This window comes from Heliconius melpomene, chromosome 6, assembly GCF_056956725.1.
Source record: "Heliconius melpomene rosina isolate 202511_hmr_F chromosome 6, ASM5695672v1, whole genome shotgun sequence".
Lineage (NCBI taxonomy): Eukaryota > Metazoa > Arthropoda > Insecta > Lepidoptera > Nymphalidae > Heliconius > Heliconius melpomene.
The window spans coordinates 8988830-9234398 of record NC_140394.1 but is presented as its reverse complement, the minus strand read 5'-3'; the positions used below and the strand labels follow the sequence as shown (position 1 = coordinate 9234398).

The window sequence follows — 245569 nt, the reverse complement described above, 5'->3', positions numbered from 1 at the left end:
CGTAAAAGCCTACCCGCCTATATTACATTAAAATATCACCAAATATCAGGGTCATATCTATTTAAAATTCTCAACCGAAACATTACCCTCGAGGCTGCTATCTAATTATCAAACATAAAAGAGTACAATATACCAACCCTTGTTTATTATATTATACGTATTTAGCTCACTCACCCTTCTTAGTAATTAAATTTGGTGCAAAATTAATAAGATTTGACCCCTAACGCGTATACGCGATTGAATTACATATGTATGAAACGTAGGAAGAAAAACCTATTTGAGGTGGAAGCCTGTGATGATTATATAATTATATAATGTCGACCTAATGGATGTTTTTCAGTATGGAGTAAGAAAATTATATATGATATCTTAATAGTAATAACTGTAATACTTGGAGCGGTCGTGGCGGTCGCCTGCCTGAAATTGTGACGGTTATGAGTTCGGATACCGGTCGGAGGAGTGACTAATTGTTATTTCTTTGCTCTGGTATAACGATACGATATTAATATCGATACCCAACACCGCCCAATATTCGAGACATTACCTTGAAAATTGGGCGGTGTGTGGAGAATAAAGTGTCTTAACAGGTTCTTAACACTAGGTTCCCTCTGCCTACTCTGCCAGTGTGCGAGATATAGCGTGAAGCCGAAAAAAAGTCAGTGTTTTTACATAAACATTTATAAAATAACATAACTTAGAAACCACATAAAAAAAAGAACAAAAATCAGTTTCACGCGGTACTCCGCACACAGCAGGGTAGGTAGAGGGACACTTTCTCCCGAATTTTGAAGACGTTGCGTGTTGAGTGGCGGAACTCAACACCGAGTTTATACAACAGAGTTTATACGAGTTTTTACATAAGAATAAATATTACATTTCCTCGATTGGGGATCGAATCCACAACTAGTCGATTTTGCAACATACCTTGGCCCTGCGCCACGACTGGCCTCTAGAAAATTGACTGGGAAAAAAAGAACAAATAATAAAAAAAGAAAAAAAATCTAATCGTCGTTTAATTGAATAGTATTGCCTCAGCTTAGTTTCCATTGGAGTGCGGCGGACGCGGAATCAAATTAGAGCACTAATAAAGCAAAGGTTTTACGGGACGTTGTGTTATTGCATTGCGGCGGGCACTTGCTAGATTGTGGTTTATTTGTCATTTTGTAGGGTAAAAATGTTGTTCTTTTGTTAATAAATGAAATTATTAATATATACTCGTAAATATGGAATGAGTGGGACGTTTTCTGGCGCAATGGTTAAACATTCGATTCTTGCTTAGACAATTTTTTTCAGAACTCTGGCAAGGCAATGCCTGGCGTTGAGTAGCGTTGGCACACTAGGTTCCCATTGACGACTCTGCGATTTGAGTTAAAAACATAAGTGGAGGTATTGGTTTAATTAATATTCATTCGGGAAGATGTTTGTATTTTTGTTACTATTCTTCATCTTATAAAATGTTTATTATTTTAAAATAATAGAATTGAATTTAATAACAAGTACGTGTCAAGATTATTTTTAATTATACTCCAAAAAATAATATATTTTATAAAATATCTACTGTCGTTGCTCCAAGACTACACTTTTAACAAAAAGTATTTATAATATATTTTCTAAATAAAGTATGTTCCTATATATTTCAATTATATTTCGTATTTTCCTAAGATCTCAGTTAACAATTTATTAAAATCTAATTAGCAAAACATTTTCAAACACAAGATTGCATTTGAAGTCACTGGACTGAAAATAGAAAAAAAATAATGATCGCTGAAATTTAAATCTCTCAAGAAAAATCCTTTCTTTTTCACTGATCAAAGGCAGAAGTACCGAGAAGGTCGGTGAAAGAATGTTTTTATATTATTAAATATTTATCTTAAGTGGAAGCTTTTTTTAATTGAATATTTACAGCAGAGAGTTTCTCTTTAAATGCGACAGTTGTAAGTTCGATTACTACTCAGGCAAAATTAATTATTTGCATTTCCTTACTCTAATAACAAGTCTAAGCGGGGTATTGGGTTTCGCCAATAACTCGCAATGTCTCGAAAATTGGGAGGTGCGTGGAGAACGGAGTGTCTTATTACTCTTTCTGTTTGCAAAAAAAATTAACCAACTAAAGAATTGGTTTCTTGTCATTTAATAAATTTTTAATTTTCTATTGTCCAGGCCATTTTCACTTTAACAAAAAAAAACATTTTTATATTTCATTTATTTTTTCTTATAAATCTGTTTAAAGTTATTTATTACAGTTTAAATTTCTAAGAACTGATTTTAATTTATAGCTTTTAAATAAAACTTACAGATCAACTAAGTAAATATTTGTTTAGCAACACACAAGACGTCGTCGAGATGCGGGAACTGAGTAAACAGTGGCTTACAGCGAAACTTGACTTGGGGCGACCTCTTGACTTAAGCTACTATTCTAAGTATTTTTTAGCTTATTTTTTTAAGGATTATAGTCAGAAAAAACCTAGTGCCAAAATACTCCATTTTCTTCTTTTCGTCTAACCGTTACGTGTTGAGCGATGGGATTAAATGTCACACTTAGTCTCGTTACCAGAGCAAGAAAATGAAAATATTAAATATTCGAAAGAGAATCAAACCTACAACTTTGCTTTTTATTCTCTAAAAACAGCAAAAATACCATTTAGTTATATTTATTACATTCAAAGTGGTCAACATGACATAGTGATGAGCGTACATAATAAGATTAAATAAATATTCTGTTATACACACGTTGATCAAACGAATACCCACCAATAAGCCAATTTAAATAATATATGCTAAATACATGACTAATATTATACCAACAAATGTACACTATCGAAATTTGTAACAATACTCATTGTACAACATTAGTCCTTATAGACTATAAAATAGAGGTGAAAATTATAAATCAAATGACAAAAATGCTGTCAAAACCAGGGATAATGTAATGTTTCTATAACAAAACGAGATAATAACATAATTAGGGCGATACAGGAATTGTACAGGAATTTATAGTGCGTTATGAGTGGCCTAAAATTGTTTGACCGCAATGAAAACCAACTTATTTATTATTCCGGATGTTACTTGACTTATCTGATGATATAATAATGATTTTTTTAGAAGCCAGTCATGGCGAAGCCAGAGACACGCGCGACTGTAATCACGACAGGCTGTGAGTTTGATTTTCAATCGAGGAAATTTAAAATTATATTTTGGTTTCTTCGGTGACGAAGCAAATCTTAACACGTGATGCCTCCAGAATCAATACAAGGTACAACACTAACACATCTGCTGAAAACTGAAGCAATTTTTTTTTCTATTATATAATTTTAACTATTTTAGATATCTTAACTTTGTCTCTTTGAAATTTTAATGATAAAAATCTAATAAAATTCAATTTTAAACAAAAACACATTTATTTCCTTAAAAGATCGAACCTATAACCTCTATCCAATTGCATCACGACAGCGTCAATATATTTTTAATTAACATACTTCTCTATATTTTCTACTTAGTAAAGAAATAACTTAATCCCAGTATGTAGCATGCAAGTAAAATAACAAATACTACTTGTTTACGTCAGACTTAAGAGTGGAGTTACCAACTTTCTAGAGTCGAAGAAAAGTTAGGGACTTTGAACACAGCTTATTAGTTTATCGTTTACAACGATTAAGAATATTTTATAGAGTTAACTTGTTTATTTTATAGTTAAATGTCAATGGATTTCCAATCGCTGGCATAAATTAAAAATGTAAGATTCTTATTTTAGCTAAATTTCCAAATGCTTATTAAGGCTGTCTTTTAACAAGGATGTTTTTGATTTGAGAACCAGTTTTTTAAGCTTTGAAAATTTAGGTATTCTTAGTGGCTCTACGAATACGCTTCACTCGCGTAGATTACACAACTAACCGCACTAAAATATTTTTTTACGACATCTCATTACAAATCTGTAATAATCTCGGCCTTATGTTATATGCTCTCTATAAATAAAAATCGTATTAATGAAGATTGAGAGGTACATAGGATCTTCTTTATAAATAGATATAGATATTATATACAGGGTGGAATTATCAGCACCGCTTTAAATGAAACCACAGTTTTAACTCTATAAAGGCCTAATATAATTCAGAAAAAAAAATAATTCTCAAAAATTAAAAAGTTATTTTTTCAAACAAAATAAATAATAATATTATCGTTTTAAACTAAAAGGCCATTTGTAAAGTATAACATAAGCACGCACACACTTACCTGTCAAAGCGGCAACGTCGCACACGTATGTGTGCGTCACACTAAATATAGGTATGGATAAAAATCGTGAAAGGAAAAAAATCCTACGTTCAAACGGTTGAGGTACCTTGATTAATTTCTTTAGTTCTGGGATTCAAATATTATACCCTATTGCAGTTTCAGTAAAAGGCTCTGTATATAAATAGATATAGATATTTATATATATCATTTATCTACATTATATGTTACTTCTATTATATATATCATAACATTAACATAAATGTTTACACAGGCCAGTTAACTTAGCCCCACTATAATTAGATATGTTGATAAGCGATAGATCATTTAATCCCCATTCAGCTGATATAATCGTTCTTTGTTTGTCACGAATATGTTGTTTGTAAACAAAACGATTAATATGGTATTATAATATCATTTAGTAAATATTAATTATAATAATAATATATTAATATTTAGTAACAATAATTTAGTATAATAGTTAATATTATTTGTTTTATTAATATCGTAATGCGAAAATAATGATGACAAAGCCAAGAAGGCAATTATTTTAAATTTCTCACAACGTTATGTATTAAAAACTTAAAATTACCAAATTTCAAAATCTCATTCAAATCACTCTAGAAATATTTTGTATGATTGTCGATTATAATTTTGAAGTCTGTGTCAAGTAAAACAAACAGACTTAGTCGACTTCAAAATTATAAAATGTTTGTGAAATTATTTTTTTAGTAGTTCGTTGTTAGAAATCGTTTTTTTCTGTTTGTTAAAAATAAATTTATTATAGAAGTTTAAATTACATTGCAGCAAGGTCCACCGCAAAAATCTTATACAAGAGAAAAACTTAAAAAACGGTTATTCTATTTCAAATTTTACTAAACTATAAATGTGTGGGTAGTTGTATAACTACCCTATAGCAATATAGCGCTGTAACATAGTAAGCCTGTACCATTATCTCGTCATCCCAATCCAGGCTACATTATAATCGGAATATTAATGCGGTGGACAACATTAAATGGGACGTACTCGTTCATCAAACTCCCTCTACTTTATTATTAAAACTGAATATCGATCGTTAATATTCATATTTTATTTATATGAAATGAGGTTTATGTGATAAATAGTTTTCATATGTAAATTTTTAATAATATCCAATGATTAATTACATTGTGTATGAAAAGTATATATATTTTCGAGAACCTGTCGCGTTTTGTAAGAATAACTTATGAGATGATGATTCTAAATGGTCTATCTAAAAATTTGTAGCTCTTATATTTTATTGAATATCTATAATAGGCTAATAATACAATTATAATAATATCTATAACAAATGGCGAACGGAGTGTATCAACTCTAGGTTCCTTCTGCCTACTGCTGTATTCAGAATTTAGGGTAAAACTGATAAAAAAAGTAGAGCGATTACTAGTTGCAAAATTCACTTTACTTAAAACGCAAGGCAAATCGCACCCTCGAGTAAAAGAAAAAAAAGAATATGATTCATATTCAATGAAAACGTCTCAAAATTTCTATGAAGGAAACATTTTCCAAGCAATTTATTATGAAGTGAAATATTATGGGACAAGTATCGTTTACAATTTGAGGAGGGGTCGTAAAGGGGCGGTTATTCATGTTTGCTACGCTTTTGTACGCTTCATTATCTTAGGTGTTCTACTTAAGGATGTAGAAGGAAATTATATGTGCATTACAATTGTGGATATAATTTTTGTTCTTGCAAATAAGAGGGTAGGCAGAGAAAACGTAGTGTATTGAAGGCGCTCTATTATAAATGTTCGAGACATGACAGGATGAACAGCGGAATTCAACTCCCCCCTTTGTCCTGTGAGCGATAACATATATTCGAAAACACATGTATGAAGAGGTTGATGGCAGTGGACGAGGCGAAAGAGGTATGTAGAGACCGTAACGTTTGGTGTTCCGTTCTCTCTGACTACCTCCGTAGGGGTACAGTATGAAGCTAGTGTAGTTTAAGTTTTTTATTGCTTTGTCTTATTACGAGACTAAGAAAGAGAAAAGACGTTAACTTCTAAAATAAATTAACTTAATAAATTAAGTACTTAAGCGCTCAAATTTTGTATATGATAATTTTCTCTCATTCATTCATTCTAACAACCAGTAATAATCATTTAAAACCAAGTCATTCTAACATTTGTATATCACGTGACAAACGTTGCTGTTAAGAAGGTAACTTAACTAGCAAAGCCGCAAGCTAAACTCAAGATTTAAAGCAGACGGATACTATGGAATTTTATCTGATGGCGGTTGTTTTATATAAATTTTAAGTAAGAAATGTAGCTATCTGGAAATATTCAAGAAAACAATTATAATATAAATGAAAGATTAAATACACTAACAGAAATATTAAATTATTTTGGGTTACAAGATCAAATTCCAGAACCCAAGCTATCATTATTTATCGAAGATTATTTTTATAAAAAACTTGTCACAATTCCCCACAAAGATGATTGATGAATTGACAGCCGATCTTGGCTATTCGAAATACAATGAGAAACACCGTTTCCACTATCTTAACATGGAGTATTGTGTCGTCACCTCGTCACAAAAAAGGTATGGAAGTACGAGGAGATGTGCGAAGATTATACAGTATCGACGGTGGTCTGTTGATAAGCCTCAGTTTCATCCATACCATAAAAGTATTTAATTGAACAGCGATTTTCAGTGGTTCAGCAGATAGATGCAGCGGTCAGCCTTTCGACTTTTTAAGCATTTCTTAAAGTATTTTTGTTTCCTAAGTGAGAATTAAAAAAAAAAAAAACATTATAAAATTTTACACAAAAATCTACAATACCCGGTTAAAACTACACTTGTTAATATATTTATTTAAACCTCACTCAATGGTGGTATCACGCTTCAATGGTAGGAGTATGAGCAACGTAGGGACGACGAGATCGTTAGCAATGAAACAATAGTCAAGTAATTATATTGTTATATTTGTATGTAAACACTGCCTTTGTTATCATGAATATTATGTAAGACTGTCTTATGCGAGTCCTTCCTATTAATATTGTAAATGTGAAAGAAACTACTGAACGGATTTTGATGAAACTATACACAAACATAGCTTATACATCTTCTTCACAAATTTTCTAATCTATATATATAAAAGGGCTTGTCCTCACTGACTGAGGTAAGACGCACGCACAGCCGTAACCGCTGATGGTAGAAACGTGAAATTTGGACAGATATTTACTTTCGTAATCTGGATATCCACTAAGAAGGGATTTTGAAAAATTTTAACCCTAAAGGGGTAAAATAGGGGTTGAAAGTTTGTATGGAAAAAAAATTAAATCGGCACCGATTTTTATAAAATTTTAAATTTAGATTTTTGAAAGTATTTAATTGAACACGTGTTTCATCGTTTTCTAGAATTCTCCCCCTAAGGGTGCAAATAAGGGGTTGAAAGTTTGTATGGAAAAATCTTTAAATCGCAACCGATTTTTATAAAATTTGAAATTTAGACTCAAAAATATTTCATCGAACACATGTTTCATGGGTTATTAAAATTCACCCCTAAAAACGCAAGTGAAGCTGCGCGCCTCCGCTAGTTTATAATATTAGTAAGATAAAGTGCAGTGGTGACTTCAACAACAACTGGGCGAAAAGTAGGGAAAGGAGTGTCTTAACTCTAGGTTTCCTCTGCCTACCCTGCTACGTGCATAAACAGCATAACGAAGAAATTATGGCAAGTATGTATTCAAAAAGGAAGATTTAAAGTTACTTACTTTCTATTGTACATTTACTAATGCTGATTAGATTTTAATGCTAATTTCCGTGTACATATATACATATTGTTTTACTTTAAGAACATAATACGATTAATTTTAAAAGAATTTTCATTTTACATTTTTAAGTTTTTTCGTCATTTATTTTTTTTTAAAAACTAAACAAAATAACTAACTAAAACTAAAAGTGTAGAAGTATTTTAACATTAGTGTTAACATACTTTATAGTGACATATAAATGATCTACAACTAAATAACTTCCAAAAGTACCATAAAGCCAAGTAAGAGAAAACAAATGACAGTTCTCGAGCAGGAAACATCGACGCTGTCAAGGCACAGACATTACTATGGGATAGCAAAAAGAAGTAAATTACAATGTCAAACAAACACATAATTTTATCTAAAGACGCAATCATTTCAACGGGATCACGGCGTAATAGCGCCGAGTTACGCACATATTGTGGGACATACGGACGTATAGTTTGTCGTATACAAGATGGAAGAGGCAGCGCTCCTTTCACTGAAACTGCATATAGAGTAAAATATTAACAAACCCAGAACTAAAAAAAATAACCAAGGTACCTCAACAGTTTGGACGTAGGATTTTTTTTTCATTTCACGATTTTTATCCATACCTGTATTTCGTGTTGCGCACACATACGTATGCGTCGTTGCCGCTTTGACAGGTAAGTGTGTGCGTGTTTATGTTATACTTTACAAATGGCGTTTTATTTTAAAACGATATTTTTATTATTTATTTTGTTTGAAAAAATAACTTTTTCATTTTTAGGAATTAATTTTTTTCTGTATTATATTAAGTTTTTATAGAGTAGTTAAAACTGTGGTTTTATTTAAAGTGGTGCTGACAATTCCATCCTGTATATTGCTATTATTAAAAGTCTTTAATTTTGTTTGTTTTTATTTATATAGATGGCGTCGTGACGCATCGGCCTAGTGTCTGGTTGTAAGCGCGACTTTTATGGGTTTGATTTCTACTCAGATAACAGAATTATTTTCAATTCTTCACTCTGGTAAGAAGACAAAACGCGGAACTGAGTTCCAATACTCATCACCAATCACTTAAGTTTGGCAGTGAGTAGGAAAGAGAAAGCATAAATACTTTCCTGTATATTATATTTTTAAAATTTTCTAAATTCTCCAAGTATCGAATCGAACCTACTACGTGCTTGGGTCCAACTTTGATATTTAATAATCTTTATTAATAGTTATCCATTTAACGATTAATAAAGATTATAAAATATTATTAAATAATCTAATAAAAGCTCAACCACCCACCAGTACGTGAGTAACAACAATCGTCACAACGTCTCCTCTCGATGTTAATGGCCGCTATTTGACGTCAGACATTGACAAATATATGTCTTTCACACTCGCAGTTGATTGGTTAACCCTCTAACTACAGTGTCAGTATCCTGTTAAAAATCTGTTATATTATATCAAAAGGAAATCACTGCATGAAATATATTGGAAACTGATGAGTGTTTCTTCATATAATTTTTCATTATACAAGTAGTGAGTATAGGGTAAATGTATTTTTATTTTGTACGTATTATGGCGATACTCTGTTCTCAATTGAATGTGAATTTGAGACCTTATATCTCACTGCTGCGAAGAGAACTTGGCTAAAACATTTTTAATATAGCAAATAATTGTAATAATTTGATATTAATCGTTTTACCGAACGATAATTGTACTTACAACTATCGCATTTAAATTGAAACGTCTACTGCTCCATTATATGAAAATTCCGCTCCGCTTTGTTGGTTACCAGAACAAGGCAATGAAAATTATTCATTCCCACGAAGAAGCTGTTCTGCTAAGCCACCATGGCCTCGCGTAGCAACCAGAATATATTAAAAAAAACCCCTATATAAATGTAGATAGTAAATATATCTCAAATACTCGTAATTAATCTAAAACAAAGATTACCTTACACGGGAAACAAACCCGCAACATTCACGTTAAACTTCTAATTCGATCTATCGCTTCAAACAGTTTAACAGTGAAGTCAATTAAGTAGAAACTGGAAGCGACAATTGCCTCCTTTGTAACTCGTTAGTTTAGAAGTTAAAATGTACGTGGGTTTTTCACCTGCAATTATCTAGTTATATATTTACGAAGTATATCTTTGTTGGCAGAGTATTATGTATCATAGGAGAAAGTTGTGAGATATCATAAGTCTCGGTATACGGTACGCCACGATGAACGTGACGGCTGTGGGTTCTATTCCCACTCGAAGAAATGAAATATGTAATATTTAAATTTCTTCATCACTCTGTCAACGAGGCGAAGCGGGGCGTTGAGTTCCATCACTTAATAATGCCTTCAAAATTCGGCGGAAAGTGGGGAATGGCGCTTCTTAACACTGAGGTCCCTTCTCCTACTCTGCTCTAAGTGGAATACAGCGTGAATAAAAAAAAAACAAAATAATTTTTATATGAAGAAAGTTTTGGGGTACGTCTTTCGTAAACTTACGTTTGACTATTTTACGCTATGTAATCTTGCAAATTTGTTGTTATTATTTCTATTTTTCACATTTACAATTTTTCTATTCATTTTTCTTCTTTTTCCATTCATTCATTCAACGCAACGTAAATTAAAATGGAAAGTGGAAAACAGAGTGTCCTGACCTAAAATCATTTTTTTTCTATTTCACTTATTCTATTACAAATATTATGAATATAGAAAAATATAAAATTTTTATTGAAGCGCTGCACTGAACTGAACGTAAATCAAATTACAGAGTTAATAAAGCGAACAATTGCCCTTTAAACTTGCGTTTTGCTGCGTGCACAATGTGAAATAACTGTCTCTTTATATATAAATATTTCTTTTATTTTCACGCATTATCCCGCATATAGCGTAATAGATATAGATATCCAAGTATTTAGATACTCTGTTCTACTCCTACCATTCACATACCTGTGTGTGCGAAATTCAACTATGGGTTTTGTCATGACAGAGCGAAGATAGGAAAAAAAAACTTTCCCCCGTTTGGAAATCGAATCCATAACCATCCATTCATTTACAGCCAGTCACTGTTCCACTGCGCCATAGCGGCCTCAAACAATACAAAAATATTATAAAATTTCAACTTTTCCTTTTAGCATCACTAACTATAGATGAATTCGTCGCAAAAAATCTTTAAAAGCACGTAGAACGGGTATCATAACTTCGTTTGACCAAAAAAATCACCACACTTTGTGGGCAAGTTAAAATCTGTCAGTTCGAACCGCGTTACGCTGTTCTGGTTCCATTTTTTCCATTTATTATGACCGCCAATATTTTGCGGCCAAAATTGAGATTTAAAATTCTGTGTCAACTATGAAAAATGGATGATGTTAGTTTTCGTTTACTAAATAAACTTTTGAACGAATTGTTACGTTACATAGCTTCGTGAATCACTTTTTATCCGATTGTGCGACGTAAATGAGGGTATTGTGTTTATCAGCCTTTATATATGTATAATATGTATTATATACATAGCGCTCTTCAATTAATGAAATTAGAATTGTACTGAAAAAATTAAATGGCTCCTGAAAATATTTTGCTTATATTTTTAGCATTCACGCGATCGAGTGTTTTATATTTCAAATTATTTTAACCGTACCGCACACAGCAGGGTAGATGGAGGAAACATAGTGTTAAGACACTCCGTTCCCGTTTCCACCGAATTCTGTAGCCATTACGTGTTGAGTGGCGGAACTTAACGCCGCGCTATTGCCAGACCAGAGCGAAGAAAAGAAAATATAAATTTAAGTAACTATTTCGTTTTCTCAAGTAGAAATCGAACCCGCAACCATCGCGTTACAGTTACACCCTTGTGCCCCTACGCCACGACATCCTCCAAAATATTTTTCAAAACATATAATATGAAAATTATATTTCCTTGAAATATAAAATATTATATATTTTAAAGAAAACATAGCAAATTGTTTTGCACAAATATTACACGTTATGAGTGGACTATAATTGCATAACCGCGAACTGACGGACGCCTTATTAATCATTCTGAACCATATTTATTAAACACATTTATTATTTATTCTACAGTTAGTGTTTCATTTTCATACAATTTCAAGAGAGCGTAAAGTGGTATTTAATATTCATATGATTTTTATATTTTTTATTTTATGTTCTTTTTTTTAGGTTTACGCTTAGCGGAGTAGGCAGAGGGAACCTGAGAATATAATGTTAAAATGCTCTCTTCCCATTAAGGCACTTTGTTAATGACTTTTCGGTGAATTTTCCAGGTATTGCGTGTTGAATGGCGGACCTCAAACTCACACTTTGCCTACTTCCAGAGCAAGAAAATGAAAATATTAAGTATTTCAATCCCTCGGGTAGTAATCGAATCCACAACCGTCGCGTTCACAGACCAATTGGACCAATGAAAAAGAAAAAAATACCATTACTTAATTTACCATATTTTATGAGTGCGATATGAGATAGTACGAGAATGTCTGATTATATATGCGATGTTTACAGGTTCTATTCTAAGATTAGTCAAAGTAAGCATAGTGTTTGGGAACCTTCATTCCCTGTTACCTGGTTGACCTATTTTTAGATACTCTCTGAATATCACAGTATATTTACAATACATTAAAATTTTCTTATTGAATTTCATTAAGTAAAACAATGTACGCTAAACAAGTAAAGCCCGCACCAACATTTGCTCGCTCAAAAGGAATATTTAATATTTAATACCTTACTCCTTCCTAAACTACACTTGCACAATGAATCTGAGTACACCCTGAAGTAAACATGGAACTTAAATAGCCAAAACAAACAACAAACACTGTTGTTTTACTCGTATAGTGACTTTGTGATAAAAAATTACTATTTCTTGCTTTTAGAGTTGGTATAAATGAACTATGAAATAACTATGTAAGTATAAAATATAGCGTGTATAGAATCAAGAATTCTAATTCTAATTCTAAGATATGATGCTGCGTTAAGTTCCGCCGCGATATTCAATGTCTAAATATTTTGTGGAAAATAAGGAACTGAGTATATATACGTTAGATTATTTGTCTCCTCTGTAATATGCAAATCAAAAAAATCTCTCTATATATATATACTAGTGGACCCGGACGCGGCTACGCCTGCTTGAACTATAAGAATATTTTCGCGTCGGACATACTCATATTATGCCGCCCGAAGGCTAGGTCATTTCGAATCAGTGACATCTCCTTAATTATTTATCAAACTTCATAAGGATGAATATCAAAATGTCGCGGTAATGGTTGCGTAGCGACGCGACGGTTGTTATTAACATGGCAGAATAAATTGCATGTCAAATTAGAAAGTACTTTAAAATATATTAGTATATATGAGTAATGTAATGTTATATAGCCTATAGCACTTCTGAAGAATGCAGCTTTCATACAAAACAAAAACAATGTAAATCGGACCAGTAGATCCAGAGATCTTAGCGTTCAAACAAACAAACAAACAAACAAACAAACAAACAAACAAACAAACAAACAAACAAACAAACAAACAAACAAACAAACAAACAAACAAACAAACTCTTCCGCTTTATTATATTAGTATAGATAATAGATATATATAATTTAGAAAACGTATAAAAAATTGGACTAGCACGTGTTAGAACACAATCCCGCTACGTTGGAAAACAGTAAATATACCGGAAAAATATGGAAACTTACTATTGGGCTTGTGCTGGTGATTTCATTTCATGCAACAATTTAAAAAATCATCACCTTTTTTATACTGAAATATATCAATCACAATTATAAAAGTCAAAATAGCATAGAAACAAAATGTTATTCTATCAAAAATTAAACGTAAACAATAAAATTCAGTATCTATTGGGGAGAATACTGGCGATTTTTTTCTAAAAAGTTTTCATATTTTCAATTTAGTGGCTTATGTTTTCATTTTGGTATGTAACTGTGTCACAATTATTTCAAATATACAAAGAAAATATATTTAAAATGTTTAATCAATTAGCATCGGTATAACCAATGAAATTATTTTCAATAATAACTAAATACATACATTTACGTTTATTTCACATAAGGAATATTAAATCACATGTTACAACCATCCATTGATTGTAATGAGGCATAAATAATATATAGAAATAGTGAAATTTATCAATAACACAGTAGGAATTTGATGGGCACGTACCATTAAATGCTGGTCACTCACTGTGTTGCAGTTGAAATTGTTAATCAGCCAAAGTTTAAAAAAGAATAAATGATAGTCCAACGCCTATATTTTTTAAAATATTTGTGATTTTTTTTCTGTTATTTGTTAACGTTCCTCAATTTCCGTAAAATTTTCCAAACTTTTTATGGGTGTCAGAGCCAGAAATGAAAATTATTTATTCCTGTGTGTAGGAATCAAACCCACAACCGTTTACAGCCGGACCCTGCGCTTCTGTGTCACAACAGCACATGTGCAACGATGTCTAAAATTAGTTTACTGAAAACAGGCAGAATTTTGTTTAAAAATAATTCCAAGTAAACGATATGTCCATAAATATACATACTCGTATGTAAATACTTTTATTTATCGTCCTTTAACAGTTTGATACGTAAATTCTTTTTACAAGCCTTTATTTAACTTCGATACGTTCAATATGTTCATTATGTGTAACACATTATTTAAAACCTTGCAATCAAACATCGATTGAGCGCTGAATCTACGCATTTAGTTTCGATGTATGATTACCTAAGTCCTTAAAATAAGTAATATGGGCGACTGACCAAAATTGCAACCAGTTTTTTTTATGAGCCCCCATTAAACAAGAAGAAAATAAAAAAAAAGAAGAAAATAAATAAAAAAAATGTTGTTTTTCAGTTAAATTACTTTTGGCTAACAAAACACTTTAACTGTAACCAGTACATTAATATTCCTGTTATAATGAAGGCTGCAACGAGCGGATGGGATAATGACTTTGGTTTACAACATTACGTCACTAGTTTGGTATAAACTGTAAATTGTAATAATATAAAGCAAACTGAAATATCTGTATAAACTATTATAGATTTTTTGTTGTTTTAGTATTGGTAAGAGCATTTGGTTATGGGTGAAAAAATCATCGGGAGTAAATACTGGTAATTTTTCTGGTGTCCTAGGGGCTATTCTTGAATAATTCTTTCTTTTAGATGAAGCTTCAAAGGAAGTAGTCCTGGCTGAGCTCCAATGGCTTATTAAAAGAATAGATTATCTACATTATGTGTAATAAGCGCAAAATATTCAGAAATGTTCCGTTGACCTGTCCAGACCAGACTTAGACGCTGACCTGTCGTCCTGATCTATCAAATGAGTTTCCTGACATAGACCTAAGACCTACACGTCTTAGAGTCGTCGTCTTTAGGCAGTAGCGTAGTGTACGAATCTCGGCAGCACTATAGACAGACTATTTAAAGAAAGTAGCCAGCAGCATATAGACGCTAGCTGTCCAAGACAAGACCGGAATAATTGGCGCTCTATGATGGAGAACATTCAGCAGTGATAAATAAACGACAAACATAAAAGATTTTTTCAATTCAGACCAGCAGTTTCAGTGTAGCGAATTAAACTAAACCGACTCTAGCTTTATAATATTAAAAATATATAAAAATTACAATTTGTATTGAAATTCATATTCACAAAGAAAAAATCTTAATACATAGCAAACTAAAGCAGAGACTGTCAAAAGGTCTAATAACAAGAGCAGTAATTACCTCCCTTGTAGATAAACTAAGTGGTACTAACAATTTGCACACTGGCATGGTAATAATACCTCGTATTAGACCTACCTTTGCTCATTTGCGAATTAGCTAGCTTTAAGTTGATTAGGTGAATTTTAGTAATTTTCTAGTTGTCTAAAAAGAGAAAAGTGGAGAATTAAGAAAATATTATCCTCGAAAATTAATTTAGTTTATTTAATTATTTAGATCAACGAATCGACGATAAAAGCTGTTTATTCAAGTTTTATCCCCATCATTTTAGCCAACGAGAACGGAGCTAAACGCTTTAGCAATCAACTTAGTAATGAAGAACTATAAACTACTAAAGAAATTATAGAAAAATATAGAATTATTTTTTTTTATATTTTCAATCGAAGAATAAAATATCACCTTTTCCCGCATAGCAGAGTAGAGAGCCACTCTGTCCTTTGTCTACCACAGCGAGTATATAAAAATTGATCATTTAAAATAAATTAAAACTATCTCAAATGAAATAAATAATTATCAATAATACAAATTAATTTGTGGTAGAAATGATTAGAGAGGGATGGCGTATCGAAGCTTTTGCTCTGTTGAAGACAGGCCAAGATTGACAAGGGTATTGTTCCCTTTATAGTTCTAATTATAAGAACAGTGACGAAACACATCACTTCTAAATTAAAGACGACTGCGCTAAAATCATTATTTAACACTGCTTCGAGGTAAATTTAACTTATTAAAAACATTGAATAATATTGCCTATATCTCCAGAAATTCATGGAAAGTGGGAAACGGAAGTGTCTTCTTGAGAACGGAGTGTCTTAACATTAGATTCCAAGGTTCCCTCTAGAAATATGCCTACCTCTTGTATGTGCGTAGTATAGTCAAACCAAAATAAATGACACTAAGCAACTAATCATTAATGATTGCTACCAAAAATAACTTCCATCACCTAAATAAAAAAGTACGATTATACTTAATATTAATAATAATTTTTATCATCTTGGGAAATCTCAATTCAATAGGCATGCCATTTTACAATGTTCCCACAGCTCGTTCTGTTCTTTTCATCAGGTTTTACAAGCCATGAATCCGATACCGCTATCTCATTGGCAAATTTAGCGTAAACCGTCTATGAGGCGGCGGTGACTTCGTGTAATGTAGTTAGATTTGAACTACAAAGGTATTTTCTTTTTATTTTGCGTTTTATATCCCGTTTTCTCTAGAGATCCTAGTGACAGATTATTCCCTCCCTGACAGATTAGCCGTCGAATTACAGCCGCACTATTCAAGTGATAAAAAAATACAATTTTATACGTTTTGTAAAGCACAGTATATTAAGATATAAGCAGGATAGGATACAGATATAAGCAGAGTAGGCAGAGAGTTAACACGCTCCGCTCTCTGCTTTACTCCTGAGTTGAATGGCGGCAAGAGAAAATTTGTAGAAACTATAAATGATGGTAGTGAGTTTGATTTCAACAGGGAAACGTATTAGTTTCATTTCATTTCAACGCAGTGTCTTGACACTTACTTTACTTTTCCTACTCTGCTGTATATAGGATAAAGCGTAAAGCAGTATACATGTAAAAAAATACTTATTTTTTAACATTCACTATCGAATGCGTAGACCAAAACGCGACTCCCCATCTTTTCCTAACGACATCGCCTAATGGCTGAATAACGACAAATAATCCGCAACGATCAATGTTTTATCTCTCGCTCTCATCTCATAAATTATTCATTTTACACAACAAAATAATGAATTAACAGACTCTTTGAACGCAGATGGTTAAAGTGAATGACTTAATTGAAAATATTTCTATATTCCATATAATATAACATTCAGACATAAATTCAATATTTATCCTCCAAAAAAGAGCCGTGAGATATATTTATAAACTAAGAGCGCGAGATTCTCTGCGAGATGTTTTCAAAGATGCAGGTATTCTTACAGTTGCTTCCCAATTTATATACTATAATATTCTCTTTGTCCGACAAAATATACATTGTCATAGTAAACATAGTGACAATCATACGATAGAAACGAGAAATAAAGATAAGATTGTTACTCCAAGTTTTCGCCTCCAAAAAGTTAATAAATCTTTTATGGGTCTAGCATACATGTATATAATAAAATTCCACAGTGTATTCTAGATTTGCCACTTCCAAAATTTTAAATATCAGTAAAAAAAATTCTAACAAGTAAAGCTTATTACACTGTTCAAGAATACTTAGAGGACAAACATGTATGGAATTAATGTCTATTGAATGTAATGCAGGATAGCTGCCAACTAATGTAATAGATTGTACCATTGATTTTGAAAAGAGCAACTGTTGAGTTTCGTGCCGGCTCTTCTCAGCAGAACTGCCTTCTGAACCGGTGGTAGCTTTTTGTTCATATGTTCATTCGACGATTCAAAAGTGCTTATTATAAGTTTATTTGAATAAAGAATATTTTGAATTTGAATAATTGGATGGCAAATCTGAATCTTGTAATTATTTGTATTGTATTTCACCCTATATCCTTCATTTATATGCGAGAGTAGGGAGAAAGAGGTTTCCACTTTTGTCATATTACCAGAACAAAAAAACAGTTGGAAATCTTCGGGAATCTGTTTGGGAATTGGGAATGGAAGCCACAATCTTTGCATTATTATCAAACGGCGTTTTACTTCGCCATAAAGGCTTCTACCTCCTCCACTAGTAAAATATCCTGTAAAAACATCGTTGAGACAGCGAAGCAGTCTGAACACATCCAAGTTTACAAGAGCTTAACTATTATTTGCATTTAATTTCGCGTACGACGATGAACTAACTGGCAAAGAGATTGTTACGTGGAAAAGTTAAAAGAGACCAAATATCTTACGAGTTGAATTATATAGTTGTTATTGCAAAGTTGCAATATGCTTGATTGACATTTGTTAATCGTAGATTCGATTTGTACCTAAGTAATAATATGTAATAAGTCTTTAGCTTCACGCTTATAATTATTTTAATTTCATTAACTTTAATGATACTCTCCAAAAACGTGAGTTCCCCTAGTCGAGCTGAGGATATCAGCATACGCCGGTAACAATAATACTCTGGTTATCCTCTACTTTAAACGAACTTAAAGCAACCATGGGTTAATTGCATTGTATTCTAGCTCGCCGAGTCTCTGGTACGCCGGCCCAGAAAGTCCAGTCATGTCACTCGCTTTTCGCTTGGTTTTAGTCACATATACGACACCAAGATCTCTGTCATACACCACATCTAATATAATTATCCATCTTCTGTTATCCCCCCTCTTACCTACCACGTAGCTTTTTGTATCTCCGTCCTCTACTTCCCGCCGTTCCGGACATAGCGTGTTGGGTGGCAATTCCCAACGCCATATTATAAGCGATGTAATTTTCAAGTTATTTTTGGGTGCCAAAATCAACGCCGATTGATGAAAACAATAAATTATTTCCCCAAATAGAAATCGAATCCACAACAGTCGCGTTTACATTGAAATTCTGGGCTGATTCCAACAAAGTAATAATAACCAAACAACAATAAAGTCAACCATTACCAATTTAACATAGAACACAACATTACCGCTCTATCTTCAGCTATTAAAGCGTCTATAAATAATGAAATCACTATTATATACACTACTCTTATCACAAAATCCTGCATAGCCTGAGGTAAGGGGTAAAATGACGTAAATTACATTTATTTGACAATGAAAATGTACCCCCGTTGCGGAATATCCACGTGGTGTAAGCTAGACAAATTTAACATTTATTCCTGTTATAATAAGGCGTATATTTCCATATTGTTATATTCAATGGTTGTAAACTCTTCAATCTGCCTGACATCTTTTTGTATGTCGTAAACTCAGTGTATAATGTTTTACGTTTATAAACTGTCGAATGTGTTTTTTTTTACAAGCTTTTTACATATGGTGCTGGTTTTGTGGAAAAGTTATTGTTAGTTGTGAGAAGTAAATATTATATCTTGTAGCTTATTTTAATTCTATTATTGAATAAATAATAAATATGTTAGGTTGTACTCGCTAGCCAAATTTTGAGAAGAATTAGATATGATTTTAAACAAAGACTATAGTAAAATATTTTTTTCATTCCGCACTTTCTGCCAAATTCTGGAGGCATTGTGTATTTAGTGGCAAAACTCAACACCGCTTTACCTCGACACCAGAGCGAAGAAATGAAAATAGAAAGTATACTAATATATTTAATTTCTTCTACTGTGGATCGAACCCAGAACCGGTGACATACTTCCTGCCTAGCCTGAGTAGGTATCAGGCATAAAGTATATAGTTAAAAACTTCACATTCAAATGATAATAGCGTTTTATCGTATAACGTGTAGAATAAACCAATTCAGTGTTAGATATGTGTATGAACATCCGCGCTAAGTCCATATGCTTCATGAACGGATGTGGCGTAAATCTTCGTTCAGGGCCATGAAAACTGTTATTAAAAAAAATTTAATAAATTAAAATATACCTATTATTAATATGATTTATTTCTTATTATAATTTGAAAACTGTATCAATTAATCTATGATTTTATTTCATTTTCGTAGTTTTATAGAATCAGCATTAACTTAGTTTTAAAAACAAAAACAACGTGGTATATTAATATAACAATAATAACTTCACCATTTGCTTCTACATGCTTTTATAAGCACAATCAGCTTCACGCTGTATCCCGCACACAGTAGGCCAGGCAAAAGGAACCTAGTGCTAAGACACTCCATCCCCTATTTTCCGCCGAATTCTGGGGGAATTGCGTGTTGAGTGACGGAACTCAAAAACATTTCGTTTTCTCAACTGGGAATCGAACCCATAACCGTCGCGTTGCATCACGACTGGCCTCAATTAAACTACTATATTCATACCGCTATTCGTATAGCTCAATGATCTCAACCGAACAATAAATAGCACAGCATCCCTCGTGCTCGTACGTCGCGTGCCGCGGCAACTTAATCGACTATTAACCATAACCATTCAGCAAATCTAGAACTCATCTATCTTGTTATTGACGTGGAGTATAGGAATGATATAGTGTCTCTGAATATATTGAATTATTTTTTTCCTTAAAATTTGGGAGGGGGGGGATTTTGAGTTGAGCTTTTGATAGCTTAGATTCGTTTTATCAATGTTTAAAATATTTGTCTTTGAATTCGTTTTCTCCCTATATTTTACACTTCTCCTATATATTTGTCCGATATAAATACAATTTGGTCGATTATACACAATATTATTATAACATTTAATACATAATATGGCTATGAATAAATTTTGGAAAATTCACGCACCACCCTTGACTATCAAATGTATGTTAAGCAATTATATTTGGATAATGAAAAATTGTGAAACATGACCTACAGAGATGCTACAATATAATTAAATTAATAATTAAAAACATTTTATTTTTCAACACAAACAACACATTAATAAGACGAATAAAATGAGCACTCGATATGTTTCAGGCATTCCACCAGCCATCTTCCAGTTTCCAATTGCGATCGAATGGTACTAAAGTATTGTATTGTCATTTAATCTTCATATAATTGCCACTCGACTGCTCGACCTAATAAAACCATTTTAATAAATTGTAACAAGCCTTTTAAGAATTTAATACCTATACATTGGAATCTTATACTTGGCGATTATTATAGAGAACGGAGAATAATATCACAATATTCTCTGTTAATGACAAAAATGTTTTTTTTTAGTAAATTTTCTACAGATACAAAGGTTTTTATAACCACTATTATATGGTAACAAAGAGTTTAACTAGTTACAAGGCTACATCATTGTTATGTACGCTAAAGAAAAAGCGAGTTGGTCTTTATGTTTATGGTTTTAAGGTGAGTGTTACACTAAATGCATTATAAAATGCATATATAATATATGAAAAGTCTGAGAAAACCTAATAGTGTAAGTATATAAATCATACTTTTGATGTATGAAGTATATGAAAATGACAAAAATGGTTTTTTTTTTGTAAATTTTCTATTTAATTAATTTTCTTGAGTTATACCACTTTTTTTTCTGAAAAAAATATTCGTATAGTATATTTAGTATTCAGCACCGGAGTTTCCACAACCGGAAATACACTAGCGTCAAATAGGCCACGATGGCATTAACAAAAAAATAAAATTTTGACACGATAATTTGACAATTTTGACAAGAAAAGTTTGTAAATTTTGACATAATTATCCATACATCCATACCTATATTATAAATTCGAAAGTAACTTTGTCTGTCTGTCTGTCTTTTACGCAATCAGGGCCAAACTGCTTATTTAATTGTGATAAAATACTCATATAGAGATACTTGAGGGTCTCGGGATGAACATAGGATACTTTTTTTCTCATATTTGTAATATTTTCGATATATACCCATATATTAAAAAACTTATTATTTGACATGCAATTTATTCCGCCATATTAATAACAACCGTCGCGTTGCTAAGCAACGATTTGCAAAGTTTGTTGTTAGAAAACGTCACTCAAAATGAGCTTGCTAACGCATCTCTCTATTGAAAACTGAAAATAATTTCATAAATATATTTAATAAATATTCGTATAACCGGACTGCTAGCCGCCGTTGAGTAAGCATCTGCTATCTCCAGTGGTACGAGCCTTCCTTACTACCTCTGATATTGCAAATATTTTCCCGTAAACTATTTGTGGATATCACCTGCGCCCTGAGGCGCTGCGACGAGACCGCGACGCCAGTCGTCGCTCACACCGAGCTTGCGATAGACGTCAAACTCTATCGATGGCTACCACAGGCGGACTTTGACGTGACACCGCTGCATCATGACCGGCCGTAGCGGCTTGAGGCGAGATCGCTCGCGCTCTCGCATTCGAGCATCGCTGCAACGCCCGACGACACCAGCCAGCAGAGACAAAACGCCGCCAGGAGGATTCTCCTCCCCCGAGGACAAGCAGAGGACGCAGGACCGCGCCGGGACTACCGCGCATCCGCCCACTGCCACCACCACCACAGCCGAGGGAAGAGCTAGCTCTCCCTCGAGATCTACAGAGAGGACCACAACCAGGGAGCGGCCGCCAACGCCGCGCCCCGCTGCAACACAGAACCCCGACGAGATGTCGGTATTAAACGCCGACTTGGCTGCAGTAGCCATGATACAAGGCTCCATATCCCAGGCACTCTTGGCGCACATTGCCACGTTCCTGCACGATAGGAGCCAGAGAATAGACACCACAGGACAGGACACCGAGATGACGGACCAGTCAGACAAGACACACACACCTAAGAGGGTCTGCAATCCCCGCGACCCACGCATTCGCCCGGACACTCAACCGGGCCCAAGCACAGCCGGACCTACTTTCGCCGGCGCACTAGCCGCGGGAGCCAGCAACACCACGCCGGCCACGCCTACACCAACCACGACCGCCACACCGACTCCTCCTACTCCAGTCAAACCGAGGCTTCCACCGCTTATCGTGGAGGACCTCCCAAACTGGACTATGCATTTTAAGAAGCTGAAGGACCTACTAGGCCATGCGCCCAACGCACGCCCTCTCGGAAAGGGCATCAAATTCACCCCGGGCTCCACAGACGAGTACAGGACGGTGCAGAGATACCTACACGACCTGGAAAAGGAGGTAAATCTGTCATGGTTCTCCTACGCCCTCCCTTCGGACCTGAACAAAAAGGTCGCAATCAGAGGGCTCCCGGCATCTACAACTCCCGAGGAAATCATCGAGGCCCTGGCAGAGAAGGGTTTCCAGGCCGAATTTGTGAGGCCTATCAGAGCCAGGATGGGGCGGCCTGGCTGCATCTTCTACGCTATCCTAACAAACTCGCCCAACCTGCTGCCAGCCATCTACGAGGTGAAGGAGCTCTTATACATGTCGGGCATAACCATTGAGGCCTGGCGTGGAAAGAAAGGCCCCGCCCAATGCCACAGATGTCAAGCGTTCCGGCACTCCAGCCACGGGTGCCATCGGCGTAAGGCCTGCGTGAGGTGCGGGGAGGAGCACTTCGCGCGGGACTGTACTCGCCCCAAAGAGGAACCCGCGACATGCGCAAACTGCGGCGGGCCACACCCCGCCAACCACACCGCATGCCCGCAATTCAAGAAGGAGGCCAGAAACAAGAGGGCCGGCACCGTCGCCCTGACTGCCGCTAACACGAGGCCAACTAGGCCCCCCCCGGTTACAATGAACACAGTAGCCGCCGAAGCCACCGCTGCCTCTCTCATGGCGCCCGCCAACCCGCCGACAGAGAGAGGCGCCAGACACAAGAAGCGAGGGAAAGGGAATAGATCTCGCAGAGATGACCCTCTTCCCTCCGCTGGGAAACCGACACCTTCGGCGGCCTCAGGACCAGCCACGACTAGCCACGCCAACACCACCGGCGCGGCTACAACACTGGACACCGGACGTGACAGCATCGTCTTAGGCCGAGCCATCGACACCCTCCAGGAGGTACTAATCGCCCTGAGGGAAGGTCGAGACCCGGTCAAGACGGTCATAGAGGGCATGATGAAACTCATCAATGGATAAGCTTCGACTCATCTTCTGGAACGCCGCGGGAATCAAAAACAAAATCCAACTCCTGCGCACGACACTGAGGGACCAGAACATTGACCTGGCCCTCATCAGCGAAACCCATCTCCGCCCAGCGGACAACGTCAATCTGCCGGGCTATCACATCATACGCTTAGACGCACAACATCAAGACAGCATTCATCGCAGCCTGTTGGTAGCTGTGAGAAGAACCATTGTACACACACCGATCACTGGACCTAACACGACGTCATTCCTGTCTCTCGGCGTAGAGCTACAACTGGGAGGCAAAACTCTGCACGTCTACGCCATTTACCGCCCATGTCACCTCTCTCTGGTGACAGACGAGGTCAGAGCATTGCTTCATCAAGTGCACCCTACCATCGCCGCCGGAGACTGGAATGCCAAACACCCGGCTTGGCACGGTCGCGTTGCCTGCACCGCCGGTCGACAACTCTACTCAGACGCCAATCAACACGGTTACTACATATCTGCACCGGACGAACCGACTCACTACTGGGGGCGAACACACACTCAAGTCTCCACGATCGACTTTGCTGTACACAAGGGCGTGGACGCTCTAACGCTGGAGACGCTGCAAGACTCGCACGGCTCGGACCACCTACCGGTCTTAGCCACTATTGCGGGCACTCTAGCGCTAGCGCGGCGCCCTCCGACACGACCACACATCTGTTGGCCCAAATACACGGCCATACTTCAAGCAAACACACCGCCCAGAATGGAGGCGCTCGACACTCCAGCCAGCATTGATCGCCTGGAGGCTACATTGGCTAAAACCATCGCCAAGGCTATGGAAGAAGCCGCAGACACACCGCATTCCCACCGACTTGCCCGCACTCCACACCACATCACCAAAATGCTGGAAGAGAAACGGAAAGTTCGGAAGGAATGGCAGAGGACCCGCGAGCCAGCAAAAAAGACCCGACTCAATCACCTTATTGAAGCCATCCGCGCGGCCCTCGACAACACCTCGGCCGAAACATGGGAGGCGCGAATTATGGCCGCCAGCGAGGACCAGACTTCCCTCCATAAACTGTGAAGGCAAATAACCAAAAGGCCTGCACCAGTGAGACCGCTACTACACCAAGATGGTACTCTCCGCTATGCAGCGGCGGAGAGAGCGGAGATTATGGCCACCTATCTGGCTACACAATTCGCGCCCAACCCTAGCATGAAGCCCGAACACCACAAGCGCCTCGAAGAGGAGGTAGAGAGACGCTTGCAGCCTGACACCACATCAACCACTTCAACACCACACTTCTTCTCGCCGACTGCAGTGAAGAAGGCCGCCGTACGCCTCAACGCCAGGAAAGCGCCGGGCGGCGATGGTATTACCAACGGAGCCCTGCGCCACGCACCTGTTCGCACCATTGCAGCCATAACTAGGCTCTTCAACGCCATTCTGCGACTGGGTTACTTCCCTCAGTCGTGGAAGGAGGGCCTAGTTATAATGCTCGCCAAGCCTGGGAAGAGCACGCGAAGTCCTGAGGGGTACCGGCCGATTACACTTCTGAGCGCGCTCTCGAAACTTTTCGAGAAGCTCGCAATGCCGCTGATCCAGGCCAACTTCACGCCCCGCGTAGAGCAGTTTGGATTCAGAAGCGGCCATTCCACTACACTGCAGCTTGCGAGGACGATTCACCACATCACCACTGCAACAAATAAGAAGGAGAGTGCAACAGCAGCCTTCTTGGACGTAGCTCGGGCATTCGACCGGGTTTGGCACCCCGGGCTAGTGGCCAAGCTCCTCCGACTCGACACACCACTGCACACCTGCCGCTTAGTCGCGGCCTTCCTCACCAACAGAAGCTTCCGCGTTAGGGTGGAGAGTGCGATTTCCAGCAGCCACCCTATCTCCGCCGGAGTACCGCAGGGGAGCATCTGGTCGCCTCTGGTATACTCCATCTACACAGACGACATCCCAGTCTCCGCTGATGCCACACTAGCGCTATATGCAGATGACATAGCGCTAGTAACCACGTCATTCAACGCCACACACGCCGCAGGGAAGTTGCAGCGAGCCCTCGACCTCCTGCCACCATGGTTGGCCGAATGGAGGCTCACACTGAACACAACTAAAACACAGAACATCATTTTCAACGCCAGATCCCGCAAACCGCCGCCGATAGTCATCTCAGGACAGCAAATCCCGTGGCTTAGAGAGGTCACGTATCTGGGGGTCAAACTCGACTCCAGATTAACGATGAAACCTCAAGTCACCAAAGCTTCGAATGCAGCAAAGGCGGCCCTTCACATCATCGGGCCGCTTCTCCGATCCCGCCTCCCGCTGCGCGTCAAAACACAGATGTACAAAGCATACGTTAGGCCTCACCTAACGTATGCCGCGCCGGCGTGGTACGCGCTGGCCCGCACAGGACTCCGCAAGAAGTTGCAAGTCGTGCAAAACATCGCACTTCGCCGCGTCACTCAGGCTCCATTCTGCGTGAGGAATGCAACTCTGCATAGAGACCTCCGCATCGAGAGCCTGGAGGAACACGTGAGCCGACTCGCAACCAATGCGTTCCGCCGAGCCGACACCTCCAGCCACACACATCTCATAGACATAGCACCACTACACACACGCCCTCCAGATGCCCGCAACACTCCCCGAGACCTAATCCCCATTTCCGACTCCTGAGCGCCGACAGTGGTCGCTGGTCGCCTAGCCGGGCCTCCCTTGGGGCAACCAAGGGTCTCACCTGGCTGGGTTGACCGCCCCTTCGGCACACGCTCATCCCTCCAATACCTTTCCTTCTCCTCCAACATTATATAATCCCCCGGAGTTCGCTCCAATTCTAAAGCCGTGCCCATATTAATGGGCATCGTCAGATACCAACGGTCAAAGGGCCCAGCCTTGTTACCGTCACCCCACTCCCTCCCCAAGTGGTAGAGAGAGTGAGAAGAAAACCCCGGCCGTTCGTATAACCCGCGTTCGGGTCCACTAGTTTCGTATATGTAAATTATCAATATGTATATACCTATACGCATTCAGTGTCCCGACGCCTTAATAAAGTCTCAACGGTAGCGACCTAAATTTCTAGTTATTAATGAGACAAGTTTTAATTGTGCCGGCATACTACGGTTTTGTTGCGTGGTTTATTAGCACTTTGGATTATTTAAGTTGAAGGAACTTGCTGTTGATACAATATTTATGGCTTATGGTGTTTGAAATTTCTTTTGGAAATTCAATATTAGGTCGCCGGGGCACAACTTCTGGCTGGTAAATTTATGGGTGTGGGTTCGATTCTCACTTGAGGAAAATAATTTAATTAATTATTTCATGCCAGATGGGTCGACGACATAAAGAGGTTGGCGGGAAGTGGATGGGTCCGAAGAGCTGAGGATCGAGTGTGGTGGCGAGAATTGGAGAAGGCCTATGTCCAGCAATGGACAAAAGATGGCTGTTGATGATGATGATGATGATGATGAATTATTTCATTTGAGTACATCCACCGTTTGGACGGGAAATCTTGAAAAATGTTGCGCGAATAAACAAGGTCTCGAAGATTTCCTATTGTTTTGAACATTTATCATAATTTATTATTATTTTATTTATTTTTATTTTTTTATATATTTGCATAATAAAATTATAAGTTTTTCTATAGTGTTTTTATGCTAGGTTTTCGCTGTAATAAACATGACATAATATGTAGTAAATTATTATTTTTAAACGCTAACGCTAATCGCAAAGACGTTTTAACCGATTTAAATGTGATTTTCAATGCTGTATTTTGGTCAACTTCCCTGAATATTTAGTGTTTGTCTTATTTCAATAAATAAAGTTAAAATTAAATTTCAATTTTCTTTACCACGCAGACGAAGTCATAAGCATCACTAGTTTTTTTTAATCAAAAATGTATATACAATATCACAATTAAAATATTAAATGAACGCAATTTTCAGTCACGGACATTCTACGACCACAAATTACTGTAAATTGTTCGAATCGTTCATTCAAAAATGTAAACAACAAAAATACATGGTGAAATTTTCGCAAAGTAGTTTTATTTCAAAATTTTACATAGATAAAAATTTGGAATTACGTAGGTATATAAAAATCTATAATAGATCTGTAAAAGTCCTATTGGTTGAATTTATAATTTCATTTTTAATTTCTATTATGTAAACTGATATTTTACTATATTTTTAATATATAAACTGGACGACCAAAACATGACTTATCTTAGCTTCACGCTGTATCTCTAGAGACTGGAGCGCCAAACGCTACGGACTCTACATATGTACCTCTTTCGCCTCGGCCACTGTCATCAACCTCTTCATACATGCCCTCTGAGGGACCCTTATTACGTGACGTTCTTCCAGCATCTTTTATACTGTATTTTCAAAAGTCAACCAAAGTCTCGAAGGAAGAGAGCGGTAAGAGAAGTAGGTAGCTCTTTTACCGCTCTTACCTTAACGACGAGGATAACAAATTAATATTTAAGGTACAAACAATACGCTTTACCTCGTATTTATTGTCTCAATTGGGGATCGAACCGAACTCTTGTACTCTTACGCCACGACAGGCCGCAATTATATATTAACTTTCCCCATTACATAGTTGACACTATTTATGCGCATTTTTAACCGACTTCTGTAAGAAAAGGAGGTTATCAATTCGACTGTATTTTTTTTTAATTTTTTTTTTATTATATGCAGTAAAGCAAATAAAAGAATCGTATCTAAAACTAATGATATATAAACACTTTAGCTAAATTATTATAGCGCAAAGTAGATTTCAATTAAACGAATAAAACGTAAGGCAATCAAATTAAAAACCAAAAGAAACACAACCAATAAATAAAGCCTGACATTCAGCTCCCATAAAAAGTAATCGAAATAAAGTAAGTGCGAGTCTGATTAAGAAGATTAGGGTTACGTAGGACTAGTATATATTTTAAAAAAGAAATAGTCACTTTAATATTACTTAGTAATATTATTATTTAATGGTAAAATATATATGACTATACAATTAAAAAGAAGTATATTTATTATTTCCCATTCTTTCAAATTGTGTTAGGTGGTGAAAATCGACAATGCGCTTTCCATCTTCACCAAATTGAGAAAATGAAAATATTATTTTTTAATCTCCCATGTACAAATCGAATCCACAACCGTCGCGTACACGCTTGTACCCTTGCTCCACTACAACCTCCACAACATAGTACTCGTATATACGGAACCAAAAATAATAAAACCATTTCTTACCTACCACCTTTCCAAATATTACGTGAAGCAAAAAAAAAATAAATAAATAACGGGTGACAAGTAAACATAATTTCATATAAACTCACTCATTTCGCCGGGATTACAAATAACATTGAGTTACACGAATAATGGTCCGCCGTGGATTGTTGATACGAAAATGTTTGTTCGCATCTCTTATTATGATTAAATGAAATATATTTTTTGTTGTTGTTATGTATTTGTATATATTTTCTTTTTATATAAATAGGAATAGAAAATGTGATTATGTACGCGACAGGTTGTGAGTTCGATTCCTACTAGAGAAAATTATTTTTTTAATATGTTTATTTTCTTTACTCTGGTGTCGAGCCTGTCGAGCTGAGTCGAGCGTTGAATTCCGCCACTCAACACACAATGCCTCCAGAATCCAGTGGAAAGTGGGGAACGGAGTTAACACATGGTTCCCTCTGCCTACCCTGGTGTGTGCGGGATACAGCGGGAATTAAGTGAACTTAAGTTTTTTAACAATTTTATTTTCTACAAACTATTTGTCGTATAAAAAGATTAAACGCAATCGTAATTGCTTAAAGCATTCTTGGTTTTTTATTAGCTTTTAAAAAAACATTTACTTTAAAATTGACTAGACGGAAATAGAAGGCAATTAGACCGGAAATAAGGATTGCAGGGAGGATATTGGAGATATTTTGCCTGTGTTTTTTATTTATGGTTAATACCCTTTTTGCATATCTATTATTAGTTTTTGTTAAAAAGATGTTCTTTATTATGTGTTGCCATATTATTATTTCGTGTGATACAAAGTCGCTGAAAAACATTCAATTAAACAAAAATAAAATCCAAATGTAATTATTTCCGTAAAAAGATAATAAGGTAAATTATTCTAATGACGATTGAAAATAAGAAAATGCGAAAAAAAAAAAAAACAAAATCTCTTAGAAAAAAATCTTTAAATTATCAATTAAAAAGACATCTTGTAAGCTGGACAGCTTTCTAAATCGTTAATATCTTTTAATTTTATTATTTTGACGTGATTTTGTGACAGTAAAGGACGTTCGTGGATACATTTAGTCAATATGTACATTTTTTAGCTTTACGCAGGTTAGTGGGAACCTAGGGAACCTAAAACGTTGCGCCATTGAGTTAAATAGCTCCATGTCTTTTTACCAGAGCGTGGAAGTGAAATTAATTTATTGTCCCGAGTGAGAACCGAACCCACAACTATCAAATTTGCAGTTACTGTGCACCACTACACCAAAAAGGTTTCATTATTATTCCCAACATGTTTGAACTAAAAAAAAATCCATCACTTACAAATCTTTTACATATTTCACTTAAGATATCTATTACGAAAACGTAGTTTAGCAAAACATGTTGCCACCAGACCGTGAAATCGAATCAAGCTCTGTCTACTCGAGATCATTACGCTATGTCATGTATTATGAAGAAATGATATTTTTTTGTCATAAGAGAAAAATAATGTCGAGAAAACGCTAGGATAGGCAATTTGGTTGGGTAGTATATGATTTTTAGGGTTCCGTATCTTAAAAGGTAAAAACGGAACCCTACTAGGATCACTTTGTCTATCCGTCTGTCATTCATTATCCTGCCATTTATTTCGAAATTTTGAGGATACATCAAGTTTAATTTTATATCGAAATTCAGGTCTATGGTTACTTACCATGTCGCACTTAGAATATGTCACATGTCATACATCCTTTTTAATCACTTCCATTTCACAAGTGAAGCCACAGGTAAAAACTAGTCATTAAAAACCTCTAAACCTAGACGGTGCTACAATTAAAAAACTACATACTTCAAACTACTTTTAATAAATTACTGTAAGCAAATATTAATGTAGTCGACCTCAATTGTTTACTCTTGTACAGTTTGAAAAAAATTAAAATTGTTGAACGAGTAATTTTTCAAAACACCGTTTACGTAATGAAGTGCAGTGAAGTGCTGTGAAGCTATTCAGTGAAGTGCCCTGACACTCCACCGGCACCAGTGTAGTATTTACGTAAGTGTCAGCCGCCTCGTTCCAGGCGGAGAGTGCAGTCCTCGTGAATGGCGCACCAGTCTCAAAACAAGCACTAAATGTTGTTATCGTTGTAAATGTGAAATTGAATGAAGGAATTTAAATTTGAAAAGGAAATGTGTTGTTTGTTTTGTTTAGATCTTAGTGCCGAAATTGAAATGCTAGTTGTGTTAAAGTTTGTATGTATATGCAAAACGAAATTTCTAAGTAGTGAAATTAGCAAATATTGTTATAGAACAGCTTCACGCCTTTTCTCATTTAGTAGAGTAGACAAAAGACACACACACTTTTCCGTAATTTCCAAGATAGTGTGATAAATAGCGGAACTCAACGCCACACTTTGTTTTGATACCAGAGCAAGAGATTAGAAAGTGTAAGTACATTCTGTTCTCTCATCGGAATTAAATATTGAGTGTAAGTAGGTTACTTTGGGAACAGCTTTGTCTGTAAGAGTTGGGAAATGTAAATAATTTATCCCCGGAATTCGGATTGAACCCGCAGCCAACTCATAAACAATCAAACGTTGTATCAATGCGTCACAGTGACCTTTATATATTATCATTTATTTATTTTTAGCTTCACGTTTGTATCCTTTATATATAAATTTTAAACAAAATCGAAATATTTCAAGTAAAAGTGTTTCAAAGTTTCAAGTCAGCTGAAGTAAAAGTGTAAAGCAAAAGATTTTTTGAAAGTGTTAAGGAAAATGTGATCAAATTCCATCCCTATCAAGAAAAGGAAGGCAACGGTAAACTAAATTAATAAATATAAAACATTAAAAGAACATCTGTTTAAATTACACGAAGAAAGATCAAAGAAAGTAAGCTTTACAGTCCTAAACGACAGCCATCAAAGGGAGGCCGTATTAATTTTTCCATACGGCTAACTTCTAAACGTTTGGTTAATTTAATTCAGTTTATTTTTATATGAATAATTTTTTCTGTAGATTCTATTAGCAGTGTTTTATGAATTTTAGGGTTCCGTACGTGAAAAGGTAAAAACGGTAAAACGGGTAAAATACCCTATAGAATTACTTTGTTATTCGTCAGTGGGTCTGCCAAGATCGTTTTATCTTGGAGTAAAGACTAACCGCTAAGCCATTGTAATCAGAAGATACCAGAATTTATGCATCGTTTTGCCGCATTTATATATGAAAATCGCCATTTAATTAAAAACCTATAGGGTACTTCCCGTGGGTGGACCGGCAGTTATGAAATTTGCCAAGAAACTTGCCATGTTCTCGACATTACGAAGAGAATCAAAATTAATATAATTCTAGGTCAACCAGAAGTACCCTATGAATTTTGATTCACACAACCATGGCCTTGAAGAACATTAACTTGCTATCTTCTCCATATACCCACCATATAAGAAGGTTAATAAGTATATATGAACTATTATATCTCAACATCTATCGATCCAACGATGTTGAAATGTAAACAACGACGCCATTTGCATAACTCGTTAGGGCTGCGTGCGGTTAATTTAATTTTATTTGTTTATATTTAATACATAATTAATGTTACTATACACCCTGTATACTACACGTACATACTTGCTCTAGTATCATAAATAATTCACGAGCTCACCTCGTTTAAGTACCACGCTAATTGAAAAGCTTTATAATATCATATGTGATTGTATGGCTAGCTGGGTATTGTTATATTAATAATATTATTAATAGTATTCTCGAAAATATTTTCAAATTGATTGTATTGTGGTGTATTGTATGATAATATTGCATACTTATAATAAAAGATAGATAGGGGCGCAATGGGACAGTGCCTGACTGTAAACACGATGGATGTGAGTTTGATCCCCACTTGGAGGTACATATTTAATTTACAAGCAAAGTACTTCCGGCTTTGCCAGCTTAATTTGTTTGTTATATTATATCCAAATTATAAAAAATCTCGACATGAATTGCGCCTATTTCTTAGTCTGGTGTATGAGCTGTATTACTATAAAGTTTAATCTAAACGTGTTCAGTAAATTTTTGTGAAAGTGAAACAAATATCTAGTTTATAATATTAGTAAGATTTTTATTTCTTCGCTCTCGTAAAAAAGTGCTTTGCTTTGCTTAGCGGGAAAAATTGTAAAGCTACTAGAAAATATTATAGAGCAATAATATTTTAAAAGTTTCTGACTGAGATATATTTCAGCGCTGATCGTCTACATTTAATATTTAACGCATTTAAAACACAAAATAAGAAGCAAGCATTTCAAAGTGGTTGTAATATAACATATATATATAAATTATCACATAAAATCCATCACATATTGCTTATAATAACTAAACTTTTTTCTTTAGTTAAGACAAGAGAAACTCCAATAAGATAGAAACAGACAAACATACACAAATAAAAAAATATATTTATTTTTCTTTAAATATAAAAATAAAAATACCTATTAAATAAAAAATCTATTCTTCACAATTTTTTAATTAATATTAGTTTATTATTTACTATAATCTAATAAATATAGACAGCCCTATATATATGCATAGATGTATATTTTAATATAGATGCTTGGTCTCTAAATCCTTTCCGCTACGGATTAAGGATGGATCCTCATTGCAGGCTAATCTGTTATGTTGTTATTATTATAATATATATATAGATAAGAACTAGCATAAAAAACACATTTTTAGCTTTCTTAAATATTTTTTTAATTGGTTGAACACTTTTTAATGGCATTTGCATTTTTTTTCCCTGGATATATTTAATTTTTTTTATAAATTAAAATGTCATTAAATCAGCTTCACACTGTATCCCGCACACAGCAAGTTAGACAGAGGGAACCTGAACACCCTGTTCTCCACTTTCCGCCGAATTCTGCGTTCGCTCTGATTTGACACGAGAGCGAAGTAATGAAATGAAATTAAATAAATATTTAATTTCCTCGAATGGGGATCGAACCCACAACCAATCGCATCTACAGTCACAGTTTTGTCCATAACTAATGCTTAATTAGCACGTTCTAAGCGTCATGTTCAAATAACAGAACAAAACATAAAAGTATTGAATACACGATGTACCGATGTACATCTCGTGTCAGATAACGTAACACAAAATACGTCAGTTGAAAAATGGAAAAATAACTAGTTTTACATTTTTGTAAAGACACTCTGTTACCGTTAAGACACTTCCACTTCCATTCTGGAGGCGGATTGCGTGTTGATTGGCGTACCTCCAATGCAAATCTGAAGAGTTTGGTAACGTATTTCATAGTTTATTTATCGAGCTAGTATATATGCTATATTTAATAATAAAATTTCGATATGACCCACTGTACCCGCGGTTACTCACAGCTCTTAGTTATTGTCATTTAAACAAGCGGGCGAAGCCGCAAAATTAAAACTAGTATTACAAAATCTATACAATCAATAGTAAATAGAAATAATAAACCAAATAGTTAAATTAGAACAAATAACACACACACTATCAATTTCACTCACTCCAACGTTTTACATAAACCAAAACTAAATGTGGTTAAAAGGAAACTTGGAACGTATAATTACTATAATTATAATAAAGCTACAATTTCATAGTGAATGGTCATTGCTGGTTTAAATTTGCGGGCGGTGGTCAGCTACCGCGTCATTTGTACCTACGCTACGGCGTATTTACGCATGGTGGTTGATTGTGGTCTGCTAATATGCAGGTCAAACCTACTCCATTTACAATTATGTTGTGTTTGTTCGAAGGTACTGACTTGTAAGTCATCATTAATTAATTAATTTACATGGAATTTTGGAGTTTTAATTTGGTTTTACTTTTTTTTTTATTGATAAATTTATTTTTCATTTCATTTTGGAACTATGGGGGTTACTTTAATTGTCGATTATAATTAGATTAAAATTAAAAAATAATATCAAACTTATCTAAAAAAAATATTTTAAGATAAGATAAACTCATGATAAGTCCATGGAACTAAATATATGATAGCTAAAAAAGATTTAAATACCTACAATAAAAATTTAAATAATGATTTTGGATAGATTTTCGCTAATAATATTATAACGAAAATTTACTAAAAGTTTAATTAAGGTAATCCATACCTGCGATTATTATAAAAATACTCTCACAGAAATTTTGATTCTGTAGCATTTAACATTCTAATTATAATTGTTTTTTTAGTTCTCAGAGCAATAAGAATATTTGCAGTTGGTTGAGAAGTTATAAAATTTGTTATTATCGGGCTTCGCAATGAGCTGTGTGATATTAAAGTTCGACCAACTTTTACAATGAAAAGTGAAGACGTAAAAGTTCATTAATTAATATCAAAAAAAAGTTCCTTTGTAAGCCAAAGCTGTTTAAAAATATTAATATTTTCTTACGAGACCCCTTAATTACTGTTTGTATAGTTCTGATTCTCTTTACGCTGTCTACAGTTTGCTGGGTAAAAAGAGGGAACCTGAAATTCAGGTATTCAGTTCCCATTAAGACTTTCCTTTCCTACATTCCACCGAATTCGATGAGTTGTATGTTGAATAGCGGAACACAACCCCGCGTTTTGCCTCATAACAAGAGCGAGGATAAATATATTAAATATTTCATTCCTCCAAATAGGAATCGCAATCACAACCGTCGCGTATACAGTCGCAACCTTGTGCCCCTGCGCCCTTATGGTTTCAATTTCTTTTAGTACACCGATCCATAATATAAGTTAACACTATAAGTTACATTTAAATTTTTAAATTATCATTATTCGTAACACTAGGTTCATTCTGCCTACCCTGCTATGTGCGGGATACACCGTGAAACTGATCCAAACTCTCTATGCATATTAGATTAGATATAGGCATAGCCCATACAAAAATATATAAACTAAAACAATTGCACAAAATTCATTTCAGTAGAACAAAAGACAGACGAAGCGGCAAATCGATAGTGAGTTATCAAAGAGGATTCGGATGCAATAACTAACATGTCAGCTCAGAGCTTAGCTTGTAAATATTTTACTTTTCAATCAAGATGGATTGAGGGCGTGTCTAGATTCCATTGTTCTTTTTAGTATTGGCGGTTGCATTACAAAGATGTATTGGGGTAATAAATAGATTGCTATTTCATTCGATTTTTTATGTTTTTATAGGATTAATACTTGTAGGATAGTAATCTATATATATAAAAGGACTTGTCCTCACTGACTGAGGTAAGACGCACGCACAGCCATAACCGCTGTGCGTAGAAACGTTAAATTTAGACAAAAGTTTACTTTCGTAATCTGGACATCCACTAAGAAGGGATTTTGAAAAATTTTAACCCTAATAGGGTGAAATAGGGGTTCAAAGTTTGTATGGAAAAATATTTAAATCGGCACCGACTTTTATAAAATTTGAAATTTAGATTTTTAAAAGTATTTAATTGAACACGTGTTTCATCATTTTCTAGAATTCTCCCCCTAAGGGTGCAAATAAGGGGTTGAAAATTTGTATAGGCTTTTTTAAAATCGTCACCAATTTTTATAAAATTTGAAATTAAGACTCTTAAACGTATATAATTAAACACATGTTTCATGGTTTTCTAGAATTCACCCCCTAAGGGTGCAAATAAGGGGTTGAAAGTTTGTATGGAAAAATCTTTAAATCGCCACCGATTTTTATAAAATTTGAAAGTTAGACTCTTAAAAATATTTCATTGAACACATGTTTCATGGGTTATTAGAATTCACTCCTAAATACGCAAGCGAAGCTGCGCGCGTCCGCTAGTAAAGAAATATATTCGTTCGTTATAAGAATTGAAGGTTGTGTTAAAATTTTAGGATTAAAGAATGTAGGTATACAAATTCGTATTATGATTATTGTAGGTTTTACGGTTGTTCCATTTAGGTGCTATTATTATTAAATAGATAGAATAAATGAGTGTAAATACAAATAGAATTAGTTTATTGCTTATGCTACCTGGCTTCGAGATATACAAGAAGTTAGACTTTGAATAATAGTACTATATGTTATTACTACATGAGTTATTAGGAAGGGATATAAATACTACATTAGACAGACGGGAACTGCCCAAAAAAGAAGAATAATGTAATAATTTCTTAATTATAATTGATTTATCAGTACACATTGATTGCTGCGTCATCTACCTTCCAATTATATAAGTTAAAAACCATCCAAAGTCCCATTTAAATTCACAATATCGTATCGAATTTCTCCAGTTCAAAAGAAATAAGGCGACAAACATACATACAAAAGATAACATAAAATTTAAAATTACATATTCTTAAACAGTTTGAATTAAGTAAAATTTCACATAACATAAATCTTAAAAACAACTCATCTTTCCATATATAAACTTGCGAATCCCTTACAAATGTGTTTATTAGACCCACAATATGGTCGGTACAGCCTTATATAGGGTGTTTATAAACTTAATGTCACTTAAACAACGATAATCCCGATTTAATATTCTCCGATAGGACCGCGGCCGTCACGCGCCAACTATGCCTCTGTTAATTCTGGGACGTGATAACCTTTGCCCGTTTTACTATATTATTAAATATTAAAGTTTAAAGTTTTAATTTGTTTTGAGTTTTGACATTTTCGGACTTTATGGGAGCTTAGTGGGGGTGTGAGGTGTAAAGTAGTAGGTGTTATGTTAATGCTCTTATTAGTTTTTCAAATTATTATGGATTTAATATCTTTCTTTTTTTCTGCTTTGGTCGAAAGGACATACGATCTTTTTATAAATATAATAAATACATTTCTGAAAGTCTTTTAAAACTGATAGGCGATTTACAAATCTTTTACTGAGTACTTGAAAAGTTCATTATAATGAAAGATTATATAAATTTTAAATTTTAAAATGCTATAACTTACCTATTTAAACTACGAAGTATAAAAACTTTAAGTTACCTATACATACTAAAATAAAGGTACTAACAGGTACGATATTTTGAATGGAACAAAATGCCCTGAACTCTACTTTAGCTCTTAGGCTTTTTGTGAATACGTATACGTATTTACCCACCATTACACAAAGGTAAGTGACAAATATCAAACCCTTTCCTTCGCCAATACTTAAGCTAAAAGATTCGTGTGAACCGCCGCCATGATGAGTGTATTCACAGCGATCCTTCAGATCATAGTGCCCTTTTATCATAAGTGCGATATGTTTGACCTAAGTTGGTAGCTCTGGCGGTACACGGATACGCACATATACATTATTTATTCTACTTATTATTATATTTATATATATTTTTTTCAGTTTCATCCTGTATGCCACACACGCAGCAGTTTAGGCAGAGGAAACTTGGTGTTCACACTATGACTCTTCCATTACCAACTTTCCACCAAATTCTGGAAATACGAAACGCTTATAAGATTACTGCATTGTCCATCTGTCAAGATAATTGTCCTCAAGATCGCTCGGGGGGTATTAAATTACAATTAATATTAAATATTTAGGTCTATGATCCCATGAAGCAAAAAAAATGAAGCATTAAGTGCAAATTTACTATACATATAAAGGGAAAAATCCGCAAAATAAATTTATAGATATTTCAACTTTTATAAGTTATACTTCCCGTTAACCTATAATCCTGAAATTGGTAAGTCGGCTTGTGGAAGCCTCGGTTAAAAAAGAAACATCCCACATAACAAAATAATCTAATCTTTTGTAACATATATCACTAGTTTTTCATATGATCCTCACATAAAAATATATTAATATTTTTTTCTCACATTCACGCGGTATCTCGCATGTACAAGGATAGATAAAGAGCATAGTGTTAAGAAGCTTTGTTCCCTTCTTTCCGCCGGATTCTGGAGCAATTTTACTTTTAGATATAATTTTTTTATCGAAATCAATAAAAATCGCTACCCTCTCATAACTTAGACTACTATAAAATACATACACTAACACGATATTGCTTTTTCCCTCATAGATCGTTCCTTTTTCATGTAAAACACTATACACGTACTGGACTCATGTGGAGCTCGTGCGGGCGTATGGAGATGAGATGGTCCGAGTTAAATGACTATTGTCAATATATAAGGGATGGGGGGTGAAAGAATAATATGGGGATATGGGTGAATGGTTCAGCTTAATGGTTGGGAGTTCGAATCATAATGGAAATATCTATATTTACAATGTAAATAGTATGTGAATGTTTTTGGCCTTAGTGGCGCAGTCAGCGTCTTAGTTAGGGCAATGGTTGTGGGTTCGTTCTCTACTTGGAAGAATGATTATGTTTAATTATTTTGATTTCCCCGTTTCAGAAAAAGCGCGGAGTTAAGCGTCGGCACTCACTATGTGAAAAACGGAATGTTGTTTGTTTATGTTGTGCCTACCTTACTCTATACGAATCTATGTGAATCTATATGAATCTGTAAAAGAGTGAGACTATTTTCTAACTTTCTGATAATAACTAGAATCTCTACATATTCACATTATCACCTTTCTTAAAGAACAAAAGTTATGTAACTTTTGTATACATAGATTGATTGATTTCTCGATATATGGCGTTTCGAGCGTGCCAGTTGAGCACAATTCATTTCGCCAATGTCACGTTGTATGGAAAACACACGAAGGAAATTGACCGGTAATAAAAAAGATAACATATACACAATTATAGAATACATGTAAAAAAAGAGATCCTGTGTAAGTACAGCCTTCACCTAAAACAAAACAAACACAAATTTACAATATAAACACAACACATTAGATTAGTAATAAATAATATTTTACATGGGTGTTAATTTAAAGTTTTATTTTGTTAAGTTTAATATATTTACATAAAAAAATACGTAAAGGACTAAACACAAACATTAACAAACATTTAAAGGACGAGAGACTTTATGAGGAAGCACATCATATAAGGGACGAGTTAACTTAGGACAAGAGAAAAGGATGTGGGAAGGGGAGCCGTCGCCCAGGCCACATTCACACAGAGAGTGGTCCCTGACCCTGATATTAGCTAGATGTACAGGAGTAGAAGCATGCCCAAGACGTAAGCGACAGATTTAATAATCCTCCGTTCAATAAACCTTTGAGAATAAAACCAAGGTCGCCTAGGAATATCAGGTTGAATAAAGGCGTAATACGTACGTAGGCGTTTATGGGATTTTGACTCACTCCAGAAATTATTCCAGGACTTATGCGGATGAATATCCGCAAGGGAAATCAGATCTTGGGCGGAATTGGAGAAATGGTCTAATGTGCCACACTGAATTGCTGATTTAGCGCAGGAGTCTGCAGATTCATTCCCACCGATTCCAGAATGTCCTGGAATCCACACCAAAGTAACATCCAAACCCTTTAGATGACAAGAGTACAATTCTTTACGAATCCTTAAAACAATTGAAGATCTCAATCTACTATAAAATGGGCTTCCCATTAAGCAGCTTAGTGAGTCAGTAAAAATAACCGTCTGTTTAAAATTGTGGGAATGTGTAAACAGGACTGCTTCTAACAAAGCAACAGCCTCGCCTGTGAACACAGATGATTCGGGAGGGCATTTAAATTGTAGAAGAATTTTGAATTTTGGTATCCAACAGGCTGCACCAACACAGCTCTCCTTCGAGAGCTTTGATGCATCAGTGAAGATGAGAAGGTGATTTGACCAATTGAATTGAACTATTTCTTTAAATTTTGTGTTGGTGCCAGGATCTCCCTTGGTTAGGCCAAGATTTGCCATATACATACCCTAATAAATGATAAGTCAACTTTCTTCTTAAGTCAAGTTGTCGTCGTCAAGTCTTAGTGTATGGGAAATCTTGCAAGCTCAATTTGACTCATTTCTGATAGGCATAAAAGTCGTTCTGATGAGTACAAAATTATATATAATTAATGTTGTTGTTAATCAAAATGGCCGCCGCAACAAAATGGCGGATTACAAATTTCCGCAACCTACCTAATATGGCATTCAATGAAAGGGCTTAAAATAAAATACTATAACCACCATGAAAAAATCGAAAATGTATACTTTTGAAAAGCTTTTTTAATAAATATTATATTTCTATACTAAAACAATAAATAAATGTTTCATAGCTCACGTAAAAATCACAACCTATGAGTATACCTAAATATTTGTCTTCCTCCATACACTTTCAGCACAAAATATGTTCTTTGCTACAGTCCGGTCACTTAATCCTATCTAACAGACACTTATTAAGATACGAGCGATATATTAGCGCCAGCACTTAAACTCAAGAGCTTCTGTCAACACAATAAGCTTGTTAAAGGAGTCATATTATTCCTTTTAATGTATTTTATTTTTTTGGCTATAATAATTATACCTAATTAGTACAAATATTTCTTTATAGTTGATACTTTAATGTTACGTAGTTTTTATAACGAACGTAATTATAATATTTTCAAAAATTGCGGCGTTTAGTTCCGCCACTCAACATGGAGAATTCGGGTAAATAAGTGTTGACGAGAACGGGATATCTCAATACCAAAGTCCCAGCTTTCCTCTGCCTGTTATGCTATATGGGATACAACGTAAAACTAAATGTTGGAAAATATTTTTAGAGAAACGTTCGCTTGGTTGAACTTTTTGTATGAACCCACGATCCTCGAAAACTGTCCAAGAGCAATGACCATTAAACCATACAATCTAATATTGTTACGACTTGTTTATTTATGCTTTTATCATCTCTGTAGGTATACAAAAAATTTACAAAATACATAGTTTGTAAGAATTTTACATATAAACTAAATTAGCATTGCACTTTTCAATAAAATATGTGTCTCTGGAAGCGTCAACTTATTGTTAACGTCAACCTATGGTTATGACAACCAATCTGTCAGTATTTTCTTCGTTTCACTTGTATGTTTTATTTTATTGAAATCTTTCTAGTTTATCACTAACCAAAGATAACGTTAACCAGAGAACATTCTCTTCATTGGATAGTTTTTACAATTTTAAAGTGTTTATCCAAATATAGAGTAGGTATGGTTTAGGAGTCAGAAGGCTTGGCCGATTTCCAAGAAGCACGGCTTCAAATCCAGCAGGTACGCAGAGGGAACTTACACTCCACTCCCCATTTCCCGATTAATTCTGAAGGCATGGCAGTTTCATAATATTATTAATTTTGTTCAATAATTATGAACATGGTTGAACTCGACTTTCACCTGCTTTTGAACCGCATTTAGAAAATGGTTCGTACGAATAATATTTACATTACTTTCTAAGCCTCATACAGCGCTGTATTACGCTATGCATAAATCATTTATAGTAAGCTTAAATAGTATAACAAAGTTAAAAATACGTAGTCCAATAACAGTGGAAGAAGAAAAGAAAAAGAAGTCTTAAAAATAAAGGCGTAATGGTTTGTATGTTTTAAAAAAAATCAAAAGTTTTTAGCATAATTTGAATACTTTCATGAACACGTGGAAAATATTTATATTATACTCATTTTATAGGGTCTTTTGAAATATTTTCTTATTCATAGAAAAGTATTAAATTATAAGACGGCAAAGTTTCTTATTTGTTTAGGATAATCTTTGTAAATTTCACAGAAAGGTATAAATCGTGTATTCGTGGAAATGGAAAGAATGGTTCGGCTTAATATGATTTTAGTAACAGCCTATTTACTAGCTTATTCTTAGAAAAAAATATGATTAAGATTAAATTCTAAATCATTTTATTTAGAAACTTTGCCTTTCTTTATACTTATTTTTTTGTTAGCCCCACTTCCCGCCGAGTTCTAAAGACATTACGTCTTGAATTGTGAAACTTAACGACGCGCTTTGCCTTTTTATCATAGCGACAAAAAATTAAATATTTTATTTCCCCGAGTGGGAATCGAACCCACATCCATCGAGTCATATATATTTTTTACATAACTTTTTACCTTTATGTAATTCCACCATTATATATATAGCTAGAGATTTTACTGTATTTTATTCCTATAACTTATAAATAAATAATACTATACAACGGCCCCATACTATATCTTAGTAAATATGATTTAATCCAGTTTGATACCAACAAAATTTCATCCAATGAATGCCTAATCAAAAATGTTTTCGTAGTCTTTAATTTAGACGGGAGTTTCATTAAAATATTTTAACTTCGATGAACCGTGAGGAAACAAAATTACAAGCCACACTCCCCCAACCTAAACAGTTTATTACAGTTTAAGATCGTTTATAAAAAGTTTTTTATACAGAAAAAAAAGTTAAAGCTTCAAATTCTATGTCAGTACCTTACGCCTCGCCTAATTACATTTTCGACTAGACTGTTTCAATTAAAAGAATTTAATTAAAAGCCGTCATTGTATTACGTTTTAATTTAAATAATTAATTTAAACATTTTTTCTTAAATTTAATGTTCATTTAAATCGTTTTTTAGCTTTACGCTGTACCCCGCTTATAACAAGGTGGCCAGAAGGAACCTAGGTTGAGACATTTCGTTGCCTATTTTAAGCCAATCTTTCTAAAAATTACATTAATAAAATATTTGATATTTTCAATTTCAATTAAATTCAATTTCAATTAAAAGTGGGTAAACTGTTTAACCTGCTGTGTGCGGGATACGGCGTGAAGCTGATATTTTCATTTCTTCGCACTAGCAATGAGACAAGAGCGCTCGTTGAGATCTACCACTCAACACGTACTCTAGAATTCAGCGAAAAGTGGAGAGTGGAGTATCTTAATACTAGCCCCTCTCTGCCTACTCTGCTACATTAGGAATACAATGTGAAGCTGAAAAAATATACTAAAAACTCTGTGACAAGATCACTCCTTCATTTACGTCAACCGCGATAAATGTGCCAAATGTTAAAAGATAACTAAATTGCCAACAAATGTTTCGTTAAATTAAATAAGGAAGCCACTGCCAATAAACTCCACTCACGTACAGGGTGATAAATTTCAGAAATTGTCCTCGTCGCCTGCTCTCTTAATTTATACAAGTTCCCATGTGACTGTTTAACTAGGGTTCACACTGTGCCAGTTTTGAACCAAAAAAGTAATAGATTTTATGAAAACAAAATAGTAGTTACTGTAGTTTGAGAATTTGTATTATAATAACATTAAATTAACATTAGATTTTCTATTGAGGATGGGTGGATCCCCTGGGGATTGAGTTCGATCCCCATTCGTGGGTTTAATTTTTATTCTTTAATAAATTCATTTCTTCGCTCTGGCACCAAGGCAAAAAGCCTAGTGTGCAGTTCCACTACTCAACACGCCATGCTTCAAAAAAATCGACAGAAACTGGGGAACAAAGTGTTTTAACACTAGGTCGCCTCTGCCTGCCCTGCTGTGTGTGGGATATAGCGTAAAGCTTATTACATTTTCTAAATGTGGTCATTAAAATCTCAGATGCTTCACGCATTAAAACATATATGGGTACTTATTATTAGATATAATCGGAAATGAAGGACAGAGTGATGTGTAACTTTTCCACTGTATATTGGGTGGCGAAACTCAACTCCGTGCTTTGGTAAATGTCTCAAATCTCAATGTCTCAAAAATTGATCGGAAAGTGGAAAATGGAGTGACTTAACACTAGGTTCCTTCTGCCGCGAAGCTAAAGTCTTAATTGGTAATTTTCATTATTTCACAATAGATGCCTTAAAAGTAATGAAAAATTATATTTGTAGTAACAATATTCTCTCAAGCCCCTTAATGAAATATTCTAAAAGTAGAATCTTAAGGTATTGTGGGATTTCCACAAAGCTATTGTTTAACCAATACGTAGGTTTTCAATATTGTTGAACATTATGAGATATTTTTATAACTTAGAAGATATCTTTATAATTTTTAGTAATATCTTTTTATATTTTTTAAGCTAAACTTTAATTATATGTAATATTTTATGTTTAAAAATGCTTCAAATGTCGATAATAAATTATAAATCGAACGTGAACATTTTCTTTGCCCGCCTTTTTTGAAATTATGAAAGATTATATATTATCTATTTTTCTAAATAAAAAACCATATACGTGTAATAATGGAGACATTGAGTGTTGAGTGACATAACATAACGCCGAACTTTGACTACAAGAGCATAGAAATGTAAATAAATCAAATGTAATCATTCCCCCAAATTAGGATCGAACCCTTCGAAATCTTGCCCTAACCTGCCTTCGTAAGAAATAAACATGAAGCTCATTCAGTTATAATTGCTGTTGAACTATATCCGATAAGAGATACAAATATTATTATTCTTATACAAAATGACAACATAGCCCTATTTCCTAAAGCACTTAACTTTTAAATGTTACTCAGTACATTAAATAAGACCTGTACCCACTAGTACGTATATAGTACACTAACCAATAACAAAGCTCGGTTGTTAATCTTGCTTCGACTGTGACCACTTTATTAGACATCGAGAGTCGTATGGAGAAATATACGCCTTCTGGGTACAGTTTTCTGTAGACTGTGTTTATATTGAAAAGACGATCGCACCTTAGTTTATATTGGAAATAACAATTTATATGTGTTTAGAGATTTGTTCGGTTGTAAATGTGTAAATTAATTCCTTTGATAATAATTGTTTTTATTTGTAATAGTTTATAGTGGTACGAGTATTTGTACACTTAAGATTTTAAATATATAGAAATTAAATATAATATATTTATATAAAAAATATTTTATAAATTATAAAAAAACTAGCGACCCTATTGCGGCTTCGCCCGCTTTTACTACTGGATTATTCATATAATGTATGTTTGCAAAGCACTTAAGATAATGTGAAAATTAAGTAAACCCTAATGCAACCCGCATTTTCGTAGTTTCAATAAGAATTTTCCAATTGTTTTACACAGCAAGGATTTTTTTGTAGGTACCGTAATTTTATATCTGTGATACTAATCTTTTCAAGTACTTATTAAAATATATTTAAATTACTATTTTTAGATAGTTAAATGACATTAAATAATACATTCAACTCGAATTATCCAATACGTGCAAACGCATCTAAATCTTCGTTGCTATAAAGGCAGGCGGGTTTTTTTTTTTTGAGCTTGTGGTTAATGCTGAAGAGGGTATTCTGTTCCTGATGAAAAGCAAGCACTACGTGGCTGCCTGTGACGAAAATTAAATAGAATGCATCGGCCGGGAATTGAACCCGGGCTGCCCGCGTGGCAGGCGAGCATTCTACCACTGAACCACCGATGCGTGTAAGGCAGGCGGGCGCGGCGGACTCGCTTGTATAAGCATAACGTCGCGAGGCGCGTTTCGCAGCAAGGATTTTTTGATATTGTAACAACTTCTAAAATACTTATTAAAATGAAAAACAGAAAAGACAGTTTTGATCAACATTAAATGGCCAACGTAACTAATATACTTATTTATATGCTGAGAGTACGGGATAAGTGAAACTTGACTCGATACAGTTGATGTGTGAACGGCGTGATGTGTCATTAATTAAATGCGTTTTTCTCTAAAACTATACGCAATTTCGAAATAGTTTAAAAAGCAAATTTTATCTTCGTTTAACGTAGAAATTTAATAAAGTATTTTAAAGGATAAGGATTAATACCATTATGGAAAAATATCCCTCACAATAAAAAATATATTGAAATTACTATTTTTAGACAGAAATATGATCACTACACGTTATTCTTAAAAGATACGAATATGCCATCGCGGACTTTTTTGTAGATCTTATTAAGAGGAACAATACTCCAGTACATTTTTTTCATGTAGTATTTACCATTAAAGCAGCGCATGCGCCAAAGTGTCTCAGCGGGTAGGACTTTATACACATTTATCGTATTTATGTTAATTTACATAAGAATGTACGAATAATAAACTATATATAAACCTTCCCTGAGAAACACTCGACCTAATGGTGAAAACCGCACCCAAATCTGTTGGGTAGTTTAGAAGAAGAAGAGTTAGAAAGTTCAGACAGACACAAAAAGCGACTTTGTTTTATAAGATATAGGATATATTATAGTTTAAGAATGCATAATATTTTTCGAAATTATTAGTCTATGTTCCTTAATGAAAAGTGTACACACATATATTGTCAAACATAATGGCAGTGTGTGTTTCAATAATTTTATTATTTTTAAATTAAAAAAAACTAAAATGGAAGATGGAGAAGTATAAAATATTCTTGTTTCTTCCCTCTTGCAGTAGGACAAATCAAAGCCTTGAGTTTCACTTAAGACGAAATGACATCGAAAATTAGACGCAAATTGGTGAACGGAGGCGTGGTTCCCTCAGCCTAAGCCGTTTTCTGTGGGATACAAAAAAAATATGTCAAATAAAAAATATAACGAATGATGAAAAATAAAAATAATATTTTGCATTTGATAAACAATCTTCTCTTAATTACTTTTCACATAGTGTATATAATTCGGCCACTTAAGCTACGTACTGAATTTATGAGAGTGCTTCAGTTCACTCTATACAAACACGAAGGTGAGATACCACAGAGTAAAGTTTACCTTGGCTTGTTAATGCATTATACACTAAAATTTGTGAGGATGGATGTCTGTGCTACTTTCACGCAAAAAATACTGAACGGATTTTGATGAAGCTCTACAGTAATATAGGTTATACATCAGAATAATAAATAGGCTACAATTAGCGTAATTTTTTTTTTTATTTTTATTAATTTGACTATAAATATAACAATAATTTATGCAAAGTCGAGTTTGGGTCACTAGTATGTTATAAATCAATTCAATGTATCTATCTTTGTTTAACTTAGTATCTACTAAAATAATATTTTTTTGGCATAATTTTAAAATAAAACATATTTTTTAACTTTAACGATGTGTCCAACAACTCCAAGACATAGCAGGCTAGGCAGAGTAAACCTGGGAACCTAATGTTAAGGCACTTCGTTCCCAGAACAATAATTTTAATATAACAATATTTTATTTACAATCCCCTAACCACTAGTCGTTGTAAATCGCTTCAAAGCTAAGCAAAAGCAAGGCAATTTTATTAAAATATATCAAAATCAGTTTCTATTCTATCTAAGTTAGCACTCCACGGGAACGGTTAAACTTACACGGGTGAATTTATAGGGGCACTTCGGTACACTCCATGCATACGTGATGCCGTTGAATCGACGTATCTAAACTTTCACTGCGCTATTTGCAATCTTTGTTTCTTTAGATATACCCTATTGTGATTTAAATCTTGTGTTAGTTTTTGTGAAACATAGATTAGGGAAAATAGTATTTGAAGAAATACGAAAAAAAACCTAAAGCATTCATCATTTGGTCGTTGTGGTAACGAGCTAAAGGGTAACGCCACTCAAATCAGAAAGCCTCCAGAATTCAGTGGAAAGTGGGAAACGGAGAGTGTTTACACAAAATTTTCAGGTTCTGTCTACCTATTATGCTGTATGCGTGAAGCTGTAAAAAAAACATTAATCATTTTTTTATTAAATGGTATTAAATAATGCTTTTCGTTATTATTCTATTCGCATTATACATAATATAACTTACTATTCCGTGCGGTCACTTAAATCAAACGGGCGAATTTATTAGGTTACTTAGTTCATTCTACGCGTAAGCGACGCTCTGAGGAACGAAATATCTAACTTTCAATTAATATTTGTGGCTGAAATATTCAAAGGCTTCAAATACCTGTAGTATTTTTTTTTATTTTTTTTATGGTAAAAGGGCAAGGCAAACGAGCGTTAGGGTCACCTGATGGTGATCACCGCCACCCACGACCCCGTGCAGCACCAGAGGAGCTAAGAAGTAGTGAAGACAAGAAGAAATACAATTGTAGGTGAATATTATGTTTCTTTTCATATATGTACTCCAAAATTCGATTTCAGCTGTATTTCTGAGGAAATCAAATATTTAATACTTTTATGTTCGTTGTTGTAGTAACTTTGGGGTAAGCGCGATGTTGAATCCTTCTATTCAACACGGCAGAGTAAGCAGAGGAAACCCAGTATTAAGACCGTTCCGTTCCACACGTTATCCCGAATTCTGGAGGCATTGCATGTTGAGTGGCGGAACTTAACGCCGCGCTTTGCCTTGACAACAGAGCGAAGAAATTATAATATAAACTTAAATATATATTTCATTTCCCCGAGTGGGGATCGAACCCACAACCAGTCACGTTTAGTCTGGCCTCGACACGATATTACAGACTAATTTTTTATGTCTAATCATTCTCTTGAGACTGAATCAACAACAACAAAACAAGAGCCATAACTTTCAGCCATATTTCTAAAGACATTTAAACTTGAGACATTTGACACTAACTCCTCTTTCCTATTTTCAGCCCATTTTAAAAGTATTGATCTAAATAAACTGTAAAACAAAAATGTTTTATATTTTACTTTATAATGGATTAAACTTCCAAAAATAGTTAATTCTCTAAAGCTCATGTGGTTACAGCTAGCTAAAAGTTAAATTTAAAATCGACTCGTCTGGGTGCTTGGCGTATGTATTGACATATCGTTCTTTTTTGTTTCCATATTTAGATACTTTGGAAAAGTAAAGGATAAACGATATACGCTATATTTACCGATATACGACTTTTTTCTAATAAAAACTTACATAAATGTTGATTGAAGACAAAAATTTAGTTTTTTGAAATTTTTTAGCGACTTTTTAAGTAAGTAAGATACAAAAATAAACATGATGGCGGTGGAATCGATCTCTACTCACAGAATGTTTACATTTCATTTATCCTCATTTCCCTATGGTAAATGTTAGGCGAAAACTGAAAAATTCGGCGATGCATCAAAAACGTAGTTTCTTAACCTTTAAGTATGGACGTCGGGTCTGACAGACCAGACAGTTCTACGAATTCTACAAATCGGCCACTTCTCAGTGACCTCCGCCACTGAGTCTATCAGTACCTTTCGTATTAGTGACAAAATGAATGTAGATAGCAGTGGTTGTGCCTCTGAGTTCAAAACACGTGAGTATTTAACTTTCTAAACGCGGCCTGGGTCTGTCAGACCCGACGTCCATGTTTCCCATACATGAATGATTTCAAAACGCCATATATTTTTATAATATTACAAAATATACTTTAATATTTTAATTATATTATTTGTATTCAAATGCTTTTATTGTTATATAACATATATTATTTTGCATTGTTTGTTATATATTTTAGTAATATAAATATTATTTACCTAAAAAAGATTCAATTTTTTTAGTTTTTATGATAAAATGGAAAAAAATGATCGACCTAGCACGTCAGGGACGTAAATATCGGTACTTTATAATCAACATCAAACAAAAGAATTGGACGACGACATTTTATAAAGAAAATAGCACTTTATCAAATAAAAAGACGCGTTTCGTGTACTAAACTACTCTAAGAATTGAAAATGACTTTGACTCGCGTTTCGCGATCTGATCTATCATTTATTGAACATGAAGTTAAAAAAATAGTTTTGGGTTCTTGAAAAACATGTACACTTTGCCCCCAAAAGATATATAGAAAGACAACACATACTTATGTTGACTGCAATCGTACTGTTAGCCTACAATATTGAAAGCCATTGTGTATAGATGTTCAATTGTACCTTATCTTGAGGTGTTGTCAAAATTTTTATTTTATACCATAAGATTTAATTTCTGTATTTTTTTAAATTATTAGACTTTATATTTTGTTAAAAAAATATTTATTTTATTATCTGTCTTTTTTTTATAGTATTATTTTCTTAAGAGTCATCCCATGTGGCCAAAGACTGAAATTGTGACTTTAAGTTACTTAAATCGTTGTGATGCGTAAACTTTAATAAAAAGCGATTTTATTTATATTGATTTTGTTTGATTTGAGGCTATTCATGTAAACTAAAACATAAAATTGTCTTCTTCCTTTAAAAAACAGCCGGAATATGACCAATAAATACACTGGTCTGACAGACCCGACGTCCATATGTATGTTATAAAAAAATCACGTCCATAGTTAAAGGTTAACACTGAATACCTAAATACTTTGCGAGAAAAACACAAACATGAAGATATTTCTTTTTATTTAAAAAATAACGTTTCGCCATTCAACGCGCAATCCCTTAAGAATTCGGTAAAATGTAACCAAATGTCCTAATTGTATAAGACGTGTTCTAACACTAGGTTCCCAGGTTCCCTCTGCCTACCCCGCTATGTATCATTAGTTCGCTGCGGAATGCAAGATGAAACTACTATATAACTAATGCATATTCTATACACATCAATTCATTTGCGGACCCAAGGCAATGAAATCTAATACAAGCACAAAGTTGAGCATCTATATAGACATCTCGCAAACAAGTCAACGAGCTCTAAGCTAAAGATCTTGGATCGTAAACTCCTTTACTCTTTAGTTTATTTAGGAGTGTGTTACAGTTAAGATTACATTATATTTTTTATTTCTATTAAGTGTCCTTCATTTTCATGATTTATTTTCACGTCCCTGATCTGGTAGATAAAATGCGGCGTTCAGTTCCGTTACTCAATACGCAATAAATCTTCAAATTTTATACAGAAAGTGAGGAACAGAGTGTCTAACACTAGTTTCCCTTTGCGTTAAATACTGCACGAGGAAGTCACAATGGTGTTTTTTTTTTCGTTGCAATGAAACCATCATCTTATTACTATCGAAAGTAGCATTTTGAAGAAAACCTTAGAAGAAAAGTAAATTTTATTTTTTTTTAATTTTAAGTTATAAATTTTATTAAATGTATAGCCACAGTTCAAGTTTTTGTTATTAAATTACTATAAAATAAGCAAAAACCGAAAATAATATTTGCAAAATAGCGCTATAGATTTGATGGACAAGAATCCTATACGATTTCTGGCTCTATGCGATATGAGTTGAGCTTCTATGAATATGATATTGGATAAATTTTTAAAGCATTTTCAAATAAAGTTACTTTAGTATCAACTTATTGTCAATCGCTTAAGCTAAGTGCTTGTACTAAATTGAACATTTAACTAAAGTGGTTGAAATTGCTGACTTAATAACTTGAATTTTTAAAAGAAAATAAAATAAAAGTTCTGAAAATAATTTCAAATAGGTATAATTTTATTCAAATTTACGTGGAACTATAACTAGTATGCATATTTGTTTTACTGTTAAAGAAAATTAACCAGTCAGAGGCGCAGAGGCACAAAGTGTGACTCTAAACCGATTGGTTGTGGGTTCAATCCCCATTGGAGCAAATTAAATATTTATTGAAGCTACGCTCTAGTGTCAAGGCAAAGCGCTGCGTTGAATTTTGCCACTCAACATGCAACGCCTCCAGAAGTGGAGAACGGAGTGTTAACACACACTAGGTTCCCTCTGCCTACCCTACTGTGTGCGCGTCACAATCAGCGTGAAGCTGATTTTTTTAAATATTATAATAAAAACCACGATTTTAATCCTAAAATTACAAGTACAACTACCAGTAGATAATTTTACAATACCAAAATATATTCAGTATTCCCTTCTCAGAAAGCCTTAATTATTAATACTACTTAATAAAGCAGCAATATCGAGCATCTTCCATAAACAAGGCCTTCATCTACACTCATTAAGTAAAACTATATAGTGCGATAGGCCTTTGCGGAAAATTAAATTACTATAGGCCCAAGACCATCAACGAAGTTATCTTAGGGGCAAGCTACATTTGATATCATGCTAAAGAGAAATGAGAGGGTAATGCTTAGGCTGAACCGACTTCTTTTAAATAAAATACAAATAAAATAGGTTTTCATTTCAAAACCAAAGAGTTCTATGTTTTGTCATTAGTTCGCTCCGGACCCTAGAACTGAACGATTTAATTTCCACTCTTTCTGCTCTTTCCTTATTAAATGGTCTCTTAGTTTCTCATATTAGCGCATTCAACCAAAGAAACTCTTACAGCTTTATATCATTATAATAAATATAGATATTATACCCAGCATAAATGGTAACAACTTTAATAAATGTGAGAAGACCCATTTCCCTAACTATAATATAGGAAGGGACGTTCCCAGGGTCACCAGCACAGTTATCGTATACTTAAACCGCATTACGGCTTACATGACAATATACTTAAATGGCTAAAGTAAATGCATGTTCCATACATACCTTCATTAGTTATGATTAAATTGATATCAGCCTTTTTAAAGTAGTAGGTACTATATATAAATGAAAATGAGGCCAGTCGTGGCGCAAGGGCAAGGGCGTGCGACTGTAAACACGACAGGTTGTGAGTTCGAATTTTACTCGAGGAAATAAAATATATATATTTTTTTCATTTCATCGCTCTGGTAAAGAGGCAGGTACGGAGTTGAGTTCTGCCACACAACATAAAATTCCTCAAGGATTCAGCGGGAAGTAGGAAACGAAAGTGTCTGAATCAAAAGAGAGTGACATAAAGCTAGGGTCCCACGTATCCCACGTACAGTGTGAAGGTAAAAAAACATGTAAAAGTGCATAGTTATATATCTCAGATCTCAAATCTCAAAAGATCTCAAATCATAAAATTCTATTGCGAAATTTATTATTCAGTAATATTATGTATGACATAGTAAAAATTGTAAATATAAAAATTATATATAAAAATATAGTTCTTATATCTATACGACGCCCTCAAAACAAAAAAAGACTGGATCAAATTCAGTTCATTCGTTTAAGGGCTACGATTCCACAGATAGACCTTGCTACATATATATGTATATACATATATACGTACACGAACAAACTTATAGTACCCTCAGCTTTGTATATTAAGATAACAAAAAAATATATAAACATGAGCAATATTATGCCGCTACCCACATACTTCACTAAAAACCGATAATAATATTACTGCAACATTTTTCATTTCTATTCTATCTAAGTTAGCACTCCACGGGAACGGTTAAACTTACACGGGTGAATTTATAGGGGCACTTCGGTACACTCCATGCATACGTGATGCCGTTGAATCGACGTATCTAAACTTTCACTGCGCTATTTGCAATCTTTGTTTCTTTAGATATACCCTATTGTGATTTAAATCTTGTGTTAGTTTTTGTGAAACATAGATTAGGGAAAATAGTATTTGAAGAAATACGAAAAAAAACCTAAAGCATTCATCATTTGGTCGTTGTGGTAACGAGCTAAAGGGTAACGCCACTCAAATCAGAAAGCCTCCAGAATTCAGTGGAAAGTGGGAAACGGAGAGTGTTTACACAAAATTTTCAGGTTCTGTCTACCTATTATGCTGTATGCGTGAAGCTGTAAAAAAAACATTAATCATTTTTTTATTAAATGGTATTAAATAATGCTTTTCGTTATTATTCTATTCGCATTATACATAATATAACTTACTATTCCGTGCGGTCACTTAAATCAAACGGGCGAATTTATTAGGTTACTTAGTTCATTCTACGCGTAAGCGACGCTCTGAGGAACGAAATATCTAACTTTCAATTAATATTTGTGGCTGAAATATTCAAAGGCTTCAAATACCTGTAGTATTTTTTTTTATTTTTTTTATGGTAAAAGGGCAAGGCAAACGAGCGTTAGGGTCACCTGATGGTGATCACCGCCACCCACGACCCCGTGCAGCACCAGAGGAGCTAAGAAGTAGTGAAGACAAGAAGAAATACAATTGTAGGTGAATATTATGTTTCTTTTCATATATGTACTCCAAAATTCGATTTCAGCTGTATTTCTGAGGAAATCAAATATTTAATACTTTTATGTTCGTTGTTGTAGTAACTTTGGGGTAAGCGCGATGTTGAATCCTTCTATTCAACACGGCAGAGTAAGCAGAGGAAACCCAGTATTAAGACCGTTCCGTTCCACACGTTATCCCGAATTCTGGAGGCATTGCATGTTGAGTGGCGGAACTTAACGCCGCGCTTTGCCTTGACAACAGAGCGAAGAAATTATAATATAAACTTAAATATATATTTCATTTCCCCGAGTGGGGATCGAACCCACAACCAGTCACGTTTAGTCTGGCCTCGACACGATATTACAGACTAATTTTTTATGTCTAATCATTCTCTTGAGACTGAATCAACAACAACAAAACAAGAGCCATAACTTTCAGCCATATTTCTAAAGACATTTAAACTTGAGACATTTGACACTAACTCCTCTTTCCTATTTTCAGCCCATTTTAAAAGTATTGATCTAAATAAACTGTAAAACAAAAATGTTTTATATTTTACTTTATAATGGATTAAACTTCCAAAAATAGTTAATTCTCTAAAGCTCATGTGGTTACAGCTAGCTAAAAGTTAAATTTAAAATCGACTCGTCTGGGTGCTTGGCGTATGTATTGACATATCGTTCTTTTTTGTTTCCATATTTAGATACTTTGGAAAAGTAAAGGATAAACGATATACGCTATATTTACCGATATACGACTTTTTTCTAATAAAAACTTACATAAATGTTGATTGAAGACAAAAATTTAGTTTTTTGAAATTTTTTAGCGACTTTTTAAGTAAGTAAGATACAAAAATAAACATGATGGCGGTGGAATCGATCTCTACTCACAGAATGTTTACATTTCATTTATCCTCATTTCCCTATGGTAAATGTTAGGCGAAAACTGAAAAATTCGGCGATGCATCAAAAACGTAGTTTCTTAACCTTTAAGTATGGACGTCGGGTCTGACAGACCAGACAGTTCTACGAATTCTACAAATCGGCCACTTCTCAGTGACCTCCGCCACTGAGTCTATCAGTACCTTTCGTATTAGTGACAAAATGAATGTAGATAGCAGTGGTTGTGCCTCTGAGTTCAAAACACGTGAGTATTTAACTTTCTAAACGCGGCCTGGGTCTGTCAGACCCGACGTCCATGTTTCCCATACATGAATGATTTCAAAACGCCATATATTTTTATAATATTACAAAATATACTTTAATATTTTAATTATATTATTTGTATTCAAATGCTTTTATTGTTATATAACATATATTATTTTGCATTGTTTGTTATATATTTTAGTAATATAAATATTATTTACCTAAAAAAGATTCAATTTTTTTAGTTTTTATGATAAAATGGAAAAAAATGATCGACCTAGCACGTCAGGGACGTAAATATCGGTACTTTATAATCAACATCAAACAAAAGAATTGGACGACGACATTTTATAAAGAAAATAGCACTTTATCAAATAAAAAGACGCGTTTCGTGTACTAAACTACTCTAAGAATTGAAAATGACTTTGACTCGCGTTTCGCGATCTGATCTATCATTTATTGAACATGAAGTTAAAAAAATAGTTTTGGGTTCTTGAAAAACATGTACACTTTGCCCCCAAAAGATATATAGAAAGACAACACATACTTATGTTGACTGCAATCGTACTGTTAGCCTACAATATTGAAAGCCATTGTGTATAGATGTTCAATTGTACCTTATCTTGAGGTGTTGTCAAAATTTTTATTTTATACCATAAGATTTAATTTCTGTATTTTTTTAAATTATTAGACTTTATATTTTGTTAAAAAAATATTTATTTTATTATCTGTCTTTTTTTTATAGTATTATTTTCTTAAGAGTCATCCCATGTGGCCAAAGACTGAAATTGTGACTTTAAGTTACTTAAATCGTTGTGATGCGTAAACTTTAATAAAAAGCGATTTTATTTATATTGATTTTGTTTGATTTGAGGCTATTCATGTAAACTAAAACATAAAATTGTCTTCTTCCTTTAAAAAACAGCCGGAATATGACCAATAAATACACTGGTCTGACAGACCCGACGTCCATATGTATGTTATAAAAAAATCACGTCCATAGTTAAAGGTTAACACTGAATACCTAAATACTTTGCGAGAAAAACACAAACATGAAGATATTTCTTTTTATTTAAAAAATAACGTTTCGCCATTCAACGCGCAATCCCTTAAGAATTCGGTAAAATGTAACCAAATGTCCTAATTGTATAAGACGTGTTCTAACACTAGGTTCCCAGGTTCCCTCTGCCTACCCCGCTATGTATCATTAGTTCGCTGCGGAATGCAAGATGAAACTACTATATAACTAATGCATATTCTATACACATCAATTCATTTGCGGACCCAAGGCAATGAAATCTAATACAAGCACAAAGTTGAGCATCTATATAGACATCTCGCAAACAAGTCAACGAGCTCTAAGCTAAAGATCTTGGATCGTAAACTCCTTTACTCTTTAGTTTATTTAGGAGTGTGTTACAGTTAAGATTACATTATATTTTTTATTTCTATTAAGTGTCCTTCATTTTCATGATTTATTTTCACGTCCCTGATCTGGTAGATAAAATGCGGCGTTCAGTTCCGTTACTCAATACGCAATAAATCTTCAAATTTTATACAGAAAGTGAGGAACAGAGTGTCTAACACTAGTTTCCCTTTGCGTTAAATACTGCACGAGGAAGTCACAATGGTGTTTTTTTTTTCGTTGCAATGAAACCATCATCTTATTACTATCGAAAGTAGCATTTTGAAGAAAACCTTAGAAGAAAAGTAAATTTTATTTTTTTTTAATTTTAAGTTATAAATTTTATTAAATGTATAGCCACAGTTCAAGTTTTTGTTATTAAATTACTATAAAATAAGCAAAAACCGAAAATAATATTTGCAAAATAGCGCTATAGATTTGATGGACAAGAATCCTATACGATTTCTGGCTCTATGCGATATGAGTTGAGCTTCTATGAATATGATATTGGATAAATTTTTAAAGCATTTTCAAATAAAGTTACTTTAGTATCAACTTATTGTCAATCGCTTAAGCTAAGTGCTTGTACTAAATTGAACATTTAACTAAAGTGGTTGAAATTGCTGACTTAATAACTTGAATTTTTAAAAGAAAATAAAATAAAAGTTCTGAAAATAATTTCAAATAGGTATAATTTTATTCAAATTTACGTGGAACTATAACTAGTATGCATATTTGTTTTACTGTTAAAGAAAATTAACCAGTCAGAGGCGCAGAGGCACAAAGTGTGACTCTAAACCGATTGGTTGTGGGTTCAATCCCCATTGGAGCAAATTAAATATTTATTGAAGCTACGCTCTAGTGTCAAGGCAAAGCGCTGCGTTGAATTTTGCCACTCAACATGCAACGCCTCCAGAAGTGGAGAACGGAGTGTTAACACACACTAGGTTCCCTCTGCCTACCCTACTGTGTGCGCGTCACAATCAGCGTGAAGCTGATTTTTTTAAATATTATAATAAAAACCACGATTTTAATCCTAAAATTACAAGTACAACTACCAGTAGATAATTTTACAATACCAAAATATATTCAGTATTCCCTTCTCAGAAAGCCTTAATTATTAATACTACTTAATAAAGCAGCAATATCGAGCATCTTCCATAAACAAGGCCTTCATCTACACTCATTAAGTAAAACTATATAGTGCGATAGGCCTTTGCGGAAAATTAAATTACTATAGGCCCAAGACCATCAACGAAGTTATCTTAGGGGCAAGCTACATTTGATATCATGCTAAAGAGAAATGAGAGGGTAATGCTTAGGCTGAACCGACTTCTTTTAAATAAAATACAAATAAAATAGGTTTTCATTTCAAAACCAAAGAGTTCTATGTTTTGTCATTAGTTCGCTCCGGACCCTAGAACTGAACGATTTAATTTCCACTCTTTCTGCTCTTTCCTTATTAAATGGTCTCTTAGTTTCTCATATTAGCGCATTCAACCAAAGAAACTCTTACAGCTTTATATCATTATAATAAATATAGATATTATACCCAGCATAAATGGTAACAACTTTAATAAATGTGAGAAGACCCATTTCCCTAACTATAATATAGGAAGGGACGTTCCCAGGGTCACCAGCACAGTTATCGTATACTTAAACCGCATTACGGCTTACATGACAATATACTTAAATGGCTAAAGTAAATGCATGTTCCATACATACCTTCATTAGTTATGATTAAATTGATATCAGCCTTTTTAAAGTAGTAGGTACTATATATAAATGAAAATGAGGCCAGTCGTGGCGCAAGGGCAAGGGCGTGCGACTGTAAACACGACAGGTTGTGAGTTCGAATTTTACTCGAGGAAATAAAATATATATATTTTTTTCATTTCATCGCTCTGGTAAAGAGGCAGGTACGGAGTTGAGTTCTGCCACACAACATAAAATTCCTCAAGGATTCAGCGGGAAGTAGGAAACGAAAGTGTCTGAATCAAAAGAGAGTGACATAAAGCTAGGGTCCCACGTATCCCACGTACAGTGTGAAGGTAAAAAAACATGTAAAAGTGCATAGTTATATATCTCAGATCTCAAATCTCAAAAGATCTCAAATCATAAAATTCTATTGCGAAATTTATTATTCAGTAATATTATGTATGACATAGTAAAAATTGTAAATATAAAAATTATATATAAAAATATAGTTCTTATATCTATACGACGCCCTCAAAACAAAAAAAGACTGGATCAAATTCAGTTCATTCGTTTAAGGGCTACGATTCCACAGATAGACCTTGCTACATATATATGTATATACATATATACGTACACGAACAAACTTATAGTACCCTCAGCTTTGTATATTAAGATAACAAAAAAATATATAAACATGAGCAATATTATGCCGCTACCCACATACTTCACTAAAAACCGATAATAATATTACTGCAACATTTTTCAAATGCAAACATCAAATAGCGAATATTTGTACTGATATTCTATTAATCAATTTAGATTTGTTTGATTTTGTTATTATTAATTTTAGATACAGTTAAAAATAACATAGCTCGTAGCTTGTAAATAATATTTTTATGTTGAAATAAAAGTTGTCTATTTACTTAATATGTAAGTAAATATCTAACATATTATTTTGTATATATTGTTGTGTGAATTATTCAAGTGTTACAACACTTCTTTTTACCAGAGCGAGGAAATGAAATAAAAAAATATTTCACTTCCCGAGTGGGAATCGAACCCATAGCCCTGCGCCTCGACGGCTTCAAAACATATAAGATAATGCTTACTATTCTATTGACATTTCTATGTAAGTTAACACTCTAAAAGTCATTATAATGGCCTTATTGGCCTTATTAAATGATGGTGATTTTGAACGGAATCTGTCACTCAACGATTCTTCGATTTTCACGATTATTACACATTTTAATATGAAACTATTTTAACCGGATTAATCGCGTATATTTAAGACTTGAAAACCCGACGTTTCGAACACTTTGCAGTAGTCCGTGGTCACGAGTAGACTGAGGTGGCATTCATCTGTCAGTTGACATATTTATTATTTCAAACTACCGCCAATGATTTCTTAATTGTCTCGCGTACTGTCCTGGATTCCTGCAGAATGAGCTGACTGTATCTTGCCTTCTGGTACGGTGGATTTGAGACCTTGAAGATTTTATGGGTGGGTCACAGGTGGTAGAAAGCTTCCGGCTGTCCTTAAAAATTGAAATTTAAAATTTAAATAAAAAAAAAAAAAACAAAAAATATTGTCTAGCGCCATATTGAAATATTCATCAAAGGATGAAATCTCATTTAAATTTGAACAAGTAAAAATGGACTGGACTATCCAGACTCGATCTAATGAAGCTTTAGTCTGACTTTTGATTAAATTACGTATAAATTTATTTTCTTTGAGAAGTATTTGTGATGTTTCATCTATAAAACCGCTGAAAACATTATTTATTTATTTTTATTCATTTACATTTACTTCTTTTAGAAGACAATGAAAATAATTCTATTTTATCTTTAGAATAACTTTTTTAAACGTACATTTTTTTCCGTTGCACAGACGACATACACGAAATTACTAGACTTAACAACATTGGCATACCTTGCAGTCGAGTGAAAAAGTAATACACCAAAAGAAATATAAAAAGAAAGAAAAAAAATCGAAATAAATTTCTAAATACCCACAAAATATTAAAATATTCCATTCCCATAAATTAAAGATTACTTGATTATTCAGTTAGCGTTATAGAAACATTCACATTCAAAATAGATGGCAACTTCTTAACTCTAAAGTTTAGGCCAACCATTTTCAGGGCACGCTTCTACGGCGCCGGCGTTCGATGGCCAGGTACTTACTGCTGGATTTTTAATGAACTTTTCTGTGGTAAATCGTTTATTCAACTATATTTATCAATGTTCATAAGAAATGTAGTTTTGAATGGGACTTGAACCCGCTACGACTTCATTTATTAATTTTCTAATAAAATATTTTTCTTTCTTAAATGTGAAGTAACTCTTTTAATTTATGACAATAACAATAATAAAACATGGTTATTAGAGATGATTAACAGTATAAAATTAAATGATATTAACAATGATGAATGTATTAGCACTTTTTTAATAAATTAATTTTTAACAAAAACAAGTTAGGTGTCAAGCTAATGCTACAACAACCTTACTACAATATCTAATTACTAAATTCAATCAAAATTATAAAATGTTTGTATAATTATTTTTAACTTTTTAGTTCGTTGTTAGAAGTCGATTTTTGTTGTTGTTAAAAATTAATTTATTTTACGATTTTAAGTGATGGGTAGATCTTAAAATGATGCTTCTTGAACGAGTGGTGATGGTGGTGGTAGTGGTTGTCAACGAGTGGTTGTGGTTGTCCCATGTTAAACTTCATTTATTAGGTATTATTTTTGTGCAAAGGTACATTTTGGTATATTGACAAGAACATACATAAAAAGTATTCGAATTGGGAATCTCCCTTTATTGAAGTTGGTTGAAAATGAGAACATCCTCTTTTTTGAGGCTGGTTGAAAAGAAATGTAACGATCAGGAATCTCACTTCTGACATCGAGTTAAAAAGTTTTTGCTTGTAACTATTACAGTATAATCAATTTTTTACCAAAAAAAAACAAACTTTCTCAATTTTCACCGGATTCCACAATCGGAACGTAACCAAACTTTCACCAAATTATCCTTGAAAAATAAAAAAAGAATCATCAAAATCGGTTGGATATCTAATGGATACCATTGTCAGACATGGACAAAAAAAAAATGGGACCATTCGGGAAGCTTCACCTTTCAAATAAAAAAAAAATATCAAAATCGGTTCACCCAGTCCAAAAGTTATGAGGTAACAAACATAAAAAATTTTTTTAAAAAAATACAAGCGAATTGATAACCTCCTTTTCTTACAGAAGTCGGTTAAAAATAGCAGGAGATTCAATCAAAGTTTTTAAAGCCAATTGAAGTTTTTTTCATCTTCACGCTGTATTCGCATACAGTAGGGTAGACAGAGGAAACATAGTAATGAGACACTCTGTTCTTCACTTTCCACCGCCACTCAGGGGAGTAAATAATAATTTACTAGATGTAGATCTAAAAATATTTTCCAAGTTCTCTCTGGTCGATAATAAAACACTTAATATCAAATTATAAAACGCAAAGTTCTCATTGAATTGACATCGGAAAAGAGTTAATTAAATTTACTTTTTACTTCCATCCTTGTTTAAGAAAATCATTATCATAAAACATAAAGTTACGGACCGAGTTAAAAGTTAGCGTTTTCTTTTTGAAGTAATTTAATTTTTCGCCCGCGGCTAAGAGGTGTACCGGCTTTATAAGACGTGCCCTGACTTCATTTTCCGAATAAACCGATTCATTTCCATATGTTAGAATTATAAAGATCATCGCAGTGGAACAACATATTACTGTTGAGGCGATGGTTGTGCGTTCGATGTGGACTGATGGAGAGGGAATGATTCTTTTAGCTTCAAGCTGTATCCAGTGTATGGTAGGACAGGTAGAGGAAACTTGGAAACTTAGTGTTAAGACACTCCGTTCCTATTAAGACACTTCAGTTCCTCCCGTAAGAGGCGGAAATTAACGCCGCGCTTTGTATTAGACAACCAGAACCATCTCTCATATCTCATTCCCCCAAGTGAGAATCGAACTAACAACCGTCGCGATTAAAATCGTACACTTATACCCCTGCGCCATAACGACTTCGTTTTAATTAAAGTTATATTTTACTATACAAAGAATAATATATAGCTACGAAATAATTTCCCGCCTTACCCTATCACGGACGTCTGTATACGGCGGTAGTAGAAAGGGCAAGTATACATCTTTAATCATCTATTTCTATTAATAGTATGCTAGCTTAGTTCGATTTAAGCTTCGACTTTAATTTTTAATAAATTATAGTTTTATTTATATTGATAGCTGCTAGATAGATTTATACAATTTTTTTTTTAATTTTAGCGAAGAAATGAAAATATTTTATTTCCTCGACTGGTAATCAAACCCACAACCTGTAACATTTAGAATCATACGCTTGCCATTGCGCCATAACTGAAACTAGAATACAAACACCGACAATGAGCTCCATTCTCTCGTTGTGCGAATGAAGAATGTAATCTCAAAGCGTTTCTTCCATATAGAATTGTATAGTATTTGAGTGTGACATTAATTTAAACTTCCAGGCATGTGTACGTATTTCTGTATGTTTGTCCATTAATTTATATAAGTCATATCTCCAATAATCTTTTTTGATATAAATTAAGTACCTCTATAATCAAACTTAGAACAATGCAAGTTTCATCAAAATCGGTTTGATAGCTTTTGAGATACGCATTTGTGAACGGGACATGTCCAAAATAGTATTTGTACAGTATGCAAAGAACTCAATATTACGTGTTGAGTACAGGAACTCAACGCAGCCTTTGCCTTGTTAAGGCAACCTTAAGTTCCCTAAACTAAGACCAAACTTAATTTAGAGAACTCTAAATATTGTTGTTTTCGTTTTTTTTTTATACGTATTTATTGCAATGGTGGTCAAATTAGCGACTATAATATTTTCCACGCCATTGTTGATACGTATGCTATATTCAGTTTTACATAATAAATTTCTAAAAATCACTATTCCGTCGAGCATTTATTTATATAAAATCTATGAATATCTATATATATAAAAGGACTTGTCCTCACTGACTGAGGTAAGACGCACGCACAGCCGTAACCGCTGTGCGTAGAAACGTGAAATTTCGACAGATGTTTACTTTCGTAATCTGGACATCCACTAAAAAGGGATTTTGAAAAATGTTTACCCTAAAGGGGTGAAATAGGGGTTCAAAGTTTGTATGGAAAAAAAATTAAATCGGCGCCGATTTTTATAAAATTTTAAGTTTAGATTTTTAAAAGTATTTAATTAAATACGTATTTCATGGTTTTCTGGAATTCTCCCCCTAAGGGTGCAAATAAGGGGTTGAAAGTTTGTATAAATTTTTTTTTAAATCGGCACCAATTTTTATAAAATTTGAAATTTAGACTCTTAAAAGTATTTAATTGAACACATGTTTCATGGTTTTCTAGAATTCTTCTCGTAAGGGTGCAAATAAGGGGTTGAAAGTTTGTATTGAAAAATCTCTAAAACGCCACCATGTCTGTGAACTTAGCAGAGCATTGTCCAGCAGATCAAAAAAAAAATGGAGTTCTCTTCGCATGCACCTGAGTTCTATAGTTCCTGATAGGTTTTATAAATAGTTCTGTCGTTTTTACCCCTGAAAAAGTTATGTAAAAAAATGATCTGCTAACTTCCCTTGGCAGATCATTTCTTTGCAAATAAAAATCGGGGCGAGATCTGCACTCATAGGGATGAATAAAATAGTTCCTGATAATTTTTAACAATAGTTCTGTTAATTTCACGAAGAAAAAATTTTTTAAACAGAAAAAAAGAACGTTCGTTTCGAAAATAGTTCGAAAGGTAAAGTAATTTTTAAAATTAATAAAATGATACTCAGACGCGAGAACTCTTTATTTTACAATAGAATATAAGTAGTACTACGATATTAAGCCTGAAAGAAAACCAGAACTCTGAAAAAACTGCCAGCAGAGCATAGTTTAATGTATGAAATATTGAAAAATGTCTATTTTAAGTCTTCATATGTAAAAGTAATAAATAATTTATTTATGAACTTGCTCAGACACGGGAACTCTTGGATTTCTAACAGAATATGAGTTGTTCTATTATACAATGCCAATTATAAAACTAGAACTCCTGTAAAAATGCCAGCAGAGCATACCTGATTATTCAATTTGTCGAAAAATATCAAATTTACTTGTAGCGACGAAAAATATTTTTTAAAAATATTCATATCTTGCTCAGAACCGAAAACTCTTCATTTTTCAGTAGAATATAAGTAGTTCTACGACATTTAGCCTGAAAGAAAACCAGAACTCTGAAAAAACTGCCAGCAGAGCATAGTTGTTTGTATGAAATATTGAAAAATGTCCATTTCAACTCTTCATATGTGAAAGTACTAAATAATTTTCTATTTTAATGTGCTCAGACTCGGGAACTCTTTGATTTCTAACAGAATATGAGTAGTTCTATTATAAAAAACCAATTATAAAACTAGAACTCCTGTAAAAATGCCAGCAGAGCATAGTTGATAATTCAATTTGTTGAAAAATATCAAATTTACTTGTAGCGACGAAAAGTATTTTTTAAAAATATTAATATCTTGCTCAGAATCGAGAACTCTTCATTTTTCAGTAGAATACAAGTAGTTCTATGACATTTAGCCTGAAAGAAAACCAGAACTCTGAAAAAACTGCCAGCAGAGCATAGTTGTTTGTATGAAATATTGAAAAATGTCCATTTCAACTCTTCATATGTGAAAGTACTAAATAATTTTCTATTTTAATGTGCTCAGACTCGGGAACTCTTTGATTTCTAACAGAATATGAGTAGTTCTATCATAAAAAGCCAATTATAAAACTAGAACTCCTGTAAAAATGCCAGCAGAGCATAGTTGAAAATTCGATTTGTTGAAAAATATCAAATTAACTTGTTGCGACGAAAAATATTACTTAAATATATTAATATCAATCTCAGAAGCAAGAATTTATTTTACAATAAAATACAGGTAGTTCTACGATATTTAGCCTGAAAAAAAACTAGAAATCTGAAATAACTGCCAGCAGAGCATAGTTGAACATATGAAATGTAGAAAAATTACAAATTTAACTCTTCATATGTAAAAGTACTAAATGCTTTTTTTCAGAGTTCTGGTTTTCTTTCAGGCTAAATATCATAGAACTACTTATATTTTATTGAAATATGAAGATTTCTTGCTTCTGAGCAAGATATGAATATTTTTAAAAAATATTTTTCGTCGCAACAAGTTAATTTGATATTTTTCAACAAATCGAATTTTCTACTATGCTCTGCTGGCATTTTTACAGGAGTTCTGGTTTTGTAGTTAGCTTTGTATGATAGAACTGCTCATATTCTAGTAGAAATCAAAGAGTTCCCGTGTCTGTGCACATTAAAATAGAAAATTATTTAGTACTTTCACATATGAAGAGTTGAAATGGACATTTTTCAATATTTCATACAAACAACTATGCTCTGCTGGCAGTTTTTTCAGAGTTCTGGTTTTCTTTCAGGCTAAATGTCGTAGAACTACTTATATTCTATTCAAAAATTAAGAGCTCCCGGTTCTAAAAAAGATATTAATATTTTTAAAAAATATTTTTCGTCGCAACAAGTTAATTTCCAACAAATCCAATTTTCGACTATGCTCTGCTGGCATTTTTACAGGAGTTCCGGTTTTATAATTAGCATTTTATAATAGAACATTTCATATTCTAATAGAAACTTAAGAGTTCCCGTAACTGAACACTTTCAAAAAAAATAATTTAGTACTTTTACATATGTAGAGTTAAAAATGTCATTTTTCTATACTTCGTATGTTCAACTATGCTCTGCTGGCAGTTTTTTCAGAGTTCTAGTTTTCTTTCAGGCTAGGTATCGTAGAACTACCTATATTCTATTGTAAAATAAAGAGTTCTTGCTTCTGAGAATGATATTAATATTTTTAAGAAATATTTTTCGTCGCAACAAGTTAATTTGATATTTTTCAACAAATCGAATTTTCTACTATGCTCTGCTGGCATTTTTACAGGAGTTCTGGTTTTGTAGTTAGCTTTGTATGATAGAACTGCTCATATTCTAGTAGAAATCAAAGAGTTCCCGTGTCTGTGCACATTAAAATAGAAAATTATTTAGTACTGTATCATATAAAGAGTTGAAATGGACATTTTTCAATATTTCATACAATCAACTATGCTCTGCTGGCAGTTTTTTCAGAGTTCTGGTTTTCTTTCAGGCTTAATATCGTAGAACTACTTATATTCTATTGTAAAATAAAGAGTTCTCGCGTCTGAGTATCATTTTATTAATTTTAAAAATACTTTACCTTTCGAACTATTTTCGAAACGAACGTTCTTTTTTTCTGTTTAAAAATTTTTTTCTTCGTGAAATTAACAGAACTATTGTTAAAAATTATCAGGAACTATTTTATTCATCCCTATGAGTGCAGATCTCGCCCCGATTTTTATTTGCAAAGAAATGATCTGCCAAGGGAAGTTAGCAGATCATTTTTTTACATAACTTTTTCAGGGGTAAAAACGACAGAACTATTTATAAAACCTATCAGGAACTATAGAACTCAGGTGCATGCGAAGAGAACTCCATTTTTTTTTTGATCTGCTGGACAATGCTCTGCTAAGTTCACAGACATAACGCCACCGATTATTATAAAATTTGAAATTTAGACTCTTAAAAATATTTCATTCAACACATGTTTCGTGGTTTATTAGAAGTTACCCCTAATTACGCAAGCGAAGCTGCGCGCGTCCGCTAGTAATAAATATTTTAATAATACTAGGCACTGAAAATGTAATTTTCTTTTAAGATGTCTCCAAAGAATATTTCATTGGCAATAGAAAAATTTAAATGTTATAGCTTTATTAGAATTGTAGAATAAAAAACGTTTTACAATAAAGTTAAAAGTCGTAATAGTTTTCATTTTATGGATGAAATAAACTACAGACGTAGTAAAGAATACAAAAAATGTATTATATTACATCTATTATTGCTCTATAATAATTTTATTTGAAATATGATCTTTGAAAAAAATAATTATTTATGCTATTGACTAAAGGCAGTCGTGGCGCAGCGGCACAAGCGTGCTTGTAGGTGGTGGGTTCATATCTTGCTCAGAAGCGAGAAAAAGTGTTATAATGAAAATATACGTAAGTACATTTACATTTTAAACGTAACTTAACCTGCTAAAACGAAATGAAAAACAATTGCAGGGATCGAACCCACTCCCATCACATTTACAGTTAGACCCTGTGCCGCAATCACGTTAACGTTATAATAAAAACAAATATATACATAAAGTTACATAATAAATACAATACTTTTAGTGACGATGGCCGGCGGCCTCAGATGTCCCTTATAATGGCGTCGCCACCGAACGTCTCGTAAAATTAATGTTTCACACAACTTTCCTCATAAATATCCCTTAAATTATTATACTGTACTGCGTTATACAAGGAGAAAGTAAAATGCTATTTAGTATAGAAATATAATGTTTGTTTTAGGTTATAGCTGTATGCTTTATGGAAAGTGAGTGTAATTTATTAACACTTGGACCATAGTTTTAATTAAAAAAGAAGAAGCTTGAAGTATCTTACCTCAATTTTCCTCTGCCTACTCTACGTAAAGGAAATCTAGTGATAAGATACTCCGGGTTTCACTTTTCACCTAATCTTGGAGATATTGCAGGTTTAAATCTATCTATATATAATATATCGAATTCAACTTGGTATATTTAATTCCTAAAACGAAAAAATGCAAATACTTCATTCCTCTGAGTGAAAACGGAACCTGCAACCCCGTCAAAGGTCTCAATTTTCTATATAATATATTTCGATATTTTAGAATAATATATTTAAATCTTCACAAAAAAAATATATAGGTACTTAACTAACATAATATATACAAGTATTATCATTTTACAAGATCCTGTAATGTAAAACGGCGACCTATTTACAAAGGAACGAGAAATATCCACTTCAGTAAAACTATTACAAATTGCGTTTCAATAGAAACTTCCATTAGAATCATTGTTTCAACGTTAATAGAAGTAAGGGACTGTCTTTACAGCTTTAGAAAATTGTAATTAGAATAAAATTAAGTATTACTTTTTAATCTGTTATTGAATTTTAATCTATTGATTACTTAACCTGTATTATTTTTTTTAATCTTAATTAATATATGTATGACCGTGCAAAGGCACAGCGTACTCGGGAAATGAATGAAATGATATTTTCATTTCCTCGCCCTCGTAACTAGACAAAGCGCGACGTTGGGTTTCGCCACTAAAAACATGTGTTGCAAATATCTCGGAAATTCGGCGGAAAATTCGGAACGAAGTGTCAAAGCACTAGGCTGCAGCTAAAAAAAGTAGTGTACATAATAAAGTATTATAACAATAATAAATATATCAAATTTGTTTTATTTCCATATTAGGTGATATTCCATATTTTTTTTGTCAGCTTCACGCTGTATCCCGCACACGGCAGGGTAGGCAGAGGGAACCTAGTGGCAAGACACTCCGTTCTCCACTTTGTGCTGAATTACTATAACTATTCTATAAGTTTTAGAACCACTGAACTCCTCAACACAAACAATTATCTCAACGAATATTAAATGAACAGCTACAATGGAATTGGTATTTCGGGAGCGCTAGTCCGAAGGCGATATTACTAATATTGCACATAAGGCTTGTAATAACGAGGGTTGAATGCGGCGTATATACCGTAAGTGGAGCCTCGTGTATTATGTACGGGCTGGTTTAGTCCTGCTGTCCAGTGAAGACTGAAGAAAACCCTTTCTCTCTCTCTCTCTCTCTTTTACATGTGTTTCCTTTCTAATGTCATGCTTTTGGTACATTTTTTAGCCTCCCCCCCCCAATCTGTTCCGTCCTCAGTCTTCTCTTTCAACATCAAATTATACATATGTATATTCCATATTATATAGTTAAGTAATCAATAGTTTGTTTGATTAAGCGCGCTAATCACAGGAACTACTTTTTTAAATAGAAAAAATATTTTTGTTTTAGGTATTTATACGTTATTTATAGAGAAAGACTACAGGCTATCTTATATCACGGTAATCTAATAATTTTAATGTTATTTGATTATAACCTTTTTTAGATGCGAAGTCAAATCTAGTTACAATAAACCAGAAGACAGTAGAAACTTCAGAATATTTTAGTAAAATACTATAACATATGCATATAAGCCTTATATTTATAGTATACTGTTTGTTTAGTGGAAGGATATCTTACTTAGGGGTAGCTTATGGCACACCCGCACAATTTAACTTGCCCGTCCCCGTGACGTCACTCCCTCTTAGTGTACGAACATGTCTCAAATTGACCGTGAAGATACGTACTGTTGGTTTTAACTAAGTTTCTTGATGGACTTCCCTTCTTACTCCGAGATCTAAGATCTTGGATATGATTTGGTTAGTATGCTATATTAGTTTGGTCATCATGTTATAAGGATTTAAGAGATTTAAATGAATGAATGAATCTTAATTTTTTCTTCGAATTCTACCAATAGTAATGCTGACATCATAAATATTTATAAAAGTAGGTACATTTGACACTAAAATTTAAAATTTTATTATCTTCGGCATTGAGTTTTGCCCCATAGTGCGAAATGTCCCGATTTAAGGTGTATTTAGAACGGATTGAGTCTAGGTCTAATCCGTCTACAATACCTAAATAGTATAATATTTTTTAGCGTCACGAAGCTAGTGTTCAGACACTCCGTTCCTCATTTTTCTGGAATTCTTGAGGCATATTGAATATTTCGTTCCTCGAGTGGGAATCGAACTTACTACCTGTCACGTTTAGAGTCACACTTTGTGCCCCAACGCCACGACTTGACCATATTTTAATTATTGTACAAATCTGTTTTCTGTAATTGAATTTTAATTTGAATCAATTCTATGAAACTCTCAACTTGGTATATTATCTAAAACAACAGCAACTATTGTAAATATTTGAACGTGCTCTGTTAGTTTTGTTTCTGTACATTACAAATGCGATTAAATACAGCACTGAATTTCAGAAGAACTTTGCGTTGGCGTCTACACTTCTTGCCAAAGTAAATGTGGCGGTGTATCGAAATTTTATTTTCGAACTAAAAGCAATTTTTAATTCCAAGCATAAATAAAGGAACATTTCAAATAAATTGTACTCAATTATTTTGCAAAATTGCTATAGAAAATATATTTATAATCAATAATACTATATTTTTTAGGGCATTATTAATAATTATTTTATGGCAGTATGCAAAATTCTTATACAACAATGAATAAATGTAAAATTATACTTTTTATTATCTACTGATTGTGGTCCCTTAATTTGCGATTGAGTGTACGCATAGTTTAGAATCGGCTTACATTTAAACATCTGTTTATAGGAAGCGAAACGTGTTTCTTATAAAGTAAATATATCGTACAGGTGTAGCAGTATATAAGCTTAAAAATAAATGCATGTTTTCCCTTTAGTACTTATTTCCTGTTTATTATAGAGACATAGTAAGAGTCCATCCTTCTATTTATATTCAAAGAAAATAACAACAGTTGTCTGTACTAAAGGGCTCAAGTACATATGTACAACTCAAGTATATATGTACTACAATAGTTATGCCAGTAAATAAGTTTTGAATTCCCTGAATGGGAATCGAATCGTTTAATAATAGCTATCTTGCTAAAACATTATACTTTGCATAGAAATGATTGTAATTTATTTTCTTCGTAGTTCAATGAAGCAATATAGGTCAAATTTGAACGTGTAATTTCGTTATAATTCTTATCCTAAGAGGGAATCGAACCTAGAACTACTGTACAGATGGGCAAAGTCTAATGTCATCAGCTATTAATAATATCGGATATCTATAAATATAAACAAATTAAATAACATGTTAAATGATTACATCAAACAAATATGTCAAAACTCGAACCTACTTAACGAAGTTTAAACAAGAACATTAACTAGCTTCTAGACTCATTACAGGAGCTTTCGAATGTGCTTCCGAAGTACGAGTTAAACGTGACTTAGATGTTTATAGTGTTCAAAATATTAAATTACTGTATTATATTCATATAATATATTTATATTATACAAATATAATTTAGTACTATATAATTTCGTTATCTTATAAATATAAGATAAATGAATGCAGGAGTGAGAGTCGTGGCCATCGTGGCGCAGGTGCAGAAGCTCGCAACGGTTGTAGGTTTGATTTTCACTCGAATAAATAAAATATTTCATATTTTTTCATCGCTTTGGTAGCGAGAGAAAGCGTGGCGTTGAGATCCGCTATTCAACACGCAATGCCTTAATAATTCGGCGGAAAGTGGGGAATGGAAGTATTTCAATTGGAACGTAGTACCACAACACTAGGTTTACGGGTTCCCTCTGCTTACCCTGATATACAAAAAAAAAATATTACCAATAAATCTCTATGTTCCCTCTGTTTCCTTCTCTCTGCATCTTTTTATATTTTCAAAATATAATAATTTAACATAATAAATAATTACTTAATATTATCTTACTTTGTCATTATTTAAATACGGTATTTACAGTAACGATTAGGACGAAATAATGATTTATGAGTGTTAATCCCTTACATAAAAACTCAAAGAGGGTCCAAAATGAAGTAATGGAGTTCCCTTGTCAGGGTTTCCCTTAAGTTTTGAGTTGCGGGTGTATCGGCCAAATTCAAACCCTTGCCGGCGCACGTAAAAACATTTAGTACAGGAGGTGGTATCGGAATTTTTTACGTTATTTTTTTCCGTCGTAACGACTTCTATAAATTTTGAAGGACATGTACATACTCGTATTACGATAAATTATACTACAGTCGTATAAGTATCTACTGCAAATAATATTTGTAACAAAAATTGTGTTTTTATTTCAAAATATTTTTGTTATATGCCTTGTTAGAGGAAACAAGGCCTTGGATTTATTGGCCATTCATCAAGCACGAATAAGCATTTTTTTAATACAAGAAGAGACTGTTGTACTCAGTGCGAGAGCGTTTCTTTTTATATTTTATTGACAAATATTATTTTTACGTAGTATTTTTTTTGTGAGTAATGAAGTGAACTAATATTTGTGCCTGCCCTGCTATCCGCAGGATAGAGAACACACAAGGTGAACGTGACGCTACGAATTGTATTTATTTTGAAACATTTATTCTTTTCTTTAACAACGAAGCATATATTGTGAAAAAATAACGTCCTTAAAATGAAAAGCAAAATGAAAATTAGCCTTCTTAATAAAACAAGGAAATTACAACAAAAAAACAGAAATATTTTCCATAACATCAAAAACATCCAACCGCCCCCTAGCCTACAGAAAGTACTAAAAACTTTCCAAACTCGGCCGTTCAGGTAGCGAGGTAAAAAGTTCCCAAGTGGCGAACCTTCACACTCACGCGATAGAGAATCTGTCGCGCGTTCACACCTTTTTATTTATAGTCACAGTTATTTTATCTATGCTAATGTTATGTGCAAGTTTTTCAAAGGCATTTCTTACTTTTTTTCAACGTTGTCTCCCTTATTTATTGCTTAGTTCCAAATATAAAACTATTCTTTGTGTGATAACAAAGTTAGAGAAAGCTTGTGGAAAATAAACTGGTGAAATAAGCTTTTATGAGCCATTGTCGTTCATTTTTTTTATTTTCTTTCTAATTATGAAACATGCAAAAAGAGAGATAGATATACAGACATTATAAACGCTTAAAAATTTAAAAAAATCGGCAACAATTTGCAATTTTGAATAAGAATATTGATGTAAATAGGCTTTGAACTAAATTCAAATACATAATTGCCACATATAGTCGGTACATGCCAACTACGAGACAATGTTGGTAAGGAGTTATCCTCACCAACTGGATACGTAGCTCTCCACTACTGTGCGGTTTTGTACACACACCACACAACTGTGGAATGGCCTACCTGCGACAGAGTTTCCGGATCGATATGATATACCTTCAGGATATCTTCGAAAAGCACGTCTTCCTCCTCCTCAAACGCCAACAATGTACCTGTAGCTCTTTCTCTGGTCATGGGCAACGGTGATCATTTACCATTAGGTGACTCATACACTTGTATGCCTTGTTTTTTCCATAAAAAATAACTATTGTTATTTTTTCTGACTTTGACTGTAAATGCGACAGGTTGGGTATAGGTTCGTTTTCCACTTGAGGGAATTTATTTCATTTTCTTGTTCTAATAAGAGAAGAACCGCAGCGTTGAGCTCCACCACTCACAACAAGTAAGCTGAAAAGCAAGTAAATACTTATTTTTAGTATTTACGATACGAAAACTTGCAAACATAGTTCAAGTGGAAAAATATCAACAGTTTTCGTATCAAATTATAGAGATGCCTAAGAAATACTTGCGGTGAATCTCACTCTATTTCGAGATTAAATTCATGACAACACCAGGAATCTTTCTGCACACTGTCCAATTTGTACAGACCAAACACGCGGAAACGTAGCGTATAATTTTAACAGGATATATATGTACTTATATAAATATATTTTTAAAATTAAAACACATAAATGTATGAGATATATGTGAAATCGCCGAATATAAGTTTGTAGCAATTAATTTTGACAACAAAATGCATAAGTAAAAAGTTAATTCTAACAAGTGTACATAATGTAAATGTAATAATGGCATAAAACTCTTCGAAATGTAATCCAGATCCATCAAAGAAGTCATGGGTTAAATTTTGCGACCTAACTGTTTATATACCTGCTATTATTTTTAATACTATAGAGATCTAGCTTCTCTATCTTCTTTTACTCATATTATGTCAATTTTTATATGATACCAACCCCAACGTTTATTCCCCCCAGTGCGCAGCCATCAAACCTCGGCTGACATGCGTCAACATTTGTCAGTGTCTCAGCAAACGACGGCAATTAACATTCCAGTATTGTCAACGGTACCCGCTGCACCCATTGTCTATGCTTTACGACTTGGGTAATATACCTGTATGTTGTATGTTTAACTTGTATTAAATTATTGTAAGATGTTATGGCAATTATTTTATATTATAAACATATTATTATAAATTAAGGTCAGTCGTGGCGTAGAGGCACAGTGACTGTAAATACGACTGGTTGTAGGTTCGATTCCCACTCGAGGAAATTAAATATTTAATATTTCTTCACTCTGGTTTAGAGGCAAGGCGCGGCGTAGAGTTCTGCCACACAACACGCAATGCCTCTAGAATTATTCAGAAAGTGAGATGGGTAATGTTATAGCACTAGGCTTCGACTGTGAAGATGAATGTGTAAAGTTAAAAAAAATATTTTTGCATCTATATTTGGGCGAGAGCTGCGATTAAGAATTTGAAGCCGTTTTTTGTTTCGTTTAATTTTCATATAATAATTATAATAAAAAATATTTTATACGCGAAATTTTACTTTTCTCTAAAAGCATGGTCTCAGATGATTATGGATAATAATTAACTACAGATCAGACAAAGTCAGACGTTCATTGACTTTAAGTTTTTTCTTTAGTTAGCTAGTGATCCTTGTGGGTTCGATATCTACTCGAGGAAATGGTTATATTATTTTAATTTCTTCACACTGGTATATGCTAAAAGCTAACCCATGCTAAGTTACTATTATGATCTTACGAGCTAGAAGGACTATACTAGACGAATACTATGACAACATAAAATCAACTTTAAATACTTATGAATTCACCTGTGTATTGTACATATCTCCTCCACAAATAGATGGATACCCATACTTAAAAGCTGAGCCGATTTTGATGAAACTTGAAATGTTTTCTAAGTTAGAATATACGGATATCTTATAAAATATAATTCAAATAATGGAGTCGAGTCGTGGCGCCTACGAAACTTAGCACTCGTGCTATAAAGAATATACATCATGATACTGAAACATTAGCCGATTTCATTTATCATTATCAATTTGATATGTAATATTTACATATCAAATTGATAACCTCCTTTTTCTTGAAATCGGTTAAATATAGAAGTTTAATTGGAATCACATTTTTTATCAATCATGAATCTATATGCGGTGTGCATTTAATGTTCATTCAATCGATTGCGCTATTCATTCTCATCTGGCGAGGAATCTTCTGAAAAGGCTTAATCAGTTCTTTCATTTTAAAATTCTTCTTCTTCTAAATTACAGTTCCATTTCGTATTTTATACAGGTATAGCTTGGATAGCTAATATAGAGTAATATTGTGCGTATAGGAAGACAAGCGTGTGATTGTAAAGACAAGTTGAAGGTTTGACTCCTACTCGAAGAAATAACTAATTTATTTATTTTATTTCTATTCTCAGGTGTCCGGGTCCGAAAAATGCAAAATGGAACGTCTTAAAACAAGACTAACTCTGCTAACTCTGTTACATGCGAGATTCAGCGTGAAACTGAAAAAAAGACACTATTCTGCGTGTTCCGCCCAAATTTTACATTTTGCATATAGAAAGAGAAAATTTAAGTAAAAATTAATGATTCCCCCAAGATAGGGATGAACTCACAATCGCCGTGTAAATTTTCTCTGTTTTGTAATCTGATATTATAAAAAACAAAAATTTTTCGTTCACTGATATCGAACTTACCTTTTCATTGGACACATATCTAAACTTTCCACATGACAAGTTTTGTTTTTACCAAATAACTGAAGCGTTCAACAAAATATGTATACGAGTATGTAGCGGAGTGACGCAGTGTATAAAAATCGACTGACTGGTCAGTACTGTAGCCGAAGGTAGCTGGGTATTCAAATCTATTTTTTTTTAAATTGATTACATTTCTAGGATCGATATTCATCAGTTCGATTTTTAAATAAATTTTCTTAATCCACTCCCTAGTACAAAAAGAAACATATGACGCGATTGCGTTAATTATGCTAAATGTAAGAGTCTTAAGTGTAATAATTTTTTATTTAGATTTATTAGAATTTTTTTTCAGAAAAATCAAATCATTTAGAATTTCATGAAATTAGGTAAAACAACGTGTAATTTAGTTAAAAAGAACACAAAAAAATTTTATATCATAATTTTTATATTAAAATGAATATTTTCACAATGTAATGTGAACATACAAATCATACCAAAATTAACCAAAACATCACGACTTAATAAGAAAAACACATAAAAAAATCGAACCCACTGCCATCAAAATCAATAGATTAGAAACCAGAAGCCCACCACAAAGACAGTCAAGTTCTTATAATTTTATTTAAAATACTGGTGAAATCGAGGCGGTAAGCCATTTTAATCCGGGCTCGGTCAGCATGTTCTATAATCTCCGCGAACAAAGGACCACAGATGCACTTAATGCACCTTTTGTTTCATTGCTGCTCATTTTTATTTCAAATTTTATATGGTATGGTTCCTTGTATTTTTTTTTTATTAATAACAGTTTATTGCAAAAGATAAATACAAATATTATGATTAAAATGTAGGGATTGTCGTTATTTAGTAATGAATTATTTTCATGAGATATTTCAGAGTGAAGCTCTGGTAACAAGTCAAAGCACGGCGTTTAGTTCCGCCATATATTCCTAAAAAAAATGGACTGAGTTTCGATAAATGTAACTAGCACTTTGTGACTTCGGTTCTCCGCGGTACAAATGTAAGCAAAGGACAAAATATTTTTGACAGGAAGAAATTTAATATTTTCATTGTCTTCTTAGAAAATGAAAATATTAAATTCTGCTAAATTCTGTATTCTGTTAAAGAGGCAGCGCGTGGCATTGATTCCCGACAATAAACGCACACCTTAAGCGGAAAGTAGGGAACAAAAGTGTTTTAATAGGACAAGGAACCTTAACACTAAGTTCCCAGGTTCCTTCTGCATATTCTGCTAAATGCGGGAAGCGCGAAGATAAAAAAAATAACATCTACTACATATAACTTAAAAACAAATGAGAAACTAATGTTAAACAAACTCAAAGATCACAATTTCATATCTAACACAGTTTTAAAGCAAAAACAATATAAACCAAAACATCGAACACCAGAAAGGGATGAAACAAAATCACGTTCACGCGAAAAGGGGTTGTAAATACGCGTAAAATCCTATAAACATGTGAAATTCATTATAATAAACCACCGTTGGCGAAACACCCAGAATCCTTAATGTACGAGTAGTGCCTGGAGCGTACACTTATTTACCCGTACTCGTACGAGTACGCTAGTACGAACGTAATCGCAGATTAGTTTAAGCTTTATCGATTTTGTGTAATCTACCCTAAGTAAGATAGTTTTGAAAAGCAAATTAAACAACTAAATGGATTTACTTTGAATAATGACGATGTCTCGCTGAATAATTCAGTGATGGGTATCTGTTTCGATGGGCTTATTACTCGAGTGCCGAGAAAGGAGGATGGTGTTTTTAATTATTTTTATTTTATACTTAACTTGTCGTCGTCGTCGTCAATTTTATTTGCGTTAACTTTAAGATGTGAAATATAAATTTAGGATATTTTCCGTTCCCATATTTAGGGTAAACAACCTCTATAATGCTCCCCTATATACCCTACTTACCTGAGTACTAAATTTCACCTTTTTAAGTCCAGTAGTTCCGTCGTTAGGTTGTTTGCCAGTCCGGTATGTTGTCTCAGTTCTCATTAAGACGCTTCTCTTCCCCATTTTCCCTCGAATTCTAATGGCAATGCGTGTTGAATGGCGGACCTCAACACCGCGCTCTGCCTCATTAACAATGCGAGCAAATTAAAATATTAATTATTTCAATCCTTCAGACGTTTACAGTTCTAACTTAAATAATATTCAAAAAGGAATTCCTATAATAAAGTTGCTACTAAACCCCGACTACCTGGAATTTTTAAAATCGTTTATTTGACTTACACTACGGGCCCGGTGCCCGTTCCCAGCAGTCACGTTCCCTCGTTTAATCATCACACATGTACGGAACACGGTACTGCACTAGCGGGCAAAGAGTTGAATTACCGTTCTCACCTCGCGGGATTTCGAACCCCCTACTACTAGTGCGTTTATTTTTTTTCTTTTTCCTTATGATTTTATGAAACATACAGTATGAAGTAACAAAATACAGTAGAATTGGTAGCCTCTTCCTTATGGATGTCGGTTTACCCATTTTTTTTATAAAAACATATATAAGAGATAAAGAGGCCAGTGGGGGACGGTCTTAACACGAGGTTCCCTCTGCCTACCCTGCTGTGTGCGGGATACAGCGTGAAGCTGATTTAACATATATAATACATCAACCAAAGACCCATATATCCATATATCTCTAACTAAAAAAAGAAACAAAAATCCACAAAGCGCTAACATTTTAGAAAAACCTTAGTAAAGGTCATAGGATATTCCGTTACATTGGAACGGAGAATTTTTAACTCACCGTAAACGGCCGGGCGGCAATGATCGTAAAGCAAAGGTATTACAACTCTCGACTTTAGCACTGATCGAAACACGTTAATTTACGTTTTGTTAGTGTTGTGTTTTTTTTATTTGTTTTTTGTCATCACATATTACTTCTTGACATAAACTTAGTGTTATGACACTCCGTTCTCCATTTGATTAAGTTCTTTTTTGTTTGGTTAATTTTTTATGATTTTTTTAACTTCACCCTATATCCAGAAAGGCAGAGGGACCCTGAGACCTCGTATTATATTCCCATCAAGACACTTCCGTTTCCCACTTTCCGCCGAATTCTAGAGGTATAGCCTGTGGAGTGGCGGAATTTAACGCCGCGCTTTGCCTCGTTACCAGAACGAATAAATTAATATAATTAATATCTCATCCGAGTCCAAGTTTTTGTTATTTCTCATCAATCAAAGTTAAAAATTCATTAAAATTAGCCAATGTCAGTGAAAGGTCAGCGAGCAAAAAGTGCCCCTACTGCAGATATCCCACCGCAGATATCCCATGTCCTTTTTATGTCCGATTTAGGCAATAAAGTTATCATTGTTTTAGCGGGAACATATAAATTACTTTGATAACGTTGGAATGGCGAATTGAATAAGATAATTAAAGATTAATTAAAATTAATTAAAATATTATAAGTACTTACTAAAATTTGGAGCCCGTAGTGACATAGTGTTTGACTGTAAACATATATAGGTGCGATACACCAGGCATCGTTATGAAAATTGGGTAAAAAGTTTATTTATGAGGGCAGAGAAATGAAAACAATGTGAATATATTTATTTCCAGGAGTAAAAATGGAACCCACGACCATCAGACGCTTCTATTCTCTACTCTCTATCTATTTGCTATTCGTCTATTTATTATTTTTATTGATGATTATTATTTTGTGTACAAAGTGTGTTATTATTATGTCATTTTACTGAAGTATAGTGATCAAACACTCATTGCTAAAAGCAAAGCTAAGACATAAATAACATAATAACAAATTGCAATAATAAAAATAACAAACAAATAATAACGATGATCGATTTTAATCTCGAAAAAATATTCACAAATCGGATTTAAAGTTTCGAAATTTTTCATTATTTTTTTAAATACCTGCCCCTCTAAAATACACTGTATTAATAAGTAGTAATAAAGTTGAAATTCATATGCAGAAACAAATGACAAAATTTCGTAATACATTTTACGAAGTGACAACAAAGTTCAAAGCAACAATGAGGGAAATTCATTTTCACCTATCGAATGATAAAAAGAAGGACATTTCAAAGAGAAATCTGTTTTTATCAGTACATGGAGTTAAAAAGGAAGTTGACATTTATTTATTTAGAAATGTATAAAAAAAAACGTAGCGAGATTAGCACTTGGAAACTGTCCAAGAGGTGCGGGTTCATTTCCCGCTACGTTCAGATTAATACTTTTCTAAAAAAAGTATTTCTTTTTCCTAAATGAGGTCTAACACTTTATAAAATACTAGCGGACCCGGACGCGGCTACGCCTGCTTGAAATATAAGAATATAATTTCTATAGAAATATAATTTTAATCTACATGAAATGCTAAAAGTGACTATTATATTTATTTTCATAAGGATGAATATCAAAATGACGCGGTAACCAACGCGGTCGCGTAGCGACGACGGTTTTTATTAACATGGCAGAATAAATTGCATGTCAAATTAGAAAGTATTTTAATTTATTAGTATATATGTGTAATATAATATTATATAGCCTATAGCACTTCTGAAGAATGCAGCTTTCATACAAAACAAAAACAAAGTAAATCGATCCAGTAGATCCAGAGATCTTAGCGTTCAAACAAACAAACAAACAAACAAACCAACAAACAAACAAACTCTTCCGCTTTATTATATTAGTATAGATTAAAAATGGTAAAAATTCTTGTTAATGTAACGATGAAAATGTTAATATTATATTTTTGTAGAGTATTCTGGAATAGTACTCAGAGCTATGAAATACTTATATTTTTCTTTACCGTTGATTTGGGGCAAAAAGTGGGTAGCCAAAGAGAACGCCTAACGCCAGGGTCCCTGTATACCTCTTTCACCTCTTTCACTGTTATCAACGTCTTCGTACATGCCCTTTGGGGAGTAATGTTTTCAAAGTTCCTACTGGCACCTTGGCTAAGTAAACTCTGTAAAGAGATTTTAAGGTCTGCTGCAAAGGTCCGCTCACGTTGTACTAAGGCAATATCTTCCATAATATCTTTTTCGCAATCATTTCCAAGTCCATAAAAGCACAGATTCTATTCAAAATTCAAAAAAACTGCAAAATTCAATTATTGTTGTCATTGAAATAGATTAAAACGAATTAATTATTCTTAAACGGCTATCGCTTGAAATTCCATATATTCCTACTGTATCACGATAAGCCAATTTAAATTGCTATAACTGCAATAAATTACATAAAACAGAAGGTAAAAATACCATTTAAGTCAACAAAAATCAACTATAATGCTTTCCAGGGGTGTTAAAATGTGCATTTCACCTTCGAATTGCATTTGATTACGTCAGCGGCCGGCCTTATCGCCGACCGGAAATAATGACTCTGACACACGAGATATTGAATTTTGCAATTTACAATACTGTTGTTTTTAGCACTTTTTTTTGTATAAAAAGCTTGACTTTTTTAATACATATTTTAACAATGCTTTTCTTTTTTGTATAGTTATTTAGCTAGCTTTTAATATTCTAGACAACATTTTATCTTATGGTATACTTTGTCGTATAAAAAGTTGGTTTTGGGTTCGATACCCCTTATAGGGAATGATTAATACTTATATTATTCTTATGCTCTGGTTTTTATCTGTTATGTCGATTTGATACGCATGCCTTGAATTTGGTTAAAAAGTGGAGAACAGTTTAAGATAACTATACGTTTCCTCAGCTTATCGTATTATGTGGGAAATAATGTAAAAAAGAACTCTGTACAGAAAAAAAAAATTGTCATATATACGGGAAAATATTCTCAATAACAAACAAAGATATATATTAAACAGCACATTAACGTTCCTTTTTTAGCTTAACTCTGTATTCCGCATATTGCAGGGTAGGCAGAGAAAGCCTAGTATTAAGGCACTCCACTCCTCACTTTCCGTCGAATTACCGAGGCATTGCGTTTTGAAAGACGAAATTCATTCATAATGCTGCGCTGAGAGTCAAATCAAAATACGAAGCGAAAGAAATGAAAATTTCCTCGAATGGGAGTCGAACCCACAACCTTTAGCGTTTACAGTCACGTCGTACGTCAATTTAACTTTTATTTTGAAAATATTTAATGCCACTCGACCAATGTTGCCACGTCCATATTAAACTCTTCATATTCCTTGACATTTGACGTGATACAATTCTTAATGGCGGAAAAAGCTACAAAGAGATTTTCCCGAAATATCATCATGCATAATATATTTCATTTCAATATTATGCTAATACGCATAAATCACCCTCCCAAGAAAATAACCTATTTTCGTAAATTAGTTACATATTTGACAATCACGAATTAGAATATAACAGGGAAAAAGGAGTTTAATATATATTTTATATGTAAACTAGCGACACCCTTGCGGCTTCGCCCGCTTTTACTACTGGATTATTCATATAATGTATGTTTGCAAAGCACTTAAGATAATGTGAATATTAATTAAACCCTAATGCAACCCGCATTTTCGTAGTTTCAATAAGGATTTTCCAATTGTTTTACCCAGCAAGGTTTTTTTGGTAGGTACCGTAATTTTATATCTGTGATACTAATCTTTTCAAGTACTTATTAAAATATATTTAAATTACTATTTTTAGATAGTTAAATGACTATAAATAATACAATATGTATAAATAATACATTCAACTCGAATTATCCAATACGTGCAAACGCATCTAAATCTTCGTTGCTATAAAGGCAGGCGGGTTTTTTTTTTCGAGCTTGTGGTTAATGCTGAAGAGGGTATTCTGTCCCTGATGAAAAGCAAGCACTACGTGGCTGCCTGTGACGAAAATTAAATAGAATGCATCGGCCGGGAATTGAACCCGGGCGAGCATTCTAACACTGAACCACCGATGCGTGTAAGGCAGGCGGGCGCGGCGGACTCGCTTGTATAAGCATAACGTCGCGAGGCGCGTTTCGCAGCAAGGATTTTTTGATATTGTAACAACTTCTAAAGTACTTATTAAAATGAAAAACAGTAAAAGACAGTTTTGATCTACATTAAATGGCCAACGTAACTAATATACTTATTTATATGCTGAGAGTAAGGGATAAGTGAAACTTGACTCGATACAGTTGATGTGTGAACGGCGTGATGTGTCAATAATTAAATTTTTCTCTAAAACTATTCGCAATTTCGAAATAGTTTAAAAAGCAAATTTTATCTTCGTTTAACGTAGAAATTTAATAAAGTATTTTTAAGGATAAGGATTAATACCATTATGGATCCCTCACAATAAAAAATATATTGAAATTACTATTTTTAGACAGAAATATGATCAGTACGCGTTATTCTTAAAAGATACGAATATGCTATCGCGGACTTTTTGTAGATCTTATTAAGAGAAACAATACTCCAGTACATTTTTTTCATGTAATATTTACCATTAAAGCAGCGCATGCGCCAAAGTGTCTCAGCGGGTAGGACTTTATACATATTTATCATATTTATTTTAATTTACATAAGAATGTACAAATAATAAACTGTATATAAACCTTCCCTGAGAAATACTCGACCTAATGGTGAAAACCGCATCCAAATCCGTTGGGGGGTTTAGAAGAAGAAGAGTTAGAAAGTTCAGACAGACACAAAAAGCGACTTTGTTTTATAAGATATAGGATAGGATATAATGACTTCTTCGTACTTGACAAATAAAAGGAAAACTTAAAATAGTAGTTAGTTAGTTAACTTAATATAGTTTAATTGAAATAATATTTAAATCGTAAGAGTTAATAGAAATAACTTTTGAAATACGGCGTTTAACTCCACCACTCAATAAGCAATGTCTCCAGAACATGGCGGAAATTTGAGAAAAGAGTTTCTTAATATTAGGTCAATTGAAAAAAAGAGCTTGTAACAAAGAAGTTTTTTTATAGTATAGGTACTACTTTTAGGAAAAGTCTAAAAATTTTAATATAGGATTAGACCCCACACCTCTTGAAAGCTGTCGAAGCTCTCTGAACGTGTCAATTAATCATGTTTTCTAGAAAAAAAGTACTCTAGTGAAAATGAATTTAATTTTGTAAAAGTAAAATATATTTTTTATACCGTTTAATGTCCATGCAGACAACGTTGCGAGCCGTGGCTAGTAAATAACATAAATAAAACAGTAATACTAACTATTATAACATTTTATTAAGTGAAGTAATAGGTAACAATTGAAATAGAAATCGATAGAATTACCTCCTTATATTATGATATAAGGAGGTAATTCTATCGATTTCTATGGGGTTGCAAAGCTTTTCTAAAGCTCCTTTAATAAGCCTCTACGTGATTTCATAGTATTGCAATTTAATATATACGAGTATAAGAGCTTTATGAGTTGCTAATAATATATAGTTTATATGTAGCAATCAATTATTAATAGTTTGTAGAACTGTGAAAGCTTGATAGCTGACTTTTAGTACCTGAAATTTCAAAATTATTTATTTTTAGGTACGGAACCCTAACTAAAAATATTTTTATCTTTAGCTATTTATTTATAATAAAAATAGGCTCTTAAATATGAGGAAAGTTGGAAGGAAATATTTTTATACAAAATTATTTAGTCTGCCTCGCTAATTGCAAGAAAAATAAATAAGTTAATTCTAGTTAAGTTTAAAAAAAAATATTTAAATTACATTACTATTCTACAGCAGTGGGGTTGTCATGGTGGAGATGCACAAGCGTGCTACTGTAAACGATGGTTGTGGGTTTCATTTTTAACCTGTGGAATGAAATATTTAATATTTTCATTTCTTCGTAACACGCAATGCCTCGTAACACGCATTTGGCGGAATGTGGGGGACGGAAGTGTCTTAATAGGAACAAAGTGTCTTAATACGAGGTTCACAGGTTCCCACTGCCTACCCTACTATGTGCGGGATACAGCGTGAAGCTATAAAAAAATAGAAGAAAAAAACTTACAGCAGTCATCGTTATTAATGACAAATCATTTCCTATCGCCGTCTTAACACCAAAATTCTTGTTTATATACATAATAATAATTAAGTAACTCTTCCTATCTTTAAGATTTAAATTTATCCAGTCGAAATTAATCAACGCTATTTGTATGGCACGTGCCTGAAATAATAGAATACAAATGCTAAATAAATATGCGGAGATGAGTCTTGGAATCGGTCTTCCCGTACGTACAGTCGCCAAATGACCTTAAAAGCAAACGACGATTGTGGGTTCAATTCCCACATGGGATAATGAATTATTTTCATTTATTTGTTCAGGTAACTAGAGAAAGATAGAGATAAAGTGAAACTACATAAACAACATGTTAAGTTTATATTATAACACTTTTCAAAATGATATTTCCCAGATTACAGAAAGAAAAATATTGAAAAACGTAAAAAAAATTGAACGTAGAGATTCGAACCGGCACCCTATCAAAACCGTCCAGCCCGCCTTTATTAAAATTACCGCTAAGCATTCCTAGTCGAAATATTTATTCGCTTGTTACAACTTATACCTGTCTATAACTATTATTTTTTTTAGTTTATATGAATCATTATTTTATTTCTTCATACATGTTTTCCATCTTACAGCGAAGACAGAAGACCTTTACTAATGAATATTTGTATCAAACTCAATTCTTCTCAAGGAAGTGACAGTACCAAATTTTAATTTTCTTCAACCATTAACGAAGACGAAAATATTTGTATTACAGTCATTCCCTCAAATAAGAATCGAATCCAGAACCAATTAGTTTTGATACTTAGATTGCTCAGCTTAGCCAAATTGGTATTATAGTTTTTAAATTTAAATTTAATTGATTTTAAAACACGTTAGTTCAAAACAATCCTTATACAATTGAATTCTAATACAATTACAACGTTATTATTAATGCAATATAACTAACTATTAATTTAACTAATAAATATTTCTTATACAAAAACAAAAGTAAACAATTACCTTTGTCTTTATTTGTTCTCCGAACCAATTATACGCGAAAACTTCAGCCAACATCGGCATTACGTGCGGCGCAAATCTCCAATTGACCTCCTGAATATTGTACAATATTGTATTAGTTATTGTCCCTTTTTTTACAACTTTACACAATATTATTTATATACTAGCGGACGCGCGCAGCTTCGCTTGCATATTTAGGGGTGAATTCTAATAAACCACGAAACATGTGTCCAATTAAATATTTTTAAGAGTCTAAATTTCAAATTTTATAATAATCGGTGGCGTTTTAAAGATTTTTCCATACAAACTTTCAACCCCTTATTTGCACCCTTAGGAAAAAAATTCTAGAAAACCATGAAACATGTGTTTAATTAAATATTTTTAAGAGCCTGAATTTCAAATTTTATAAAAATTGGTGCCGATTTACAAAAAAATCTATACAAACTTTCAACCCCTTATTTGCACCCTTAGAGGGAGAATTCTAGAAAACGATGAAACACGTGTTCAATTAAATACTTTTAAAAATCTAAATTTCAAATTTTATAAAAATCGGTGCCGATTTAAATTTTTTTCCATACAAACTTTCAACCCCTTTTTCACTACTTTAGGGTTAAAATTTTTCAAAATCCCTTCTTAGTGGATGTCCAGATTACGAAAGCAAACATCTGTCCAAATTCCACGTTTCTACCATCAGCAGTTACGGCTGTGCGTGCGTCTTACCTCAGTCAGTGAGGACAAGTCCTTTTATATATATATATATAGATTATCTCTCCGTTCTCCAGTTTTCGTAGAATTCTGGAGGTATTGCATGTTGAATGACAGAATTCAACGCCCCGCTTTGCCTCTACACTAGAGCAAAGAAATGAAAATATAAACGTAAACAAATATTTCACTTTCTCGAGTAGGGGGGTTTTTTTACTATCAAAAATAAGTTATATATTATCCCCTTAAAACCCTCAATCAGTAAGAAGGCAACATTAACAAGACATATTTTACCCGTAACACATTTTTTATATTGAAAAGTTTATAAATTTTGAAAACGCCATCAACAAGAATGAAGTGGGCTTAACTTGTTTGTATTCATATTCAGAAAAAACAAGATTTATTAAGTTTCTTCAACATCTCTTTTAATGGAAATTGCCAAAAAAAATTCTCTACCCAAAGAAAAGTTATGAATATAAATCTAAAGTTAATAAATGGGTATTGTAAATATAATCTACACGTTCCTTTCCACGGCTTCTGCCTTAAATTTTGATTACTTGGAAGAAAATCAAACATTTTTTTAGTTTGTTCTATTTAATTTTTGTAAATAATTGGAATTGGAAATTGGAATTGGATATATTTTTGTTTTTATTTTTTTCAGCTTCATGCCGTATCAGGAGGCAGGAAGGAACCTGTAAAACCTGCTTCATTCAGTTTCGTTTCCGTTCTTCAGTTTCTGCGTGATTTTTCAGGCAATGCGTGGTGAGTTGCGGAACTCCACGCCGCGATTTCCCACGTTAGAAGTGCGAGGAAATAAAAATTTAAAATATTTCTTTACCTCAAGTGGGAATCGAAACCACAGCCAGTAGTTGCATGTTTGTGCTCTATCTAATCAGGTCCTATCGTTTTATATGAATGACTTTCAAAAATTATAAAGCAGCGTGAAATTAAAAACACTGTATAAGTATAAGTAATTTCGTAAGGAAGTACTTATATTTCAAAAATATTTCGGCACTATTCTTCAAAAGGTTTCCTTATAATAACATCGAGCGAAGCAAGTACGAAAAAAAGAACCAGATTTGAACCAGTAACCATAAAATTTTACACTTATATAGTTTCTTTTTGTTCTTGGATTGGATATCCATACATGATCTATCTTCTCTTTAACGTTAACGTGAATATATCTTTGTCTGTCTGTAAATGGATATTAGATTCCAGAACACGCCTAACTACCTCACTAACTAAGCAACGCCTAGCCTTTGAGCTTCAAATTTACTTGCAAAATGAACTCAAATATCGTAAAATCTATGATATAGTATTATGATGATATATTACTCACTTCACGCTGTATGCCACACACAGCAGAATACGCAGAGGGAACCTAGTGTTGAGACACTCCGTTCCCCACTTTCTGCCGAATTCTGAAGGCATTGCCTGTTGAGTGGCGTAATATGTACATATACAGTAATAATATTTTTATATTTTTATTTTTTCAGCAATACCTTGCTATTTATACTCGTATATGTAAATAAAAAATAACGCGAATTTAGTGTAAAATCACTCCATTTCCCACTTTTTGCTCAATTTTCGAAACATTACGCGTTAAGCTTTCGCTTTGTCATATTGTCAGGGCGATGAACTTAAAATAGCTTAAATACAATATTTTAATCTTTACATAGGAGAACACCTATCTATCTCTTAGTTAAAGAATTATATTTTTAGTTTTTATACTCACATTGCTCATCAAAAGCAACAAAAGGCAAATACACATTGCCGCATTGCATAAAGGCACAAACGCTAGCCACTTGTACATATCGTTTAACGTTTTCATATATCTATAATATAAAAAAGAAACGTTGATTATCTTTTTTTCATATTTAGACCTCAAATTTCTTCTCTCAAATTTCTCAAATTTGACCTTTGACTTTGACTTTGACTTTCATAAAAAGGTACGGAACCCTAAAAACTCACAAAATAGGTAATAAGACCAATTAAACAAAAATATATAAAAATATAAATCTTGTCTCGATGTGGAATCGATCTCACAACCGTTGCGAGTACTGTCAACAACTTATTAATTACACAGCGAAAATGTAACATATTTTGCAAGTAGCCTGATAACCTGAAATATATGCAAAACTATACTCACTCGACAAGCTTCATATGAGTCTTATAAAAATAATATAAGCTGTTATTCAGGCGCTTTGAATACGAAACTCTGCTTTCACCCTCAACTTGGTCCAGCACCAGGATTCTTGTCACACAGTCACAAGCAGTGCACAGAAAGTAAATCAGAAGCACAAACCACATATCCAAAATAATAGTACTAGAAATTTCGAATAGGAATATTGTATGGAGAAACCAAGCTATTTCATAGTACGGTGTTGTCATTGGCATAAGGGTGGCAGTCGACCTAGAGAGCAAAACCCTTCTTCCATTTAAATAGCTCCAAAGAGTGGTCAACTCGTATATGGAACAAGGGATAAGCACCATCAGAAATAGTATATACACGATCTTACTAACACTTTTCAATACATTTTCAGTTTTAACAATAGGATCTAAATTAATAATTTCAATTAATGTAGTTTTGACAGTAATATACAACTTTCTGAACGAATGCCGATTTTCTATGAATATTATCATTTTTAAGGGAAAAATGGCTATCATAATAAGAGTGTAGCACGCCTCAGCTACCAGATCCGCGTCAGTGGTCGTGTTCAAACATTTCAAAGTACCAAAAAATACATATATGAAAAGAATTAAAATCAGAAATTGATGCATGAAATATTTTTTCCAAGCCCATTCGGGATCGAGAACTTGCTGACCGAAAATTCGTTGCAAAATAAGAGCAACGTTAGTAATTCTGTCGACTTCGGTTCTATGTCCGACAGTTTTTGAGTATTTTTCAATTAGTGCGCCAAAAAAATTGGACATTTTTCCGAACGTTTGGTTCCAACGAAGTATGGATATTGTGTGATCGAAAATGATATCTTTATGTACTGGTCGTTATAAAAGTGGCTTCATTTACTAACTAAATAAAATTTGAATTTACATTTCATTGAAGAGAGATCGATCGATCCATTTAAATAACCTAAAATTAGAAAAGACTAGTTTCACGTTCTATATTTTATTATATTTTTAGTGTATTTATGATATTTAGTGCAACAACAGAAATAATTTTGTAATTAATGTGCTTAAAGAGATTTTATACCCATTTACTAAAAAATTACAATGCAAATAAATCAATAGATTAATATATCACAATAAGTTAGCCCTTTGGCGCTAGCAAGTTCATTATCATCTAATTTGAATATGACGCTGTCACGGCGTAGTAGAAGCGTGTGACTTGTAAACGCCACAATTTTCGATTCCCACTCCAGGAAAAGAAATATTTGATATTTTCATTGCTTCTCTCTAGTGTTGAGGCAAAAGCGCGGCATTAAGTTCCGCTACTCAACACACAATGTTTTCAGAAATCAGCGGAAAGTGGGTGGTCTTAACTCTATGCTTCCCTTTGCCTACCCTACAATTTGCGTGATACAGCGTGAAGCTGGTTAATTTAAATATTATTCATGACTATTCGAGATCATTTAAAAGCTCAATTAATCTAAAACTACGTATGAAAACCGACACCGCTAACATTTTGCATCCAAATTCTAATTTAAACTAAATTGTTAATTGAGAAGCCAAATACAAAACGCTATTTGTTGTTATGTTATTTGTACCGGTGTCCGTCAATAGATTTAGATGGTACGGGCGTTCGCGTTTGCTAATAGTTAAATGGATATTGTTTAATAATTAAAATTAACTAATGAATTTAACTTGATGCTATGTTTAATTTTTAATACGCTTGCATATTAAAATCTAAGAAGGTAAAATTAATTTGTAGCTATTCGTGGCACAGTGGTAGAAGTGCGAATTATAAGAAACAACATAAATTTAGCTATAAGAAATATATTTATTAGTAAAACGGTTATTTCTTTTTTCTATATTTACACCTTCAAATTAAGCTTATTAGAGACAATATAATAAACACAAAATTAAATATTTTTACCTATATAAAATTATTTTGAGACAGACAGAATACAAACAAATTGCTTAGGACTTTATTTAGACTAAAGTACTCGTATATTTACGCTCACATAGTTTTACCAAAAGTGAAAGAATCCTTTCAACTAAATAAATATTTCTGTTTTTCTGAACTAATCTCGAAAGCAACTGAACCAGATTTGGCAGAGTTTTTGAAGTAAATTCAAGATTTATTAGTTCATACATATATTTTGTAGTCTTCCAATATAAAAATGTTTATAACATTTTTTTTTGTTTATGAACTACCTATATCTTCTTCTTCCTGGCATTAATCCCGGCTATCACCAGGGTCTGCCTTCCTACTCAACCTACTCCACTTTGCACGATCTTTTGCGTCCTCGGTGGTTAGACCATTGGCTCTCATGTCCTGCATCACGACATCCAACCAGCGCTTCCTTGGGCGTCCGGGAGGTCGCGCCCCAGGAACTGGTAACACACGTAACGTGGCCAAACCATCTCAAGCGACGCTCTTGGAGCTTATCCGCTACGTCACGGACCCCAAGACTACCTCGAATGAACTACCTATACCTAAAACTTAAAATTAAAATAGAAAAATAAAAACTAGCAAACCCTCTTTTCTACTCCACTGTACTTGATATACCACATCAGTTATTATCCAATTAACAAATTAATCTTTTGCCGCCTCGATTTCTTACGTTCACTCCATAATTTTGAAACGATCCACTGCTATCTTCTAATATTAATTATGTAACACCTTAACTTCGTAGTTTGGTATTTTTAAGTCACCCTTTTACCCTAAAATAAACAAATATAGCCCTAAACAAGTACAGAATAGGGTTAGAATTGCTATTTTAGGATCAAAAGTTACAATCTTTTAGTATGAGACTGGCAAAAATCGAAATCCATTTCTCTAATTGCCCGCTTGGTACAAAATTGCACAATAATAATTCATTGGCAATAAAATACTCATTTAGAAATATGAGTTACGCCGTAGCTGGCGTAGCGGTGGCGGGATCCTTCAAATTGATTTTCTAAATGACTTTCGATCGACAACGTTATTTTTTACACGTTTTTTAACGTTAATTAATATTTTTTTGATTGCAATACGCGGTCACGAGTTTAGATCGTTATATATTTGTACAGGTGTTTGTGTAGTTTGTTTGTGTGTATTGTATTTCATTATTATATTAATATCCGCAACTTTGTTTAAAATAGTAAAATTAAATGTTTTCCTAATAGTAATCCCCTTCTAATGTCTGCACCCTCTGTTTCGAATACATTTCGTTAGGTTAATTTAGCAATCCATTGGTTACTTAATAAGTATTTGAAAGACAAAAGAATATTCATTAAATCCCTTACTTTTTAAACTTACCCGCAAAAATTACTGAACGGATTTAAATAAAACTTTATAGCTTATACATCAGTATAACACATAGGCTACAACTTTACTAAGATTTTGTGTAATTTATCTATCTATAATATAAAAAATAAATAAATAATAATTCATACATTTCATTAAATAAATAACACGTAGCAATAAATATTTTATATTTTTACACAGTCTAGACGTATAAGAAGGTAGTAAATGCGCGACTTTATTGAAATTGATTCTGTAGAATGATTGATAGTATGCATTAAGATGATTATTCAAGTTCTGTCAGGTTGTTTGCGTAATATGTGTTTGTTACTATAAAATATTAGCGTAATAAAATCTTTATATACTACGTATGTGAGAATTTTAAGTAAATAAGTATGTAAATTTTACATTTCTAAATTTTCTTACTATTTTATATTTTCAATATAAAGAAAATTTTATTTTTAGAACACATAAAAATTTAAACGTATTTGCTCTGACCAACTAAGCCATACGTTCTCATCGAGCTACGTCGAAATTCTTATACGCTTGTTACAACGTATTTATGTTGTTAGCATTTATGTAGGGAGATTTTTGAATTTATGCGGTTATTGTTTTTAATATAATATTCTAGATATATATTGAGTTAAATCTATATATTTTTTTGTTATTGAGAGACTGACAGACAACGCACAGCTGTCGGCGGCGTAGAACGCTAAAAAATTTCATGTAGGCCTCTTGGAGCGAGAAGTTAGTGTTCCTAAAAGGGGATTCCCCCAAATTCCAAATGGAAATTAAAAGGTAATTTTACATAAATGAACTTACGCCTTACATTTTTTTCATTATACGATAGACAGAATAAGCTATGCCTATAGATATATTGATGGGAACTCCCATAAAGTGTGATCCCTTCATCCCAGGCAAAGTTTATAGCTGGCTATAATCACAAATTAAACTTTTCATAGCATATATAAACACCGGTCTACCATTTACAGTGGACTCGTTGAAGCAATTACGATGATTAAATTTTTTTTTCTCGTCAATTTTGCGAGCGTTTGATGTTATATTATGTTTGTTGATAAAAAAAAGAAATATCAATATATTAAACTTTAAAGTAACTCGAGGCCAGTCATGGCGCAGTGGCGCAAGCGTGTGACTGTGAGGTCTTAGTAACAGGTTGTGGATTCAATTCCACCTCTCAACACATAATCTCTACTTAATTGGCCACTTGACCAAAATTAAACTGCCGTAATGGGAACCCAGTACCATAACACTCCCATGCTTCCTTTGCCTACCCTGTTATACGAGAATAACTATTAAACAGTATTTTTTTAATAAACCTGACTTAAAAGAATCCTGAACTGAAATAAAACTTAACTATGACAATTTCATACTCTAGTATTCTATCAAAAGTATAATAATTTCATAATAGACACTATATTTTTTTCTGTCTCAACCTTATAGTTTCTGAGATTAGCTCAGTTAACCAAACAAAATAAAAATTTCAAAATAAAAATTTCAAGAGTTTGTATACAGGGTGGAATTGTCAGCGCCACTTTAAATGAAACCACAGTTTTAACTACTCTATAAAAGCCTAATATAATTCGGAAAAATAATAATTCTCAAAAATGAAAAAGTTTTTTTTTCAAACAAAATAAATAATAAAATTATCGTTTTAAAATAAAACGCCATTTGTAAAGTATAACATAGGCACGCACACACTTACCTGTCAAAGCGGTAACGTCGCATACGTATGAGTGCGTGACACGAAATACAGGTATGGATAAAAATCGTGAAATGTAAAAAAAATCCTACGTCCAAACCGTTGAGGTACCTTGATTATTTTTTTTAGCTCTGGGTTTGAAATATTTTACCCTATATGCAGTTTCAGTAAAAGAAGCGCTGCCTCTTCCACCCTGTATATTTATTTTTCAAACAACTTTACTTTTGCCTACTAAGCCTCTGGACTGAGTCAGTCTAGCAAAAAGTAATCTATCCTCGTATATTTTACAAGGGACACTAAACCAAGTCCCTATAATCAAATAATGATTAATTAAATCGTAAACCGACTAGCCGTCACGTTTTTATTGCAGCTTTTACATTATCACTGAAATATACTTTCTTTTATTATGATGAATAAATTAATGTCCTTTTGGCACAGTTAGAACATATTCTTTACGGTATGGCTGTAGGTTCGAATCCATTTATATTATATATGTAGTGTACTCGTATATTATCATAAATACAATTATTATTTGCGATGGGAAGTATGTAAATCTATTAATATAAATACTTGTTAAGTGACTAAACTTAACGCTGCTTTATCAACGAAATCATGAATATGAAAATAAATTTGAGGCCATCGGGTCGCAGGGGCACAAGTAAACTATAAACAACGCAACACAACACGAAATATCTTGAAATTTCAGCATAAAATAGAGAAAAGAGTGTCTCAACACTAAGAACCCTCTACTTACTTACCTGCTGTACACAAAATACATCGTGGAACTAAAACAAATCAATACATTAGTGCAAATAACTCTTACTAAGCTTAAAGCACCACAAAATAAAATGATTGTAAAAATACCAACTCAACACTCACAACACGAATCCTCCAAACAAACTATACAATAACAGAAAATTTAAAGTCACGGCAACTTTTATTATCAATTCCAAAGAAAGTGATTTTATTTTGCCATCGTCGCACGTTCCCAACTCCAATGCTTGCGGGCTCTATCGAATTGCTTTAGAACTTTCTATGTAGATTGTTGTTTCAGATGACAGTAGTGAGTTGGAATAACAACGCTAATGCAAGGATGAAGTACAGGGAACCTAAAATAACAATGTAAGGCTGAAATGGTTGAGTTATAATGACATGGGTTTTTGGGTGTTGGTTGCTATGATGTTTTTGGAACTTTCTTGGGCCTGTAGGGCGTTGTTTACGCGTACAATGGTTATGGAGTCAATAACTATCGCCTGTTCATCGTTGGTACAGTGTTTACAATGCGACGGTTTTAGGTTCAATTCCTTGTTTAGGTAATGTATTATTTTCATTTCTTCGCTCTTAAAATAAGTTGAGCCCCGCTCAACAGGTAATGCGCAGTGGAGGGGGTGAGTGCAGTGGAGAGCGGCGTGTCTTAGCACTAGGATCTCTCTGCCAACCCTGCTCCATGCGGGATATAGAAACTGATTTATTTGATAACAACAAAGATATCCATACAAAATAATTTAATATTCACAAATCAAGGAAAATCTATAAACGTCCCTCAAATACGAAATTCGCATTCAAATTTTTCAAAGGAAACAAATCTCATATAAATTAATTTCTCATAATGCTCGATGTCATTCAAACACAACACTTTGAATACATAATTGCGAATACTTCGTAATTAATTTCGCGTCGTCTTTGTGTAGGCAGCGTCAGTCAAAATTGATTTAAAAATTGTTTTCCTATAGCTATACCTACTTGTAAAGTTAAAAAAATAAGTAAATAAATAATAATCTATATATATAAAAGGACTTGTCCTCACTGACTGAGGTAAGACGCACGCACAGCCGTAACCGCTGATGGTAGAAACTTGAAATTTGGACAAATGTTTACTTTTGTAATCTGGATATCCACTAAGAAGGGATTTTGAAAAATTTTAACCCTAAAGGGGCGAAATAGGGGTTGAAAGTTTGTATGGAAAAAAATTTAAATCGCCACCGAAATTTATAAAATTTTTAATTTAGACTCTTAAAAATATTTCATTGAACACATGTTTCATGGGTTATTAGAATTCTACCCTAAATACGCAAGCGAAGCTGCGCGCGTCCGCTAGTATATAATATATCTTAATATATAATATAATTCAAAACTATCTATGAAATAAATTAAAATACACCAAAAACAAAAAAGAAGCCGTAAAACTACAACTCCCGAAATTGGGATATATAATAAAACTAGCGACCCCCTTGCGGCTTCGCCCGCTTTTACTACTGGATTATACATATAATGTATGTTTGCAAAGCACTTAAGATAATGTGAAAATTAATTAAACCCTAATGCAACCCGCATTTTCGTAGTTTCAATAAGGATTTTCCAATTGTTTTACTCGGCAAGGATTTTTTAGTAGGTACCGTAATTTTAAATCTGTGCTACTAATCTTTTCAAGTACTTATTAAAATATTTTTAAATGACTATTTTTAGATAGTTAAATGTCTATTTTTAAACGGAAGAAATTATAAACAAAAGCCTACCTACTAATAACTACTACAAAAAATATGAAACCAAATATATCGCGCTGAAATAATACATTCAACTCCAATTATCCAATACGTGCAAACGCATCTAACACTTCGTTGCTATAGAGGCAGGCGGGTTTTTTTTCGAGCTTGTGGTTAATGCTGAAGAGGGTATTCTGTCCCTGATGAAAAGCAAGCACTATGTGGCTGCCTGTGAGGAAAATTAAATAGAATGCATTGGCCGGGAATCGAACCCGGGCCCGCGTGGCAGTCGAGCATTCTAACACTGAACCACCGATGACTGCTCATGACGCGCTTGTATAAGCAAAACGTCGCGGGGCGGCAAGGATGTTTTGATATTGTAACAACTTCTAAAGTACTTATTAAAATGAAAAAACAGTAAAAGACAGTTTTGATCTACATTAAATGGCCAACGTAACTAATATACTTATTTATATGCTGAGAGTAAGGGATAAGTAAAACTTGAGTCGGCACAGCTGATGTATCAACGGCGGGATGTGTCAACAATTAAATGCGTTTTTCTCTAATACTATTCGCAATTTCGAAATAGTGTAAACAGCAAATTTTATCTTCGTTTAACGTAGAAAATTAATAAAGTATTTTAAAGGATAAGGATTGATACCATTATGGAAAAATATCCCTCACAATAAAAAATATATTGAAATTACTATTTTTAGACAGAAATATGATCACTACACGTTATTCTTAAAAGATAAAAATATGCTCTCGCGGACTTTTTTGTAGATCTTATTAAGAGGAACAATACTCCAGTACATTATTTTCATGTAGTACTTACCATTAAAGCAGCGCATGCGCGAAAGTGTCTCAACGGGTAGGACTTTAGACACATTTATCGTGCTTATGTTAATTTACATAAGAATGTACAAATAATAAACTATATATAAACCTTCCCTGAAAAATACTCGACCTAATGGTGAAAACTGCATAAAAATCCGTTGGGTGGTTTAGAAGAAGAAGAGTTAGAAAGTTCAGACAGACACGAAAAGCGACTTTGTTTTATAAGATATAGGATAGGATAGGGATAGGTTATAAAAATCCTAATATCCTAATATGAGTGAGTCAAACTACCTACTAAACGATGTGTAACGACCGCCACGTGGCGTTGGGAGTTACGGGAACATTTGAGTTTGAGCCTCCTACCTCTCGTAATCATCACCCCATTTAGAATTGGTGACAAAATAAGTTGTAGACGAATTCATTATAACTAAAAATCTGCTTCACGTTGTATCCCGCAAGGTAGACAGATGGAATCCTGACAGAGAGTTAAGACACTCCGTTCCGCACTTTTCACCATTTTTTTCGAGACATGCTTGAGTGACAGAACTCACTGTCGGACATTTGCCTTGAAATGAAACCCACTCCACACGCAGTCACCACTAGGTTCTCATTAGGTCATTTCTGTTCTATAGACTAGAGAACACTAGGTTCCCAGGTTCCCTCTGCCTATCCTACGGGAAAGAGCGTGAAGCTAAAAATAATTATACACACCATACCAAATTGCCATTATCACTTTAAAAACCATCATGAAACGAAATTTCCTTTAAAATTTATCGTATCCTGGAGCTAAAAGGCTTTCGATACAATGCGAAAAGCTTCCTGTAAGGCGTTTAAACGTACTGTACATACATACAAAAAAGTATGAAGCAAGCACGGAAAATTAACTTCGCTTCCATACGAAATAACCTAGGCTTTGGAAATTTGTCGGGTAAACCGTGAGAACGTAATGAGATGGTCGTGAATTGCTAATTATGGACATTCTTTTTACATTTTTATATTTTTAAATAATATTTCAAATACTTTTTGTGTCTTTTTATGTCTTTGGAATAAATGTGATTTGAATTAAGAATGGTTAGAAATCTTTAAGGTCTTAGAATATGTAATTGATAATTTAGTGTAAAAAAACCGGTCAAGTGCGAGTTGGACTCGCCCACTGAGAGTTCTGTTCCAATTTCATTATTGTACGTCAACGGAAAGTACAACTTATGAAAGTTGATAACTTACGTTTGCGGATGTATGCATTAATTTTGTATGAAATGAACAACAAGTAAAAGGTTGTAATGATTTTTTTATCACAATATCTATAATTTTGTTTAAAACCCTATAAATTTTGATTTGATTAATATTTCTGTGTTCTATAAAACCGTAGAGCTAAATATTTAATATCTATTTCAATTTAATATGACCTCGTATTTATTTCTAATTTCAGCTTGATACGCTCATACCTCCACGCGATCTCGATATAAATTGTTTAATAGACAAATAGACGGACAACAGAGTGATCCTATAAGGGTTTCAGCTTTTTCCTTTTCAGGTACGGAACTCAAAAAATACAAATTATACATTATAATTGTTGCAGGTAGACTGACTAAAATAAACACGGGCTTAAATCTTAACACGAAAATAAAATATTCTATTTTTTAATAAGCTTTGAAAAAGTGTCATATCCAAAAATATATTCTAACAAACATTCGTACATCTTTAATCACTACATTCGAAGGTAAAGTCCAAGCTTATGACGGAGTTGAAAATTCATTACATTCTCATTAGTATAACGTTACTGCTATAAAATAATGAGGGGACTGTTCTATAGATTTAAAGCTTCTATTCAGCAGTTATTTTGCACTAACATGTATTTAATTTAACTAGGAAAAGGCCGTCGTGTCGATTTGTCTTGTCTTTGATTGTGGGTTCGATTCCAATTTAGGGGAATGTTTATATTTGAATCATTTTCATTTCTGCGCACTATTGTAACAAAAGGTAGAGTTATTAGAAACTAAATTCCTTTTGCTTATCTTTTTTTTGTGAAAAAAGTGTGAAGCTAAATATAATTTAAATTCACATATTTGAAGATTTATTGAGTGACGACATTCATCACTGTGTACCTTACCATGCACCATATATTTAAATCTATTTAATTTCATTAGTATCAACAGTGGCAAATGCCATGTTTCTTGTAAAAAACACTAGTAATATTATTTACATATTTTTTTAAAAAAAATATAAATAATCCCGCTATGCCGATTTTTTATACATTTTCTAACATTTTTTTCTCCATGTGTGGATGAGCCTCTTTAGAAATGTTAAAAATAATATTAATTTAGTCTTGCCAAAAATTGGGAAATGAAAATAGTTAAGATCAATTTCCCGGGGTAGAAATCGAACCCAGAACCATAGCTCTTGCATTAATATGCTATCTCACTACAACATATCAATTACAAATAAAAGTTATAATATTAAAATTAAACATAGTTTGTGGTAACCGCTAAAAACATATAAACGGTAAAATTTTTACTATTCACAGAAGTGGAATATGTTAAAACAAACATCAAATATTTATTACGAGCTCCAATATATGTACATATGATTGCTTTTTTAATTTTTTAGTTTGCCAATTCCGTTGCCCGCATGATATTATTTGCAAATAATATTCTTCATTTTTATATCCTGCAAATAGCAGGGTAGGCAGAGGGAACCTGGGCACCTGTGTTACGACACTTCTGATCCCTACTTTCCGACGAATTCTTGAGGCATTGCGTGTAGAGTTTACTAGAGCGATAAATGAAAATATTAATAATTTTTGTGCTCCAAGGCAGATAAATGTCTCGAGATAAATAGTCGCGACACAGACAGACGGACTTTTGAGTTACGGAACCCTAAAATTCCTTAACATTTCATAGATTCACCAATAAGAAAAAAAAGGTTTATACGAAACGAAAATTCATGTACCACTCAATTCAAGAACCGCCGAAAATCATTTATTAGAAGGGAAAATCTACGACATACATGGAAAATGTAACCGATATATTATTAAAATACATTAATCTAAAAAGTCACAACACATCAATAATAAGGGAAAAAACGAGGCTGACGTATGATCCATCACAAGACAAGTTGAGCTTTCGAAGTATTGCGAATGGTCTTCCACGATTCATTAGGTTGACATCGTTTATATTTTTTTTATTGAAATATCTTAACAGTCCATAGTACTTGGGTAACTGAAATATCTATGTATATACATAAAGAAATAAAAATAAAAATATAGCTATAATTGTTTTCTATGGCGGTGGTAGCGGTGGCGATACTTACCACCGCATTGAATTGCTCTAAATGCTTACACTCGTAGCTAATAAAATCAAGCTAGTAATTATATTACATTTGAATATTATTCGAATTTATAACAGAAAAATTGTCGTAGAAGATTTTTTGTCGTATAAAATTTTCAAATTTCCATTTAAAAAGAAAAACTAAAGCAGTAGTAACTAAAGCAGTTAACATAAAAGAAAAGGAATTAGCAATTATAATAAAAAATAAATGACTACTCAGTTGCCAAAGAGTATTCCTAGAGCTTTTAAGGTGTATCTAGTTGTATTAAAGAAAAAAAAACAATTGAACATTTTTTTCCAGCATACGCAAAATACATTAGCATTTTATTTTCAGAACTTTCACACTTATTTACTTATCACCATAAGACATGAGGGGCAATTTTATTTTAATTGACAGCAAATTAAAAACAGCTTTGGGAACTTTTTCCTGTCAATTAAGCGGAAAACATTCATACATACAATATTTATTTAAGTCATCAAAATTGACTTTTACGTGTTGTTACCAGAATTTTCTATTGCCAATAAAAATAGAAAGTTCATCGTCCATCCTTAACCTCCCCTTGGGATTTTAGTGAAGTATCAGTTCTATACACAACTATTCGAGATGTTTTTCCAGATGAGCGCGTGAAAAATACTATTGAGGAAATCTGACGGCTTTCTTATTGAAGCTTCGGTCGAAAGGTGTAGTAAATGTATTTATTTAAAGGCTTAAAGTTAGAAAATGAACAAAGAACATTAGTTCTTAAATTTATAAAATAGAAACCATTGTCTCGTTTTAAAAGCAATGTTAATAAGTAAACAACCTTAAATAAGATGCTTTCATGACGTAGCGGTAAATCATTTGGCTGTAAGCGCGACGGTTGTGAGTTCGATTTCCACTCAAGTCAATTTAACGAATTGCTTCATCTACGGAAATTGAAAAATGATATAATCAAATAACTCATTCCCCCGAGTGGGAATCGAACCCACAATCATCGCGTTTATAATGTATACTTCACTCACGTTATCCATACATTTTTCTTTAAAAATATGAATAAAAATCTATAAAAATCACACGAGACTTAGCTAGAAAGTATTTCCATTCAAATTCTATACACACGCCGGTAGTGGGTATATCAACAGTAAATTTTATGATCGAATGGCGATGGCAGGTAAATCGCAATTCACTCTGTAAACATTTGAAAGCTCGCCTTGTCCAGGTAATGCATCGGGTGATCTATCATTTATTTTAACGTCACATATCCATTACCACGTCGATATGACCGCAAAATAGGTTTAAAATAATGGTACTATATAAAACCTGAATCATGTTATTAAATGTTATGTGTGTCAATAGCGTTCTTTGATTTTATAGGCAATTAATGTAGGTTCGATTTCTACTTACGTAAACGTTGAGATTTGAAATTATTTATAATTTTTAGAAGGCTTAGCGATTGGTTTTGCCTCCTAAAGTTGGAAGCTAATGTAGTGGAAGCTAGCATTATAAAGTTTTCTTAAGAAAAAAAAATAGATTTTCAGTGAAGTCATAAGAAAAATATTATATCAAATGCATCTCCATTTTCAGACTGAAAAGATGACGAAAAAAAACACTACAGATATCACAAAATATTTAGTTAGTAAATATTAACAAATGTTTTTATAACATATTAAAAAAAACAATATTGTTACATAAGTTACGAGTATATTTTATTCTTACATGAGAAATTTAAAAGAAAAACTAAAATTAATGTCTACAATACTTTTAACCAAACCGGCGTAGACTTCCATACCAAACCGTCGCTAGCGAAGGTTGTATTCACAAATGATTTTTCATGTCAAAACCAGTTGGTCAGGTAGTTAATGGAAAGAGGAAATATAAATAATGGTATAAAAGTTGAGAAATCAGTTTGAATCTTTGCACTAAAAAGTAAATGCAGAGCGAAGAGTACGGGCAAAAGTTTTTTCATTCAAAACATGTAGATTAGTACCAGTCGTGGAGCCTGGGCTCAAGCGTGAGATTGTAAATCCAGATGGTTGTGGATTCGATTCTCACTCGTGGAAATGAATAATTTATAATTTTCATTTTCCTTGCTCTGGTAATAAGGCAAAGCTTTGAGTTCCACCATTCAAAACGCAATTCAAAATTCAAATTTCCACAATTCAGCGGAAAGTGGGGACGGAAAACAGAAACGGAAGAGTTTTAATAAAAATGGAGTCTTTACCTAGGATCCAGGTTCCCTACGCCTAGCTTGCTATGCGTGTAATACAGTGTGAAGAAATATTTCAAAGGCATCTCAATTTTCAGCTAGAAGAGATGTAATTACGAAAACAATATTGCAGATACCACAAATGTTAGTAAATATTGACAAATAAAAATTTAAAAAAATGCAACATTATTACATTCGTACATGAAAAATGTAATTGAAAGCACAATAGTTCAGACTACCATATAGGCTTAGTGGTCAGAAAGCTTGGATAGTTTCCAAGAGACGTGGGTTCAAATTAATAAATTTATCTAAAAATATATTATTTTCCTTTCTTATCGTTAAATAATATTTATTATATGTAAAAAATTTCAAACATGCATTACAAATAATTGCAAAAAAATCTTGTCGATATGGGTGTACTGCGGTAGTAAATTGGCGTTGGTACAAGGGGCAAATCCTTTTTATGAGATTTACTGGCGGGATTCTGTTGCTCGTTTCGTTGTTGCGGCGCCTACCTATCGTTGAAGGGTCTAAGTTTTGCACTATTTTAAAATAGAATATATAAAAACATAAACTTCTTAAAATTTACTAACGAATTTTTAGTGCTTCAAATAAAATCTAATTCTCATTAATAATACTGTCAGTATATAAAGAAGAGATTGAAAATTAAACGCAAATTTGGCTTATATTTAATAAAAAAATATTTTAAATTCTACTTTTAATTACTTCGATGCTCATAAAGGTATAAATGTTCCTTGAAAAATACTATTATGTACCTACCTACAGATTATAATTAGCATACTTGGAAATACTAATATACCCCTTGTACATTTAATGAAGTTCTTTTGAATTTAATTTCTTTTCAAAAAGGGACGTGGAATATCGACTTTTTCACATAAGCGAAAAATCTTAAAATATATCTTTTCGAATTATACAAATATTAACGACGTCAGTCAAGCATAAAACGAGGTAAGATTATAGCAAAAGAAAAACAGGAGTTTTTTTTCACTATTCGCTTATCATTCGCACCAATCAAAACCTTAGATCTTAGACCGAAGCCGAAGTTCAAACGGAACAAAGGTATCCTATTGCCACATTTTTTATTCCGACACTACCCTCAGTTCAGATTAGAAAGATTTATTTACTGTTATTTAATCTTTTTGTTTATTTCATATTGTTTGTTCCTTGGATCCAATTGAGCATGTACTGTTAACAGGTCGCTTTAAATTAGAAGAAGGATCATGAATTTAGTAGTCTAATTGTAAGAAAAAAATATATTTTGCTAAATAAAATAAAACTTTTAATATCTGTTATTTCATATATTACGGAGAAATATTAATAGTTTTTTTATTTTAAATGTCATTAAAGGTTAACTTGTAGTGTATGCATAAAATAAAAATATTTTTAAAATAAAGTTTGGCAATAATTTTTAAGACATTCCATTTAGACATCTTGTATAACCAGATAATATTAATTGATACATCAACATTGATATATGCACTTTTGAAAAAAGCTAGTAATAATAATTCCTCAATCAACTTTACGCTTTATCCCGCACACAGCAAGGCCATTTTGCGCCAATATCTGGAAAAATTGCGAGTTTAGTTGCGGAACTCAACGCTGCGTTGCCTCGACACCAGATCAAGAAAACATAAAATATAAATTTAAATAATTATTTCCATTTCTCTTCCATTCCTCTAGTGGGGATCGAACCTACAATCGGTCGCGTTAACAGTCACACACCTACCCCACGACTACCTTAGTTATACCTAAAAAAACTACAACTTCGAAAAAAACACTAGAAAATACCAGGTAGAAGGTAGTTTTTAAAAAAAATAGTTATTCCGATACACGGTGGAGGTGTTGATTAACGCCGGCTTTGAGCCGTGGGCGCTCATTATTTTTCTCATTAGCACAGTGCTGTCTACTACGATTAAAGATGATGAGGGTAGCTAGTACTGTGTGCACAGAGAGGGGAATTACCGCGCGACCTTACTGCGACTTGGAATTGAAATTATTTGCTTCTCTTGTTATTTATTGTTGAATAATTAATTGAGGATAGCCGTGGGGTAGGGGCACAAAGTATGACTTTACAGGTTGTGAGTTCGATTCCCAATCGTGGAAATTAAATATTTATTTAAATTTCTTATATATTTTCATTTTTTCGCTGATGTGTCGAGGCAAAATTGCGGTGTCGAGTTTCGAATGCGAATGCCTCTGAAATCTGGCGAAAAGAGGGAAACGGAGTGGGTTAACACTAGGTTCCCTCTGCCTTCCTGCTATACATAATTTTCGAATCTGAAAGCCATAATTATATCAAATTTACAAGCTACAAATAATATTTCAAAACAATAAAATCTCTTGTCTTTACCGCCGCGTGCGAGTAATGCGTCATTAACTAACATCGACGTTGTATACAGTTAATGACGTCATAAGCTATCAGCCATTAGTTGAGCGGGGCTTTACGCTCGCTTGGTGCTCTATGTGTTCCGAAATTACTTATAAGCGAATACACTATGTTTGTTTTATTATACGATATTATTGTTTATATAAAGTGTATTTTTTATAGAAACTACAAAAAAAATAGCAACTTCACGCTTCTTCCCTGATAGCTAGCAGAATATACAGAGAGAGAACAGTGTTAAGATACTAGTTGTAGATTCATTCTCAACTTGGGAGAATATTTAAAATATAAATGTTCATTTTCTGACTTTGGTTGAGTCAAAAAATAAAAATATAAGTTAAGTTTATAAAAAGCAAAAAGTTAAAAGTTTATAAATAAAAATATAATTTAAATATTTCGATAATTTGATGAAAGTGGAATAGGCGCTAAGTGTCTTAACACTATGTTCTCTCTGCCTATCTTGATATGTGGGAAAAATTGTAAAGCACTTAAAGATAATATAATATTCAATTTGAGTTTTAACAAAATTTCATATGTTTGTTACATGCTATGAAACGCTACGAAAAATATTTTCGTAGCACCGCATAGTGCTACGAAATTGTAACTCATGTTATTATATCATTTAAATTTGGATATACACTGCACAATCTATTTCAAGCTTGTTTTGTTGGTTTATTATTTACAAATTATTATTATGTATTTAACGGTTAGATATCTCAGGTAACACCTGGTAATATGAACCAGCACGGGTATGTACCAAGTGCTGGATCAGGTCTGGCTGATTTGGTTTATAACTGCATCACTATCTGAACCCAAATTATTAGTTATTTATTAATTATTTATTATTATTATTTTTATATTTTTACATTATTACATAACAGCATGAGTTCCACCACCCAACACGCAATGCCTACGGGCTACGGAAATGTCTTAATAGGAATGGAGAGTCTTAACACTAGGTTCCCTCTGCTTACTGCAGAAAAGCACGTGCTGTTTATAGAAACACGACTTTACACGTCAATTTTCTCTTCTCTATTCCAAACACATTTTTACGACTCCATAAATTATACAACTAACCACCATATTACAAATAATTTATTCACTTCAAAATGTAAAAATGTCTAAAAAAAAATATGATGTTAATATAAACAAACCTTTACTATATATCCTCGTTAAGAACTGCCGGCTGACGGTTTAAGTACTTATATTTGTGCACTAATCTTGGGATCATGTTAATAAAGAATGAAAAATGATAGCTTTATTTGGCTTAATCTTGCAAAATCTTAGACTCTGCTATGTTTTTGATCTCAATTTTTTCTAGGCATCCCTTTTTTAGGTAACTGTGTGTTTTATTTTCATATAACGCAGAGGCAATAGTAAATGATAACGTGTAGCGTTCCGTCATTCAATTGATTTATAATTAACAATTAAATATAAGGTGAAAACGGTAAAGGGAGTCTCTTGACACTAGGTTCTCTCTGCTCACCCAGCTTTGGTGGACTGCAAAGAAAATAAGAAGTCTATATACAATATATTAGGCATTGCACTCCCCACTTTCAAAAAGGTGAAAACGGGAAGCGGAAATTTCTTGATTTGTACAGAGTAAAACAGCGTGAAGCTAAAAAAATATCCAAAAAAAATGAATTTCATTATATATATATTGTAAGAAACTATTGGAAGTATTAAATAAAGTGGGAAAGGTAATGAATTAAAACAAGCCTTCAAATAATTATTAAACAACCAAAGGGAATTATCTAGCAGTCTAATAACAATATCTGGTTGTAAAGAATTCATCGGGCAGAGTGACGTTCGCGATCTTCCTCTTTCGGTCGTCGTTGACAGCCCATAAAAGTGCCAGCCAGCAATTAGAGTCGTTCTTATATAACCTCTATGGTCATTATTTGATTATTTCTAACACGGCCTCTCCTGACATGGCAGCGTCCCGATGCCGTCCTCTATTTCATTAGAAGGATCAGCTTCATCAGTACTAGTAGAGCTCACATTATCAGTCTCGTTATGGTCTGTAATATGAAATGGAATTAGTTATTTCAGTCATCATCATCATCAGCCTGTCCTCGTCCACTGCTGGACATAGGCCTCTCCAATTATTTAGTTATTTCAGTAAGTAACGTTAATTAGTTTTAAGTATAACTGTCAGTTTATATCTGAAATCTATCCTTGAATATGTATCTTTGAACTTTCGTATTAAACAATGACACAAGAATGAAATTCAAATACACGTGGTAGGATTTTACTTCAGATCTCTTCTCACGCAACCGGATACTAGATGCATTAGAATTACATCAGTCTCTTGCGAGTCAATCCGACACCTACAAATTAAACATTAACTCAGAAACCAAATAGAAATAGTAGGATTTTGCATCGGATCTCTTCCCACTCACCCGAATACTAAATGCATCAGGATTTACACCAGTCTCTTGTGAGTCAATCTGACACCTACAGAGGTTTACAGTAACTAAAAAAATGCAAAACAAATATAAACTGTAGACTTTGGCATCAGATCTCTTCTCACCCTTGTGAGTCACTCTGACACTACAGAAGTAATACCGGACTTACTGGGTCTCTAGTCAGCCTGGGCCCCACCGACGCAACCACATGCCTCCTTACTAACTTTTAGTTACTGTACACACAGCACTGCGCAACACACACTAACTAAAAATTACATAAGCACCATGTACAACAAAAACATGGTGAGTACACAAATAGTTTGATACATAGTCAAGAACAAATAGATACTAAATGGGAAAACTATCAATCAAAGAGAGCAGCACATGTATCTGGTGTCCATTCTCCTCGCCATAATACCAGCCATGCATATCATACCATGTACCTGGCAGCGGCTATTATTTTATTTTGACTCGGCCTAACCTAACCACGAGCAAAAGGATGTCTAATCTTTACAGTTATTTGGTAAAGTATGTAAACTTTATCGATTTCGTCACACCACGTGTGGACGTCATAAATATTGAGGCAAAATCGGAAACATAATATTGGTTTGATCTCACCGTGAAAGAGTTCACACTTCAAGTAACCGCTCAGCTGTATTGCTCTACTGGTGCTTGTCGTCCCACAGATAACGGCAACTCTGGTAACTGCGTTGGCGTTGTTTAGGTTGATGTCGATGGTGCAGGAGCACATTGTGCCGCATCCAGCACCAACACGAAGTCAGAATCCGCGGTTTTATCTCGCGAAATGATTAGTAGGGGAGGGAGTTCGCGTACGGCGTCTCCGTCTAGTTTTGCAACGTCAGCTATCAGAAGACATTGCTATGTAGCTCTACCCGATTACACAAAAATATTAGAAAGATCAGGAATGGGATGGCTTAGTAGCTAAGGCTTCTATCCCACTTCTGATGTAAGAAACTATTGGAAATATTAAATAAAGTGGGAAAGGTAATGAATTAAAACAAGCCTTCAAATAATTATTAAACAACCAAAGGGAATTATCTAGCAGTCTAATAACAATATCTGGTTGTAAAGAATTCATCGGGCAGAGTGACGTTCGCGATCTTCCTCTTTCGGTCGTCGTTGACAGCCCATAAAAGTGCCAGCCAGCAATTAGAGCCGTTCTTATATAACCTCTATGGTCATTATTTGATTATTTCTAACAATATAAATATTACCTTACTTATGTACTTTACAATATATATCGCTTACAAACATACAAAACCAAATACAACATATATATTAACTTGATTCTAATAAAGAAATCCTTTGTCCTTTCATTACACGAACAACCGTGTGCTCCAAAATAGACATATGGAGATGTCAGATAAATGAAATGTAATACCGTTGTTTTGCTAACATGCTGAATTTTCATCCATATTTGTCCTCATATAGCTGTGTACATAAGCTTGGGCTTGTCGTAGGTTATTGTTAAATATAAATAATATATATTAATTGTTTTTATTTGAGTAAATTAAGATTAATTTTGAAGTTAACGAAAAATTATTTTTATAGTTTTTATAGTTTTTACGAATCATTTTTATATATTGTCTCGCCCTAGTAATGAGTATTGAGAGACGGAACTAAAGGTTGCACTTTATCTATCAGAGCGACAAAATTAAAATATTAAATATTTCATTGCCTCGGGTGGCAATCGAACCCGCACCCCTCGTGTTTACAGTCGCAATTACTAACCATCTATTATTTTCGCTATAATACGAATCGAATTCCTTCTCGCTGACAAAACTACTATCATGATTAATAATACCCTAGCGATATAAAAAAATATCTATTTATCACTTGGTCCATAATAAATACACTAAACTAAAATCTGAACTATATAAGATATGAGATTTCCGCCTGATCAGCTAATAAGATATTACGACACCTTCGTTCTGAAGCCACAACGCAGAAATAACAACGAGGGGTATTTGAGGATCACAAAAATGGGACACCAGCGTGCGTGACACGAATAAACTTTAACCTGTTATAGACGATAACATCGGTTGGCTATAGGTGGTCGTGGTTCAATCTCCAATTGGGGGAATGATTATATTTAAATTATTTTAATTTCCCTGGTCTGGTTAAAAGGCGATAAATTCGACCACTCAAAATGTAGATAACGAAGGAGTGTATTAACACTAGTTTTCCTCTGTTTATTCTTCTTTATGCAGTAAATAGCGAAAAACGAAAAAATACTAAAATGGAAAGCCAGCACGCGTGACACGAATAAGGCTTAACATGTTGTAGGCGATGACATCGGTCGATTATGGTGTTTTCTTGTAATGTAGATGGATTGTATTAGAAATTGAGTTTATACGGTATTTCTAAGATATTTTATTATTTATAGTTTAAGTAACTAAACAATATATTTTTGCTGTTACCTATCTTAGTTTATGTGGATTGGAAGAAAAGAAATTAGAGATCCATCAGTCCGTTGTACATTCTTCACGTTTGTTCATATATATTATCATATGCTATGTTATGTATAAAACTCTTCTGTTACTAAATCTACGAGTTTCCAGTCAGTCAGTCTGATTGGAAAAACTAAGAAGTTTTTCATGTTAGTCGATCAGGGTAGGATACAGGAAACTAAAAGAAGAAGCCTCGAAATTTCTACGCGAACGAAAAAAGGCGAAATTTTACATTTAACATATTTAAGCCAAAATTCATATTAGAAAATCGTGGGATAACTAGTATGCTTAAATAACAACGTAATTCAGATCTAATATAATAACAATAATTAATTAACAACATTCAAAATATTATCTATATACATAACTAACCATTTCTGAAATTGATAAATTAATACACAACCATCACGTTTTAGACACGTCTCGAGCTACAAAAGGCTTTTAGAACGACAGGGTGGCGTTATGTTTACTTTGTAGTAAGATTATTACTATATCTGTATATGATAATATATATAAGGACATCGTGGAACTGGAGCACTGACTGTAAAGGGCGAGGGTTATGGGGTCGATTCCCACTTGTAGAAAAAACTTAAAGAAAAATGAAGAGTAACAATTTCAGTTCAACCATTCTAAGAAAACGACGTATATTGTATTGTATGCAAGGATAACATAGCTTAGGGGAAAAATACATCAAGAAAAGAAAAAATATAGATTTTTTTTTATTTCAGGTATGCATTTATTTTGATTTCAACACATTTTGAGTTGAGCGACATTAATAAGCACCGCAACATATCTCACCAGAGCCGAACAATAGAAATAATTAATTTCTCCGAGTGGGAATCGAACCTACGTCCTACCTAAGTCTACTTACTTTATATAAAAACTCTAAATCACGAACAAACATAAATTCCAACCTATTATTCTTCCAATCCATTTCTTTATGCAATACAAAGCTGTATTAAAGTTTACATGTAAAAATCGGAAAGATGATTAAGGCTACAAAACATTCATTGCGTATTCTTTTCGCGTTCCTTTAAAAGTGTTATTATGAATACATACTAACGACTCGACCTGGTTTCCTCAGAGGGAATATGAATTTAAATTGTAATGTAAATTTACTTTTTTCATTTAGGTTACGAGGCCTGCAATTAAATTATTGTAATATATTAGAGAAATATTTTATATTTTTGTGTGTTAGCTATATTATTATGAACTAACTTTTACCTGTGACTTCGTCTCCATGGTCAATTGAGAACGTTCGATATTAACTATAATAATAGTACTTTTAGCAAAACTGAAAATAAAAATATTTTATTTTAGATTATCGAACGATTAAATAACCTTAAAAGCCCAAAAAAATATAATTTTAAGCCCAAAAAGTCACTTGGAGGTTTATAAAATGCATCTTCTCATCTTCTTCTCCACAACTAAGCCCTCTAAGTTTTATGCGCTTGTAAATTTACGTTTCTCAGTATTTAGGCTACCCATTGGAGTGGAGTAGCAAGATATGGGTCAACTTTGTCTTCGCTGGTTTGTGTGTGCATTAAACTGCCTTTGAGATGCTGCATTATATTATACATTGCTTATAATATTACAAAATGGTTTAATATTAGTTACTAAATTTTTATATAAATATCTAAAAATGTTATAAAATCTAAGAAAATCATGCTAGTGTATTATTTCTATTAAAAAGTAGTTTTTAAAAATTAAGGTGACTTTTAATACCTGTTCATTTGCGTGAATACCCAATTCTTAATAACTGCTAAGCCGATTTTGATGAAACTCAAATTAATCATTACATTACCCACTAATCACATCAAAAATAATTATGTCAATATTACTTATAGTACCTGAGAAATTTGTGAAAAACCTACATAATTAAATTAATCAAACGTGCTTTAAAAATCTAAATAGATAGACATTCTTACTTATCCAATTTCAACATTATCACATACATACATATATGTGAAAGTAACAATTTGCCTTTTTTAAAATAGGTTATGCATAGGTGTAATAATGTATCCATTTCAATTTATTGTAACACAATAAATATAATAAATAAGATATTTTTCATAAAAGTATCCTTTTTTCATAAATAGAATAAAAAATATTCATATTGTTATTACCATTGTAATAAATATCTCTCGTAAAATTGGGAGATAGGTAAATGAAATAGATTTTATAACGAAATAGATACAATTTGTGTCTTATCAAACTAATGAAACACAGTTTTTACATTCGTATAGCAGGATAGGCAAAAAGAAGTCAAAAGTGTCAAGACACTCCGTTTTCAACTTTTCGCGCAAATACTAGATGTTGCGCATTGAGAGACGGAACTCTACGCCGCCCTTTGTTGACTTTAGCTGAAAACTATACATATCATACATACATTATTTCAATTATAAACAAGTAGGTATATCCTTGAACGGTACCGAAATTACCGGAACAACATTACAAAAAACATTCGACCAAGTTAAAATTAGCGTTCAAAATGACGACATTCAAATAAAAACACCGAAAATTTAATAAAAAACTTATAAAATTAAAAAAATTAAATCGACTTCACGCTGTATCCCGCACACAACTGGGTAGGCAAAGGGAACGTAGTGCTGAAACCATCCGTTCCCCACTTTCCGCCGAATTTTTCGAAGCATTGCGTGTTGAAAGCAACGCCGGGCTTTTACCTTGATGCCAGAACGAAAAAATTAAAATATTAATAAATAATAATTCATTCCCTCGAGTGGGGATCGAATCCACAACGATCGCGTTACAGTCACAACACAGCCCCTACGCCACGAAAGAAACAAAAAAACCTTATGGAACCATTAGAAAAACTTATAGAACCATTTTACTCAACAATTGACCAATTAACTTTAACCAAACTATTACTTATAACAATCCGTTTAGAACTCGAGTTATAGCTTAATCTCTTGAAAGTATGCGCCTCCATTTGAACCCCCAGATCATGATTAAATGAACTAATATGTCTTCCGGCGGAAACCGGGTCACATTGCGATAGAAAATAGAATAAGCCATATAAAATGGTTCTTGGTTTGTGTGCTTCTTAGTAAGCTATAGATATACTCGCAGATATGGTTTTTTAAAATCACGCTTTATCCCGCTTAGAAGAAAATAGAGAGAGATAATTTAGTGTTAAGTCACTCAGTGCTTCGCTTTAGGCTGTTTTTATTTGTTTCTACCTCGCCTATACCCCCTAACTTGCCTAACCTAAATGATTCAATCTCACAAGTGGGAATTTAACCTAAGACCATTGCATTTACAATCAGACAGTTATTCTACAAAATATGTGTGTCACCGTGTTATTTCAGTTTCTAGGATTTCTCGAAAATTGTTTCTAGAAAATCTTTAGTAGGCAGGTTGTGGGATTCCCACTTGGGGAAATTAAAATATTAAATTATTCTATTTCTTCGGTCCGTCATGCCTCAAGAATTCAGAGGACAATGGGAAACGGAGTGTCTTAGCACTCCTTCCTACCCTGTTATATACGGAAAACAACATGACGCTATAAAAAAATCTTTAATTCGTGCCAATTTGGAAAAACATACGAAAAAATCCATTACAGAAAAGCCAATCCAATTTAATAAAAAACACTACATTTTTATATATTTCATCCAATTTAGCTTTAAATAATAAATACAACAAGGAGCACACAGCACTTTAACTCGTCACTTTAGTTCATTATTCTGTCCGGAACTCGATAGCGTCGGGCTTAAGCACCTCAATACTGGAGATAAAGGGCTCCATTATTTTTCTCATTAGTTCGGATGAATCGACCCCTTCGCATCGGCATCGCCACCTGATGGCAGCGATTTTGATAATTGTCTTGTTTATTCTATTATATTATTAAGGATAAGTGCTGTATATGTAGGAATTAAGTTAGATATTTATAAAGTAACATATATTTTTTTAGCCACAGCAGGGAAGCTAGTGTTAAGACACTCTGTTTTCCGTCGAATTCTGGAGGCAATGCCTCCGTATTAAATGGCGGAACTCGGTGAAGGTATGAAAATATTAAATATTTCACTTCCTCGAGTCGGAATCAAACCCACAACCCTGTTTTGTCTACCAGAGGGGTATATAGAATACTATATCAGTTCTTTCATTGTGTAATGTTTACATTTTCTATTGTATTAACTTCAATAAATAATATATTATAAAGATTTTGATTAATTTTAAAATCATTGTTCTATTCTTTCATAACGAATACAGATTGATCACTTGTACAACACAAACAATACTCAAGTGTAATAAAAATAATTAAAAAATCGGTCAAGTGCGAGTCGAAATAATCATGCATTTTGTAATAAATTATAAATATAAGTTTGTAACAAAGTAAGACAAACAACAAACTGATCTTATAAGTGTTGCGTTTTTCTTTTGAGATACGGAACCCTAATATTATACAAGTGGAGTGTCGGTTGACCTACGAAAATGCATTATCGATGATATTGGAGGAAGGTCATGTAAACGAAGACCACCAGAGAGTATAGATAAAGAGGTTGGCAACAATGGACGACGATAAAGATGTGTCCAAAGCTCCATTATCTGTGGTTATCCCGCTAGGGATAAAGCGTGAACCTAAAAAAATATGTAAATTAAAGCTTTTACAAGTAAAAAGATCTAACATTAGGAACTTCTCGTTATATTGGCAAAACTAACGCATTCACCTTAAATTGATGTTTAAACAGAAATATAAGACAAAGCTATACCTTAACGAAGACCACTGTTTTGTTCTGGTTTGGATGGACAATTTATCTATACCTGTAATAAATAATTAATTTTCATATATCCATATAAATAATATTATAACACACAAACATAATTATTATTCATTAAAACGTTCCAAATTAACAACAGACACGGCCGATTGAATTGTAAAACATTTTCCCGAAGAGCGTTGATTACTGCTAACGATGCGTTTCATTATTCACTTCGCTTATCGGAATTGTTTTTTAAAGTTTATATGCAAATTCGCACAGTATCGTCCCGGGGTACTTTATTAATATTGCTCTTTTTTTTGTTTTACGACGTCCGTCCTGTCCGTGCCGTTATTTATGCTATGAACGTATGTATTTAATTTCCAAGCGGTAATTAATATCTGTGTTTTTTTTATTTATTTATTTTTCGTTTTTTTGTAGATTTAATATCTTTAGATTTGTGATGTCGTGATTGTTTATTACATATTTTTTATTAGTTTTATATAATAAATAATAAAATATTTAAATTCTATCATATTTGAGCTCATAATCTCATGGATTTTATAATATAATGTATACGAGTATACTTGATTTCAACTAAAAGTGATGTAAAGTGATTTTAAACAAAAGCCACTAAAACAGTAGAAATATTTGCTATATACTGTAAACTGTTAATTTTGACAGTGAAATGTTAAAAAAAAATTAAAATAAAATAAGTTAATGTACAGTAGGTACAAAAAGAGATATATAAATAGAAAATAGAAAAAGCTTAACAAATATAATTATAATTCAAGTAAGACCAAACCCAATATGCTGAACCATCGTCCATTTTGTTTGTTTTCAATGTAAAAATTGCATTTACAGAACGAACTATGAATATAAATCATAGTTATTACATCATCCCAATTAAGGAGAGCAGTTATTTCATTCATTTGTTTTGCTATTGCAATTAGCAATGCATGAATCTCTACAACAGGATGACCTTAAAAAACTAAAGTAAGCCTTATATAGATATAATACAGTTCAATTTGAAACAGCATCTTATGATCCACCATTCTATCAGGATAGAATGAGAAATTAAGCACCAAATTGATTTGATTCTATAAATCAACAGAAGTAAGGGACGAATTAAACGAACCCTGAACGAAAGTGAAACAGAATTGTGTAAATGTTGTAATTTAACTAATAAACACTTTCAATGTTAATTATTAACAGTTAGTTAAGTCTGTTCAATCGCCAAGTGGGAGGGGCAGTGGGAAGGTAAAGGAAAAATACTTTCAGGTTTTGCCATAACGGCCAAATACTATATGAAATTTTGAATGCTAAAATAGCCATTAATAGATGTTTAAAATTGTACTAAAATCCATCTAACTTATATAAACAAATAAGCATTGTTATACCAACAGCTAAATTCTTATAATATTTTTAATATTTTTCATAAACCAGTATAATTCAGTTGTAAATAACAAGAATGCATTAATATAATGGATTGACTACTTGTCGTCTGGTAGTAATACCAAGTGATTCATTTATTATAGGATATTTCTAAAGTACAGTACTTAGGCTGTACCTAAACGCACATCATATTCGTTAGCTATATGTTAAAAAAAATGGAAAATTTAGTTCTACGGTTTTGATAAATTAGCAGAAAAGAAAACAATATAAATATTAATAAAAATAGGTATAATATAATTATTATTTATCTGTTTTCCTAAACATTGTTGTATTCCAAAAAGCTTAACGCCATTTCATCTATTTTAAATTGCATTGGAAATAGAGGACGACTATAGTAAATTTCCTCAAACTATTATCACCAATAAGTAAGCGTTTTAATAATATTATTTATAGATAGATCTCTTAGTTCTGTAATGTTGTGTTCAAGTGAATTCTAATGTCGAGATGACTGTATCACAACTTTTTTTTTCTATTATTCTGTTATTTCCGTTTCTATTTCCATTTCTTCGTTCCGGTGTCGAGTCAAAACGCGGCGTTGAGTTCTGCTACTCAACACGCAACGCCTCCAGAATTCGGCGGAAAATGGAGAACGGAGTGGATTAACACTAGGTTCCCTCTGCTACGTGCTATACACGGGATACAACGTGAAGCTGATTTAAATTAGATTTTTTTTTAAATCAATCTATATAAATATAGCTAGACACAGAATTTACATACAATTGATCTATTTCCTAATATATCATTGTCACCCCTCTAACCGTATAGTAGTTTGGTGTGATGCGGGACGGCTCATGCATTCTGATGATATTCATTAATGTGTTACCGCTGACGAATTGACGGTCTGCCCGATGACGGATACTGGGCGGGCGGTTTGTGAGTAATATATATGTATAAATATGTCTGTAGGTACATATACTAAGATATTTGTATATAGGGTTCTAAAATTTAGCGTAGGGACCTATTTTCATATTGTCACCAAATCAAAGGAATTCAAATATGTAATTCATCCCTCGTCGTGATTGTATCGAGGGTGTGAATTACGACGACTTCGATTTGAATCTAGATAATATATCTAGATATGACTTTATGAAGGAAAACTTTGAAGAAATTGTCTCAACGTATATTATGTTCATTAATTTTCATAATACGAGCTTTAATAAATGAAATATAAATTTTAAAAAAGTACTTCGATTTACAATTCCGTCAACGGTGTCCAAGTAATTAATTTATTTCACAGTACAACGTCATTTGGCGGTGTATGAGTTTTTATTTTGTCAACGAAAGCTTATGTATGACTGGGAGAGCAATTTTTGACTGTTGATTTTTCGTAAAAATTTTCAACGCCCAAAATATAATGCACAAGCCGGAGCAAATTTATGGCTATATAAATAACGTTGATTAAATTTTAATTTAATTAAGACTTGTATACTGTGTGGAAAGGTTCTTTTTCATTTTTCATATAAATTAAAGTGTGTGTGTGCACTTTAATTCATGGAAGTATTTCAATATTCGTGATAGCACGAGGAATAACGTTTAATAATTAATTAAAAATCAATAAAATTTATTGAAAAGCCGACTTATTTACCCGGTAGATATATTATGTAATATCTTTTCGATGCTGTATAGAACCATATTTTATATTTTTCAATAGATCAAAACAATTTGAATGTTAATAATTTGTTACTAATTTTTAATTAATTCTTAATATGTGAAATATTACCGTAATTTCAATATGACGACTAAGTATATTTAATAAAAGAATATTATTTGTATATAATAATATACCTTTTTTAGCTTCACGCTTTAAACGGTATAGAGGTAGGCAAAGGCAACCTGGGAACCTGGTGCTAAACCACTCTGTTCTGGTTAAGACACTTTCCACCAAATTGGGCATTGCATGGCAAGCTCGAGTGGAGATCGAACCCACAACTGTCGCTACAGTACCACTGCTCCACGACGGGCTCAGTTAAATGATTAATTAACAACTGTGCCACAAAACGAAAAAAAGACAAAATTTAGTATATGACGTGCAAACTAGCCAAGTATGGGCGTTGATAAGTGCATCGAGTAAGCACAGTGGGGTATTCTGAAACGATTGTAATAACAATATCTACTGGCCAACAGCGGGCCGTAAAAACAAATTGTCCACTGCGGTTTTCGCCTGGAATTAAATTTTGTACACAGACTAATGCTAAACCTCAAATCAATTTGGTTATACTGCACAAATCCTTTGGGAAAAGCTCAAATATTTCTAGGCTGTAACAGTGAAGAGAGTAAAGTGGTACTACGGCGGCCACAATAATAACACGTAAACCCGACTGTTTTGAAAAGTATCATTTTGGTAATGTGAAAATCAGTGTCCAGTATCGATGGTCGATTATCCTTAGCATTGGTTTTTACTTACTTTTAGTTGGGGTATTATTTAACCAGTTTTTTAACGTCTCTATAGAAAATTGCTAGTTTTGAAACACTGAAATAATTAAGGATTCCATCGGCCATTTTCTAGTTCATCAGATCCTTCCTACAGGAAAATATGTCACGAAGAATCTAAGGGACCTGAACTGTATAGTGTCTCATTTTTGGACTTCAGGTTTCTTTCAGGTTAAAGATGACTGTCAAGATTCATGATAATAAATAAAGATAATAAAATAAAATTAATAAAATTGATCGAATTAAAGCTTTCTGAATTTTAGTACGTCTATGTCATACGTAATTGTGACAGTTGAGTAATGAAACTCAACGCCGAGCTTTACCTCGTTGCAAAAGCGAAGAAATAAAAATATAAATAATAAATATTTCATTTTCGAACTCACAACCGTGCTTACAGTCGCAAACTTGCAAATCGGCACGATTGGCCTCAAACTCACACTTTTTAAACTTAACAAACATTTGCATAAACATTTCAGTTTTAATTTCATATTAATTAATGCGTCTAAAGATCTTTTTAGTTTACTAGAGCACGCTTAATTATAGCTTAGCCTTATTTTTAACTAAAAAAAATATCAAACGTTCTATCATAACATAGATAGTTAGTGCAGCTGGGTGTAATTTGTAACAAATTTTTTTACATTTTTTTAATTTGTTGTGATATCACGGAGGCAAGGCTGACGGGGTGTACCATATAAAAGACTGAATGGGCAAGTTTATATTTGAGAAGTTTTAGTATAATATAAAATAATAGAACCCTTCTTAATACATCGTTAAATAACAGAACAAAGAACACGGAGGTCATAGACAAACATAATATTCCATGTTAGTTTTGTAATCAGAAGGAATCTACTGTTAAGACACTTCATTTACCACTTTTCGCCAAATTCTCGTGGCATTCTTCTTCTTCTTCTTCTTAATGTGCCTCTCCAACTAGTGAAGGTTGGCATTAGCTTATATTGTATTGATTGTTACAAAATACGGGTATTTTATATTGTACATAAATATGAACCCACAACTAGAGACGTTACGTGTTGAGTGGCGGCACTCAACGCCGCATGTTTTAACATATCATCTATCACTTTAGAGTAAAAAAGAAGCTTCCATGGAAATAAATGAAGAATTACGCGACAAACCCAGGAGTTTTACTAGTTCTTGTCTCAAAGCTTTAAATAATTTCAAATAAGCTGTCTCTGATCTATTTGCGTACACGCTTCACAATAAGAACATTAAGACGACCCGTGAAACCAATAAATTCGACATCATAATTATTGTTTCATGTATTTCCAAGGAGTTCTGCTATTAAGAGATTAGTTCACCAACTGGGGGAAACTTGTATTGTGACATTAGAATCCTTATTTATTCCGCTATTGGGATTTGAACCTTATACTAGCAGCTACAAGTGAAGTTGTAGACGCAAATATAAATTGGTATTTGCTAAGAAGTTTGTACTGCAACCACAAAAACAGGTGTAGTGTAAGCTAAGGTTTGAAGGGATTTATTGGGAGAGCACTTTTCGGCTCATTAGTTAAGTGGCATTACGCTCCTTTGAACAACTTTGTTTATTTTTGCTTGCCTCAAATATTCTTGTTACTACTAAGTTTTCTTTTGTATGGTGGAAAGAAAATTGTCTGTGGTTTTTACTTCTTGAGTTCTAGTAAAATTCTTTTTGGGAAATGTATATAAGTAATCAGTGATAAAGGCGCCGTTGAGTATTTCTTTATTATGGCAGGTTTTTGCATTGTATATGGTTAATAGAAAATTGAGTATGTTATATATATTTTTGTAGGGGAAAGCAGTGCTATTACTAGATCATTAACTTTTTTTAACATACACGCTGTATCTCGCACGAGCAATGAAAGGTCAAAAAGTACATCTTAAGAGTCATTTAAACGTAGGTTCTTAATATAGAATGTCGGATTTTCACTTCTTGTTAGCTCATATTTGCGATACTTTTGAACTTTTGGCGTTTTTGTGAGATTTCTTTATAAATATAAATATTTTTAAAGGTTACAAGTTTTATAATCATTCTAAGTAAAGCCTTTGAAAAGCTACTTTATGTTGTGCGTATTTTAATGCCTTTTGACACAACTTCTTATCATACTAGTTGGTACATTATACTTTTCCTACTCGTAACTCAACGCCACATCTCGTTTCAAGGAAATCAAAATATTTGTTCTCCTATTGGCATACAAACCCAGAACCACCACGTTTGCAGCCAGATGCTATGCTGCTACACCACGTCGGCCTAGGAAGAATTAAGAAGAATATATACACGAAAAGAATAATAAAATGACAGAATACAATAAAGAACAAAAACGTTCATACGCTCAGCTACGTGAAGAGTATTTGTAAAAACAAAACTATGACATGTCAGGGATCTTTCTAAAGCAACACCCTATATAAAATACGACGCATGGAAATGAGACAAGGGAATAGGGGTGGCTTATACATCTCTTACTTTACAACAAAGAATCTAAATGGAAAGTATTAAATATATAGAAAAAACCTTGGCAGAAACGTGTGACTATTACCGTGACCGCTTATGGGTTCGATTTCCGCTGGTTTTCATTTCTTCGCTGTGGTAACGAGGCAAACTTAGCTTTCAGTTTCAACACTCAACACTTCTTGACTCTAGACTTCGGTGAAAAATATCTTAATGGCAACGAAGTGTCTCAATACTAGCTTCCCAGGTCCCACTGAATATTGCGTGTTGAGTGACGGAACTCAACACAGTGCTTTGTTTTTTTATTTGAACGAGGAAATGAAAATAATTCCATCCACCCGATCATTGGGGATAGAACCCACAGTCATTGCCTTTACAGTTATGTCCCTAAGCAACGATGGCTTCAATATACTCTTCTTAGTATTTATCGCTATATTTACTAAGCGTGTTAAATAATTCCTATTATTTAACATATTCTACATACATTTGTATAAAATTTTCCAGGTATTCAAAGCTATATTCCATCCACAAGTAAGCACCTATGTAACACTTTGACACGTGAAAGTACATACAATAGATAACGTAACGGTCTCTACAGAATTCACAGATAATTTATAAAATTCTTTCTTCGTATTGTTAATGTGAAATGTCGTAGAAATAAACTACAGCTATTGCATTCTACACAATTGAAAATACAAATGTAGATATTTAAAGCGTTAAACTCATTTTTGTAGCGGATTTTAAAACAGCAAAATGCCATGGTGGCGCATTTATCATGGGTACGTCGGATTGCGACGACTATAAGATCTAATTTGGTTCAGGGGAAATTTTAATTTTGTTACATTTCTGAATGTATGCTACAGGTTGGTTAGATTTGGATACTTCCATCTTATGAAATGAAGACCTGTAATTCTAACCAAGTAAATTACAATACCAAACCACTCCTATCTACTGCTGCCCTGTATGAAGAGCCCAAGAAACACATATGTTATAAAGAAAAAATAAAAATATATAACTTAGATTATTTTAGACCCATAACCGTCCGTCCGCGTCAACCCATCTTAATATAATTTTACAAGTAACATTACGAGTAAATATTTCTTTTTCAGCTTCATGCTATATCACGCACACAGATAGGCAGAGGGAACCTCCGTTCCTCTTTTTCCCGCTGAATTCTAAAAGGCATTGCGTGTTAAGTGGCGTAACTCAACGCCTCGCTTTTCCTCGACACCAGAACGAAGAAATGAAAATACTAAATACTCGTATTTCATGTCCTCAAGTGGGAATCGAACTCACAACCTGTCTCGTGTACTGGCCTGGCCATTATAAGGTATATCATTATCCAAACTTTCCATATACGTACGAAAAACCTACACGAACGAGCCATAAGTTAAAGATTTGCCGGCTCAACCTTTATTCAACTCAAATAAACTTTCTGTTAAAACAATACTGCGGAGATTTGAAGTTTGGTAAAGCTCTCCGACGCGGAAGAACAGCGGATGGAGGTGTTTACAACTTACGATATATTATCTTACCTTACACCTGGATAAGATTATATTCCTACAGTATATATTCTAAGTCCACGTGGTACCTTCGACTAAAAGAAAGTAGGGTTGTATGAAAACGATTGGGGTTATGTAGTATTAATAAACCTTTAGCCTTTCTAGATAAATGAACTATCCAATACAAAAATAGTTTTTTGTTGAACCAGCAGTTTCTAAGATTAGGGTGTTTCATCAAACAAATTATATCTATTATTAGTAAAGATGTATGATTTATAGAACTTAGGAGTTGCCTAGGATTACACGTAAGCTTTACAAAATAAAGTATAATATTATTTTCTTCCTGGAAACCTGGAATAAATCGTAAAATAGGAAACGAAGTGTTTTAACACTAGTTTACTCTGCCCTGGTATGCAGGAAAAGACATGATACTGTTTTTTATTGGGTTTTTTCACAATAATTCATTATTCAAAGAGTATGAATTCAATCATTTAGAGTATTTAGGGTTCCATTGATTGAAAAATGCTGAGAACAAAGGCCGTTGATGAACGCGTCACAACAAGTAAAAATGATCGTTAAAAATGTGTCGGAACAATCGTATAATACAGTGACGTTAGTAGGTACACTTGTTTTTTTGCAAGTTTAAAAGTCATAAAAAAAAGGGAAATTGATATAAACTATTTCAGAGATTAAAATTATAATTATAAGATTTATATAAAGATTTTTCCATAATTTTATTTTTAATATACAGGGTGGAAGAGGCAGCGCTTCTTTTACTGAAACTGCATATAGGGTAAAATATTTCAAACCCAAAATTTAAAAAAATAATCAAGGTACCTCGACGGTTTGGACGTAGGATTTTTTTTACATTTCACGATTTTTATCCATACCTGTATTTCGTGTCACGCACACATACGTAAGCGACGTTGCCGCGCCGACAGGTAAGTGTGTGCGTGGCTATATTATACTTTACAAATGGCGTTTTATTTTAAAACGATAATTTTATTATTTGTTTTGTTTGAAAAAAAAACTTTTTCATTTTTGAGAATTATTATTTTTCCGAATTATATTAGGCTTTTATAGAGTAGTTAAAACTGTGGTTTCATTTAAAGTGCCGCTGACAATTCCACCCTGTATAATAGAGAATATATGATAATATTGCCTACTAATAATTCTTAATTCTATCTAATAATTTAGTCTTAAATTAAAAATATAACAATATCATTCATTAAAAAAACGTAACCGTAATCGTATCGTTAGATATAAATAAAAAGGTATACAACTTGTCGTCCACTTATAACAGTGACTGTGAAAGTTAGCGCGAATAAGCAACGTGTTAGTGTAAGCCGGGCTCACCAGCCCGCCGCCCGCCTACACTGAGAGTACACACCGAGTTTAAATACCAATATCGTACCATATAAAGAGAATTATTTGAATGATATTTATCTTATTATTTTTTTTTTGTTTTTTTTTATTATTATTATTATTATTTTAGAGTTGCGTACCTCAAAAAGAAAAAAGGAACTCTTACAGGATAATTATTAATTTTAATGTCCATCTGTCTGTATCTGTCAGTCTGTAAAGATCATTTATCTCAAGAACTTTCTCAAGTTGTCAGAATGGGCAAAAGATAATATTAATTAATTAATTCCTCCGAATGGGAATCGAACCTACAATTTAAAACTAAAAATTAAGAAATGATTCAACCACCCTGCAAATTATCTACATTACTAAATAGAAAGAAACGTTTTAAATTAGACAATCTTTTTGATATATACCCCCGCTTTCCTGAACAGTGGTCGACAATAATTCACTTTTATTGGAACGATAAGGGATCGAACAAAGAAAGCTTTTCAAATAAATCAACATTACTATTTTAAAATTGTTTGACGTTTAATAGAGCGACTAATTAATTTATGATTTACAATTCAACAATTGAATTGAACAAATTTTGTGTGAAATCGTCAATCAATTATATTATTATGTTATTTCAAAGTTAATTGATTTAATTTGTTTGGTAATTAATTGCTATTTGCAAAATAATAAATAATTAAATAGTAGGTCCAACTGTTTTTTTGTTTATCTCTATTTAATAATTACAAAAATAGGTTTAAATTTAAAGCATTATAAAAACTTTTTCCAAAAAAAAAAAATATTTGTCCTGGTTCTTATCAAAAACATTAAGTTTATGCTGTGAAAATATAATTTTATCATTGGATCCATCTGCAAATGTTCAAGCAAATAAGACGACAAAAGTGATTAGAAATTACGATAAAGAGAGAGAGATTTTAGAGAGCTTCTATGCAAACGTACTTATGAATAACGACGTAAGAAAGGTATTAAGTATCAGGAACTAGAAATAATACTATTGAATCTTGTATATATTTTTATTATTTTCTAATTCTAATACAAAATAAATGAAACATAAAAAATAAAAGATATTTTCCACAATTCCGTTAAAAATAAATGATTACAATATATCACTTTTTTTGCCGTGTTGAGTTGCGGATCTCAACGTCAGTCTATATCTTGTTACCAGGGCGGGGTATTGAAAATAATTAAATTCCCCGAGCGGGAATCGAACCCATAACTGTTACGCTTACTCGTACAGTCAGGCGCCGTCAGGCGCGATACCGTTACCCATGAACTAGAGTCTAGTATATTTTTTTTTGTCTTATTTCAGGTTTATAGAACAGTAACACCTACTAAAACAAAGGCACTCTAGTAATATCAAAATTTTGAGCTTATTAATAATGTTTTTTTTTATTTTATTATTGTTCCTTAACTAAAATTTTTATTAAAACGTTAAAAATTATATAAAAAAAAATATTGTAACTTTAAAGAGAGCATAGAGTCGGAACCCGTTAAGCACAATGCTTTTATAATGGTTTGACAATATACATGTAAATCTATATTAGAATAGATACTTAATTATTACTGCCTAAAACGTCATGGATGTCTAATACGTATGTAAAGCTATTATTTTATTATTAGAAAAATGTAAGCTATGCATCGATACAACTATTTTATTGAATAAATATAAAATTGTGAACGCGAAAGTCGTGGATTCGATTCCCATCGCGAAAATAAATTAATTAATATTTTTTATTTTCTCGGTTTGGAATTGAGGCAAGGCCCGGCATTGACAGTTCATTGGAAACGGAAATGTTTTAACACTAGGTTCCAAAATTCCACCTGCCAATGAAGCTAATAAAACGAAAAAAATAACAAATATCTATATCGCTCTACACCTTAAGAAAGTATTCAAAACATCGAGTCGTACAAAAACGTAATAAATCCACTAATTTGTCAACGCGAGCGCTAATGCGGACGAATGGTCCGAACAGCACATCGAATTAGACTCTCAGAATAATGAAGTGGTAGCATTCGTCTTCATTTGATCTAACTCGCTTTATTAGATACATATTAAGTTGTCCAAGTTTTGGGTTCATCGGATACCAAGTTTGTAGTGAAATTGTTTGACAGCTTTGGGTTGGATACGCTTTATTAACTGAGGTTGACAGCTTACGTCCCTTGGAACGGTTTTTTACGTTATCACGCTTATATATCATCACGGCGTGATTTGGCGTGAACCAACAACTTAAATTAGTTAGTGTTTGTTTTGTTATTTTAGAGAGCTTCTATCAAAATACTATGAGTTTCAGAATTTTTGTCTTCAATTATTGTTAAATGCTATCTGTGGGTATACGTTTATACCCTCTTTTTAACATATAGATTATGATAATTTTAATAATTAAAAACTAAAAATCTCACACACGAATCTAACATATTGGAATGTTTAAACAGTACGTATATAAAAAAAGAAAAAAGCTAAAATTTCCATAATAAAAGAAAAATTGTACTAATTAAAATCCAGCGGCACTGCCATCACTGCGAGGATCATAAGCACCTTCAAGCATACCATCGACATGACGCACCAGAGCCCCGGCGTGGCCCATATTTTCATCAAACGGAGACAACATCACTATTTCATGACCTCTCTCCTTTAAATAATCGACAGTTTCCTTACTAAATCTACTCTCTAATTTTAAATCATCTTCTAAATTTCCTCCCAATGATCCGTACAACCATCTTGGCATCGAAACGGACGCTTGCAAATTGATTTTCTGAACAACGTACCTATGAAATATAGCAGCTTGCGTCTGAGGTTGGCCGTCTCCACCTCTAGTGCCGTAAATCATAATACGACCGTCGTTTAAGCGAGCTGCCGCCGGATTCAATGTGTGATATGGCTTTTTACCTGGAATCAAAGATCGTATATGACCTTCCTTCAGATTAAAAGAAACGCCCCGATTATGCCATAAAATTCCTGTGGAGGGTAAAACAACTTCACTACCGAAATGATAATAAATGCTCTGTATAAATGAAACTGAAAATCCTTTACTATCCATAATACCCATCCAGATCGTATCCCCCGGGCCTTCACCCTTCCCGGCAGTAGATATTTCATTGAGACTAATATTACTCGTCATTTCGGAAATTGCGTGACTTGCTAACAGTGATTGGGCATCGACTTTCATGTAACAAGGGTCGGTTATATGCCGGTCTCGTAATACAAATGCCTGTTTTGTAGCTTCAACTGTTGCATGAATAAATTGACCTTCATGTTTGCCATCGATGCGTAACTTATCTAAGATAGCGAGAATTGATAATGAAAGTATGCCTTGTGTCGGCGGTGGTAGGTTGAAAATCTCGCCACTTCGGTGCGGTAATCTCAAAGGAGTCCGTCTAACGGGCGAGTAATTTGCAAGATCTGATTCTGTGATTGGCATGCCAAGGGACTCCATGTCTTTCGCAATCAATTTCGCCAAATTACCCCGATAGAAACTATTCAAGCCATTCTCTGATAGTTCTCTTAATGATCTGGCCAAATTCTTTTGACAAAATCTTTGCCCGGTTTTAGGTATATCTGCATTTGGTAAAAATATGTTTTTAAAATATGGTGATAAATTTTTATTTGTTTTGTAAGCTTCGAGTGCCTTTTCATGTGATGATGATATTGGAAATCCATCTTCTGCATACTTTATAGCATCCTCTAATAACTTTGAAATAGACATTCTTTGATAACCACATTCACTTACGTACTTCAAAGCTTCTTCCCACCCACCAACTGTGCCGGCTACTGTTATTGCGGACTTAACACCTTTTATTGGAATTGAGTCATAGCCATTATAAAAATCCAGGTTAGCCAAACTGCCAGCTACCCCACAAGCTTCTATAGCCACGGGGTCACCTTCAGGAGGGACTATAAGCCAGAAACCATCACCTCCAATGCTATTCATATGAGGGTACACCACACTGATGGTGGCTGCAGCAGCCACCATCGCCTCCATAGCTGTTCCACCCAGTCTTAAAATGTTGACAGCAGTTTGAGTCGCTAAATGATGTGGAGTAACCACCATACTTCGTGGGGCTATATTGCTAGTATCCATATTTTCGAAAATGCAGCCTTTGTCCAATATTTGTTATCTGTAAAAAAAAAAGATATTTAACTCTATTATCTTAGTTATTCCTAACGGCTATACTCTAACATAACTTTGTTCTATCTATATTTTAACAAAATATTAATACAGTTTCATGGAATATTTATACTCTAAAGTAACACAGGAACTTTTGTCGTCAATATATCGTTAGTCTCGGCCGAGAATAGAGTTTAAATCTGAAATGCCTGGTTTCACAATATAAATTTTAATGTCCCGATAGCTTCTAAACCACTTCGTCATAAATACCTAAGGTTATACCAAAAATTACTCCCTGGGGTTCCAAAGAACGTAAACTGTGGATGAAGGATAGATAAAGTGTAATATAATAAAGATTAGAATTATGGTAAACGGATCGCATTATGAGCATTCTTTATGGCCAAATACGAATTTCCAGTGAGGAAATGATTTGAATATTATTATCTCAAATATTGGTTTCGTAAAAAGGAATAACCTAAGTACAAGTTACGAATATAAGATGGGTTTATAATATTAAAATTCAATTTTAATGAAATTGGAGCATATATTTAAAAAGTTTTCTTTTTAAATATATGCTCCATATTACATATTTGAGTGCTTTTGATAAAGCTGACGCGTAATACGAATAGTTCAAATGCTATTTAAAAAATGGTTACATACTAATTATTCCGTGTACAAAATAGGAAAACAAAATTACTTCCAACCGATAGAATAGATGCTTAAATCTTTCAAAGAATCATTCAAGAATAAAGGAAAGAATATCAAAGACTTTTAATGCTACTCGAATGAAGAGCGAGGGGAACTATTACATCTACCTAATATACCATTTCCCTACATCCAATCTAACCATCAAAACTTTTGGAGCCGAAACAATCCAGACATTTGAAGGAATATTATTTTTTAATTGAATCCTCAGAAAATACAATACTGTTGACATTTAATTAACCCCTAGCCAAGTTCCATGGAGCGAAACCTTAACGATGAATTATTTTAATTTACGGCCGCCATCTTTAGTTACGTCACATCTTTCACGGCTAATTGGAAAAAAGTTCTGTGACGAAGAGTTTTCAAACGTTTTAGACGATATTAAAAACTGTCAAAGGAATGTCACGGGGAAGCTTAATTACTATGATAAGTCACTGCCACAATGCTTGAGAACTTAAAATTATACAATGATTTTAACTGAAATAGCGTGATTGTCAAATTCTGACATTTTAAGTGTATTGGGAATGTATCTGAGGATCTAGGGCATGTGTTTTTTTAGCTTCACGCTGTATCCCGCATATAGAAGTGTAGGCAGAGGGAACCTAATGTTAAGAGACCCCATTCCCCACTTTCTACCGAACGATTGAGGCATTTCATGTTGAATCGCGGAACTCGACGCCGCGATTTACCTTGTTAACAAAAGCGAAGAAATTAAAATAATAATTCAATGCCCCGAGTGGGGACCAAACCCACATCCGTCGCATTTAAAGTCACACGATTATGCCACTTCGCCACAACGGGCTCACGCATATGTCAAAATAAATATCCATTGTCATAGCTTCACGCTGTTTCCCGCATGTGGCAGGTACGTTGACGGAACCTAGTGTTAAAACAAACATATAGAGTCAAAGTCAAATTATTCCCACGAGGAGGAATCAAACCCATTGCATTTACAGTCACACTCAATGACGGCTCTTGGTTTCCTTTTGATAAAATAATATGTATATATCGTATGACTTTATTCTTAAAGCTATTGGATTAATGGCAATGAACTGAGTGATTCTCTATATTTAAGAAAAGGTTGGACATTCAAAATGTCGGTATTTCTTTAGGATATCCTTTGAGGAAACGCATACGTTTTTCTATGCGCATTATAGTATAAGCCACCCTAGCCTATGACCCTTTCATATTGTAGGGCAAACTCGTAAAATATGTTTTAGAGCGATCCCTAACGGGGACATATTGGCCCCGGACGGATATTGAAAGTGAAGTTTTTTGTATGCATTCAACGGTTTGTATTAAGTGTTTTCAAATGTGGGAATTATTACCATCTGACAGTGTTGATAAAAAGAAAGATTTCAAGAAAAAAAGAAAAGAAACAAAGGGTCAATTCAATATATACAAATTGAATTTTTGCTATACCAGTTCCTGGGGCGAGACCTCCCGAACGCCCAAGGAAGCGCCGGTTGGATGTCGTGATGCAGGACATGAGAGCCAATGGTCTAACCACCGAGGACGCAAAAGACCGTGCAAAGTGGAGTAGGTTGAGTAGGAAGGCAGACCCTGGTAATATCCGGGATTAATGCTAGGAAGAAGAAGACAAATTGAATTTTTGACGTGTTACATCTTATAAATCGTTCACGTTCTGCATCACGACAGCTTCAAAGAACAATATTAATTTAAAAAAAAACAATTTCCCGAACTAGATATCGAATTCACAACCATATAACACAACTCCATATCGACCACTGAGTTACAACCATCTAATACTGTTTATATAACACAAGCAATTTATTTTGTCAACAACAATAAACTATTATTATAACATATTGTACATAATCCTATATATTACAGATAACAGTCTCGATTTGACCAGTGTTATTGATATACTCGATCTGCATTGTACTAATAAATTCAATTTGCGAAGCTCCAATTGATATGGATCCCAGCTCCTATATCTTCGGCTCTCCGCCTGGTAATATTAAGACGATATTCACTATTGAGTGGGGCTTGATGTTTAGATATTCATATTTCTGTATGATTTTAGTGAGGCCGTATACGCGACGGTTGTGAGTTCGATTCCCACTCAGGGAATGAAACGAGGCAATATGCGGCGTTTAGTTCTGCTACTCAACACGCATTGCCTCAAGAATTCGGCGGAAAGTGAGCAATAGAAGCGTTTTAATGGGGAACGATTGCTTTAACACCCATAGGTTTGCTATGTGAAGGTAAAAAAATTTTTTCCCTGACGAAATAAAACACGAGAGAAATTATTAGTTTTTGGTTTTGTTTACACTGTATTTAAAAGTGACAGAAAATGATAACAAACTTTTAACATTCAGTTTTTTTTCTTCAAAACTTCAATTTCAAAATTATAAAACCTTTGTAAATTATAAAATCTTCGACTTCAAAATTATAAAATCTTTATAAAATTATTTTTCACTTTTTAGTTCGTTGTTAGAAGTCGATTTTTCTTTTTGTTAAAAATTAATTTATCGTAACAGAAAATTCGTTACTTTTAGGTATATACCTATTTTAAAATAAATAACATAATTTCATTATAATGTTGGTTTTTCGTAATAAGATGAGTAATAAAATCATCTAGAAACATTTAAAACAAATGAAACATTTAATTTCTACAGCAGCAAGTAAACATCTAGAATAGAAGTCGATAAGAAATTATACTTGATATATGAAGTTGTAATAACTTGAGGTAACTTCTATAGAAGTTGCCAACTCTGCTATTGCATTCGAAGTTCGATTTCACGGAAAAGTTTTATCAGAGAATGGCAGACGGATATTAGTTATGGCACTAGTTGCTATATTAGTGTATAATAGAAATTTAGAAATATAATCAAATAAGTTTTACGAATGAATGGATTTGAAATCTTATATTGGAAAAAGTTTTTATGTTTACATAGATATTGTGAGGCCGTCATGGCGGAGTATCAGAAGCGTGTGACTGTAACGCGACGATTATTGGTTCGATTAACAATCGGGCGAATGAGTTATTATTTATTAATACTTTTATTCGGCGGAAAGTGGTTCTATCTTGCTATATATGCGGGATAAAATTGCGGGATTGAAAAAAATATATTAATAAAAAATATATTACAACTTTAGTTCAATAACAAATATTACTAAATATGCATATAGATTATAAGTAAACCTAATACCAACCCAAATAAAAATAAAAAATATGTATATATATAACAATCTCGTATAGAATAAAGAATTAAATTCCTAAAACAGCCCCAGGACAATTCAGGGCGATAGAATCTAGATCAAGTTGATCTTTGACTGCAACACAGCTAAAGAAACTTCTAGAGAGCACAAACGTTGGGCCAGCGCAGCCGTATCGAAGCGCTGCTGTCTTTAAATTAGTTTGTAGAAGATTGCAGCCAGTTTTTGTTTTCATTTATTTCGTTAAGACTTGAATCTATTGGATTTCTGTAAAAAAGGGTAATTCTTTTTCTTTTTAGGGTTCCGTACATTAAAAGGTAAAAACGGTACTTTTATGGTATCACTTTGTTGTACATCTATTCGTCGGAAGAAAAATAAAAGTAGGTAAGGTAATAAAATATAAATACTTAATTAATTAATATTATTGTACAATTAGGTATATAACTTTTGTATATTTTCATAATTTTTTCTTGTAATTGAATTGTTGATTATAATTAAAACTTTTCTTTTTATCTTTCAATTATAGAAAAAAAGTCATAATTATTTATTTAGTAATTATAGAGTCAATAATCAATCATTTCTAATAAATAAACATATTTATCCCCATACCAAAATTGCACGTTGGTTGGCGGAACCTAACGCCGCAATTCACCTAGCAAGACCGAGACGATAAAATATTCACATATAATATTATTTTTCACATAAAATACATGAAAAGTCGCAAGTCTGCACAGGCCGGAGACACAGGACAAACAAAATTCGATTTATTTACTGCCGTTGGACAGCCGGCCTCTTTATAACTCCTCTCTTATTACTTTTACGTTGGAAAGCAAAAACATGTTTTCCTCTGAAGTTTCTTTGTTTTAGAGTCCATGCCTTATATATACTCGTAGATAGAAGATAGCCATTTGAACGTTTATTGGATGACTTAATTAGTATTGTTTTATCTATTAATACTGTATTTAATTGTATTCGGATTGTCGACGGATTGGTTTATTTATTTGCTTCACGCCTTTTCACGCATAAATCAGGGTAGGCAGAGGGAAGCTAATTTTAAGACAACATTCCTAGAATTCACGCCAAATCTTAATTACGCGCAAGTGCAATCAAAGCCGCACTTAGAAGCGAGGAAATAAGGATAATTTAAATATTATTATTTGCCTTAACCAAGAATCGAATGTACAACCACTTAAATACAGACGCTACGCCACAACCTTCACATAACTATTTCTCTTCGGAGTAAAGTTGTTTTAAATATTTTCGTTTTATAGTTTACTTTCATAAATTCTGTTTTCTTGCAGCCATCACCTATTTAGCCTAATTCTGGTATAGGTATGCGGAACATGAAGCTAAACAAAAGTTATAATCAAATCGAACCCTGACCTTCCAAACAGTACTAAACACACATCATATAATATATACTGAACAAAGGAACCTCGTAAAAATCAAAGAGAGTAATTCAATTAGTGATTCGACCCTCCCATGGACATGTCCACACTCAAAAGAATTAATTATCACTCCGGTGTCTTTTCATCTCGAACTTCAAAGCTAGTCGATTGGTATACTAGAAAATTTATAATCTTATTGTCATGTGCGCTGTCTCTGAAAGGGCTTTAAGAAAGGAATTTTAAGTAGGCTTTGACCAGCTCGACTGGGCTGGGCTGGGCTGGGCTAGCTATATTGATTTATCCTATTACAGAGACTGGACTTAGGCTAGCATATGAAATGAGCAAAGTTGGTGGAAACAAAAAGGTTTTATTTGCTCCGTATTTATATTGTGAATTTTATATGAGGCAGTACCTACTATTAGTTTTGTTTTCTTTGGTTCTATCGTGAATATCTTAATAGGATATGGATATTATACTGTTTAAAGTTAACAACTTTAATATGTTTATTTTTTATAATATTTGGTTCAGATTCACGCTGTTTCCCGCACACAGCAGGGTAGGCAGAGGGAACCTAGTGTTAAAACACTCCGTTCCCATCGTTGTCTTAACTCTAGATTCGATGCTTGCCTAAAAAACAATATACCTAATTAAAGAAATCAAAATGAAATATCGTTTTTAACCGACTTCTGTAAGAAAAGGAGGTTATCAATTCGAATGTTTTTTTTAAATTCTTTAACCGAAAGTGATCGTCCATACATACACGAATACAGTCCAAAGGCATGAGGCATTATTACGGAAATTGCGTTTACTAGTACCACCTCTCAACACTACTATATTCATTTTACTACTAACACAACATCTAACATTGACTTTATTGGAATTAAAACCATATTACAATACGAATAAGGGTTGAATTTGATATTCCAGTATCGTATCTCTTGTCATAACATAGAAGGCTTTCTATGTAGTAATCTGTCCAAATCTTCCTTGCCATAAATTACATTGGGAAGCGTATAAAGCTAAATACGCAATCTGCTTTAGTTTGTCAAGTTTTTGTGTGCCCCACTATATACCGAAATAGTCGCTGGGATCGTTCAATAACAATATTAGTTATAATATATTGTGTGTTTTCTCTTTTATGATGGAATTAGTGTTTAGTCACTTCGTTTTCTGTTTATCTATATATATAAAAACGAAAGGTCACTCACTCATCACGAAATCTCAGAAACTACAAGTGCTAGGAATCTCAAATTTTGCATAGGAGTTACTTATAGGACGTAGGTGCTCGCTAAGACGGGAATTTGCAATATTCGACTTCTAAGGGGTTGTTTTTGGGGTCGAAAGTTTGTATGAAACTTCGTTACTACAAATGTTAGGAGTCTCAAATTTTGCACAGACGTCACTAGGACGTAGTCATGGAGACAGAAATTAATAATAACATATGTAGTTCACGCGGGTGTAACCGCGAGCGGGCCGCTAGTTGTTTCAATATAAATAAAAGCATGGACGTCGTGGTACAAGCATGCAAATCAAAACGCGGCGCTTTTGGGCTCGATTCCTACTTGACGAGAAAGAAATATTTAATATTTAACATCTCCTCGCTCTGGTAACGAGGTAAAACGCAACGAGTTGTGATACTCAACATAAAATGCCTCATGAATTCGGCGGAAAGTGGGGGACGGAGTGTCTCAATACTAGGTTTCCGGGTTTTTGAAATAGAATTAAAATATCGTTTTATATACGTGTGCAACAAGTAGGGAATTTGAGTTAAATTTACCATTTATTATGATAGTAGCAAGCGAGCACTGGGAAGTGGGTCAAATTGAGCTTGATAGATTTCACACTCACTAACTAATACGGCAAGTTAAATGGAACCTTAGAAGTGAAAAAATATATATTTTGCTAAATAACAGATAGAGATCAGCTTCACGCTGTATCCCGCAGATAGCAGGATAGGTAGATAGATAGATAGATAGATAGATAGACAGTGTACCTAGTGTTAAAACACTCTGTTCCCAACTTTCCGAATTTTTCGAAGTATTGCGTGTTGAGTGATTTATTCCCCGAGTGGGAATCGAATCCACAACCATCGCGTAATAGTCCACAGCCTCCTGCCCCTGCGCCATTAAAGCCTCAGATAGACATCAAAGCTTTATAATCTTAAGTGTGGATATTTCTCTGAGCTACCATGAAATTAGCTGCCTCTATGGACCTCACATATTACAGATGACAAATTTTCACCATTTATATCCGGTACAAAAACACACTAGGATGTAGTACTATTAACCCTATTTACAAAGAGGTCGAGGGCTAGTTAAGGAGGTTAGTTTTTTTTAGAATTCATTTTTATCTGCACTTATTTGATATCTTTTACAGAATGGGGAAAGAGAAACTTGTATATAATAGATCAGCTTATTATACTAAATTAAACACATGAACTTTTTAACATAAATATAAACATGGCTAAACTGTTTAAACTAACGACGTTTTTTATGTTTTATATATATATAAATATTTTATAGAATAGCAGAGAGAACCTATTGCTAAGGCCCTCCACGTGATATCATATTTCGAAAAGTTATCAGAGCATCAAAAACAATGTATTTGCCCGTATGGAAATCAAATCCACAATCGTCGTGTTTATACTCAAATAGATACATAGCCCTCTCGACAGCACAACTTAATACAAAGTGTTTTGTCACTATTTATTCACTAAAAAGCCTTTTTTCATTAAATCAAACCGACAGTAATATTTTTTGTTTTCACAGCACACAGCCTCGCTAAGGCCTATCTGGATAATCCTAAAGCGATTCTGATAAGTAATTGAATGTGAATAAAACTCGTCCACTATTTTGTTGACTGGATTGCTAACGTATTGCTGACTGTTGGTATCAAATGAGAGTATGTGGTTTTATTTTTTTAAATACATAACATATACATGACTAGATAGTATTTTTATATATCTTTTTATATATATATGTATTTTTTTATATATACAAATAATTTAGCACAGTAGATTGATATTAGTTATTTTTTAAATACTTTTACACTATTTAAATAGCTGACAGTAAATACCTATACCTAGAAGTGTTTTTTTAGCTTCACGCTGTATCCCGCATTTTTAACGGGGTAGACAGAGGGAACCTCTTAAAACACTCCGTTCCCCACTCTACGTCGTTTTTTCGAGGCATTGCCTATTTAATGACGAAACTCAACGTTGGTATTTTCATAATATTTACATTCATTTGTGGGAACACGTTTAATTCCACTATCGTCTTCAAAATAAGTTAGTATATAAAAGAAATATGTCTATTTTAAAAAACAGAGAAATAAACATTTAAAAAATCTGGAAAAATTCAGGCAACCTCTTGTTTTAAGAACAAAAATTCAAAAAGGAATTCTCAGAATTAACACCTATAGTCGTTTAGAAGTAAAAATGGGGCATGCATACACGATTTACAATGTAGCTGGCATGCCCAAAGGCTAACCCGATAAACAGAAATAAATTGGTTAAATTAAACTCAAGTTAAATTGAACTTTAAACTGACATATATAGAGTTAAAGTTAAATTGTAACCGATAGTGGTACATTTCCGCCGTATTCCGCATCCCCGCGGCGGAATTGTGACGTGCAATTGTTTACTCGCGACCGCAACATGCCGAATTCGCTAACGAACTTATTATACGAATTTCGGATGCCAGTCTTCGGAGCTTTGAACGTTATTTATGTTCATGGGAAAACGCTAATTCATGTATTGAATGTATGTACTCGTATATACGTATAGGAAAAAGGAAAATAATGCTACGTGCTTTTTTGGTAACGTGTGTCTTTTCTGTACATTTATTTGCCTTTTAGATTGATATGCACCTATACATGCACCTAGACGCGACAGGTTATGAGTTCGATTTCTACTCGAGGAGAATCATTATTTAATATTTTGATTTTCTTCGCTTTGTTGTCGAGGCAAAAGCGTGGCGTTGAGTTACGCCACTCGACACGTTATGTGTCCAAAAATTCTTCTGCTTAGCCTGGTACATACGGAATACAGCGTGTAGCTGAATATTATTACTTATGTTTGTTGCAAATACGCTCAAACTTTTGACGCTGTGCCTCGACAGCTTCATTCCTTTAAATCGTAATAAAAATATATATTTTAGGTAGAACGGAGCCCTATTAATAAGAATCCGCTGTCTGTCTGTCACCAGGCTATATCTTGATTCTTCCAAGCCAAATATTATAATGTATTTTTTCGCTGTCCTCTTTTGAGTTACTTGACTCATTCTCTATTTTTTCCACCTTTGTTCTCAAATTTCTGTTCTTCTCCAAAGGAATTAATTTCTCGTCTATTTTGCCCATTATGGTATGTGATTGACAGTGGCGTAGCCTGGGGGTGCGAGCAGTGCGGTCGCACCGGGCATCAAAAGGAAAGGGGCATCAAAGTCGACGATTATTTTTTTTTAAAGGTAGCCAATGTCCTTTAAAGGTAGTTTTAGTGCATCAAGTCCTAAGCCGCACCAGGCAGCAAATACCCTAGCTACCTACTGGTGACTTAACTTCCATCTCAATCTTAATTTTTTTGGATCAGAAGTTAAAATTATTCTTCCATCTTGTATATAATCTGTGTGATATAGAACGTACGGTAAAAGGTAGAAAATAGTAGATTTTTTTCTTTTCATTTCTACACTGACCGTAACGTCAAGCAATGTCAATTGTGTTTACGTTAAATGTTGACAGTTGATAGTTTCTAACCTCTAAATTGTTGATGTTTTTTTTGTGTTTTTGTAGTTGAACAATTAAACGAATTTATGAAGAACTGGTCACTCGTATATACTTCACAGTATTTCTTCTAATGCCAAACGTAGTAAGTATTCAATAACAACTCGAACTATTTTTTTTCATTTGATTTTATCGGAAACTATAGAGAGGTGTTCAGAATTTGACAGCCGGGGACGGAAAAAGAACAAATACTAAAAAAAACTGGTTAAGTGCGAGTCGGACTCGCGCTCTGAGGCTTCGATATCAATTTCAGGATTGTAGGTCATCTGGGAAACGGAAGTACAACTTGCCTAAGTTGATAAACTTAAGTAGGCATATGCACTCATTTTGTATACAATGAACTACAAATATAAGCTTGTTATGATTTTTTCTATGAAATATAAATTCTTACTTTTCGTCATTTTTCTTTTATCTGTGCTATAAGAAGATGCTTCATAACAAATTTTAAGATTCTGAGTACACGAGAAGTATCTTGTAGGTTACTACCGTTTCTAAATTTAGCGTTAGTGCACAAACTCACACATAAACAAACAAAGGTTTTAAAAAAAATCATTGTTTTGATTTGACTAGATATGTATAATATACCATAAAAATATTAGATTCAATAAATATGAAAATAAAAATAATAGTTAAAATTAAATATACTTAAATAAAGATTTTATATAAAAATCTAAAAAATTTCCCTAGGGGACACCCGGGTTTGAACCGGGGACCTCTCGATCTGCAGTCGAATGCTCTACCACTGAGCTATATCCCCATATAATTATTGTGTTTAAAATTACTATAATATTTCTGAATAGTTTGATCATTTTATATTATAAATTTAACATATTTACATGATTGTTAAAATAAATATCTCAACTTATTTCAATAAGAACGTTATATAATTCATAAAAGTAACGTAGATAAAAAATAATGGAAAAAATGTGTCTCGTATCATAAAAAAAATCTTTAATAGATTACTATTTATAATATTCAATTTAATAAAATATATTAAATATTATAAATCTATTACAAAAATAAGAATTTCTGAAACCAGCGCCATCTATTTTTCAATATAAAAACTGTTTTTAATCTGATCCCTAGAACAGAATAACTAGATTAACTAAATCTCTGATACCGATATCCAACTAGATGTCTCTCATTAATAAATTATTCAATTTAGATATAAAGTATCGACAAAAAAGTATAAAACATGTTTTAATATTTTGAAGAAATTATGACAATTTTTCGTCATTACTTAAAAAAGATGTTCCGAAAATCCCATCACTTAATGTGTTTGTCATGATTAATTAATTAGTTAATATTAGTATTAAATTGTGCGATAATTAGCAAGTTTTACATAAATTATTATTTATTTAGTTTTATTTAGAGATAATAATGAGCTTCTCATACTTCCAATTTTGTTAGAGATATTTAATTTTTTATAAACTATGTGACAATGGTCTGTAGAGTTGCAAACCCATGTTATGCTATGGAATTTATAAAGGTTGAAAATTTATCAATATTAAAGATTGATATTATCATTTTATATATAAGTAAAAAAATGGAAAATTTTAGTTCTTAGTCCTAGTTTTAACTTTTAACTATTTCATATAGTACGTTGACAACCCTATTAACTCTAGGCGGCAGGCACTAGCAGTAGGCTGCAAAATTACAATAAAGTTGCAAACGGAACGCAACACCCGGCGGTTGATCATGAGCATAGTACGTGGTGATCTAAAATAGATTTTGTATTATTTTATATATTATTGTGACGTAACAAAGGGAAACGAACTTTAGACGAACGTTCAATAAACAATACAGTGTTTCTATCGAAGGGAAAAAATTGTGTAGTGCCGCAAAATCACTGTAATGTTTAAATTTTTGTCCAACTCCTTGATCACTCAGGCCAGCTGTCAAGAGGTGGGTAAGTTTTTAACTTTCAATGGGTATCTAGTTAGATATGTTGTTATCAATTGATTCCGTTATCAGTCATCGGTATGCGGTATTTTTGTGGCATAAACGCCCTTGAGTCGTCTGCCCTTGAAATAGTTAAGAAACGTCAGTTTTGCGGCATAAGGTTACCACCAAATTATCACTATGCGCCTGAACTTGATATTATTATATTTAACTATTGTTATAGATAAGCTTTATCGTGTATCGTCAAACAATTGCTCATTACTTCAGATTGTTAGATAATCAGAACTAACCTCTTTGACCTTTGCATGGAATATGTGAGAAATTAATTGTAAAATGTTTTTTCTATAAATATATTAATATCTCTCTCTACACGAAAATTGATTAGTAATTTACATTTTTCTTACCTGATTAAAAAATTATTTTCTACTTTTCACTTTCACTTCATATATTTTGTAGCTTATATGTACATGTATACAATATTTGCAATATGTCAATCTTCTTGAATGATGTGCACAATATGATTATGTACTATATTACGTATGTTGCTTGTACAAACTAGATAAAATATTCTTATCTGTTTCGTCGACTGCTTCAATATTCATTAATTCAGTTCAATTCGAGTCTCGACAACAAAATGACTGTACACCGGGTAACTTCACATTTCTTAATAATCATATTTCAGAGTGTATTTTAAATGAAGTATAGTTTTGGTATAATTACAATAATCATTTGTTAATAGTGTATAATATATTTGCTAGTGAATAATATAAGTGGTGATTTTGGATACTGAGCCTTACTGGCTACTATATTGGGTTTGATTTATAATGTATTTGTATATTATTTATATTCTGTTCCTAAATAACATCAACTAATTTGTTTATTTAACATAGAACTTTAATTTTCAATATTAATATAATAATTTGAATATTAACTTCACATTGTAATATTAAATACATACAATTGTTGTAATTGAAACAGTAATATACCCACATTAATTTATTTAAATTTTGCACGGTACAAATTATTTTAATTTCATTATTAAGACAAACAACATTCAACAAGATAAGATATTTTATATCTATAGCTTTTGTTTTATACATATATTTAACTATTAATTCTATATTATATTTATTTTTGTTAAATTAAAATCAGCTTTGACAGCACCACTCAACAACCTAGACACCAGAGCAAGGAGATGGAAATGTAAATTTAAATAAATATATTTATTAATATTTAATTTCTTTCAGTGGGGATCGAACCTACAACCAGTCATGTTTACAGTGACACTTTGTGCCCCATATCTGACTTTTTTTGCTAAAATATAGTATAAATACAAATACAAAAAAATTGTCCAGTAGCATCTTTAAGTTTTTTAATTTAAGCTATTCTAAATATGTCATAGTAGTACAAACTAATTACTATGGTAATACAAATTTAAAAATACACATATTATAAATAGAAATTACTTCTAAGATGTTTATAATTTGGCAACTCTTAAACTTTGTCTATATAATATATGACGATCTTATGGTGCAGCGGCATAGCATCTGACTATAAATGCAAAGGTTATAGGTTTGATTCTCAGCAGATAAATTAATTATTTTAATTTCCTCTCACTGGTAACAAGACAAAGCACAGCTTTAAGTTCCTCCGATACATGCAATATTTAAAAAATTGGACAGAATGTGAGAAACTTAAGGTCTTTGTACTAAGTTCCCTCTGCTTACCCTGCTATATGCAGCATACCATGAAACTAAAAAAGAGGAAGTATCTTCTTAGAAGTATATAATTTGGCAACTCTTTTTTAGTTTTAGCTCTGTATGATATATGAACACGCTCAATACGAATGACTGATAACAGCTTATCTTGACCCTAAATGCTGTAATATTATTACACATTTTTCCCCATAAGAGATCATTTATGAAGAATTATGTAATAATTATTTTTTTATACATGTGATAACTTAAACATTTGAATTTTGGTAAATTAAAAAACTTAATTATTATATTTAGTAGATGGAAAATATGAAAATACCTAAACATAGAAATTTTAAAGTAATAAACAGGTTATGAGCCATGATGGTGCTTGAGAATTATAATACTTGACCCAAAAATAATGTGACAATATCACATATTACTTCAGTAACACATTAAGATTAATTTTTGTTCCGTTTGTTGAAGCCAAATGTGAGATAATCTCAAATAAGATTATACTTTTTGGAAGTGTAGGTAAAAGTAATATTTAAACTATGCCCATTTCTTTTTGTTTTTAATACATATCATAGTTAAGGTTAAGTGTTTTTTTGATTAGCGGCAACATTATACTATTAGGGTGAAGCGACGACTAAAGCGACGATTGTAGGTTCGATCCCCACTCGAGAATGTGAAATATTCTTTGTTTATATTTCTATTCGCATATTTCATCGCTCTGGTGTCGAGGCAAAGCGCGGCGTTAAGTTCTGCCACTCAACATGCAATGTCTCCGGAGTTCGGCTGAAAGTGGGGAACGGAGTGTCTGAGCACTACGTAATTTTTGTATGTTTGCGTTATCGGTGCGTTTGTTCACGCTAATCCCAAAAACAGCTTAACCGATTTGAAGCTAGTGTTCACTATTGTAATTTGGCAAGTTTCCTTAACTCTAAATAAAAAAATTATACCATTTAAAAGAATGTTGTTCACCAAAATTCCTATAAATAACTGTTGTGGTATAGATATGGTGGAACTCAACGTTCTGCTACTCAACACGCAATGCCTCCAGATTTCGGCGGAAAGAGGAGAACGGAAGTATCTTAAAACTAGGTTCCCAGGTTCCCCCTCGCCACCCCGCTATGTGTGGGATATAGCGTGAAGCTAAAATAATATTTTAAAACTAGAAAACTATTTAAGTACTATGTAAGTACATTAAATTATTTTAAAACTTAGAAATCGTAGATAGTTTTGGATTTTGATTCCTTTTGCTGTTAGACTTAAAAATTAAATCTATTTAAAAAAAAAGCAGAGATGTGATGAAAATTTAAACTTAATTTTAGCGTTTCAGCTTTGAACAGAATGCTTAGCGAAATATAAATAGGTAAACAGGATTTTAATTTCTATAGCTAGGTGAGTACCGTTAAGTAAGTCGATTTAATTACTTTTTTAGATCACACACTCACACTCTTTCACATTTAACACGTGTTTCAACTATAAATAAATATTTATTGTGTAATTGTGTACTGTAATCTATATTAAAACACCTTAATCTCAGAAGCTACTTGTTAAGAGTTGTCATCAATCTTTTTGTATTCTATGGTCCATTTATTTAAGGAAGGCTATAAATGGCGTGACTCATGTGTCATACACAACCCTTAGTTATTTACATTAGACCAAGTGGATATAACCGCAGGTAAAAACTAGTGTATATTGTTTTGAATGCCAAAATATGTTTCTGTCGATACTATTCATGCTATTTTTTTCTTTAATAGTTAATTTAGCAAATTATATCGATCACTAGGTGCAACAATGACATATTCACTTTTTTTTAAATATTGTAGGACACACAATCAAGTGGTTCTTTGTTTTATAATATGTATTGCCGAAGCGAGTACAAAACACGATCTAAATGTTTTTTTTAAATGGTTTTTCTCCATACATTGTCATATTTAATTTGTTTTCTAAAAAATAATCTAACATGCTGTTAAATATTCACTTATTTATTTCACAATTTTTTTTCTGTGCATAATCTATATATATAAAAGGACTTGTCCTCACTGACTGAGGTAAGACGCACGCACAGCCGTAACCGCTGATGGTAGAAACCTTAAATTTGGATAAAAGTTTACTTTCGTAATCTGGACATCCACTAAGAAGGGATTTTGAAAAATTTTAACCCTAAAGGGGTGAAATAGGGGTTCAAAGTTTGTATGGAAAAAAATTTAAATCGGCACCGATTTTTATAAAATTTGAAATTTAGATTTTTAAAAGTATTTAATTGAACACGTGTTTCATAGTTTTCTAGAATTCTCCCCCTAAGGGTGCAAATAAGGGGTTGAAAGTTTGTATAGGTTTTTTTTAAGTCGTCACCAATTTTTATAACATTTGAAATTTAGACTCTTAAAGGTATATAGTTAAACACATGTTTCATGGTTTTCTAGAATTCACCCCCTAAGGGTGCCAATAAGGGGTTGAAAGTTTGTATGGAAAAATCTTTAAATCGTCACCGATTTTTATAAAATTTGAAATTTAGTCTCTTAAAAATATTTGATTGAACACATGTTTCATGGGTTATTCAAAATTCACCCTTAAATACGCAAGCGAAGCGGCGCGCGTCCGCTAGTATTTGAATATGGATAATAAGAATTTTACGTCACAAGTATTTCTTTACCACGAAATTTGATATATCGAACAATGATTATTCAATTTTTAAATTGTTATCTTTTAAAGAGGACATTTACGGATGTAATTGGATTGACGGATCACCGGTAGATACCGGTAAATTTCCCTCTTTTTTATCTTTTTTGGTCATATAAATAACCAAAAAAATCTGTGTTAATATTTAACCTCGTGATTTCAGAGTTGTAACACTGTTTATATGTAACATTTAAACATGTGTGTTATATTTAGTATGGAACGTGCGCCATACATTATTATATAGCAATGCTCTGACACTTAGCAACAATCTGTTGGCAATCGGCTCGAAACTAGGTTACTTTGATAAACTAATAACAATAGATTATTCGTATTGTAAACATGTTATAATAGGGCTAAAACCTTTTTAACTTAATAAGTCCTTGAATAAACCTACCTACTAAGGATATATGTGTACGTTTTATATTAATAATGTTTGAAAAACATTTTTTTTCAGCTTTACCCTGTATTTCGCATATATCAGGGTAGACAGGGAATCTCAGGACCTAGTGTTAAAACACTTCTATTCCCTACCTTCCGCCAAATTCTTGAGGCATTGTGTGTTGAATAGTGGACAAGAGCGAGGAAATGAAAATAATAAATATTTCAACACCCCGAATGGGAGTCGAGCCTACATCCGTCGCGTCGACCTCAATATCTTTATTTAGTATTTTTTAATTTAATGTTAATGTATTAAAAAATATAAATAATCAAAGTACTTACGTAATAAATATTTTCTTCGTGTTGTATCTGTAGAACAGATAAAAAATATTTTAAATTTTAACTTGTACACCGATAAGAAATAATGATAATTTATAATGCCATGGACGTATGGACGTGGCGAGGTGACCTTTACATTTTACTTACAGTATATCAATTTGAGTAGACTACTGCCCTACGAAATATCAAGTAATATACCCATTTTTACTTTTATTTATAATTAATATATTATCTATGGTGGCAAAAATGATATCAATAAAAACCGCAATTTTTTTTCCCTTTGTTATATTTTCCTTATCGAATTGAAATACCTATATGGCGTAAGTAATATATATAACCACAGATAAGTTAATAAAATCGATTGCAATTTCTTGGTACTACGTTCGTGATACATGTAAAAAGGATTATTTAATTAGGCCAAGTTCAGCGTAAGAGTTATTCTACACATCTACATATATAAATAAATTTATCTAAATACAAAAATTTATTCTTTTAAAATTTATTTGAGAACCTTAGAGTGAGTTAATAAAAAAAAAGTATGAATTCGACCATTTAATAATATTGAATTAAGATTATTTACTGTATTTTTTTTAGTTTATAATTATATATTAATTCTCAAAAAAAAAAAAAATGTAAAGAGCAATTATTTTTATTTAATAAACTATAAAAATATGGAGAATTTTTGCACTCATTTCGATGTTATTAAAAAATTGCAATCAGGTGCGGCGATGTGAAGGTTGAAATGCGGCAAAGTAAACAATCAAGATAATGTATTTCCTTTTCACTATCAACTTTATATATTTTTTTATTTTTATTCTGTAGAATAAAAAATCTGAAAATACAGTTTTCAGCCAAAACTTTTTTTTTATAAGTCATAGTAGGTTAAACCTACCTACTTAGTTATCGTAGGTAGTTAAGAAAAATTGTGACACAATTTTATTATTGTTAATATTATTTCATATAAATAAACAAATCCAACTTAATTATACCAAAATCTTAATAAATTGTATACAAGAACTAAAATAGAAAATTATACATATTAATTTATTTATTTCTTGTTCTAGGGGGCTGGTTATTTAAAACGGGCCGACACAGACCGACTTCATGAAATTTTCTTGAAATATGCATCGATAGAGAAAAATGGCGAAAAATACATCACTAGTGAAGATTTCGTCCGAAAGTTTCTTGGCTTGTTTGACGAAGGTAAGTCAATATTGTTCTAATGTGTCTATATTTTTTTATACATATTAGTTGTGTTTTTTAAAGTTATTTGGAAACTTTATAAAAAACGCAATTTATGATTATTATATAATTTATATGGAACTAAATAATAATATTTTCTAGTTAAGAAATGAGGAAATTTTGTAAATAATAATAGATATTTTTTGTAATTTATTAAATAGTATATTTTTAATAAAAGATATATTTTTTAAATCCATTTATGCTAAGTGTGATTGACAATAACGTAATTATCTTGAAAACTAACTAAAAAAATCAATCAATTATTATCAATAGAATATTATTATCTTTCTGTACAATATAATTACGTTATATTAATAGAACAAAATTAATTTACCTATAGGTAAACTATATAAGTTTATGGCATACTTAACTTAATTTACTAAGAAATTTTATTTGGTAGTAAATTATTTTAAAACATATATATATGTAACTAGATACTATGTCAGATGTTAGATTGTTAGATAATACCATACCTTATCTTATCTTTTGACATTTTATCTAAAAGTGACGTAGCTTAAGCAAATATTAACATAATGCTGATATAGGTGTTAACTTTTAGTCTTTTGAAACGTACGAGATTTTTAACTGTATTGTAATCCCGCACATATCAGGTTACACCTTTGAAACTTAGTGTTAAGACACTCCGTTCCCATTAAGACACTTCCATTCCCTATTTTCCGCTAAATTTTGAACGGCGCGCTAAATATCTCATTCGATTTTTAGTATTATGTAAGATATTATGCTCCTATAATCTTTTACTAAACAAAGTACTTGGACTTCGCCTTAGAGCTAAATGTGCATAAATTTATACATAATTGAATCATCTTTCCTAGGCAACAAGTCATGTAAATATTTTCTTTGAAGATCGACAGAAACCAGATTCAGTATGGATTTTTTTCTAAGCTAAAAAAATAAATAAAAGATAAGAAAAATTCTATTTCTGTAACAAATTGCAAATGGTTTTATAAATTTAGCTAAAGCAGTTAGTTATGCGTCTAAATTTCTTAAAATCTAGATTTACTTTATTTACTATTAAGGTACACTAACAGCGGTACTTATAAACGTTAATTAGTTCTTAACTAGCATTAAATAGCTCCAATTCTTTCCAGATGACTACAACAAGGAATCGGTTAAGCTCATCGCGGGCATCGTCGATATGGACAAAGATGGGTTCATATCGTTCTCCGAGTTCCAAGCGTTCGAGGGTCTGCTCTGTGTGCCGGACGCGCTTTACAAGACCGCCTTCCAACTGTTCGACACTAATGGCAATGGGCTCGTCGCTTTTGGTGAGTGGCTGACTTGGCTCTTTTTTAGGTTTTTCTGGGTTCTTAGGTTTTCTAGTCCTTTGGTGGAATAGGTAGAGAGACCCGTAATATGTTCATAATTGTTGAGATTTAGTGTTTAGACACTCGATTCGGAACTTTCCACCAATTTTAATTATGGCAGATCCCAACACCGTGTTTTAACTACACAGACCTGGGATTTAGTAATTTTAAAGTTACCACAGTTGGAGATCAAAGTCACAAAAACCTCATGTCAATAATATACACATTTCCCTGCCTGAAAGTGCAATATAAAACTAACTTATTTAGGTCAGTCGTGCCGCAAGCGTGTTACTGTATACATGGCAGGTTGTGGGTTCGATCCACACTCGAGGAAATGAAATATTTAATATTTTCATTATTGCGCTTTTGTGTCTAGGCAAAGCGCGACGTTGCGTTTCGCCACTCAACACGCAATGCCTCCAGTTCGACGGAAAATAGGCAGCGGAGTGTCCTAACACTGGGTTACATGCGGGATAGAGCGTGAAGCTATAAATAAAAGATATAATTATATGAATACAAGCCAAATTTTTAAATGAATTAACGTGCTACATAAAACTAAAGGAGCATTGACCTGGTATTGCCGATCGATGTAATATTAACTTGGCACGTGAGTACAGTAATTGAATGTACGATTATATAAAAAATGCCCTTTCGATTCCTTTTAATTATGTATTTGAATTAAATGAAGTGTTACTACTCTTAAAAACAACACAATATCTCTCATAAGGAGATTATAATTATTATAAAATAATTATAATCTAATTATTTTTTTTTAAAACTGTCTAATATTGAACTTAATTTAAATACGTAGAAAAGTTCCATCTCCTACAATTATCTAAAAATTGCAAATACGTCATTGTTACACCAAGTGTGCGCTGTCTAAATTGACCTGACTTTAAAATTATGCAACTCAAAGACATGCGTTGGATTGAATGATTCGTGGTCGTTGATAAAAACTGCCTTTATCTGACGAGTTCGTCCAAAACTGGTTTAAAATTTCAGTTAAACTACAATTGGTGCACTTTAGCTATTCGTAAATTTTGCTCCACAAATTCTATTTTAAAAGGAATGTTAATAGAAATATTAATACACATATATACGTAAAAATATAGAAGTTTATAAAGACAGCATTGTTATCATCTAGGTAAAGGATATACGGTACGACCTCGAGCTCTTTTTTTTAATGTTATAGATAAATATAAAGGAACATAAATATTTATTTTTATGATAGATATTTTGAAGTGAAAATTAAGAAATCTCAATATATATTTCTTTTTCAAAGAAGATTTTTTAGTGTCTATACTTAAATTTGACCATTTCAAAGGTCAGTAAGCAATTACTGGATCAAAATTATCGAGAAATTTGTAGCGGAAAGTTGCTACTGGTATACACTTAAACCTAACTACATTGTAACGTTATTATATATACATACATATGTTTATTTTTTTTTATCTTACTTGGTAATCAAGTCGCGTGCTATAAAATAATAAATAGTAATTTAAAAGTGACTTGTATTAACATAACATTGTATTAACTAAAACTGTAGAATTGTATTAGAAATTTTCAAGGGCAAATTAAAGTAATGCAGATACTACAATGCAACTTGTAGATTAAATTGAATTACTTAGAACTTAGAACCAAAACAAAAAACTCGGCGTTTAATTGCGCCAACACGCAAAAATTCAGCGGAAAGTGGGAAACGAAGGATCTTAACACCCTAGTGTTCGGGCATCTTTGTAGGCACCTATCCTACAAAGATGCCCGAACACAGAAGATTCAGAATATAGTGTGAAGATAATTGCTTTTGATTTAGAACCTGCCTTTTTCCCCGCCTATTGAGTCTTACTTTTTCTTATATTAAATTTAAATGCATAAGGACCCCTCGTAGAGAATGAGAAGTTAAAGATGGTGGACGAGGAGAAAGAGGTATGCAGAGACTGCAGCGTTTGGCGTTCCTGAGGATAGAGCAAATAGATTAATATATATTCACATATAAACATTGCATGAAAAACGAACCTATGACCCTTGCGTTTAAAGTGAAACATTATACCCGTTATAAAGACAATAAATGATCTTGTATGTATGTATAAAATATTATTTTTTTCAGATGAGTTCGCTGAAGTCATGCGTAAAACGGCACTCCACAAGAAATTACCATTCAACATGGAGAGTACCTTCGTACGATTGTACTTTGGAAAGGTAAGAAAAATAAGAATTGTAGGCTCTTTTTATATAAGAATAATAATAATATTAAACTTATAGGTATCTTATTTCCGTATACTTACGAAAAAATATTTGACATTTGATTTATGACCTTTATCTTCCTGTACAGAAACAATGTGTTTTTAAATATTGGTCGTATTTATTTTTACATATTTTATTTTTAAAGCATTTTTCTGAAAGGACTTAGAGATAATTTAGTTCGTCCTATATATTATTCTAACTTTAGCTAATGATTTTAGGGGAATGTGTATATTTTATTTTAAGTTCACCTTATTTATATACCATTCAAGTTTATAAGCTCTAATCCAATCTATATCATAGAACATTTTTCATAGAATATAATTGCTTTACCATGTATATTTTCTTATGTATTATTTTAAAACCAATGCGTTAAAAATACTTATAACAATTTTTTATTTTAATTATACATTAAATTAATTTATAAGTTTTTTTTTTATTATTGTATAATTTTTATCTACATTCATTTTTAGGACAAAAAACGTCTAGTAACTTATCCCGAGTTCAGTCAGTTCCTCCACGATTTCCACGAGGAGTATGGAGTAGAAGCGTTCAAGAAATGTGACAAAGATGGTAGTGGGTTCATCAGTGCGGGCGACTTCAGAGATATCATGTTGAGTGTCAAAAACCACCTATTAACTAAGGAGTTGAAAACGAAAGTTATTAATGTAAGTAATTTTGGTCATTTTTTTTGTATGGATATTTGTCGTATGTGTAGAATGAAATAATTAATAATGAGACAATTGCTATAATTCATATAAAATAACTTATAATAATTGATTGATTTCTCGGTATATGGCGTTTCGAGCGTGCCAGTTGAGCACAATTCATTTCGCCAATGTCACGTTGAACTTATAATAATACCACAGTTTGAATTTAAATGTCACTGTCAAATTCTGACAGATTTGACATTGATAGGCTAAATTATTTTTTTTTTTTTACAACGTGACATTGGCGAAGTGAATAGTGCTCAACTGGCACGCTCGAAGCGCCATAAATAAAGAACCGATTATTATTTTTTAAATTAAATCTTAACGTGACATTGGCGAAATGAATTGTGCTCATCTGGCACGATCGAAACGCCATATATCAAGAATTCAATTCAAAATTAAATCTTAATAAACATTTGCGGTTCAGTTCTAAATCTATAAAACCTATGATTTAAAAAATAACAGTTTTTTTAATCTTTGGTCTCACTTGCCAATTAATAAGAACGGCCCCCTAAAGAATATCGTACGGCCCCTACATCCTTTATTATTCAATTCGTAGTCTCGTGAAATAATATCTATTTATGTATTAAATGAATATATTTTCTTTTTAACTTAAAACTAACTACTTAAATACAATACAAAATTACAATATTAATTGATCAAATTTATTTTTATGCGAAATTGAAATTGTAATGAACAGATATACCTAATAAAAAATAATATATATAGCTAATAGATCTCATACATGCATTTGCACTGCACTGCACTCAAATGTCTGTCACTCAAGTGTCTTATGGTTACTGACCAATTAATAATAGTTATTTTTTAATGTTATTTCTAAGTAGGTAATCCATACTTTAAAAAGAAATGTATATACTACCTTTTTACGTAACATTAAAACTTATATTTCAGGCGTCAGGATTCCCACAAGGGGAACGCAAAATCAGTTTCCCATATTACATGGCGTTCAATTCCCTCTTAAACAATATGGAGCTAATAAAACGCGTATATTTGAACGCTAGCAACGGACACAGAACGCAGGAGGTCACCAAGGAAGAGTTCCTTCACTCCGCTCAAATGATGAGTCAGGTCACTCCGCTGGAAGTCGATATATTGTTTACGCTTTGTGACATGATACATCAAACTAATGGGTAAGTTATTTTTTTCTTCACACTGTACCTCGCATAACAGTGTAAGCAGAAGGAATCTGGGAACTCCACTTTTCGCTTCCGGTTCCCACGTTCAGCTGAATTCTCGAGACATTGCCTGTTAAAAGAAAATATTAAATATTTAATTTCCTTGAGTGAGAATCGAACTCATTTATAGTGGCCTACTTGTTCCCCTGCGCCACGACTGGCCTCGACTCTAGCAAATGCTCTACTTTAAACTTATGTGTACGTCATAGTTAACGTCAACATTACAACGTAACTGTAAGTGGTGGTAGTAAGTAAATAATTACCTTCGAATGTTCCATGGAGACCACATTATGTTACTTAGCGATATTAGTTTATTACATATACAGACATATATATGTAGTAGGATTGAGGGTTTATTATATTAAAAACTAGCGACCCTATTGCGGCTTCGCCCGCTTTTACTACTGGATTATTCATATAATGTATGTTTGCAAAGCACTTAAAATAATGTGAAAATTAATTAAACCCTAATGCAACAACACAAACGCTTGTGGTTAATGCTGAAGAGGATATTCTGTCCCTGATGAAAAGCAAGCACTACGTGGCTGCCTGTGAAGAAAATTAAATAAAATGCATCGGCCGGGAATTGAACCCGGGCTGCCCGCGTGGCAGGCGAGCATTCTACCACTGAACCACCGATGCGTGTAAGGCAGGCGGGCGCGGCGGACTCGCTTGTATAAGCATATCGTCGCGAGGCGCGTTTCGCAGCAAGGATTTTTTGATATTGTAACAACTTCTAAAGTACTTATTAAAATGAAAAACAGAAAAGACAGTTTTGATCTACATTAAATGGCCAACGTAACTAATATACTTATTTATATGCTGAGAGTAAGGGATAAGTGAAATTTGACTCGATACAGTTGATGTGTGAACGGCGTGATGTGTCAATAATTAAATGCGTTTTTCTCTAAAACTATTCGCAATTTCGAAATAGTTTAAAAAGCAAATTTTATCTTCGTTTAACGTAGAAATTTAATAAAGTATTTTAAAGGATAAGGATTAATACCATTATGGAAAAATATGCCTCACAATAAAAAATATATTGAAATTACTATTTTTAGACAGAAATATGATCACTACACGTTATTCTTAAAAGATACGAATATGCCGTCGCGGGCTTTTTTGTAGATCTTATTAAGAGGAACAATACTCCAGTACATTTTTTTCATGTAGTATTTACCATTAAAGCAGCGCATGCGGCAAAGTGTCTCAGCGGGTAGGACTTTATACACATTTATCGTATTTATGTTAATTTACATAAGAATGTACAAATAATAAACTATATATAAACCTTCCCTGAGAAATACTCGACCTAATGGTGAAAACCGCATCCAAATCCGTTGGGTGATTTAGAAGAAGAAGAGTTAGAAAGTTCAGACAGACACAAAAAGCGACTTTGTTTTGTAAGATATAGGATATGGATAAACAGAAAAAATGATGACTGACTCGAATGACTGAATGCGACAGTTGTAGGTTCGATTCCTACTCATGGGAATTAATAATTTTCATTTCCTTGGTTGCCCTCTGATAACAAGACGTTCTGATAACGAGCGTTGAGTTCCCCCACTGCTCATAATGTCAGAAAGTATTGAAAATTGGACATTAAGTGTAAAACCGATGATCTTAATTCGTGATGCTAAAAAAATCTATAATTGTTATGTATATACAGTAGAATGCCGATGATATTAAAAGGTTTAATTTAGGTAAAATAAAGCATGGCGTTAAGTTTCGCCATTTAATAAGCTATGCTTCGAGTCTTTGAAAATATGCATTTTCAAAAGTATTTACACATTTTAAACTCAATCGCCACTTGAAACGGCGTTAGCAATAAAAGACCGTGACATTTATCATATAATATTAGATATATAAGTTATCTGTACTAGATCGATACTGAGCAAGCCTTCCGTATTGATAACAAGAGATAGGGAGTTCTTGCTAATTTCATATTATGTGCGTCTTACTTAACTAAATATTTGATAAAGTTGACAAATAGGTTTTTGTTGTATATAAAATAGTTTTAGGTAGTTTCATGTTAATAATGTCACTAAATTAAAGCTATTTTTAAAAGTATGTAAATTATTTCTGAAAATTTTAAATAGCCAGTAGAACTATTTTTTTTGTATTTATTTTGTGTTCTTTTTATTTATTTGTATATACTCAACACACAATGCTTCCAGAAATTAGTCTGGTTGGGAACGGAGTAACACTAGGTTCTCAAGTTCCACTTTTCTATCTTGCTGTATGCAAGAGACAGCGTGAAGCTAAAAACAAAGAAGAAAAATATAAATTACAAATATCAACTATGAAGCCAGTCGTGTCGCATGGGCACAAAGTGTGTAAACGCGACTGGTTACATTTCTTCGCTCTGGTGTCGAGGCAAAGCGCGGCGTTGAGTTCCGCTACTCAACACGCAATGCTTCCAGAATTCGGCGGAAAGTGGGGAACCTAATATCTTAACACTAGGTTCTCTTTGCCTACGCTGTTGTGTGCGGGATACAGCGTGAAGCTGATTTTAACTATTATTATAGTAATGCTGCAAACCAAGCTGATGACACCGTGTATCAAAATCATCATTCCGGGTTCGATTCCTGTTTGAAACAAGTTTGTTCTTTTTGCTTAGGAGTTACCTTGTCTGGTTAAACATAGTTGAGCTATCAGTGCCAGACTTGGCATGCATGTTTTTTATATGAATATATTAAGAGTTATTTCCTATAATTCATTAAAACTCTTTAATTTTTTCATAAAGGTATCCACAAAAAAGAAAACATAAAAATTTTTTTTATTGATTTTTTTTCCTATATTAACTTCCTATATTAATAAGAACTCAGTATTATCACTATTTTAATTAAAACTGACTGAACATATTCTAAGATGCTGGACTTGAGTACCATTCACAATAAGTAACTATAATTAATATGGCTATTTGAACGTTTAGAGCTTTCGTTTTGGGTGCAATTTCGTCCTAACTAATGTTAAAAACTACTGCACGTATCCTAAGTATTTTCTTAAGAATCTTATAATATGTGATGATATTATAACTAATAATTTAAATATCAAGTACTTCACAGAGACAAGTTACTTTCTTTTTAACAAGATGGCTAAAATATACTATATAATATAAAATGAAATGAAATTATTTAATTTCTAGCCGGATTGTATACAACGATTTGAACTCCATAACTCCTGAACAATACTTCAAGCAAGTAACACGAAGAGTGGCTGAAATCAAAGCTGTATCGGTAAGTATATGAAATCTAGTATTAAGTTTAGGTCTAGACCTAAATCTATGTCTAAGTCTAGACTTCGCAGCGCCGGACTTAGTGTTTAGTGTATTTAGTTTGTTTATTATAACGCGAAACACGACTAATTTATCGCTGTGTATTTTCTTTCTTATGCTGAAAAGGAGGGGGTAGTAGAACCTTGTCAATTAAGTCGATTATTGGAACGACTTTTGGTAAGTAAGCGCGGTCATGTTTGTATATAATATGTTTATATCTTTGTGGAAAAGTGAAATTTTGGCTATTTTTTTTTTTTCTTTTCTAGCTATATGTGTAAATGTATGTATATGTGTATTTGGATGTGACAATGTCGTAATTTTTTTATAAGCCCAAGTAATAATAACTATAATTATTACATTGTCATATCCTGAAATATCCAAAACATATCTGTGCTAAAATATAAATTTTCGTCAATCGCTAAAAAGGTAAAATTTAGAATATTCGACTACAATTTCGACTAATTTGGATTAATTAGTAATTAGTTTTATGGTACAATTGGCTACACGGTTATATTTAAGTTATAGCCAACATCTCGCTATATATCTTGTATTTCGGATTTTCCTTTCTTACATAAGCTTTGTTATATTTCTGTATGAAAATTATATTATCTGTTGGTCCAGGAACAGATTATTGATATGACAGATAGTTTTAAATTTCATAGATTGTAAACAATGGGAATATTACATATATTGTTAAAAAGTGAATTTGAAACTAAGACCTTAATAAATTTTCATTCAATTGACAACTGTCTCAAAAATACAGTTGTGGGTTCGATGTTCCACTTAAGGACATGAAATGTTTATTATTTTCATTTGCTCGCACTGGTAAGGGCAGCGTTGAATTCCGCCACTCACCACGCTATATTTCTGGGAAACATGTGGAACGCAAGTGTCTTAATGGAAACGGAGTGGTTTAACTTTAACTGTGGTTTAACTCTAGGTTCCCAGGTTCCCTCTGTCTATCCTGCTATGTGCGTGATACAGCGTGAATGGATATGGCGGCACGTAGTATAGAGAACACTTTTTATATCAAAATATTAAATAATTATGATCTAGAAGAAATCTGTCATATCTTTAAATCTCATAATAGTCATATTATGTTTAAAATTAACATTTAAAAATGCAGCATTTTAAGACTTAAGTATTTCAAATATAACTCTTTTTTCACAATATGGCTATTAAAACTTAAATGTACATCTGATTTAGGTAAGTAAATAGATGAGTTTTTTTATTTACAGCCAATTTCAGACAAATATGTATTTTTGGTAATTCATCATTTATTTTCATTATTTTTAATTATTTATGATCAATAACAATTCCTTCTTATTATTTATTTATAATACCCAATAAGTTATGCAGATGATATTAAATAATCTCTTTGCTATACCATAACAGTTTTAATAATTTTGTGGTGGGCTTATATGCTCATATTGTAAGGTACTAAAAGGGAGGAGAACCTGTAAAATTGAGGGATATTACACTAGGTTTTAATTTTTTACTTTACAAAACCCAGAAAACGTGTGAAGATAGGAAGATACTATCTAAAACTAGATTTTAGCTGAAATTCACTTAAAAATATATAAATTTTAAATATTATCATACTATATAAACTGTTCATTTTCTTTATAATATGTTGCCGGTTTATTTGACACATTTCAGATTTTCAGCTTTTCACATCACACTGTATATGTTATATAGAATGTTGGTAAATAATTGTATATGTTTTTGTTCCAGAGTCCTGAAGAAAGGAGTGTACTGATTCAAATCCTAGAAAGTACATACAGATTTACATTGGGTTCTATTGCGGGTGGTATGTATAGAATTTTTTTTTATATATTTTTATAGTAGGTTAGCAGAAACGTGCTCAGGAGGTTTGGGCACGTGTGTATGGTATGTAGAGACCGTAGCGTTTGGCGCTCCGTTCTCTCTGACTACCCCGCTAGGGGTAAAGCGTGAAGTTAAGTTATTTATAACTATCCATTATTTTAATTATACAATTGAAAGTACACACGAAGTACAAACGGTTTTTTTTCAATTAAACTTTCGCCTATTTCCATTCCTAAATATATTACAATGAATTATATATTTGAAGAAAACAAAGAAACTTATAATATATTTTAATTTCCAGCCGTCGGAGCATCAGCAGTGTATCCCATAGATCTAGTAAAGACAAGAATGCAAAATCAAAGAACTGGCTCCTTTATAGGAGAAGTGGCATATCGTAACTCTTGGGATTGTTTCAAGAAAGTTATAAGACACGAAGGGTTTTTCGGTCTCTATAGAGGTTTGGTACCGCAATTAATTGGTGTGGCCCCCGAAAAAGCTATAAAATTGACGGTGTGTAATGTTTTTTTTATAGATTTTCAATTCGGACCTTAATTATTATTTAGAGATTTATTTTCTCTTGTAACAAGACAAAATGCGTCGTTGAGTTGCGTGTCTCAACACGTAATGTCTCGAACATTATGCGTTGGTGAGAACGGGCTGTCTTAATGCTAAATTCCCTCTACCAAAAGCTAATAAAAAGAAAGTAACATTTTGATATACAAGTTTTTGTTATGTATTAATGCTAATATATTTTCAGATGAATGATTTAGTTCGTGATAAATTAATGGATAAAAAAGGAAATATAACATTGGGTGGAGAAATTCTTGCTGGTGCTTGTGTGAGTATTGTCGTGACAAAATCAGTACACTTTAATAAAGCGAACGTGATAGGGAATGTCGATTGCAAACAAACTAAAATAATATAATCGATGACGAACGAGGGCTTCAAAATCATAATCTCAGATATAGTATGGTCGAGGTGTCGTGGCCGCCCGTAGATTTTCTGAATTTGCGCATTGTTCGCTTAGTAAGAAAACAATCAAAAGTGCAAAAAATATCTAAAATCAAATCTGCGCAACTATCTACAGCTAACATCAGAACGGCCACAACTGTTCGACCGTACTATAATAAAATACAACATTTAATTTCCATTTCCAGGCGGGAGCATCACAAGTGGTATTCACAAATCCTCTAGAAATAGTAAAGATTCGTTTGCAAGTGGCCGGCGAGATCGCGAGCGGGGGCAAGGTGCGCGCGTGGGGTGTCGTCAAGGAGCTTGGCCTCTTTGGCCTCTACAAGGGGGCGAAGGCGTGCCTGCTGAGGGATGTGCCTTTTAGTGCTATTTACTTTCCTGCGTATGCCCATGTTAAGGTAGGTTGGTCGTTTTTTAAATTTTCGAGTTTTTTTAGTGTTTTCATATTTTTTTCCAGTTTATGTGGGAGTCTGATTGTGGATTTTTTTACACATTTGAAATGAAATGTATATTTAGTATTATATATTTTTCCAGTAGTCCGTGGGCACGGATAGAATGGGTCACATTCGTCAGTTGATATAATTACCATATCAAACTACCGTCCACGATTTCTTATTTACTTTACGGACTGCCTTTTATTCTTGCAGATGTATATTGTTTTTTACTAATTGAATAAAATTTACAATTTGCGGGAAATTACTATATTATAATAAGGTTTTTTTAGTATTTTATTAGTAAATTTAGAATCTACAAGGTACAATATATTAATTAAAATTAAAAATAAATATATATTACAAGTAATAAAATTATTTCCAGGCTAAATTCGCCGACGAGAACGGCTACAACCATCCCTTGACCCTGCTAGCGGCGGGCGCCATCGCGGGCGTGCCGGCCGCGTCCCTCGTGACACCTGCTGACGTCATCAAGACGAGATTACAGGTATATATTTATATATCATATCATTTATATATCATCATAACCAAATTTTATCACATGTAACATAGTAAGTTAAAAGTTTTAAAGTGCGTGGAATAATTGACGAAAATCGGGACCACGTCTGTACTGCTCGGGACTTTTTAAATGGTGGATTAAAAATCATATACAAATATAGTTACAAGTAACTAAGTTTTTTGAAGTTCTTCTTAAGCCTGAGGCATTAACTTTAGGGAACTGACAAATTAATTGACGTCCTTAAAATGAAGTGTATAACTTGTAACTTATTTTGTATTCCAGGTAGTAGCTCGAACAGGTCAAACCACATATAACGGCGTGATAGATGCTACTAGGAAGATATATGCTGAGGAAGGCGCTAGAGCTTTCTGGAAAGGAGCCATAGGTGAGAAATTATTTTTATAAATAAAAAAAACCATATTGTCTTGCTGTAGAAGTAAGTATGAAATGTAGATTTTGGATATATAAATATTAATTATACTTGTTAAGAAAACGTATAAAAAAGGCGCGGGTTCAAATCCCGTTACATTCAAATTTATATACGTTTTTTAATAAGTATTTTCCTTTCCTAATTGTGAAATAACACTTTAAAAATGTTAAAAATATTATGTATTTTGTTCGTAGCCCGTGTGTTCCGTTCGTCACCACAGTTCGCTGTAACGCTAGTGACGTATGAAATTCTTCAACGTCTCTTCTACGTGGACTTCGGAGGATCGTGAGTATAACATTATATTTTAGAGTATGGTCGACGACCCGTGGCCGCCCTGAAGCTAGCTGCAAATTTCTTCGCTTTTGAATTGCATGAATTATTAAATACCTAACCTTAGGGCGGCAACGAATCGTCAAAGTTATGACAATGATATTGAAAAGAACCACTGTTGTCCCTTTTTGAAACCTTGATTAGTTAATTAATATTAAAAAAAGGATAAAAAGAAAAGAGGAAGAGGACACAAAACACGGATAATGTTTTACATAGTGGATCAAATTAAATTTAATAAATTCAATTTGATGAAATTAGGTTCTCTACCCAAGACTACCGTCGATCAATCAATCGACGTACCCTTTTATAAATACAAATAAACATATGCATTTAATATAATCCACAGTCGTCCAGCGGGCTCCGAACAAACTATATCAAGTGCAGTGGAAGAAGCGTCGAGACGACCGCACCACATCGGCGGGTACCAGGTAGCGGCGCCCGTACTCACCGGGTTAGAGACCAAGTTTGGCATTTCCTTGCCAAGGTTCTCTTTTAAGCAGTAAGTGTATTTTTTATATTAAAAAGGAAAAAAACGGTAAATATATTTTTTGGTGACTTTTGAAGGTAAAATGCAATTTTTGAATGATATTAAAGTTATATCGATAGTTTGAAGAGAGACAAATAATATAGATATTTGAAAACAAAGATTTTTTTCCTTTCACGCTGAATCACGCATATAGTATAGCAGGCAAAGTTAACCTAGTGACATTACGTGGTGAGTCGAATTCAGCGCCGTGCTTTCTCTTTTTTACAAAGCGAGGAAATGAAAATAATTTATTCCCCCTAATATTATTTTTTTATTATATATTAATATTATGTTTTACAGGTGAACCTAAACCCTAGTATCCAGTAAGAAAACATAGTCAAATGATTTCAAAAACAATTTAAAGCAATTATTTATACTGCCCGTGCGAGTGTTGCTTTAAGTTATTATATATAATAATAAAAATGTAAGAAAAAAATCTATAGTCAATATTTGGATACAATAAGAGAATATTTTTCGCACTGCTTTTTATAAAAATCGAATGTTTCTCAAACTTATTGTATACAATAATTTCCCTATAGGGAAACGTAGATTTTGTACTGAAATTAATGGCGAATCTTTAAATGTGTTAATTTGAGGAGTGAAATTCAAAATTAATTAGCATTTAGATATCATGGATAAATAAGCAAATTGATTTAATGCATTAAGTTTGGGAAACACTGGAACAAAAAGTTTTAAATGCATTATGGTACTTGTGATATTAAAATCAAAATATATATATATATATATATATATATATAGTAATTTTAACAAAACAAAATGTAACCGTAAACGTTTACCGTAAACGTTTTTTTAGTTATCTTTAATAAAGTTAAAATTCCTTAACTCAGCCAAGTGTTTTCTAATGTGTAAGTAAAATTTATAAAACATATTTTGCAATTTATTTTAAAGTAGGAAAAGAATTTCAAACTTTATTTTCTTATGTTTCTAAACGTTTTCTTAATTACTTGAATAAATAAATTGATTTCAAATTATTTCCTACAAATAAGATCTTATGACGTCACAAGTGTCATAACTGCCATAGATTTTGAATATAACCGATAAAAAAAAATTGTCCAAAGCACCTCGCATCTTCTATTTAACACAACGTTTTCGAAAAATCTATTATTTCATTTATTATTGTATGGAAATTAAATTAATTTGCTTTTATATGCTTATTTAATATATTTTTATATAATTTTTTTTAGTATAGGATCCAACGTATTTGAATATATCGTCTATAAATGCAATTAATCTTTTACTGAAAAGATGTATTGGCATAAAAAGATTTGTAAAAATTCGTTTAAAAAACGTTTTTTTTTCGAATATGTGTTTTCCTTGCTATATATTAAATAAACTCAAGAATTGATTAAATATTGTTACATTTTTTTGACTTTCCTTTATATTGCTTAATTAATATTTTTATTGTATTGATTTTTAATGTTAAACTCTCGAATTATGATTATCTAAACAAATATTCTTTCGTGGCCTAACTATTACTATAAAAAGCAATAAATGTCACAAATTCATATAAAAATATTATGGGCATAAATATATGTTTTGGTACCTCTAAAATTCTATTATTGTATAGAATAATGTTTAATTTGTTAAAAGACATGTAAAAATACTTATTATTATTACCTTAATAATAATGAAAAAAATCGGTATATATTTATGTCCATATATGGTTTTTATTTTCCGATGTATAATTTAGAGCTGTCAATGAAGAGATTCAATTTTTCTTGAATATTTAAAAAAACTTTTCTTTATTTTTGTTTAAAAATCAACTTTCAATTTACTTTAAACTGGTCAATCAAATCAAATTACTATAAGAGTTTTCTATAGTCAAGTTTTTAATGCTTAAAAAAGTCCTTTTTATATTAAGTTGCATACATTTTATGTTAAATAACAAATGTTTATTAAAAAATAATTTAACGTCTTTTCTTTTTTCTCTCATATTGGTTTGGGCAAGACAACAGATAAAATGTATGAAAAAAATACATTTAATATTTTTGTAGATAGAGCTCAAACGAAAATAGAATTTTAAGATAAAAAAAATAAAAATATTGAGAAATTTATATCATATTGTACATACTCATAAAGAAACATGTATGAATAGATAGGTGTGTGACAAACTTTGAATTGGAATTGTGTTTGAAAATATTCAAAATCTATTAAAAAACATGGCCTATTTCATGATGTAATGACGAAATTGTTCATATCTTTTTGAGATAAGAAAAAGGTAAAATGTGTTGTGAATTTCAGTCTACGTCATTGCATCAAATAGGCTTTATATCGAAGCTTAAAAAATCATATCAATAAAAGAAAGGGAATATATATCTATTTTAGTGCCATGTTTTCTTAAATTATTGAAACAAAAGTAATCAGGGTTGCCATATGTGAGAAAAAATATCTTAGCTCTGATTAAAAAATATACATGCTTATTTTATTTATTATTAATATATATGTTTATATATATGCAATATTTTTCAGTTTTACAAATTCTTTATTAAAAAATCGATAAAAAATTACAAAAATCACTGGTAATATTATTAGCAATTGCACAATATCTTTTATTGTATATGTATAATCAATTAATTTATATGTATAACATATTATGTATAGTACTTGTTGTATAACAACAGTATGTGTGTAAGAAAAGTGATAGGCAAAAGTGAATAGGTACTATATTTATTGATATTGTACATTTTTTGTGTTAAAATAAAAGTAAATAAAATTTTGTGTGTGTTTTCTTTATCATTTGCAACCCTTTCTTCTAGAACTTGTTGGTTGATTTCTATTAGTGAGTTCTATGAGATTAAGTCTATCAATAAATATTTAACAATATAATTAATATTTATAATTTTGAGTACTCACAGCGGAAGTCTTACCTAATTCGAATATAAATAGCTATCTATGAAGTATTCAAAGATATTAAAAGCATAAAAACCAATGTTCCGAGTATTTATTGAATTTAATAAAAAATACCATTAGAAAATGCAAGATTGTAAATATTACTTACTAAATAAGTTGAAAAGAGCTGAATCTTGTTTAACTTTTAATCATGTTATACACAAAGTTAACGATAAATTAGAAAGTAAAAAAATATCGTTAATAACAATTGGGTCATAAAATTTCGTTTTGTTTGTTGAATATATTTTACTTTTGTAACCTTCACGCACTTCCCGCATGTGAAATAGAAATAAATAGTGTACTTACTGTGCATTATTTTTCCAACAAGAATTTATTTAGATTGTACATATACGTTATTTTCTAAGCTATACTTAGTGCTGTTTATATTATTTACGACTACATGTTAAACATCACAATTAAATGTTCCATCATATCGAAGAAACAACTTTCTTTGTATAAGGTTTCCCTCAAATGAGATTTGAACTCATAATCATAGCATAAAACCAGCCTCGCTCCAGCTTACTTCCTTTACTCGTAAAGGTAAAACGAAGAGACAAAATAAAACAAACTTCACAACTGTTTAGTTTCTTCAATTCGTTTCTAGGTAAAAAAATTACAATTCCGATCACCAAAGGTTCTTTTACTTTAATAATATTAATAATATTCAATAATTATTGCATTAGCGGTCATCTATTGTTAAAATCTATTTAAAATATTTCTTTACTAAAAACGCTACATTTCTCCAAAGTTCGTGTGCATAGTTTCTTTAGCGTGTTTCTGGGCTTCGACTTGACCTTTCAGTTGTTTCTCACAAATCATGCATTTTAATGTAAACTTATTGACGTCTGTGAATTGTCTGGACGATTTCGCCTCGTGAGCCAACTGTTCCGCCTCTCTGTATATCTCCAAGTCTTCCGCGGGGAAAACCGTTTGGATACCACCCTGTGAAAGATTTTCATTAAACTATAGAAGCTATTTGATATTAAAATCCCTAAAATGTAGCATAATATATAAAAAAATACATTGATTTATTTGTAACAATTTATGGACCAATCACAATAATTAACCACATATATACCTAACTACTTTTTTATCAAAAAAAAATGGAAATTTTCATATAAATTAATTAGTACGTAGCAAGTTTTGCAACCTTGTTCCTTGGCTAGCGTCCAATTGCTTTGGCCAATTAAGCTGTACGTTATATCCCGCCGCGACAACACTTACATACGGCTGTTACAATATAAATTGTTAAGAATTTCTATGGCAACAGCGGTAATAAATAAAGATTTTTCTACACACTCTAAAATTGGTCTACACACGACGATTATTATTGCAAATAAAAGTATAATATAACAAAAAAAATCCCGCGCACAGCAGGGTAGGCAAAGGAACCTAATGTTAAGACACTCCGTTCCCCACTTCCCACCGAATTTCTCAAAGCATTGCATGTAAAACTCACAACTGTGGCGGAACTCAGAGCGTAAAAATGAAAATATTGGTTTACCAATATATTCATTTCTACGCTTATAATAATTATTATTAACTACGCTTATAATAATAATTATTAACTACGCTTATAATAATTAATTTCCTCGAGTGGGGATCGAACCCGCAATTGTCGCATTACAGTCACAACCTTGTGCCCCTACGCTACGACTACTTCAGTTAAAATAAAATATTGAGGTAACAAAAAAGGTGTGTTACCTAGGTACTTTTTTTTTTACTTTCACGCTGTATCCTGCACATAACAGGGTAGCGCAAAGGGGACATGGGAACCTAATGTTAAGACACAACGTTTCCATTAAGACACTTCCGTTCCCTACTTTCCACCGAATTCAATTAACCTACTTGAATTGATAAAAATTCTTTTATAAATATATATCTAGACCCATCTGATATGTAATCAATAGTTAAAAATTTTATTTTTTTTATAGTAATTTAACTACAGATTGTTGTTGTCCATGCTCTTTTCGTCTCTAATGTAAGATTTGTGTTTAGTGTTTTAACACTGTATGAAAAATCTCTATTTAATATCCGTTATATACTTAACGCTCAACGTCCCTATTGGAAATCGAACTTACGAATGACGCGATAAAAGCTTTTATTTCTTTACTAATTAAACTTTCTGCTACGATACTACGATATCTAAACATCTACAGTCTGTAGCAGCTTTGATCGACGCAACTAGAATTTTAGCACCCGCATAAAGAGGTCAGTAGCTTACGTTATCAGTCAACTAACTTAACAAATATATAATTATGAATATTATTAATACAGATATGCGTAAAAACACTGGGCTGGGACCAGTGTCTTTGAAATAAAATATAAACATAAATATAGATCAAAGCAATTAAAAAGCAAAGAAAAAAATAATGTCAATAAATTATAAGGTCTTAGAAAATAGATTAAGATTTAGATAATTTTAAAGATCAATTTCTTACTTTTCAATTTATTTTAATAAAAGTGATCATGCAAGAATTTGTTTTCTTAGATGACCAAATTAATAAAGTGCCATTTATTGAAACTGACCCGGCTTTAATAAACTATGATTTTGCCATGTTTTCAATTAATTTTTGTATTAGATTTAACCACCTCCCATAACCGAGTAATTAAAATCATAAATTGCTTTCTGTTTTCATTCATAGATATATAAATTACTAGCGGCCCGCTCGCGGTTTTACCCGCGTGAACTATGTTATTATTCATTTCTGTCTCCATGACTACGTCCTACGTCCGTCGTTATGCAAAATTTGAGACTTCTAGCATTTGTAGTAACGTAGTTTCATACAAACTTTCGACCCCAAAAAAACCCCTTAGAAGTCGAATATTGCAAATTCCCGTCTTAGCGAGCACCTACGTCCTATAAACAAAACTCCTATGCAAAATTTCAGATTCCTAGCACATGTAGTTTCTCAGATTTCGTGATGAGTGAGTGACCTTTCGATTTTATATATATAGATAAATGAAAACTTTAATTCTTAAGGTAACTTGAAACACCTCTCAAGATCGATCTCAGACTTGAGAGCGATTTATAAAGATGGAAGTTAAAAAAGTGTTAAGGAGTTTTTGTAATTTATTAAAATAAAATAAGTACTTAAGTGACAGGCTTAAGGGAAAAGAAATGCAATTACTCAATACAAATAATAATTTTTTAATGTTCTATTTTAGGCATTATAAAAAGTGTAAATATAAAGCATTTTTACCCTAAAAACATAAAAAACATATAAATTTTAAACATTAACTTACATCAGATTGTTCCAAATACAAGGGGTCGTAATGTACTCCGTCAAACAGAAGAAACACTCGTTGTCCATAATTTTTGTCTTCACCAAATCTATTAATAATTGCATTTAATGTATCTACTACTGCCATTTCTAAGCCATAAAATCGGGAGAGAATGGCTACCTAGAAATATTAAAAAAAATATATTTTGTTTTAGCTACATCCTATATTCCACTTAATATAACATTATATAATAAATATTTATTTAAATTTATATTTTCATTCCTTTGCTCTGGTGTCAAGGTAAAGCGCGGTGGCCACTCAACACACAATGCCTGCAGAATTCGACGGAAAGTGGGGAACGGAGTGTGTTAACACAAGTTAAATATAATGCCTTTTACCTCTATAGCACCACCCCAAGAGCTTGGCTGCTGTATCCACACACAGTATTCATCATTGGGTTTACCTAACATTGCTTCATTGTAAGTCTCGTGGTCACTAGCGACTTCCATTGCTATAATTTGACGCATTAAAGTATGTGCTGTTGTATCTACATTGCCATTTAGTACAAAACCTGAAAATTATTTTACTAATTAGTCTTAAATAATTTATAGAATATTTCTGACAACTTCATGCAGCATAGGGTAGGCAAAGAAAATCTAGTCTAGAAAATAATTTCTGTTCAGTTTTATTGCATATTGAATGGCAGAACTCAACATTGCACTTTATCTTATTACCAGAGTAAAATAATCAAAATAATTAATTTCCCAGTGAAAATCAGAAACTAATAACTGTTAAAATAATTTTGATAAATTAAAATAAGTATACAAAATTATTAATATTCTCTTAGTTTCACTTTGCTACATTGTTAATTATTAATGAATCTAAAAATAGATACTTTTAGAGCTAATTATCTACGTATTTTCGATCAATTAACATAATAATCAGGTTATTTATACGTCGACCATTCATAAATATTAATTAATTTAATAACTTACCTATGCTAGTAAAAAGGCATGAATTATCAGAGGGAACAACTTTTTTCATTAAAATGCCAGGTCTACACGGTCCTATTGTTTCATGCGACACTCCGTTTTCTACGGGTTTTGTGACGTCAGGTTTCTTCGCACTCTGTTCTACTGGCACTGATTTCTCTTCAACGATCAGCGTTTCGCCAGACTTTAAGCCAATCTCACTTAATGTTTTATCATCATTACTGATATCTATAGGTTTAGGGGGATAACCACACAGTACGCAAATTCTCTCGCAGCCAACATCTGATATACTAGAGAGAAACATTTTTAATTCACCCACAGTACTCTCAGAGGTCAATTCTTTCAAAATCTGCTGGCCATTTTTACTCTTCACTTTAAACGCTAACGATGCCATTTCAGGACAATAATTTAAATTAATATAGACGTAACAAATTAATTAGTAATCGATCGTCAAAAAGACGCCAATAAAAAGGAGTTGCAATAAATAAATAACATAACGTTACGTAGGCGCTTGACTTAACGAAATGACAAGTCACAAAAGCAAAACAAACTGACAATCGAAATGACAAATGAATTGTGAAAGGTTAGCCATAGAGACTAGTTTCATTTACATCACAGATACAAAACGTATATATTTAAAAATATAGATTACATAAAACCAGTATACATAAATAAATAATAATAAAAATGATACAATGCGGATTTCTAAAAAAGGTAAAAATAAAAGTTTTATCATATTTTGACGTTCTATTTATGAAATTTATTTCATTGTGTTATTTTTAGTACTGTTTATCTCATCGATATTTTATTTCCTCAGATGCAAGGAACATATTACTAGCTCAAATGGGAATTGAACGCCCAACCTGTCGCATTTACAGGCGCTCGCTTGTGCCCCTGCGCTATTACTGGCCTTAATATTAGTGTATTATGTTTAATAAATAAACTAATGATTAATAAAACAGCAATTTTAGTTTTACGTTCATTTTAATAAAAATAATATGGAGTTCCTACAATATAAATATTTTCACATTTAAGTTATAAAATACTAGCTTATACCACACTTAAATTATTAATAAGTATCAATTTTTGGCACACACGAAACCATCATTCAAACAGTCATTACTTTTCATTTTATTTTTTCCTTTAAGATACATATTACGAAGAGATAAAATGTACATTAATATTTGTTACCTTCTTTTGTTACAAACTCTTTGGTATGCTAGTAATATTTAAGCCTATAATTTAGGTAGACATTTTAGTTCATTCGTTTAGTTTATCATACATCCAAAAACATTTAGAATACCAATTAATTAGAAATTTAACCATATGATATGACTTAACAACACTATCCTCTATTACAATATGATAATATTAATTAATTCTAGAATGTATTGTCACATTTCTTACTAAATTGTGCTTTTTTAAACCGACGCCTATCTAAAATGCGAACTGTACTAGCAAGCATTTTCTTAAAAAAAAACATAACTATAATATGATTATAACCTCATAAGTACATTTAAATTAATATTACTGAATCTTGGAGAATAAAACGCTCAATTATAATAATAGTTAGTACTTTCTACATGTATTATGAATGAATATTAAATATAAATTTATGGCACTGTTATAATATCTTGGAACCAATGTCTTTGGTCTCAATAGTTTATTAAAAAAAAGATAAATTATAGATAAATTATTCTTAAAACTTAGATTATATATCTATAGAGCTTTACTAAGTATCATTACGGTGTATGAATATTACTTAATTGAGAAATAAAAAATAATCTTTAATTATAACACAAATAATATTACAATGAACAAATAGTCTATTAATTCTGTAGAATAAAAAAAGCAAAATATGCATATTTTTCTTGTTATATAATAAAGTTTTAATTATGAAGCTTCTATGAAGTTATATAATCTAAAATTTAAAAATGTTTGCATTACTGAGTATATTACTTAGTTGAATTATATTTACTAGGAATGTATTTTGAGTATTATCTTGGTAACTGATTAAGTATTAAACCTACATAAGTAATTCTACAATTTATAATTTATTTACACGTTCATTCAGTCATATAAAATAAATTCAATAATTATTAGCGTTTTCGCAACGTTTTAATGTCAATGTCATTTTCAACATGATAAAATAATAAAGTGCATTTTTTTATTTTACCTCAAAAATATAATACGGTTGACGAGTTGTGACCGCCTTGAAGTTTGGCTTTCTGTTGTTCAGTCAGTCATAATCAAAACTGCGCAGTTAACATCCGGGCGGTCACAACTCATGGGCCTTACTATATTAGTTTGTGTGATTTTTGATTCCTCTCCGTTTGTGTGATTTAGCTGTTTGTTTATATTATTGATAAAGTTTAAGGTGAAGTTGCAAACAAACATGGCAGTCAAGCAAAGAGAGCATTTGTAAAATCTCAAAAACCCGGCATTTGAAGACAGAAAAATTATTGGATATGTTACTAGATAGTAAAAAAAAAACATTTCATAATTAATGTTTAAAAAAAATATACTGTTTTAAAATAATCCTTAATAAATTGTGGTATGTTGTTGTGCTAATTGTAGCCCTTACTTAAACATCAGGTCTGGTAAGTTTCTAAGAACTATATTCGTGCCATTGTTATTGGATATTTCCAGTGTTGGATAAGTGAGAATATATTGTACATAGATAAAAATTATTATAATATGGCATTATGAGACCGTCATGGCACTGTATGGAACTCGGAATGTGGGTCAATTCCCACTTAGGGAATAAATTATCTTCATTACTCCGCTCTGGTAAAAAAAGCAAAGAGCAAAATTGAGCTCTGCCACTCAACACGCAATTTTTCATGGCCACAACTTTTAAAATTTCAAACATCAATCGTTAAATTTGCAAATCATCAAGCAACTATTTTGAAAATAAAATAAATAACATAAACATCAATTACTGTTTCAAATAGGGACGTTTCTCGGATTTGAACCGGTTGTATATATTGCGATGCAACCGTCTGTGTCTCGTACGTAATGGCCACCGTCACGTTGGCCGCCGCACAAATCTTGGTATCGGAGCTCGAAGACCACGTCTACCTATCACTGTTGGGGTCAACTGCTCATCTTCTTCCTCATCCAAGTCTTCTCCACCTTCAGAACTGTCTTCGCCACTCCATACTTCGGGTTTCACTGCTTGGTATGATGCTGAGAATCCTTTGAACACTATTGAGTCGTCAGTACGGAATTTCACTAGTAGGGCTTCGGAGGTTGATACTATCTCTGGTGGCATCTGTTGGAAAAATATTTTATATAGTTATAGTATTGAAAATTAGTATGATACATATTATTTTTAGTATTTTTGAATTGGTATTCCTTTAAGGATAGTTGTAGGTAAGGAAAGAGTTTTGTTCTCGGCGTTCAGTTTCACCAATATCTCAAATACGAGGGGAAAGCGAATAACGATCTTGACATTAGATCCTCTGTGCCCTGCTATGCGGAGCTGAAGAAAACGAAATAAAAATAAACTCTACCTTAGTTCCACAAAAACTGCCATAATCACCACCACTGCCTTCCAATCCTCCAAAAACTTGGACAAAATCGTATCCACAATTATCTTCTGGTTCCAGGTCAAAAGTCAAGAAGGTTAATCTCACGAAATGTCCGACCGGCGCTACTATACTCCAGTCGCATCTTGAACGCGATTCATATGAATCATGGCCATATCTGGCGTGGGAGTAAAGATGTTTGACGGTTTCTGTTGCTGCCAAGTAGCCACCGCAAGCTGTAATGGAAAAAATATTGATGTGTGATTATGTTAGTGCGAGGGGCAATATACCTACTAAGAAATAGTTGTACAATAGAAAGCTAACTTTTAACGAACTTGCAGTACATCTACTTAATGAGTCAACAAACAAGAAGAACCAGTTTTCTTAAATCCGCAATTAAAATTTAAAACAACTACTCTATTGGTGATCAAAGATTAATAAGTATTATTGGCTGAAAAGAGAATTCTCTAAAATTTTTCTAAATGTTTTTTTTTTAATATAAAATATAATAACAATATTATATTGAAGTCAAAGAAATTACAAGAACCTTTACACATTTAAAAAAAAACTCACAAGTAGAATAAGTAGCCAGGAATCCTTTCCTCTGCACCGATGCGTCAGACTTGAACACAACATACATCTGATTGTATGAAGCTACTACAGGATGAGGTAGTTTACTTCCACAGAACCTTCCCAAGGTCTTTTCGTCTGCTGAAGCTCCATCGTATATTGTGACGTGGTCGTATGTGCACTCCTGGGTTATATAAAAATTAATTATTTGTTGTTCAATAAAATGATAGAAATGTAAATAACTTTTATACTACAGCTTTCGTAATATTCGTCAGCTACTTATTTATTAGTAAAAAAATATGATACGTTTAATAAATGGTATTTGAGGATTTAAAATTTTATTATTACTTGATGAGGTTCCAATTCGAAAACATTGAATATCAACTTGATGCGGTGCCCAGGAGTCGTGGAGAATTGCCACACGCAGTCTTTTCTTGATGGATATGAGTCAGGATAGTTGGGGCTGTGGAGAAAAATGGTACTTATATTATTATACTTTGTATTTCAACTTTACATATCATTCTGTATATAGCACGATAGGCAGAGGGAACCTAATGTAAGGACATTCTATTCCCCTTCTTATCTAATTCGAGGCATTGCGTGTTATTGAGCAGAACTCAACGCCGCGAAGTTCTTTTGGTCCTTTTGGTAAGAAATGACAAAAAATAACAAACATTAATCCATTCCCCTATCGGGATTTGAACCCACTACCATCCTCCGGACCTCAATATAAGATTAAAAAAACAAAATAAATACCTAAAAATTGTCCCATGGGGATGTGTAATATCGTGCTTGCATCCCCCCTCCTTGCAGTCGTGCCGGTTGGCGTGCAGCGTGAACCCGCTGCGGCACGCGCACTCGTACCCGCCGAGCGCGTTGCGGCACTCGTGCTGGCACCCGCCGTTGTTGTCGGCGCACTCGTCCACGTCGATGTAGTACGTGGCCGCGAAGCCCGAGTGGTGGACTGACGCGTCTGATGTGAACTGGGAAATAAGCAAAAAAATATAAGATCGGAGTTGTGGGTTCAATTCCCAATCGAGGAAATGAAATGTTTATTTTTTGAGTTCTTCTCTCTGCCTATCCTGCTGTGCAGGATACAGCGTAAAGCTAAAAAAAGATTTTTAATATACCTACATGATTTTTTAAGCTTCACGCTTTATCACCCATATAACAGGGTAGGCATATGGAAATCGCCTTATTTTCGAGATATTGAATGTTGAGTGGTGAAACAGAATGCCGTGCTTTGCTACCAAATGAAAATATTTCATTCCTCCGAATCGAAATAGAACTCCCAACCGTCGTTCACCAAAGTCAGAAAAGTGAAATTTAAAGGTTAATTTTAACACATTTTCTATTACAAATACCATTTTTAAAACGTCAACCACATATTTTGGTATTTATAAAAATATTTTTACAACCATAGTAGTCCACAACCAACACAAATATACAAAATTTAGGTATAGATATGTTTATAATGTACGTAGGATACCAACCTGTACTCGAAGTACAGATCCCTCAGAGATGACAGGCTGCGGTAGCACAGAGCCGCAGAATGCCCCATGCCGTCTCAACACGTCAGCGCCCAACCTCGAATGCACTGTTACACTGTCGTACTCACATTCCTGTGTACAAATAAAATATTTTAGTATAGAAAATTATATTATTTAACTAACTAATTTTATTATAATACTGTTTAGAATATTTAAGACAATTATGCCCGCTATATGAAAAACACCGTTCTCATTAAGACGCTTTCGTTGCCGATTTTCCTCTGAATTCCTAAAGGTGTTGCGAGTTACCTGGCGTAACACTTGTTACCAGAGCAAGGAAGTGAAAAATAATATATTCTCCCTAATGGGAATTGAACCCACAACCGTCCCATATACAATTAGACGCTGACCCACTAGACCTTCTTAACTATACCACGTTGATTTTTACCATAATTATTAATTATCAACAAAACATGTCAAAATTTAAACAAAAATTCAAGAAGATAGCGTCACCAAATGACGTTATAACGACTTCCGTCCATTATATGAATTGCGAGTGGACCTTGTCCTAGAGACGGCATTTCTACGAGATGGTCTAGTTCAATGTGGTGTCATAAACATTTTTATTAGATGATTTAGGTAACCTCTTAATATGACCTTTTTGGTCGTTTCGTTTCTTTTCGAGTGTGAATTAAGTGTAAATGTAAATAGATAATTCTAATTATGTATTTGCGCATGTAAAGTCGGTAAAGAGATTATAGTAATCATTTTTTTTAACTTCACGCTGTATCCCGTATATGGAATGGGGAACCTAGTGTTAAGACACTCTGATTCCCATTAAGACATTTCCTTTTCCCGAAGAATATAATAATTTCATTTCTTCGCTCTAACGTCGAGGCAAAAACGCAGAGTTCAGTTTCGCTAGTTAATACGAATTGCCTTTAAAATAAAAAAAAAGATAAATCTAAAGTTTAGCTAAAACTACCTGGTGATACATATTGTTGCTGCCTTCTAAATCGAAGTGTGTAAAGTTTAACGTGATTCTATGTTGAGGTTGAGCGACGATCTCCCAAAGGCAGTTCTTTGATGGCGGATACAGGTCTGGGAATGATGGGGAAGTGATGGTACCGTTCGGACCGTAGAGTACTCCCCCACAAGCATCTGTAATAAAATATGTTTATGGTATTTAAATTTTGAAGTTTCTTTTATTCTATGTCATTCTACGTAATATAAAATTAAAAAGAACTTAGTATAAGATTACCAAATTTTCAAATTTGTCTCAAACAAAGTGGTAGAAATACAAATATATTTGTATCCTAAAGAAGGAAGTATTCGATTACACACAAAAAAAAGTAAAAAAAACGCGTAAACAAAGATTTTTTGAAATTTTGAAAAAAAAAAAAAAATTAGGGTAGATTAAAAAAAATAAAATTCTATTTATGGTAAATACTCACTCTCGCATTTCTTCCCATCAGAATGTAATTCGTAGCCGATATCACAAGCACATTCGTATCCACCGAGAGTGTTGACACAAGAGTGACTACAGCCGTGGTCTATGGATGCGCATTCATCGAATTCCTTCATGAATGTGGCGGAGAAACCGGCTTTTTGTACTGAACTGTCCGATTCGAAGATAACAAGCAGCTTGTTCGATGACGATCTAAGAAATAAATAATATTTATTAATGCTCGATAACCCTATTTAAAAATTGAGTGGAAAGTAGAGAACGGGGAGTGCTGATTTTTTTTATTATAATATAGCTTTACCTGATATCCGGAGGTATCTTGTGACCACAGAACATGCCTATCAGAGGGCTGTCCATAGAATCTCCATCTCTGACCTTCACTTTGTCGTAATTGCAAGTGTCATGGTTTTCTACTTCAAAAGAATGAAATCTCAAAGCTACTTGGTAATCCTGTTAAAAATATTACAATTATTGTTAAAATATACTTATTTAATATATTTTCTTTTATTTGTTACAAAGAAGAAAATAAATATAACTTTGTAAAAATATTTCAAAATATAAAAATCAAACGAAATCAGCTTCACTATTCTTCAAAATATTCGATCGATCGATTCATATATACGGATTTTACTAAAAAATGGAAAGTTTTATAGACGAAGGATTCTAACATATTACTTTTTTTTAAAGAAAATAGAATGTTAATTACCTGTGGTACTGATAATCGCCAGACGCACAGCTTGTTCGGCTGATAGTCATCAGGGTAGTTGGGTGACTCCAAGTGACCGCTGCTGTCCACTTCTATGTTACCACCACAGACGGCTAAAAAAAGTTTAAGAAGTTACATATAATATTGTTAGTTTAAAAAGTTATATATAATCAGCTTCACGCCGTATCCCGCACACAGCACGGTAGGCAGAGGGAACCTAGTGTTAAGACACTCCGCTCACCAACCGCCATCATTTTCTGCCGAATTCTGGAGGCATTGCGTGTGGCGCAACTTAACGCTGCATTATGTCTTGTTATAAGAAGAATAAGATATAAAAAATTCCATTTCTTCGAGAGGGAATCAAACCCACAACCAGTCGCGCTTATAGTCACGTTTGTGCCTCTGTTGCACGACTAGCCTCAAAATATATATTTTTTAAATTAACTTTTCCAAAAAAAATTTGTCTCTTTTAATTATTATAACAATTATATTCCATGATGATTATATATATGTATGACGTTTCTAAAATATATTTAACAAAATTGTTTATAAATTTTATAGAAAATTAATATTACACAGTAATTATATTGTATTTCATAGCTTCAGGGCATTGACATCGTTGATTGTGGAAACAGAAAGGACTTACCACAAAACAAATAAGGTTAATGTTTTTAATAAATATTTTAAAAAACATATTATATGTTATTCGTGTCTCGTTTCGTAATAATGAAGAAAAATATCTATATAGATGAGAAAGAGTCTTCAAACAGTTTTCGAACTAAAATAAAATTTAAATGTATTTTTTTATTGGCCTTGAATTGAAGAAATTCTGTTTAGATTTAATAGTCTATTTATCATTGAAGATAAATTTGTATTATGTAATGTCAATCTCAACAGTGTAACCCACTAAACCTTAGATAGTTACCTCAGGCATTTAAAATTATACACTAGTATTATTAAAATAAAAACTCTAAATAAAAGCGAAAAACCTCAAATATACTAAGAATTGTAGTTGTGATGAGTTTTTTTTATTTCATAAAATTGTTATTATATAAATAATCAGAAGCTGTCCTTGCTAGTAGTGCAAAACACAAGGATACTTTAATTTTTTCTTTTTCGGTATTTTACATAGAAATTTCCTTTATTAAGAATTGAACCCGTAATCATCTCGTATGTGATCAGATTTTTTAATTCTACCACGGTACTGTTATTACATTCAACCATTCCTCTCCTTGTTTCCTATTCTAATGATAAGGAATTTCAGATATCTAATATTGCGGGCATCTCTATAAATAAATGGATTATTTGATTCAATTACGTATTGTGTTATTAGATTTCATATCGGAGGCATTCCACATAATATCTATGATTCTATCAAATCAATTTTGGGTTTATATACGATTTATATTAGAATGTGGTTTGTAAATCAATTAGTAGGAACATGAAGAAATAAATTGTTAAATATTTTTTTTATGGAAATTATTCGATGGAAAGTTTTCGTTATAATAAGCTTCTTTTTTTTTTTATATATATAACACCTTTTAGAAAAGCACAATATATGTAAAATCAAATATTATATAAAATAAAATGTTAAATTACCTTCATAATGTGCTCTAAACCCTTTATGAGGTTTCGGCCTCAGTCCAGGCTGATAGACTACCGTCAGTCGAGATCCCGTAGACCTGATGATTGGACCTTTACCAGAACCACAAATACGACTGAGCACTGGGGAGTTCGGCATGTATCCATCGATAAATTCCACCCATTCCACTCGACAGCCATCCGACTTGTGGATATCGATTTCTATAAAAAATAAGATGTATTATTATAGAATATTTTAAAATCTAATTTAAACAATAAAGAACATTTTTTGAAAACGTACATTTTATTGGAAATTAGTTTCAAGTTAAGCATTATTGTATGAAATAATTTAAATATTTAGATTATATTTATTATATTTAAAAAAACGTAAGGTAGTTCCAATTTTAGTTTAGTTATACAGTCTTACTATATCACCATTCCACGATTCTGCCAAGATTTAAGCTCAGGGTTTGAGATCTCTGTAGGTGATAAGCGATACATATCTAAATATTTATTTACAGCCCATCCTTGTTTACGACGATCATTTTTACAGACATATCACAATTCAGAATTAATGGCGTCCTCAATGACCTGGCGTCAAGTGCCGCCAAATCGTAAACCAAGTCAGTAACCAGCTATAATATATTGATCCTCTTCAAATTTAGGTGGACCCTTCTCTTACCCCAATTCTTTAGCGTCGAGATAATATGAGAGCAATGTTGTGTAAAACGCGGGTCCCTGTTATATTGGTCATTTGTACGAAATACAAAACACTTGAGGATGTAAGGTTTGGAAGTCGTCTGATAAATGGTCAAGGCATTCTTTTGAAAACAATTTGGTTTGGCAAGTTATAGGATCTGATTAAATTCTATTGAATGTTTTTTTTTTGACATTTTTGTTACTAGAATTATAGTGATATCACTCCGTAAATCCTTTTCTTGATATCGAGTGGCAGAACTTAATAAATGGAGAGTGTCTTGACACTCGCTTCTTTCTGCTATAAAAATATTTTTTAGTCATGTATATCGTGCATTAAGAAAGAAGAAATAACAACATATTTGTATTTTTGCACTCAATAATTTCAGTTATTACGTCAAATTAAAATTGACAAATATTATGAATACATTTTCCATCAAATCAAATGAGTTATTGCCATATTCGATTTTAGATTAATTCAATAGGTGAGGATCAACCGCAGCACGTCCTGGACCAATTGTATTATATTTGTAATTTGTTTTACTAATTAATTTGAATACCATCGAAAATGGTAACTAGTCAATTTTAGGCAAATTGTATAACTTTTGATATGTTAGTTTTTATAGAAAGTTTAATATTTTAAATTAGCTGTCTTAATTTTTTTAAATTTATTACAATATAGCAAAATAGTATATAGTTTTTGTGAATTTATGTTATTCCTGTCTTTATATTTTTGCATAAATAATATGCATATTCTTTTTAGAAATTCTCTTAAACTAATCATTTTTTGCCAATAATTTTTTGCCCGAAAAATAAGAACGAATCCCAAACACTTGTCTGCACCATTGAAAGCCAAGGCTACAGCTACATTTCCATATTTGGAAACTTTCATAAAGTATAAATTCGTTTCATCACGAACCCAATGTGCTATTGATTGATATATGTAATATTAAATCTGAATTTTATTTTGCCGACGACATCTAACAGATATTTACTATTCCGCTCGCCCCCAGAGGACATTAGGCTTCGTTGTACTTAGTCTTTGGAGAGACTGCCTTATAGAATATTTTATAACAGCTATAGGTTCCACTTTTAGTACATTTTAATAGAATATTTTAAACGTTCGTGTAGTAAGATATCTTTTAATATATATATTTTTAACTTCACGTTGTATCCTGCACATAAAAGGGCAGGCAAAGGGAATCTAAGAACGTAGTGTTAAGACACTCCATTATGACAGTTTCGTTCATGGTGCGCTTAGGCTAGTTATCGAAGAAATGAAAATATTAATTATTCCTGTCCCTTGAAAGCACACCAAGTTTTATTTAAAAACTGGGTAAATATGTTATATATACGCATTACCCCAACTAGTAATCGAACTCACAACTATCTATCTATTATTTAGATCACTCTCTACAATATTAGATAGTGTACCATCTTTCAATAAGGAATATACGAGTATTATCTGCACACGTAACATTATATAAAGATTTATTTGTATACAGATGGCGGACCAGACGTGGGGGGTGGATCCTTACGTAGCAATAAATTCATTAATTCCCATACTGTAAATCCATTAGGTGGAGCCCAATATACATATTCATTTTGCCTCGAGTACGACTAGGTTTGTAGATACGTACTTATGTATGTAATAAGATTTTAGGTTTCCGAATGTATTAATGATGAAGTTATTATTATTATAGTTTCACGCTATTCACGCATATAGCGGGATAGGCAGAGGGTACCTTGTGTTAAGACACTCCGCTCCCCACTTTTCGTCGAATTCTAGAGGAATGGCGAGTTGAGAGGCGAAACTTAACGCCGAAATTATAGTACTATAAAGTACTTATAAATATACTTTATAAGCATTTTATTGTATTATAATTATACAAGAATTCCTATTTTATGGGTACGTTGTATCTATTAAGACTGTGTAAGGGTGCGTGTACATTAAATGTTTTAATAAACAAAATTATTTATTGAATTTCATATAAGATGAGGCCATTCATGGCGTAGGAGCAAAAGCGTGTGGCTGTTAACGTTGTGGATTCGATTCTCAGTTGAGGAAATGAAATATTTAATATTTTTATTTCTTGGCTCTGTTGTCGAGGCGAAAAGCGTTGAGTTCCACCACTAAGCACGCAATGCCTCCAGAAATCAGCGGGAAGTAGGGCGGAGTGTCTTAACACTAGATTCCCTCTGCCTTCCCCAACATGCGGAACACAGCATGAAACTGTTTTTTTTAAATATAAGAAATAATTTGTATATTCATCTTATTAAAGTAAAATCGTCGAAAAAGAACTGTCCCGAAAATACCTATGATACTTATATTTACTGAGAAAAATACTAATTCCATATCAAACCTTTTGAAAAAAACATTTTTTTACTCAATTACGCAACTTATTATCACCGTTCGCCACTAAAGAAAGAAAAACAGAGAGAAAGAGAGAAAGAATGCTATATTTTCAACTAAACCATTAATAACTTTACGTCCGAAACCTATTAAAGGCATATAAAATAGAAAATCATTATTATATTACATTCCACAATAGCTTAGAGGTGAAGCCTTACTAATATAATATAATATAATATAATATAATATAATATAATATAATATACGTGTGCCCTTAAGTAGTCCTTTCATCGAAATTGGAGTCCCCTTCAGGGCAAACACTTTACGTTTCGTGACGATGCTGTTTTCAAGTTAAATCTTAAATAATTGTGTATGACTGCGCTATGAGATAAAGATTTTGCTTGGTTTTTAATTTCAAATTATTTTTTGTTTTTCTGTTAAATTTACAGCAAATATTTATAGATCTTTTTTATTTCTTTTGGCGTTCTATCCCCCATATAGCAGGGAGGCAGAGGGAACCTGTGAAACAAGTGTTAAGATATTCCGTTCCCTATTCTCGTTCGAATTTTCACGGAACTCCAAGCCGCGCTTTTGCCTTTTCACCAGAGGTAAGAAATTAAAATATTTAATTTATTTTCGTCGAGTGGGAATCGAACTCACAACCGTCGCCTTTACAGCCACACCCTTATGGCACTGCGCTACGCTATCTATAATACACAGATAACTTTAAAGCTTAAAAAATACCTGTAATATTAAGTACGACTCGTTCTCCATGTGTTGCGACAATACGCCACTCGCAGCGGTCCGGGGTGCCCGGAGTGTCGGATCCCCAACCCGGAGAGTTGAACCACCCGGAGTTACCCAGGAACGTTTTGCCACATTCTGTATAAGAATAATAAGGCAATAAGTCCATGTATTTAGGTTTTAGCAAGGCCACATCGGCCTCTGCTTCCCATTGGAAACCAAAGTAGAGCTTTTTTTAACCATAACAGAAAAGGGAAGGAGTTCCAAATTATACAATTTCTATTAAAATATAAGTTTCGAATCCATAATTGATCAAAATAATCATTGACTTTACAGTGACATGATATGTCGAGCTACTTATGTCTTGACATAAAGAAAATTAGATGTTTACTAATATTATTTTAATTTTTCAGCTTCGCGATATATACCGTATAAAGCAGGATAGGCAGATGGAGTCTAGTGCTAAGATACTTCGTTCCCCACTTTCCGCCGAATTCCGCTTTTAAAGCTTTGCCTCGACACCAGAGCGAAGAAATGAAAAAAACTCGAGTGGGAATAGAATCCACAACCGGTCTGATAATCCATAGCAATAGTTAATTACTATTGATTATCATTAAATGTATGATAATAGAATAAAAATAACATAAAACACATACTTGCACACTTGTAAAGTAAATTCGTCTGCGCGATATCACTCGCGCTCAGCCTTACTCGTTGTCCGATTTCTGGTCTTTTCTTCCCGTGGACTTCTAGAGGTAAGATCGTATCTAGATAGGTCCCCTTACTAAAAGTATTACGAGCGTAGTGCATAATAGAGTCGTAGTCGTACGTCTGCCCGAGAGAATTCACTTCTTCTTCTGTTAACTTGTTGAAATTGTATTCTTGGCCTGAGCAAAAAAAAACATCAGGTTTATATTATTTAAAAATGTATGAAAATTTTAATGTAGCAGTCGAACCCGTGTCTTTTAAAAGTCGTCCGAGGTCTGCTACGGATTTTTTTTTTTTAATTTCTTAAATATTTTTCTGTCTTTAGTGTGTGAATAATCCTTATATATTTTTATATATATTATACTAGCGACCCCCTTGCGGCTTCGCCCGCTTTTACTACTGGAATATTCATATAATGTAGGTTTGCAAAGCACTTAAGATAATGTGAAAATTAATTAAACCCTAATGCAACCCGCATTTTCGTTGTTTCAATAAGGATTTTCCAATTGTTTTACACAGCAAGGATTTTTAAGTAGGTACCGTAATTTTATATCTGTGATACTAATCTTTTTAAGTACTTATTAAAATATATTTAAATTACTATTTTTAGATAGTTAAATGACATTAAATAATACATTCAACTCGAATTATCCAATACGTGCAAACGCATCTAAATCTTCGTTGCTATAAAGGCAGGCGGGTTTTTTTTTCGAGCTTGTGGTTAATGCTGAAGAGGGTATTCTGTCCCTGATGAAAAGCAAGCACTACGTGGCTGCCTGTGACGAAAATTAAATAGAATGCATCGGCCGGGAATTGAACCCGGGCTGCCCGCGTGGCAGGCGAGCATTGTACCACTGAACCACCGATGCGTGTAAGGCAGGCGGGCGCGGCGGACTCGCTTGTATAAGCATAACGTCGCGAGGCGCGTTTCGCAGCAAGGATTTTTTGATATTGTAACAACTTCTAAAGTACTTATTAAAATGAAAAACAGTAAATGACAGTTTTGATCTACATTAAATGGCCAACGTAACTAATATACTTATTTATATGCTGAGAGTAAGGGATAAGTGAAACTTGAGTAACATACAGCTGATGTGTGAACGGCGTGATGTGTCAATAATTAAATGCGTTTTTCTCTAAAACTATTCGCAATTTCGAAATAGTTTAAAAAGCAAATTTTATCTTCGTTTAACGTAGAAATTTAATAAAGTATTTTAAAGGATAAAGATTAATACCATTATGGAAAAATATCCCTCACAATAAAAAATATATTGAAATTACTATTTTTAGACAGAAATATGATCACTACACGTTATTCTTAAAAGATATGAATATGCCATCGCGGACTTTTTTGTAGATCTTATTAAGAGGAACAATACTCCAGTACATTTTTTTCATGTAGTATTTACCATTAAAGCAGCGCATGCGCCAAAGTGTCTCAGCGGGTAGGACTTTATACACATTTATCGTATTTATGTTAATTTACAAAAGAATGTACAAATAATAAACTATATATAAACCTTCCCTGAAAAATACTCGACCTAATGGTGAAAACCACATGAAAATCCGTTGGGTGGTTTAGAAGAAGAAGAGTTAGAAAGTTCAGACAGACACAAAAAGCGACTTTGTTTTATAAGATATAGGATATTTATATATTTATTATATATTTATTATATATTTTTGCGGTGTAGCCAAACGTCTCATATTTTTTTATACATTTTGCCCCATGTCCACTTATGACTTCCACCTATTTCAGGAATTAGAGACATCCTTCTTAGTATTCCCGTATACTTCCAACTTTATGATTTAGTGAAAGTTAAGATTGTCTGTCGGTCAATTAGTAACGGAAGAGTTTAATAATTAATAGACATATATTTGAACGGACTAATTCACATCGTTATTAAAGTAATTCAAGAAAAACTTCTCATCCAACTTAAAAACAAAGACCAAAATCCATAATTTCAATTCTGAAGAAATACTTTTTTCAATATTCCATATCTGCAAGTAGCAGTTACAAAGAGAATTAAAGTTTCGAAGAAAATCCTCCAGAATTCAATAACTGTTGGGAGTGGATTAATAGAAATTAACGTTGAACTTTCCTTATGAATTGGTTGGTAGAAAACATTACGGAGCTTATTGGAACAAAATCTTGGAACTCCTACAATCAATATGGATATTTAATTGGTTTTCGATCGGACATGTTCATTTTGTAATTTAAAATGTTTTGTTCAATTAATTGGGGAAATATTTTAATTTGGAATAAATTTTATTTATCGAATAATTTAGGTAGGTTAGGTTCAATAGTAATTAAACTTATTTTGATAAATATAACCTGTAGTGGAATAAAAACATATAAAATTTAAATTCTCAAAATTTAAAGAAAGTCGTCGATTTAATTCATTGAGTAAAAGATTGCCTTTCTTATTTTGAAATTATACACTTTAAAAACACAATAACTACTACAAATAAATTTTTAATAGTTCAAAATTAACCTGGCGTAAGTCACATGAAGAAATTTTTAATACTTCAAAATGAAACTCGCTTCACCTACTAAACAATTTACTTAGGAAGTTCCACCGGAAATTGGTTAATACTGTCCAAAAATAGAAGATTTAGAGGAACTAAATAACTAAAACCCATACAAATTTCAATTTGAGGTCGATTTAAATTGATAACAATATCTATACAATCGTTTATCTGCCAATTAAGATGTAAGAGGATGCTGTAAATTCTACTTTACTGCTTAGCCTTTAAGTTTAACTTTAGAATAGTTTAACTTGCTACAAAGGCGAAGTTTTGAATGTCTAGAATATCGGCGCTCTGGCTGGCATTTTGGTAATTTATGCTCGAAGACGGGGTAAAGATCTCGTTTTAGCAATTATTTTTCATGAATAAACTATTTATAGTACGTTTATATTGAATTGGCGTTTTATAAATTAGTGAGTTGACATTGCACTGTGGAAAATGTTTGTAAATGGAAAATTAGATTCAAAGAAAGCTCTGTAATATTCTAGTTGAAAGAAAAATGTTATTATTTGTAGAATATAATTAAATATTTAAGCGAATTTGGTATGATAATTGTTTTTATTTTAACATTTGGACTATTTGCACTGTGCTCTTTAAAGATGATAAGTTACGTGGATAAATTCTGTAAGTATAAGTGAAATTTCAACATTCTGCTTTATTTTTGGCCGCTTGCTTCACACTATTCCTCACACAGCAGGGTAGGCAGAGGGAACCAAGTATTAGGACACTCTGTCCTCCATTTTCCGATGAATTCTCGAGGCATGGCGAGCGCGGCGTTGAGTGGCAGAACTCAACGCCGCCTCGACACCAGAGCGAGGAAATTAAAATATAAATTTTAATAAATATTTAATTTTCTTCATTGGGGATCAAACCCACCACCAGCCGCGTTTACAAACACACACTCAATAAGGTCATAATATTGAAGTCCATATTATATAAAATCTCCTTTGAAGAAACTCACATGCAATTGTATGTACTCTACATCGTCTAACTACTTGTATATTAGAGACTAAATTGTGTCAACAGGTAGAAATAGTTTTTGTCTTATTCTTTTGTCCCAGATCGCGGTAACCCACTTAGCTCCATCCACGTTGGTGGATGTGGTCTAATTCTTTGTACGTTCTGAGTGAATCAACGTATTGCTGGGTGTTATAGTGGGACACCTATTAAAAACATTATTTGGGATTGTATCTTATTGTAGACGCGATGGATCTGAGTTCGGTTCCCGCTTGAGGAATGATTTTTTACATTTTTCGCTTTGGTACAAGCTGCAGTAACGATTTCTCAGTATTTATATTCTCGATATAACTGTAGTAGAAAAAATATTTTAAAATTTCTGCGCTACCTCAGAACTGAACTGAGCTTCTCTAGGCGCTACGATGGCCTCATCTTATAACGAGTTATATGCAGGTATAACTAGTCGTCACAACTTTGCTTGTGTGGACTTTAAGGACAATGCATTTTTTCCGTTTCCGTAGTAATTTCGGGAAATGATTTCCCGAAACAGGAACAACTACACATCCTTCCTTTCTGCAACAGCGTTCTACGCCGCGTAGCTCCAGGAGTGCCTTGTTTATCAGTAACTCAGTAAACTCATTCGAGTATTGTATATTAAGATTATCTACGTCAACAAATACGAAAATATACATACAAAAACAATAGTAATAAGATCAAGGTGTAACCCATTTTCAATAGTGATGTAACTTTTATTAAATACTAACAAGTCTACGCGCTGGAACCCAGCAATTGGCACTAGGCTACGCAAAGGTTATCTCTTCCACAGTCAGTGTTGCGAAATTTTATTAATATATTTTAAATATATTGATTTTTAAATCTACTTTCGTAGGGAATTTAGTTTTATTACATATTGTTTTTGTGCTCCTTTTATTTTTGTATTAGATTTTGGCACTTAATAAGACTAAATGAATTAAATAAAAAGTCATATGTATGTTCGAATATTGGGGATGTTGGTAAATTAGAACATTTCAATTAAAATCCATAGCTTCAGGCAGTATCCGGCACATAACAGAATAGCCACTGGGAACCTAATGTCAAGACATTTCGTTCCCCATTAAGGCACTCCATTTCTCACTTTCCACCGAATTCTGTAGATATTGCGTGAGTGGCAGAGTTCAATATATTTAGTTACCAGAAGCATAGTTATCAGAATAAAAATATTGAATATTACATACCGGGTGGGAATCGAATCCACAACCATCACGTTAACAGTGTCCCTGCACTACAACGGCCTAAAGAATAGTAGATATTGTCATTAAATTTTGTCTCCTTACCAAGCAAAGTGTAGGAGAGGCGTGAAGAAAAATACTTTGAGAGCAATTAGTTTACATTGAAAATATTTTCATAACAAAAATTTTCCGAACTGGAACAGATATTTCCTTATTCTATATTTAATCTCATTGTATTTTTTAGGAAAAAGTTAGAAGTAATATTTATCAAGTTTAAGGCAAGCTGTTTTGTTTATAGAGTATTTTTTATTTTTGCATAGATTCGCTGGTGACACTGATGTTATCTTTAACAGGAGAAAGAGGAGAAAGAGTTTTTATCTTCCCGCTGTATCCCGCATGTAGCTGGGTAGGCAGTAAGACACTGGTCACCAACTTCCGCACAATTTTAGAGACATTGCGTATTGGGTCGCGGAGAAATGTAAATAAATAATTTCCTCGATCAGAAATCGAGCCCATAACTCTAAATCGCTATGCCGCTACGCTACGACGGCTTCTTAGTAAAGACTGTTTATCTTTATATATTAAATGTAGCAATATTAGCGGACGCTTTTAAGTATTTACAAAGAAAAATAATAAATTTATATTTTTTTCAAACCATTTGAAATGCTGCTCTGAAACATTTCAACCTTATGTTCACTGATTTAGAATTTTTAATATATTAAAATCACATTACCTACAATTAATTTTTAACGTTAGTATTTGAACCTATGTAGTTATTTAAGATTCCGCCATAAAGTATAGGCTAAAGTTTAAAACATATTTTTATGTAAGCTATTAGAAATTCTTAGCTGTTATGTCACTCTAAATGTCGGTCACAGCTTCGAATATAATTTGTTTCACGCGTAGACGTAAATAGACAGGAAGTGACATCTTCCGGATTCCCGAGTGATTGACGTGCAAGGACGTGACATATTATTGATGCTATATGGAAAAATACAATTTTCATATTTACATTTTTTTTTGTTGGCCAATAGAGAGAAGCCGATGATTGGTTTTTGTTAATTTTTTTTTCAAAATCATTAAAAAATTTAACTGGACGTTTATGTTACGTTATATTTATTTAAAAAAAACTCGTTGGTATATACGTACCTCCCAAAGTCTAGAGAGAGAAACTAAAAGAGGACTGCTCAGAAAGTCCATGGCAAAAAAAATGATTTTTGCGCTTTATAGTTCACGCAAACCTAGCTGGCGGTAAATAGTAATCATGCTAATATTATAATAAAGGTAAGTTTGTTTGTTACGCTTTCCCACCAAAACCACTAAACCGATTGTCATGAAACTTTATACACATATACTTAAAGAAATTTGAAAGAACATACGATACTTTTTATTATAAGAAAATATTGCCGTTTAGCTATAATATAAAATAAGGTTTAAGCAGGCGAAGCCGCGTTTGAGTCTCTAGTATACCTATAAAGTTAAACATACGTTACACTATGGTTCAACGCGACTTTAGTATTCAATTCTATACATAAAGGCAAGTCACAATGACTGGTGACATCCAGCTCAAAGAAACTGTGTCATGAACGATGCTAATCTCCTAATGTACGTAATTAATGCCACTATTCGTTATTCCCTACTGAATAAACTTATGGTCATGAGGTTTTGTGTTTAAAAATTGATTATTTTTTATGGGTGGGTAGTTATAACTTTTTGTTATCTATTTTATGTAAAATTGTGCTATTTTATTTTTTTGCTAATTGCTCTTTCATTTATGTTCAAAAATATCTTCACATTGTGAACCGAATATAGCAGGGAAGTTAGAGGGAAGGGGAGCCCACTCCCCACACGTTAAGATACTCCATTCTCCATCATTACAAATTTATTATAAATTTCAAGATATTGCAACGGGTTGTGGTGAATCTCAACTCTCTGCCTTGCCTCTACACCAGAAAATAGCACCTAATATAAAAAAATATATAATATAAATAAAAAAAAATGTAAATAGCCTCTCTCAAGTAACGTTATGCAACGGCGTGAAAAACGTGAACATTTCAGACGCACGTCGTATTCAGGTCAAGTGGCGGCTTAAGAAAAGACGCGGCTACGTTACGCACTCCACGGAGACCTCTCCTCCACCTTGTGGCTTAGCGAGGCTGGTTAAAATTAAAAGTGGTATCAATTTATTTTTTCCACTTTTTTATGTTGATGTCATATAGCTGTTTTTCTAGTATTATACGATGAAATCGGTGGAAAGTTGTGCTTCAGGGTAGCCAGAGAAAAACTAGTGCCAATTATTCCGTTTTCTATCTTCTAACTTAATTTGAAACATATCGTGTTGAGTAATGGAACTCAACGTAGTGCTTAGTTTCACTAGAGTTGGAAAATAAAAATAATTAATTGCTTGGGAGCATTGACTTTCTCACTGCGCCACCCTGGCCTCTGCCAGGAAAAGTCCAAAGGACTTCTGGTTTCTTAATACGAGTACTTCCGCGTTGTAATAAACAAGTGTCCACCTCCATCTTTGTTTGCGTAAACTATAAAATGTAAAATATATATATTTTAAAAATGAATTGAAATCAACTTTATTCAATATTTTAAATATAAAAAGATTTTCTCATGGTCAAGCTTGTCCATATAAATTGACAGAACAAATCTCCAGCTTTGTAACATTTCTAAAATACTATTTATTATAAGGCTTATTCAGATGATCCTTTAGAGAGTTTGCTATTTTGTATATCATTTTTTTCATCTTCAACTCAATGTTTATTTAGGAACAAAGGCCACTTGAAATTGTTTTAGGTTCTGAGCACAATTGTTAGAAGACAATCTTTTATATTCTTTAATATATAAGAAACCCGAATAAGCCGACTCTAATTAGGATTTTGTGTAGGTTTTTCGTATATTTCTTTTAAAAGGACACACTGTATTCATATTATTTTCAAGTATTCGACCTAATCGTGGAACAGTTTGTTAAAGTGGGTCTTTGAAGAAATGGATTTCATTGAAGCATAGGTTTATTTGCAGCGTTGAACTCCGCCATTCAACACGTAATGTCTTATACACTGGCGGAAAATAAAGAACAGAGTGTGTTCTAAAAAAAAACCATGAAGGTAAAAAAAATATACCTATATATACCTACTTATTATGAAAATTGGTTTCGAACATAAATTAAACGCAAAATTACAAGTTCAAATAAAATAATTTAGATATCTGATTATTTATGGAAGTTTTTTAAAAGTTAAGCTTAACTAATATACCCAAATAATTCCTTCACAAACCGTTGAAAAGCTATCCGTGTCAATTGTACCGACTTTAATTTACAAGCAAACACAATTAATTTTGCCAAATTATTCATATTTAGGTTAACACAGGATGCTTCCGCGAAATTTCTTAATTAAGTACCTACTCTAAATATAATTGAAAGTAATTTCAGTATTAATTCACTTGTCAGGAGTGACAGACAAACATCGTGGGTAAAGGCGTCTTCACACGCACCGACGACGGTTAAACAGTTTAATTCTCATTGAATGAGAGCTTAATTTAGGTGACACTCTAAGTTGATGTGAAGAGGGTCTTACCATCGTTTCAGTACTGACAATTAAACTAAGAGGAAAATTTTGGTTATACTTTTTTTATAGTGATGTGACGTCTCGAGAGAGTCCTTTCGTCTTAAAATTTAACGTTGTACATTATCTGATGAGACTAGACAGGGATAGTGATGTAAGTTCTTCTTTCTGGTCTATTTAAGCCTAGAAAATATTCAGGTTAACTCCACAATATTTGTTACACGCAGAAAAAAAACGTGATTAATCGATGCTTTTTCTTTATCTAACATTTTATTTCAGCTTCACGCTGTATCCTGCACAAAGCAGGGTAGGCAGAGGAAACATAGTGTTAAGGCACTCCGTTCCCCACTTTCAGCTGAATTTTTCGAGGAAATGCTTATTAAGTGGCGTTACTCAAGGCCCGGTTTTTGCCTTAGTGCCAGAGCGAAGAAATATTAATAAATAATTAATCATTCTCTCTCTCTCGAGTGGAGATCGAACCTACAACGGTCAAAGCCCTGCAATTAAAACTACACCAAGAAATCCTAGTACAGATAGCAAACTAATTAAACTTACAGTAACTTAGTATAAACTTACCAGTCATTATATTATCTCTAATAATTTGCACGTGTCGATCCCTATCGGGGCGGGTGTGTTCGTGCCAGAAGCCCACCACGTGTCCGAGCTCGTGGACGACTATGCCGAATTTGTCGCAGTTCTTTCCTATGGAAATTGCTTGAGAACCACCCCCGCGTTTGCCCACGAAGGAACAGCAGCTAAGAAAAAGAAAATAGGTTTTACTTTTGTTTATTTTAATACAATATTTGTACATACATATATGAAATGCTTACTTATGCGTACATTTATTTTAGTAGAAAAAAAATACTTAAAATATAAAGGGATGGAAGCATCAGATGTAGAAATACCAAGAAATGTCTCAAATTTTCTAAATATGAATTGAGTAAAGGAAATATGGCAGTTAGTAAGAAAATTAAAAGACTATAAAAAGAACGTTTATGGGTTCGATCGCTCGTTAACGAAATAAAGTTTGGCGTTGAGTTTCGCCAATCAACATACTATGTCTCGAAAAATTAGCATTGGGAAACGGAGTGTCTGATCACTAAGTTTCTCGGTCTAACCTGATATGTGCGGGATAGAACGTGAAACTAAACAAATTACATAAAAATTAATACAACCCACACAAAAATAATATCGTATCAAATTGACACAATTTGGTAAACGAATTTAGTCAACTGCATCCAACTGCAATAAATTAGGATGCTCCAGTAATTTGGCCATCAAAATCTGTCATGCAAAGCCATAATTTGCTAATTTACGAAATAAATTGACTGAATTAGTCTAAATTTTGTTGATTTTTGATTATGTTACTTGTTTATTGAAAAAATAGGGTTTTAATTTAATATAATTGTTATTATTAATTCATTCTTATTTCTAACAGGCCCCAAAAGTTATATTCGCATTAAATTTGAATTTAGTAAAAACGTCTTAGGTATTGTTTATTCTGGATTAATATATTAATATATTAAAATATTAAATAGGCGACCTTATCTAAGCATGGGAATAGGGTGATAAGCGTGTAACTTTAAACGCAACAGATTGTGGATTCGATTCTCACAGAAGGAATTTAAATATATAATATTTTAATTTCTTCGCTTTTGTGTCGAGGCAAAACCGCGGCGTTGAGTTTCGCTACTGAGGCGGAAAATACAGATTGCAGTGTCTTAACACTAGGTTCCTTATGCCTACTCTGCTTCATAACTTTACTGAGTTAAAACAAGAAAAAAAGTGAACAATAAAAAACTTACCCACAAGGTCTTTCAGTGAACACTATAAAATCTTTATGCAATCCTGGATCTCTTTCAACGAATTTGACACATGTAAAATTCTCCCAATGTCTCATAGCCTGTTTAAATAAGGATTTGTGAGCTCCGCTGAAGTTGCCGTCGATTTCGTAAGGAATCACACCATTCTCCCAAATACGTTCCTTTCTATTTGTCGCCGCCCTCGTTGTGCGATGTCTTCTTCTTGTCTATGTAAAAATAATAAATAATATAATAAGAATTATTTTTCTTGCATTTATATAATAGTTATGGTCGACGACAGGACGCACAGACGAAAGGAAATAACAAAATTATTATATTCCGATTTCTAGTAAGCCGTAAAACGTAAATATATACATAATATGTTCTTAATTTTAAATATTTCCAGCTATTGACGAGGTAAGCGGAGAAAATCTAGTGTTAAAACACTTCGCTTTCCGCTTCCAACTATTTTTACAAATTTTACTATCTTGACTAGAAAATTCCATCACTGCACTTCGTCTAACCAGACAAGGGCCACAAAAATATATATTTTTTATACGAGTATTATCATTGCCTCGTACTGATTCAAACTCACAACCACAATTTTAGTGTGAACACCTTTCAAATGCGCTAGTATGGCAACAAATATATATATTCCCAGGATAACAAAGTTTCTAAAGTAACGGAAACATTCAAACGGAACTGTCTAGCCTGAGGCCTACATCTGTAGACAGGAGTTTATAGAAGTTTTTCAATTTAGACTTTTATAACTTCAACGAGCTACTATGACGTTATAGTCAAAAGTATTATGAAAACGTCTAAGTGCTTGTTTCTCTGCCTTAGAAATAAATAGATCAATTTGCATATTATATTTTATTTATTATTATGAAATATTTAATTACATATTATATGTTGAAATAGCTGGGTAGACAGAAAGAACCTATTGTTAAGACACTCCTTTCTCTACCTACCGCCAAATTTTAAGCCGGCCTTTTGGCATGGTACGAGAGCGATTAATAATTAAAATAATTCATTCCTTTGAATGGGAATCGAACCCACAACTATCGCTTTACAGTCACACCCTCGTGCCCCTATTTTCTATTATGTTAAAATAAATAAAGTAAATACCTCGGTATGATTATAAAATTGGCTTTCGCTAGCTTCTAAGTCATCTTCGGTGTCTCGAAAAAACCATTCCTTAAAAGGTCCCTCTGTACCATTTGAAATATTGATTATATCTTTCGGAGGCGGTTTTACATCGAATTTTTCTTCAAATTCGTGCTCTGGTATTTCATATTTTTTACTTTCTTCCCCAAATTTCAACTTTTTTTGATGACGAAAAAATTTTTTTTCATGTGAAGGTGTATTGTCTTCATCGGAATGTTTGTATGCATTATATCCGGATCTCTCGTTTGATTGTATATTTCTTAACCTTAAAATAAATAATATGAAAAATATATTTTAAAAATTTTCAACTTTGTTTTTTAACTTTACGTGACATTTAGTAGACTGTAGAGAAAATATTAATAGATTTTGATTCCCATTTTCCGTTTGCATTTGAAAAGGAAAAGAGAAAATAACGTCGTAATATTTAACATTATTATGACGTTAGTTTCTCTTTTCCTCCTGTAATTAACTTACATAATACTCCACATCCATGGCAATGGAAATGATTTTTTTGTTGTCACGGCGACTAATATAAGTACTAACGGACAGATAAATAGAATTCTATTATTTCTAAATAATTTACTTTTATTAATTAAAAAAATAGTTTTCGTTACATTCAAATTCATAGTTCCACTATACACTATACTTATTTATACGTTTGTAAGCTATAGTAAAAGCAAGCTTTCAAACTTTATTTTATGCATAAGATTGTATGAATGATGTATTTTGCTTGAAAACATACAAAGAAGCTCTTACAACTATCTATTTTACGTAGAAACGTGAACTTCGAAATATTTGCAATGCATTTGCATTACTGAAATATTCTATTTCTAGAACTCAGAATCAGGTTTACGGGAACGAAGTAAAAGGTAACGGATATTAAATGGTTCAGTCTTAAACAAGTTGAATATCTTTCGCAGCTTTGTTGATTTAAAATAAAATTTATAAATATATGTTATTTTTTATTGTTTAAATATTATTTTTAGGTAAGTTCTAATGAAGATAAGAATATTTAATTGGAACGATTACTTTTTTATCACTTAGGTCCTATTTTCATAATACAGGCAAATATTTTCAATACTGTGAAATTTATATATTACGGAGCAAATTAAAAAAATAAAATTAAATCAAACAATGCTAAAAAGTAGAAATAAATTAGAATGAAGACTAAACTTTAAATGTAAAGTGTGACACTTACCGACGTCCGTTACCATGTCTTCTCCTTCGATGTCGCTTGTGATTTGAATTACCTGTTAAGCTCTGCAGGCTCTCAGTAGGTTTAACTAGCTCATTACCTTCGAATCCTTTATCGTCTTTTTCTAGACTAGTTTTATTTATAATAAGCTTTTCAATATCAACAATATCTTCATTAACTTCATTTGTTGGCAAAACTCCATTTGTAGGAGCGGGAGCTACAGTTACATTTTCAGGTATATCTTTAAATTTGATATTGTTTTTAGAATCACCAGTTATTTCGCGACTATTACTTTGTATTTTGTTTGTGATCTCATCAGCTTTGCTTGAATAATTCGATAATTGAAGAATCGAAGGATACAGTTCGTTTATATTTAAAACATTATCATTTGATATATTTACTACTAAGACACCATCTTGTTCTAAACTTTCAGATTCTGTTAAATTGTCTATAATGCTTTGGTTGAAGTTGCTTGGTTTATTGGGAGACGCAAAATTAATGCTATCTAAATCTTCTTCAGGGGGTATTTTACCGTTTTTCATTAAAATTCCCCTATCTAGACCTGGCGGTATGACCTGCAAAAATATTAATAATTAATCAGAGTCACGCTCTATTCCGCTCACGGCGAGGTAAGCAGAGGGAACCTAGAGTATTAAGCCATGCTGTTCCCCACTATACACCGAAAATATTATTAATGCCTAATATCTCAATAATATACAAATAATTTAAAAATCCTTTAAAACTGCACCTTAGTTAAAAGAGTGGCATCATTATATTTCTTAGGTTTATCTTGATATAGTTGTGATGGTTGCTTAGTTCTTTTTCTTAAAATATCAGTTAGGCCCTCTTCCTCGACTTGAAGTCCTTCTAGAAGAACTTCTTTTTTAAGTCTTTCTACTTCTTCTTGTAACGACTTATTAATCTTAGATGTAATAGGGGCAGTGTTGGGTGGCTTAAAATAATCTACATCTGGTATAGCTATGTCTCCTTGAAAGTTACCTGAAACAAAATTTAATTTATTTATTAAATATTTTTTAAAATTTATTCATTTAGGTAAAATAACGAAATGTAAACAAAGAATAGCCGCAGAAGCGAAACGTAAGAAGAAAAACATCTGTACACTGTTGATTGTCAAAATAAGTTTGGAGTCGACTTAATCAATTTAATTATGTAGATAAGTCCCCATTGTTCTAAAGCTCTGTACGGTATCAAATTATTCGTCAAATTTGATAATATTTTACCCACGTTAAAATACTTTGAATTGTTTATTAGCTTAAGTCGTCTTACCGAAACGGTTTCAAAATTATTCTCATTATAAATTTCGTTGTTAATTTTCCTTTAGGGGGATATCCTCAAAGTTATCAATACTTTTATCAGCGTGTCAAGGGCTAATTTGCTTTGGGCGTTAATTATGAGTATTAAAATAAAACGGTTCAATATTTTTTTGTCATTATTAGTTAGACCAGTGACGTTCTTGTCCGAGTCTAATGATCTCATTTTCTTATTTAGGTATTATCTTGTTAATGAAATTGAAGAAAAGCCTATATTGTAAACGTAACTGATTCCCGAAGTAGGATTTACGCGACTATCATCTATAGTCGGAATATTAATTGATATTTAAATGATTTAATAACAGTTTCATTCACCAATTATTGTAAAAAACATATTATTTTAGAAAAATAATATTTTCTACTATGTCTCTCTTTCTTGAGGTGTTAGGGATGAGCTAAATAATACAAAATTTTGAAATTATAGCATCAAAATCACTTAAAAAGTCTAAATATCAAACCAAATTAGATAAAACACCTAAAAACATACATTTAAGATCCCAAAAGACAATCATCAACACAATTTCAATTATCTCCAACAATTAATCTAATCCCAAATTCAAATTCACAATAATGCGGCACGATGCAGGCGATTACCGTACATCTGTTGTTGTCATAAAATGTAACGACCTGGTCCTGCCCAGATGCGGCCCAACGCTGCCTGCCAATTAATTAATTCGCCATACACGCCTACTCGACGGGAATTGGACAACGTGTTTTACGATAGTAACTGAAACATGAATATTCAGTACGGAGTTGGTGATTGATTTTGGAATATTTTGGTTGGTGGTTATGGACGAACAGGCGTGTAATATGTGTCGCTAATAAGTTGCAATTGCTCTTGCTGGCTGTGACAGGTTGTAATGTGGTTGGGGAATTGAATCTACGATCACTAGTTACTAGCTAGCACTAGCGTCTGATTGTGCACATCGACTGTTAGACTGTTCTATTCTCACTTGGAGGAATAATATATTTTCTGGGAGCATAATAAATCGCATCGTTCAGTTCTGCCATCAGTGGGAACGTAGGGAACGGAGTGTCTGACGATATTTACAATGGCCTAATTGTCAATTTCGCCTAATATTTTTAAATGGGAAAAAAATGAAGAAATAGGTGTGTGACACTAAGTTTTTTTATGTCCTGTGAAGACAAAAAGTAACAGAGAACTAGGGTAGTATGGATCGCTCTCCTACACTCTCTAACATGTCAAATTTTAAATATATAAGTTCGTAGTTACGTCTCTACTTTGTCTGTCAGTAGCTCAACAGAAAAGTTGTAATATTATTGAATAGACATAACTATTTCTACAAATATTTTTGATTCTTAGATCTTTGATTTTCGCAACTATTACTAAATTTTAAATGAAATTATTATACCTTTTTGGAAATCCGACGTTCCGAACCTATAGCAGTTTAGAAATATTTTTTCTTGTTTATGTGCTACTTAAAATAGACATAATTAATTAGACATAATTATCTCTAGATATTTTAACCCTAAAAGAGTCCAGATTTTTGAATTTCCTAGAATTTTGGACTGCCTGGATTGATAGAATCAAATATTTTATTATGTAACACACACATAATTAAATATTTAATTCTATCTAACATCTATAAACACGTACCGATAAGATGATTGTTCAAACACCTTTGTGGCTGATTGTCTCCAATCAGGTCAGCTTTGCTTTGTTATCTCTAGTGTTAACGATGTGCTTTACCTCATTATGAAGATCTGAATTAACACAGCTGTAACGCAGTTGAGAATGTTTTAAATTGTAGTGAGTTTGATTCCCACTTTGGGGAATTATATGAATGGTAACATTGTTTTCACTTTTTTGCAAAGCGCAGCACTGAATTCTTCCACTGTAAATTGGCCGGAAAGGAGGAAACGGAGAGTTATAACACTAGATTACCTCTGACTATCGGGCCATGTGGGGAAAAGTATGAAAAGCTGCTTTATATTTATTACAAAATTTTATTTTATTAAAAACTGACCAAACCATTCACAAAGTTTTACTATCCTATAAAAAGTTACACAATGTTAGAACGTAAAACAGTAATTTGTGTCACGTATTCTATCACAATAAGGCAATTTTAGGGCACCTATTGATTAGCTATGAAAAGGGCGTAAATAGAATGCGGGCAATCCTAGCTTCAGGTTACAAAGGGCAAGGGATGATTGCTGTTTTTATTCACGCCCCAAGATTTTTTTATCAGATTTGAAGTTTCTTTTTAGTATTGAAAACTTAAGTATGTCGTAAAATTTTCTTTACAATTTCATGTTTTTTTTTCTGACTATACTCACATTACAGTGTGTGTGTGTGTGTATGTATACTCCGTAATCAATTTTCGGTACATTTCGTTTGAGATGGTGGAAACTAATGTCGAACTTTGTCTTCTTAGAGCGGGGTTAAGAATATTATTGAAAATAATCATTTTCTTAATCACTACGCTAGAATGGTTTAAAAATTATACTTTTATGATATCTATAAATGTTTTAAAGGTTCCGTACCTCGAAAGTAAAAAACGAAATCTCTATAGGATCACTTTCTTGCCCGTCCGCGTCTACTGTCCCTTAGAGCTGTGAAAAAATCAAACTACAAACCCAACTCAATTAAAAGATACATCCGTTTATGCCGCAAATTTTCGAAACTCGCAACGGAATCAAAACCTACAAGGTACTTCCCATGAACTTGATGATCTTGAAATTTGGTACGAAGCAACGTCTTATAGCACACATAAAGGAAAAATTGCGAAAAGTAAAAATTTATAAGTATTTCATAGTAAAAACGAAAACCGAAAACTTTAACGTTTTTTAATTTAATATTTTATAAGTTTTATATCCCATCGATCTACCATCCTGAATTTGGTGCGGCAGCCTCGGTGGGCAAGTCCAACTCGCACTTAACCAATTTTTTATACCACATTCATGAGTGCTGTCACTATTAATTCAACAAAGCGTACTTCGAATCATTCTGTGCAAGCAGTAAAATAAATAAGTACCGACTTAAAATATGGTCAGTACTATTATATTAATTTTTGTTTTTTATTTTACGCAAAAAATTATTGCACGCATATATAACTGCAATCTCGACATTTATTTGGTCATAATTGTAAATAATGACATTTTTGTTCACTTTACTTTGTATTTTGTAACGGAACTATACATCAGGCCAGTCGTGGCGAAAGAGCTTATTAATGCAAGTGTAAACTCGACAAGTTGTAGGTTCGACTCCAATTCGAGGAAATTAAATTAGTATTTTCAATTTCTCGCTCTGGTGACGAGGCAAAACGTGGCGTTTAGTTCTACCACTAAACGTGCAAAGCCCACAGAATTTGGCGGAAAGTGGGGAACAGAAGTGTAAATGTTAACGTTCTCAGATAAGCTTGCTTCACGATACTGCGCGAAACTAAAAAAGAATATTCAGTATAATAAAGACTCTAATCTCTATTATTTTATAAAAATAGATATATTGATATCGTATGCCGGAATTTAACGCCGCGCTATTTTTAACCAAATATATATTTAAATATAAGCATTACCTAATTGAGATTGAACCCACACCCATCGCGTTCGAATGGAACTATACTAGTGTCTTTCATACATTATAGAGATTTATATAGTGTAATAGCAGGTTCATAAATCGTTTGTGAACCGCAATTGCGTAGTGTTGATGACTGTGAGGAAAATAAATATTGTTCCAGGCAGTTTCGCTGTATTGTATTAGGGATCAACGATATTGAGTGTGGCGTAAGCTACAAACAATTTGTATTTAAAAATAAAAGACTAAAAATACTTTATTTGTTCAACAGATTTTACAAAGAAATAATTGTTACAGAGATCTCCTTTTAAGCAAGTAATGCCTGTATTAGGAGACCCCGCTCTTCCAATACAATATCTAAAATACTTGCTTTAACATTAAACTCAAAACATTTAATACTAAAATTATTATAATTATTTAATTGACTTAATATTAAAATTGTAAACTACTTATTTATATTTTACATTGTCAACCTCACAAAACATATGTGGTTAGGTTTTGTTCTATTTACGTTTTCTTTTAACCGATTTCTGTAAAAGGTATTTATCAATTCGACTCTATTTTTTTACGTTTGTTACCTCAAAACATTTGAGTAGGTGAACCGATTTTGATGATTCTTTTTTTATTTGGAAGCTGGTGTTTAAATATTAATAGATCACATTTCTTATGATGTTATCCTTTGAAAAAATAACGATTGCGAACGAAGTTGCGATGGCCTTGATTTAAGATTTATAGAGTAAATTGAAAAAAGCTATTGCTGTGTACATAGTAATAAGAATTTTTTTTATTGTAAATATTTCAGTAAAAAATTTGGTTAATAATATAATATTACTCATATTTAAAATTTAATATACTCAACTGAATATAATAAACAAAAAATATTTTATTATTTCAATCCGCTTCCTCCTATCGCTTAAGACTAGTGTAAAATCTTTATGCAGTGTATAATTTAATCAGAGAACGGCGCATTGCATATAGTCTACAATCGATTTACTTAATACATTTTGCATATTAAGTTTCATATATTGCATTTTTGATGGATCATGTGGGCGTGAGATGGAGCTTACGTTAAGCTTTAAGTTATTTTTACTATAAATGTATATAGAATGCAATGAATGTACTTAGAAGTTTTTATGTTAAAATTATTTTATGACGACCGTGGCACAAGCACAAACGTAAACGCGACATTTGTGGGTTCGATTCCCGCTCAGCGAAGTAAAACATTTAATATTTTCATTTGATTTGGTAATGAGACGTCGTGTTCTGCCAATCAAAATTCAATACATCAAGAGTTCGGCGAAAAGTGGGAAACGAAATATCTTAACAGTAAGTAGGCTTCGCTGTTCCCTCTGCCTACCTGCTATGTGCAGGATACCTTTAAGAGTCTGCTCGTAAGTATTCCCGAGTGGGAACAGAATCCACAACCGTCGCCCTTACAGTATCACCCTTGTGCTACCGAGCGACGACGGCCTCTGTTTTGTCACTTCTACTATTCTAAATGATAAATCACTATATATATATATATCTCTCTCTCTCTCTCTAAATCACAAATTCAAAACCGTTATCTTAAGTAATTAAGATTCCACCAAAATGGTGATAACAATGTGATCGCGAACAATTACTTTTAAAGTAAGTAAACTAAATTATGAAGCATACTATAATATTGTCGGGAGCTCATGAATAAATAGTCTTTAAAATACGTTACCCTAACTATGTTTTGCTATGTCGTTATTACGTTAACGGGACAGTGTTTCGTTTAAGATTTTAGAAATAAATGTGTTGTTATTTAAGAGCTTAAATTATAAAGACAAATAAGTAAAAGTAGGAAAATAATAATAAAAAAATATTTAGTATTTTATAGATTAATTTGTGAGAGAAAGACGTAGTTATAAGTTACTTTAATTAATTTCATTTTATTATATTATATTGTTTTCTTACAATTTAAAATTTTCATATGTTTAAAACTAGCATTAAAAACAATTACAACTGCCTCGGTGGTCGCTCGATCTCCATGGATAGAAAATGTGAGTAGAAAAGAAAAGGCGGTAGTGGGTTCAATTTCCACGGAAGAATGAATTATTTAAGATTTATTCACTCTAGTATCAAGAAAAAGAGATAATTGAGGTGTCTGTGTCAACTCTGCAATATGTGGGATACAGCGTGAATTATTTTATCTCAAGACAATGACATTAAACATTACGTCAATAACAATACTTATTTGGCATAACATTTTTACGCATTCGATAGCGATAACGAAAACAACGGTAGTTGCAACAAAAATATTTTATCAGCAAAGTTCTAAAATGAACTTTAAAATTTATGACTGGGGGGTTGGAATTTTATTGCATTTTAGTTGGTTGTTTGCGGACATGTTTCGCGATGTTCGTCGTTAATTGCCGTTTGGAATCTATTTGTATCTTCATTTTGGAGCGCGGCCAAGTTGTTAACTGGAAGGATTTATTGCAAATTGATTTGACTTGTAGTACTCTAAGTAGGTAAATGCTTATTTATTGCTTGCTTGGTTTTAATTTTTTTTTTTTATAATTATGGTAAAATTTCGTTTTATTAAATGTCACGATATTTATGTTTACTTATGCTGTGACTTTAGATATACCAGAGCAAGAAAAGGATTTTTTCCCCCCCCAGTGAGAATCGAACCGACATCCGTCGCTCATCAGAAAGGCATCGACGGCTTTAGAAAATCTTGAAATTATTTATACATTTTTATAATATTTTCTATTTTTATCAAACTATTGAAATTTATACAATAGAAACTACCCATTTTAAACTGCATTCAAAAAGTGAGCTTTCAAACTTCCGTAGCTTCCAAGCCAAATACAATTAACCTAACAAATGGCAAAGAAAAAGTTTATTTAGTAGACGCTTTAAATAAGCTCTATTCAGTTAAATCCTGAATCGTGCATTTAAGTATCATAGGAGCAAGTATTTTATATGAAAACGAGAGACTGAAATGGGTAAGAGCCAACTCTCGAATTATCATCTGACGCCAGCCTTTGGTGAATACGTCACAAGTCAGTAAACTATAGTTTTAGAACAAAAGGATGACATATTGGTTATGTTAATAATTGAGTGTTATTAATTATAGATTAAAAGATTTTATAATCTTTTTTGTGTCCCAGTGTGCAACTGTAAGCACGTCGGTTGTGAGTTCGAGTCCACTCGGAAGAGTAGTATATATAAAATTTTAACTTTCTAACTGTGGTAACAAGGCAAAACATGGAGGTGAATTCCGCCATTTAAAATGCAATGCCTAGAGAATTTGGCGGAAAATGGGAAATGAAAGTGTCTTAATGGAAACGGAGTTTCTTAACGGTAGAATTTAAAATTCAATTGAGATATTTTGTGACGTTCTCATTACTATCACATTAGTATTGAAAATGTATTATATTCTTTTAATAGTTTATAGATATATATATTCTAAAAGAAATAAGTAAAATATGTTATATCTTCCATTTCTTAACCATGACAAAAAAAACTAATTTTTGCAAAATAAGGTAAATAAGAAAACAAATCATCATAATCATAATAATAAGTATCATATCGTTGGGCCAAACAATATAATAATAAAATAATTAATGAATTATTAATAGATAATGAAAATAATTAATTAATTATTATTTTAGACTCAGAATGGTAATCGAAACTAGAACCATCGCGTGGTGTTTGTAGATAAACCTTGTGCTGCAATGCTACGATGCTTTCAAACAACATTTAATATAATATTAAATAAATTGTGGTCTCTTATAAAATAACACTACCATACAAAAAGCTCATAATCGTTATCACCTAGAGGGTTGAAAAGGGTCTCCATTAGCAGAAGTTATAACATAGTCAACCCCAAATGTAGTTTTATCTTTCATTATTATTATTTCGATTTAATTTAAACATACCTTTTTCTTTAAATAGAGATTAATAGAAATAAATGAATTGATTATTTTTAAATGAATGAGCATTTATCTAATTTTAAAAAGTATAGTATTTATTATTATATTTAAAAGTAACGTTCAAACGTAAACGCTCGCTCTGGTAACGAGGCAAATTTCGGCGTTGAGTTACGCCACTCAACGCACAATGCGACTTTAATTTGGCAGGAATTTAGGAACGGAAATATCTCAATGGTAAATGGAATATATATTTTTTTTATTTTATTTACTTTCTGAGATAAGGGCGTTCAGACAAACCAACTACAGGTATATAGATCAAAAATAATTTGCCATTCATTACATAACTAAAGAACGATTTTGCTCAAATAAATGATTATAATATATTAAATTCTGTGGCACATTTCATTTAATTGTGACGCCTTGACGATGTGAATTAAATAATTATTGTGGCAATTTGGAGTAAAATGAATAGTTTCCTCTTAGCAACAGAATTTTACTGAAATTTCTGCTCTATTTTACGGACAATTCCGTAATTTTACGTAATTAAATATATCTTAGGTGAATATATTTTTTTCAGCTGCAATCCCAACTTAGTGTTAATAAGTTACTTCGCTCACCAATTTCCGTCCAATTTAAGTTACATAATATAATCAATTGAAATTAGGGTTTCTGAGGATTTCTCGAAATTAATACAGGAATGGGAAAAAACGGTATTTTCCATTTTACGTCTTAAATTCTAGTAATAATATATCTCTTCTTTGCACGAACAATCTTATTACGAATATTGAACACCGCTGATAACATTATCATTACAGCTATTATTACAGTTCTGAGAAATTATTAATGATTAAAATAATGTATTGGATTGTATAAGTGCTAAAAATCCATAAACAATTTAAAATTTAATAGAAAACTTAAACTTTATTATTATTAGTCTTATATTATTATTCTTATATTTTTGTAGCTACAATTTATTATGTAGAAGGCCATTGTAGCACAGTGGCAAATCGACCGCCTTGAAGCTCGCTGGTGGGTTGAAATAGAGATCCATTTCAGAACGATTTATTATCATCTTCTATCTCTGGTAAGCTACGTCATTCATAATGCAATATGTTCTTGCAATAAATTCGGTGGCGAAAGTGGGGAACGGAGAGTTTTAGTACCAGGTCCTTTCTACCTACCCTATTACTACAGGTTAAAAATAATAATATAAAATACATTATTACTTATATATTTATATAGACAGATCATTGTACCCTACATTATGTATATTACACAATATCTAATAATAACGCATGAGGGACGTATGTGTGTCCATCTTCATTGAATGCGTCCCATAGATATCGATGAATGGAGTGGGCGCTCCTGTCGATTGATTATAATAGTACTGTCGATGATATAATGCTTATAGTTTTTTTATGTAAATTGGTACAACATATTTTGATATATTTTACTAATGATTTTCTCCTAAATATTCATTTTTACGTGTCGCTTTTAGCTTCACATGTATAACTAGTCATCACCCACAATTTTAAAATGTAAAATGAAATCCTTTTTTTTTCCGTTCCCGTAGGAATTTGATAAAATCCTTTTTTTGCAAATTCCAACTTTCTAAGGCCAATAGTTAACTATACGTAACTATGGAACACTTAGTAACGAAAGAGTTTTAAATATACAAAGATAAAAAACATATAAAAAAGGTATTGACATAAATTATTTAAGTACAGTCATGACCAAAATTTTCTAAATACTTATGTAGTATACAAACACATATACAACATCTATAGCTTCAATCTAAGTATAAATAAAGGTAAACAGCAATGATAAACATAATTATTAAATGTTTGATTACAATATATTATAAAATATTTGTTTAGGTTAACTGGCACAAAAAAATATAAGAAGCTTAATTGGACGACAAAAAAATATTGAATTAAAAAGAAAAAAAAAAGGCCAGTCGTGGTGCAAGGGTACAAGCGTGTGACACTAAACGCAACACGTTGTGGTTTCGATTCCCAGATCCAACTCGAGGAAATAATTATATTTTCATTTCTCTCTGGCTACCCTCTGATATAGATACCCTGGATACAGGGTGAAACAGAAAAAAAACTAATTTCGAGAACGAAATGCATTGTTCTTTATTGTTATGTATGTCTCTTACTTATCTTTATTATGTCTGAGTTGAATATATTTTCCCGCTCAAATCAACAGTGAAACAAAGAAAACACGAAGAGAAGAAAATAAAGAAAAAAAAGGTAACTCTAAAAAGAAAAAATAAACACTACCTAGCATCTACCCATCCTGCTTCATAAAAAAAATGCGTAAATCTACAAAAAAAAATAACAAAAACTTATTATGTTTCTGCCTTACCTGTACTCACCCATACATACATTTCGATACAAGTCCAATGAACGTTCACACAATAGTAACAGCACGTATACTACATATATTATATTGTAAAACGTACACGCTTTAAGCTCGGACAGTCGCGTTCATAAACGAGCCCGTTTCCGTTGCTAGTGACGGGACCTACATAGTTTATTGACGAAAATGCATTTTATTACGTTACATTCAACGGTTACCTTTTGATTTTTATATGAGATGTCGTTATGCTCTAATAAATTTTATATATTACTAGCGGACGCCCGCAGCTTCGCTTGCGTATTTAGTGGTGAATTCTAATAAACCGTGTAAGATGTGTTCAATGAAATATTTTTAAGAGTAAATTTCAAATTTTATATAAATCGGTGGCGATTTATAGATTTTTCCATACAAACTTTCAACCCCTTATTGGCACCCTTAGGGGGTGAATTCTAGAAAACCATGAAACACATGTTCAATTAAATACTTTTAAGAGTCGGAATTTCAAATTTTATAAAAATTGGTGCCGATTTAAAAAAAAATCTATACAAACGTTCAACCCCTTATTTACACCCTTAGGGGAAGAGTTCTGGAAAACCATGAAACATGTGTTCAATTAAATACTTTTAAGAGTCTGAATTTCCAATTTTATAAGAATCGGTGCCGATTTAAATTTTTTTCCATACAAACTTTCAACCCCTATATCACCCCTTTAGGGTTAAAATTTTTCAAAATCCCTTCTTAGTGGATATCCAGATTACGAAAGTAAACATCTGTCCAAATTTCACGTTTCTACGCACAGCGGTTACGGCTGTGCGTGCGTCTTACCTCAGTCAATGAGGACAAGTCCTTTTATATATATAAATGATGGATATTGTATGGGTTCGATTCTCATTTATGGGTATGAATTATTTTCCTATTCCTTGATCAAGAGTCAAGACAATGAAATTACATTTTCTAACCCCCCAGGGCAGTATCTATTATTCGTTTGAAAATCACTGTATATGTATATACAAATGTTACATCTCAATAGACTATTATTTATTGTCGTTCGCCTTTTGGTATAGGATATTGCTAAGAGAGGTAGAGCTTTGAGTCTACGTTATATGGTAGAGACACTCAAATATATGCTTTATTTTAAATGTAATAAAGTTCTTGCTTCTAATACATCTCCTTTGAGAGCTTTAGGAAGCTGTCAACAGATATCACCTTTAGAATAAGTGTTTCTGTCATAAGTAATAGAGCAAGCTTTTGGCGTGCGAAAAATGAAATTGTAGAATTATATTACAATTTTAGTGTTTTGTCATTTTAACGAAATGTAGTAATAAATTTAAATTTATTACTATCTTAATTTTTTTCTGTTTGTCTGTGCGTTTGTTTCTAATCTCAAAAACAGCTTAACCGAATTATATGCAGCTTACACCATAGTATATTGGCAAAGTTCCCTTAAGATTTGGTGTTTGTTTTATCACAACCGATCCTAAAATAAGAAAAGTTATAACAAGTTAAAGTATTTTGTCCTACAAAATTTTATTGCATTAGCTAAAACTCTACAAGCGAGGCAAGGCGCGAGCGCGTCGCTAGTTCAACATGTATAAACTGTAAAATTCTATGAGAAATCTGGTTGAGTTATTACTTCACATATCATACATCCGTAAAGGAACTATCCAATTTCCTGGCCCTTGCTGACGTGTAATTTTCACTCACTACGACGTTCCTTAAATTTAATATGTAACATAGCATAGTTGACAAATATATTATTGAGTCAAAATATTCCGTTCTCCACTCTCTGCCTGAGTGGATATCACATTCACGGACAGTTGCTATCACACTAAGCAATAATGGCCTTTTTTACCTTCATGCTGTATCCCCAAACAGCAGAGAGAACCCAATGCTATGATACCCCATTCTCCACTTTTCACCAAATTCTGGAGCATTGGTGTTTAGTTGCGGAACTCAACGCCAGAGCTCTTTACGTCATTACCAGAGCAAGGAAATTGAAAATATTAAATATTTTATTTCCTCATGGGAATCGAACCCACAACCTATCGCAATAACAGTCGCACGCTTATGTCCCTGCTCCAAAAGTGACCGCATTCAAAATAAAGATTGTTTTAAATGAAATAATTAATTATTCAATAAAAAACAAATAAAAAAAAAAAGATAAATTATAAACATAATCATTATTAATTTTACTGCACAAACATTATACCAGAATTCAAAACAAATTTAACTACACTCTACCTTAGTTCCATCGCTAAAAGCCCCGAGACAAGGGCCGAGACGATATACATAGAGACGTCGAGATTTATTTGTATAGCAAAACTAAATATTTATCCTTTGCGGTCCCTCTTTAAACTGTAGCTGAAATACGATGCAATCTCAGTTGAAAAATTCTAAAGGAAAATAATATATCCTAAAGGAAAATAATTGTGCTATATCCATACCTATATTATAAATTCGAAAGTAACTCTGTCTGTCTGTCTTTTACGCAATCAGGGCCAAACCGCTAATTTAATTGTGATAAAATACTCATATAGAGATATTTGAGGGTCTCGGGATGAACATAGGATAGTTTTTTTTCTCATATTTGTAATATTTTCGATATATACCAATATATTAAAATACTGATTAATTTGACATGCAATTTATTTCGCCATGTGAGTAACAACCGTCGCGTTGCTAAGCAACGATTTGCAAAGTTTGTTGTTAGAAAACGTCACCCAAAGTGAGCTTGCTTAATGCATCTCTCTATTGAAAACTGAAAATAATTTCATAAATATATTTAATAAATATTCATATGGTTCAAGCGGGCGTAGCCGCGTTCGGGTCCACTAGTAGAAATATAAATTTACATATTAATATGATCTCGCAGGATTTTAAGTGGATTATTTTTAATTTGTTTATGTTGTAGTCGTATATACAGAGGCCGTTTTGGCGCAACGATAGACGTAAATCTACTCGTATGAGATGTATTCAGGAATGAGTTATTTTCAGGTAGTAAGAGAAAACGCAGCGTTGAGTTCCGCAATTCAACATGCAGTTTTGAAAATTAACCAGGAAAGGAGGAAGTAGTTTCTTAACACTAGATTCTCTCTGCCTATCCTGTTATACGAGGGATACAGCGTGAAGGGGTTTTTTTTTATAATAATCAAAGTAAAAATATTTTATTTTTATTTTTTAGACCGAATATGTACATTGTTACGATGAACTTATCAAAACTTTTCATATTACAATTTGTTTAAAATTTCAATGAGTTAGCGATTTTAGGGTTCCCCTTTTTCCTTAATTTAAGAAATTTTACAATCTACTGAAAGCAATTTGAAAGGATTAATATTTGAATAGGAGTTTGATTTGTTTTTGTATTTCAATCTTTTTAATTCCAGTTGGTAACAAGCTTTTAATGTTTATAATAACATTTTTGATAAACATATATTTTTACTGTAAATATTTCTCTATTTAAGCAATTCGTTTTTATGTTAACACTTTTATAAATTGCAAGTTGAAAAATGAATATAGTGAATACAGAATATTGAAAAATAAAGTTTAGTGTTAGTGTCAAAACAGTGCTAAATTTTAGTGACAATAAAAAAAATCATTTATAAAAATCATGACTATCAACTCAAATTTATTGCAATAACTATTAAAATAGAAACAACATCGACATCTTGTTATGTTTGTGTAATGTTCTATAATATAAATGTATCAACCATTTCTTTAATTATTTTTGCGTTGCGTTGGGTTGCGTTTCGTGGTTTTTATCGCGAAAATCGCGAAATGGTTGCTATAAAGGCTATATAATATTCTAGACAAGTGGACTATTTTACACAAATAATGTTTTCATTTGGACCTGAGAACCTGGCACTTCCTGAGATTAACGCGTTCAACCATACAAACTGTTCAGCTTTAGTGATATTAAAAATAAAAATTATTTATATTTATTTAATAATAACTATAGAACTATTTGATCTAGAAATAGCTCTTATAAATTTTAGGTCAATGTCAGTACTAAAATAAACAGAATATTAAATGTAGCGTGAGATTCTAGTCATTTATAATGAGGTCTGGTTGGACCTGATACAATATTGTCAAAATTACAATTGTAAAATGAACTTTATTTCAATAATATTAAGAAATATTTTTGTTTGAATATTTATTAAAACAGGAAGGCTTATTGACTAACTCACACAAATTAGATTTAAAGAGCTTATAATGTTTAAACAGGAAGTGCTTTTGAAAAAAGTATTAAAAATAGGTGTTTTTTGATATTTTCTGGTTTATTTTGTATATTTGAATATTTATAATTTTTTAACGTTCTATTGGCCCTAGAGTGTTTAGGCACTCAAATATGTACGTTTTAATTATCATTATGTTAATGATATGTTTCCTAACAATGACAAGACATTTCCGTTCCCTATTTACCATGGAGTACTTGAGACAAATTATTTCATTCAATATTACATTCCCCCGAGTTGGAATCGAACCTATAACCGTCGCATTTTAAGACGCTCCGTTGAGCCACGCACAGCGCCAGCGCCACGTCAGCCTCTATAATTTTATCTGATGGGTATACAATACAACATATTTTTTACTAAAATAGCTAAATAACATTTTCATAACTATCGATAGTTTCCTCATTTCTTACTTATTAATCTATTATACATATATAGTTACGGAAACTTCTAACGAATATGCCGTATGAGAATTTATAGTTCTTTTTTCTTCTTATAATACTTGAACGTAATTCATATATAGTTTCATAGTGTTTTGGTTCATAATTCGAAAAGTTTCATACAACACATTATTTTGTAAAGAAACATGGGAAGTATTTCATATTGAACACACCGAGTGTCTTAATATTAGGTTCCCTCTGCCTACCCTGCTATATGCGGGATACAGCGTGAAATTAAAAAAAAAGGAAGGGAAATAAACGGTAACGCTTTTGTTAATTGAAGTTCAAATCCACCTGAGGTTTGTACAACAAAAGAAAAAAAGGAAACCCTCATAGGATCAGTTTGTTGTCTGTTTGTCCGTCTGTCAAAAGCGTCAAAAGTCAATGGAATCAAAAAAATATGAGAATATAAATACAGTTTTTGCTGCATTTTGTACGAAATTCGCCACGTAATTAAATCCTATAGGTGAGACAGAAGTGTTTTAATGAGGTGCCTTAACACTAGGTTCCCAGGTTCCTTCTGCTTACCAAGCTCAGTGCGGGATACAACGTGAACCACTATAATGTTAATTAGTAAAAATATATTAGTATGCTAATATAGAATAGCGCACATTTACGAAAATTCATTTAACTCATATGTATGTACAATGTACACGTCCCGGATCAGAGAGGGTCATAAGGGTTTTACGACATGCTCACAATTTGGTACGGTACGTTTATGGGTACGTAAAGAAAATTGTAGAGTTTACAATAAAATATAGGGTAAGTTTGTCCTTTCTTCCACATACCAAGGAAGGCAGAGGGAACCTAGTGATAAGATAAACCGCTCGTCACTTAACACGTAACTTCTTAAAAATCTCGACTGAAATTGGGCAACGGAGTGTTTTAACACTAGGTTCCATCTGCGTACCCTACTATATGCGGGTTACAGCGTGAAATTGATTTAATAAATATAATCATAATTTAAATTTTTTCCCGTATACAGAAAGACAAGTACAAGATAAAACAAACATAATTAGCATCACAAGTTGTCATCGTTAAGAAATTTCAGTAGAAATTGTAATAAAGCTGGAAACGTAACATTCGTATGTTCATTCCGTGAATGACATGCGTAGCGCCCATCCTCCTTTATGAGTAGAATATTACAGACATAGAGAGGCCATAGTAGCGTAGTAACTGACTGTAAATTGACGATTGTGGGTTCGATTTTCACTTGTGGGTGTAAAGTTATTTTAATTTTTTTCGCTCTGGTACAGGTAAACAAAACGCAACTGTGAATTCTGCTACTCAACACGTAATGTCTCGAAATTTGGGGGGAAACTGGGAAATGATCTTGTTGGGATGGGTCTCAGTACTAGGTTCCTTTTGCCTAACCTTTTATATGCATAAAACTTAAAAAATACAGACATCTTGTCGGCAGTACATTCGTATATTTTGAAGGTTCAAGATTAATTTGTAGGTTTATTTTCCAATCGAGAAATATTTTTATTTAAAGATATTTTGTTAAATTTTTTCATAAAAATTAGTTAATTATTAGACATACTCGCTCTCTTTTACTACAAAAATGAAATATAGTAGTAATAAGGCATCGTATACCCATTTCGTGATGTCTACGTCATCCTTTAGTGTAGTAGAAGTAGTTTTACAGACGTACAGTTCGCTGTCTGCAATACCGTGCGTAGCGTAGACGCTAATTGTGGTTTGTTTACTACGCGAGGCAATAGCAGTTTTGAAAGGTTTATTTTTATTAAAACAATTTGTTTTAGCTTTAAGCTGCATCACGTATATAGCAGAGACTCAGAATTATAACCTGGGACTCATTGTTAAAACACTTCGTTCTTATTAAAACAATTTCGTTCTCCGTAAAATTCCCAATAAAAAAAATCTATTTTTCTTAGAAATTTTAATTTAACTTAGAGTTAATATCAAAAAATAGAAAGCATATTTTTAAAAATTTTCATTAACACAAACGCGAAACGTTCATTCACAGAGAAAAAAAATGCTAAACACTCGTCTCATATACAAGTAGGGTCGAACCTCCCTCCGCCATTTTTAAACTTAACCAGCCCGGGATTTATTTCAAGTGTGTGTACTTTTGTGAAATTAAAAAAAATCCTTTGGGGAACAGTTACATCAATCTTGTCGACTTTAGCCCATCAGGCTGAAGTCTGGTATTTTCATTTGTAAACTAAAGTGGACTGTAAAACATTTTTTAATATTTCTTTGAATTGCAAGTCATTTAGTATGGCTAACGTTTTTTTTATTTACTCATGTAAAAGGATTCGTTATTGCTTTCGTTCGCCAGTTTTTTGTCAAAGCGCGGTTGAAAGTTCTGCTACGCAACCACCAGTGTCGTAATGGAAACGGAGTATATTAACACTAGGTTCCCATTTTCCCTCTGTTTACCCTATTATGTGCGTGAACCTAAAAAAATTACAATCTTTCAAATTATAAAGAAGTAACAAAAAATGCAAAGCTTTATAGCATTATTAATTCATAAGTTTGAGAAGCTTGCAGGTGTTAACGGGCGGTCTGGCATGTCCTATCTATTATCTATAAAAGGCGTCGTCGCCCTAGTTACACTCGGGCCTCTAAATGTCATAAGAAGAATACGATATCACCGTTGGTGTTTAGTGCTAGTACTTGTTACTTTAAATTAGATATTTATTAAAAAAAACTTATTTCAAATAGGCAGAAGAGAATGAGAAAAAGGAAGATTTTTATAGCTTAAAGTAAATTATATTGGATAACCTATTAATTGTTAGGAATTTTGTTTTTCGCCCCATTGAAAGCCGATGTTACTATGTCTAAATGGTAATTCTATACTAGTCTTTACCCACCACTTCGCCCCCGTCGTCGAGTGGACATAAAAAACAATGGTACGAACAGACTACAACAGAAATACTAATATAAACGTCAGATATCAGTATGTTTCGGATATTTTGTATTAGAGATACAAGTGTTCTTATACATTCTTCAAATGTGTATAATTCTTCAATTTAAACCATTACTTCCTGAGATTAGAGCGTACAACCAAACAAACTATTCAGCTTTATAATATTAGTATAGTATAGATACAATATCCATTAATAAATCTCAAAGGTAAATTTCATTCATTTTTCAAGATTTACGCAGCAATTATGAAGTATTATCAAAGCGGTATTTTATTTAAATTGTTTCCCGAAATCACTTTACGTAACGAGTTTTTTTTTCGTTAAATAGGCTTTTAACTTGAAACGAGAAATTTATTATTCTAATATTTATGCTAATGCCAACCTGTAAAAATTATACAAACAATAAAACTAAAATTATTTAATATGTTTTTCCTAATTTTATTTTGTATTCTAATATCATATATTTTTATGTAAGTCCTTTTCCATTTGGTTATATTATATCCAAACGATGAGAAGCGGCTCTTCAGCCTCACGCTCGTATCCAGCATGTAGCAGCGGGGACAGAAGATTTCATCTCCTCGAGTGAGAATCGAACCCACAACCTGTCCAGTTTGCTGTTACAAGCTTGTACTCCTGGGCCACGACTGGCATCTACCTACTTCATCATAACAGCTTTAGCGTACTTTAGGTATAAAGTGCCTTTTAAAAGGGCGAATTCCATTCGGTAGTCAAAACAAATGCCTGCCTTTTTACCGGTCCGGGATAGGGATATGAAAGAGCATTGTCCGGGTTGTCCGGTTCACGGGTGGATTGATGAGGGCTGGGTTATTGACTTTGAGGGCTTATGGAGTGCCCGTTTTCAATTTACGGCTGACCGTTTGTTGGTGATAAACTTTGGTGATTTGCAACGTAAACGTCAATCATAGTAAAATTATAGTAGTTGTTTGTTATATATAGGCTTTTGGCGATTGGCTGTAAAAGAAACGGTAGTGGGTTCATTTTTAAATTAGAGAGAGAGAACTTTTAAAAACTTTTAGAACTTTAGAATGACTTTGTTTTAAAAAAAATAAACTAAGTTAGTTTATAAGTTGTAATTAAAATTCAGGTATGTACATTCTATTACAAGTCTAAATCTAGGATGTTTACGAATTAGATCTTGAATTCTAGGGACATAAAGATGTTATTTTAATAATTTTCACAGAATTTTTTTTCTCTATATAATATATGATTTCTATTCAATATTTTTCCTTCTAATGCTATAAGATTATAAATCAATCTTTGAATCTTTGAACCGTATCCACTCCTCCTACTTATCAAAAAATACATTTAATATTTTACCTTAAATAACTAAGTAATTTAGTAAAAGTTGATTACTTCCATACAAAAAAATAATAATTAGGCCCAAAATAAACTCCCGTTAGAAATTGTAATAAAAAATAATATCTCGAGAAGGCCGCTACAATATATTAAATTCCACTGCGGCGTTAAAGAGCTCTAAAACTGAAATCAACTTGTGATAAAACCGATCCCGACTGTTTTCATTGAAATTCTTGGTAACAGATTGTTATTTAGGGAAAAACAAACATTGTTATTTTATAATACCGAAATATTTTTTTCTGAGGCCATTCGTGGCACAGGGGCGTGTGACAGTAAACGCGACAGATTGTGGGTTCGATACTCACGCTCTGTCGAGGTAAAGTGCGGCGTTAAGTTCCGTCACTCAACACGCCAGAGTGTCACAACCGTCGCGTTCATAATGATTCGCTTGTGCCCCTGCACCATGATGGCCTAACTATGGGCGGAAGATAATTATGCCATAATTAAATAACTAAAATAATTACATATTATAAACTTACCAGCTTTACAAGGATCCATTCCCAAATCATTTGATTGTTTATTATCGAAATGTGTTGAAATAAGCTCTTCTATCGTATACTTGTGTGGTTCATCTCTCCCCTCCACCGAGGTTACCTCAGATGTGGCGCACGTTAAAACAATCACTATCGCCCCAACCGCCGCACTGGATGGACGCCACAAGGTCATTTTGATAATATTTCACTTTTCACAGCACTATGACATAATTTTGTATAGAGACGCTTTAACACCTGAAACAAAACAATTATTTATTTTAGAATTTTTGATTTTGATATACTACGCCAGTATAATAAGTCAGTCAGTTCATTTCTTCGCTCTGGTGTCGAGGCAAAGTGTTCCATGCAGAAAGTGGGGAACGGAGTGTTTTACTACTAGGTTCCCTCTGCCTACCATGCTGTATGAATTTTTAAAACAGCTTTTACCGATCCAGGTATAGAACTCTCTCAACCCTACAACATACACATGTTAACGTTAATTGGAATTGTTTTAGATAATCATAGACGGTGTTTGTTTTAAGCATTCAGTTTCCCTTTGATGAGATGATTACCAGCCGTTACGTGAAGAGCAAACTGATAAACTTCTGCTCAGACTTCGCTACAAACTTTCTTTAAAGTTCTGGTCGAAATAGTTTTGTTGTGTAGAATTTTGGGCTACCACAGACTAATTTTGGGTTGAAATTAACATTAATCTATTAAATTATTGTTTGCAAACAAGCTTTAAGCTTCGAATATTGTAGTAATAATAGCTTTGGATATATCTTAATAGAGGTACATGTTCTTTGATATTTACTTAATTAGTTTCTTTGTTTTGTTTTGATTGGCTAATTAAAATTTTAATAATTTTGGTAACTTAGTTATAATATTTTATTTAAACTTGTATTTTTGTTTTCCGTTTTATTAAATTTCCTGGTAGTGTTATTAATAATTTCATTTTTTGGAATTTCTCAGGCTTGATGCTTAAAAAAGAATATAAATGCTACTACCGTCAACGATGTGGTTTTAATTTATATTAGAATAAAAGTAATTATTTAAACGGAAAGCCTAAATTCTAAGTCCTTAGTTACCTATACTACTAAATTTGAAAAGCATCCAAATACTGTACGCAAGTAAAATAATGGACACAAACAAAACTTAAATAGCTAACGAGCCAAATATATCGTGTATAATGCCTAATGTAGTAGGAATGCTAATGAAATGGATATTGTGCTCGAAGCCTAGCTAGAAATTTACTCTCATTTTATGTATGAAAAGTAAGTAGAATTTTTTAAGATTTTTTTATCTCCTCAACAAAGAGCAGTACTAAATCGATATTCTAAATACTCGTTTTTAAGTCCACTCTGATTCATAAGAGATAAAAACTTTCTTTGAAGCCAAAATCCTTTATATTAAAAAAGAATTCAAAACTGTTATCGCCTGCGCGAAACAAAAAAAATCTAACTCTCTAGTGAACTTTTTCTGATAACACAGGGTCAGGGCTGAGATAGCGCCCTTTTAAAGGCGAAAATATATTTTTTTCGTCCGGTGCCTGTACAGAAGTGATAACGTGTAGTTTATAAAAATATGGCTTAATAAAATTTCTATTTTGACGTTTAATATGTTTCCGGTGAAAAGAATATTTTGCACCCTTTTCATATTTTCAATAATATCTAAAGGTTTTATGTTGATAACATCTTTTTGTGGAAAGTTTTTTATATTGAGGTTATATAAACGTTCATAAATATCTTCGAACAAAAAATAACTAAATTGCCCCTAAATAACGTATAAAATACTTTACAACCTGTTTTTTAGAGCTCTCAGCTAATATATTTTTTTAATATTTTTATAGTGTTATTTCACACTTAGGAAAGATTTTTTTCTTTGGATTATTTCTCATATAATAGGGTAGGCAGGACTAATAATAGGCCCCGTTCCCCATATACCGTCCAAGTGTGGAGATATTACGTGTTGAGTAGCGGAAATAAACGCCGCCGTGCTTTTTTTGTTATCGATGCAAGCAAATGTAAATAATTCATTATCCTAAATGACAATCAAACCCACAATCGCGTTTACAACCAGATGTGGTGCCGCTGCGCTACGACGGCCTTAATGCAATGAAAATAATAAGAAATATAATAATTTTATTTTATTACTCTGAACGCTCGTAGCAACTAATCAGCTATGTTCTTTGACCTTTGGTGCAACTATAGCAAATACATCCAAGCTCTTACACAACCTAAAACAGACTCTATCAAATCAACATAAAGCATAATTTAGAATAACCAAAAGCGGTTATTATAACAAATTGAATTGGCATTGTACAAGGCCTGGCCAGGCTATTATCACTAAACGATAAGGGAGATACATTACTGTAGCGGAATGCCTTTCTTTGTGTTCGATAGTCGATAGTCGCTCACGTTAAAGTAGATGTTGAAAGGAAACGTATTCGATAGAGCGATCAAATATCTCACTGAAGCTCTCGTCCTTCTGTTGGAATATTATTAATGTATTTTAGAATATCATATCTTGATATCCTCTCAGAATATTCTTTGTGTAATATTATAAGCATTATATTTAATACGAATATAAAGTGGGTAGGTGTGATTTATTATTGCTTTTCCTCAAAATAGTTCTTTTTTTCTTTTTTATTAAAAACTGGGATTATGCGCAAAGATTTTTTATAAAATAAATCAGCTTCACGCTGTATCCCGCACACAGTAAAGTAGGCAAAGGGAACCTAATGTTAAGACCCTCCATTCCTCATTCTCCGCCGAATTCTAAAAGAATTGCGTGTTGAGTTGCGGAACTCAACGCCGCGTTATGCCTGGATACCAGAGCGAAGAAATGAAATAATATTTTAAATAAGTATTCCATTCTCCGAATGGGGATCGAACCCACAACCAATCGTTTACAGACGCATACTTGTACCCCTTCGCCACGACTGACTTCATTTGTATAAAAAGTTCTTAATATTTTTTTTCATATTGTCAGGAGGACCGACAACCGATGGGGAAGAAAAGTCCTCGAATGGCGACCACTTCCCGGCAAAAGGAGTACAGGCCGCCCTTCAACCAGGTGGACCGACGACCTCAACAAGACAGTGGGAACCCGCTGGATTCAAAGGACCGGACAGATTGGCAAGCATTGGGGGAGGCCTATGTCCAGCAGTGCACTTTAAAATGCTGATGGATGGATGGATGGATGGGATTTTTTTATATTTATAGTTGACATTAGAACAGTCGAAGTGAAAGACAAATCTTTATACGAGTATATCATAGGTACATATCAATTGACTAACTATTTTTAACTCGAGGCGCGCTCGAATCGCGAACAAAGCTAATGACACAAATGATGTAATTGTGTTACTTACTTAAACCGATTTAACGATTGATTACTTTGTTTAGTGGTTTTATATGAAAATTCTGCAATTATTCCTTTGAAATTTTAAAATTCTTTACGGAAATTGTAGAGCAATTTTAAATTTTAGTTACTAAATTGTAAGAAAAAGTGATTGGGGGTTCGATTCCAGATTGGGGGAATGAATTATTTTCATTTCTTCACCCAGACAATACCAAGCTCGGCATGAAGTTCTGCTATTCTACATCCAATATGCAGAATTAGGCGGCGGAGAGAACGGAGAGTGTTAACCCTAGATTTTTTCTGCTTATCCTTGCTATATGCTAGAAAGAAAGTAAGTATTCTCTATTTCGCATCGCCTTGTAACCATAAGAGTAAATAACTATAAGAGGTCCCATAGTACAATACACCTTAAGTACACTATGTACTAAAGATATTATTAAAACGGAGAGAATGGAGTGTTAAACACGAGGTTCCCTCTGCCTTCTGTGAAAATACGATGAATTAGTTGAGATTAAAATAAATATAAAATTATAAGTCTCGTATTATTTTATCCATTTTACGTAACATTCGATACTTATGAACTATTAATAACTAACGTAGCAAAACAATTCTAATAAAAATCGTAATATACGATATCTAAACTTAATTATATTTATAATAAATAATATATTTTCCTGTTTTACCCTACAGTTGCGTATACTGTTATAATAACAAGAGGTGAACGACTGATAGAAGAGTTTCATATTGTATATGTACGAGTACGTACATACATGGGTTCCTATTATTATTGAATTGGTCGTCGCCTAGGGCCATTATGTAGATTTCACGAAAAGCATGTTCCTAAGCTTTGCTCGAGCTCAATAAACTAAATTGAATATAATCTTTATATTTATACTACTATTAGAGTTGAGGCAAAGCGCGGTGTTGAGTTACGCCACTCAACACACAATGCCTGCAAAATTCGGCGGAAAGTTTGGACCAGATTGCCTTCTTAACGTTAGGTCTGCCTACTGTAGTTACCTCTCGCAGGTGAAAATATATACAGTCTGTTCTAGTGGGACAATATAACAGTTTCATTGCAAACGTGGTTGTTTTGGGTTTGATTTCCACTCCCTGAAATGAGCTATTTACAGCTCGATAAAGCGTAGCGTAGCGTTGAGGTCCCCCACTCAACAATGCTTTCAGAATCCGTTCGAAAGTGGAAAACGAAGTGTTTTAACACTAGGATCTCTCACCTTCCTGCTACTACATTAGGGACATGGCGTGAAGCTGAAAAAGTCTTTTTACGTATAAGATATGAAAGATACATTTTTTACCAAATTTTAACATTCACAGATTGTTTGATATCGCGTTTGTATTTGTATATATATATATATATATATATATATATATATATATATATATATATACAAAATTCTATATAACATAAAAGTAAAAGCTAAAACGATACTTTATCGTCTCGATTCGTTAGGAAGTCCTCACCGCTAGACGTTTATATAAGCAACTTCGCAAATCTTTCAGCACTCATTAGGAAAGTTTAGCGATAACGAGAGATAATAAATATAAGTATACGTCTATATTGTTTTTCAGATATTTCACGACGTGAAATCAGTTTTCATTAACAGAGAATGGAGTGTCTTGACACTAGGTTCCCTCTGCCTACCCTAATGTACGGGAAAAAGCTTGAGTTTCTTTTGCATGTAACTACATATCGTAAAAATTATTGAATAAATGACCATTTTCAGGGTTGCGTACCTTAAAAAGAAAAAATTCAACCCTTATAGGATCAATCTGTTATCCAAATGTCCGTCTGTCAAGATCATTTATTTGGACTCCGCAAATCTTTTAGCCCTCATTAGAAAAGTTTTGCGATAACGAGAGATAATAAATATACGTATACGTCTTTGCTACGTTTTAGATTTTGTCACGTGAATTCAATTTTCATTAACGGAGAATGAAGTGTTTTGACACTAGGTTCCATTTGCCTATCCTAGTGTGCGATACAATAATGACTTTGTTAGTCATTACTTTATTTCTTTAAATAATTGTCAACTTAATTTGCGTTGATCTACAATCCTGAAATTGGTACGGAACCTTCAGTGGGCGACTCCAACTCTCAGTTAACCGGTTTTTAGTTTTTAGATTCCTTATATACTACACTATTATACTCATATAAAACAAGTATTTCATAATCTATATATATAAAAGGACTTGTCCTCACTGACTGAGGTAAGACGCACGCACAGCCGTAACCACTGATGGTAGAGACGTGAAATTTGGACAGATGTTTACTTACGTAAGCTGGACATCCACTAAGAAGGTAGTTTGTGAAATTTTAACCCTAATGGGTTGAAAGTTTGTATGGAAAAAAAATTAAATCAGCACCGATTCTTATAAAACTTGAAATTTAGATTTTTAAAAGTATTTAATTGAACACGTGTTTCATCATTCATTCATTCCCCCCTAAGGGTGCAAATAAGGGGTTGAAAGTTTGTATATTATTTTTTTAAATCGGCACCAATTTTTATAAAATTTGAAATTCAGACTCTTAAAAGTATTTAATTGAACACATGTTTCATGGTTTTCTAGAATTTTTCCCCTAAGAGTGCAAATAAGGGGTTGAAAGTTTGTATGGAAAAAGTCTTCAAATCGCCACCGATTTTTATAAAAATTGAAATTTAGACTCTTAAAAATATATCATTGAACACATATTTCATGGTTTATTAGAATTCACCCCTAAATAAGCTAGCGAAGCTGCGCGCGTCCGCTAGTTTTAATATAAGAGATTGTTACATTCCATCAAATTAGTATTTATAGGCTGTACGAGATAAACAACAGTACACCCTGTATATACATATATTATATGTAAATCAATAACCATTTGCCTGTTGTGTGGAATCCAGTACAAATTTAGTTAGATATATGTGGTCGTATCACACACAATATTAACATGGAATTCGCAATGTAGGTACATATAATACAGTGTAACCGAATATTCAGTTTAATGAAAAGCTTAAAATTTTTCGCTTAATTTTTAAATTAATTGGCTAGAACGCTTAAACGTTTGTTTACCAAAAGGTCCAGGTTTGAATCTCGATAGTCTTTGAGTTTCTAAATATTTCTTTCTTTGTGTATACTACACTTACAATGTACAATTTTATAAATGTTGAAATATTTAATTTCTATCAATTTTTAGGCTATAATATAAGGATCTTTCAAATCGGAAAATACTTCAAGCAAAATATTATTATTAATATGTACGTAGACAGAATACTTAAAATTATGTTTTTTTTTTTTATTTTCGCGTTTTGCTTGGGCGTTGGCGTTAAGTTCCGCCAACACTCGATGTCTCGAGTACTAGGCTCCTTTTATCTACGCTAAACATATACCAACTGTGCCAAGTTCTTCTATAGTTTCGTATATTGTAGTCCATTTATCGAGCAATCGAGCATCGATGTGTCGTGTGTACCCCGCACAAATCAAGGTAGGCAGAGGGAACCTGGGAACCTAGTGTCCTCCAAGACTGGTATCAACAACTTTAAGTATTTTATTTTTGTATATAAGGATGAAGCTGCGAGTTAAAGTTAGTGATATTAATCATTAATTAATAATAAGGTAAACAAGTAAAGGACAATCTTAACCAAAAATATTTTAATTAAGTAGCCCTCCAATTTAATGACTAATATTAAATTGCAAAACAACTTGATAAGTAACTAAATACTCTAAGTAAATAATATTATATATAAATAGTTGTACATATTTTAAAAATATTTTTTTAAGAAATTTATATTTAGACTTACTTATAGCAGATATTATTTATTAGAAACAAATTTAATTATTTCCTTCGAGTAGTAATCAAATTCATAAACATGGCGTTTATATATTTTTAATATTCATATATTACGATCGTCCCTTAAAGATAAGAAGCTGAAATTTAATTTTAAAACATTATTTTCATTCACGAGGCAGTTGCAAAATGACTCTACATGATATCGAAGTAGCCTTTCCTAATAACATTTCTAAAGCCTATATATATATATATAACATATCTAAATAATTATGTTTGTTTTCAAAATTTAGATCAAATGTTTATCTTGTCCATTTAAATAGAATACGACGTTGAACTCCGCCACCTATTAGAAATTATCATTGAGATATTCTACTTTGCACAATGCACAAGATATATGAGTACAAAAATGTTATTGTTAAATTAATAAAACAAAAATATCTAAGTTTAAAATCTTGGAGAATAAATAAAATTTCTATTTTATCCTAATTAGAAATTGGTTCGTTTCAAAAATTTGGCTAGACACCGTCGTAGCTAAGTGGACATAAATGTAATGGGTATGGCTTCAATATTTACTTATGCGAATATTAAATACATATTATATTGTACAACGTGGACCTGTTTAATCAGTTAAATTTTCCATTCTTTATGTAAATTATATCCAATCAGTAAATGCTCTAAGTAAGCGGAGAATGGAGAACGACATGGGACATGTTATGAGAGAAAAATAAAAGAAAAAAAAATGTTATTCTATCTAGATGCACATTAAAAAACAATAAAACAAAGTTTGGATGAACTATAGTCATTTTCTTAGTTTTATCTCATAGATCATACATAATAATCATTCAAATATTATAATAGTTCAAAGTAAAAGTTTTTAACAACTTACTGTTATAACAATAGTATAAATCACCAAACACTGTCACGGAACTCGTGTTAAAACACTCAGTCGCCAACATTCGTCACGGCGTCCCGATGATAACTGATACCCTAGGTCACTCTCTGGTCCATCCCGGTACAGATAGCAAAATAAAACAATAAATATTTTTTTTTATATAAAATAATATACTTATTTTTGAATTATTAAATGACAGTGTCATAGTCTAGCAGAGTGTAATGATGCATCACTTTGACTTCTATTTTTGGTTTAATATAATTTTCAACTAATTTAAATTAAGAAGGCAGAACTAACAATATTTATCCGTATGTGATTTTATGACCTTTGCGTACAAACAGAAACGCCTTTATTTTATACTAGCGGACGCGCGCAGCTTCGCTTGCGGATTTAGGGGGAATTCTAATAATCCATGAAACATGTGTTCAACGAAATATTTTTAAGAGTCTAAATATCAAATTTTATAAAAATCGGTGGCGATTTAAGAATTTTCCATACAAACTTTCAACCCATTATTTGCACCCTTAGGGGGAGAATTCTAGAAAACGATGAAACACGTGTTCAATTAAATACTTTTAAAAATCTAAATTTCAAATTTTATAAAAATCGGTGCCGATTTAATTTTTTTTCCATACAAACTTTGAACCCCTATTTCACCCCTTTAGGGTTAAAATTTTTCAAAATCCCTTCTTAGTGGATGTCCAGGTTACGAAAGTAAACATCTGCCCAAATTCCACGTTTCTACGCACAGCGGTTACGGCTGTGCGTGCGTCTTACCTCAGTCAGTGAGGACAAGTCCTTTTATATATATAGATTACACTACTGTAATAATGCATGAATAGAACGGTGACGTAACTTTACCGGTCTATTAGGACAGTAATCTCTTAAAGACTCCAAAGGCCATATATTTTACATGTAATAAGGTTAGGTAAGGTGACTCTAATATCTATTCGGATAGATGGAGAAATATAAGTAAGATAAATCTTTTGTTTAATACATACTTAAATAAGATGAAAATAAAAAAATATACATTATAAAATGTAAGAATAACATCACGCTACAATTATTTTAACGACTAAGTTATACGTACTTATAGTACGATATCGGGTAGATATTATTAAATATCACAACTAATATAAAATTACATAATGATAAAAAGTAATAACAATGAAAAAATATATAATTATATTTATAACTGCATTTTTATGCTAACGCTACCACATATAAACGCTTGTCAAAACTGTGTGCCAGTCATTCATTATTGTGTTAAAGTTTATCTCGTTCGGTAAACATACTTAATTACATCGGAGACGCATCACTTCTATACTAATATAATAAAGCGGAAGAGTTTGTTTGTTTGTTTGTTTGTTTGTTTGTTTGTTTGAACGCTAAGATCTCTGGATCTACTGGTCCTATTTACATTGTTTTTGTTTTGTATGAAAGCTGCATTCTTCAGAAGTGCTATAGGCTATATAACATTACATTACACATATAAACCAATATATTTTAAAGTACTTTCTAATTTGACATGCAATTTATTCTGCCATGTTAATAACAACCGTCGCGTCGCTACGCAACCGTTACCGCGACATTTTGATATTCATCCTTATGAAAATAAATTTAATAGTCACTTTCAGCATTTCATCTAGATTGATATTATAGTTTACTGTATAACATTCTAATAAATAATTAAGGAGATGTCACTGATTCGAAATGACCTAGCCTACGGGTGGCATAGTATGAGTACCTACGGAACCGACCGACGCGAACGGGCAGATGACGTTGACGATTTTATAAATTTTCATACATTTTCGAACTTTATTTGCTGTTTATAATTAATTTAAAATACACTTTGGTTCTCTTCTTTTTTTATTTGATATTGTTGGAAAAAAATATTTTTAGGTAGTTTTTAGGTACGGGTTCTAGGTACTTTATCTAATATTAAAAATATCCTTTAGTTACTTTTACTTCTTATGTTGGTTTTCAATTTCTCAGATAATTTTTCTAATAATATGTCTCTAACTATTATTCTTTTTGATTATTTAAGCTTATATTTTCTTACTAATTCTATTGAAAACTGAAAATATATTTAATAAATATTCTTATAGTTTAAGCAGGCGTAGCCGCGTCCGGGTCCACTAGTATAATATATTTCTATATCTAATGATATACGTATTGTTATTCTAATTGTTTATTTTAAGGTAACTATTAACCTTAAACTAAATTGAGTGAACTAATTAATTAATAAGTTACTTAAAGACATTGAGGCGCAGTGGGGCAAAGTCTGACTATTAATATGATGGTTTAGAGTTTGGTTCCCTCGGCAGAATAATATTTTTTCTTTCTAGGCTCTGGCAAGATAAAGTATGGCGTTGAGGTCCGCTACTCAGCTCTCTCTGTGCCTATCTAAGCGGAAAAAAGTTTAAAGCTAAAAAATATATTACATTTAATAGTACTCTTACTACTTCATAATCATCATAATATCACTCGGTCGACCCCACAACCAGTCGCTTTTACATTCTGTAAACCCAGCCCCCCCTCCCCCCCCGCGCTACGATTAGTTACTAGTTTTTTTTTACTTTTTATCTTACCTTAAGTAATTTTTAATTACAGCGTAGGTACAATTTATAAGAACATTTCATTTTTAAAAGTGATCGCACGAACTCATACAATCTAAAATGCTGAAAGCTCCGATTAATGTCAAAAGTCATTAGGGCGGTAAAAAATATCGCCGTTTCTCTTCAATGAATAGATGTGAAAAATTTATTAAGTCGTTTTCAATTTCTATACTTAGACTTTTTATAAGGAACTAAGCTTGGTATACGAAGCTTTGAAAATATTTAACAGCTTGTGAAAATAAAAGAAAACTATGGTGTAAATGTAATTTTATGTGCTTGCTTTTTTAATTGAAAAACATTATATAAAACAGGAAATACAGCTTCAATTTGACATTAAGTTGTTAAGACCGGGAAAATGTATATAGAGCATATATAAACATTTCTCAAAGCAAGAATTGAACCCATTACTGTCATAGAAATTTGGAAAAATGCTCCACCTAGTTTCTTGTGCAATAAATTAACTTTAAGAAAAATCTATGCTTTTTCCGCATAGCATGGTAAGCAGAAGAAACATAATATTAAGATATTTCGTTCCTGCCGAATGTCGCGACATTGTGTGTTGAGTGGCGGAACTCAAGGAGAGAGAACCAGGAAAAGAAATGAAAACAAATATAATGAAAATGAATATTAAAAGGTCAGCCAAAACATCAATAGCTAATAAGAGAGGGTAGGTATTGGGTTCCTAAAATAGTCCTCCAGGAACTCTCCCTCAAGGAACTCTTATTTGCGGACGTGACCGAGTGGTAAACAGCCTGGAGTGCGTGCAATAAAGACAACGCTTTACAACCTTTGAAAATCAAATCACTTCTATATTGCTATATATTGAATCAATGGGCAATTTACTTTGTATAATACTCTAGCTTTAAGTTACTAAACTTACTAAACTGACTTAACTTACGGCTTCACCCTTAAATAGAATTCGTTAACAGTTACGTGTTATATATGTACCATTTGTTTAATAAACTCGTAGTTTTATCATCTGTATTTTAATGATGTGAAGGAAACCACTGCTGCTGTAATTCTTGAGCTCGAAGCAGTTCCTGGTACATGGACCCAAGTGTAGACTTCAGAGGCTACAATGCTACACTCACTTTCACTGCTTAAGTTCAATATAGCTAACAAAATACAATATAATGAAATACCACCTTTTATACGATTTAATTATTTGTTAAGTTCCACCACGCAATGCCTTCAGAATCTGACGGAATATGGGGAACGAAAGTGTCTTACTAGGTGCCCATATTCCCTATGCCTACCCTGGTATATGTGGGATACAGCGTGAACTAAAAAAAATATAACGAGATAACACAGACTATAAACTTTTTGAATATTATAAAATAAATTCTACAGCAAAATTTTAAGAACAGTCTTTCTGTTTAATATTCAACAAACGCGTACACAAATCACGACAGCTTTCACTTTATTCAATTAGTATTGAAAAGCAAGTGCCAGGGGAGAGACATCGTGAAAAGCCTGAAACAGAACTATTTCTCATTCTGTCAAACGTTCTCAAAGTAAATGTTTGAAGGAGTGAAAACGATTTATTTATTGTTTTGCCCTTTACGAATTGTCGCCGGAGCCCGTCTCGATGCTTCTATTGATTTGTGAAAAGGTCATTTGGTTCTCTTTTATGAATCAACTGCGTTAAAATGAAGAATGGTGTGGTAATGCTCTGTTTTCAGAGAGAATCTAGGGACACTCCGTCTCCGTCTAGGGTCACTCACATACTAGGGTCCTAGAGACCACTACGTTCTTTATCCGTTTTGTCCGTTTTGCCCGAATTCGGGAATATTACTAGTTGCTTACGGCGCTTCGACGAGAGCAGGAAATTGAAAATAATTCTCTCCCCTGATTGGTAATGGAACTCACCACCATCGAATATATTAGATAGCCACGGTAGTTTCATGTTTATAGAATTATTTATCACGAATTCAGATTCACGCTGAATCCCACATCTAACAGGATTAGCAGAGGGCATCTATTGTTAAGACGGTCAGTTTCTGACCAATTTTCAAGACCTTGTGTGTCGAGCGGCGAGGCTCACCGCAGCACTGTTTTATGCTCCACTGCTTCAGAGGAAATCGAATCCACCATCAATCCCACAGTCATACACTATGCCGCTGAACCACAATGACCTCAACAATTTGAAGCTACGATCTCTGCACCCGATGCTATGGAAATATGTATTCTATACTGTAACTAATATATTAAAGGTAGATTTAAAGGAATTTGAAATATAGTGTACGGGGTATACTTAATTTTTGTAACACTTTTATTTTTTTACTTCTTGCACACAGCAAGGTAAGCAGAGGGTAGCTAGTGTTATGACACTCCGTTCCTCATTTTCCGTCGAATTCTGTAGAAATTGCTCGTTGAGTGGAGAACTATATCTGGAGCCTCGAAACCAGAGCGAAGAAATAAAAATATCAAATATGTCATTTCCACAAGTGGGAATCGAACCCAAAACCTGTTACAGCTACACTTTGTCCCCCTGCACCACGATCGACCTCAGACTTCGACTCTATAACATTTTTATTATAAAAAATCTATATGTCATATTTATTCGGCCGACAACATTCATCCGCACATATATTTTGATCACCGCCAACACGTCAACGGGAAGTAAAAGATCTTTAAATGAAATCTGAATTTATCTTTGACAGACATAATGAAACAGTATAAGAGTTTTCTGTGTGAACTTTTGTATGGGAAAACATGAGTTGTGAGAGGTTAACTATCCACTATAAAACTGAATTGCGGATTACCAAATAAATATGATTTAATTTATGAAGGTTGTATTTCATTATTAAGTATATATTATGTTTTTGTAAAGTAAGTATATTGAAATGAAAACATAATTGGTAAACACAATTGCTATGGATGCGATTCCTATTTTCCACCAGTCAAAACACAAAGTTTTCAATTCGAAACTAAAAAAGAGAGTGATATAAGACTCTCTACTCTCCCTGCTATATGCGGGATTACAGAGTGAAGTTAAAAAACTGGTCAAGCGCGAATCGGACTCGCGCACCGAGGGCTCCGTACCAATTTCAAGATTGTAGGTCAATGGTAAATACAACCGTATGAAATAAATTACAATTATAAATTTGTAATCGTTTTTATTCAAATATAAATTTAAATTTTTCGGACTATTTCCGATATTTTTACTGCAAGTTCTCACTTCTTCTATATGAAATTCATATTCAAACCCGGCTTATATATTATACTTATATACATATGTATGTATGTCAAAAAGTAATAAAAATAAGCAAATGTCAGTATCAATTTATTACGGATATCTGTGTCGATTTTCATTACATTTTTATTACCTGCCGACATCAATAAAAGATTCATAGGACCCTCATCGATAGATCAGATGTGACAATTGAAGACGTTCTATTATGCACCTTTCGTTCGTTTTATTTTTATTTTTTCTAAGGATCTCTATAAGTAATAAAAAAATTGTAGACTTTTTAAATAGATATTATTGTGTTATAATTTTTTCTTTCATTTTATAAATATTTAGTGCTTGATAGCTGAATTTTATTAGGTCAGTTATTAAAATTGATAAAAACTTTATTAAAATATTTCAATTTTTTTCCGTACATAATCATTAGATATATGAATATGATGAATAAAAAAATACGTATTCTAAAATATGAAAATAAAGTAATTAAATACAATATATACTTTTATTACATAAGAGAAATAAATTTTAGATTTTTAAGTATAAATTAGAATTTATTTAGTATAGTTAGAATAAACTAATTAAATTATTGTTATAAAAGGCACTCGAGAGTAAAAAAAGTAATGATCTTTCAACTCGCCTTTGTACGTAAGTTTAGAGCTAAGTTAAAACGAGTAATAGTAAAAGAAAAATCTTAATTAACGCTCTTCCGTTAAGATCTTCACAGTAAAATTAAGGGTGGGTGTACAATAAGTAAAAAATAAAAATTATTAAAAAAGAAAAATTTTATGTTATATTTAAATTATTATCTTTTTTTTAGCTTCATACAGTATCGCGCAGAGGGAACCTGGGAATCTAGTGTTAAGAGACTCCGTTCTAAATGAAAATAGTTAAAAAAAGTTAAATACTATTGATTGATATTGGCTATCGTTAATCATATAAATATAAGTAAACAATTATTTTTACTTTGATTTCTTACACATTTTTTCTAACTTCAAGCTGTATTCTGCATAGCAGGGTAGTAAATGAAAGACAGTACGTATTAAGTGGCGGAATTAAACACCGCAAAATAAATATTATGTGAAATTCAGAGATTTTTTGTACAATGTATAGGATCTCGGTGAAACAGCAACATTACCCCATATTCACAAAAGAAAATAACAAGGTTGTATGAAAATTTTTTTACGTTCAACAAAAAAAGGCAGTTAAGTGTGACTCTCGAATGATATCGTGAAGTGAACGACGTTTTTATTCGTATTCTTACAATGATATACAGTTGATTAAAGAACTCGACTAGACCTCGCTGTTGTATTTACGATTTGTTTTGCCAAACATCCTGTATAACTTAAATAAAAAAATCAAATTAACTTCACACTGTATCCTGCCCAAAGCAGGGTAGGCAGAGAGAACCTAGTGTTAAGATACTCCGTTTCCCACTGTCTGCCAATTTGACACCAGAGCAAAAGGAAATATAAATTTAAATTAATATTTCATCTCTTCAAATGGGGTTCGAATCCACAACCAGTCGATTTTACTGTCCCACTTTGTGGCCCTGCGCCACGACTGGCCTATATACGAGTACACACAAAAAATAAAAAACATGAAAAAAAAAGTATACTGACACTACAGTAAATCTCAATAAAAAATGGCCTAAGAACATTTAAAAAGAACTTCCAAATTCATTTTCGAAATCGAAACTTCTTTGAACCTCAATGGTCGCATGTCAGATCCCTTTTACCCGAACATTTTGGACCTTTCAAGATGTAAAAGCAAATGAACTGACAATCTTTTCCTATCATTGATGGATCCTTTCATCTTGTGTGCTTACGGCGATGGTTTCTTTTTTGCTGGTTGTTTTGTATAGGAGAGATTGCTTGTCTATGTTTGATATGATATATTAACTTTTGGATATCAGGGCAATAGCGTTTTTTTGTATAGTTTTTTTCTTGGTTTGAATAGATAAATTACCGCGTTAAGTTATGTACTAAGTGTTCTGTATTAAAATAAATAAAAACTAACAACAATATTTTAACAATATTTTCCTTGCAAATAACAATATTCGAATCTAGCAAATGAAAAAATATTCCTTCACACCGCACCTGGTCTTCTTATAATAGCGAGGAATATTTTAATGATAATTTCATTCCCTTGAGGTTATTAATTATTATATTAATTTCTGGGAATCAAATCTACAACTACGAGTTTAAAGTCAGACACTGCTCCACGATGACCTCGGATTGATTAAATCTTCACATTTTTTAGCTACACTTTGTATCTCCCATATAACAGGCAGATTGAACCTGGTAACCCAATGTTAAGATACTTCCGCACTTTCCACCGATTTTAAAGCATTACGTGTTGACTGACGGAACTTAACGCCGCGTTACCAGAGCCAGAAAATAAAAAAAACCAAATATTTCACTTCCCAAGTGAGTCATCAAAAAATAATAATATAAGGTTAATTTAAAGTTAACTTTTCAAATACAAACGATTTCTATAAGCTTAAATGAGACTAGAGTAAAATGTTCTATTAGCTAGCGCAACTGCGGCAAACTGTCCATTGTGTCGCTTCAAGGCCTACTAAGCTAACCTGCGAGTAAACGACTGGCTTCGTTTTGTCTTCATTAATACCTACTTTAGTATAGAAATAAGTATGGAATATATTTATTATACTCTTTATTGCATTTTGTAATAGTAATAAATAGAAAATTTTATGTAATTCATAATTTATTACAAAAATTAATTGATCCAAAAAATATATAAAGTATGTAATTATATGTACTCAACGAGTGTACATAGAAGTACATAAACTACGACTTGTCAGTTTCATTGTGTAACAAAAAAAAAATTTCAGTTTCACTCTGTATTCCGTAAGTGGCAAGGTAGACAGAGGGAACTTGGGAATCTAGTATTTAGACTCTTCGTTCACATTAAATTCCAAACTTCCCATCGAATTTTTCGTAGCATTTCGTGTTAAGTGGCAGAACTCAACGCTGCGTTGCAAGACTAAAATATCGGCCTTTCTTAATTCACAATTCTAAGACATGCAATCTTTGCCCTTTATTGTGGGTACAATCTATTGTTTTTTTTATAGTATTATCGAAGTTATATCGAATGCATTTAATTTTCAAGTCTAGCTCCTCCCACCCCAAGCAACCAAATAGGTAAACATAAGGCTTTTTTTACATAATTACTTTTATCAAATAAACAAAAACAATTAAAAATTTCAAACTTTAACCTCAAAACGAAAATATGATGAAAAAAAAAAGAATTCCATACAATGAATCCATCACTGTCACCTGCACGTTGAAACGGCTGCTTTTAATAAAACAGCTAAATCGCTTATTTCGGTGTTACGCACGCTTTCGCCGCCATTCATTTGTTTTGGACACACCTTGTGTTTGATAGAAGGTGGGAACGATAAATAATATTTTAAATAATTAATTAATTTATAACTTTAATTCTAATTAATTATAATAATAAATTCACGTTAATTAATAGTGTGTCATAAATTTTGTGTTAAACATTGTTGGTAATAAAGTAACTAACCTATTTATTTGAATAAATAGGTAGGTATAAATAGGTAATTCGTAATAGATTTTATTTTCTGAAACAAATTTGTATCTAGTAAGAACTTGTCATAAGAGGCCATCGCTAAGAGGCGGAGTGAGCAGTGCTGTTACCGTTACCGTTACCGTTATTATACATTATACGTCGCAAAGCTAATTCGTGATTAATTTCTTAATTTATTCTTTATTTTAACTTTACTTCTTAGGAATTCTCTAAGGCTTTGTACGATATGAGCTTCATTATTTTGTTTAATTAATAACATATCGTTAACCAGATAACATGAGCTGTTAACGTCAAGATGTACTCTTGTTGTTTTCTAGGAACGTGATTGTAAATGTTTATTAGAATAACCCAAGTTTCTGCATATGTATAATAATTAAATTAAATGTATTGAACAGTCTACTTATATTAAAATATTTATATTTCACTAGTAACCCTCACCCTCTTGAACGATACAATTATTTATTGAGAAATCCGATTTACTTTAGTGTTCTAATAACATTATAATTTTCTAGTCTATAATATAATATTTAGGGGATATATTATATTCCCATAGAAACTCACAAATTTCCGTTTTTTTGTCTCTCTCTCTCTCTATATTTTTCTAACTCCTGGTTTTCTCTGTCTATCCTGTTGCTTGCGGGATTAAAGCGACAAACATAATATTACATGTCTTAGATTAATATACTTAGCCATATCTGCATTCGACATGAGTATTAACTTACAATACAAGAGAAACGTCAATGTCCAATATCCAGAATAATTGCGGAATTAATACGGAACAATAACACTAAACGGCTTTATGTCATATAGGAATCTTGTTATTATAGGATAAATATATATAAGTAGTACTAGTGGGCCCGTCCGGGGTTACGCCCGCTTGAAATAGAAATATTAATAAAGAAATTGAAAACTAAAGATGCAGTCAATTCAGTAAATCAGTTATATAAAATAACTATTACGGCAATTAGCAAATTTGTCGAACTAAATACTTTAAATTGACATAACTTTTTTATTTATGAACCGATTGTAATAAAATAAACCCTATATGTTTTGGAAAGCTTGCCAGAATCCAACAGTGAAAACCGCATCTAAATCACAGACAAACAAACAACTTTATTAAATATCTCCCAAGTACAGACAGCGACCCTCTTACGATTTTATTATAAGCATAGATTATGATAATGAATTATGAATAACTTAATTCTCATTGCTTATTTTGGTAATACGGGTAGTTCAAATTTCTATATATTGGAATAGCAGTTAGGGCCTACTAAAGTCTGACGATTGCCAGTTCAAAGGTCGTATAGTTAAAGATTTTTAAAAATGCTATAAAATTATCATAATAACAAATGGCATATAATTTTAGGACCTAATCATTAATTTTAAAGTTAATTTTAAAATTTCCAATAGAAAAGTTGTAACTTACATACAAAATGCCAACATAATTTATATAAGAAAAGATAGATAAGAACGGTAAGTGAAAAATAATGTTTCTATTGCAAAAATCAAAATTATTTTAATAATTAAAGAGAAACACGGCAAAGGTAAAATATTGCTTTAATATCGCAATAGTCTTATTGCTATTTCAAAACACGAATGCTACAGTACCTACTAGCTTGCTTCTTGAAAGCTGACAGCTGTAGCACGAGAGTGGCATTTAAATAATTTCAACAACCTTTCCAGTTCACAACAAAAGTCTTTGGAATACAGCCTTAATAAACAATTAATGAAAATATTGTACGTGGTCTACATTTTAATTTGATTCATATTTAATTCTTATCGTAGAAGAAATAAATGAATGTAAGTTCATTCATATTTGTGATGATGATGTTAGGAGGACATGAGGATCGTATAGGAATATATCATCATCATGGCGCAATGGTAAAGCGTCTGAATATAAGTGCTAGTTGTGGGTTTGATGCACTCGGCAGAATAAAGAAATGAAATCGTTTCGTTTAGTTCTGTTAAATAGCATACATATCTATAATTCGGACAGAAAGTAAAGAACTCAGTACTACAATATTATGAACACAAAATTTGATTAACAGCAATTCTCTAGTTTCTAAACTCTTCTAACAGTGTAAATTTTTGCTTAGAGAATTATTACAAGTATTGAATACCAGATATAACGTAAAGTAGTCTAAAGAAATAAAACACTTAAAAAATTTACACTTTGCAAGATTTTTGCAAAGTGTAAACTTCTTCTCACTTCTTCTTTTCACTTTGATTTACATTGATTAATCGATAGAAAAATAACCATAGGCAAAACTATTAGAGGTATTCTAGAACAACTGAGTAGAAACAAAATTCATGGCCTGCGCTAACTAGTTAACAAATTAATTTTTAGCAAAAAGAAAAACCGACTTCTAACAACGAACTAAACAGTGAAAAATAATTTTACAAAGATTTTATAATTTTGAAGTCAAAAAAGATTTTAGAATTTTGTGAAAATACAGTCGAATTGATAACCTCCTTTTCTTACAGAAGTCGGTTAAAAAAAAATAAACTGCCATATAGAGCTAACTATTACCCATACAACTTTTAATATAACTTATAAACGTTAATAACAAATACACCTAATGTTCCCTGAAACGGCCTCAACGTTCCCACTCCACTCGAATAAACTTTCGTCGCGTGGAAATTTTTAATTAGTAGCTACTAGCTAGACAATCGAACTGCGAACGTACATACGTACTTACATAATATATGTAAAAGCCCACGTTTTTTGACAACCAAAAACTAAATTTAAGTTCAAATGCTTACATTGCATTACATATTGTAGAAATGCTTACTTCTAGTTTAACCTGAGACAAAAAACTTGTTAAGGTCTTTTAAAGAAAAATAAGCCAAAAAGTATATAATTGTAACAACGATGATTGACACTCAAGGGAATGTTTATGTTTAAATTATTGTTAGTTCTTTTTATTTACGTAAAAGACATGGCAAACGAGCATGGGCGTTTGTCATGTTATAAATCTAGAAGATAGGTGTTAGTAACACTTTGATATTAAAACTGCTGAACGCATTTAGACAAAACTTTATGTAAAATAAATATGAGCAGGCGAAGCCGCGATAGAGTCTCTAGTAAGTTATACGAGTGCAATTTTTTCTATCTAACTCCTCATTAAAGCGACAAATGAAACTAAAACAGTTTCTACTCTAGCTCCACAAATTGCAATTTTGTGTCGCGTGTTTAATCCTGAGGATTTTAGTTTCAAACGAAACAATGTAGGCAGACTTTTTATATAGTAAAAAGTTTTTAGAAATAGGAAATAGTTCTGGAAATAGTTATTAGAAAATATAATTTTACTTATTACGTAATTATTAACGAGAATGGTCATACTTATATAGGGTTTCGATTTACAATATACAATATTCTTAAATTCGAGGCTGTTAAAGATGTTGTAAACGGTATTAACAATTATTAGACATTAAGTTAAATATGTAGGAAAGACAATTCAAATACCTTGACTCTTTTAGGAATTAAATATATATCTTTTTTAAAAATATATTTTTAATAAATAAAGTTATTTGACTCTATCTAGATAGAAAATAGAAATGGGAAGCACTTCTCTTATCTTCAAGTAACTCCAGCATGACACGGTGTCCGAAAGAATCTAGTTACAATTTTTTTGTTCTTTTTCAATAAGGATTTTAATATGCCAATTGCACTTTAGAAATAAAATGCAAAATATTTGTCCTTCATAAAGTCCGTACTACGTCTTTACGACGTTAATCAGATTACAATATTAGCTCTAAGTGCTGAATGAGCATGAAATAAATAAGATTACTTACTTGAAGATATTCTATTTCCTTAAACCGACTTTAAAGAGTTACTGTAAACGTGATAGGTAGTGGGTTCAATTCCCAAGTAAATAAAATACTTAATATCTTCCTTTCCTCGCTCAGCTAACAAAGTAAAGCGCGTCGTTGAGGTCCGCTACTCAACACGCAATGCCTCCAGAATTCGGCGGTAAGTGGGGAACGGAAGTTTCATAATGGGAACAGTGTCCTAACTCTATATCCTCAGGATCCCTCTGCCTACCTTGCTATGTGCGGAATACTGTGTGAAGCTAAAAAAAGACGTTTTGGTGGCTCTTAGGTGTTTATAAAGCTCTGATGATTTCTCTAATTAGGGTTTAAGTTTATAATTAATTTTATTAATATCGTATACAAGAAAAGACTAACTCAAATATGGTGTCAGAAATTTGGCTTAAATTCCAGATTTTACCTAAGACCTGACAGACCTGTAATCTTGTTGTTGTTGTTGTTGTATGGCGATCCGAACCTGTAATCTTTATTTACAGGTTGATAGTATGCCTTTTCAAGATCTAAAAAAAATTGTCTAAAGTACGGGCCAGAGTGCGCAGACTAGAGTGCACCTACCGTGGTGTATTTTTTACCTAAAAATTTATAAGATCGGCACCTTCTGAGTCAGTATTATGTTTCAGGCATCCGAAAATTACAGGTAAAAACCCTGTAAAACCTGTGTTTCTAGTAATTAAACAGTAAATAAAAAAAGTGTAAAAAAGTCCTAAAATAGCCGAGCTAAGCTAGAAGCTAAGGTAGAAATGGCTTTTCACTATCGGCTGGAAAGTAGGGCGGCAAAGAGGTATTCCATTCATCTTGAACAATAAGAAAGCAAACAAAAGAAAAAACCTCATATGCTAAGTTCGAACATTTTGTGATTATCCACATCTTTAGTATCGATTTGAGTGGAAAACAAACATTGAATTGAAATGTGAAATTCTGAAATGGCATTTTTTGAAGCTTTATTTCATTCAAGGGCTTGAGTACCAATTTTTGTCATTATCATCATCGTCATCATCATTCATCAACAGCCATCTTTTATCCACTGCTGGACATAGACCTTCCCCAATTCTCGCCACCACACTCGATCCTCAGCTCTTCGGACCCATCCGCTTCCTGCCAACTTTTTTGTCATTATAAATTTGTATATTTCATGTCTGAAAGTATTTATTTAACAGACAATAAATGGCATTTACGGTATTGTTCTCTTTTATCTGTCTCTCTTTAAAAGTTTCATTTAAGTTTTAGTATCTAAATGATGATGGTGGTATACTTTGAACAACAAGATTAATTGCTATTCAACACACAATTGGAGAATTACTGGTCTATTTCTGGAATTACTTGAGAGTAAGAGGGAAGCGGAGTGTCTTAACACTAGGCTCCCTCTGCCACTGCCTTTTTTTTATAATTTCCGACGCTGTGTATGATCGCAGAACTGAACGCCGTGCGTAAAAAATAATTATAGTCCTAATTTTTAAAATACTCTTTAATAAAAAGTTATATCCTAAAACAAAATAATTAAAAAGAAATTAATTACACCTTTTCTAAAAAAAATATTTAGAGTAAATTCGTAATTGAAAAAAATACTTATTTTACTTCTTACGACGCAAATTACCCAAGTTTGTTTGCGTAACTTGACAAATTAATCTTCCAGCAGGAAATTAAATGAATCAAGAGCTGTCAACGATATCACTGGGAAAACGCGCCTCGAGGTGAAATCATTATGGTACGTATTATTTATTAGAGATGATCATAAGTCATATATGAAGATAGCAGCATTTTGTATGAAATTCGCCACGTAATCAAAACTTATAGAGTACTTCCCGTGGACCTACAGTTTCGAAATTTGGTACGAAGTTAAAACTTACAATACAAATAAAGAAAAAAATCCGAAAAGTGGACACTTATAGCTATTTCATTTTCAAAATCATTACAAATATATAAATGCAGTTAATTTCATACAAAATGAGTGCATACGCCTGGAAGCTGTTAAAACTGGTATGGAACCCTCGCTCGGTGGGAGAGTCCCACCTGACTTGAACAGTTTTTTTGACCCTGAATGAAAACATTTATTTACTTTATCTTTAACAAAAAATATATAAACTTAGTATTCTACTCAAAAAATGTAATTATCTCGGTTTGTATTTTAAATAAGGGATTAAAATAAAATAACATTGTCATATTCATTACATTACACAGAATTTTAAATATATCTTCTCTAAGTAAACAAACAAAAACAAAATTGTAAGCTCTTATATCGCTCCCCCAATTAATAAAGCTTTACACGGAAAGCCCAGTACTAAACGGGCGCCATAAAAATGACCACATGGTTCCAAAACTTTCACAAAGAGAGTTATGAGTATCTATCTAAGTATTAAGAGAAATTTAGCACTTTTAGGACCATTGCTTTCAAAATGTTTTTTGGCGTTTATGGCGGTTGTGGGTTCAATTCCCACTTATATGGCAGAGTGGGTTCGCTCTGCCTACTCTGCCATATACAGGACACGTGAAAATCTTATAATAATAACAACTTTAACATCGTTTATTCTATGAAATAACAAAAAGAATTATAAAACCAAATTAAACCAATAGATTTCTAACCAAAAAACAAAACAGTGACTTACCATTACACTCTAAGGTATTTACCTAAATTCAAATAATAAAATAACATTCGCAATCCGTTACCATGCTAACAGATGAGCTCGATAAAGGTAGGTATTTGTCAGGCAAGTCGATCGCGACAAACTGGGCCGGCCTATCTGGAATGGAATTCCAATAATATTTCACTGGCCGCCCTTTGCCCTGATTGCCTTGATGCAGGAGCGAGGAGCGGTTGTCGGAATATCCTTAAATTTATTTTAATTATTCTTGTCTTGCCTTTGTGGTGCAGTGGGACGTCAATCATTAATTGCGATGGTTTTAGATTCAATCCACATCTGGGAATCCCCATACATAATCATGTATATTTAAACTTTTCCTGCTTTCTTATGATGAAATCCGACTTTGGTCGCCACTCAACACTCAATGTGTTGAATTTGAAAAAAAGATAGAGTTCACAGTAGTTTAACTATAGGATGTCTGAGCTTACTATACGGAGGAAATAAAAATAATAATATTCAGACAAGCGAAATCTTCATTACAATCCAACACGTATAGAAAATTACTTTGAAATTGTAAAAGACATACGTCTAGAGAAAAAGAAACTAAGGTATTTTTTGCTCTAAAACAGCAGTTTCAAAACCACAGACAAAAATAGCCAGAGCAAAAATATAAAACTTCAACTTGCCACAAAAACAGATAAAAAAATATAACCTTGGCTATTAGAGAAACTTGGCGACGACAGATTCGCTAGTAACTTAAATCGCAAGGAAGGAAGGCTTCCGCTTGGCCCGCGCCCGTGCAGTGGCCTGCTAGTGACATGCCATTAATTTGGGTGCAACTACCCTTTATACACCGGGATCAGGGATTGGTGGTTTTCCTTAGTATTTGTATATAAATTTATATAAAATTTCGGACGGTCTTTTGTGTGGTTATATCTTTATATCATTTATATTAATGGCTGGATGCCATTTTATACAAATATGTACAATATTGTTCAATACAATATGAGAGCAGTCATGGTGCAGTGGAACAAGTGTGTAAACGTGACTGGCTGTGGGTTCGATCTCCGCTCGAGAAAATAAAATAATTAATTTAATTCATATTTTAATTTTTTGTTCGGGAACTCAACGCCGGGCTTTGCCTCGACACCAGAACGAAAAAATTTAAATCCCAATATAAATAAATATTCAAATCAATTCTTTTTATATATCCCTATTTTAATCTGTTCTTAGTTGACCTTTAATTTTTAATATTTTTAAAAAAATCTTAAGTCATTTTGTGTCGATAAAGTTTAATTATAATATTTTAGATAATAATTTGAAATATAACTTCGTTTTTCACAAATTTATTTCCCAAAAATAATGATATAAGATAAGCCATTTTAACAATTTAAAATGATAAATACTCAATTACATCAATATGAGCCGATAAAGAATAATGTATAACCTTTAGGTATCTACCGTGCTGTGCCACCACAATACCAGCTTCTATAGGAATATCTTTATTTACTTTAAAAAATATATACCACATAAATATATTTGATATATAAAAAACAAAATCCTCAAAAAAAAAATAAACCTTAAAATGTCATCCCCACAGATTATACTAAAAAAAAAACAAAACGCAAGGACAAGGATACTCTATCAAATAAAATCCACGCAAAGTAGATGTGCTTAAAATAATGAAATGTAACTTACTACGTCGAGGATTCAATTACATTAACGCATAAAAAGCTTGGAGGCTCTGACTGTAAAAAATATCCCCAGACTTAAAATCGAAAGGGAACTTTAGATCAAGTATTTTTTTTATACAGCCATCTTTCTAAACTCGTGGCGATATCTCATGTTTAAGCCCTATTTTCAATGCAACATTAATTTTCAGTGTTTTTTGTTAGGAATAAATAGACTATTTGGCGTTTTGTATCACTAAGCCTATGTAGAGGGTTATCGACAAATTTAAAAGTGTTTTTTTTTTTTTGGTAAATTTGATGTTTTTAACTTGTTTAAATCATTTAGATATAGATAATCTAATTTTTATAGCTTTTGTATGTATTTTTTTTATTTTTGGTTGGTCCCAAATTATATAGTAAGTACTAACTAACTACTTAATTGTTTTTTTCATACATAAACCAAAAATATATAGCTTAGACAAGAGTTTACAAATTTAAATATTTTTTTAAATAAGTAACCCATATTTGGTAACTAAATTTTTAACAACTAATATTTTTAATTCTTTTATCTTAGCTTCACACTTTTTCTCCAAAGTTATAGCAAAGTTGAGAGAGGGAAACCTAGAGAAAAATAGTGTCAAAACATTCTATACCCTATGCTTTCCGCAATTGAAAATGCTTTCTGCAATTTTCGAGAGGACAACCAGACGCTATCTCACACCGCCATGGCAGCCTCATATTCTTATATAATTTGTGACAGCTATAACTAAATTAATTTAATTAATCAATAATAAATTATATCGAAAATTAAAAAGTCCGATTAAACTAATCTAAGAAGGCCCTTAGGTTATCCGATAAGAGTTCCTGCCAACAAGTAGGTACATAATGAAAAAGGCGATCCTATCTCTGATTCAATTTCCAAGAGGAATTGTTGAGAATGGAAATTAATACAGTCCGGTAATCATCGGAGGTTAAAGTTAGAAATCGCTTTAAGGTAAGCCTCAAGAAATGGAAGATTAAAGAGATGTTTTCAAAATGATGGCGTTGTCATTACTTTTGATCTGGTGAAATTACAGATGTTTATTATTTGGGGCTGAAACGAATTCCGTTCATTCCGTTCCGTTTATTTCCGTAAATCATTATTATATTTTTTAATAGTTCCTCATGTCCAAAAAAATTCAGATGATTAATCGATAGAATGATTCCAATTAAATGTTTTTCTTCTACCACTCTAGTAGACACAGCGCGGCGTTGAATTACGTTACCTTGCAATATCTCGGAAATTGGGTGAGGGGGCGGGTATCGGATGATTTTGAAACTAGGTTGCCTCTGCCTACCCCGCTAAAAAAAAAAAAGCTTAAAGCTACATTTTATATTGTGACGGATTAATATTTTAGAATATTTCAAAAATATCAAAAACACGAAGAGGATTCACAGAAAAATCCTACAATTCTATTTGCTGATAAACCAAACGAATGAAAAAAAAATACATAGATCTACCCACGATCCCATATATACCAAAAACAAATTCAACGTTATACGAAATATTTTTCAAATTATCCGTAAACAAACAACGGGAACGGCAGCTTCAAAGGGCTTTGACGAACTTTTTTATACCCGAAAGGAACTTAACGAGCGGTAACGAGTGCTCCCAAAATACAGGTGTAAAATCCTACAGGACCAGCAGGATCCAGCTTTGCGGTAATTGAGCAAGCGTTTTGAGTGAAATATGTAGATATGCCCGTCTAAAATTATATGGTAATCAGGTGGAATAAAAAATAATGGTGCTTTTTCCCTCCGTTTATTACTTTTGGGGGTGTCAGTTAAGTGTCATTTATTTTAGTATTAGTGGAAGAATGCTTATCTGTTTGGAAATTGATAATGAAATGGCTGAATATTATTAAGTAGGTAACGGAAGTGTTTTAATAGGAACATAGTGTATGAACCCTCTATGTTTGAGATACAAAGTGAAGCTTAGGGAAGAGATTATATTTAATTTTTAGAGTTAAGACATACTGGTATTATGGTATGCTATTAGTAGGTACAAGCAGTTTATAAATGCTCACAATATCCTGTTCAAGGCAAAGTTTCGTGCATCCTCGTCTAAGTTTAATGTGGTTTAATATTTGAAGCATTCACTATAGACTCTTGGTGCAATTTATTTATACACTAGGTTTTACCTGCGGCGCCGCTCTCGTGGCTAAATGCAAATAACTAAGAGGAGTTTAAGTGCGGGATGTAATAATAAATATTTAATAGTGCTTAATAAATATTTAATATACATGATTGAGGTCATCAGGCCGCAAAGGCACAGCCTGTTGGGACGGATGGATGAGGCTGTGGCGCCTGAATGTTAACGCGATTGTTGTAAGTTCGATATCCACTTAAGAAAATTAATTATTTCCATTTAGTCGCTCTGTTAACAAGATAAAGCGCGCAAGACATGGGAACAGAGTATCTTAACACTAGATTCTCTCAGCCTATATAACGTGAAAGTAAAAAAAAGATATTTAATACAAATTGTAGATAAAGGTAAAATTTTTTCATATGCCCGCACTGCAATAAAACCGTGACGGCGACGTAACAAAGCCAATCCCGTACCAATACATTTGCATCCAAATCAATTTATATATGTCGATCACAATTAAGAGATAGCAGACTTTATTGAATTACTTTTAAAGTAAAGATTTAATTTATAGTCAATAAATTTTAAATTTTCTTTTCTTACATGAAAATAACAGAAAAGAATATGTGTTTGATGAATATAGTAACAAAATCTACAATTATATATAAAGAAATACGTTCATGTATATTGTTAAATTGTTATAAATAATATTATTATTATTATATGCCATGCTCTAAAAAAATATAATTTAATTTAACGTTTATTTAATTTAACGTAATATTGCTCGATATTGTAATTTTTCAGTGATATTCAAGAATTACAGATATTTTGAGTCATTCTCATTTAAGTCTAAGAGGGTGTTATATAGATATTTGTCTAAGATATATTTAGGTATACCGTCTGAGGAGGGATTGGAACCGCCACCCCTTCGGAAGTACTCGTCTCGCACATTCGAGTGCTTTCAAACGGAACATTTTTGCTACTAAGTTTTCTCCAGTTCGAAATGGTGTTTTTGCTTTTTTTTATTATGGATGGAGCCTGGAAGAGGAGTTTTTTCTCGTGTAGATTATTATATATTTGTTTCTCTATATTAAGTATTTATGAATACTAATGTATATAGTATAAAAATCTTCCCTTACTGAATGACTGACAGACAAATCACAGCTAGTACTACGCGGCGTTGAACGCTGCAATTAGTCTTGTAAGCTCCTTGAAGAGTATAGGGCAATACTAATAACGGGATCCTCGAAGTTCCTGAGAGAAAGAGAAATAAAGAGACTTTCAATTTAACATCCTAACATCCACGAAAACAAAGCTGTAGACGGCAACTACTTTATTTAAGTTTCAAGTGTCAAATTCAAATGTATTTAAGGTTTTTGTATGTTAGTATTATTCACTGTGTGTGGAACTCGAGCCCAACCATCGTTTTAGCTTACCTAAAACGATGATTAGGCTCGTGTTCCACTCGGAGAAGAGCTTAAATTATTGTTGTTCCCCCATAGGGTGATTATATAAAGTTGAGTTCTGCCTAACATTTCCAGTGTCTCTGTTTCGGTGGAAATAAAAGTGGCAACCTGGCGCCTGACGACAGACGACGCATTTTATCTAAGCAAAGTGTAATACTGTAAAGTGTAGTACCAATATTTTATAATATCAAGACGGCGAAGACGGGTGTTGTGGGCTCAAATGTCTCGAAAATTAGACGGAAACTAGAGAACAGAAGTGTCTTAATGGGAACGGAGTGTCTTAACAGTAGGTTCCTAGGTTCCTTTTACCTATCCTTCTATGTGCGGTATACTGTGTGAAGCTTAAAAAACAATACACATACATTGCGCGCTTAATATAACTTTAAATTGGAACTAACGACTCATCGGTTCTAGAGTAAATATTATGTGTTGATATTAGATAATTATCTATATTCTAACTTTTAGATAACTTTACAATAACTTAACATGTAGATATATTTTAATTTAATATGAAAGATTATAATTATAATTTATTCATTTCTAGAAAAAAATATTTATTTAGAAAATTGTAACAAAAGTATTGGGTTTTATAAAAAAATATTGATTATATAGAGATATTTTTTTTGTTTTTAATAACACAAAATTAAAACAAAAAGAAATATAATATTTTACTTATAAAATAGACACAAAAACACAAAGCTACAATATATTAAAAAAAAACAAAACAAACACAAAAAAAATATATTTTATCTAAAATACTTACAAAAGAACACGTAGCACTCGCGATAACTTTGTATTTCTAAGAAGGGGGCACACGTCCACCCTCTACACGCGCCCGGACGGTCTGACGCATCCCCTGGCTAAGGGATGATATGGAAACGTGGGAAATAGCGAAATGAAGTATAGTATACATCTAAGTTAATTTATTTATTTTTCGTATTTATTCGTCATATTTGAGACCGGTGGAAGGTACTGGTTCTGATTGTAATTGCAACGGTTGTGAGTTCGATTTCCGCTTAGAGAAATTTACCTTGACACCAGAACAAAAAAATGAAAATATAAATTTAAATATATATATATATATATATTAATGAATTCATCACGTAAAACATTATAATTCTTAAGTAAATTGAAAAATAAGTTGTTCATATTTTTAAATCAGGGTATAATTGGAAGTTTATAAATAAGTACGGAACTTAAGCTTTGTGATTAATATAGACACCTGAGACCAGAAAAAGCTTTTTCACCAAGTTATGCTTAGACACAATTCTGCTAAGATGTTCTATAAACTTTGTTTTAAATAATATACGAAGAAGGGATAGTAAATCCAAAGAAAACTTATTTAACACTACTATTCTATTAATACATGTATTTGTATTTTAATAATCAGAAGGAGTCTAGTGTTAAGACACTCCGCTACCCACTTTCCACCGAATTCTGGAGGCATTGTATGTTGAACGTCGAGCTTCAGTGATCAGGGCGATGAAATGAAAATAATAAATATTACATATCCTCGAATAGAAATTGAACCCATAACCTACCGCGTTTTCTACTACTAATAAATTTTTGTTTTTATATTTGTTTGTATTTATTATATAAGATTTGTCAACGAGAACGTATTAAGTAAGAAGAAGGTGGAAATGAATATTTAAAAATCTAAATTGAAATAAGATCTACCAGCATAAAATTTACCAGACGCATCGTACGCGGTTAGACATTATTAGATAAC

The 245569-nt window shown here is 32.7% G+C and overlaps 5 protein-coding genes and 1 non-coding gene across 10 annotated transcripts; 1 reads left to right on the top strand and 5 right to left on the bottom strand.

Annotated features, from left to right (window-relative positions):
* Positions 1-85065: 85065 nt before the first annotated feature.
* Positions 85066-90442, bottom strand: LOC146538395 (uncharacterized). The gene is made up of 5 exons (XM_085186669.1): positions 89583-90442; positions 89169-89268; positions 86735-86824; positions 85739-85894; positions 85066-85239 (listed from the first exon to the last, which is right to left on the bottom strand). The coding sequence occupies exons 1-5, from the start codon at positions 90365-90367 to the stop codon at positions 85186-85188; spliced, it is 1185 nt and encodes a 394-aa protein (XP_085042795.1). The 5' UTR covers positions 90368-90442; the 3' UTR covers positions 85066-85185.
* A 36542-nt stretch (positions 90443-126984) lies between these two features.
* LOC146538393 (uncharacterized) lies at positions 126985-145900 on the bottom strand. Of its 2 annotated transcripts, none has more exons than XM_085186202.1 (2): positions 145763-145900; positions 126985-128713 (listed from the first exon to the last, which is right to left on the bottom strand). In XM_085186202.1, exon 2 carries the CDS (start codon positions 128674-128676, stop codon positions 127090-127092), a length of 1587 nt encoding a protein of 528 aa, XP_085042328.1. In that variant the 5' UTR covers positions 128677-128713; positions 145763-145900; the 3' UTR covers positions 126985-127089. The 2 variants fall into 2 exon arrangements, with proteins under 2 accessions (XP_085042328.1, XP_085042327.1); XM_085186201.1 differs by lacking the exon at positions 145763-145900 and adding an exon at positions 141062-141202.
* On the top strand, positions 138719-163523 carry aralar1 (calcium-binding mitochondrial carrier protein aralar1). 3 transcript variants are annotated; one of them, XM_085186200.1, is made up of 16 exons: positions 138719-138840; positions 146824-146962; positions 148111-148287; positions 150434-150525; positions 151041-151235; positions 152190-152428; positions 155622-155712; positions 157485-157560; positions 157879-158087; positions 158335-158415; positions 158735-158947; positions 159366-159488; positions 159783-159885; positions 160125-160215; positions 160607-160759; positions 161087-163523. In XM_085186200.1, the coding sequence occupies exons 1-16, from the start codon at positions 138829-138831 to the stop codon at positions 161088-161090; spliced, it is 1998 nt and encodes a 665-aa protein (XP_085042326.1). In that variant the 5' UTR covers positions 138719-138828; the 3' UTR covers positions 161091-163523. The 3 variants fall into 3 exon arrangements, with proteins under 3 accessions (XP_085042326.1, XP_085042324.1, XP_085042325.1); XM_085186198.1 differs by lacking the exon at positions 138719-138840 and adding an exon at positions 140462-140660; XM_085186199.1 differs by lacking the exon at positions 138719-138840 and adding an exon at positions 141192-141306.
* TRNAC-GCA (transfer RNA cysteine (anticodon GCA)) lies at positions 139441-139512 on the bottom strand. Its single transcript has one exon. It is a non-coding gene; the product is annotated as a tRNA-Cys (tRNA).
* Positions 163524-164270: 747 nt separating the features above from the next.
* Positions 164271-168463, bottom strand: Yod1 (Yod1 deubiquitinase). Its single transcript, XM_085186203.1, has 4 exons — positions 167917-168463; positions 167320-167492; positions 166943-167101; positions 164271-164638 (listed from the first exon to the last, which is right to left on the bottom strand). The coding sequence occupies exons 1-4, from the start codon at positions 168305-168307 to the stop codon at positions 164429-164431; spliced, it is 933 nt and encodes a 310-aa protein (XP_085042329.1). The 5' UTR covers positions 168308-168463; the 3' UTR covers positions 164271-164428.
* A 415-nt stretch (positions 168464-168878) lies between these two features.
* On the bottom strand, positions 168879-244679 carry tok (tolloid-like protein 1 tolkin). 2 transcript variants are annotated; one of them, XM_085186671.1, is made up of 20 exons: positions 244604-244679; positions 214756-215004; positions 194950-195200; positions 194205-194776; positions 192968-193271; positions 191843-192066; positions 190614-190792; positions 181705-181935; positions 181049-181186; positions 177274-177477; positions 175675-175787; positions 175270-175418; positions 174958-175163; positions 174489-174664; positions 173507-173635; positions 172770-172996; positions 172362-172476; positions 172017-172197; positions 171429-171679; positions 168879-171187 (listed from the first exon to the last, which is right to left on the bottom strand). In XM_085186671.1, the coding sequence occupies exons 2-20, from the start codon at positions 214940-214942 to the stop codon at positions 170942-170944; spliced, it is 4083 nt and encodes a 1360-aa protein (XP_085042797.1). In that variant the 5' UTR covers positions 214943-215004; positions 244604-244679; the 3' UTR covers positions 168879-170941. The 2 variants fall into 2 exon arrangements, with proteins under 2 accessions (XP_085042797.1, XP_085042796.1); XM_085186670.1 differs by lacking the exon at positions 244604-244679 and adding an exon at positions 222786-222871.
* Between the last annotated feature and the right edge of the window lie 890 nt (positions 244680-245569).

What these genes read in the sequence shown, in the direction of transcription:
- LOC146538395 (XM_085186669.1), bottom strand. Translation starts at nt 90,367, where the DNA reads ATGTCCAATTTTTTTGGCGCACTAATTGAAAAATACTCAAAAACTGTC. An exon ending in TGTTGCTTTTGATGAGCAAT is followed by an intron (nt 86,825 to 89,168) that starts GTGAGTATAAAA and finishes TACAATATTCAG; the next exon opens with GAGGTCAATTGGAGATTTGC. An exon ending in GAGAACAAATAAAGACAAAG is followed by an intron (nt 85,895 to 86,734) that starts GTAATTGTTTAC and finishes CTATTATTTCAG; the next exon opens with GCACGTGCCATACAAATAGC.
- Yod1 (XM_085186203.1), bottom strand. Translation starts at nt 168,307, where the DNA reads ATGGCATCGTTAGCGTTTAAAGTGAAGAGTAAAAATGGCCAGCAGATT. An exon ending in CTTGGGGTGGTGCTATAGAG is followed by an intron (nt 167,102 to 167,319) that starts GTAAAAGGCATT and finishes TAATATTTCTAG; the next exon opens with GTAGCCATTCTCTCCCGATT. An exon ending in TGTATTTGGAACAATCTGAT is followed by an intron (nt 164,639 to 166,942) that starts GTAAGTTAATGT and finishes AATCTTTCACAG; the next exon opens with GGTGGTATCCAAACGGTTTT.
- LOC146538393 (XM_085186202.1), bottom strand. Translation starts at nt 128,676, where the DNA reads ATGGATACTAGCAATATAGCCCCACGAAGTATGGTGGTTACTCCACAT.
- aralar1 (XM_085186198.1), top strand. Translation starts at nt 140,610, where the DNA reads ATGTTTAAATTTTTGTCCAACTCCTTGATCACTCAGGCCAGCTGTCAA. An exon ending in CTCAGGCCAGCTGTCAAGAG is followed by an intron (nt 140,661 to 146,823) that starts GTGGGTAAGTTT and finishes TTCTTGTTCTAG; the next exon opens with GGGGCTGGTTATTTAAAACG. An exon ending in AAATTCTTGCTGGTGCTTGT is followed by an intron (nt 158,416 to 158,734) that starts GTGAGTATTGTC and finishes TTCCATTTCCAG; the next exon opens with GCGGGAGCATCACAAGTGGT.
- tok (XM_085186671.1), bottom strand. Translation starts at nt 214,942, where the DNA reads ATGACCTTGTGGCGTCCATCCAGTGCGGCGGTTGGGGCGATAGTGATT. An exon ending in AATGGATCCTTGTAAAGCTG is followed by an intron (nt 195,201 to 214,755) that starts GTAAGTTTATAA and finishes ATTTTGTTTCAG; the next exon opens with GTAACTTTCAAGGAGACATA. An exon ending in AAGATACCTCCGGATATCAG is followed by an intron (nt 175,164 to 175,269) that starts GTAAAGCTATAT and finishes TTTATTTCTTAG; the next exon opens with ATCGTCATCGAACAAGCTGC.